This window comes from Pseudophryne corroboree, chromosome 1 (assembly GCF_028390025.1).
Source record: "Pseudophryne corroboree isolate aPseCor3 chromosome 1, aPseCor3.hap2, whole genome shotgun sequence".
Lineage (NCBI taxonomy): Eukaryota > Metazoa > Chordata > Amphibia > Anura > Myobatrachidae > Pseudophryne > Pseudophryne corroboree.
This window is the reverse complement of record NC_086444.1, coordinates 173585321-173873678: the sequence shown is the minus strand read 5'-3', so window position 1 is coordinate 173873678 and position 288358 is coordinate 173585321. Positions and strand designations below refer to the sequence as shown.

Below are 288358 nucleotides of genomic sequence, written 5' to 3'. Positions count from 1 at the left end.
CTCCATCCCAGCATCCACAGCAGCGCCAGGCAACCAATACGGTAGGAGAGGGGGCTGCTGCAGCGGCGATTACTACCAATGAAATAGCGCTGCTGCGGCTCCAATCCCCCTCCCTCCTCCTCCTTCTCACCTGCCTGCACCGAGGGAGCTGCACGTGGAGCCTGACTGCCAGATGGTAAGTCTCTCTCTCTCTCTCTCTCTCTCTCTCTCTCTCTCTCTCTCTCTCTCTCTCTCTCTCTCTCTCTCTCTCTCTCTCTCTCTCTCTCTCCCTCCGTCTGCCAGAATGTGTAAAAAGGGGGCCTGGCTGCCGCAATGTGTAAAAAGGGGGACTAGCTGCCGTAATGTGTAAAAAGGGGGACTGGCTGCCGTAATGTGTTTAAAAGGGGGCCTGGCTGCCGCAATGTGTAAAAAGCGGGACTGTCTGCTGTAATGTGTAAAAAGGGGGACGCTGTCTGCTGTAATGTGTAAAAAGGGGGATGCTGTCTGCTGTAATGTATAAAAGGGGCTCTACCTGGTGTAGTGGCGCTACTGTGCAGCGTAATTTGAATAATGGAGACTACTGTGCACCGTAGTATGAATTGCTATTATTTTGTGGCCACGACCCTATATATTTTTCACGCGCCTACGGCGCGCACTGCCCCTATCTTACATGGGGGGGGGGGGGCGCCAATGTCATTTCTTGCACACAGCGCTAAAATGCCTAGTTACGGCACTGGGTGTCTGTAATCAGTGCCAGATTAAGGTCCACATGGGCCTGGAGCTGAAATTTATGAAGGGCCTATTGTGTGTGTGCCGCAGGAGGTGTGATCAGCATGGCAGGGGTGTTAGTACTGATGGGGGGATGGGGTGTGACCAGTGTTGTGGGGGTGTAGGGGTGTGACCAGTGTTGTGGGGGTGTAGTCTTTACAGGGGGTGTGGTCTGTGACATGGGGTGTGGCTAGTGCCATACATAGCTATCGTCTGCCTTCAACCATCTGAATCTCCCTTCCCACACCACCTGTTATATTATTAATCACTGAATAACACCCCCCCCCCCCCTCCCCATGGGTTATTAATAATATTTTTTATTTAAAGTGCTTTGATAGAAATATACACCTGAAAATTGCTAATTTCCCAATATCTAGCTTTAAACAAAGTACAAAGAACAGAACATGAAAACATGAAATAATAATATTAAATAAAGCGAATATGTGACCTGCACTTTATGCATATGCCGCTGTAAAGCCCTTCCCTTGTGTATAAGTATGTGAGCGAGTGTGCAAGGACTGAGACGCCCACTGTCAGTGTCTATAAATGCTGTAATACAGCTTGGTGCAGTTCCTCTTTCCTGTCTGGTGCTTAGACACCATTATTGGTCGCACCATGGAAACTTGCACCAGTCCTTGGGTGAGTGCAGATTTTCCATCTCAGGGCTTAATTCAGACCTGATCACTCCAATGTGAATTTACAGAGGTTTGCTATCCGATAGTTGCCGCCCAGACAGAGTGAATACCCGCCCTGAGCAAGTCTGCGTACACCGTGCTAAAAGCTTTGCAAACGCCGGTCAACTGCAAATCCGTTCACAACTCACTCACCATGAAATGATTTTTCCATACTGTGCAGCCCAGGACTTAATTCTACAGTGCGACACACACAGGCTGATCGGGGCCGGAGCTGACATTACACACCCGCCCTGAACGGGAACTTGGGAACGCCTGCGTTTTTCATGACACACCTAGAAAATGGCCAGTTACCACCTGCAAACGCCCTAATCCTGACTATTAACTTGCGTATGCCTAGCAATCAAAAAAGAAGCAGGATTCTTTCGGAGTTTGGCCTCGCACGGTGCATACTACAATCTGAATGCATGTGCAGTCGATCGATAATCGTCCTCCTTGCGAATTCATACAACAGCGATCAGGTCTGAATTAGGCCTTGAGTGTGGGCTCCAGTGTGAGCTATGAAGCGTCTGTGTGCGCAAACACTTTAGCATCATGTATGCAACACACCCATTAGACAGACCATTTTTGCGGACATTAATAGCCACCTCCCAGTTACTACCCAGGAACGCCTAGCATATTTACCAGACATTTCTGATACAGTGCATCTCAGTCACAGCTGCACCTCTGTGTATACACGGAATGTAGTTATTATCCCGGTGATCAGCATACCGACGCCGGGATCCTGGCCGTCAGAATGCCAGCAGGGGCCCAAGGGCTATTCCCACTCGTGGGTATCCACGACACCCACACAGAGGGGAAAAAACCTGTGGCTAGCGCAGCGAGCAGAGCGCGCAAGGGGCTTCATTGCGCTCACCCCCCTGTCGGCATTCTGATGACCGGGATCCTGGCGTCGGTATGCTGACCACCAGAATCCCAGCCACCAGTCAAACATACCCTACGTGTATACACAGTGTACCCTGACAAAAATGCTATAATAACACTGAAGCGCTGGTCACTGTCTACAATTGTTGTGGTAATTAGTCTCCATAGAGTGCTGCCGCTGGAGTATTGCATGTATTACTGGCCCATTGCTATATTTACTAGGTTGGAGGGCACCTGCTTTGTTTTAGTATATAAAATATCACTACTAAATACACAATGAAGGAAATTCAATTAGCATTGTGGGGATGTAGCTCCTAGGGTAAGTGCCGGAGCTATTCGGTTGAACGTATCGCATCCGGCATTTAACCCAGCAGATGCACCTTACAGCGACTAATTCCCAGGGCTTAGTTGCGGTAAACTGCACCTCCTGGGCAATGTTAGTATCACACAGTAACACCGCAACTAGTCTTAAGGCAGTACTTTGGCCCTCATTCCGAGTTATTCGCTCGCTAACTGATTTTAGCAGCATTGCACACGCTAAGCCACCGCCCTCTGGGAGAGTATCTTAGCTTAGCAGAATTGCGAACGAAAGATTAGCAGAATTGCGAATAGAAATTTCTTAGCAGTTTCTGAGTAGCTCCAGACTTACCCAGCCATTGCGACCAGCTCAGTCCCTTTCGTTCCTGGTTTGACGTCACAAACGCACCCAGCGTTTGCCCAACCACTCCCCCGTTTCTCCAGCCACTCCTGCGTTTTGCAACCCGAACGCCTGCGTTTTTCCGCACACTCCCATAAAATGGCCAGTTTCCACCCAGAAACACCCACTTCCTGTCAATCACACTACGATCAGCACAGCGATGAAAAAGCTTTGTTATGCCGTGAGTAAAATACCTAACTTTTGTGTAAAATAACTAAGCGCATGCGCTCTACGAACCTTGCGCATGTGCAGTAAGCGACTAATCGCAGTATAGCGAAAATCATCAATGAGCGAACAACTCGGAATGACCACCTTAATGCAGATTTTTGCTCGCTCCCTCGGGATGCAGTGAGTAGAAATCAGCTAGTAGCAAGTTTACCACGCAAGCGATTGGGTAACTCAGGGCATTTAACCGAGAAGTTACATCCCCACAATATTAACTGAATTCCCCCCATTGTGTGCTGTAACTAACTAAACACAGCAATCTGCACTTCAGAAGCACAAAAAAAAAACTTATCTGCAGCATACAGGTGATCCCTGGCTGCTGTCCCTGGATCTCTGCACCCTAACCAAGCAGGAACCATTACCTTCACTACCCGCCAATAAACATATATAGGGCAGCATGTACTAAGATGCTACGCTGAGCTGCATTGGGCTGCGCTAATAGCTATCCTACCGCTTCAAAGCATGTTAGAATCCTCCTCAGCCTCCAGGTGCTGTCATTCTTTCAAAGCGGTTTCCTCATCACGTGAACTGTATGCACTAGCCAATGGAGTCAGGAGACAAAGGGATCACGTGATGTGGAAACTGCATGGAAATAATGACAGTGCCGGGAGGCTGAGGAGGATTTCTAACATGCTTCAGAGCGGTAAGAGGGTACAGCACACAGGGCAGCGGCGGTATTATCCGCTCACCTCACTGCCGCCTGCAGCCAGCGCCGGACGGAGAGAGTGTGCGGCTCTAGTGGGAAAGGTGGAGGCTGTGGAGGGAGGAGATGTTTGCTCCCAGGTGTCCTCTCTTCCCGGGGAGGAGAGAGGGGGTAGGCCGCTGCGCTGCTACAGGTGAGGAGGAGGCGGAGGGTGGGGGCTTCAGAGCGGTAAGATAGCTATTAGCACCACGCAATGCAGCTTAGCGCAGCGTAACATCTTGGTACATCCCGTCCATACACCCTCTTGTATATACACATAAACCCAATAGACTGTAATAATATAAACAGGGTTACACCATATAGTGGCCGTACACACAGAGGGGGTCATTCTGACCCGTTCGCTCGCTGCTTTTTGTCGCAGCCGAGCGAACGGGTCCCTACTGCGCATGCACCGGCGCCGTAGTGCGCCGGCGCATGACAGATAGCCGAAGGCCGTAGCAGGGATGCGATCGCCTCTGCCTGATTGACAAGCAGAGGCGGTTGCTCGGTTGGAGGGGGCGGAATGGCGGCGTTTGGCTGCCGTTTCTTGGGAGCGGTCCGGCCATCGCAGGCGTGGCTGGACCGAACGGGGGCGGGCCGCATCGGCTGCGTGACGTCGCACGCAGCGGCTGCAGGCCGGGGAGCGATGAGTAGCTCCTGGCCAGCACGCTGGTCGGGAGCTACTCTTGAAGGGCAAAGACATTGCCGCTGTGTGATGCTTTTGCACTTTGCACTTCTGCGGGGGGGGGGGGGGGGGGGGGCGGCACTGACATGCGGGGCGGACTAGCCCTGTGCTGGGCGTCCCCCCGCATGTCAGTGTGCCTGATCGTAGCTGTGCTAAATTTAGCACAGCTACAATCAACTCAGAATGACCCCCAGAGTCACACTGCACACACCATAGAGTGGAAGCACACAGGGTTCACCACACTGCTCCAGCACACACAGGGTTACAGCATACAATGACAGCACACACAGGATTACAGCATACAATGACCGCAAACACAGGGTAAATAAGTACAGTGGCAGAACACACTGCGCAGACCCACAAACTCTAGAGATGTACATAAATCATCAAGGTCACATACATCTGAGTCAGGCCATGATGTTCTTAAATCATCATCATGCTGCTCTGCAGACAACTTCAGGGATACAACCAAGTAGGGAAAAATCAGCTGTACAGTAGCACTCGCTAATCCTGGGTTGCAGAAATACAAGGCTGTAGTTGGTCCAGGCTCCAGGGTATCAGGAACTGGGATGTCCTGGTGTAGTCCTAATGGGTCACACCAAACCATAGATTCTTTGGATGGCTGGGGGGGCAGGGGCAGGGCAGAGCTATATAGATCAATCAGGGGGCTCCAACACTGGTGACTGACACAGGTGAGCAGGTGTGGAGTTTAGGGTAATTGGGGGCAGAGCTAAACACAACCAGGGGGCTCCCACCCACATGACACAGCTTCAGATGACTGGGGGCGGAGCTTAGCGTAGTCAGGGGCGGAGCTGAGCGTGGTCAGGGGGCGGCGCTTAGACCAGCCAGTGAGTTCCACACTGGTGACACTGCTTCTAATGGCCGGGGGCGGAGCTTAATGTTGCCAGCGGGTGGAGTTTAGCACCACCAGGGAGCAGAGCGTAGAGCAACCCTGGAGTTCCACACTGGTGACACTGCTTCTGATGGCCGGGGGCGGAGCTTAGTGCGGCCAGGGGGCGGAGCTTCGGGCGGCTGTGTTGAGGTTTACCCTGTTGTGATCGGCAGCCGGAGGTGGGTGTTCAGTGAGCACTGGCAGTGCTTCGAGCAGCCGGGCTGCCAGGAGAATCATGTGCTGGCCTGTGCTGTTGGTCAGTCACAGTGGTGACAGGAAAAAAGTTTTTTTTTCTGTCAACACTGGCTACGGTGCAGGGGATCCCATGGGCCTATTTTCAACGGGGGGCTTGGCCATCCGCCCCATTGTTAATCCGGCTCTGTCTGTAATGCTCGGCACTGGAAGGGTGTATACAGGGCCGGTTTTAGACTTTGTGGCGCCCAGGGCGAAAGTTTCCTCTGGCGTCCCCCCCCCCTTGAGAAGGCGAAACAGGGTCAGTGCGCGCGTAAAAATGGGGGCGTGGCTTCATATGAAAGGGGCGTGGTCAGTTTTGCGCCGTTTAGTTTTGCCCCCTGTTGCGTTGTGCCCACAGTAGCTGTTGTGCCCCCTGCAGCTGTGCCTCCAGTAGCTGTTATGCCCCCTGCAGCTGTGCCCCCAGTTGGTATGTCCCTCTTAGTGTGCCCCCTGCAACTGTGCCCCCATTAGTTGTGCCCCCTGCAGCTGTGCACCCTGCAGTTGTGCCCCCATTAGTTGTGGCCCCCTTAGTGTGCCCCCTGCAGCTGTGCACCCATTAGTTGTGGCCCCAGTAGTTGTGCCCCCTGCAGCTGTTCCCCCATTAGTTGTGCCCCCATTAGTTGTGGCTCCAGTAGTTGTGCCCCCTGCAGATGTGCCCACAAGTAGCTGTGCTGTGCACCTAGTAAAAAAAAATAAAAAATACTTACCAGCCCCATTCCTGTTCCCGACCACTGCACTCTGATCGTGGTGCCTCCCGTTGTGAATGGGGAAAGGTGTGGTAGCGGGGGGCGGAGCCTAGCAATGGGCATTAAAAGCCTATTGAAAATACATGGGAAAGCAGCACCACTAGAGGTGCCGCTTTCATACAGGGACGTGCTTTCAAAACATTATTTTGATTTTACAGAGTGCCCTGTTGGCACTTTAAACTTTTATATTGTTACCTCAGAAAATGGGCAGTGGGATCCAGATATTGGGGCTACCTTTTATATTGTTACCTCAGAAAATGTGCGGCAGTGTGATCCAAATATTGGGGGTACCCCGATACCTGCCAAACCAAACATTAGGGGTTTTTTTTTACAGAGTGCCCTGTTTGCACTTTACTCTTTTATACTGTTACCTCAGGGCAGGTGTCTTCACCATGTGGCCCTCTAGCTGTTGTGGAAACACATAGCAACACATGCTGGTACATGTTGTTCCACAACAGCTGGAGGGACACATGTTGAAGACCCCTTGCGTTATGTGGAATTTTACAGTGTCATGTTTGCACTTAAATATTTTATATTGTTACCTCAGAAAATGTGTGCCAACTGTTTAAAAGAAAACCTATAATAACATAACTTTTGAACCAAATTTTTATAACTGAAAAACAAAATAAACAAAAATTGTTTGCACACAAAAACGTGTCTGTCTTCTCTTCTGCAACATTGTTTGAAGATTAGCTGCAATGGTGGCCCTTATGCACTCGCTGGCAGCGTCATGCCCCCCCCACCAAGCCTGGTGCATCATGTACAGTGACCCCCGCCCCATGATCATGTACATTCCACTCGGGGAGAAAGTTTTCCTTTTGAATCTCACATATGTTATGGAGAATGCAGCAGGCTGCTACTATATCTGGCATTATTTTCAAGTCCACATCATTCCTCTTCATGAGGCAGCGCCAGCGTCCTTTTAAACGCCCAAACGCATTCTCCACTGCCATACAGGCCGAACTTAGGGCATGGGTATATGATGTCTGTTCGGGGGATAAGTGAACATGCTGGGTGTAGCCCTTCATTATCCAGCGCTGTAATGGGTATGCTGCATCACCAATGAGGTGGGCCGGGATGTCCACACCATGTACGATCACCGATTTCTGTTAATAAAACATTAATATTATTACAGGGGTAAAACTTGACTATTGGTTTATGGGCGAACATTAGTTTAAGTAGTAAATAATCTTACCTCTCGAGGGAAAAGCCATCCACCAAGCTTGTCCTCAGCAATATTGTAAAGATCGGAGTTGGCGAGAACCCTTGCATCATGTGACTGTCCGGGCCACCCTATGAAGACATCTGTGAAACTAAAAATAAAGGTTTATGCATTATCATAAAACAGGCCAAGCCTATTTCAAACACATTAGTGAAACAGTGCTTACCAGTATTTGTGGTCCACTACAGCTTGCAGAACAATGGAATGCCAACCCTTACGATTGTAATAGTCTGCTGGGTTGTCACGGGGGGCGATGATGGGGATGTGGGTCCCATCTATGGCACCAGCACACTGTGGGTAGCCACGCTTCTTAAACCCTTTTATAGTCGCATCTAGCCGCTGTCCTTGTGGCAACGAAATAAAGCGATGGTACATGATATCAAGCAATGCCCGCGTGACCTGGTAGACAATCTTGCAGACCGTGCCAATCCCTACTCCAAATAAACTGGAAACTGTGCGATACTCTCCAGGGGTAGCATACCACCAGAGAGCAATCGCTAATCTCCTGGCTGGCTCAATGGGCTTCCGGAACCTGGTGGTCTGCATGGTTATTGCGGGGGACAGTAGTTCCAAAACATACTCGAATGTAGCGCGAGACATCCTGAAGTTTGCCATCCACTGCTCCTCCTGATATGCTAGAATGGTCTGCATGAATGCTTCCCCATGTCTGCGATCTCTCATCCACATTCTTCGGCATGGTGTAGAGTTCATTGTTATGAGAGAAATAACAACAGTGGATGATATACGCGCTCTCCTCCTTTTCAAATATTTGCGTCGATAGGTAGCCCTCTCTGCAAAGAATTGAGCTCTCCTTCTCCAGCTCTGCAGTAGGTAGCACAAGGTGAAAAGCTGCATCAAGCTGTCTCTAGCAGAAAGCAGCAGTAAACTGCAAACAGTCTGCGACTCCATGCTAGACACAGCTACTGCACCGGCGTCCATTGCTGCAATGCTGTGAGCAGGCCCCACCCCTCCCTTTTGGTCCTTTTGATGACATCATCTTGATGAGACAGTAAAAACTCCATTTGTAATGACAGCAATAGGCTTTTACAGAGCTTACCCGGGTTAGGTGGAAACAGATCAGACACGGGAATAACCCGTGTCGAAGTGTAGTGGAAACGGGGGAGCCAACACGGGTTGTAGCCGTGTTAAACATCCCGGATCGGACACGGTACGTAGGTGGAAAAGGGGTATAAGAGGCGCCGGTAACACTCAGCACTGGAAGGTACTAGAGGTGCCGGTAACATTCAGCACTAGAAGGGCTGAAACACACACGCCGGCTTTTGCCGGCCGGGAAAAAGCCGGATGGCTTTTTCCCGTGCTGGTATTGTAATTAACAGTGTGAGGGGTAGGCAGTGCCAGATTAAGGTCCACATGGGCCTGGAGCTGAAAATCAGGAAGGGCCTATTATGTGCTGACAAGGGCTATGACTAGTGATGTGGGGGAGTGGTCTATATAGGGGGTGTGGTCTGTGGGTTTCTCCATCTTTCTGTTAGTGTCCATCCCGCACACCTAGCCACTGCAGTAAATTTATTAAATTAAAAATGTAGAGATTATTGCAGTGATGCCATATAGGCCCTCATTCCGAGTTGTTCCTCGCTAGCTGCTTTTAGCAGCATTGCAAACGCTAAGCCGCCGCCCTCTGGGAGTGTATCTTAGCTTAGCAGAATAGCGAACGAAAGAGTAGCAGAATTGCTACTAAATATTTTCTTGCAGTTTCTGAGTAGCTCCAGACCTACTCCTAGATTGCGATCATCTCGGTCCATTTAGTTCCTGGTTTGACGTCACAAACACGCCCTGCGTTCGGCCAGCCACTCCCCTGTTTCTCCAGACACTTCCGCGTTTTTCCCTGACACGCCTTCGTTTTTTAGCACACTCCCAGAAAACGCTCAGTTACCACCCAGAAACGCCCCTTTCCTGTCAATCACTCACCGATCAGCAGTGCAACTGAAAAGCGCCGCAAAGACAACAGCAAAACTGCTAAGTTTTTAGTTAAATAACTAAGCGCATGCGCGCTGCGTACCATGCACATTTAACAACAAATCGCAGCATAGCGAAAATCGGCAACGAGCTAACAACTCGGAATGACCACCATAATACAGAGAGCATTGCAGTTGTAGCCATATAATACAAAGAGCATTGGAGTGAATGCCATATAATACAGAGCACATTACAGTGACTGCTAGATAATACAGAGAGCATTACAGTGACATTTATCTTATACAGAGAGCATCAGTTGCCATTGATAAAACTGAGTGCATCGTAGAGCCCATCACATTATACACCAAGCATCCAAGTGACCTCCATACAATACAAAGAAGCACATATAAAATAGAGAACTTCAACTACCGCCATAAAATACAGACGACCTCAAAGCCACACACCATGGCCTATGTAATGAAATAAATCAGACGGAACCTATATCTATGTACGTATCAATCTGTAATCAGTACTTATTAGAACTCACACTTTTTAGCGTTGGGTTCTGGCAGAGGCTTTAGTCAGGCACCTCACTGGAAGAATGTCTGGGTAAACACAGCCGGCGCAGCCCTGCCACCATTTTCTGTTTTTTATTCTTGCCTCTGTCCTGGCTCCCTTTAAACTGAGTGCACCAGAGACAGTGAGGGAGATGTACTGTCCTGGCATGGATCGTGCCAGTGTTTCTCATCCTGCTTCTCCTCTTTACCAAGGCAAAGCAGGAAGGAGTAGTGACGAGATATAGTAACATCTTTGATGTTGGAGTGAGGGAGAGAAAACTCCCCCCCCCCAGCGATCCCTGTCACAGCCCGCAGCGCATCAGCCTAGTGCTCCACTGGGCATGCACAATATCTCACTACTATCATGAGATCTCCAATGCAGCCCAGAGTCCAGCAGCTGCCGCAGCCACTCTAGTGGCTGTTAATGGGGCAACAACACAGCTATTGAAATCGGTAGCTGCATACCCTCCAACATTTTACACTGAAAAATCGGTACAAATCCGAAAAAGGGGCGTGGCCGCGGGTAAAGGGGGCGTGGCCACGCCCCTTTTCCTATACATTCAATGGAAGTTTGGAGATCCCAAAATCGGTACAGACCATGAAAAAAAGGTACTGTACCTATTAAAAAGATACAGTTGGAGGGTATGTAGCTGCAGGTGTCGGAACAGTCAGTGCCACTGACCATTCATACATAGGCTTGCACATCAGCAAGCTATCGTGTGTAGATAGTAGCACCGGTAATGACAGGGGTGCATTGCACCCCTGTCATTTAGCACACACTTCCACAGTAATACATGGGGAAGAAGCGGAGTAAGCGCACATAACGTACGCTGATACCACTTCCATCCATAACGACTAACATACATCAACCCCATTGTGTCAACACAGACACACTGGTCGGAATTATACTGAATCGCCGCCCGATCTTCCGTCTAAAGTGGTGGGAGATCACAGGGGCTATATTCAATTGATATCTGTTATCGCACGGTGATTACACCAATTAGTGTCGGGTTTAGCTGCATAAAGTAGCTAAACCCAACTAAACTAATGGACGCGATCGCAATAAGTGCCATTTGTGTGTCCAAAGCAGTCATTTTTCGTACATTTTAGCAGGGGGCTGTCTGAGCTGAAATGTCAGTGCCGACAGCTGATCGCGTCTGAATGGAGCTAGATTTGATTTGTGCTGTTGAACTGTTGAATCTCACCCACTGAGTCTGCGGCTGTGTTGAAGTGAAGTAGAGCCAAGGCAGGTTCAGCCGCGGTCCACAGCATAGCAGAAGAGTGATGATTATTGATCATCATCACCCTTCATTCATCACGACGCTGCAGCTCAGTCCCAGCCACCCTGTCCTTTGGGGGGGGCACATACCCCATCCATCACCTGCGCCCCAGCATACATATATACACAAACATACGAGAAATGCAACATACATATAAATACATAAATATACCCGCCAGACCCCACATATTAGAATTGATAATAAAAAACCTGACTAAAATTCAGATTATTTACCTCAATCTCAACTCTCTAACAAGAAGGTGGTCTTCACGGAGCTGCTCTGCCTCTGGGTGCTGACACTGTCTCACTGAGTGTGGTGGGGTGTGACATCAAGGCGCAGAAGAGGTTACACACACACACACACACACACACACACACACACACACACACACACACACACACATATATATATATATATATATACCTGTATATCTATGTATGTACATAATAATGGCCCCATTTATCAATGATGCATAACGCCTTTAGCACTTGCTAAAGGTGTTATGTCGTCCTTCCAGTATTCAGCAAAAAGCGATAGACTAAGGGGGTCATTCCGAGTTGATCGCTAGCTGCCGTTGTTCGCATTGCAGCGTTCAGGCTAAAAAGCGTCATTTCTACGCATGCGTATGCATCGCAATGAGCACGCGCGACGTACGGGTACAAAGTCCTTTGTGGTTTTGCACAGGTTCTTGCAACGTTTTCAGTCGCAAGGCAGAACGCAGGAAGATTGACATGAAGTGGGCGCTTCTGGGTGTCAACCGACCGTTTTTAGGGAGTGCTTAGAAAAACGCAGGCATGTCAGGGAAAACGCAGGCATGGCTGGGCGAACGCTAGGCGGGTGTGTGACATCAAAAGCCAACCCTCCCAACGTTAGTATCAACGCACACGAAGAGTAAGTCCAGGACTGGTCTTGTTTTGCACAAAATATTTTTGCAGGCGCTCTGCTGCACAGGCGTTCGCACTTCTGCAAAGCGAAAATACACTCCCCTGTGGGCAGTGACAATGCGTTTGCACGGCTGCTAAAAACTACTAGCGAGCGAACAACTCGGAATGACCCCCAAAGTTCACTGCTGTATGCCCTTGTACCATTCTCAGGGGATCCCGGCAGCAGTATGCTGGTGGGGGGGGGGGGGGGGGGTGAGCGCAAAAAGCCCCCATGCTGCAGGCTCGGTGGTGATCTGCACTCACCACAGGTTCTTTGTAGCCATCGGTAATGTGACGGGCAGCCTCCTGAGCGCTGGTCACATAACCGCAACCTGTGCACCCTAGATACGCAGTAAAGGTGTTCTTGCCCACCTTCCCCATGGAGCACAGATTTAATGGCACAGCTGGGCGGGGGGGTGCTGCACAAGGCACGCTGACAACCTGTTTCGGAGGTGATATACACATATACATAGACAGGGCAGGGGCCACACTTTATACTGACCTGTGGAAAGGTTCTTTGGGCATGCCTGCTGTTTTTTTCCAAACACCCAGTGATAGTTGCATCTCCTCCTATGCTGGTCAGCTCAGACTCTCTGCTCCACCCACAGCAGCTCTGACTTGCATGTTTAGTGCCTTCCTGACAGCTGAAATCACATGCTGAGGAATAGAAGGGGCCATGAATGGGCTTAATCTGACTGAGGCTCACAGCTTCAGACAAAGGGGCGGGGGTTCGGGCGACCAGGGGGGCGGGGTTTCAGGCGACTAGGGGGCGGGGCTTCGGACTGCTTAGTGAGTATGGAACCTTAGTTGATCGTGGGGGATGAGCCTGGATGAGGAAGAGGTGAGGGATAGGGAGGAGAGCGGCCAGGAGATGAGTGGGCTGTTGATGTTGACAGGAGGAAAACACTCCTTCTGTCACCACTGGCTGCACAGCACTGCAGGAGGATCCTGTGGGCCTGTTTACATGGGCGGGCCTGGAGCTGCAGCTCCACCCGCCCCATTGGTAATCCGGCCCTGGGGGTAGGGTCCTTTCACACTGCACTGCCCCGGCCCGGCTGCCGGAAATATCCACTGGAAGGTCCAGCTGCCGGGCCGGGCCCGTGCTGTCTTTGCAGGCAGTGGACCGTGTGTGTGAAGGGGAGCTTTCACATACGTTTTTTTTAGACGTTAGACGTGTCTAATGCTGCGCATATGCACAGCTTACACACGGCTCAAAGCCGTGTCTGTGAAAGACCCTCCCGGATGGCAAAAAGCCGGACAAAGTTTGTCCGGCTTTTTGCCATCCGTGAAAAACCGGAGCATGTGTGACAGCCCGAAGGGTGTATATAAGAGGCATCGGTAATACTCAGCATTGGAAGGTACTAGAGGTGCAGGTAACACTCAGCACTGGAAGGGTGTATACTCATGACCGGCAACAGAAATCTTGGGGCCCCGTATACTGATATGTCTGGTGCTCCCACAATCCCCCTTGACTTGGCAGAGAGTTTATTTAAAAAAATAGTGTGTGTGTGTATATATATATATATAAGCACAAAAATGCCCGGCACTCCCACTAAAACAACATAAATCCGGGTGCCCTCCGCGACAAGTGGTACAGTGAAAAGCAAAAAGAAGGCAGCGGCACTCCGTCAAAATCAAAACCGTGTATTAAATTGTGAAAAACAGTGGTCACATATCAACCAACGTTTCGGGACCCTAAGATCCCTTTGTCAAGGCGTGAACAGTGGAATGGAAGAAGACCCCTTACCTTTATACCACCCGGTGCCGACCCGGTGCACGTGGAGGAGAGCGGGGCCTGACGCCGTCAATCGCGGGGATCGCCGGAAGTCCTCCGGCGTCTCCAGGAAGTGACGTGGTATCGGGTTCGTGACGCGGCTGCCATGGCAACCAGCGTCGCTTTCCCGTAACACCCGCGCCGGCCCTGCAATAACAATAGATGTGATTAAAGAAAAAGACGAGTGTAGCTGCAGCATGACATATAGAGGAAACACTCTAGGGACGGCTGTTGTAGTTAGTATGAGATAGGATGAAATTTGACAGCATGGGCAGTCTGTGTGTGTGAGTGATGCGCTGGGCGGTAGTTGACAGATTTGGTGTGTATGGGGTGTTTGTGCATAAGTGTGAAGCCATGTTAGGAAAAAATTGGGAACAAGGCTGGCAAAAGGGAGGAAGTGAGGTGGAAGTGAGAAAGAAAAAGGGAATCAGATGGAATGAAGAAAGGGAATGGTATGGGGGGAACTTACAGACGTCCAAGTTTACCAGGAACTACCCGTAGACCCTACCGCAAACTATAAACGAGAACTAGATCTGATCCTTGATGAAGCTCTGAATGACAAACACATCACTCAGAAACTACACCGGACTCTGAAACAGGAGCACCCTGTAACACCAGTGTTCTTCACCATCCCCAAGATACACAAGAGTATTCACAGACCTCCAGGAAGGCCGATCATCTCTGCCAGATCCTCATTATATCAACCCATATCCCAGTTCCTCGACAGCATTCTCCAGCCATTGGTCATCAAACAACACTCGTACATTAAGGATACCACAGACTTCCTCAACTTACTGGATAACATCTCCACTGTTCCCACGGGCACTCTGTTGTGCGTCATGGACATTTGCAATTTGTACACGAGTATACCACACGAAGGAGGCCTGGCTGCCATGCAAGAATTCCTAGCACAGAACAACATGCAGGACGTGGACCAAGCACTATTTATACGCTTACTGGAACTGACTCTAAAGAGGAATTATTTCCTTTTTGATGGTAAATTTTACCTTCAGTTAACAGGATGCGCCATGGGCAGCAATGTGGCCCCGTCTTATGCAAACACCTACATGTTCCAGGAGGAACGGAGGATTTTTTTCACCAATCCAGCATACTCCCAAAAGATTTTAGCATACTGCCGATACATCGATGATGTCTTCATGCTGTGGAGCGGCAGTCAGGAGGAGTTCACCAGCATGATGGAGGACATCAATCAAGAAGCGACCTACATCAAATTCACCTATCAGTGTGATGCCTCCACCATCAACTACCTGGACGTGCAGGTCACCATCTGTAACAACAACATCTGCACCACCGTATACACTAAGCCCACGGATAAAAACACGATGCTATTGGCAAGCAGCCATCACCCTAAACCACTCATTAGAGGGTTGCCCCGCTCCCAGCTGATTCGTACAGCTAGGATCCACAGCACCCACGACTCCTTGGAGATCCAAATGGACAAAGTGATCCACAAATTTCTCCAGAGGGGTTACAACGAGGCTGACTTACTGAAACACAAAAAAGAGGTCACGAAGATGGACAGGAAGCAGCTACTGCACTCATCAGGAAGGAGGAAAGACAACATAATACCCTGGAAAAGCCAGTTCTGCACTTCTAGCCCAGTGGTCCAACGGGCCACTTGAGCGTTATGGCCCATAGTGGACACCGATAACATACTTACATGTTTCAGCAACAAGAGGCCCATGAACTGCTTCACGAGGGCCAGAAACATTAAAGACACCATTGTGCATGCAGACATCACCGGCTTCTCCAGCCCTACACCCTCCAACTTCCTCACCAAGCAGCCAGGTTGTTACAAATGCCTGGGCTGCACCACCTGCAAGAATATGATCAGCGGACCTTCCTTTAAACATCCAACTAAGGACCTCATGTTCAGATTAAAGCATGTGCTGACCTGCACCTCCACCTACATGGTATATCTAATAATTTGCCCATGCGGGCTAGGGTACGTTGGCAAAACCATCACCAGTTTCAGAACCAGGATGGCCCAGCACAGATCGGCCATCAATGCAGCAATTAAGAAGGGGAGTTCCGAACAACCAGTGGCGCATCATTTTGCGACTAAAGGACACTCAATAGCCCAACTGAAGCACATGGTAATCGACCATGTTCCAGCAAACCTAAGAGGTGGTGACAGAAGCGGTGCGTTACTGAAATTGGAGGCGCGCTGGATTTTCAAACTGGAAACTTTCCCACCGAAGGGACTTAATGAAAAAATCCAGTGGAACAGCATTTGACACAATCTACAGTCATTATTAATGGTTGACAGCGGTTTCTGCTTTCTCCTGTTTATCCTTGTTTCTCCATCCTCTTTACACCGATTTTTCCACACTCCCTTTTTTTTTTTTTTTTTTTTACTTCTACACACAGTGGGGTCTTCTCCGTCTCCCCTTTTTTTTCCCTTTCTCCCTTCTTCTTCTCCTCTTTTTCCTTTTAACATGACCCTCTGACATCCAGTTCACATCCAACAGACACACTTTAAATTAAAATTTTTGTCACGTTACACTTTGATTTTTCCATGTTTTATTCACACTGTGTTCACCACATTCCTGCTCGCCAACCTTCCCACCATCACCACACCATGGTCACCATTTCACCTGATCTTCGTCCCTTTCTTGCTCTTCCCCTCTTTTTCCAGCCTTTTGACATTCCCTATTTCATCACTTCTTCCGCCCTTTTTCCCACACACCGTTCTCCCATCATTCACTTTCCCCCCATACCATTCCCTTTCTTCATTCCATCTGATTCCCTTTTTCTTTCTCACTTCCACCTCACTTCCTCCCTTTTGCCAGGGGAGGGGGTCCGGAGCTACCGCGGGTGCTGGAGGGGGTGTGTGGGGGTGCAGCGGATGGGGCCCGGAGGTACTGTGAGTCGGGGAGGTGCGGGTAATGCTTATCCTGCTTCTCCTCCTGTCAGCAGCTAAGCTGCTGTCCTCCCTTTGGCAGTGGCTCTCCCAGAGACTCGCACAGCAGGCAGTCACTATTGTTTGCACCGGTGTCCCAATGCGCCGCATTACAAGGAAGAATATGTACGCAAAAACCTACAGCTCCTAGCAGCCCTAAGGGCCGGAATGCTTCGGCGCTAAGGTCTGCTGGGAGTTGTAGTTTATTTAGTGCGTCTACTTCCCTGTAATGCGGCGCGTTGGGACACTGGTGCTAACAATAGTGACTGGCTGGCAGAACTGTGTGACTGGCTGAATCAATGTAAAAGGTGAGAGTGCTGTGCAGTGTCAGTGACACTGCACACAGGGCCGGGGCTAGCAGCTCAGCAAAGGGATGCAGTGCAGGGAGTCGCCAGGAAGGAGAGGCGTTCTCCCTGCTCTGCATCCCTGTGCTGAGCTACTGCTGCTATCTCTGCTGCTGCTGCCGACTGCTGTCACACATGCAGCGGTGCCGGCAGCACAAAACCTCCTCTCCCCCTTGGCGCCAGCAGCACAAAGCCTCCTCTCCCCCTCCCCTCCACTGTGTGACATTCAGTGGCTGGGCGGGAGCCAAAGGGGACGGAGCTGGATGGGAATAAGGGGCGGAGCTAGACAGGACCATGCTGCAACAGGAGGATGAGCTCCTACAGCTTCGGCCAGCCAGACTTCATTAGGTAAGTGTCTGGAAAGAGAATGTGTGTGTGTGTGTGTGTGTGTGTGTGTGTGTGTGTGTGTGTGTGTGTGTATACTGTATATATGTGTGACTGTGTAGTGTATGTATAGTATGTATGTGTGTGTGTTTGTATATATGTGTGACGGCGGCATAATTTGTGTAAGCGTCACTGGTACAGGAGGCGTTACGTGTGTAAGCGTCACTGGTACAGGGGGCATTACGTGTGTAAGCGTCACTGGTACAGGGGGTGTAAGTGGCATTGGTACAGGGGGCGTTACGTGTGTAAGTGGCACTGGTACAGGGGGCGTTACGTGTTTAAGCAGCACTGCTACAGGGGGTGTTACGTGTAAGCGTCACTGGTACAGGGGGCGTTACGTGTGTAAGTGGCACTGGTACAGGGGGTGTTACGTGTGTAAGCGTCACTGGTACAGGGGGTGTTACGTGTGTAAGCGTCACTGGTACAGGGGGCGTTACGTGTGTAAGTGGCACTGGTACAGGGGGCGTTACGTTTTTAGCGGCACTGCTACAGGGGGTGTTACGTGTGTAAGCGTCACTGGTACAGGGGGCGTTACGTGTGTAAGCATCACTGGTACAGGGGGCGCTACGTGTGTAAGCGTCACTGGTACAGGGGGGTGTTATGTGTGTAAGTGTCACTGGTACAGGGGGCGTTACGTGTATAAGCGGCACTGGTACGGGGGCGTTACGTGTGTAAGCGCACTGGTACAGAGGGTGTTACGTGTCTAAGCGGCACTGCTACAGGGGGTGTTAAGTGTGTAAGCATCACTGCTACAGTGGGCGTTACGTGTGTAAGCGTCACTGGTACAGAGGGGTGTTATGTGTGTAAGCATCAATGGTACAGGGGGGTGTTGTGTGTGTAAGCGTCACTGGTACAGGGGGCGTTACGTGTGTAAGCATCACCGGTACAGGAGGCGTTACATGTGTAAGCGTCACTGCTACAGGGGGTGTTACTTGTGTAAGCGTCACCTGTACAGGGAGGCATGACGTGTGTAAGCGTCACTGGTTCAGGGAGCGTTACATGTGTAAGCGACTCTGGTACAGGGGGCATTATATGTGTAAGTGTCTCTACTACAGTGGGTATTATGTGCACTATTCGTTTGTAAAGTATGCAAGGGTGCAAATTTATAGTTTGCAGGGGGGCGCTGAACACCCTATCACCGGCCCTGACTGCACACCCACTGCACTGCACTGTCACCTTTTACATTGATTCAGCATCCAGACATTACCCTCCGTGATATCACCCACTCTATTCGTTACATTAGCCATCTCGGGGCTTCCAGGCCGGCAGCCCAGGTGCTGTGTTGCGGAGTCAGGGCCTCTGGGGATCTGGGCATGGCTGTGGCAGGGAGGCACTTCTGTGACATCACGTGCAGAGGAGGCTCCGGGGCTCAGAGAGTATGCGGCGCAGGGAGGGCTATGAAAGCCTTCCGCTGCGCCGCTTTCATACACATCTATGCCGGTGGCCGCAGCAGCTTTTGTTCCACCTGCGCCGCGGCTAGGGAGTGGGGATTGTTGATGGCGGAGATGGCAGGGGGACTGGCAGCAGGACATAGGAAGCTGCAGTAAAAGGATTGTTTCCCTATCTACAGCACAGAGACTTGCTGCAGATGCAGTGGCATACCCTCCAGCTGGACCTTTTTGGCAGGTACAGTCCCTTTTTTTTCTGGTCTGTACCGATTTCTGGCTCCCCAAGCTTCCATTGAAAGTATAGGAAAAGGGGCGTGGTCACGCAGCTGTACCCGTGGCCACGCCCCCTTTTTGGATGTGTATCAATTTTTATGTGTAAATTGTTGGAGGGTGTGTTGCTGCAGATGCAGTGGGACTATTTTGGGGTGTGGGGCTGGAGCTGCAGCTCCATCTGTCTCATTGCTAATCCTGCTCTGTGAAAACACAGCAGCCAAAGGGCAGAGCCTCCCATTGGATGTAACCTGTGTGGGAGGGAATTTCTCGCCCAATCAGCTGTGGACTGGTTGTGATAGACCTGCTGCTAACCCAATGAGAGCTCCTAGCCATGCCCAGCGTTAGAGGTCCAGGCACAGAGTCATAGGGCTATTATATAGGAGATATATATATATTTACATATATATTTACACATATATATATATATATATATATATATATATATAGCGTGGATATGCGGCGGCACTCAGACAGACTCGTCAATATGTGATATCAGGTCATTTATTAGACCATAGCATGGTTGCTATGGTCTAATAAATGACCTGATATCACATATTGACGAGTCTGTCTGAGTGCCGCCGCATATCCACGCTACATATTGTGACCTAGAGTCACCCGGAGGGCACCGCAGCGAGTATACTACAGGCGCATAGGAGTGCCGGGCCACCCACAGCCAGCTTATATATATATATATATATTATATACTGGAACTTGTAGCCCGGCACTCCCTTGGAAAACGATGTGCCCGGTGCCCTCAGTAAGACATTGGTAAAGAGAGAACAAAAGCTGCGGCACTCAGGGACTGGTGTATAATAAACGATGTATTATCCAAGAATTACACCCATAGACATCTATGGGTCTATGTCTATGGGTGTAATTTTTGGATAATACATTGTCTATACACCAGTCCCTGAGTGCCGCAGTTTTTGCCGCAGAGGGTGGCAGCTTGTGACCAAACATCTTTAATGTCTGGGACTTAAAGATACGTCTGAGAAGGGACCAGGGGTCCAAGCGCAATTCTCCAAAGACGTTAGTATCTGGGATACTTAAAATAGACCTGGGAGTCTATACATAACGTGACGTTAGTATCTGGGATACTTAAAATAGACCTGGGGTCTATACGTAACGTAGAGAATACCTCGATTTGATCGTCTATATATTCTTGTATGTTTGTAGTGAGATAAGTTCTTATATTTGATCAGACGGCTGGTAAGTTTTCGTCTGCCAGATATCTTTACTCAAACACTTTTCCTGCTTCCTGTTTAAAACGCTGTATTTTTCTGACATCTTGTACGAATGGTAAGTATCGTACACGTCAAAAGATTTCATGTTCTCACTATACAGATAATATTGTGATATTGTCAATGACTAATTAACTGGTTAGCTGATGCATGTATAGTAGAGTGTTGTAAATTTTAGATATTTTCTTTTAAAGTTGTACTGTTGATTTATATTACTGTCTGACAATGGGCTCTAGTCAGAGTAAAAAAAACTACATATCCCCCGCCCCTCCCTGGTGAGACATGCAAGATGTATGTCGCCCGCAACTCTACCTCAGAGTATTACTTAGTTAACCCATGGGTGGATAATTTAGCGGGATGGACAGAGAAAGCAGGACAGGACCCATTCCTACGGGAAGGCAGTAATTACCTTTTCTATATGGAGGATTAAAAAAAAATGTCCGTTCCCAACAGCACAGAAGCGAAGCAGTGAGAAACTGTAAATCTTTGAAATCCCTCTCGCCTCCCCCTTGCATTCCAATGTATCCTGCGCTTGAGGACACAGATCTCTTGGCAGCAGTAACCCTTTCACACCAGATGGGATCGCCTCCAACTCCACTGCTGGAGGGTGCGTCCACTAGCTCTATCCCTAACGCACCAGTAGCCCAGAGTTTAGATAATAGTAAAACACTGTCCCAAGCCCACTATTACCCTCGATGGCTGTATATCTTATTTGCGCAAAGCTTGCAAAGGACGCAGCTATACACATATGAAGGAAGTCTTTAAAACCCGTGCTCCTTTGCCTGTGCTTTTTTGCCTGTCGCTGTAGCTTGTAAACAGAAACCTTCGGAGTCTGTTACTGAGTTTTGGAAAAGGTTTAAGGACTGCTGGACAGATGACGCTGGCTTACCTTTGCTTAACTCAGAAAGCTTACTCATTTCCACCTTCATTAACAACCTTCTACCTTCTGTCATAGTTTCTGTTAAGCAAAACGTCTCTTCCTGGATTTCTGATAGTACGATAGATTTAAAAAGAAAAACATTTATATGAGAAAGAGGCTGCAGGGTGTTTTGATGTAAAGAAACCTGCACTCACTCATAACTATCAGAACTCCAGACGCTTTGACAGACAGAACCAACCCCGCAGTCAGGGAAGATTCCAAAGACCCCGCGCACTGACGGGGCCCGGAGGAGGGTATCCCAGCCTTTATTCAACTCACCCGTCATAGTAAAGATTCACCTCTGCTGCCACTTATTATAAATGGAAGTAAAATTCCCTTTTTAGTGGACAGCGGTGCAACAACCAGTGTTTTGTGTTCTGACCTATGCAGTATCCCCTCTCACCAGAAAAGATAGAAGGTCTCCGCCCCATGATACAGCAATTCTTACAACAGGGTATTCTCAGACATATTGTATCACCATACTGTACTCCTGTGAACCCTGTTGCCAAAGCTGATGGCAGTATAAGATTTGTACAGGATCTCAGAGCGATCAATCAGTTAATTGTCCCAATTGCACCAATTGTTCCAGATGTAAACTCACTCATTTCTGCAATCCCTGCAGATGCTGCGTTCTTCTCTGTAATTGATTTGAAGAATGCCTTTTTCAGCATACCTGTAGATTCACAGACACAATTACTTTTTGCCTTTTCTTTTGAGGGTAAACAACTTACCTGGTGCAGATTATTGACGCACCTGTTGTCTCCAGGCCACATTGGGGCCCTGGCAACCTCACCATGGTTCAGTCCTGCTACAGTATGCAGATGATCTGCTGCTCTGTAGTCAAACTGAGGAGGCCTGCCGAGAGGATGGTGTTTCATTACTAAACTGGCTTTGTAAATGTGGACACAAGGTGTCCAAAACAAAAATGCAATGGTGTAAAAAGCATGTTGATTACTTAGGTTTTGTGCTCACTCAGGGAGAGAGGAAAATCAGTCCACAACGCATACAGTCTGTATTGGGCCTGGTCACCCCAACTACCCAGAAGGAACTACTGTCCTTCCTGGGTATGGTAAATTACTGCAGACAGTGGATTTCTGATTGCTCCTATTATGATAACATTTTGAGACAAGCCACACTGAAGGACAAACCTAAAACTGTACAATGGTCACAAGAAATGTTAACTGCATATGAAAGTTTAAAATGTATGTTGATGAAAAGTCCGGCACTTGGCCTCCCCAATTATGTACTACCTTTCCATCTATATGCAAGGGACAATTGTAAAACCATGGCGGGGGTGCTCACACAGTTTCATGGAGGGAAGTTGCGCCCCGTGGCATTTTTTTTCCAAAGTCATGCCAGTGTCTGTGCAAGGTATGCCTGCCTGCCTCAGGGCTTTGACAGCCTGTGCAATGGTTGCAGAAATGGCCACTACCCTCACTTTAGGCCACATCACAGTACTCCACACCACACATGATGTCCTGGCAATACTTAAAGGCTTACACACACAGCACATGTCAGCACAACGCCTTAGTGGATATGAAGTACTCCTTTTGAGTAACCCTACCCTTACCATTAAGTACACTGCTAGTTCTTCTGGCCCTGCACCCATTCTCAATGCCCTTTTAGGCTTGAAAGGTCCCGAGGATGAACCACCCGACCTACTGTGCTGCTTCCATTGAAGCTGAAACTTCTCCCAGACTTGACATGTCTCCCGTTCCCATACCAGGCGCAGACATTGTTTTTGTTGACGGCTCCTGTAGTAGGCCCAATGACAATACATACCAGGCTGGCTATGCCATTGTCACCCTCCCTGACACTGTGTTGGAAGCCCTACCAACACCTTATCAGTCCGCGCAAGCTGCAGAACTCATTGCACTCACTAGAGCATGTCCCTCCCTTGACAACGTCCATCTGCTCACTCAACTTCAAGCTGCTGCGACTAATACTGATCTCTCCGACTGGACTTACCCAATTCTGCAGAAAAAATCCTAAATCAGGATTAATCTGCAAAGAGGGGAAACCCTGTATACCCCAGTCCAGTGCCCCTTTGCTCGTTGCCCAGTGCCGTGGTGTTGGTCACCGTGGTGAAGCCACAACACTCCTCCTACTAACCAATGATTTTTATGTTACTAATGCCGAATCACTTGTGGACCAGTATGTTAGCAGATGCATCACTTGCCTCAGGAACAACCCTAATAAAGCTAAACACCAGCATCTTGAATACCCCACAGAAAACTCTAGGATACTCACCCTTTGAAATACTAATGGGTAGACCCTTTTCCTACACCCTGGGCTAAGAAACCACTAGTAATACAGGAAGGAGATCTAGAACTCATCAGAGAAGAGTATGTCAGGTCCCTGATAACAAAACTGAATGAAATTGAACATGAGGTTGTTTGTAAAAACCCTTTGAATCCACAGGAACCTACACACCCCTTTAAAGTCAGAGACAGAGTCGTGGTGAAGGTGCTCCCCAGGAACAAGAGCCCAGGAGACTTCACCTATGGTCCAGAGACAGAGGTCGTAGCAGTTACCCGAACAGCAGTCCTGACAGAGGAAAGTCCTACCTGGATCCATGCATCCCGAGTAAAAAAGGTTCCTAGACCAGACCTAGAGAGGGAAGCAAGTGATTCCAGTGAGGTACGAACCGGGGCAGACAGCCCTGACCTCCCACCTAGCGAAGACAGAAGAACAGAAAACGATGAAGAACCTGCCCCCTATCTCTATCCTGGGGACTATCTCGATAGCCCTACTGGCCCTCATTCACCTCACAATATGTGAAGTCGACATCACACAAACAGATGGGGTCCCCACCTTGTGGTACAATTCCTCCAATACACACGTAGCCACATACATCCTTGATTATTTCATGTTCCCTAAACTTGCTGACAACAAACATTTCATACAGCAGAAAAGAAAATCAGGGATGTCTGAGACAATGTACATTTGTGTCACTGATGAATGGTGGATGGAAATATCCTATCATGGATCCAACTGTGATTACTGGGAATCTGTGGGGTGGAATACAGGAGCAGATTGGAAATATGGCCCATCATTTGCAAAAAATAGATGGAGCAAATATGGAGTACCCCTACTTTCTAGACTATCCATTCATAAGATGGATGAAGGCCCAAATTCATACAGGTTTAGACTAAACATAGTGAACCCTAGCAGAAGCGACAATGAGACTTATGTACTTGGTATATGGTGGCAAGCAGGGTACTATAGTGCAAGGCAAATGTTTTATTTGTGGGACATGTATAAAAACCCAAAATACCAGCCTAAAATTGCTCCCCAAAACAAACCTTTAAAGCCCCATATTGCCACTTCTAAAGATATGGTGGCTATTACTAACCCTACCTTTGAAGACACCCTAGCTATTGAAACTGGTTTCTCTGACATTAATTTTTGGTTGGAATGGATGAAGTATAGTGCTAACAAACACAATAAAAGCAACTGCTATGTCTGTGGCAAATTTAGGCCCCACCTAGGTACAGTGCCCCTTAATATACCCCTAGAACAGGAAAATTGTTTTTTCAGCCTTTTTAATGACACCAAAACAAATGACAGTCAGTGCGAAATGTGGAAAAGGGAATATCCCATATTGTCAAAAAATCCCAACCCAGGAAGCACCATAACCATATATCCTGGAAACTATACCTGTTATACATCTAACACCACCACAGGGAGAAATTTAAAAACCTTCCCACCAGGGTATTGTGCAAATAAAAGAACAACTGTTTTAGTCAACCAAACTAGATCATTAGGCGACATTTATTACATATGTGGGGATATGAAGCTTAGAATTAAATTAGACACACCATGGTATGGTGAGTGTGCCCTGGCCAAAGTCATAATGCCACTCCTAATGATCACCGATGACCCCACTCCTCCCTCTAATACTCCTGCTAATCGAAAGAAAAGAGCACTCCCAGGAGGTAGCTTTGACCCCCACGTATACATTGATGCTATAGGGGTCCCAAGAGGTGTTCCAAATGAGTTCAAAGCTAGAGATGAGGTGGCTGCGGGTTTTGAGTCATTGTTTCCTATAGTAACTGTAAATAAAAACGTAGCCTGGATTAATTATATATATTATAATCAACAAAGATTTGTTAATGATACCAAAGATGCTCTTAAAGGTATAGCTGAACAGCTAGAAGCCACTTCCCAAATGACATTCCAAAATAGAATGGCCCTTGACATGATTCTAGCAGAAAAAGGCGGTACATGTGTTTACATTAGTAAGGTGGAAGGCTGTTGTACATATATTCCTGACAACACTGGTCCCAATGGTAAGGTTACTTTAGCCATAAACAAGTTAGAAACCTTATCCATAGAACTTAAGAAAAATTCAGGTATTGATAACCCATGGAGCCAATATTTTGGGTGGTTTGAAAATTGGAAACAGGCTCTTGTGCAAATAAGCATATTCATACTTGTAACTTTAATTCTTGTAGGCATTATAGTTTATTGTGTAATTCCCTGTGGAAAGAAACTTACCTCCAAAGGCATTGATAAGGCCCTGATGTACTATGATATAACCACCAGTCCTGTCACCTCCTCTGATAGTAAGGGACCCGACGATTATGTCCAATATCTCAAGAACTGGAGGAACAAGAAAGGAGCCTCACTCAAGAATCATGTCATATAACAATCATGATTCTAAGAGGGGATTGAAGGGTTAACTCTTCTGTGCTTTGTAAATATTACTTTTTATATGATCAATTTCCTTATAATAGTTACAGTGTAAGGGTGAATATTTCTACTTCCCTAATGAAGGGTTAAAACATGCTATATGAACTGTTATGTGTTTGCATAGATACGTATTACCCTGTGCCGGATACCTTTGTCTGCTCATACAAATACCAGGCTTGTATGAGCCTGGTTTTCAAGGGCAGTCCCATACCAGATCAAACCTGTTATTTCTATTTTTGTGTGTTACCAAGTATCCTGTGTTACAGACTCTGATAAATGTTTTGAGAAACTTGTAGAAAACCCATATATGGACATCCGCCTTGTCAATTCTGCCTGGTAACTACTAACGAGCCAATAAGAGTGTAGCAACATGTCAGTTACACCCATATACGTTGTCTTTTATACTTTTGTTAAACGAACAATAAACAGTGTGAATCTTTACTGCTTGTGTTGTGCATGTAACTTGTGGCTAAAGGTTTACACTCACGGACGTCTGAGAGGCCATCACATCGAGGGTTAAAGAATATAGGGGCAATCCTTTCAGTGTGCAATGCTGCTAAAATCAGCTAGCGAGCGAACAACTCGGAATGAGGGCCATGGTTTTGCCCAACTGCTAAAAAATTTCCTGCTACGATCAACTTGGAATTACCCCCTATGGGCACTATATATAATATAATAATATCCCTAATCAAAAGGACCTAGACTGTGTCTCCACAGAACAAAGTGATGGGATGAATACAATGAAAAAATTGTGATATTCCGTAAGGGCATAATATTAAATGAAAAAACAATGTAATTCATAAAAACAGGAAAACAAAGCAAAACCCCACTCCTAAACCCCACTAAGTGTGTGAAATGAAATATATAAAAAATGAATACATATAAAAAAAATATATATAAATATATAAAAAAAGGGGGTGCCCAAACATTATTAATGGCATCAGGTGCTGGTACGTGGGTGCATACTTCTACCTCCCTCCTGGAAGTAAATTATGCGAAAAAGAACAAGGGAAAAAATAGCATATAGATCGATCAATATCCTAAAAAAATTCACTATGCGGTACCTATTAATATTTATGCATATATGCATATTTATATCTCCTTCCAGATGGACCCCTGCCATTAATAAGTAAGACCTCACTCACTGACATAAGCACGTATCCCAGGGGCTGTGTCCACCTCAATCATCACAAATGTTATCGCCAAAATATTTTTTTATATTTTTTTTTATATTTTTTTTATATGTATTCAGCACTGGAAGGGCGTATATTAGAGGCGCTGGTAACAACCAGCACTGGAAGAGTCTATACTAGGGATGCCTGTATCACTCAGCACTAGAAGGGTGTATATTAGAGGCGCCGGTAACACTCAGCACTGGAAGTTACTAGAGACGCCGGTAACACTCAGCACTGGAAGAGTGTATTCTAGGGATGCAGGTAACACTCAGCACTGGGTGTATACTAGAGGTGCCTGTAACACTCGGCACTGGAAGGGTGTATACTAGAGGTGTCTGTAATGCTCAGCAATGGAAGGGTGTATATTAGAGACGCCAGTAACTCAGCACTGAAAGGGGGTATATTAGAGACGCCAGTAACAATCAGCACTGAAAGGGGGTATATTAGAGACGCCAGTAACAATCAGCACTGGAAGGGTGTATATTAGAGACGCCAGTAACTCAGCACTGAAAGGGGGTATATTAGAGACGCCAGTAACAATCAGCACTGAAAGGGGGTATATTAGAGACACCAGTAACAATCAGCACTGGAAGGGTGTATATTAGAGACGTCAGTAACACTCAGCACTGAAAGGGTGTATACTATGGAATCCGGTAACACACAGCACTGAAAGTGAGTACAGAGGGAGTCATTCCGAGTTGATCACTAGCTGCCGTTGTTCGCTGCGTAGCGATCAGTTAAAAAAAGGCAAATCTGTGCATGCGTATGCACCGCAATGCGCACGTGCGTCGTACAGGTACAAAGTCCTTTGTGGTATTGTACTGGTTCTAGCGACGATTCCAAACGCACAGCCGATCGCAAGGAGATTGACAGGAAGAGGGCGTTTTTGGGTGTCAACTGACCATTTTCTGGCAGTGTTTGGAAAAACGCAGGCGTGGCTGGGCGTTTGCTGGGCGGGTATCTGACGTCATTACCGCGTCACTCGTCGCAGCAATCATAGCACAGGATAAGTAACTACAGGGCTGGTCTTGTTTTGCACAAAATGTGTTTGCAGGCGCTCTGCTGCACAGGCGTTTGCACTCCTGCATAGTGAAAATACACCCCCCCGTGGGCGGTGACTATGCGTTTGCACGGCTGCTAAAAACTGCTAGCGAGCAATCAACTCGGAATGACCCCCAGAGAGTGAATAAATAAGTATACTGCTGGGAAGCAGCACACTACCTGGAGACTACAGAACACTGCAGGGAAAGCCGTTGACCAGTCTGCATGGCCTCTGCAGTGTACGGTGAATGTGCATATCACTATCTCTATATACTGCTTACCACGTCTCCTGTCCATAGTTACACCCGGGGGAGCTGCACAGCACAGCTGGTAGTAAGTACCTGCTGTAAGAAGAACAATGCAGACTTCCGGTTCCGTGTTACATGTAGCTGGCCGTGAGGTCCCGGAGCTCCGCTGCTGCCTCGGGCAATCCACTACCATCGCCGTTTTCACAGCATCCATCTGCCGCTGCAAGCCTCCCTAAGTGTGTGAGTGGTGGGCACCTATATGGAGCGTTATCTCTCCTCCCCAATGCCTCCTAAAGCAAATTAAACCTCTAAGGGGAAGACCAAGAATTCCAATAAGCGGGGAGTGTGGATTTCTCCCCTCAGGTACTCCTTCTAGCACTGTCGTATCTTCTGCTCTGGATTTAGCATCTCCCTCTAAAACTGTGAAGCCTCCTATTACTTATTCTGTGCTGGTGCAGGCTATAACAGACACTATTAAGCCTCTCCTAGGCTATACAAAAGGTCTCTGCACAGGTTGCACAGCTCCGTACTGATGTCGATGCACTTGAAAATAAAGTGGGTGTTAATTTTTATGATATCCAAATCACCAAGTCCGTCACTAGCCGCTTACAGAAAGATTCATATCAGATATGAAATAAACTACAAGATTTGGAAAATCGCTCGGGACGTAATAATCTCCGCATAGTGGAAGTCAGTGAAGGGTCCCACATATCATTTTTTTTAAACATTTGTGCCTGCTATGTTAGGGATTAAAGATGTTTGCTCTGACTTAGTTATTGAAAGGGCCCATAGATTGGGACCGGCACGGGACCGGAGCAATACCAGAGCGTAAAGAGGCTATATGGATGGCGTCACGCAGAAAACGTGATTTACCCTGGGAAGATGCTAAATTGTTAGTGTTTCAAGATTACTCAGCGGAGGTGCAGAAGGCTCGCAGGGAATTCTCCCCTATTTGCTCACAGCTTGTTACAGATGGCAAGAAATTCTCTCTACTGTTTCCAGCCAAGCTTCGCATATTTGAGGGGGACTCCCCAGTTGACTTCACCTCAGCTGAAGATGCAGCTGCCTACCTCCGAGACACTTCCCGTTCTCCCCACTTTTCCACTGATGAGTCTGAGCTACCCTCTATGGATCAACCCGGTTAATTTTCCTACATGTTCTTATGCTATATTTCTCATTTCTTATTGCTCACTTTTATTACCTGGAGCTTTGAGACATTGTGGATGCACAGCTCTTAAAAACTGCTTGGCTTCAGTGGCACAGGAGTGACACCTTTTGGAAAGATGTTTTATTTTATTTTCTTATAGTCTTTTTCCTCAGGTTTCCTTTCCTGCTACTGTGTACACTTCCACATCTATGACTGTGCTTTCTCTCCATAATAATGCGCCACAATTTATCACATTACTTACATATAGTTTTATGACTTTTGGTATGCAGATTTGTTTTGTTTTCTTCTGTGCACCAGAGGCGGCTAGACCCTCCGGAACTGTCATTGTACTACAGACTCCTGGCTTGTCCAGGATTTATTTGTGTTTATTAACCGTGAAGTTTACTACAGGTGTTTGCATATTTTCGGGTTCTTGATGTGGGACCTGGTTATGTGCCTTTATGTTTGTTTGTCTCAAATATTCTTTCGGTTTGTTCTTGTAAAGTTCTATCGTATTTTCTATGTTTGTATATCCCGTCTTCCCTTTGTCTTTTCCGCCTCCCTCCTTCTCCTTCAGGATCTGCTGACCAGTTTCTATCTGTTAGGTCAAAGATACGGCATACTGTATCTCACTGTTGCTCTCTATGCTTATTTTGAAATTGAATGGCTTCATTGAATATTGTCTCTTGGAATATTGGAGGGATTTATTCACCAGTAAAAAGAAAACGTAGTTTTACATACCTTGCAAAATTACGTGTTGATCTTATTTTATTGCAAGAAACACATTAAGTTGCTTCTGAGGTTGTTAAATTTAATATGTGTGGGAAAACTGTTCTCACCTCAGCCCCGTATAACTCCAAAACTCATGGTGTTCTCAGTTTATTACGTAAAACTATACCACATGTTGTATATTTGGTACTTGCGGATCCTGATGGCCGTTATGTTATTGGAGACATTACCATCTCCTCGACCAGATATACTATATGTAATTTATATGCACCTAATGTTTATTCCTGGTCCTTTTTTACAGGTTTGGTGGATAAAATTTCTGGTTTCCAATCTAACAACATTATTGTGGGGGGAGATTTTAATATTGTCGCTTCACTTTTATAGAAAGACAGCATTCAAGTAAAAAAAGGCCTCCCCTCCCCAAATTTGTTATCCCGTGCTTGTCACAACAATTGGATCTTATAGATAGCTGGCGTGTGCAACATCCTACAGATAGGAACTTTACCTGTCTTTCTGCTGCGCATGGTTCTTCGTCCCGTTGTGATTACCTATTGGTTTCCTCGCACCTACTACCCAGAATTGCCTCCTCCGGCATTGAACCGATCTGCATATCTGACCATGCTGTGATATGGTTCACTCTGAACCCGACAGTGGACCTTATTGCCTATGGAGATTCCCCACTCACCTGGCGTCCTCATTGAAATTTCGTGCACATATTGAGGCTACCTGGCAGTCTTATTGTATGGATAATCTGGAACATGCGCAGCAGAACCCCCAGTTGTTTTGGCAAGCCTCGAAGCCTGTGCTCCGAGGCGCTATTATTTCCTTTGTAACACAATTCTGCAAAGATACCTCTGGCAATTATTTGCTGAAGCAGAGATCGCTTTCTGATTCTTATGAGAGTTATAAAAGGTCTCCGTCCCAGGTGACGAAATTGGCATATACCCAAGCCAAAACTGATTTTGATGCTGTACTGTCTCAAATTGGTGATGGCTTTGCTTCCCAAAGATCTTATAAATTTCACCGTCTGCGGAATAAGATGGGTCGCTTACTCACTAATCTTGTCAAAGAGTCACAACTACTTTGGTCCCCTCCCTAGTTACACAAGCTGGTACTCGGGTGACTTCTGGAAAGCAGATCTCTGAAGTATTTTCTGACTTTTATTATCTTTTATATGACAGGGTAGATGAATCTCAGAAATGTGCTTTTTGGGCTGCGGTTGCTCCACCATAAATTACTGCAGAGCAGGCCCACATGTTGACCGCCCCTATTACTCTTACAGAGATTTCCAAGGTTATTAAATCCCTGAAACCTTTGAAGGCACCAGGTCCTGATGGGCTTTCAGGGGAATATTATAAAATACTTTTACAGCGGATCGGTGATTCACTAGTATTATTGTACAATGACATTCTTGAAAGAAAGGCAATACCTCAATACTTTAATTTAGCAACGCTTAAAGTATTACCTAAACCTGGTAGAGATTTGGAGCATCCAGGTTCCTATAGACCTATCTCCCTTCTGAACCTCAATTACAAAATACTTACTAAGATAATGGCTGACAGGCTTAAACTGATTCTCCCATCAGTGATTCATGACGGGGTTCGTCTTGGGACAACACTCAGTAGTGAATTTGAGAAAGGTTCTCTCGATTCAACAGTAGTTGGAGTTGTCTGGGGACCAGGCTGGCTCAGCGCTTCTTTCTTTAGATGCTGAGAAAGCATTCAACATGGTCGCTTGGAATCATTTATTTGAGGTGCTGGGCCGGTTTGGTTTCCTGGACGATTTCATACACATCCTGCAAGCTTTTTAATACAAGTCCCAGACTCAAGTAGCATGCAATGGGTATTTATCCCCTTCCAGATTGAGCGCGGTACTAGACAGGGTTGCCCATTATCTCCCCTCCTGTTTGCACTGACTTTGGAGCCCTTAGCAATAGCACTTCGGCAAAATACCTCTTTCAGGGGTATTTATGTAGTGTCTCGAGGTTAAACTGGAACTTTTTGCCGATGATATGCTACTGTTTCTTGGAGATCCCTCTCGTTCAGTCCCGGCAGTAATTGACACAATATCTCAGTTGGATCATTTGCTGTGTATAGAGTTAACTTCCATAAATCTGAATTTCTGCCATTGTTTTCTCATTGTCCTTTTGATGCTTCACCCTTTACCACTGCAAACTTACCTTAAGCTTCGGCTTCTTTGAAATACTTAGGTATTAATATCACTCCCCGTCTTTCTCAATTGTATGCTGCCAATTTAACTTTTATTTTATCCAAAATTAAACTTCTTTTGGTGAAGTGGCAAAACTTACCACTTTCTTTGTTAGGTAGGGTGACGGTATTAAAAAGTATAACCTTTCCCAAACTTTCGTATTTTATTCAAATGCTATCCAAAGGCCTTACTATCAAAGATCAGAAATACTGTCACTCCCTATTTTCCACGTTCCTCTGGCGAGGTAAAAAACCACGAGCGGCCATGGCCAAGCTTCAGTTGCCCAGATTAAAAGGTGGTCTCGGGATATAGCCACTTTACTAAAGTGGTTTTGTTTCGCTATATCCTGGACTGGCTGCACTACTGAGCCATTTATACGAATTTACACTTAGAATTGAACATGTTTGCTCATTTTTCACCAGGTACACTTCTACATATGCCCAAAACGTCTATACCACCAACGATATTGCAGAATATTCTTTTTTATGATACATACCGTGTGTGGTAGATGGTCAATAAACATTTACATCGAAACCCATGCCAGTCTAAATCTATCACTTTTTGGGGAAACCCCCTATTCACCCCATGTCTGGAAAACGTCATGTATCACTCCTGGCGTCAAGCAGGAATAGCTGCTATACGAGAATTGTTTGATCCAGGGGGTTCACAACCTTTGCCTTCCTTTCATGATTTGTAAAAAACTATGTCATCCCTAATTCCACCTTCTATATGTTTCTACAGATTAGGCATTAGATTGCTCACCTCCCACCTTCTATGATTTCACCTGGGCTTTCTGACGACTTAGCTAATTTAATATCTAGGCATGCCACTTTATTTTATAGGACTAAATATCTAACTGCCTTGCTCTCTGATAATGTTAAAACATCATTGTGGCACTTGATTTGGAGAGCTTGGACATCTGTGATTCCGTCCCTTCAGGACCACTCTCCATTGTTTAAATACTGTGATAATACCCTGAGATACTTGTCATCAGCCTCCCTACAGGAAACTCATGTAAAAGTTAGCTACAGAATCTATATATCGCAAGTCCAACGTAAATACATGGTTGCAGATGAAGCAGGGAGATGTCTTAAATGTGGGAATGTTTCAGGTACTTTGTTCCATAATATATAGGAGTGTGGGAAAATTTGCAGATTCTGGTAGAAGGTTTTATCCTTTATTAATACCATTGTTTCCTTACGTCTTCAGCCTGATCCATTGTTTCCTTACGTCTTCAGCGGTAATTTCGATAATTGGGATTTGGGCACGGAAAAATAAGCTATTATTCCTTTATTGACCACAATTATTACTGTGGCAAAAAAAGTCATTATGCAGAATTGGACTGTTAAAACCCCTCTGTTCCTTTCTGCAGTAAAACAGACTTTATTTCAACTATTATATTTTGATAGACGATCCACACTCCCAGAACAGGGTGTTATCAAATTTCATTAAAAAATGGAGCCCATTTATTGACTCTTTGGAGCCTCATCAACAAAATCATGTATTTAGGCTTTTTGAATCGACAAAGTGGTCTCTATATCGCAGGTTGGAGTTGGATAGCACACAGCTGTGATGGGAGTTCTATTATTCTACTGGATACAATATATGTGTGATGTCTTTCTATGTCTTACAATACTACTGCCGTTATATCATGTCTATGTTTATAGATAGCTGCAGGTCCTTCTATCCTACCCCACTTCGCCCCTACCCTATTTGCCCTCATTTCTCCGTATCTCCCCTGTTTGTTTCTGCCTTTGTCTTATTGATGTTTGGTCGCGTTCTCTGTAGGCTGGATGCCTCTTTTCACGGTCATTGTTCTCACTGGTCATGTACATGTATTGTTCTACTTTTTTCTGTACTTTCATGTAGTATGTATTGTCTTTGTGCATCATCTCCTGATTCTTGTGCGATTTGTGATATTTGAAAATGGAATAAAATGTTAAAAAAAAAAAAAGAAGCATAATGCAAGTGACACAAGGGCAGGACTTGCTGCATGTCAGAGACTTTCTCATCCTAACTCCAAGTACAAACACTCACACAGTGGCAGCAGGCATGTGATAGGATGACCAGGAAGGAGGAGGGGAGGAGCTAAACACAATCCAGGGTAATGCGGGATGGCTCCAATCATGAAGCTTCCGCCCCAGCTGCCATGCCCCCTGCTGTCCACACACAGTACCTGCATGTAAACTGCCCCCATACAATTTGCTAATATACAAACAATTGGGAAGGAGTTCGGTTTGGGAGACCGCCGGTTACCATACCGACCCTGGGTCCCGGTCTCCACATTGCCGGTGGAGCCGAGAGGAAGGGGGCTGGCGAGTTCCACAAAGTTCCCTGCGGGTGCCATAAAGCCCCTTGCGTATAAAGGTTTATTTTCGTGGGGGTATGTCTTCCCTCTTTCCCTTAACCGTGCTTATTATGGTCCTCACAGGGTTTAAGTGGAATCAATGGAATAGGAGCATACCTAAACTTACAGATTTAGATGTTCTCTTAATCATTTAAAGGTTTCTTTTCCGGGGGTTCTCTTCGGTATGTCCCCATCTCACTTCTCCTCGTATAATAACAGAAGTGATATGCGGCAGAAGTAGTAGTCATGAAATCACAGTGTCTCACAACAAGCTTGCTGCCTGTTTTCCCAGGTACTGTAGTAAGCCGCTTACTACAGTACCTGGGAAAACAGGCAGCAAGCCTGTCACATGTTTCTGTTATTATACGAGAAGTGAGACGCGGACACACTGAGGAGAACCCCCTGCAAGGAAACCTTTGCACAATTAAGAGAACATCTAAACCCGTAAGTTTAGGTATGCTCCGATTCCACATAACCCCTGTGGTGACCATAATAAGCACGGTGAAGGGAAATAGGGAAGGCATACCTCCACAAAAAGAAACCTTCATATGTGCAAGTTTTATCCCCCATTGCTGAGTATGGTATGACACTCAATGGGGGTCATTCCGAGTTGATCGTAGCTGTGCTACATTTATGATCGTAAACTCAGACATGCGGGATGCCCAGCACAGGGCTAGCCCGCCCCGCATATCTGTGCCGGGCCCTCCCCTTCCCCCCCCCCCCGCACAAATACAAAAGCATCGCACAGAGGCAATGCCTTTGTATTTGAGGAGTAACTCCCGGCCAGCGCAGCTCCCTAAGGCTGGCCGGGAGTTGCTCCCGCTGGCCGCAGCGGCTGTGTGAGAAGTCATGCAGCTGCTGCGGCCCGCCCCCCCAACAGTCCAGCCACGCCTGCGTTGGCCGGACCGCTCCCCCTAAACGGCGACTTAATGCCGCCGTTCAGCCCCCTCCCGCCTAGCCACCGCCTCTGTCTCAGAGGCGATCGCTAGGTAACGAAAGCTGCCATGCGCCGGCGCACTGTGGCACCGGCGCATGCGCAGTTCCGACCCGATCGCTGCGCGGCGACAAACTGCAGCGAGCGATCGGGTCAGAATGACCCCCAATAAGCGCACTATAATGGAGGATCAGGATTTCTGACTATCCCTCATCTAGTCTGTGTTTACCACAAAGGGGGCTTGTTAGCCCCTTTTTAAGACATATTACACTATTGTATTTAATAATAATAATAATAATAATAATAATAATTTTATTTATATAGCGCTCTTTCTCCAATAGGACTCAAGGCGCTTAACAGATACAAGGCATAATATAGTACAGAAAATAATGAAGTACAGAACAGATTTTCATAAAATACAGAAGCATGGAGATACTAAAGGGACAATTATGGGAATGCTTGAGTAAAAAGGAAAGCCTTGAGTCTACTTTTGAAGGATTCTATAGTTGGGGCCTCTCGCACTGTGCGGGGAAGTGAGTTCCATAGAGTCGGAGCCGCATGACTAAAAGCTCGACCACCAGATGAATTACGGGAGATTCTAGGTACTGCTAAAAGTCCTTCATCTACAGATCGCAGTAATCGAGTGGGGCAGTATGGGGTCAGTAGCTGCTTCAGGTACCTTGGGCCCTGGTCATGTAGTGCTTTGAAACTCAGTAAGCCAATCTTGAAGATAATTCGCCATCTTACAGGCAGCCAGTGAAGGGAGTAGAGTATGGATGTGGCTAGAACGGGGCTGGTTGGTTAACAGCCTGTCAGCTGTGTTTTGCACCAGCTGTAAGCAGTGCAATTCTTTTGCTGGGAGACCAAGGTAGAGGGCATTACAGTAGTCTAATCGAGATGATACAAATGCGTGGATGACTTTTGGCAGATCATCTGAGGGAATTAAGTGCTTGATTGTGGCTGTGTTCCTCAGGTGAAAGAATGAGGATTTGATTGTGGCTGATATCTGATGTTTAAGTGTCAAGCCACCGTCCAGGACAACGCCAAGATGCCGCACACAATCAGTGGATGGTATTTCCGAATCCCCGAGTGTAAGTCCAGTTGGTTGGCTATGCTGCAGTCTTGTCCTTTGATGTTGCGGTCCTATCATAAGAACCTCTGTTTTATCCGGGTTCAGTCACAGCCAACTAGCACTCATCCACTCCTGGAGTTCAGCTAGATAGCCATTTAGGGTTGCTATTGGGTTATCAGTGCCCGGAGCAAAGGACAAGTACAGTTGTGTATCATCTGCATAGCAGTGATAGACTAGCCCATGGCGCCTGATTATTTCACCCAGCGGGAGCATGTATACTGCAAAAAGCATGGGGGATAGTATAGAACCTTGTGGGACACCACATGGCAATGGCACTGGTGGTGATGAGTATAATCCAGACGATACTCTCTGTGACCTGCCTGTGAGAAATGGTTTGAACCAATTTAGGACTGTGCCATCCGGTCCACAAAAATGCATCAGACGCTCAATCACAAGGCCATGGTCCACGGTATCAAATGCTACAGAAAGATCCAGAAGGATTAATATTGAACAGTCGCCTCTGTCTCTTGCCGTCAGAAGATCATTTAACACACACACCAGGGCTGTTTCAGTGCTATGTCTTCTCCTGAATCCTGATTGGAATGGATCATAGATATCATGGGTTGTCAGGCGGGTTTCCAGTTGATTTGCAACCACTTTCTCAATAACCTTTCCTAGAAAAGGGAGGTTTGATACCGGTCTATAGTTGGTCATGCAGTCAGGATCTAAATTAGGTTTTTAAGAAGAGGTCTAACAATTGCTTCCTTTAGGGGTCCAGGAAATATGCCTGTCTGCAAAGAGCATTGAACAATTTTTGCAAAGACAGGACCAATTATATCCATACAACCTATTAGAAGCTTGGTTGAGGCAGGGTCCAGATCACAGGTGGTGGGACGCAAAATACGAGCAATTTCAGCAATGTCCTTTACACCCACTGGGTGAAAGCTGGTCCATGAAGGCAGGTGGCTTATATTGGCAGGCTTTGTAGTTTGGCACTCCTTTGATGGCACTGTGGAGATTCCAGCCCGAATGGTGGATATTTTATCTGCAAAGAAGTTTGCAAACTCGTTGCATCTTGCCTGGGAGAGGGTTTCATCAGTCTGCAGGCATGCTGGCTTGCAAAGCATCTCCACCAGGGCCGATGGCCACGTGGGCAGGTCCAGCGCTCACTGAGACACGCTGCCGCTCAGTCCGGTGGCAGCGTGTCTCAGCTGTCAGGGGAGGAGAGCGCGCCAGCGTGGCTATGTCTGGCGGCGTATAGTGGACTTCAAACCAGCCGCCGGTTCGTGAGCCAATCAGAGCTCGTGGACCGACAGCCAATCAGGAGCCGCCGCTGCCGGTCCGCGAGCTCTGATTGGCTCACGAACCGGCGGCTGTTTTGAAGTCCGCTACACGCCGCCAGACATAGCCGCGCTGGCGCGCTCTCAGCTCATGACAGCCCAGCTCAGTCACATCACAGCCGGAGGAGCAGCAGCAGCGGTAAGCAGCTGCAGCACTGCTGTGGGGGCAATTGGCTGGCACTGTGGGGGCAATTGTTTACCTGGCACTGTGGGGGCATTTGTATACCTGGCACTGTGGGGGCAATTGGCTGGCACTGTGGGGACATTTGTATACCTGGCACTGTGGGGGCAATTGTTTACCTGGCACTGTGGGGGCATTTGTATACCTGGCACTGTGGGGGCAATTGTTTACCTGGCCCTGTGGGGGCATTTGTATACCTGGCACTGTGGGGGCAATTGGCTGGCACTGTGGGGGCATTTGTATACCTGGCACTGTGTGGGCATTTGTATACCTGCCACTGTGGGGGCAATTGGCTGGCACTGTGGGGGCATTTGTATACCTGGCACTGTGGGGGCAATTGTTTACCTGGCACTGTGGGGGCAATTGTTTACCTGGCACTGTGGGGGCATTTGTATACCTGGCACTGTGGGGGCAATTGTTTACCTGGCCCTGTGGGGGCATTTGTATACCTGGCACTGTGGGGGCAATTGGCTGGCACTGTGGGGGCATTTGTATACCTGGCACTGTGTGGGCATTTGTATACCTGCCACTGTGGGGGCAATTGGCTGGCACTGTGGGGGCATTTGTATACCTGGCACTGTGGGGGCAATTGTTTACCTGGCACTGTGGGGGCAATTGTTTACCTGGCACTGTGGGGGCATTTGTATACCTGGCACTGTGGGGGCAATTGGCTGGCACTGTGGGGGCATTTGTATACCTGGCACTGTGGGGGCAATTGTTTACCTGGCACTGTGGTGCATTTGTATACCTGGCACTGTGGGGGCAATTGTTTACCTGGCACTGTGGGGGCATTTGTATACCTGGCACTGTGGGGGCAATTGGCTGGCACTGTGGGGGCATTTGTATACCTGGCACTGTGGGGGCAATTGTTTACCTGGCACTTTGTGGGAATTTGTATACCTGCCACTGTGGGGGCAATTGGCTGGCACTGTGGGGGCATTTGTATACCTGGCACTGTGGGGGCAATTGGCTGGCACTGTGGGGGCATTTGTATACCTGGCACTGTGGGGCATTTCTGGATCTGGCTCTGTGGGGGCATTTGTGGATCTGGCACTGTGAGGGCATTTGTGGATCTGGCACTGTGGGGGCATTTGTGGATCTGGCACTGTGGGGGCATTTGTATACCTGGCACTGTGGGGGCATTTGTATACCTGGCACTGTGGGGGCAATTGTGGATCTGGCACTGCACTATTGGGGGCATAAGTCTGTGTATCACGTCCCATTTTAATTGGCCACACCCATATGGAACACTCTCTGTCTGATTGGTCGCCGCTTTGCCCCGCCGGGAGTGCACACAGACGCTCTCATTCTAGTGAATGAGGCGCGTGCGTGTCCATGCCCCTTTTCTGGAGCGCGCGCGCTTAGTTACAACCTTTACTTTTCCATACCCCCACTTCAACATTTCCACTTCAACCAATGGTTGTGTGTATTTTAATACAGAATGATGTACACTTGTATGTTGTTATAATATCAATTTATATTTGTAAGAGCATAGACTAAGAAGTAGGAGGAGTCGGGAATAGTAAGGGGAGGAGTCAGATGCTGACACTGCGGTGGGCCTGTGTGTTTCAATAATGCCAGGGCCTATTTTTGGTCCCAGTCCGGCCTGATCTCCACTGTGCAGAAAAGTTGAGCAGGCCTATTGTTTGCTGCCGTGATCTCATTTGACAGAAACTGTGATTTTTTTATGGGTGATTGTCGATTGATATTCTTCATTATGCTTTATTAGTTTTATTTTGTCATCCACTAGGTTAGTCTTCCTCCATCGTCTTTCCAGTCTACGCCCCCTTTTCTTGAGCTCACTAACACTGTTGTCGAACCAGGGAACTCGACGTTGTGCTTTACGAGGTCTTATACGCACAGGGGCGATAATATCAATTGCAGCCATAACATCCCTATTATAATAACGGACTAGGGAACAGGGCTCTTCACAGGCACCCAGTATAGCAGAGAGATCCAGATTTGCTGTCTTTCCTCCTTTCCTATGTTCATCATTGTCGGGAGGAAAAGGACATGCAGGACATTACTATCGAGCAGATGACAATTCAGAAGGAGATTATGAACATCATCTCATTAATCCTATTAAGACTTTGGACTTGTGAGCGCTGATCAATCTGTGGTATCCATTTGTATTTGTCTGTGCTAATTTACTACGTAAAAGGGTGTTTTACATGTATCACGTATTCACCTGCAGCTCCAGGTGTGCGCAGAACCACTCTTTCATATTTTTCTCTTTGTGTGCAGCCTCCACCCAGACCCCCTCCTCTCTCACCATCAGTGCAGTAGACAGAGCACTAGGGTCACTAGTAGGACTTAGCACTGTGCCAGAGTCCTGTACGCATGCGCAGGCTTCTGGGAAGATGGCATGGCAGCCAATTTCCTTGTGATTTTGCCACTGTTGTGCATGCGCAAAATACCAGGAAAATGGTGCAGCAGACAATTTTAATTTGTGCAGTGTTTGGGAGCAATTGGTCGATTTGTCATTTTCTCTCATCTATTACTAGATTTTCATTCCAACCAGCCAGATAAGCCAATTGTAGGCCCAGTTTAAGACAGCTCTGATTTGCAGGCAAGGAAATTGATAGCACTGCCTTGGGAAGTGGGAGTGGTTATGCAAATTAGCAACCTGTATACATTGGGGGTGGGGTTTATCAGGATTTTAACTGGGTATATGTTGAGATATATGAAATTGGTACACACTGATATTCTAACACTAACATTTGACTGTGGTTCCACTTGCGTGGTGTCTGTTATTGCTCAGCGGAACTCAGTGCTGTAACTAGGCATTTTAGCGCTGTGTACAAGAAACGTCATTGGCCCCCCCTATGCAAGATAGGGGCAGTGCACGGCGTAGGCGCGCAAAAAATATATAGGGACATGGCTTCATGGGGAAGGGGTGTGGCTACAAAATAATACCAATTCATACTACGGTGCACAGTAGTCTCCATTATCCAAATTCCGCCACACAGTAGCGCCACTACACCAGTTAGAGCCCCCTTTTACACATTACGGCAGACAGTCCCCCTTTTTACACATTACGACAGACAGTCCCCCTTTTTACACATTACGGCAGACAGCGTCCCCTTTTTACACATTACGGCAGACAGTCCCCCTTTTTACACATTACAGCAGCCAATCCCCCTTTTCACACATTACGGCAGACAGCGTCCCCCTCTTTACACATTATGGCAGACAGCGTCCCCCTTTTTACACATTATGGCAGACAGCGTCCCCCTTTTTACACATTACAGCAGACAGCGTCCCCTTTTTACATATTACGGCAGCCAGTCCCCCTTTTTATACATTACAGCAGCCAGTCCCCCTTTTTACACATTATGGCAGACAGCGTCCCCATTTTACACATTACGGCAGACAGCGTCCCCTTTTTACACATTATGGCAGACAGCGCCTCCTTTTTACACATTACGGCAGGCAGCGTGCCCTTTTTACACTGTACGGCAGACAGCGTCCCCATTTTTACACATTACGGCAGACAGTGTCCCCCTTTTTACACATTGTGGCAGACAGAATAGATAGAGAGATAGACAGACAGACAGACAGACAGATAGATACTTACCATCTCTCCCTGCTGGCTCAGGCTCCTCAGTGCAGGCTTCATGCAGCAGATCCCGGGCAAGGGAGAAGGAGGAGGAGGGAGGGGGACTGGAGCCACAGCATCGCAGTATAATTGGTGGTGGTGCCGCTGCAGCAGTCCCTCTCCTTCCGCATTGGCTGGCCGACGCCGCTGGGAATGCTGGGATGAGGGAAGCGCATCCCAGCATTCATAGCAGCAGAGGGCAGCCAATGCGGAAGGAGAGAGGGACAGCTGCAGCGGTGCCACTACCAATTACATAGCGCTGCTGCGGCTCCAGTCCCCCTCCCTCTTCCCTTGCCTACGGCGCTGCTGCTCTCCTCTCCTCAATTTGACTCATTACAAGCCGCTGCCCGTTGCGCCCTCAGGGCGACTGCGCTGTGTGCCAGGCACACCTGGCACACACGTAGTTACGGCTCTGGCGGAACTAATTTTATAAAGATAGTAGTGCCACCTAAGACTGATGTATATTTATATTGTTCACATTGATCACAAAATGTAATTGTAATATTTGCAGTTTTTTCTTAAGGAATTGACACAAAAAGATGCCTGGGGCTACTAACTCTTGACCATTTGCCCCTGCTACTGGTTGATCATCATAGCGATGCAGATAATTACAGGAAACTGGAGGCGCTTAAATTATATGTGGTATAAACCCATTCTCAACTGCACCACATCCCGTTAGAATTTCTGCCTCAATAAAGTTGCCCCTGCAGAGCAGTCACTAAATTGGGATCTGTCCGCAGAAGTATGACAGAAATATAAACTTTCAGTGTGCGGAAAGTCAAGCGTCTGGTTTTCACTTTATTGCTCCTCTCCCTGATGTCACATCGAGATCATACATACCTCAGTTTCTTTCTAGGTCACTTAGGTATACAATAGTTAAAGCATGATCCAAGTTCATCCAGTAGTTTTTGCGTGATGCCGGAACTCCGTCTCCATAGTTCATAAACCATCCCTAAAAGTATATTTTTCTACAAAAATTGCTATGTACAGACAGAACCGTTTGTTTATTTTATGTATAGATTTATTGATTAAAAATAATATTGCATGTAAATATCTCACGTTTCTACAACTGCATATTACAATATATTTGTAATTAATACAGTATTAATATGTATGCTAAAACGGCTCATATGGTAGTGTTCATCTATCTCGCTGTACTTATCGTAGTCTGTGGTTCTGAAAGTTATTCACATTTCTCACAAGTTGTAAACTTGCAATTGTCAAAGTCAAATTGCATATTTCAATATTTAGAATACGCTGTGGCATTTATTAATGGATGCATGTACGATGCCTGCGTCAATACGGTAAGGCGCGAATGACTATAACTGCAAGTTACTGTGCGCAATATGGTAGAAGATGCATTTGTTAATAAATATCATACTGTCACAAAATAGCAAATCTGTCTTACACACACTCAAATGTGGTATCTCCAGGAATGCAAATACTCATAGGATTTCTTTGTTGGGAAAGTAAATACCTTATGTGTGCCTGACTGTAACCACAAACAATTGAGGGTTGTGTATTAAGTCAATAGATACTGGACTGTCACTGTTACACTAGAGGTCAGAACAAACAAGAACACAATATAACATACAAAAACACAAGCCAGACCCTTGTTTGCTTAATACCTTTCAAGACCACCAAAAGGTGACATTCAATATCGTACAGACCAGACATTGATGTATAATATGTCAAATGTATAACATTTATATTCTCCTACACATAGTTTTAAACACATCTAACCCACGGTTTATATATATTTCATAATGTAATTGTAATAGAAGGAAACTATATATATATCACGAGGATGGGATTGCATAAATATATCATGTGTGGGGTCAAATTGTTCAGGGTCACATAAGCAGTAATCCGGTGGTTGTGAGGATATTGTCTCATACTGCAGCAACAAGTTATTAGCAATACCGGATTCATGTATATTACTGTATGATAATGTGGTGGGTTTGACTGGTCCTGGGGCGGGAAATCAGAGGTAAACACAATGGTATCACATCTCAGGACTTAGGCATCGCATATCGGTTGAGCCGACCAATGATCCCCAGTGTACTGGATATGACCCACTCCCGGACCAATGGAAGAAGAGCATACAATCCCTATTGTACTACCTTTTGAACTATTGTATAAAAGAGCACACTCCTGGCCCAGGCAGAGAACTCAACTCACCTATCTCAGAACTATCACACATACACTTTCATGCACACACACTCAGCTCTGATGACTGGCTGCCTGCACCAGGGAAACTAGCGTATGTATAACGGTAACTGTTACTATTGTATTGGTATAGTCGTATTGCTAATTGTACTTGCATTTATTTCCCCTGTGTCTATTGTATATTATTGTATGTATTATTGTATCTTTGAATTGTATTGTGTTGCTACAGTGTAGCATTGTTATTCCCTTGTGTCCGCTAGGGACTAATATATATATGGTTATTGGGTTGGACCTTTAATCCAAACTTACCCCTCTGTCTTGACTAACTTATTTTGTTAATCTGGCGAAGCGTCAGGGATGCTTTTGACACTATACTAAGGTTTAAGTGTGTTATATTGCTGAAGCCATATATATATTCACCACGGTATTACGAGAGCGTCACAACGCTCAAAAGGTACGCTAAGTGGCGCTACGCAATAGGTACGCCTATAGCTATGAATAAAGTGTAAACAGTTAGCATACCATTGCGGAAACTGCGCAACTGACTTATTGTCCATCGGTTTACTTTAAAACAGTTTATCACAGATGGAGGCTCTAGCCGGCCGTTACATACTTTAAAACAAGTACCATACGCAAGACTTAAGTTTATCAGCAAAGGGTGGGATTGACGTCATCAAACTCGTGCTGGAAAAACCAAGTCTGCTTCGATACAAAGTTTGAAAGGTGCTAACGCGAACCAGCGGACAATAAGTTCAGTCTCTTGGTATATTGTAATAATCATATATTGTATTTATATTGGGTTTATTGTCATATTCTTGTTTGCCACAACTAAAACGGGGGTTTGCTATTTGAATTGCTCGAATCACCGTTAAGCTGTGCGAGCATTACATTCGCACAAGCATAGGCACAGGCCCGTTCATAAAATCAAACTCTGGTAACCATCAGAGAGTGATTTGCGTATAGTTCAGGTGTAGTGCATAGAGGATTGTTGAAAAAAGTTGTATAATTGTACTGTTGTGTGCAGGGGCGTAGCCAGAACTTTGTGGGCCCCATGGCAAAATTTTGAAGGGACTTCTGTCCCAATGTTTCTAGAAAGACACCTTTCTGCAGCAGTTCATATTATGTCACATTGCAGGGCTGCCAGTATAAACTATGTAACACAGCTTTCCCAACTCACATTATGGCAGATAGTGTACCCATTTCATACTGTATTATGCAACATTACAGTGTACCTAGTCCATATTATGTAACATTATAATGCCCTCCAGTTCATTTTATACCACATTACAATGAGTAGGCACAGGAGCATATTGTACCTATAAATATTGCAGGCACCATGGCAAAAGGTTGTAAGGGCCATTATGTACTCCCAATAGTGAAATATGTATATAACACATGTCATTTGACAGGGAAGGTGGGCCCCTCTTCAGCTCTGGGCCCCATAGCAGCTGCACCCCCTGCACCTATGGTAGCTACGCCTTTGGTTGTGTGTTTAAGGCCCAAGCCTCTACCACACGGCAACTTGCCATGCGGTATTAAGCTTGGTCCCATACGGTGATGCGAGGCATCCGTAATGCATATCATGAGTGACGCACACACGTGAAAGCATACTCACGTCGTGTGTTTGGTAACATACATATGTAAAGAGGGCGTGACTGCATGCACACGTTGCGGTACCATCGCACGTGCGTTCGTAGTCACGTACTCACGTTGCGTCACTGACGCACTTCCGGCAGCATCTGTGGGTGCGGTTGCGTGACTGATGCACGTGCATACATGTGGTCGATTATGTTCACTGTGTACACAGCGCATGAGCAGGTCCAGCGGCGGTCGGTACGCAAAACAATCCTATTAATAAATATATTAAATTACACTATTAATAAGACTACTATTAATATGATAGTAGTCACCCCTCTTCCGTACCCCCACTATCCCCCCCCCCGCCCCCCTTAGTAGCTATTGCAGGCGGTAGAGGAGCCATCCAGGATGAGACGCTATGAGTCCCGTCCACCCACAATAGCTATTGAGAGCGTTACGTCTGGGTATGGACGCAACGCCATGACTGAGTGTACAGGGGTGGGTGAACTATAAGTCTCAGGACTGAATATATGGTCCTGTTTCTGAGTAAGAATACCAGTCTAATAACTGTCTGTTATGTGTAATGTTATATTTTGGATATGAATGCTATGTCTGAATTTTTCTGTGTCGGTCTTATTAATGTCTGATATATGTCCTGTCAGTCTTTTAACTGTCTATGTTAGCGCTGTCGGTCTCTTAAATGTCTATGTATTTGTTATCAGTGTTTTCTTTAGGTCGGTCTAATTGTTGTCTCATAAATGCCCTGTCGGTCTTTTAGTGTGTCGGTCTAATTGATGTCTGAATGAGGACATTTCGGTCTTTTTATTTGTCTATGAATGCGCCTTCGGTCTATTAACTGTATGTATGTGCTGTCGGTCTCTTAAATGTCTATGTAATCTTTGTTGGTGTTATGTTTGTGTCAGTCTAATTGTTTCATAAATGCACTGTTGGTCTTTTAGGTGTCTATGTATTAAATGTCGGTCTTTACCAGTATCTGTCTAATTTGTAACTGAAGGATAAATGTCAGACTTGTTTTTGTCTGTGTATACGCTGTCGGTCTTTTGTATGTCCTTTTAATTACATTGTCTAGCTTACCAAAAAATACCGCAATACCCCTTAAAACCCAAGGTCGAGCTGGGAGTATACCCTGTGATAAAACCATTGGTACAGCAGGAAATCCTGGTTCGAACCTCTAGCACGGCCGATAGTCTCATCTTTCCTGTGAAGAAAAGTGGGGGGAGGGGCTTCAGACTAGTGCAGGATTTAAGAGGGGTAAACAAAGTAGTTGAGAGTCAATTCCCCGTAGTGCCTAATCCAGCTATCATCCTAATGCAAATTCCTCCACATTCTACCCACTTTACAGTATTTGACCTCTGTTCGGTTTTCTTATTCTGTCCCACTTCATCCTGACAGCCAGTATCTGTTTGCCTTCTCCTACAGAGGTGTACAGTATACCTGGACCCGCCTTTGAACACCCAGAAATTAATTGAAATGCAAAATTTGTGTTCCCTGCAGGAAAAGGCGGCCCCGAAGGCGAAGGGATATGGTCAAGAGTCGTCCAGACTCTGGAGAGATGGACAAGGTAAGCCAGTGGATCCCAAAGCACATCTCCCCAGCCTAGATGAAGCAGCACACGGTCTGACTCACCTGGGCAAGGAAGGAATATGCAGACTAGTGAGAGCCTATTGGAGTGCACCAGAACTCTCCTCGCAGGTGAGCAGGAAAGCCATGTCATGTCTTACTTGCCTGAGGAAGAACATTGGTAAGGCAGTACCAACAGAGCCATCCCATATCCCTCCTACAGACGTTCCTTTTCAGGTAATACAAATTTGCTTTATACAGCTACCACCCTGTAGAAATTTAAAATATACCAAGAAGATAGTGTAAGAATTTGTATGTAGACATGGTATCCCTAGGATTATTGAAAGTGATAAGGGTACCCACTTCACGGGGGAGGTCTTTCAGGCTATGAGCTCCTGGGGATTGATAGCCAGTGCAACGGTGGAGAAAGCGAATAGTACTAACAAGGGCAAATTGAGCAAAGTGATGACTGGAACTGGACTACTGTGGCCAGAGACGCTGCCACTGGTGTTGTATAGCATCAGGACCACTCCCAGGGCTCCTCTCAATTTATCACCTTTTGAAATCCTTTTTGTGAGGCAACCCATGTGATGATAGATCCTCAGGACAATTTAAAATGCAACAATGAGGTGACAGTTCAGTACCTCATAAAAATGAATAAGCACTTGAGAGAACAGCAAAAGAACTTAAAACTGTTGATTCCAGATATGACAAATTCAAACTGCCATGATATTGAACCAGGGGACTATGTGATGATTCAAAATGTTTTTACGCTCAGGTTGTTTGATAGACCATTGGTAGGGATCGTAACAAGTTTTGTTAACCAGCACCACTTCATTGAAAGTAGCAGAGAGAGAGACTTGGGTCCATTCGTCGCATTACAAGAAAGCCAGTAACCCGAAAGAAGTGAAACGTAGGAGATATCACTAGAGAACCTATTCCGGGAGAACTGAGAGGTGATAACAGTGGACATTTTCCCCCGCCCCTGAGCGTATTAAGTGGTCACACGGGACTTTGGTTGAGAGATAGAAGATCGTCTGCAATCACCATTTTTCTTTTTCCATTTTTTTCCTTTTGTTTTTCCTTTATTTTTCTCAGGACTGTTTATTTTTGCGAAGGGTTGGAAAGAATTGAGTGGGGGCCTGGGACAGATTTTTCAGGAAACGGCGATGACTTGATAGAATCCCAGGCACAGTCTGACACTTTGCTCAAAGCAGGAGTGAGCAAGAGGTCTGGAGGGTACGGAGTTCGGAGGCAATGTGAGGGGTTATTGTCTGAGGAATACTGTATTTGTAAGTATTGTGACCCTATAATTGAAGAGGACTGCATCCAAAGATGTCAGTCTAGCAATAAGGCAGAACTTGACAGACATCCCTTGAGTGATTAACACTCACTAGTGGGTAAGGTCTTAAACCAAACAAGGATGTTGGGTGTGCTCACAGGTACCTCAAAAACAAAATAATGTAGGCTTAGTCCCATACCCACTAAAGTTATCAGAGGTACTTGAGTTACATGGGGGGGGGGGGACCGGTGGCCAGGAAATAGAATATATCTAGATTCCCTAGCCTGAGGCGCCCTACACACTGGGCGATTACACTGCAAGATATGAACGAGATAACGTTCATATCTGTCAGTGTGGAGACACCAGCAATGAACGATGCGCGGCCCCGCGCTCGTTCATCGTTGGTGCCCTGTCGGCTGTGCATGCAGGCCAATATGGATGAGACTGTCCATATTTGCCTGCACGTCTACGGAGCCAGGTGACGGGGGGAGTGAAGAAACTTCACCCCCCCCGTCACTGCCCCCCCCCTGCCGCCGGGTTGCCGTCTGCCGTATCGGTGGTCGGGCAGCTCGGTGGCACATCGCCGAGTCTGTAGGGCCCATAAGACTCCACCAGTACCATGTAGATAAATCCCTGATATATTTAGATTTCACCAATTCCCAGAAACCAGGAAATTGGGAGATAATATGGAACGATCAGACAATGACCTACTCACATCCAGCATAAGGAAGTTGCTCCTGTGTCTCTGTGGTATCATCATAATTATCGGTTTGGCGATTAAAATGTGTTTGGGCGATAAACCAGAGAAAAAGTAGGCGTGAGAGACCGGAAAATGTTACCACAAATGTAATGAGCTTAAGGAGAAGCAGTACTGTAGAATAAGACCTAGTCTATAACCCTGAAGTGAAAGCGGTGAGCAGATAAGGGATACCATGTAAATGTCAATATTTGTATGCACTGTTTTCTTCCCCCTCTCTGCGCCATTGATCGTTGTCCCAACAATGCCTGGATTTGGATTTCCTAAATATCCTTTATAGGTTGGATGCACACCCACGTACCTGCTGAATGTATATATATGTTGTCTTACCCTCTTTTCTGTGTGACTGTAGATTTCTTTCACTGCACCAATGAATATAGGCTTACCATATTTGGTGATAAATGTGAGCTAAGGAAGGTTTCCTTGCTCTAAACACTGTTTGAAAGTATCCTCTTGACCTGAGGATAGAGGTTTCAAGGGCCATGCTGTCAAAGACAGTCGATCCACAAGTCTGTGATAACCAGGACCCTGCATTAGTAGGTCCGAACGTTGAGGGAGCAGAAGTAGAGCATCCATTGCCATTCTCTGCTGGTCTTCCTGTTTAAACTTCATCACCAACCTGGGTAATAGGGTAATTAGAGGAAAACCCATCTGCCAGTCTGATGTTGAGGTACACTACTGCTGTTGCATTGTCCGAGTGGAACTGGACTGTTTTTTTACATGAAGACTGTCCCGTGCCTACACCGGTGCCCTGTATATGGCCCAAGGTTTCAACCTTTATTGGTAGACAGCACTTTAGAAACACAATCTCCCTGACACTAATCCTAGTGTCAAAATCTTCCCAATCTGATATCAAAAGGATTTCCTTTTGTCCAGCTGGGATATTTGTAGCCACCAGGCTAATGACCTTCTTACTTTTATTGTAAGTACCATAGTCGGTCTTTATTATCTGATGCAATCCATTAATACTTACTACACCTTGTATTCCCAGCTGGTCCCTCCAGGTACCAACCAGGCCCACACTGCTGATCTTCCATGATCCTATGAAGTCTGGGCATATCTAGTGTGGTGTGGTTGTAGATTCTACTAGGTAAGAATCAGACGCTGCAGAGACCTAGAGTGGAATTGTGCATACTCCCTCCTGTTGATGCAGATACCATCAAACCCAGTGCCAGATTAAGGTCCATATGGGCCTGGAGCTGAAATGTAGGAAGGGCCTATTGTGTGCCTTGGCAGGAGGTGTGACAAGCGTTGCGGTGGTGTGACTAGTGATGTGGGGGTGTGATCAGTGTGGTGTGGGTGTGGTCTAAATAGGGTGTGTGGCCTATGCCATGTGAGTGACACAGTCACCAAATACTGACAGACAGTACTTACTGACACACACACACACACACACACACACACACACACACACAAAGCTTACTGACACAATCACCACTTACTGACAGACACTATTTACTAACACACACACTCACAACACAAAACTTACCGACACAGACACCACTTACTGATAGATATTACTGACTGACACACGCACAACACAGATAAACTTACTGACACAGACATTACTTACTGACACACACACAACACAATACTTATACCGCTCTCACATCACAACGCCGGGTCCCACCTGGTAATTGGAAATGGGTCCATTCCTGGGTGGGACCCGGCCTTTGACCCTACACACCTCCAACCCAACCCGGCAATTTGCCGGTTCGGGTTGCCATCTGTGGGCGGAGATGGAGTCGGCATAAGGTGCGGAGGCGGTGCTGGGAGATGAGATCATCCCTATGCAGTGAACAGGTCCCGGGTGGCATCGACCTGGGTGACCCGTTCACACTGCACCGGACCTGGTATTTAACCCGGGAATAACCCTTCTTTATTCCCGGGTTGAATTACCGGGTCAGGCAATCCAGAATTCGCCCATGACCCCTTTCACAACACACATCGGAACGTGTCGACCCAGCAATATACCCAGTCTATACCAGGTTATTTTTGCGGTGTGAAAGGGGTATTACTGATACAGACACCCACCACTTACTGACAGACACTACTTACTGACACACACACACAGTACAAAACCTACTGACAGACACTACTTACTGACACACACACACACACACACACACACAACACAAAACTTACTGACACAGACACCATGCAAAATGTACTGACACAAACACTACTTGCTGACAGACACTTCTTACTGACACCAGTGGTGCACACATAATTTTTTTCTCAGTGGTACTGTGCCTGCGCGCTGTGGGCGTGGTCACATGTCATTAAGGGATGTGACCATGTGACACTAGGTGGAGTGGTTATATATTATGTGAATCCATGGCACAGACACCCTCTGTCCCTGCAGACTACAGAGACAAGGACAGGAGGATGTGACACTTGTTATAGAATAAAACATATTATATATAAGCTGTGTACCCAGCACTCATCCTGTTATGATGTGAATATTTGCTCCAGTGCCCTCCTTCGGTTTTTCAAGCTGTGGACAGAGTACAATGAGGCAGCACTCCCGAGTCTTGCTGGTGCAGTAAGATTTATTTAGTAAGATTCTGGATCAATAAATCTTACTACACCAGCAAAACTTGGGAGTGCCGCCTCATTGTACTTGTGGGGAGGGGTCCCGACCATTAGAGTTACTCACCGGGGTGTAGTATGAGTTGCCGGCGGCCGGGTCCCCGGTGGCCAGCATACTGGCTATGGGATCCAGACTGCCGGCTTCCCGACAGCAGGGCGAGCACAAATGAGCCCCTTGCAGGCTCGCTGCGGGCACAGTGGCGCGCGTAAGCGCCATGCTATCCTCCTTCCAGGGGGTTCGTGGACCCCCAAAAGGGAGAAAAGGTGTCGGTATGCCGGTTGTCGGGATTCCGGTGCCGGTATACTGTGCTCCGGGATCCCAACAACTGGTATACTGAATACCACCCACACACCGCTGGCCCAGCACCCCATCGTCACTTTTTCTCTGCCAGTCTGCCAGGTGCGGGAGGGTGATGACATCACCTTCATGCTCCCAGCAGTCCTTTTCCTGGAAAAGGAAGAAGGTGCTGGCGGTGCCTCCGAGCAAGATCTAGGAGCTTGGTGGTGGATTTTACAGTGTGGCGGGGGTATGGAGTACTGGCGGACATATTCTTAATGGTACGCCGTACCGAAGCGTACCGCCACACTTGCAGGACTGACTAACACACACACAACGCAAAACATATTGACACACGACACAACACAAAACTTACACAGATACACACATAATGCAAAACTTACTGACACACACACAATGCAAAACCTACTGACACTGACACTACTTACTGACAGACACTACTTACTTAGCGAAACACACACACATCCCCCCCCCCCCCTTCAAAACTTACTGACATAGACACCACTTACATAGGAGACCTCAGGGCCTGGTGTGGGCTGCTACTCACATGGTTTGCATGCCCCCTCAGCTCTGACATCCAGGGACCCAGCTCTCCTAAAAGACAGCAGCCTCCTGTCAAGACCCTTCCCCTCTTTCATGAGGCATGTTATTGTTGGGAAGCTGCAGCAGGAAAGGTATGCTGCAGCAAAAACATTTACGTTTTGATGGACAAGGAAGCGGGACTTCGGATGGGCTCGGGGGCGGAGCCTCGGAGATATCTCCGAGGCTCCGCCCCATGCCCATCCGAAGCCCCGCCCCCTCATCCATCAAACAAAACATAATTGCTTTTGCTGCAGCATACCACTCCTGCTGCAGCTTTCCAACAATAACATGCCTCATGAAAGAGGGGAAGGGTCTTGACAGGAGGCTGCTGTCTCGGAACTATTTCCCTGGCTCCACCCCTTTGCCCATCCGAAGCCCCGCCCCCTTGCGACACGAAGCGGTCAGGACACAGGCTGACCAATTTGGGGTGGAGGTGAATGAGCAGCCGGAGGTGAGTGAGCTGCTGTATGTGCTGACAGGAAATGTTTTTTTTTTTCCTGTCAGCACTGGCTATTGCCTGCATTGCAGGGAGCTCTGTGGGCCTATTTTCAATGGGGGGCTTGGAGCTGCAGCTCCATCCGCCCCATTGTTAATCCGGCCATGATCAAACCTATCCCTGCATTGCTGCGTGAATGGATACAATCTGACTGTGTGGCGATTCTTGAATCCTATAGTTAACCCCCAAGTGAGTCCTCCGATGTGACGAAACTGGAGACAATTTTCCCCAAGTTATGAGTCACTTGCCCCTGCAAACTCGTTATTGCTGTTGCCGATGACAAAGAGCAATCTCTGTGACTGTACGGAGATAAGGTGTTGTTACCCCCATATTACTGGTAAATACTCTGGGGACTGTGGTGAACCCAAAGGGTAAAGCCTAGAACTGAAAAATGCTTTTCTGCTGGGTACACTGGGCTCCACAAGGATTAACATTGGGGTGTAGAGTAGGATCTTGATCTGAGGCACCAACAGGCTCAAAGCTTTTGACTGTTCCCAAGATGCACAGTACCACCTCCTATATAACCCCGCCCTCATGCACAGGAGTTCAGTTTGTAAGTTGGTGCAATGCAGTAAGCAGGCACTTAACAGGAGGGCTGCCTCAGGCAGTCTATTGCTAGCTTAAATGACATAAAAAAAGATTTTTTCTAACAAGACTTCAAGGGCTGCTGCAGGCACAGTCTTTCTGACTTCTCTGTGTGCAACTCTCTCTCACCCCCAGCGGCGCTGTATACTCCCGCGCCCTGGTTGCCGGGTCACTGTAGCGGGGGCGCCGGCTTCTTCCAAACGTGAGTCACACGCACTCCGCCGCTCTCCCGGATCGCGGGGCCGCAGATAAGGGGGAGGTAAGGGGCTTCTGTGCCCGCTCTTTACCGCGATCCAGCACGGCCGTAGGAGGCGGACCGCGCACGCGCTGGCATGGACACCGATTACTGGGCAGCCGCTCCACTAGCCACCAGGGACACTTAATGGGCACAGGTCTGAGGGGTATTTTATTATACAACCTCCGTTTAACACTGCCCGCAGCACCCAGTGGGGATGCCAGTAGGGGGAGCAGGTCGGACTTGTGGCCCCTCCCACCAGCCCCAGGGCGCCATTTCTACAAGTGTTCCCGCCTTGGAGCTGCTCTCTTCTCATTCATTCCCATCACAGATAGAGCCTTGCTGTTCCTGGGACTGCTGGGGCAAATCCTCGTCTGTGGAACCACCTGATTGCCAGTGCTGTGCTTCCTACAGGACACTTGAGTATTCTACCTGTCACTGGGACTGTGTTAGTTAAGAGAGTGCATACATTCAGGGTTGTGTGGTACAAACACCCTGTGATACACATCCAGTAGTTACTGTGCATTGTTATATCTATTGTTAGCACATATAGCCATATTGAGTATTACTTTGTATTGCTAGTCCAGGAGAGAGAGAGAGAGAGAGAGAGAGAGAGAGAGAGAGAGAGTGTGTGTGTGTGTGTGTAGCTGCTGCGTGGTTGCCTTATTACAGGGTATTTCACTCAGCGTGCTACTCCTATATTGCTATACCTGAGGGGGGCTAAGTGTATCAGGTTTTCTTCTATATGATATAGGATTGTATCACAAGATATACCTTTTGTGTATTTTTACTTGTGATTTATAGTCACCATATATATCTCTTGAACTCCCGGTTTGTGTTGTTCATAGTCACACTTCTCTGGGTGTCCTTGCTAGGTATATTGCTGCCACACTTTGTACCATGTTGCCCAATATTGTGCACATAGTTATGTCGGCTACACTTGGCAACGACGCTGGGGCTTCTGCCACACTGCGTGGTAGTGAAGCCGTGGATGTAATGGAGGATAATATGGCAGCTGAGAGTTCAGGTTCAGGGGGTTCCTTACCCCCCTGTGGGTCTGTAGCACCTTGGGCTATTTTTTCCACATTGTTAAACACGCTTGTAACTAAATTAACGCCCCCTGTGGGACCGCCTGTGCCACTGCAGCAGTTTATGGTCCCTGCTGTTAACCCACCGTGGGCGGATCAACTTTCCACTCAGTTACAGCATTTGAACCGGTCTATGTCTAAATCTATGTGTCACTCTCGCCCGCCTAAGACTAAAGGGCCCTACACACTGGCCGATTTTCGGAAAGATATGAACGATCTCATTCATAAATGAACGAGAACTCGTTCATATCTTTCAGTGTGGAGACTCCAGCGATGAACGATGCGCGTCCCCGCGCTCGTTCATCGCTGGTCTCCTGTCGGCTGTGCATGCAGGCCAATATGGACGATCTCGTCCATATTTGCCTGCACTTCAATGCAGCCGCGTGACGGGGGGAGTGAAGAAACTTCACTCCCCCCGTCACTGCCCCCCCGCCGCCGGGTCGCTCGTCGGCCGTATCCGCCGTCGGGCAGCTCGGCGGCGGGTCGGCCAGTGAGTAGGGCCCTTAAGTCGTCTTCTAAACAGGCCATTACCTCCTCCCAATCCACTGCTATTCCAGACACATCCTCTGACGAGAAAAAAAGCCATTTGTTTCCCCCAGCACCCTGAATGATAACCGTAACCAGATTTAAATTCCACATAATAATAGAATTCAGAGATCTTCGTTACACATATTTGCGCAAATGTGTGAATAAGCCCCAAAGCCGCATCAAGGCGTCTCTGTATATTTGGGTTCCCTAGCACTATATCTAGGTGCAGGGTGTGGCACCCCAAAACACCAGCATAAGCCAGAAAGCCCAGCGTGGCATACCAGTGAAAAAACTATAGTGTTAATAAATTAGTATTTAGGAAGCCGAAGCTATAGAGAAAGTGATACAAAAATGAAATGCAATTAAAATAGAGAAATAGTGTTAAAAAATTAATAAGTGAAAAGTGTTAATAGAATGTAAGGGTATGCCACACTAAGGCCATCCAGCTAAGCCAGTCCAGAGGCACCACACCTCACACCTCTATTACCCCAATCTGGGTCTAAGATTAACCAGCAAGGAGCCACATGATAATGGCTCCTTACTACAATATGTCTAAGCTAAGAGCTACCTACCTTGGAGCAACCCCATAATGCTCCATGTGGCATGTCAGGGCCTGCACCTCCTCCTAATGCAGGAACCTCTCTGCCTCTCACAACAAACATATATATTGGTAGATGCTCAATTAGCTTAGTGATATCATTCAGGTGCTCGAAAGGGAGGGGTATTTCTAAGCAAGAAAAAAAGCCATTTGTTTCCCCCAGCACCCTGAATGATAACCGTAACCAGATTTAAATTCCACATAATAGAATTCAGAGATCTTCGTTACACATATTTGCGCAAATGTGTGAATAAGCCCCAAAGCCGCATCAAGGCGTCTCTGACGAGGAGTCGAGGATGGCGCATATACTGATCCCACAGACACTGACACAGATGTTTCTGATGGGGAAGGAAAATCATTAGTGGATGTCCCGGATTTGATTGAAGCAATCAGGCTCATTCTGCAGGTGTCTGATGATCCTGAGCCTGTCTTCAAGAAACCGGATAGGTTTAAAACGTAAGAAGGTGGTTAAACAAGTTTTACCTCATTCTGAACATCTGGTTGACATACATCAGGAATCCTGGGAAAATCCGGGGACAAAATTCACACCAAATAAAACACTGTTGGCTCGCTATCTTCGCTCTGCGGAGGAATGTAAAAATTGGGTACCCCTGTGCCTGTAGATTCTCATGTGGCGCGTGGGGTTGTTTCCTCTGCCAGTAACTACCGTCACCTCTCTGAAGAAACCGACAGATAGACGTGTGGAGGGCTGCTTAAAAGAGATTTATTCCATAACAGGGCCTATGCGTAGGCCAACAATTGCAGCAACTTGGGCTGTTGAGGCGTGGGCTCAGGAGCTTGAGGGGGAACTGCCTTCCAACGCATCTGAGCATGCTCGACAATGTCTCCGTATATTACCACGGCTTCTCTTTACCTTAAGGAGGCGGCCTCCGATGCCTGGGTGCTTGCGGCCAAGGCTGCTACTACGTCTGTCTTGGCCAGACGTATGCCTCCGATGCCTGGGTGCTTGCGGCCAAGGCTGCTACTACGTCTGTCTTGGCCAGACGTATCCTTTGGTTGAGACCTGGTCGGTGGATATGGATTCCAAGAAAACCCTGGAGGTGCTTCCTGTCAAGGGAGACATTCTCTTTGGAGAAGACCTCAATAAGGGTGGCTGATCTGGCTACTGTTAAAACAGCTTGCCTACCTAGTAAGACTCCTTCCGCACAGAAGGCTAAAAGTACTTTCTCTGGCTGGGTCCACAGGATAACATTGGGATATTGTCGAGCGACAGCGAAAATGGCACCAACACGGTCACACGCTTTCTGGCCTCCCAGGATGCATTGGGGCCTCCACTATATAGTCCCGCCCACTGACTCAGTCAGATCAGTTTTTTGCTTGGTGCGGCAGGAAGCCGCATGGTCACAGGGCTGCTGTGAATAAAGCACCCTAAAGCTTTTATTATTTTATTTTTTATAGACTTACTATATTGTTTTTTTGAGCGACTTCTCTTAACAGCGTCTTAAACGCATATTAGAAAGAGTCGCTCCAACAACTCCCCACCGGGTCGCAACAACGCTTACCTTCGGGTATCAGTGCTGTCTCGACGGGCGTCTGTGTCGGATGTTCTAGCAGGTCCAGCAGACGTAACCAGGCTGTGGCCGGAGCATGGGGAGACGGTGAGTCTATGGACTTCCTCTTACTAGAGGGGTCAGGACACAGCTACACTGTTTTGGTGGAGATTACAAACAGTGTGTTGATGCGCCGAACATCTCGAGTGTGACAGCGCTACGCTCTGGGGATCATAGGCGCCAGGACTAGGTAGAGGCCGCGATCCTGGGAGTTTAAATCAACGGGGGGTTTCAGACGCTCTCCTGGCCGTCCCTCCTCCGAGTTCATGGCCAGTTCCCGCGTGTCTCTCGTTTCATGAACTAAAATGACCTCACTTCCGGCTCAGACGCTACCACGAGGGTACTCGGTCACAGCTTAGACGCTGCGGTTGTGTACACTGGAGATAAAACCCGCCAGACCGAGTCACAGGCCTTAGCGTCTGCATACACGTGGAAGTCGCTCAGCGTCCGTGTCCATTGGTGAGCGTCCGTGTCCGTTATCAGTTACCAAGAGCGGCAGTGTACACCAGTAGCGTCTGAATCCACTCAGCGTCTTACGAGCGTATTTGCTTGGATATGGAAGTATGGTGAGTCTCCCTGTATCCCGCTCTCCGGAGGCAGGGTATACAGTACTAAAAGTTCCTTCTACTTTTTAGTATGCATTGTTAATTTTTAGTACATATTGCATATGAGACCTGTATAGTACTGTGTTTTCTGCATGTTATGTTGAAAAAAAAAGAGCCAGTTAAAACAGAAGTACAATTTTCCTACTTATGTATAAGTTGTTATGGAGGTTGTATTCTCATATGACAATGTCTAATGCTTTAACATGTGACTGACTGCTAGTATGTGTGCTGACTTTTCTGTGTAATGTCAGTCCTGTTCTGACCCTCAAATCAGGTGCACTGTGGTCAGATTGATCTCACCTCTATATACGGACATATAGGGTGTTTTTCAGTCACAAAATTGTGTAGTCAATAACAGATTATTACCATGTCTGTGAGCGGCAAAAGTGATGAGGAGAATTTATCAAGCACTCCTGTAGCCCTAACATGCTTATCTTGTAAGTCAGGGGTAATTGATATGAATCAATTGGTCACTTATGAGGGTTTGTGTGCAAACTGTTTCGCTTTTCAGCGAAGTAAAAGACAGGAGTTGGTTCAACCACCAACAGAGCCACCATGGAATATGTTCGCAAAGACTCTATCTTCTATAGCGGACAAGTTAACTACAGTAGCACCACCTCAGGGGTTAGGTTACACTATGAACCCATACATGCAGCTCCCTTCCTATGGCTTGGTTCCAGTAGCCTCTACAAGCAACCAAGAGACAGTTAAGACTAAGACAGATACGTCTATGTGGCAGACTACACAAGATGATACATCGGACGATGAGACAATAGATTCGACTGAAACAGAGTTTTAGTTCAGATGATGTAGCTGAACTTATTAATGCTGTGAAACCTATTCTCTCCTTGGAAGAGCCAGCCAAGACAGTGTTAAAATCTAAAGCACCTGTATTTAAACGAACAAAATCAGTAAAAGCTGAATTCCCAGCGTCAGATGAGCTGACAGAAATGATGGATGAGTCTTGGGCAGCGCCCAGTAAAAAGTACAAGATTCCTAAGAGATGAGATTCTTATTATCCATTTCCAGCTGTGGATTGTTCGAAAAGAGAAATTCCTCCAAAAGTAGATGCACATGTTCAGCGACTCGTGCATAAATCTGCTTTACCACTGTCATCTACCTCACTAAATGATGTCACAGACAGAAGGGTAGATAGCCTTTTGAAAAATATTTTTTCTCTAGTAGGAGCAGTGGTAAGACCTGCTATGGCTTCGGCCTGGGTAGCAAAGGCAATGGGCGAATGGATAGAGGAACTAGAAAATGACATCCCTTCTCCTACTAGGGAGCAAGAGGATCATTTCTGCCGGTTAAGACAATCTGCCCAGTATTTGGAAGAAGCAGCAATTGATGTAGGCACAGTTGCTTCTAAAGCTTCAGCCTTGACAGTAGTCGCTCGCAGAGCAGTTTGGCTACGGACCTGGAAGGCAGATGCGGAGTCCAAAAAAGAATTGGAAGCATTGCCTTTTGTCGGTAATATATTATTTGGAAAACCTTTATCGGATATCCTAGAATCAGAGGCTGAATCGAAAAAGGTCAGATTTCCGGCTGCTTATAACCCTAAGTCCAAGGGTTTAAAATTTCGCTCATTTCGCTGGCAAAGCAAAGCAAAAGCTAAAAAGGAGCCTAAGCAACCCCAGTTTAAATCCAGGGGTAGGAAGCAGTGGGCTAGCAAAAAGGCCAGCTTCCAAACCTGAACAGAAACCGTCAGCCTGAAGAGATGGGCCTGCGCCTGGAGGATTCCAGGGTTGGGGGCCGACTCCTTCAATTTGCACACATATGGCAACAGTCAACAGCAGATGCCTGGGTGCAGGAGGTAGTATCTCAGGGGTATGGGTTCCCATTCAGGAGGCAGTCTCCTCAAAGATTTTTTTGCACCAGCCCGTCTCGTATAGAGTCGAAGGCCAATGCCCTACAAGAAGCAGTCCAAAAATTACTGCAGTCAGGTGTGATTGTCCCAGTACCTCCATCACAAAAGGGACAGGGGTATTACTCCAATCTATTTCTAATCCAGAAACCAAATGGATCTTATCGACCAATTCTAAATCTGAAAATGTTGAACAAATACATATGGATCCAGAAGTTCCACATGGAGACGTTACGCTCCATAATGTTGGCTATGGAACCGGGAGATTACATGGTATCTCTGGATGTACGGGATGCTTACCTACATGTACCTATAGCAGTCACATCAGTGTTACCTCAGGTTTGCCATCCTCCAGGAACATTTCCAGTTCCAAGCTCTGCCTTTCGGGCTAGCTACAGCACCCAGGGTGTTTACCAAGATCATGGTGGTTATGGCAGCTTGTCTGCGCAAGCAGGGGATAAGAATATTCCCATACCTCGATGACCTGTTAATCTTAGCACAGTCGCAAGATTTACTGTTGAGCCATCTTCAACAGACGATAGTTTGTTTACAGAGACACGGGTGGCTCATAAATTGGGAGAAGTCGTCCCTGAATCCGTCACAGCGGATGGTTCATTTGGGGGCCATATTGGATTCAGACCTACAGAAAGTTCTCTTACCAGAGAAAAAGATAGTCAAGGTGCAGGTCATGGCTCAGGAAGCGTTGCAAGCCCAGACAATGTCAGTCCATGCAGCAATGCGACTGTTGGGTCTGATGGTATCACCCTTCGACATGGTGGAATATGCGCAATTCCACTCCAGACCATTGCAGCACCTTATTCTGACCAAATGGAACGGAAATCATCAGACGATAAAGAAGCAGATGATAAAGATTCCAATAAATGTAAAAAGGTCTCTAGCGTGGTGGCTACAGATAGACCATTTAAACAAGGGGAGACCCTTTTGGATAAAAGAGTGACAAGTCCTGACAACAGATGCCAGCCTGCAGGGCTGGGGGGCGGTACTCGGAAGCCTATGGTTCCAGGGAAAGTGGACCGCAAGGGAAAGTCGCCTGCCGATAAATCTGTTGGAGGTAAGGGCCGTTTACTTGGCTCTAGTTCAGGCAAAGGACAATCTACAAGGAAGACCAGTCCAGATCCGCTCAGACAATGCGACGGCAGTAGCATACCTCAATCATCAAGGAGGAACTCACAGCAAGAGTCTGATGGAGGAAGTAACTCCCATTCTAAAATGGGCAGAACTCCATCTCCCGGCATTGTCAGCAGTATTTGTCCCGGGTGTACTAAATTGGGAAGCGGATTTTCTCAGTCGGCACACCATTCAGGAAACCGAATGGGCACTACACCGAGAAGTGTTTCAAACACTGGTGAACAGATGGGGTCTACCAGAGATAGACCTTATGGCGTCTCGCCTAAACAACAAAGTTCCGAGGTACGGATCAAGAACAAGGGACCCAGGAGCGGTCCTGGTAGACGCACTGTCAGTAGAATGGAGGTTTCAGCTGGCATATCTGTTCCCTCCGATATCTCTGTTACCTAGAGTTGTGAGAAAGATAAAACAGGCAAAAGGAGAAATTATTCTAATAGCTCCAGCTTTGCCAAGAAGGCATTGGTACACAGATCTGTTGAGAATGTCCGTAGAAGCACAGATACTGCTCCCTCAACGTCCAGATCTGTTAATGCAGGGTCCTTGTTATCACAGTCATCTGGATCGCCTATCTTTGACGGCGTGGCTGTTGAAACCTCTACCTTAGAGGCTAAAGGATTTTCGAAACAAGTAATCCAAACCATGCTTAGAGCAAGAAAGCCTTCTTCGGCCCGTGTGTATCATAGAATATGGCAAGCATATATTCACTGGTGTACTGGAAAAATAACAATCCAAGATCTTTTAAAGTAGCTAGGATTTTGGATTTCCTTCTGGCAGGATTGGATAAAGGGTTGAAAGTTGCTTCCTTGAGGGTGCAAGTCTCGGCGTTGACTGTATGGTTTCAGCAGAAGATTTCTGATTTACAGGATGTACGTACATTTTTCCAAGGAGTAGTACATATTCAACCTCCTTTTGTTCCTCCTGCAGCTCCCTGGGATTTTAATTTAGTTCTTAAATTTCTCCAGGGTCCTTTGTTTGAACCACTTGAGAGAGCAGATCTTAAGTGGTTAACGGTTAAAGTTCTTTTTTTACTGGCAATGGCGTCAGCCAGAAGAGTGTCAGATTTAGGAGCATTATCATGTAAGTCTCCTTTCCTAAGTTTTTTTCCAGACAGAGCAGTTCTCAGAACGAGATCTAGCTATCTTCCAAAGGTGGTATCAAAGTTTCACCTGAATGAAGAAATTGTAGTCCCAGCTTTTCAGATATCGGGACTATCTGCGGGAGAAGCGTCGCTGGATGTGGTCCGAGCTTTAAGAATCTACATAGATCGTACTAGTGCCATCAGGAAAACAGATTCTCTCTTCATCCTCTATGGATTCCATAGGAGAGGTTGGCCTGCTAGTAAACAGACACTGGCGAGATGGCTCCGAATGGTAATATCAGAAGCTTATTCTCATGCAGATCTCCCTATTCCAGCTAATTGCTCTGCACACTCTACACGTAAGGTAGGTCCTTCTTGGGCAGCACAGCAGGGTGCTTCAGCAGAACAGATATGTAGGGAAGCCAGATGGTCTTCCATAAACACATTCATCAGACATTATGCCTTGGATACTTTTGCCTCTCATGACGCAGACTTCAGGCGAAAGGTCCTCCTGTGCAATCAGAAGCGTCCCCACCACTAAAATGGCTTTGGGAATCCCAATGTTATCCTGCGGATAATCCTGTGGACCCAGCCAGAGAAATATACGTTATGGTAAGAACTTACCGTTGATAACGTGATTTCTCTTATGTCCACAGGTATCCACAAGAATCCTGACGCATCTGATTTGAGGATCTAGACAATCACTAAAAACCTCTTCCTTCTTGTATGGAAGGGTGTGCATGTGTGTTCTTATCGCCTAAACAGGTCTCTACCTAATGTTCCTGCCTAAAATCGCTGTGGAAAGAACTGATCTGACGGAGTCAGTGGGCGGGACTATATAGTGGAGGCCCCAATGCATCCTGGGAGGCCAGAAAGCTTGTGACCGTGTTGGTGCCATTTTCGCTGTCGCTCGACAATATCCCAATGTTATCCTGTGGATACCTGTGGACATAAGAGAAATCACGTTATCAACGGTAAGTTCTTACCATAACGTATATTTTCCTCTGCCCTTTCGTCCTCCAGGAAAAGCAAAAGGACAGGCATACCCAAAGCAAGCTCGTGCTTCCAGACCTGCCAAGCCCAGACCGAAGCGTGCCTGGGCCACCCGTCAGCCAGCTTCCAAATCTGACAAGCTTGCCGCATGACGGGGCGGGCTTCCCTCTGGGAGATCCCAGGGTGGGGGGCCGGCTTCTAGGTTTTGCCCAGGAATGGTTGAAGACCACTTCAGATACCTGGGTGAGGGAAGTCGTCACCCTCATCGATTTTGACTGACAGAGGTGCCTCTGGATTTGGCAAAAGCAAACACGTTGCACTCAGTGGTACATTCCCTCCTGACCACAGGAGTGGTAGTACAGGTGCCTCTGGCTCAGAGAGGCAAGGGATACTATTCACCGCTGTTCCTAGTCCCGAAACTGAACGGGTCCTCGCGGCCCATTCTCAATCTGAAGTCCTTGAACAAGCATGTGCAGATCTCCAAGTTTCGTATGGAAACACTGCGCTCTATTGTTCTGGCCTTGGAGCCTGGGGACTATATGGTCTCCCTGGACATACAGGATGCCTACCGGAGGTTTGCGGTGGGCAACTTTAAATTACCAATTTCGGGCGTTACCCTTTGGTTTGACAATGGCTCCCCGAGTTTTCACCAAAGTTATGGTGGTCATGACGGCTACACTCCGCCATCAAGGGGTCAGGATCCTACCGTACTTGGACGATTTGTTGATCCTGGCACATTCCCCCGAACTTCTCCTGTGTCATCTCAATCTAACGGTCCAGTTAGAAAGCCCACTGGTGGCTGATCAAATGGAAAAAGTCCTCCCTGGTTCCTGCTCGGAACATGTTACATCTGGGAGCGTTATTGGACACTCACAACCAACGGTTATTCCTGTCTCAGGAGAAAGTCCTGAAGCTTCAGGACAGGATTAGATGCTTCCTATCTCGTCCGCAAGTGTCGATTCATTTGGCAATGCAAGTGCTGGGTCTGATGTTGTCGGCTTTTGACATGGTGGAGTATGCTCGGTTCTACTCTCGCCCTCTGCAGAAATTAATTCTGACCAAGTGGGATGGCCTGCCTCACCGGATCAGATCTCACATGATCTCATTGTCTCCGGAGGTCCGCCTGTCACTGAGCTGGTGGCTACAGGACCAACAATTGAGCAGGGGCCATCCCTTCTAGATATCCAACTGGGTCCTGCTGACGACGGATGCCAGTCTGAGAGGTTGGGGCTGGAACAACACTCTTCAGGGTCGGTGGACCAAGGAGTCGTCTCTGCTCCCGATCAATATTCTGGAACTGCGGGCAGTGTGCAATGCGTGGTCAATGGCCCAGCATCTAATACAGAACAGACCTGTTCAAGTACAGTCGGACAACACCACCACGGTGGCATACATCAATCATCAAGGCGGCACTCAAAGCCGCATGGCACTGAGGGAAGTATCACGGATTCTTCAGTGGGCAGAACGCCATCTGCCGGCCATATCCGCAGTGTTCATTCCGGTCATTCTGAACTGGGAAGCGGACTATCTCAGTCGTCAGGACGTACACGCCAGAGAGTGGAGCCTCCATCCGGAGGTGTTTCAACTTCTGGTAGACACGTGGGGCCATCCAGATGTGGATTTGATGGCGTCTCGACACAATCACAAGGTTCCGGGTCTTCAGAACAAGAACAAGGGATGCTCGGGCTGCGTTCGTGGACGCTCTGGCAATTCCATGGAACTTTCAGCTGCCGTATGTGTTCCCTCCGGTGTCACTCCTGCCCAGAGTAATACGGAAGTTCAAGCAAGAGGGAGGAAACCTGCTTCTGGTCGCTCCAGCGTGGCCCAGATGGCACTGGTTCTCCGATCTGCTGGATCTCTTGTGCGATTGTCCCCTTCTACTTCCGACCAGACCTCCTCGTTCAGGGCTCTTGTGTTTACCAGGATTTGGCCCATCTGGCTTTGATGGCATGGCTCTTGAAACTTCCATCCTGAGGGCCAATGGTTTTTCTGAGGCGGTTGTGTTCAAACTATGTTGAAGGCCCGTAAGCCGGCTTCTGTCATAGGGTCTGGAATGCTTACTTTACTTGGTGCATGTCTAATAACCATGATGTTTACAAGTTTAGTACAGCCAAACTATTGGCCTTCCTACAACAGGGCCTGGACTTAGTCCTCCGTCTGGCCTCCCTCAAGGTTCACATCTCTGCCTTGTCGGTTTGGTTTCAGAGGAAAATTGCTACCCTACCTGATGTCCATACATTCGCTCAGGGTGTGCTGCGGATTCAGCCTTCTTATGTGCCACCTGTAGCCCCTTGGGTCTTGTCTGTGGTTTTGGAGGCCTTGCAAGAATCTCCGTTTGAGCCTCTTGCCTCTACTGACCTTAAGTGGCTTTCCCTTAAGGTCCTATTTTTGCTAGCGATTACTTCGGCCAGAAGGGTCTCGGACTTGGGTGCCTTGTCCTGTAAGTCTAATTGATTTTTCACCGTGACCGGGCAGTTCTTAGAACGCGGCCAGGTTATTTACCTAAGGTGGTGTCTTCCTTCCACCTTAATCAGGAGATTGGGGTTCCGGCCTTTAATTCTCCTGAGTTATCTTCCAAAGAGCGGTCTTTGGATGTGGTACAGGCTCTCCGTATCTATGTGAAGAAAACTTCCTCCATTAGGAAATCTGATTCTCTTTTTGTACTGTTTGGTTTTCACAAACGTGGCTGGCCTGCTTTCAAGCAGACTCTGGCCAGATGGATTAGAATGGTGATTGCACATGCTTATGTACAGGCTGTTCGTCCGGTTCCTGCTACCATTAAGGCCCATTCTACTCGATCGGTTGGACCTTCTTGAGCGGCCCACCGTGGTGCGCCCCCTGAACAATCGTGCAAGGCGGCTACGTGGTCCTCAGGGAACACATTTATAAGGTTCTATGCCTTCGATACTGACGCTTCCCAGAATGCTTCCTTTGGACACCGGGTTCTTGTACCCACTACATTGCATCCCCTCCCATAAGGAACTGCTTTAGGACATCCCCGATGTTAATCGTTGTGGAGCCCAGTGTACCCCACAGCAGAAAATGAGATTAATGTTAAGAACTTACCATTGTTAAATCTCTTTCTGCGAGGTACACTGGGCTCCACAAGGTGCCCACCCTGACGCACTTAGCTTCTTTGGGGTGGTATTGGCATAGCCGCTGACACCCTCTCCTGGGGTGAGTGTGGTGTAATTGGCTAAGAGTGATTGTCGTCTCTGGTACCTGCTACTGCATTGGGTTGGTTAACGAAACGGAGCTCCTGTGCATGAGGGCGGGGTTATAGAGGAGGCTGTGCTGTGCATCTTGGGAACAAAGCTTTAAGCCTGTTGGTGCCTCAGATCAAGATCCTACTCTACACCCAGATGTTAATCCTTGTGGAGCCCAGTGTACCTCGCAGAAAGATTTAACAATGGTAAGTTCTTACCATAAATCTCCTTTTTTGGAGGATAGCAAAACCTTGGATATCACTTATGGACAATGGTATAGGAACCTGTAGGTAAGCCTCCTGTATCTCTAGGGATACCATAAAAACCCCTGGCGCCATGGCACACATAAGAAACGTAACGATTACACATTTCCAAATGTATTTGCTCAGCATTTTTCTGATTGAGCATGAGCCGAAAAAACTAATTTGGCTTCCGACTAAGCCAGGTTGTAGTAAAACCTTGTCCTTGTTTGCCAGAGGAACTGGAATGACTATTCCTGACCAGAATTTTTGACCTGCTTCTTGCAAGACCAGGCCTTCATCTATATCCGAGATAGGCTGTCTCGAAGGCGAAAGCATAACTAGAGATACCATGCCAGGTCTGTGTGACCTGAGGAAGTCGGCCCCCCAACCTGGGGTCTCCCAGGCGGAGCCCACACCCTCAGCTGATGGTTTAATTTTTCTACAGCACCTGGTATTCCCCGATAGTCTCCCATCCGAGTACTAACCAGGCCGACACTGTAGATCTTCTGGTAGCTCAATGGTTTCCTAGTCTCAAATCACACAGAGGTGGGATTCAGCCTATAACCGGCTTCTATTGATAGCGTAATACCAACACGTGAACTGTACGTGGAAGGAACCTGACTTTCTTGGAGTCTGCTTCTGACTCCAGAATATCTGTCAATTCTTACCAAAAAGGAATATTTTCAGAACAAGACAATGATTCCACCTACAGCACCTGGTATTCGCAGATGTTTCTCACCAGGCTCCACACTGCATAGCTTCCAAGATCTGGTAAGATTGGGCATATTCAGTGTGGTGTGGCTGTAGATTTTCCACTTACCCAGCTAAAGTGCTCTATGAGCAGGTATAGTTAGGGCCGATTCCCTGGAGTAAATATTTTGCCCATATCCAATGCTTCCAGGAACATTGCAGTTTTTTTCATATGAGCCATATGAGATTCTTGCTCTACTGAAAAATCTTCTTCCGTTGCATCAGCCCAGGTAACCACTGCCTTTGCCATTTAAGCCAAAGCCAAGGCTTGGCCTCATGACTGCCCTAGACAGGAAAATTTAAAACAAAGCATATGTAGAGTCTTATCTACTTTAGGAGCCATCTCCCCTTTTTTTAAAACAATGCCCAGCTGGAAGCAGATCATAGAAATTCAATTTCTTAGGAATTCTAACTTTTTATTGGGCGTAACCCAAACCCCTTCCCTGATTTCAGTCAGCTGATCTTGGAACTCAAGTATTGGGATGTTTAAACACAGGTGCCTTGGTTTTTAACACAGGCTTTGCTGTATCCTCTAAGGATAAGATGGCTTCATTGCTTTCAATTAACTCAGCTATATTCGAGAGCTGAGACCTACCTCTTTTTCATATGATGAAGTAGAATAATTGGGCTTTCATCTTCTGATGAATCTAAACAATGTGTAGGCTGTTAGGATGACTGTTTACTTACCATTGGTTCTGAGAAGCTGCTGCTGTATGTAAGGGCTTGTAACCCTATTCCTGGTACAGGATTTGGGGGGGATTATCCATTTAATTTACTGGATAAAGCTTGTGCAAAGATAGCCCAAGGTAGATACACTTGTACCTGCATCCGACTTGCCCTTGCTGAGCTAAAACATTATGCATACAAGCCATCATGAACCAGATCATAAGAGGATAATACAGCTTCAACACATGGTGAGTGTCCTCACCATTGCCGCTTTAATACATGATAATCAGCACTTCCACAATGTACTACACAATTTTTTGACTATCACTTTAACCTTTTTTTTTTCTTTAAAATGATATCCATCCGCTCCTACTCATGCACCAGAATTGAGGATCTGCAAAACAAACTGACAAACATATAGTAAAGTCAGCATCATACTAGCAGTCAGTCACATGTTATACATTAGTATAATAAGCAATATGAGCACATCATCAACTACAATATTTTAAGTATGTAGGAGAACACATTTACTGAATCATGTTTAACATATCTAACGTATTCAGACACAATGCGACAGAAACAGTAATGGTATACAGATTCATAGGCAAAAGGCACTTGTCTAGCTATTCATACTCAAAACAGTAGATATTTAGTGCTGTATAGCCCGTACTCAGTAGAGTTGGATACAGGGAGACTCGCCTCGCTTCCAGGATCGATCAATACGTTAGCGAACGCTGAGTGGATCCAAACGCTACTAGTGTACACTGCCGCTCAATGAACGTATAGTGAAAACAGACGCACCGGTCACACAGCTGCCTATGCTGCGATCGGGTCCCCTCATGGTAGCAATCAGTGAACACAGACGCCCCGGTCACACAGCCGCCTATGCTGCGACCGGGTCCCCTCGTCTCCCAGTGTAGCTGGTAGCATCTGAGACGGAGAAGAGGAAACAGTTCATGGCAGGAGACTTGGCGGAAACTGGTCATGAATCATGAACTGGGGGGAGGGGCGACCAGGAGAGCGACTGACTCCCCACTGCTGACATCAACCCTAGGGATCGCGGCCTCATGCTATTCCTGGAGCCTATGAGCCCTAAGGCCTAGCACTGGAGCACCCGTGGTGGCGGCGCGTCAGCTACTGTTTGGTAGTCTCCTCCCAAAACAGTGCGGCTAGGTCTGTATTTCATGCATGCTACGTGGAACAGACGCCTTACCTTCTCCCCGTGCTCGGGCCACAGCCTGGTAACGTCTGATGGACCTGCTAGTATATCCGACACAGACGCCCGCCCAAACAGCACTGTACTCGTGGGTAAGTGATGTCACGACCCGGCGGAGAGTTGTTGGAGCGACTCTTTCCAATATACGTGTAAGACGCTGTTTAGAAATATCACTCAAAAAATAGTAAGACTATAAAAATAAAACAAGAAAGCTTGCGGCTGCTAACAATCCAGCAGCCCTCCGACCATGGTCCGGCTCCTGCCGCACCAAACAAAAAACTGAATTGCCAGAGCCAGGGGGCGGGGATATATGGACGAGCCCGTTGCATGCTGGGAGGCCCAAAAGCTTTGACTGATTGGTGCAAATCAGCAGTTGCTTCATCAAATCCCATTGTTATCCTGTGGACCCTGCCAGAGAAAATGATAAGGAGCTGGCTGGCTGGTGCCTGGTCTTCCACTGTATCACTTCCCCAGGCTTAATACATCTGCCCCAGTGTAACTGGTTGTACAGAAAAGTGTGAGTTAGATATGAGGTACAGTAAGTGAGAAAATAAGAGGAGACCTAATACAACACACAATAGAAACCACTTCCATGCTGGAAATGATAGGATTTTAATTACCTACCAGTAAATCCTTTTCTCGTAGTCCGTAGAGGATACTGGGGTCCACATTAGTACCATGGGGTATAGATCGGTCCACTAGGAGCCATGGGCACTTTAAGAATTTGATAGTATGGGCTGGCTCCTCCCACTATGCCCCTCCTACCAGACTCAGTCTAGGAAACTGTGCCCAAGGAGACTGACATACTTTGAAAGAAGGATATAAAAGAATAGTGGTGAGATTCAAACCAGCACACACAAACTAGAGGAAAGCCAAGCTAACCAAACTTTAAACCAGGAACAGCAGCCACTGAACCAACAATACTTAAAGTAACAGTGCAGGAAGAAACAAAGCACTGGGCATGCGCCCAGTATCCTCTACAGACTACGAGAAAAGGATTTACCAGTAGGTAATTAAAATCCTATTTTATCTTACGTCCTAGAGGATACTGGGGTCCACATTAGTACCATGAGGATATACCAAAGCTCCCAAACCGGGTGGGAGAGTGCCGAGGTTCCTGCAGAACTGATTTACTCAACTGAAGGTCCTCAGATGCCAAAGTATCGAACTTGTAGAACTTAGCAAACGTGTTTGAACCTGATCAATTAGCTGTTCGGCAGAGCTGTAAAGGCGAGAGACCCTGGGCAGCCGCCCAGGAAGAACCCACGACCTAGTAGAGTGGGCCTGTACAGATTTTGGAAACGGCAAACCTGCCGTGGAATAAGCATGCTGGATAGTGAGCCTGATCTAGCGTGGGTTATTGGGATAATAAAGAACAAACAGCGTGTCAGATTTTCTGTGACAAGCTGTCCATTTCACATAGATCTTCAAAGCCCTCACAACATCCAAGGACTTTGAAGTAGCAGAGGTGTCGGTAACCACTGGAACCACAATAGTTTGGTTCATACGAAACACAGACACCACCTTTGGAAGAAGTTGCTAACGAGTTCTGAGTTCAGCCCTATTTTCATGAAAAATAAAATAGGGGCTTTTGTGAGACAACGCCCCCGGCTCTGACATACACCTCACAGAAACTAAGACCAACAGCGTGATGGCCTTCCACATAAGAAACTTATCAACGTCCTGTAAAGGCTCAAACCAATCTGATTGCAGGAACTGCAACACCACGTTGAGATCTCAAGGCACCGTAGGAGGAACAAAGGGCGGTTGGATGTGCAGAACCCCCTTCAAAAATGTCTGAACCTCAGGGAGAGAAGCCAATTGTTTCTGGAAGAAAATGGATAAGGCCGAAATCTTGACTTTTATGGAGCCCAAGCGAAAAAGGAGAAAACGTCCCAGTTGAAATTCCACCGCAGGAAATTTCCTGTTCTCACGCAAAGAGACACATTTTTTCCAAATACGGTGGTAATGTTTAGACTTTACCCCCTTTCTGGCTTGGATCAGGGTTGGAATAACCCTATCCAGGATCCCCTTCAGGGCTAGAATTTGACGCTCAACCTCCATGCCGTCAAACGTAGCCGTGGTAAATCTTGACAGATGAACGTCCCCTGTTGAAGGTCCTCGCGAAGAGGTAGAGGCCACGGGTCCTCTAGGAGCATCTCCAGTGAATCCGCATACCAGGCTCTTCGTGGCCAGTCCAGAGCAATGAGAATTGCTTGAACCTTATCCCTTTTTATTTTGAGAATCTTCGGGAACAATGGGAGTGGTGGAAACACGTACACCGTCTTGGTAGACCCATGGAGTCAACAACAAACAAAGAGGAAGGGGGGTGCAAATCCCCACCCCCAAATTCCCTTCCGCACACTGAAAATTACCTGTAACCATCCCTGAATCTATCTGGTAATAAAATTCAGAGAATTGGTCACAAATGTTTGCAAACACATGTTTAGCTGCTGGCCACTTCACGGCTTCTCTGATACAGCAGTCCTAACTCTACTTGATAGCAGTGCCCACATAGGGCCATGTAATTTGTCACAGTACACCTCCATGGAGTCACCAGAGAGTCCACCGCAACTGCCTGTGGGTCCCTTGACCTGGAACAATACCGCTTGAACTTCTTGTTGAGATGAACATCATGTCGATTTGTGGCATTCCCCACAGACGTGTCAAGCACCCGAACATCTCCAGGTGAAGGCCCCACTCTCCTGGGTGGAGTTCGTGTCTGCTGAGGAAGTCTGCTTCCCAGTTGTCTACTCCCGGAATGAAGATCGCGGACAATGCCACAGCGTGTCTTTCTGCTCAGAGAATCCTTGTTACCTCTGACATTGCTGCCCTGCTCTTTGTTCCGCTTTGTCGGTTTATGTACGTTACTGCTGTCACATTGTCCGACTGAACCTGAATGGCTTGATCTTGAAGATGCAATGCCTGAAAAAGGGCGTTGTATATGGCCCTTAGTTCTGGAATGTTGATCGGAAAAACGACAATTTTCCTTGGAACTGTTCCCCCTGGGTGACTGCTCTGCAACCTCTGAGGCTTGCGTCTGTGGTTAGCAGAATCCAATTTTGAATCCCGAACCCTCGGCCCTCGGTCAGGCGAGAAGTCTGAAGACACAGAAAAGAAATCCTTGCTTTTGGCGATAGACATATCCTCTGGTGCACGTGAAGGTATGATCCAGACCATTTGTCCAACAGATCCAGCTGGAAGGGCCTTGCATGAAGCCTTTCGTACTGCAGCGCCTCGTAAGCGGCTACCATCTTTCCCAGAAGGCGAATGCATAGATGCACCGATATCCAGGTTTGTCTTAGAACATCCCGCACCATCGACTGGATCACCAAAGCCTTTACCAATGGAAGGAATACCTTCTGTGCCTCTGTATAAAGTATCATCCCCAAGAATGGAAGCCTGTGTGTTGGTTCCAGATGAGATTTTGGTAGGTTCAGAATCCACCCGTGATCCTGGAGTAGACTGGTTGAGAGGGCAATGTTGACTAACAACCTCTCCCTAGATGGTGCTTTTATCAGCAGATCGCCCGGGTACGGTATTATGTTCACTCCCTGTTTGCGGAGGAGAAACATCATCTGTGCAATTACCTTGGTGAACACCCTCGGTGCCATAGAGAGGCAAATGGCAGGGCCTGGAACTGGTAGTGACAGTCCTGTAATGCAAACCCTTGATAAGCCTGATGAGGTGGTCAAATCGGAATATGAAGGTACGCATCCTTGATATCTAGAGACACCAAGAATTCCCCCTCCTCCAGACCTGAGATTACCGCTCTCAGAGACTCCATGTTGAACTTGAACACCCGTAAGCACGGGTTCAACGACTTGAGATTTAAAATGGGCCTTACCGAACCGTCCGGTTTCGGTACAACAGGTTGGAATAATAACCCTGGTTTTGCAGCTGAAGTGGAACTGGAACAATGACCTGAGTCTGTACCAGTTTTTGAATTGCTTCCTGTAAAGTCATACTTGCTTCTTGAGAAGCTGGTAAGCCTGATTTGAAGAATCTGTGAGGTGGGAGTTCCTGAAACTCCAGTCTGTAGCCCTGGGCTATAAGATCTTTGACCCAGGTATCCTGGCATGATGTTGCCCATATGTGACTGAAGAATCTTAAACGGCTGCGTCTGCCTGTCTTCCAGGCAGTGTGGTCCACCGTCATGCTGAAGGCTTAGAGGAAGCAGAACCGGGGTTCTGTTCCTGTGAACCTGTAGTTGCTGGTTTTCTGGGTTTACCTCTTTTGCCTTTGAAGGCCGTCGAAGAACCTTTGGTTTTGTTTTTAAACTTTGCTGTCCGAAAAGACTACAGAGTTGGAGCAGTGTAGGATTTTCTAGCCGGGGAGTTGCGGAAGGAAGGTATGTAGACTTGGATATCCACGTATCCAGTTCATCTCCAAAAAGGGCTTCACCTGTGAAAGGCAGGCTTTCCACGCCTTTCCTGGAATCCGCGTCTGCAGTCCACTGGCCTAGCCACAAGCCCGTATGTGCTGACACTGCCATGAGTAAACCAATTTCCTTTATGGCCTCCACCATTAAGTTAGCAGAATCCTGTATATGCTGTAGGAGTAAAATTACCTTCCCCCTTGATAAGGAATCTAACCAGTCAATTAGATTACCGTACCATTTTGCAATGGCCTTAGAGATTCATGCACAAGCTATAGTGGGTCTCTGGGCCACCCAGGCACTGTGTACAGAGATTTGAGAGTGGTCTCAATCTTGAGGTCTGCAGCATCCTTCAAGGAAGCTGCCCCAGGAACAGGTAAAACTATCTTACGTGACAGCCTAGAAACCAATGCATCAACTATCGGTGGGTTTTCCCATTTTGTCCTATCAGCCTGAGGAAACGGGATGGATGTGAGTAACCATTTTGGGATCTGAAACTTCTTGTCAGGATTTACGCAAGTTGCTTCAAATAGGGAATTTAATTCCTTAGATGCAGGGAAAGTAGCTAAGGCTTTCTTTTTCACATTAAAATAACATTCCTCCTCGTCCTCTGATACCTTATGAGGGAAGTGCAGGACATCTCTAATAGCGTCTATCAGGGCCTGTATTCCCTGTGACAAAGCAGCACTCCCCCCCCCCCCCCCCCCCCGAGTCCACCTAACCCCCCTCTGTGTCTGATACATCATCTGTATCATCCTGCATGATTTAGGCCAGAGTACGCTTCTGTGGACAAATGGCAGGGGTCTGAGACGCTGGAATGACCACTTAATCTCTATTTGTCAAATCATCAACAGATTGCCTTAAGCATTGCGTCTCCTTCTCAATTTGGGAGAATTTATTCAAAATATTTGAAATCATCCCTTTTAAATGAATCTAACCATACTGGTTCAGATCCACTAACCTGAGAATGTGTACTATCCTGAGTACACGGCAGTGATCCCCCAGATTGAGAAAAACACTCTGCTGTGCATGATACACACTCCTTTGACATAGTAAATGTGAAACACACACACACACACACACACACACACACACACACACACACACACAGGAATAGGTTAAAAGCAGTTAAACCACACAGAGCCCTTCTAGGGAGAGAGAGAGTATTATGCAGCCAGCGACACAGCACCCCTATAGCTAAAGATCAAGTTTAGCTGGGTCGCAAACTAAGTACCCTTAATAGGGCTTAGTACACCCAATATTGCTCCCCCCTCTACTATGACCCCCTGGTACCGCTGAGGTGTTGTGGAGTCTCTGTGGAGGAGCTGCGCATCCCCGTCAATCTGCCTGTGTATAGCTGCAGAGGTAAAATGGCGCTGGTGAGCTGCTGGATCCGCTTTAAGGAGGTCCTTTAACGTGTAAGCTAAAACTAAAATGAAAAACAAAAAAATTGATTGGTTTGAATAACATACTTTATTAAATACAAACTTTATTAAATACAAATTGCTTTATTGTACACTCAATTAGACATTACAAATTTTTCAAAAATCAGAAGACAAAGGCTACAGAAAGAAAAACCCCAATGGAATAATATTGTTCCCCCTCTTCTGCAATGTACAGGGGATAGTCACATACAGAGTGGGCATGTGTAAGATTTCATTTAAAAGTACAGTATCTCTCTCACATAAATGAATAAAGAGACACAGGGTTACATCAACAGTACTTTAGAGAGTTATATGATTAAAGACCTTATGGACCCTAGCATAGAGAATTTTGTTATGTTTATTTGAGATGACAGTCACTAAAACGGAGACTAAGCAATACAAAAAATATGTTAATTCAAAGTTTTATCATTTATGTATGATTAATCAAAGCCTGAAGAGAGATTTATAATAATGCAGCAGATGTCCCAAAATACAAAAAAATTGCATAAAACATTTTGGAAAAAGAAAACCATTTCACACAATAATGTGATTAAGATGAGAAACGCAAATTAGTTTGAGAAGTGCAGGTTCTTGTATCTTCGGATAACACTTCACAATAGGGCATGTAGTTATGTGACCGTGGTCAGGAGACCGCCGGTCACAATGCCGGCACCTACATCCTGCCCAACCACAATCCTGACAGTCGACATGCCGACTAACAGGAACTATTCCCACGCATGGGTGTCCACGACATCCAGAGTGGAAATAGAACCTGTGGCACCGAGCCCACAAGGGGCTTTGTTGCTCCCCCCCTCCCCACGCCGAACATCTCAATGCCAGGATCCTGGCGTCGGTATGGTGACCCGATATACACCCCACAATAGGCCTGCAGCTCTGCATTAACATTTATCAGCGCTTCAGAACTGCTTTGCATCTTTGCAACTCCAGCAAATCTCTCACAAAAGATGTTTATGTTATGAAAATCCTGAGCTTTAATAAAACGGATATCCCTGATATGCTGTACGAATCAGTTTTATGCTATAGTAATGGTGTCCACGCACGCTACGATTCTCGCATGCTATTTGATCTTTTTAGTTCAAATAGCATAGAGTCGTGTTCAAATCGCAGGTTGTGTTCATATAGCAAAATTACATGTAGAATCATTGATCCCAATGAGTCATGCTTATAGGGTGTCTTTGGTACATGCAGCATCTTCACGCACAACAAATTAAAATTCTGTTTCCTACCCCCATGGTGTCCATTATAAACACAATAGGGACATTTTGGATAAATAGTGCTCAGAATCTGACACTGCGCAGGCAACCACTTTGCTTGACCTTAGTTAATCTAAATGTCAAGGGGCATATAAGTATGGTATACATGTATTTTCACAGGCAATATCCAAATCTTAGTGAGAGAGAATGTACCCTTCCTGTAACTTATATTGGAAGATACCAAGTAGTTTGGGGACAAAGCATGAGATGGAGACCCAATGTTTTCAAACAGGGCATGCAATAACCAAAGTAACTTCTAGTATCAACAAAAGGGGGTATAATAGTCTTTATAATAAGTCTGTTAAAAAAAAAATACCCACAAAAAATAATAATAGGTATTTTTGTTTACTTACCGTAAAATATCTATCTTTCTCTGATTCCATCTGGGGGACGCTGCGCACTTACTGATGGGTTAGTGTGTGGGAAGGGAGTATGGGACAGAACCTATAGAAAACTAACTCCTCCCCACTCTAACCCCTCCCATCTCCAGCCTGTTCAAGAATTACCTCAGTTAACGTTTAGCAAAGCCTAAAGAGAGAACAGACCATAACCAATAAACTAGACAAAAATACGTGAGGGATCGCAGCATCCCCCAGATGAAATCAGGGAGAGATTTTACGGTAAGTAAACAAAAATCCATACTTCTCTTTCATCCATCTGGTAGACGCTGCACACTCACTGATGGGATTTCCCAAAGCAAGCTAATTAGAGGAGGGAGAACCAGTCGGCATAGCTGTCTGTAAAATTTGACGCCCCAACAGAAGCAGTCTCCAATCCAAAAGTATGAAAACGGTAGAACTTTGTTAAAGTATGCACGGATGACCAGGTCGCCGCTCTACACAGCTGCTCGACATATGCACCTCCACGAACAGCCCAGGAGGCTCCAACCGCACTAGTCGAATGAGCCCTCAGGAACGGGAACAGAGGATACATAGGCCTGTCGAATAGCAGAGGTCACCCAACGAGCCACACTGTTCTTAGAGGCCAGGCCAGTCACATTTGGGTGTGTCTATCAAAATCAACAAGGTATCTGTACAGCGACTAGACTCCGTACTAGACAAATAAATGCGTAAGGCCCTAACAACGTCCAATAATGCCAAATGACTATCCTCTCTGGAAGAATTCGGAACAAACACCGGAAATACAATGTCTTGATTCAGGTGGAAAACCAACACAACCTTTGGCAAGAAGGAAGGCTTCCTATGCAAGACCGCTTGACCATCATGAAAAAACCAACAAAGGCGGCCTGCAAGAAAGCACCGCTAACTCTGCTTCAGCTAGATGTGTTTCAATGGGCAAAAGAAAGACCACCTTAAGAGTAAGGAAGCACAATTCTACAGATTCCAGTGGTTCAAACGGAGCCTTCTGAAGAGCCTTAAGAACTATTTAAATACCAAGGGGGAACCGGAGGAACAAACAGAGGTTGAAACCTGAGCACCACCTGAAGGAACATCTGGACCTCCGGAATAAGAGCCAATCTTTTTTGAAAAAGCACCGACAAGGCCAAAACTTGCCCTTTAAGGGAAGAAAGATAAAGTCCTTTAGTCAGACCATCCTACAAGGTAAGCCAAAGAGGTTAGCCGACAACCCACGTTACTCACTCCAAGCAATGTAGACACATCACACTCTGTGATAAATTCGAGAAGTGAATGGTTTCCTAGCTTGGAGCATAGTTCTCACCACCGGCCAAGATCAACCTTTAGCTCTTCGAATACTGGATTCAAGAATCATGCTGTCAAAGCCAGATGATTTAAATTGTGGTGGCAACAAGGTCCTTGTAGAAGATCTGATTTCAGTGGTAGATGGAACGGTTCCTCGGTCACCATGCAGCGCAGAAGTGTACCGCTGGCAACGAGGCCAGTCTGGAGTTAGAAGAAAGACTGGCAGACCTTCTCTCCGGATGCGCTGAAGTAGCCGTGGGATTAGAGGAATTGTTGGGAACACATATCCCAGCTGAAACCGCAATGGAGCTGTCAAGGCATCGATCAGCGCTGCCTGAGGACCCTTAGTTCGTGATCTGTACCGAGGGAGATCTAGCTAACCCCACTCCTACCATACTTGTCACTCGTACACAGGGACTAACTATGTAATAAAACCGAAATCAAAACAAAAGAAACCTAGCTAAAAACTATATGCCTGTTCTCCTCAGGCACAAAACTAAAACCGAGGTAATTCTTGAATAGGATGCAGATGGGAAGGGTTAGAGGGGGGAGGAGTTAGTTTTCTATAGCTTCTATGCCAAACTCCCTTCCCACACACTCTAACCCATCAGTAAGTGTGCAGTGTCCCCCAGATGGATGAAGGAAGAAAAAAAAAATAACACAGACACCTAGACTGATTCACAAATACACAGACTCACAAAGACATAGCAAATACAGACATATAAGGCTTTCTGCACCACTATCTCCTTTCAGCAGGCTGATTATGGCCAACCCCATGGTTCCTGCTTAGGCTGTAGCATTACTGGAGACTCAAGATGTGGCCCATCGGAAGTCCCATAAGGGGACGTCCAGTTTCTTACCACAGACTCTGCACCTCTGGGTGTGGGAGGAGGTGCAGAGCGAAAGACTGCAAATAATCCCTTGTGTTGGGAAAAGGCATGTGAAGCATTATCAGTATATAATCTGCACAGGAAAACATCAGAGCATGCCGATGATACATTTAGAGCCCTTTCATTGGACCAGGTTCACAGACATCTAGCGTAATATAAATAAGGAAAAGCTACAGAAAGTGCTCACTACTGGTAACGTAGGATATCAATGTGGTTTCATCACTTCTGGAAAAGCACGAGTTCTGCTTTCCAAAAAGGTTCCGCCTCATAATGTGTTTTATTAGTGTCCGTTCTAGGTCAGGCAACATGGGAACCCCTATAACCGAGTTTGCCAATACAACAATTTGTTTCCTGCCATCATTATGTGGTGGGCAAATTAAACACTTAAGTAGAACGCTAGGGGTCGATTAAATTAGGTGCAAACCCCGCAAAGTGACGTTACAATGCAGTTGGAAGGCCAGCAACGGCACCTCATGTGCGGCCTATAGGCATACTTACTCGCAGATAGCTGGATCGGCCCCAGAGAAAAAAAAATTACATTACCTCAAATATGCCAAAAGAATAAGGAATAATAAAATGAAGCAATATACATGCTGCTTATATCAATCAACATACAATTTCATCATAGAGAAAATCATATATACCTTATTAGAAAAAAACAAATAAATTGTTTTTTTCCTGTAATATAATACAGCACCTACAATCATAATATTTAGAGAATTATCATCTGAAAGTAAAATATAAAAAGCTGTTCGCTTGCATACATTTTTTTATTAATTTTTTTACATACAGAATAGTAAAATAAATTATCCCAAGTTCAATTGTCTCTATATACAGAACCCACGGAACAATTAGCATGCAGGCATCACCTTTCCACATTATTGGAATGCAGGCACCAAGGAGACTATTCAATTTTTTTTAGGCGCTGGTATCTAGGTGGCACCTGATGTCAGCAATTCAATTGTTCTGTTGATCGGGCACAGTCAATGCCAGTGCTGACATTTCAGCTTGAGGCATCCTGAGGTGGCGATCACAAATGTGCAAAGTATCCTGTTTAGGCACCGAAATGAAGTTTTTCGCATTACGGGCACTATTTTAGTCTGGATTAGCCGCTTAGTGCAGCTAAACCCTGTGCTTTTGGGTGTTTAAGAAGTAATGGGCGCCCGATTGGAACAATTGAATTGCTCTGACTGGTGCCCATTACTTTGGATGCACAAAAAATTTTTTAATTGCCCCCTCAAGATTCCACATTCCCCTAACACAGCCGTTAAGTCTCTTGTACAATAACTCCTAAAATGATGGTCATGTGATCTGGTGTAACGCCAACAGGGGAAGTGTAAAAGCAAGATTGAGCCGATAACCGTTCACTGTTGTATACTTCTAGTAACACAAGAAGCAAACATGAATTTTGATAAAATATTGCGTCTGTAAGTATGAAGCACAATTCACAAAAGGGTTTAATATGTACTGGTCACCTGGACAAAATGAGAACAGCCCTTGCGGGGGCTAATGCAGGACACACATCTATCTATGGCTCGATTCCCCATTCTGCAGATGCTGAACAATGATAACTGGTGATCCCTTGGGGAATCGGCAAAAAACAGCATGTAAAAAATCCCTGACACACCGATTCCGGTCACTTATAACCGTAATTAACGAACCAAGAATTTCCAACATGTTGGTTTTCCAGGTATCAGGAGAACAGGGAATTGCTCCCCTAATGTATGGACCCCCTAAGCCAGTATTCTGCCTTATCAATTCCCTAGGCCAGAGGTTCCCAAACTGTGTACCGTGGCTCCTTGGGGTGCCTCGGGACACTTGCAGGGGTGCCCTGGGTTGGTGGTCCAGGACCAATTCAAATTATTCATGGTCAAAACCAGTGCTGGTGGCTGTCAATCTAAAATATGTGGACAACCAGAAGCAAATCCTGTCCCTCACCACATAACTGACCCTAAGGATGACATATAAACGCAATCTACTTAATGTAATATTTCTTTCTAAATTTCTCAAGAAGAAATTTTTGGCCTAGGGGTGCCGTGAAAAAAATTCTGATATTCTAGGGCACCCTGATTCAAAAAAGTTTGGAAACCACTGTCCTAGGCACTAGTTACATTCCTTGGGAACTCCTGCATTAGTTCTGCCACTAAAGTTGTGTGTTACATTAGCAAGTTTGCTCTGCACAGCTCAAATTACCTGACACCGAAAACATCAGAGCAAATGTGGATACAGAGCTACTGGAACAGTTACATGCCAACACACTCATTAATCATCTAGAATGAAATACATCAGGTAAACATGGACAAAGCATTATCCTGTCTAATAGTAAGTAAAATTATATTATACATGGTTTTAACACACAATGTCACTTTGTGCCTCAATGATAGCATTGGTTTATAATGAACAGATAACTTGTGCGGTTGTGAATTTTGGGACAGCTCACTATTGTGTGTGTGCAAATCTCATCAGTTGATGTCAGATATGTAGAACTCAGCTACATAGTTACACAGCTACTCCACACAGACGCAATATGTATTATCATTCATGGAGCTTCATACTAGTTATATATAGCGTATATGTAAGGCAAATATAAACCATGCACAATACAGGCAGTAATGCAGGCCTGGACAGCAGTTGTGAAACTACAAGTCAAATAGTCGATAGCTGGGACTCCTGGAGAGACACATGTCGCCCAGGTCAATGTTAAAAAGTGTTTTCCAACATAAGAAAACTCACATGCACAAGCACAGGACTTCAGAAAGCTAACTGAGTGCATTTAGTAGGTTATAGAAGGGCATGTACTGCACACACCCGAAAAACAACATGTGTCTGTGTGTGGAAATGCTACGTCTGTATATCCACTCCCATATCTCCTACAGACTGTTTGCATATGGAATATTTTATTATACAGTATATCTTACAGATAAGATTAAACTAGATACATTATGTAATGAAATTTAAAGTCATAGAAAAATATATGTGTGCATTTTCCAAATTATTGCTTAATTATAAATATACAAAGTAACTTGTCATCTATGTCATACTTCAATATTGTATCTAAATATAGCTTTTCTGGATATAAAGTTATTAAAAAGAACACTACCATTCTACAGAGGTTGTTTCTAAAGCATACATGCCAAGACTAAAAAGAAATCAAAATACATAATATACACATCAGATGAGTGGTCTAGGAGAGCTTACGTCAGTCAGATCTAGAACCAGAATAGAATTTTAGGCTTGGATTAATATATACAACACACAACACTTTTACTAGTTCTAACTGGAGAGAAAACAAAACTTCAACCTGAACCAGACTTACCTGCCCAGCTTTTTTGGTGCATGAAACTGATGCAGCCGTATAATAATAACAAGGTCAGAACGGGTTTTCATATTAAATGTATAAAGTCAATATTACATACTAGTATTACTTCATACTAAAAACTGCACCAGAGTGTTGTATGAGCCCGCACTACAATGGCAAATCTCCTCAACTGGTCACTGACTAAGGTGGTCTTTCCGAGTTGTTCGCTTGCTAGCAGTTTTTAGCAGCCGTGCAAACGCTATGCCACCACCCACTGGGAGTGTATTTTAGCTTAGCAGAAGTGCGAACGAAAGGATCGCACAGCGGCTACAAAAAAATAATGTTCAGTTTCAGAGTAGCTTCAGACCTACTCCGCGCTTGCGATGACTTCAGACTGTTCAGTTCCTGTTTTGACGTTACGAACACGCCCTGCGTTCGCCCAGCCACGCCTGCATTTTTGCTGGCACGCCTGCGTTTTTTCAAACACTCCCTGAAAACGGTCAGTTGGCACCCAGAAACGCCCTCTTCCTGTCAATCACTCTGCAGCCAGCAGTGCGACAGAAAAGCTTCGCTATACCTTGTGTGAAACTACATCGTTCGTTGTAATAGTACGAAGTGCGTGCGCATTGCGCCGCATGCGCAAAAGTGCCGTTTTTTGGCAGATCGCTGCGCTGCGAACGAAATCTGCTAGCGAACAACTCGGAATGACCACCTAAGCACTGCGTGTCATGCCATACTACAGGCTTTACACAGAATATACCTTACAGACCTGTATTATATTTTATGTAGGATAATTAGCACAATGTGGCCCGTGCCACTGTAGTGTTTTTAAATCAGCGTGTCGAACACTGAACCAAGTGTCCTTCAGAGTCTAGTACATTTCAGTGCTCATGAATGGATATGCATTTATCACAAATAATGGTCAGTACACCAAGTGTGCCGTGCCGGTGACGATATGGTGGGTACAGCAAGAGTCTCCTGATCTAATATACACAGGTTACATATTCTTAACATATACATGTTTAAACCCCCTGACAGTCAGTGCACTGATAACCATTTAATTCTGGACTCCAGCTTATATCATTTTACCTAAGTGCAACTACTGTATTTAGCTTTCCCAATAAGGAATACGGTATCTCCACCCAAAACATAGTAAGCAACACCTAATACTACATTTAAAGCCATTCATGGTTTATTGCCCATCTCTCACTTTGATTACAGTTAACTCATTCTTGGCATTATATATGTCAATGTCCTGTGAACCTCCCAATGTATGTGAATGGGACTTACACAGTGGTATGTATATCCCTCCCCTGTGAATTTGATTCAAGCCAGTGCAGAAAGCGTGCAGGAGACCGCTGCTGGATCAAATGAGGCTTCAAACACCAAATCCCAGGCAAGAACTCAACGCCTGCATGTTATGTTAATATAGTGAATGCACCATCTGTAAGCTTTCAATAACATTTCTGCCCATATAAGCAAACTGTACGGGGAAGAACTTGCACTGATCATTTACACTGCATGCTCCACGGTGGGAGTTCTATACAAATGTCAAAGCTTGGCTTAAGTACAAGACAGCAGCTGGTTTGCATAAAAGAATATAATAATCTGTCTATAAGCATTTACTTTCATAAATCTGTTGATTGATTATTTTACCAAATTTTCAGTGACTGTGCCAGCCCCCATGCAGATACCACTGAGCAGTGGAGGCGCACACTAACTGAGGCTCTCTATCAAGTGAAAGATCAGTTCCATCACCAGAGGTAAAATGCTGGTGTCTGATGTCCTGTTGTGAATGACTGGGATCAGGGCACTATCTAGGTCATTCAAGTAGAGTTGTGGGAGAGGCTGTCCCCCCGATCCTGCCAGATACTCCACCTACACATGGGATGACAAAAGAAGAAATGTTAAAGGGCTACTGTATAATTATTTAAAATGCTAACTTTAAATAGCCAGATCCAATACAGAGCTGCTGACAAATACCTGTTCATGCAGTAATGTGTTGTTAGATATAGAAATACATGAAGAAAATGAATTAAGTGTGCTGGTTAGTTATAGCTTAGCTTACTCTGTTAATGCTTGGTGATGCTACGCAGATCATGTTTTATAACCGGTGTGTCAGGACTGGTTGTACACCAGTATAAATTGGCAGTGTGAGAGGTGATACACATAATAAGATGTTGCAATGTAGAGAACTAAGGGTACCTGTGCGAAATAACTATGAATTTATAAAAAAAAAAGAAGCTGTTTGGCACTCTGGAGCAGATGTATTAAGCCTGGAAAAGCGATAAATTAGAAGGTGATAACCAGAGCAGTTTCTTGCAGTGGGTGAGGCCTTTGCACGGGGCACCAGCCGCAGCTTTGTGGCTCTTTGTGTGCTCCCCCTCCTCATATCGCTACTACTCTCTGGGGGCAGAGTTTCACGCAATCATGGCGGCATTATGCAAAACTCCGCCCGCAGAGCGAAGTAGTAATGACGGGTTGGAGTGGGAGCCAGCCAGGACACTCACAAATGAGTTGGAGGGCGGGCGGAGGAATGATGGTGCTGACGGGCCGGCCGCAGTAACCACACAGACAAGACACCTACACAGCCCTGGAAACTGATATTATACTGTGTAATGTCAGTTACCAGGGCTGTGTAATGCTAATTGCCAGGGCTGAGTAATGCCAGCCAGGCACGGCGACAGGGTGGGTCTAAGGGGACATCAGTGCTGGGCCCTGAGTGTCAGAGGAGCCCAGCAGAACAAGTACAGGGCCTATTACATTTAATATCTAAAATGATCACCTGACCGGCTACCCGCAATTACCTAAATTAATTGTGACCCTTCCTGCATCGACCTCCCCCTCCATTGCCTCAGTTGGTATGGCCCGGTGGTGAAGCTGCACAGGCTCTTCCTACCCTGTCTCTTGCGGCCACCATGGAATAGGATGCCCTGAGCTAGCTCAACAGTGCTGTGTATTCGCCTCCTGACAGCGCTGGGCACAAGGGAAGTGTGCGAGAGCGATAGCCCCACGCATCCCCACCGCTGAACACCTGGGCTGAGGTGAGTCCTGGCAGCCTTATGTACCTTTATACACTGCTCAAAAAAATAAAGGGAACACTTAAACAACACATCCTAGATCTGAATTAATTAAATATTCTTATTAAATACTTTGTTCTTTACATAGTTCAATGTGCTGACAACAAAATCACACAAAAATTATCAATGGAAATCAAATTTATTAACCCATGGAGGTCTGGATTTGGAGTCACACTCAAAATTAAAGTGGAAAAACACACTACAGGCTGATCCAACTTTGATGTAATGTCCTTAAACATGTCAAAATGAGGCTCAGTAGTGTGTGTGGCCTCCACGTGCCTGTATGACCTCCCTACAACGCCTGGGCATGTTCCTGATGAGGTGGCGGATGGTCTCCTGAGGGATCTCCTCCCAGACCAGGACTAAAGCATCCGCCAACTCCTGGACAGTCTGTGGTGCAACGTGGCGTTGGTGGATGGAGTGAGACATGATGTCCCAGATGTGCTCACTTGGATTCAGGTCTGGGGAACGGGCGGGCCAGTCCATAGCATCAATGCCTTCGTCTTGCAGGAACTGCTGACACACTCCAGCCACATGAGGTCTAGCATTGTCATAGAAACATAGAATTTGTCGGCAGATAAGAACCACTTGGCCCATCTAGTCTGCCCTTTTTTTTTTTTTTTTTTTTAATCTCTAACCTTAATTGATCCTTATTTCTTTGTAAGGATATCCTTAGGTCTATCCCATGCATGTTTAAATTGCTCTACTGTCTTAGCCTTGCATTGTCTTGCATTAGGAGGAACCCAGGGCCAACCGCACCGGCATATGGTCTCACAAGGGGTCTGAGCATCTCATCTCGGTACCTAATGGCAGTCAGGCTACCTCTGGTGAGCACATGGAGGGCTGTGCGGCCCCCCAAAGAAATGCCACCCCACACCATTACTGACCCACTGCCAAACCGGTCATGCTGGAGGATGTTGCAGGCAGCAGAACGTTCTCCTTGGCGTCTCCAGACTCTGTCACGTCTGTCACATGTGCTCAGTGAGAACCTGCTTTCATCTGTGAAGAACACAGGGCGCCAGTGGCGAATTTGCCAATCTTGGTGTTCTCTGGCAAATGCCAAACGTCCTGCACGGTATTGGGCTGTAAGCTGTGGACGTTGGGCCCTCATACCACCCTCATGGAGTCTGTTTCTGATTGTTTGAGTAGACACATGCACATTTGTGGCTTGCTGGAGGTCATTTTGCAGGGCTCTGGCAGTGCTCCTCCTGTTCCTCCTTGCACAAAGGCGGAGGTAGCAGTCCTGCTGCTGGGTTGTTGCCCTCCTACGGCCTCCTCCACGTCCCCTGATGTACTGGCCTGTCTCCTGGTAGCGCCTCCATGCTCTGGACACTACGCTGACAGACACAGCAAACCTTCTTGCCACAGCTCGCATTGATGTGCCATCCTGGATGAACTGCACTACCTGAGCCACTTGTGTGGGTTGTAGACTCTGTCTCATGCTACCACAAGAGTGAAAGCACCGCCAGCTTTCCAAAGTGACCAAAACATCAGCCAGAAAGCATAGGAGCTGAAAAGTGGTCTGTGGTCACCACCTGCAGAACAACTCCTTTATTGGGAGTGTCTTGCTAATTGCCTATAATTTCCACCTGTTGTCTATTCCATTTGCACAACAGCATGTGAAATTGATTGTCAATCAGTGTTGCTTCCTAAGTGGACAGTTTGATTTCACAGAAGTGTGATTGACTTGGAGTTACACTGTGTTGTTTAAGCGTTCCCTTTATTGTTTTGAGCAGTGTATATATTGCTAGCAGTCTAAAAGTTGTGTCCTGTGTGTGATAGATCTCTCTCATATATATATATATATATATATATATATATATGGTATCGGCGTCACTCAGCAGACTTGTTAAGCAGTTTAAAAGATGCCTTTATTCACAAAGAATAAATGTGAATAAAGGCATCTTTTAAACTGCTTAACAAGTCTGCTGAGTGACGCCGATACCAATACCATATATGCAGAGCGTGCAAGCTCATGGTTGGCACCGCAGCAAGTTACACCAGACCCCATTAGGAGTGCCGGACGTTTGGGACTATATATATATATATATATATATATATATATATATATATATATATATAGTAGCCAGGGAATGCCGCGCCACTTGTGATACAAAGATTCCCAACCACTTCAAAAACACTCCCAATTATTTGGGCGTCAGCTGTCCCCTAAAGAGACGGCAATGGTAGGTTGCCGCAAATTAAGAAATAGGTATACCGGATAGGGGTTCTAAGCGACCTCAGGTGTTTCTATGTTGATTATAATACGTATTAAATATATATAAAAAAGTTGTTTGTAAAAAATTGATATTTTATTACTATTCACAACACTAAAAAGGATATAAGAAACAATAAATATCCAACAATAAAATACTATTTCTCTAAAACATGACTGAATTCTTAAAAAAGGGGGAAATGGATATGAGTTTAAAAAATCGTGGATAAAGTGCATATAGTGGGTACAGATTATAAGAAAAGTTTTTTAAGAGTCTTAACTGATATATCTGGAGGTCTCTGGGTCAAAAACTGGGGTGTAAGGTAGTCTTTTCAGACGAGACCACGGCCATTTTAGCGAGATCACGGCAATTTTAGCAAGGCCACGCCCCCTTTCTGTGAGACCGTGCACCTTCAGCACTCGCAAATTTCTATTTTTTTATATCCATGGTTAGGGTGGCGCATTTTTAAATCTCGCACTGGGAGTCAAATTGGCTAGAAACAGCTCTGGTGATAACGCACCAGCCAATCATCTCCTAAAATGACATTTAAAAGCTGACTGGCTGGAGCATTATCGCCTTCTTCTTTACCACTTCTCCAGGCTTAATAAATCTGCCCCTCTGTCTTGAGAATATATGACATCTTTGATACAGTTTTAGAAGCTGAAATTTCATTAGAGGTGTGTCAAGTGTAGATGTTCTCTTCCTATATATCAAATATCTCTTGACATTTAAGCAACTTTTTAAGCTGCAACACTGGTCAGTCGTACACTTCTCCTAACTGACTCCTTACTCTGATACCCCTTTTACACTCGCAGAAAAATCCCGGGATATTGCACATGAACGCGCATCATCCCGGGATTTTTCTCAGTGTGAAATGGTACAGGACCAATTTCCCGGGACGAGCATCCCGGGATTTCAACCCATGTCTCGACCTGGGTTGAATCCGGGACCATCCCGGGAAGCTGAGCAGTGTGAAAGGGCCCGTCCCGGGATTCACTACCCGGGACTGTTAAAAGCCCTCGGATTGGAGCTTTCTTGGGCTTAGAAAAGATGATGTCATCTTTCAGAGCCCAGGGAAGCATCCTGGAAGCCCGCACTTTACTAAATATACCCCATAGTCTCTGTTCTCCTACACTTCTCTGCAGAAGCTGCAAAGTAGAGAGGTCTGAGTACAAGATATAGTATATGACACTTTACTTTTACAGGTTGAGTATCCCTTATCCAAAATGCTTGGGACCAGAGGTATTTTGGATATGGGATTTTTCCGTATTTTGGAATAATTGCATACCATAATGAGATATCATGGTGATGGGACCCAAGTCTAAGCACAGATTGCATTTATGTTCCATATACACCTTATACACACAGCCTGAAGGTAATAGTAGCTAATATTTTTTATAACTTTGTGCATTAAACAAAGTGTGTCTACATTCACACAGTTCATTTATGTTCCATATACACCTTATACACACAGCCTGAAGGTCATATAATACAATATTTTTAATAACTTTGTGTATTAAACAAAGTTTGTGTACATTGAGCCATCAAAAAACAAAGGTTTCACTATCTCACTCTCACACAAAAATGTCCGTATTTCGGAATATTTGGATATGGGATACTCGACCTGTATCAGTACTTCTGGCTCTGCAGTGTTGTGGAACTGCAAATCACAGCATGTGCTGCCAAATTGCAATGTGGTCCATCTAGTTCCAAAATAGCTGGTATAAAGTCAGTCACATAATAACTTAAAGTGAAACGGTCTTCATATTCATAGTACTTAAAACCACCTTACGAAATACCTAATGACATACATATGCATTTGCAGGGATATCCCGGGATCAGTGTAAATGGGGCTCTCCCGGGTCGATCCCAGGTCTTAGTGCAGTGTGAAAGGGGTCAGTCCCGGGAATGCATCCCGGGAGTGACCCGGCTGTGTGAGTGTAAAAGGGGTACCAGTAGAGCCTCAGCAACTACACTATGACACCGTTTTTCCCGTGGCTGCACGATTTTTGTAGGAAGCCCTGAAAACTGATGCTGCACTACAGCCTGAGGGGCTTCCAACCTCTTATTGGTCCTTCTGCTTACACCCATTTTTTAATGAGCACTGTACTACAGAAACCAACAAAAAACAGGTTCAGCATGCACGAGTGCTATACTATAGAAGCCAACCAAAAATAGTTTCAGCATGCAGTTCTCTCCAGGAAGGAGCAGGTCAGTGATATGCTCATTTAACCGCATATTACAGTACATACTAATTATCGTCATATAATTGGACATTGATGTTGTTGAATGATATTACAAACATACCACATATCTAGAAAACATATACGTTATGGTAAGAACTTACCGTTGATAACGGTATTTCTCCTAAGTCCACTGGATAACAATGTGATATGATGGAGCGACAGCGGATTGGCACCAAACGATCAAAAGCTTTCTGGCTTCCCAGGATGCAACGGTCCCGTCCATATATCACGCCCCCTGGCTCAAGAAAATCAGTTGTATTCCAAAGCACAAGGCAGGAGCATCATGTAGAGCCCTATCAGGTGAGAAGAACACACACGCACACCCTTCCATACAAGAAGGATTCTCAAATCAGGTGCGTCAGGGTGGGATCCCTGTGGAACCGGAGTACTTAGGAGAAATATCGTTATCAACGGTAAGTTCTTACCATAACGTATTTTTCTCCGGCAGGGTCCACAGGTTATCCACAGGATAACAATGGGATTTCCAAAAGCAATTTAGTGGTGGGGACGCTCCTGATTGGACAGGAGAACATAGTAACTAAGGTTGAAAAAAGACAATTGTCCATCGAGTTCAACCTATTTGTGGTCTCCTATGCAGTCGTATTATAGGACTAGTTATTTTTATGTTAGGACTAGTTATATTAACTATGAGTGCCTACGCACCATAACCCTGAATATCTTTATCCAATAGGAATTTATCTGACGCATTCTTAAAAGGTGTTGACTGAGTCCGCAGTTACTACTCTCTCAGGCAGGGAATTCCAAACACGTATTGTCCTTACTATGAAAAAACCTTTTCGCCTCAATGTGCGGAAACTCCTCTCCTCTAACCTAAGCGAGTGACCACGTCCTCTGTGCTGATCTTATAGAAAACAGGTCCCTCCCAAGCTCTGTGTATTGACCCCTTATATATTTGTATATGTTGATCATGTCCCCTCTTAGTCTCCTCTTTTCCAATGTAAACATGCCTAGCCTTGCAAGCCTTTCCTCGTATTCCAGCGTCTCCATGCCCTTGATTAGTTTGGTCGCCCGCCTCTGAACCTTTTCTAGCTCCAGGATATCCTTTTTGTAATATGGTGCCCAAAATTGTACACAGTATTCAAGATGAGGCCTCACTAGTGATTTATATAATGGGAGTATAATACTCTAGTCCAGGGGTGGCCAACCAGTCAGAGACAAAGAGCCAAGAAATCTTGTTAGGTACATCAAAGAGCCGACTTCGAGCAGAAGGCGCACTTGCAAAAATGGGGTGTGACCTTGTGCCTGCTAGGCCACGCCCCTGGTATAAAATACATTGAAAAAGCCAGATCCAACATAAAATACAATGATTAATTGAAAAAGCCAGATACAAATAATTGAAAAAGCCAGATCCGCATAAAATATATTGAAAAGCCAGATTCACATAATACACTTCAGTTCCCCCATGTGTCACACCAGCCAGCACCCACCTGTGTCACTCCAGCCAGCTCCCCCATGTGTATTTGGCTCCCTCAGTTCTCAGTCTACATAGTGCTGCTTCATGTCTGGCTGGAGTGCAGCGGTTTACAGATCTCTTGTGGTCACGTGACATGAGTGTTGGGAGCCACATTTGAATGAAGAAAGAGCCGCATGTGGCTCAAGAGCCACGCGTTGGCCACCACTGCTCTAGTCCCTTGCATCAATGCCCCATTTTATGCATGCTAATATCTTATTAGCCTTCTATGCTGCACTCCTACTTTGGGTACTGCTGCTTAATTTATCTATGTGAACCCCTAGGTCTTTTTCCAGTACAGAGTCCCCTAATATTACCCCATTTGCAGTGATCGCAAAAACGCGCTATAGCGCGTATTTTACCCGAAATTGAGGACCAGTGACTCGTTTTTAAAAAAAGGGTGGGTCCCCGGGGACGCGCTGCACTGTGATTGGCTATAAGTTTAATGAACGATGTCCTCCTTGCCCGGCTGCAGAGAGGATTATAAAAGTGAAGGTGGAGCCAATCGGGCAAGGGAGGGAGACATGATTCATTAAACCTGCGGCTGTCTGAGGAGGACGTGGTGACCCATCCCCCCCCTACGTCTAGTGGCAGTGAGGATTGCGGTGCGGTGCGCGGCGGGCAGGCGGGCTACTATCCTGCCATATGCTGAGATCTGAAGTCTGCAGGGGACCTGGCGGCGTCTATCCCGCTGCAGTGAGCTGGGGCCCGGAGACTTCCTGAACGTTGCCTCGTGCATCTGCTGGGGGACCTGGTCTTGCTGTCAGAGTACTGTTGCCGGGACTCTCACACAGGTGACGTACTGCTCTGCTGGCCGGGAGTGCAGACTGCTGCTGGGCTCCGTGACAAGGTGCGGCTGCATCTTTCCTGCCTAGCCTGCCTGTGCTCCATTCAAGCTTTCTAGGAGCTGCCACACACACACTACAGCCGAGGTGGTGGTGAGTTCCGGGGGTCAGATAGTGTGGACACGTAGTGCCAATGTTGATGCTAGATTTAAGTGGCCTAAGGGAGAGGAGCCATGACACAAGGGGGAGGAGCTATGCCAGCGGGATAGTTCCTCTACGATCCACGCCACCAACTAATACCTTTAGTAATCAGGTGGCGAGCGAAGCGAGCCCGCGAGGGTACTTTTCGGGTACCCTGTTTGGCCGTAGCTCCTCCCCTGTTGACGTGTCTCCTCCCCTAGTGACGTCGGAAGGTCCCTTCTCCCACTCCGATTTAGAACCAACCGTAGTGCCAATCATACGCACTCCCCACAACATGTTCACAGTGCCCATTATACACACACCCATCTGACACCCGCTCCACTGACACCCACTGTGTCTGTGGACGACAACTGGGGGGTCCGAGATGGTGGCTACAATGTGTATAATGCGCTCTACCTGGTGCAACGTGTATAACGCGCTTTACCTGGTGCAATGTGTATAATGCGCTTTACCTGGTGCAATGTGTCTAAGTGTTCTTCCTGGTACAATGTTTATATGTGCTCAACCTTGTGCAATGTGTATAACGCGCTCTACCTGGTGCATTGTGTATAATGCGCTTTACCTGGTGCAATGTGTCTAAGTGTTCTTCCTGGTGCAATGTTTATATGTGCTCAACCTGGTGCAATGTGTATAACGTGCTCTACCGGGCGCATTGTGTATAACGTGCTCTACCGGGCGCATTGGTTATAACGCGCTCTACCTGGTGCAATGTGCATATTGTAATCTACCTGGTGCAATTTGTATAAGTCCTCTACCTGGAGCAAAGTGTATAATGCGCTGTACCTGGAGAAAGGTGTATAACGCACTGTACCTGGAGCAAGGTGTATAACGCGCTGTACCTGGAGCAAAGTGTATAACGCGCTGTACCTGGAGCGAAGTGTATAACGCGCTGTACCTGGAGCAAAGTGTATAACGCGCTGTACCTGGAGCAAAGTGTATACCGCGCTCTACCTGGAGCAAAGTGTATACCGCGCTCTACCTGGAGCAAAGTGTATACCGCGCTCTACCTGGAGGAAAGTGTATAACATGCTCTACCTGGAGCAAAGTGTATAACGTGCTCTACCTGGCGCAGTGTGCATAGGAGGTTCTACCTGGTGCAATTTGTATAAGCGGCACTACTGTGTGGTGTAATGTGAATTGGCACTATTATGTGGTCACGCCCCTTCCCCATGAAGCCACGCCCCTAAAATTTTGAGGCGCACCTTCGGCGCGCACTACCTGTACTTTGCCTTCTGGGAGGTGGAACACCAATTCACTTTCTGCCTAAGGGCACCAAAATGTCTAGTTATACCTCTGATGCAGGGTGTCCTGCATGCTACACAGCCCAGGGGCATTGTCACCCCATCCCCCCCACCTTGCAACACTTTTCTAGTGTCCAAACAAGATTAAGATGAATAAGAACCTTCATTCCAATGGAACCCAGAAAAAGACCGGTAGGACCCCAAATTTTAAAAGTGAGGGGTCCCTGGGACCCACTTTTTTTTTGGCTCAGCGCGATCACTGATTTAGTATGTAGGTGTTATTTTTAGTCTTGCCCCCACAGTGCATTACCTTACACTTGTCTGTGTTGAATCTCATTCTCCATTTTGCTGCCCATGCTTCCAGTTTAGTTAAATCGTTCTGAAGAGACTCTGCTCCCTATTATCTAACCAATTACTGACCCAAGTGCATATTGTGATCCCTAGCCCTATTTCTTGTAGCTTGTAGATAAGACGCATGTGTGGTACAGTGTCGAAAGCTTTGGCAAAGTCTAAAAAGATTATATCCACCTCCTTACCCTGATCCAGGTTCACTCTTACAGTTTCATAAAAGCCAAGTAAGTTGGTCTGACATGATCTGTCCTTCACAAATCCATGTTGGTTCCTTTTAATTACCTTATTTGCGTCAAGGAACTTTTGAATACTGTCCCTTAGAATACCTTCCAATACTTTCCCCACTATAGATGTAAGACTAACTGGTCTATAATTACCTGGTTCAGCTTTGCTCCCCTTTTTAAATATCGGCACTAACCCCGCTATACGCCAGTCTTTGGGAACCATACCCGATTTAACCAAATCCATGAAGATCAAAAATAGAGGTCTTGCTAGTTCGGCGTGCAGCTCCATAAGAACCCTCGGGTGAATTCCATCGGGACCAGGTGACTTTTTTAAATCGGTCACAGACTACCTCCTCACATAAATAAGCATTTAGCAGTTGAGATTTTGTGTTAGACCCAGCATTTGGTCCTCTCTGGTAAATACCGTTGAAAAAAACTCATGACGAATTCAGCGTCATGAGAGGCAAAAGTATCCAAGGCATAATGTTTAATGAATGTGTTAATGGAACACCATGTCGAATTGTTGACACCATCAGCCCAATCACTCGCATAGCTGCGTGAATGGATATCCTCTGACTATGTATCAAGTCCTGAATCTTTGACTGTACTTTGGATATCTATTTCAGATGTAAAAATACTTTCTGCAGACCTGAATCCAGTACAGCCCCCAAGTGAGTCATCCGTCGTGACGGCACTAGAGACGATTTTGCTTAATTTATGAGCCATCCGTGCCTCTGAGGACATGTTATTGTCTGTTGGAGATGGCACAGAAGCAATTCCTGTGATTGTGCCAGGATTAAAAGATCGTCGAGGTATGGAAAAATTCTTATCCCCTGCTTGCGGAGATAAGCTGCCATAACCATCATAATCTTGGTAAATACTCTGAGAGATGTGGCTAACCCAAAGGGTAGGGCCTGGAACTGGAAATGCTGCTGGAGGATAATGAACCTGAGATAACACTGATGGGACAGTGCTATAGGAACATGTAGGTAAGCATCCTGAATATCCAGGGATACCATATAATCCCCTGGCTCTATTGCCAAAACTATGGAGTGTAACGTCTCCATGTGGAACCTTGGTACCCAAATATACTTGTTTAGCATTTTGAGATTGAGAATGGGCCGAAATAACCCATTTGGCTTCTGAACCAAAAATAGGTTGGAGTAAAAACCCTGTCCCCATTGTGCAGGGGGTACTGGAATGACTGCTCCTGACTGAAGCAATTTCTGAACTGCTTCTTGCAAAGCACTGGTCTTGGTCTCTACCCGAGACAGACTGGTGCAAATCAGTTGGATTCCAAAGCATTTAAGCAGGAGCATCATGTAGAGCCCTAATCAAGCCAGAAGAACACACATGCATACCCTTCCGTACAAGAAGGAAGAGGTTAGTGAGTAGAAGGATCCTCAAATCAGGTGAGTCAGGGTGGGATCCCTGTGGACATAGGAGAAATACCGTTATCAACGGTAAGTTCTTACCATAACGTATATTTATCCGGCAGGGTCCACAGGTTATCCACAGGACAATAATAAGAATTTACTTACCGATAATTCTATTTCTCATAGTCCGTAGTGGATGCTGGGGACTCCGAAAGGACCATGGGGAATAGCGGCTCCGCAGGAGACTGGGCACAAAGTAAAAGCTTTAGGACTAGCTGGTGTGCACTGGCTCCTCCCCCTATGACCCTCCTCCAAGCCTCAGTTAGGATACTGTGCCCGGACGAGCGTACACAATAAGGAAGGATTTTGAATCCCGGGTAAGACTCATTACCAGCCACACCAATCACACCGTACAACTTGTGATCTGAACCCAGTTAACAGCATGATAACAGAAGGAGCCTCTGAAAAGATGGCTCACAACAACAATAACCCGATTTTTGTAACAATAACTATGTACAAGTAATGCAGACAATCCGCACTTGGGATGGGCGCCCAGCATCCACTACGGACTATGAGAAATAGAATTATCGGTAAGTAAATTCTTATTTTCTCTAACGTCCTAGTGGATGCTGGGGACTCCGAAAGGACCATGGGGATTATACCAAAGCTCCCAAACGGGCGGGAGAGTGCGGATGACTCTGCAGCACCGAATGAGAGAACTCCAGGTCCTCCTCAGCCAGGGTATCAAATTTGTAGAATTTAGCAAACGTGTTTGCCCCTGACCAAGTAGCTGCTCGGCAAAGTTGTAAAGCCGAGACCCCTCGGGCAGCCGCCCAAGATGAGCCCACTTTCCGTGTGGAATGGGCTTTTACAGATTTTGGCTGTGGCAGGCCTGCCACAGAATGTGCAAGCTGAATTGTACTACAAATCCAACGAGCAATCGTCTGCTTAGAAGCAGGAGCACCCAGCTTGTTGGGTGCATACAGGATAAACAGCGAGTCAGATTTTCTGACTCCAGCCGTCCTGGAAACATATATTTTCAGGGCCCTGACTACGTCCAGCAACTTGGAATCCTCCAAGTCCCTAGTAGCCGCAGGCACCACAATAGGTTGGTTTAAGTGAAATGCCGAAAACACCTTAGGGAGAAATTGAGGACGAGTCCTCAATTCCGCCCTGTCCGAATGGAAAATCAGATAAGGGCTTTTACAGGATAAAGCCGCCAATTCTGACACGCGCCTGGCCCAGGCCAGGGCCAACAGCATGACCACTTTCCATGTGAGATATTTTAACTCCACAGATTTAAGTGGTTCAAACCAATGTGACTTTTGGAATCCAAAAAAAAAACTACATTGAGATCCCAAGTGCCACTGGAGGCACAAAAGGAGGCTGTATATGCAGTACCCCTTTTACAAACGTCTGAACTTCAGGGACTGAAGCTAGTTCTTTTTGGAAGAAAATTGACAGGGCCGAAATTTGAACCTTAATGGACCCCAATTTCAGGCCCATAGACACTCCTGTTTGTAGGAAATGTAGGAATCGACCCAGTCGAATTTCCACCGTCGGGCCTTACTGGCCTCGCACCACGCAACATATTTTCGCCAATTGCGGTGATAATGTTTTTGCGGTTACATCCTTCCTGGCTTTGATCAGGATAGGGATGACTTCATCCGGAATGCCCTTTTTCCTTCAGGATCCGGCGTTCAACCGCCATGCCGTCAAATGCAGCCGCGGTAAGTCTTGGAACAGACAGGGTCCTTGCTGGAGCAGGTCCCTTCTTAGAGGTAGAGGCCACGGATCCTCCGTGAGCATCTCTTGAAGTTCCGGTTACCAAGTCCTTCTTGGCCAATCCGGAGCCACGAATATAGTGCTTACTCCTCACCATCTTATCAATCTCAGTACCTTGGGTATGAGAGGCAGAGGAGGAAACACATACCCTGACTGGTACACCCACGGTGTTACCAGAGCGTCTACAGCTATTGCCTGAGGGTCCCTGGACCTGGCACAATACCTGTCGAGTTTTTCCCAACGGTTTATAATCCTGTGGAAGACTTCTGGGTGAAGTCCCCACTCTCCCCGGGTGGAGGTCGTGCTGAGGAAGTCTGCTTCCCAGTTGTCCACTCCCGGAATGAATACTGCTGACGGTGCTATCCCATGATTTTCCGCCCAGCGAAGAATCCTTGCAGCTTCTGTCATTGCCCTTCTGCTTCTTGTGCCACCCTGTCTGTTTACGTGGGTGACTGCCGTGATGTTGTCCGACTGGATCAACACCGGCTGTCCTTGAAGCAAAGGTCTTGCTAAGCTTAGAGCATTGTAAATGTCCCTTAGCTTCAGGATATTTATGTGAAGTGATGTCTCCAGGCTTGACCATAAGTCCTGGATATTCCTTCCCTGTGTGACTGCTCCCCAGCCTCGCAGGCTGGCATCCGTGGTTACCAGGACCCAGTCCTGAATGCCGAATCTGCGGCCCTCTAGAAGATGAGCACTCTGCAACCACCACAGGAGGGACACCCTTGTCCTTGCTGACAGGGTTATCCGCTGATGCATCTGAAGATGCGACCCGGACCATTTGTCCAGCAGGTCCCACTGGAAAGTTCTTGCGTGGAATCTGCCGAATGGGATTGCTTCGTAGGAAGCCCCCATTTTACCCAGAACCCTTGTGCATTGATGCACTGAGACTTGGCTCGGTTTGAGGAGGTTCCTGACTAGCTCGGATAACTCCCTGGCTTTCTCCTCCGGGAGAAACACCTTTTTCTGGACTGTGTCCAGGATCATCCCTGGGAACAGAAGACACGTCGACGGAACCAGCTGCGATTTTGGAATATTGAGAATCCAATCGTGCTGCCGCAACACTATCTGAGATAGTGCTACACCGACCTCCAACTGTTCCCTGGATCTTACCCTTATCAGGGAATCGTCCAAGTAAGGGATAACTAAAATTCCCTTCCTTCGAAGGAACATCATCATTTCGGCCATTACCTTGGTAAAGACCCGGGGTGCCGTGGACCATCCCTACGGCAGCGTCTGAACTGATAGTGACAGTTCTGTACCATAAACCTGAGGTACCCTTGGTGAGAAGGGTAAATTTTGACATGAAGGTAAGCATCCTTGATGTCCCGAGACATCATGTAGTCCCCTTCTTCCAGGTTCGCAATCACTGCTCTGAGTGACTCAATCTTGAATTTGAACCTCTATGTAAGTGTTCGAAGATTTTAGATTTTAGAATCGGTCTCACCGAGCCGACTGGCTTCGGCACCACAATAGTGTGGAATAATACCCCGTTCCCTGTTGCAGGAGGGGTACCTTGATTATCACCTGCTGGGAATACAGCTTATGAATGGCTTCCAAAACTGCCTCCCTGTCAGAGGGAGACGTCGGTAAAGTCGACTTTTGGAAACGGCGAGGGGGAGACGTCTCGAATTCCAATATGTACCCCTGAGATATTACCTGAAGGATCCAGGGGTCTACTTGCGAGTGAGCCCACTGCGCACTGAAATTCATTGAGAACGGGCCCCCACCGTGCCTGAACTTGTAAAGCCCTAGCGTCATACTGAGGGCTTGGCAGAGGCTGGAAAGGGTTTCTGTTCCTGGGAACTGGCTGATCTCTGCAGCCTTTTTCCTCTCCCTCTGTCACGAGCAGAAAAGAGGAACCTTTTGTCCGCTTGCCAACAAAGGACTGCGCCTGATAATACGGCGTCTTATTTTGAGAGGCGACCTGGGGTACAAACGTGGATTTCCCAGCTGTTGCCGTGGCCACCAGGTCTAAAAGACCGACCCCAAATGTCCCCTTTCAAAGGCAATACTTCCAAATGGCGTTTGGAATCCGCATCACCTGACCATTTTACTGGTAGAATTGGACAACGCACTTATACTTGATGCCAGTCGGCAATTATTCCGCTGTGCATCATGCATATATAGAAATGCATCTTTTAAATGCTCTATAGGCAATAATATACTATCCTTATCTAGGATATCAATATTTCCAGTCAGGGAATCCGACCATGCCAACCCAGCACTGCACCTCCAGGCTGAGGCGATAGCTGGTCGCAGTATAACACCAGTATGTGTGTAAATACCTTTTTTTGGATACCCTCCTGCTTTCTATCAGCAGGATCCTTAAGGGCGGCCATCTCATGAGAGGGTAGAGCCCTTGTTCTTACAAGCGTGTGAGCGCCTTATCCCCCCTAGGGGGTGTTTCCCAATGCATCCTAACCTCTGGCGGGAAAGGGTATGCAGCCAATACTTTTTAAGAAATTATTAATTGTTATCGGGGGGAAACCCACGCATCATCACACATTTTATTTCTCAGATTCAGGAAAACTACAGGTAGTTTTTCCCTCACCGAACATAATACCCCTTTTTTGGTGGTACTCGTATTATCAGAAATGTATAAAACATTTTCCATTGTCTCAATCATGTAACGTGTGGCCCTACTGGAAATCACGGTTGTCTCTTCACCGTCGACACAGGAGTCAGTATCCGTGTCGGCGTCTGTATCTGCCATCTGCCTGACGGCCTATGAGACGTCTGGACAGGCACAAGCTGAGTAGCCGGCTGTCTCATGCCAACCACTGTTTTTTTATATAGAGCTGACACTGTCACGTAATTTTCAACAGTACATCCACTCAGGTGTCGACCCCCTAGGGGGTGACATCACTGTTACAGACACTCTGCTCCGCCTCCACATCATTTTCCTCCTCATACATGTCGACACACACGTACCGACACCCAGCACACACACAGGGAATGCTCTGATAGAGGACAGGACCCACTTAGCCCTTTGGGGAGACAGAGGGAGAGTTTGCCAGCACACACCAGAGCGCTATATATGTATAGGGACAACCTTACAATAAGTGTCTATCCCTTATAGCTGCTTATATCTGTTATTTTGCCAAATAAGTGCCCCCCTCTCTTTTTTACCCTGTTTCTGTAGTTGCAGGATGCAGGGGAGATTCTGGGAGCCTTCCTACCAGCGGAGCTGTGTGGGAAAAATGGCGCTGTGTGCTGAGGAGATAGGCCCCGCCCCCTTCACGGCGGGCTCTTCTCCCGCTTTTTACTGGAAAACTGGCAGGGGTTAAATACATCCATATAGCCCAGGAGCTATATGTGATGTATTTTTCGCCAACTAAGGTAAATTCATTGCTTCCCAGGACGCCCCCCCCAGCGTCCTGCACCCTCAGTGACCGGAGTGTGAAGTGTGCTGAGAGCAATGGCGCACAGCTGCAGTGCTGTGCGCTACCTTATGAAGACAGGAAAGTCTTCTGCCGCCGATTTATGGACCTCTTCTTGCTTCAGCATCTGTAAGGGGGCCAGCGGCGCGGCTCCGGGACCCATCCATGGCTGGGCCTGTGATCGTCCCTCTGGAGCTAATGTCCAGTAGCCTAAGAAACCCAATCCACTCTGCACGCAGGTGAGTTCGTTTCTCTCCCCTAAGTCCCTCGATGCAGTGAGCCTGTTGCCAGCAGGTCTCACTGAAAATAAAAAACCTATTTAAACTTTTACTCTAAGCAGCTCAGGAGAGCCACCTAGATTGCACCCTTCTCGTTCGGGCACAAAATCTAACTGAGGCTTGGAGGAGGGTCATAGGGGGAGGAGCCAGTGCACACCAGCTAGTCCTAAAGCTTTTACTTTGTGCCCAGTCTCCTGCGGAGCCGCTATTCCCCATGGTCCTTTCGGAGTCCCCAGCATCCACTAGGACGTTAGAGAAAATGGGATTTCCCCAAGCAATTTTTAGTGGTAGGGACGTTCCTGATTGGTAGGAGAACCCTTCACCCGAATTCAGCGTCATGAGAGGCAAAAGTATCCAAGGCATAATGTCTATGAGTGTGTTAATGGAAGACCATGTGGCTGCCTTACATATCAGTTCCTGCTGAAGCACCATGCTGTGCTGCCCATGAAGGACCTACCTTATGAGTAGAGTGAACAGAGACATTAGCCGGGACAGGGAGATCAGCTTTAGAGTTTGCTTCTGAAACAGTCATTCGAAGCCATCTTGCCAGCATCTGTTTTGTAGCAGGCCATTCTCTCATGTGAAATTCATAGAGAATGAAGAGAGAATCTGTCTTTCTAGCAGCACTGGTACAACCCACGTAGACGCTTAATGCCCAGACTACATCCAGTGACTCGTCTCCCGAAAAAAGTCCCTGAAAAAACCGAGACTACAATTTCTTCATTAAGGTGGACCTTAGACCCCACCTTATGAAGATACCCAGATCTAGTTCTGAGAACTACTTTATCTGGATAAACATCAGAAAAGGAGATTTACATAACAGTGCTCCTAAATCTGATACTCTTCTAGCTGATGCCAGTGAGCAGAAAGAGAACTTAGCTGTTAACCATTTAAGAGCCACTTTTTTAAGTGGTTCCAATGGAGCAACTTGAAGGGCTTTGAGGACTAGACTGCCGTCCCAAAGCACCGCAGGCGGAACAAAGGAAGGTGGAACACGCAGCCTTCCCTGGAAAAAGTGCGCACATCCTGAAAATTGGCAATTTTCTTTCGGAACTATGCAGTAAATGCTGACACTTGCACTCTCAAGGAAGCCATCCTTAAACCTTTATCCACTCCCGCCTGAAGGAATGCTAGAACCCTGGGAATTCTGAAAGATTTTGGGTCCATAACTCTTCCATTACACCAATGATTATAGGTTTGCTATATTCAGTAGTAAATATGAGCCGAGGAAGTCTTTCCTGCTCTGAACATTGTTTGATTTACCTGTGAGTATCTTCTTGACTTCAGGATATAGATTTCAAGAGCCACACCGTAAAAGACAGTTGATTCAGATGTCTGTGATAACAAGTACCCTGCATTAGCAGATCTGGGCGTTGGGGAAGCAGAAGTGGAGCATCCATCGACATTCTCTGCGGATCTGTGTACCAACGCCTTCTGGGCCAAGCCGGAGCTATTAGAATCACGGCACCTTTAGCTTCTTTTATCTTCCTCACTACCCTGGTAGCAGGATGATCGGAGGAAAAAGATACGGCACTTTTGTTGTATTTTCCTCCCCATCCTGGGTAGCAGGATGATCAGAGGATACACATAAGTGAAAAGAAATTCCCATTTTATAAAAAAAAGACGTACACAAAGATCACTACCTGATCTCTTGTTCCTGACACATATATGGGTCTTTTGCCGATAGGACGTCATGAGATCTATCTCTGGCAAACCCCACTTGTCTACCCGAATCTGAAAAACTTTTGGGTGTAGAACCTATTTGCATAACTGAATAGCGTGTCGACTGTGAAAGTCTGCTCTCCAGTTAAGGACTCCTGGAACGAATACTGCGGACAAGGCTGGAAGATAGAGCTCTGTCCACTTTAATGTGTGACTTACCTTCTTCCTTGCTATTTAGCTGCGTGTTCCTCTCTGAAGGTTGAGGTACACTAATGCCATTGCCTTGGCCCTGCGGATCTGGACTGGTTTTCCTTAGAAGTGTCTCTTACCTGAACCAAGATCATGTATATGGCCCGAAGTGCTAACAGGTTTAATAGCAGGCAACTTTCTTCTGTGGTCCATAGTCCCAGAATATTAATCTTTCGGACAATGGCCTTCCCCAGCCCCGAAGACTGACATTTGTTGTCAGGATCTCCCAACTTGATATCTAACAAGGTTGTCCCCTTGTCTAAATGGGATGTCTGTAGCCACCAGGCTAATGACTTTCTTACCTTCTCTGACAGTACCACTTCCTCTTGAAAATAATTATGGCAGCAGGGGGATCTGATCCTACACCTCCGAAGAGACTGGAGCCTTAATACAGCGCTTTAAACCGCTCGGCAATGCTACCACATTGTTTACTGTCCATCTGGCCCACATACAATACTTGTTATTCACAGGTGGTCTCCTATCAGAGATTTTAATCAGGCACAACACTGCTTAACTTCCAACATCCGATGAGATTGGACATATCCAGTGTGATGCAGCTGTTGATAAAATCAGAAGCTGCAGAAGTCTTGAGTGGAATTGTTCATACTTCACCATGTTGAATGTCGACACCATCAAACCCATCATTCGCATGCTGCGTGAATTGATATTGTTTGACTGAGTAACAACTCCTGAGTCCTTCACTGTACCTTGGATATCTTATTCCGATGTAAATATTTTCTGCAGGCTTTGATTCAGTACAGCCTCCCAGTGAGTCATCCGTTGTGATGGAGCCAGGGATGACCTTGCCCCATTTATGAACTACCCGTACCTCTGCAGACAAGTTTTTGTCTGTTCGGGATAGCACAGAAGCCTTTCCTGTGATTGTTCCAGAAAAAAAAGGGTAGTCGAGGTATGGCAATTTTCTTATCCCCTGCTTGCGGAGATAAACTGCCATAATTATTTTGGAACATACTCTGGGCTGTGGCTAACCCAAAGGGTAAGACCTAGAACTGAATGTTGCTGAAGGATGGTAAACCTTGAAATAACACTGATGGACAGTGCTATAGAAACCTGTAGGTAAGCATCCTGACTATCCAGGGATACTATGTAATCTACTGGCTCCTTACCCAACTATGGAGCGCATCCATGTGAACCGTGGTACCCAAACCTATCAGTTTAGGATTTTAGAGATTGAGTATGGAGAAAAGAATCCTTCTGAATCAAACCCAGGTTGGAGTAAACCCCCTGTCCACATTGTGCATAGGTTACCGGGATGACTACTCCTGACAAAACCAATTTCTGAACTGCTTCTTGCAATCCCCTTATCTTCGCCTCTGCCCGGAACGGGCTGGAGCAGAAGAATCTTCGAGGAAGATGCTCTTGAAAGGAAAGCATAAACTAGAGATACCGCTTCTTGCACCCAGGCATCTGTTACCAGATCTGTGCAACCTACAAGGTCGGCCCCCTACCCTTGGATCCCCCAGAAGAAGGCCTGTACCATCATGCTGATGGGTTATCCTCTGGTTTGGAAGCTGGCCCTCTGGTCGCTGTTACGAACCTATTGCTTTTCCTTTATGACCGAAAAGGCCGAAACCAGACCCCTAACTAGGGGTTATATGTGGAAGGAAACGTGACCTTCTTGGAGTCTGATTCTGACTCCCCACTATCTGCTTACTCAGAGACTTTCAGCCAAAGTCAAGTTCCCAGAACCTTTTTTCATTCTGAATCAGCTTTGCCTGTAGTAAGCAAACTGATCTGTTAGCATATACAAAAAATGAAGCGCTGTCCAAATCAGTGTATATTTAAAAACACAAAACATTTATTGGACATTACATAACAAACATATCACACGGCCGGTGTTTTGTATTAATGAAAAAATTATTTAGAATGACATAAAAGCTTAAGATTTCTTGCAGCCATTCATTCATTCTCTTTGAGGAAGCCGCCGAGCTGCACACAGACGGAGAAACGCGCAAGAGGAGTGCTACCCACGGCTGGGAGTATTCGACTTTGCTAAACAGCATCACAGCGTGAGGACCGGATATAGAGCTAAAAGGAGTGAGACGTCACCCTGTATACAGTTTCCAGGTCTGAAGACACGCAGAGCTGCTACAAATATCAAGCGTGGCCACGCTGGACTGTTAAGTATAGCTTTTATCCTGCTAAAAGCAGATGTAGTGGATGTACTTATCTGCATGAAAGGATCTTCATCATTAACAAGTTAAACATTAACAAATCTTCATACTTTGAACTTAACATTTCAAGCTTATTAATTTTAGGCGTGATTAATTGCTACTAACCAATAGTGCACTAACTAAGCTAATTAACTCCGGAGTGGCTGCAAGAAATCTTAAGCTTTTAGGTCATTCTAAATAATTTTTTCATTAATACAAAACACCGGCCGTGTGATATAGGTTTGTAATGTAATGTCCAATAAATGTTTTGTTTTTAAATATACACCTATTTGGACAGCGCTTCATATTTTGTATATACTATTTGGATCACAGCGAGGTTAACAATGACCTCTCAGTGAAGCGGCAGCCCTAAATCAGTTTGAAGCTAAACACCATAGGACCTTATTGTCAGTGCCCAGGTATTCTTGTTATTTTTTATGTTGATCTGTTAGCAGCTATTTTTAAGGTTGATGCCCCAAAAGCATAACCCATATCTTTGCTGCCTGTTACATGTAAGCTATATGGGATTCTTGCTCTCCTGCAGGTACTGAAAGTCCGTTTTCCAGTACCTCAGCCCAGGCAGCTATTTGCTTTCATGCAAGCCGAAGTCATGGCTGGCCTTATGACTGCCCTAGACAGACATTATGGGTTTTTTGACAACCATTACTCTTTTGATGTTGACGGCAGAGGCCATATAGATTTTTGCACTATCAAATGATATGCATAGGCGGAACTTCCCTTTTTTTAACAATCCCCAGCTGGAAAAGGATATTGGAATGTATCCCAAACCTTTTCCTGGTTCTCAGCTGTTGGTGTCCCCGTAGAGGAGGCCCTACCTGTTTTGGCACATTAAAATACGGGTGCCCTATTTTTAACCAAGGCTCTGCTGCCGCTAAGAACAGACTAGCCTTTACTGCTCTTATTGTTTCAGTTTATTCACTGAACGGATATCTTTTTCCTGTTCTTCGTGTGCCGAAGTAGAGTATATAGAGCTTTCAACGTCTGATGATCATCATGTGTAGCCGGTGAAGTGGATGATTTATTTATACTCGGTTTATCAGCTTGACTTATTTGGAGAAGCTGTTGGGGATATACCGTCAGTAGGGAGCTGCATGTATGGATTCTAGTGAACCCCATTCCTGGTATCGAGACTGTAGGAATTAACCCTTCAGCCAAACTGGACAAGGTCTGTGCAAACATCACCCCAGAGAGTGGTTGTTGGTGTTACCGTAAGTGTACTCTTGTCCCTTTTGCCGTTCTTAGACATGATAAAAAAATCAGCACTTTCATAGTGTACTACACAATTTGTGACTGTAACCACTTTATCTCTCTAAAGTGATATCAATTTGACCCTACCCATGCACCGGCATTGAGGATCAGGAGACCAACTGACAAACATATATCAAAGTCAGCAATCACACTAGCAGTCAGTCACATGTTATATATTAGTCATATGAGCACATAATCAACTACAAACACATTTCAAAGGATGTAGGAGTACATATTACTGAATTCTGTTTTATACAGACCTTAACGTATTCAGACGCAATGCGAAGAAAACCACAGTAATGTACACAGACTCATATGCAATTTGCACTAAACTTAACTATTCATACTGACAAAGGTAGCTAGAATTTTAGTGCTGTATAACCAGTACTCAGTAGAGTGGGATACAGGGAGACTCACCTCACTTCCAAGATCGATCAATACTTTAGCGAACGCTGAGTGGATCCAGACGCTACTAGTGTACACTGTCGCTTCGGGAACTTTAAGTGGACACAGACGCACTGTGCATACAGACACATCGATCATACAGACGCCTGTACTGTGACAAAGTCTCCTCGTGGTAGCGCTTAGTGAACACAGACGCAGCCACCTATGCTGTGACCGAGACCCCTCGTGGTAGCGTCTGAGACGGAAGTGAGGCAATCAGTTCATGGCGGGAGAACGACGGAAACTGGTCATGAACTGGGGGGAGGGCTGACCAGGAGAGCGTCCGACTCCCCACCACTGACATCAACCCTAGAAGATTGCAGCCTCATACTATTCCTGGTGCCTTATGATCCCTAAGGCCTGGCGCTGGAGCACCCGTGGTGCCGGCGCGCCAGCTACTGTTTGGTAGTCTCCTCCCAATACAGTGCGGCTGTGTCCGTTATTCCCCTTCTAAGTGGAACCGATGCATTACCGTCTCCCCGTGCTCCGGCCACAACCTGGTAACGCCTGCTGGACCTGCTAGTATATCTGACACAGACGCCCGTCGAGACAGCACTTGTACCGTGGGTAAGTGTTGTTGCGACCCGGCGGAGAGTTGTTGGAGCGACTCTTTCCAATATGCGTGTAAGACGCTGTTAGGAAAGATCACTCAGAAACGTAGTAAGACTATAAAAATAAAATAATAAAGTTTAGGGCTGCCAGAAAACCAGCAGCCCTGTGACCATGGTCCGGCACCTGCCGCATCAAACAAAAAACTGATTTGCCTGAGCCAGTGGGCGGGGATATATGTACGGGCCCGTTGCATCCTGGGATGACTGAAAGCTTGTGATCGTTTCGTGCCAATCCGCTATCACTCCATCATATCCCAATGTTATCCTGTGGATAACCTGTGGACCCTGCCGGAGAAACTGAGCTTTCATCTTCTGATGAATCGTCATGTGTAGCCTGTGAAAGTGAAGATTTACTTACCGGTTTATCAGCTTGGTTCATTTGAGAAGCTGCTGGGGGAAATGATTTACAGTAGGTAGGGGGCTGCATGTATGGGTACCCTATTCCTGGTACAGAAGCTGTAGGAATTATCCGTTCAGCTATATTGGACAAAGTCTATGCAAACATAGCCCAAGGTGGATCCATCTGTACCTGTTGTTGTACAGGTATCTGCCTTGTGTTCTGCTGAAAAGCAAAACAATTTGCACATAAACCATCCTGAACCAGATCCTGAGACGATAATACAGTTTTGCAAGACAAACATGATATGGGTGTTGCTGTAAGTGTACCTTTGTCACTTCTGCCGCTCTTAGACATGATAAATAATCAGCACTTTCACAGTGTACTACACAATTTTTGACTATAATCACTTTAACCTTCTAAAGTGATATCAATCTGACCCTACCCATGCACCAGCATTGAGGATCAGAAGAAACAACTGACAAACATATATTAAAGTCAGCAATCACACTAGCAGTCAGTCACATGTTATATTAGTCATATGAGCACATCAACAACTACAAACACTTTTTAAAGTATGTAGGCGAACATTTACTGAATCCTGTATAAACAGATCTAACGTATTCAGGCGCGATGCGAAGAAAACCACAGTAAATGTACACAGACTCATATGCAATAGGCACTTAACTTAACTATTCTTACTGAAAAAGTAGATAGAAATTTAATGCTGTATAGTCCGTTCTCAGTAGAGTGGGATACAGGGAGACTCACCTCTCTTCCAGTGATCAATACGTTAGCGAACGCTGAGTGTATCCAGACGCTACTAGTGTACACTGCCGCTCTAGGAACCTATAGTGAACACAGACGCTCAGTGAACACAGACGCACCAGTCACACAGCTGCCTATGCTGCGATCGAGTCTCCTCATGGTAATGTTCAGTGAACACAGACACAGTGGTCACACAGCCGCCTATGCTGCGACTGGATCTCTCGTGGTAGCGCTCAGAGAAAACCGACGCAGTGGCCTATGCTGCGACCGAGTCCCCTCTGGTAGCGTCTGAGACGGAAGCGAGGACTCAGTTCATGGCGGGAGACTCGGCGGAAACTGGTCATGAACCAGGGGGATGGGCGACCAGAAGAGCGTCTGACTCCCCCTGCTGACATCAACCCTAGGGGTCGCGCCCTCATGCTATTCCTGGTGCCTAAGATCCCTAAGGCCTAGCGCTGGTGCACCCGCGGAGGCAGCCGCGTCAGTTACTGTTTGGTAGTCTCCTCTCAAAACAGTGCGGCTGTGTCCGTATTCCCCTTCTAAGCGGAACCGATGCCTTACCTTCTCTCCGTGCTCCGGCCACACCCTGGTAACGTCTGCTGGACATGCTAGTATATACGACACAGATGCTAGCCGAAACAGCACTGTACTCGTGGGTAAGCGTTGTCGCGACCAGGCGGAGAGTTGTTGGAGCGACGCTTTCTATGCGTATAAGACGCTGTTTAGAAAGATCACTCAAAAAAAACTAGTAAGACTATAAAAATAACATAAAAAAAGCTTAGGGCTGCTAAAAATCCTGCAGCCCTCTGACCATGGTCCGGCTCCTGCCACACCAAACAAAAAACTGATTTGCCTGAGCCAGTGGGCGGGATATATAGATGGGCTCGTTGCATCCTGGGAGGCCAGAAAGCTTTTGATCGTTTGGTGCCAAGCCACTGTCACTCCATCATATCCCATTGTTATCCTGTGGATAACCTGTAGACCCTGCCAGAGAAAAATCCATAATAAATGCTAGTATGATCCTCTATCAAGGCATTCTCTATCCTTTAACAACAGGATGCACCGGAAAATGTAGTGTGGACTATGACATTAATCAGTTCAATGCAATCACTACCGGGAACCCCACTTTGAGGCCTAGCACAGAGAAGTAGTGTGTAACCTAACAATTTCCAAACTACTACAGTAAGCATTATAATACCTGTAATGTATTAGACTCTTACGTTGTCCCTTACTATACAAGCACCTGCTACGTTTTAAAAAGATCACCATCAGATAACCAATTTGTACATGTGCACTAGTAACAACTACCAAACGCATTACTTTTTATTTTTCAGCTATGCCTTTTGTATCATCAGGCTAAGCTACTTATTTATGGGAATTTTTTTTCACAGACATGGGTTTTGTATGTTTATATATGTTAATGAACTACATTTGTGCATCATTATTATTATTGTTACGCAGCACCGTACATACAACACACATTAGAACAATACAGGGTATACAGAAATTAACATTAGAACACTAAAATAAAGCACAGATAACAATTAGGACCACAGTTCTCAGTACACAATACAGCGGAGATGTCAGGAAGCAAATAAGTGATCGGCATACTACTGGGTGAGGGCAGCCATTGGAAGAGATGAACAGTCACGAGCAAGAGGAAATGCAGGTACAGACAATCACTGATTAGGAGAGAGCTGTAATTGAAGTGCAAGAGAAGAGGGCTGTGAGAACAGAAGGTAAGAGGGACCTGCTCCAAGGAGCTTACAATCTATGGGAATAGGGAGACCGACAGGTGACAAGAGGTACAAGTAAGCAGGTGGTGGCCTGGTGTCAGGAAGTAAGCGAAGCAGATGGCCAAGGCATGAGGATGGGAGAGCGGCCTCAAGACTGGGTTATGTGGAAGGGTAGGCTTTGATGAACAGTTGCGTTTTCAGTGCCCGTTTCATGATTTGCAAGGTCAGAGAAAGTCTAATAAAACAAGGGAGCATGTTCCAGTGAAGAGGGGCAGTGCGTGTAAAATTGTGGATTCGCGCATGGGATGTAGTGACCAGGGTAGACGAGATGAGACGGTAATTGGCCAACCGGAGTGGGCAGGCGGGAGTATGTAGGGAGATGAGGTTGGATATTTATGGTGCAGTGGAATTAGAGAGGGCCTTGTATGTGAGGGTGACAAGTTTGAAAAGGATTTTGTGGGGGAACGGGAGCTAGTGTAGGTATTCTTTTCTACCTCTCGGTAGCAATACTTTTGTAAACATGGTGTTCAAAGTACAGTGCCTTGCTAAAGTATTCACCCCCCTTGGCTTTTTACCTATTTTGTTACATTTCAACCTGTAATTTATTTTTTAATTTTTTTTATCTGAATTTTATGTGATGGATCTGCACAAAACAGTCTAAGTTGGTGAAGTTAAATGAGAAAAATTGATATAAAAAAATAATCTTTGTAAATACAAATTTTAAAATTGGCATGTGCATATGTATTCACCCCCTTTGCTATGAAGCCCCTCAAAAGTTCTGGTGCAACAAAATTACCTTCAGAAGTCACATAATTAGTGAAATGAAGTCCACCTGTGTGCAATCTAAGTGTCACATGATCTGTCAGTATAAACACACCTTTTCTGAAAGGCTCCAGAGGATGCAACACCACTAAGCAAGACAAGAAAAAATGGACAGTGAGGATCTACTGCGCCCACAGATAGCTGCAGTGAGGGCGTACAGGGAGATATCACTCTCTCCAACAACACAATTTATACACAAATACAAGAGTCCGCCTTCTGCTGCGCTATCAGCAAGTCTTTGAATGAGTGATGTAGATGTTTCACAAAGTTGTAATCTCAAACTTCAGAGTCCCGAAGCGAGAGATGCCAATGGCCTGAATGTTCAGTCAATAGAGTTGGGGATCTTTAACTGACAGTGATTGATAGGTGTAAGTAATGAAGAAGTAACAGAAGAACTCCTTATAGGTACGCACCGTACTCATATGTACGGTGTGTGCAAAGTGTCCATAAAGGTATCTTTCTCCTTCTTCGCTCCAATGGGTACTGGCCTTCTTCTATTCTCTTTAGCGGCCCCTCATGGGAATAAAGAGGAACAGACACGGGTGGAAACCCCAATAGTGTAATACGTTCGATGTATTGTAATTAAAACAGAAGTAGGAAAAATGAAGTGATAGTGTCAATCCTATTTCTCGTGAAGGACGTACCGTACTCACATAAAAACAGATAAAAGTACTCCTATAAAGGTATCTTTCAAAGGAACAGAATAACTGAAGGTTGAGGCGTACCCCGAACTCACGTTCTGTAGATGTTATCAAATCACATCAAGGTTTCTTTGGGGGGCAGCTTCTTACTTCTTCTCTATGGTGTTCTCGTCGGGACCACAGGATCCAGAAAAACCCACAGAGGAGAAGGTCTTATGAAAATGTGTCCGTTTTATTCACAATAAATGTTATAAAATAGGTAAAAAAGCTCCTTAGACATGGATCACCATGCATGAATAACCAAGAGAAACAACCCAATACTGAGAGGTAGTTGTTGAAAAAACACAGACCTGGGGTGTGGTTACTCCGGACTCTCACACTCCTCAGAACTGATCTCCTGGGTACCGGGGTGAGCCTCCTTAACCACCAACGCGTTTCGACTGGAGTGTCTTTATCAAGGTGCAACTGGGTGGTGTGTGGTGCAGGAATAAATACCCTGCAGCATGGTGACACCCCTTTTGGGGCGGAACCGGCAGCTGGAGAAATGAACCTACTAAAAAATTATATGGCCCCTCCTAGGGGGAAGTGTCTGGCCTCAATGGGGTATAATAATACCTACCACTAAGCAAGAGTCATCACACCATGAAGACCAAGGAGCTCTCCAAACAAGTCAGGTACAAAGTTGTTGAAAAGTACAAGTTAGGGTTGGGTTATAAAAAAAGAAAAGAAATCCAAATTTTTAATGATCCCCTGGAGCACCGACAAATCCATCATCTTCAAATGGAAAGTACATGGTACCACAACAAACCTGTCAAGAGAGGGCTGGCCAACAAAACTCACAGACCAGGCAAGGAGGGCATTAATCAGAGAGGCAGCACAGAGACCAAAGGTAACCCTGAAGGAGCTGCAGAGATCCACAGCAGAGACTGGTGTATCTGCGCATATGACCACAATAAGCCGTACACTCCATAGCGCTGGGCTTTATGGAAGAGTGGTCAGAAAAAAGTCATTACTTAGTGTTAAAAATAAGAACGCATATTTTGAGTTTGCCAAAAGGCAAGTGGACAACTCCCCAAATGTACGGGGGAAGGTGCTCTGGTCTGAGGAGACTAAAATGTAAGTTTTCAGCGACCAAGGAAACCGCTATGTCTGGCGCAAACCCAACATATCCCGTCACCCCGAGAACACCATCCCCACAGTGAAACATGGTGGTGGCAGCATCATGCTGTGCGGATGTTTTTCAGCAGCAGGAAATGGGAAATTGTTTCGCGTCGAGGGAAAGATGGATGGTGCTAAGTACAGGGATATTCTTGAGCAAAACCTGTTTCAGTCTGCCTGTGCTTTGAGACTGGGACGGAGGTTCACCTTCCAGCAGGACAATGACCCAAAGCATACTGCTAAAGCAATACTCGAGTGGTTTAAGGGGAAACATTTAAATGTGTTGGAATGGCCTAGTCAAAGCCCAGATCTCAATACAAGCGGAAACCATCTAACATTAAGGAGCTGGAGCAGTTTTGCCTTGCGAAATGGGCAAAAATCCCAGTGGCAAGATGTGGCAAGCTCATAGAGACTTATCCAAAGCGACTTGAAGCTGTAATTGCCGCAAAAGGTGGCTCTACAAAGTACTGACTTTAGGGGGGTGAATAGTTATGCAGGCTGAAGTTTTCTGTTATTCTGTCCTATTTGTTGTTTGTGTGACAATATAAAAGAGAAAAAAAAATCTTCAAAGTTGTAGGCATGTTTTGTGAATGAAATGATGCAAACCTTCAAACAATCCATTTTAAGTCCAGGTTGTGAGGCAACAAAACATGAAAAATTCAAAAGGTTGTGAATACTTTAGCAAGGCATTGTAGGCCATATAAAGAGGAAACCGTGTTCTTGTCATTTAAAAAAATAAATAATTGAGGTGGCCTAGTAACAATAATTAAATGGAATTTCTAAACATCTTCCTTTTTTACAAATGAGAATGGGTAAATGACAAACATTAGGAAACAGTTACCATGTCAATATCCATGGAGACGCGCAGTCCTATCTTGTTCATTCCACTGTTCTTTAAAGTTTTAATATGCGGACATAAGGCAGCTCCACAAGCCGTAGCCATTTCTTTAGCAAACTGAAAGTGAGCGGTTGCACTGGCTGGTTCACGATCTCGAAGAAGATAAAACACCTGAAGGATTCAAATGAGAACTTGATCATCACCGATCTCTTAGGCCCAACCACCTGGCACTGCTTTAAAACACATGGAATCTAGCATACTATTACATTTGGGTCCTAAACTGGGTACACACTAGGCTGATGGATCGTGCATACACATTTACTGATCGTCAGCCCGTTGAGTTGTGCCTGACATCACAACAGGGCAGGCATTTACATGTGCTCGTCAGTTGTGCTGCCAGTCACTGGCGGCCTCTGCAACATAAGGGCAGGTCAGCAAAGTGCTTAAAACACTCTTACATTCTTACCAAGAAGAAACCACAATGTTTTTCTACAGCAAGGACACAATCACTAGGTATATAATGAATCTGAATGGAGAACACAGTTCCCAATTCACCTTTCATGATATGCTGAGTGTATCATTTCTTCAGAACACCATAGTTTCCTAGTCGGAAATGAAAGGGGCGCATGTATGCCCGTAGGCATATATGAGGAAGCCGACCAACAGATATTGCCGAGGGTCTTTAATAACTTCACAGTCGCAAATTATAACTGGCATTTGGTTAATAATTCTGCCAAGTGTATTACAGAGCACTAAAATGACCTGATACAATTACGTACAGCAGACTGGTGAGCAGCTCACAGTGCCTTCCTCCATTATACCATTAGAAGGGATACAGCCTGTAAGGGTGTGTACACACGGTGAGATCCTTGCTATGCCCGATTTTCACTTGCTATTTCCCTTTAACTCCCCGGAGCCCAGCACCACAAGATTTTGACTAACTTTTCTTGAGATATGGACTATGGGGGTCATTGCGACCCGTTCGCTCGCTGCATTTTTACGCAGCAGAGCAAACGGGTCTCTGCTGCGCATGCACAGGCGCTGTAGTGAGCCTGCGGGACGGCCGAAGGCCGGACCAAACGGGGGGCTGGCCGCAGCGGCTGTGTGACGTCATACGCAGCGGGCCAGGGAGCGAGGAGTAGCTCCCGGCCAGCACACTAAAGCTGCGCTGGCCGGAAGTTACTCCTGAAGTGCAAAGGCATCACCGCTGTGTGATGCCTTTGCACTTCTGCGGGGGGGCCGGTACGGACATGCGGGGCGGACTAGCCCCGTACTGGACGTCCCCCCGCACGTCAGGAAAGTTGATCGTAGCTGTGCAAAATTTTGCACAGCTACGATCAACTCAGAATGACCCCCTATGTGTGCTTATGATTTTTGGCTTATGTGAGATGTCATTGACATGTGAGATGAACTAGATAGTACACCGATCTAGCAAGGATTGACTTGCCTGCACAGTCTATCTTTTCTTGTGATGCCGACCTGGCGAACCGGGACCGCAAGGCGACTTTCACCTTGCGATCTGCAGTAACTTTTCTTGCGATTTTGACTATATAGTCAAAATCGAAAGAAAATATCTCAACGTGTATACACACCCTAAGACAGATGACTGGAAGAGTCTTACCTCTGTGCATTTCACAGTTTTATCATGAGATTCAAAATCAGTTTCCTGACAAATCCTTTCACTTGGAATTCCTTCCATCGACTGCCCATCAATAGGGCTTATGATCCTATAAAACAAATACTCAATCACCAAATAGCAGGGAATGAAAAGGCCACCAATACTCACGGACATCGGGCCTAAGTCAGACCTGATCGCTCCTCTGCAGAGGTCAGCGATCAGATAGCCGCCACCCACAGATAGTGAAATCTCGCCCTGTGCAAGTGTGCGAATGCATGCAAACGCCGTGCGAAAACTTTGCCAGACAGCAGACATCTGCAAATCCATTCACAACTCACTATCGAATCATTTTTCCAGTCTGTGTGTAGCCCGGGACAGGCTGATTGAGGCTGGAGCTGACATCACACACCCTCCCAGAAAACGGTCAGTTACCACCCCCAAGGTCCACTTCCTGTCAATCAGCCTGCGTACGCCAAGAGAACAAAATAATCGCACCATTGTTTCACAGTTTGGCATTGTATCTGTGCATTGCGATCCATACGCATCCGAAGTCGTTCCATAATCGCCCGCCATGTGAAATTGCAAAACAGCGATCAGGTCTGAACTAGGCCCATTGTTAACAGGGGAGAGAATTTGCTGCACCATAAAAGCAGAATATGGCAACAGCTCTGTAGAAAGAATGGCATAGAACAAAGAGATAGAGAAGACTCTAACAAAGGGCCTTTAAATTGATCCCATAATAGTTATGAAGAGAGGGTGCTAGACATACAATATACTGTACAATAGATATACCAGTAAAACAGAAAATTGTTGCTATCATATACAGTACAGTGACTATCACGACAGTCATTGTAATTACATGGGAATCAAGCCCATAAAATAATATGGTGACATTAGACACATGAATTTAAAATAAAAACAGATGCTGTCGACATGATGCTAGGGACATGATGAGATACTGGAGAATGAAAATGTAGTAAAGCACGTATTGAATGTTTAGGGTTAGATCTCATGAATTGTTAAAGTGCCTTACATGATCAAATAAAATACAGGGTATTTACCAAAATTGTATTTAGTTGCAAGATGTGCACTAAACCACAACAACCAGTGACCAATTCACTTTTATCTGTGTAGTGTAGGTTAGATAATGAAAGAATGTCTGGATGGTTGCGATGGTTTAGTGCAAATACTGCCCCTAACTGCCATTTCACTAAAAAGAGGATTTTAATACCTACCGGTAAATCCTTTTCTCTTAGTCCGTAGAGGATGCTGGGGACACCATAAGAACCATGGGGTATAGACGGGATCCGTAGGAGACATGGGCATTTTAAGACTTTGAAAGAGGTGTGAACTGGCTCCTCCCTCTATGCCCCTCCTCCAGAATCCAGTTATAGGAACTGTGCCTCTATGCCCCTCCTCCAGTCAACGGCATGAACATCGTCAGCAACAGGCCGACTATAACATAACACAACCCGTGTGTAAACATAACTAATAACTGCAGATAAAGTCCGCACTGGGACGGCTGCCCAGCATCCTCTACGTATTAAGAGAAAAGGATTTACCGGTAGGTATTAAAATCCTATTTCTCATACGTCCTAAAGGATGCTAGGGACAACATAAGAACCATGGGGTTTATACCAAAGCTCTAGAACGGGCTGGAGAGTGTGGATGACTCTGCAGCACCGATTGACCAAACATGAGGTCCTCATCAGCCAGGGTATCACACCTGTAAAATTTTGCAAAAGTGTTTGATCCCGACCAAGTAGCTGCTCGGGAGAGTTGTAACGCCGAGACATCCCGGGCAGCCGCCCAGGATGAGCCCACCTTTCTGGCAGAGTGGGCCTTCACTGATTACGGTAACGGCAATCCAGCTGTAGAATGAGCATGCTGAATCGTATTACAGATCCAGTGCGTAATAGTCTGCCTGGAAGCAGGCGTCCCAATCTTGTTGGCAGCATACTGGACAAACAGAACTTCCGTTTTCCTAAGTTGAGCCGTTCTGGTGACATAAATCTTTAAGGCCCTGACAACATCGAGAGATTTTGACTCCGCGAAGGCGTCAGTAGCCACCGGTAACACAATAGGCTGGTTCATGTGGAACGATGAAACCACCTTCGGCAGAAATTGTTGACGAGTCCTCAACTCCACTCTATCTTCATGGAAGATTAAATAAGGACTCGTGAGACAAAGCCGCTAACTCAGACACCTGCCTTGCGGATGCTAAGGCCAATAGCATGACCACTTTCCAAGTGATAAATTTCAACTACCTTCTGTAAAGGTTCAAACCAATGTGATTGAAGGCAATGCAACACCACGTTAAGATCCCATGGTGCCACTGGGGGCACAAATGGAGGTTGGATGTGCAAAACTCCTTTCACGAAAGTCTGAACTTCTGGAAGGGAGGCCAATTGTTTTTGAAAGAAAACCGATAAGGCCGAAATTTGTACTTTAATCAAGCCTAACTTTAGGCCCCAATCCACACCTGCTTGCAGGAAATGGAGAAAACGCCCTAGCTGAAATTCTTCCATAGGAGCCTTCTTGGATTCACACCAAGACACATATTTCCTCCAAATACGGTAATAATGGTTAGACGTTACTCCTTTTCTAGCCTGAAGAAGTGTGGGAATAACTTCACTGGGAACACACTTTCGGGCTAGGATCCGGCGTTCAACCGCCAAGCCGTGAAACGTAGCCGCGGTAAGTCGTGATACACGCACGTCCCCTGCTGTAACAGATCCTCTCGTAGAGGAAGAGGCCAGGGATCTCTTATGAGTAATTCCTGAAGATCTGGATACCAAGCCCTCCTTGGCCAGTCCGGAACAATGAGGATTGCCTGAACCTTTGTTCTTCTTATGATCTTTAGCACCTTTGGAATGAGTGGAAGCGGCGGGAACACGTACACCGGCTGAAACACCCATGGTGTCACCAGCGCGTCCACTGCTATTGCTTGAGGGTCCCCCGACCTGGAACAATATCTCTGAAGTTTCTTGTTGAGGCGAGACGCCATCATGTCTATTTGAGGAATTCCCCAAAGACTTGTCACTTCTGTGAAGACCTCTTGATGAAGACCCCACTCTCCTGGATGGAGATCGTGTCTGCTGAGGAAGTCTGCTTCCCAGTTGTCCACTCCTGGAATGAAGATCGCTGACAGAACGCTTGTATGTCTTTCTGCCCAGCGGAGAACTTTTGCGGTCTCTGCCATTGCCGCCCTGCTCTTTGTTCCGCCCTGGCGGTTTATGTGCGCTACTGCTGTTATATTGTCCGACTGTATTAGGACGGGCAGGTTGCGAAGAGGACGTTCCGCTTGAAGAAGGTCGTTGTAAATGGCCCTTAACTCCAGGACGTTTATGTGTAGACAAACTTCCTGGCTTGACCATTTTCCCTGGAAGGTTTCCCCCTGTGTGAATGCTCCCCAGGCTCGGAGACTCGCATCCGTGGACACTAGGATCCAGTCCTGGATCCCAAACCTGCTTCCCTCTAGGAGGTGAGAGCTGTGCAGCCACCACAGGAGTGAGATTCTGGTCTTGGAGAGGATTATTTTCCGGTGCACGTGCAGATGGGATCCGGACCACTTGTCCAATAGGTCCCACTGAAAAACTCTGGCATGGAATCTGCCAAACTGAATGGCCTCGTAGGCCGCCACCATCTTCCCCAGCAATCGAGTGCATTGATGGATTGATACTCTCGCTGGTTTCAGAATTTGTTTGACCAAACTCTGAATTTCCACAGCCTTCTCTTCTGGAAGAAAAACTCTCTGTAATTCCGTGTCCAGAATCATTCCCAAAAACAACAGCCGCTTCGTCGGATTCAACTGTGACTTCGGCAAGTTTAGGAGGCAACCATGTTGTTGCAGAACTGTCAGGGAGAGCGCAATGTCCTGCTCCAGCTTGTCTTTGGATCTCGCCTTTATCAGGAGATCGTCCAGGTAAGGGATAATTGTGACTCCTTGCTTGCGAAGGAGAACCATCATTTCCGCCATTACCTTGGTGAAAAACCTCAGAGCCGTGGACAGACCAAATGGCAACGTCTGAAATTGGTAATGACAATCCTAAATAGCAAACCTCAGGTAAGCCTGATGCGGAGGATTTATGGGGACGTGTAAATAGGCATCCTTTATGTCGACCGACACCATGAAATCCCCTTCCTCCAGACTGGAGATCACTGCTCGGGAGAGATTACATCTTGAATTTGAATTTTCTTAGGTAAAGATTGAGGGACTTTAGGTTCAGAATTGGTCTGACCGAGCCCTCCGGTTTCGGGACCACAAACAGGCTTGAATAAAAGCCTTCTCCCTGTTGTGACGGGGGAACCCTGACAATGACTTGATTCAGACACAACTTTTGTATTGCATCGCATACTACCTCCCTGTTCGGAAGAGAAGCTGGTAAGGCTGATTTGAAAAAACGTCGAGGGGGAACGTCTTGAAACTCCAGTTTGTACCCCAGGGACACTATTTCTAAAATCCATGGGTCTAGGGCCGAACGAGCCCAGAATTGACTGAAGAGCTTGAGACATGCCCCCACCGGTGCGGACTCCTGCAGAGGAGCCCCAGCGTCATGCGGGGGATTTGGCAGAAGCCGGGGAGGACTTCTGCTCCTGGGAACCTGCCACGGCCGGAGATCTTTTACCTTTTCCTCTTCCTCTATTAGTAAGGAAGAATAACCTCTGCCTTTTTTGTATTTATTTGGCCGAAAGGACTGCAGTGTCCGTGTCGGTATCTGTGTCTGCCAACTGAGCAAACGAACATTTTTGTGACCCCGAGGGGGTCTGGACCTGTGATAACACATCCTCCACAGATTTCTTCCATGCCTGGCTCTGAGACTCAGATTTATCTAATCTCTTATTAATAAGAGCCACATTAGCATTCAACACATTTACCCAATCAGGAGTCGGCGGTGCCGACAGGGCCACTCCCACAGCCGTTTCTGCCCCTAACACAGTCTCCTCCTGGGAAAAGCACTCCGCCTCAGACATGCCGACACACGTGTATCGACACCCACAAACACACTGGGCAAATAGGGGACAGACCCACAGTAAAGCCTGTCAGAGAAACACAGAGGGAGTTTGCCAGCTCACAACCCAGCGCTTATCACGGTTCTGAAACTTTGATATAACGCCTTATTTTAGCAGCAAATTAACCGTGCCCCCCCCCCCCCCCGTTTTGCACCCTGTTACTTGTACAGCAGTGGTGAGGAAGGACCAGCATCTCTGCAGCTCTGTGAAGAGAAAATGGCGCTGATGAGAACTGTGAGGGTTAAGCCCCGCCCCCTTCATGGCGCGGGGTAAGGATTTAGTGCCTAGGCACTCCAATCGCACTTTGCCAGTCTCAAATGAGGATTTTTATGCTGCCCAGGGCGCCCCCCCCGCGCCCTGCACCCTGTAGTGCCGCTGTGTTTGGGAGCATGGCGCGCAGCACGATCGCTGTGCGGTACCTCAGAAGCAGTCACTGAAGTCTATCTTCTTCTACTCACCTGTCTTCTGACTTTTGGCTCTGCAAGGGGGGTGACGGCGGGCTCTGGGAATGAACCCCTAGGCGTACCTAGTGTTCCAAACCCTCAGGAGCTAATGGTGTCCTGTAGCCAAGAAGCAGAGCCTTTAAACTCACTAGAAGTAGTTCTAACTTCTCTCCCCTAAGTCCCACGATGCAGGGAGACTGTTGCCAGCAGTGCTCCCTGAAAATAAAAAACCTAACATAGTCTTTTCCGAGAAACTCAGTAGAACTCCTCAATGTGCATCCAGTCTGCCTGGGCACAGATTCTAAACTGGAGTCTGGAGGAGGGGCATAGAGGGAGGAGACAGTTCACATCCCTTTCAAAGTCATAAAGTGCCCATGTCTCCTGCGGATCCCGTCTATACCCCATGGTTCTTATGGTGTCCCCAGCATCCTCTAGGACGTATGGTACTCACTGTTAAATCTGAGGAGCTGGCACATCAATCTAAGTGTCTTTTCTACCTAGCCCTCCCCTCTACCACTAAGGAGCCCACAGGATTTGGCTTAAACATTAGAAAACCCATGGGAGAGCCGGGTGGTCTTCAGTTTTCCGCCTGTTGGGATCCCGGCGCACAGTACACCGCCGCCGGAATCCCGGCATACTGAAACCTTTTCTCCCTCTTTGGGGTACATGACCCCCTGGAGGGAGAATAGATAGCGTGGTGTGTGTAGCGCACCACCGTGCCCGTAGCGTGGCGAGCCCGCAAGGGGCTCATTTGCGGTTGCCCAGCTGTCGGTATGCCGGCGATCGGGATTCCAGCGCCGGTATGCTGGCCACCGGCATACCATACTACACCCGGAGAGCCTATTACAATGAAACCCTAAAAACGGAAGCATACACTCAAATCAGAGACCGAACAGAAACAAAGTGAACAAAATCTGGGGGCGGGCTGCTCAGTGTCTGCCAGAAACAAATTCAAACACAGACAACCATGGGGACATTCCAAAGCTGCCTCAAGGGGAAAGTACGGACAGGCAAATCTGCACCCATAATGTTTGCCCAAAACTGGCTTTTCTAATCTTAAAAAAAGTGAAGTAGTACAATTTGATGAAATTAAGAACAGAGGGTCAGGTAACTGCCCTGCACAACTGCTCTACTGCTGCACCATATCGTGCCTCCCAAGAGGCACTAACCCATCTGGTAGAATGAGCAACAATATACTAAGGAAAAGGCATCAGTTCCCATATGTATGCCTGACCAATAGTATCCATGATCAATCCGGCCATTACCTGTTTTGTTGCAGGCCCTCCTCTTTCGTGCTCATCATACATCATTAGTAGACAAGTGTTCTGCTACACTGCCAATCTATCCACATAGATAGTGAAGGCCTGAACCACACCAATGGGGGATTAGTCACCTCCATGGCCTGTGGCCAAATCTTGGAACAATGCAGGAATTACAATGTCCTATACCTGGACACGATCTTTGGTTGAAAAGACAGTATGCAGAACAATCCTAGTCAAAAATAAAAAACGGGATCTACAAGAGGGCTGGCAATCAAGATATATCTGGCTGGAGACATGGCCAGCAAAAATAACATTTTCAAGTTAGGTGATTGAACATCACAAAATGGAGTGCTGAATGGGTGGCTTTTGAAAAAAATTGGAGTTTAATTATCTACCGGTAAATCCTTTTCTCGTAGTCCGTAGAGGATACTGGGGATCCATTCAGTACCATGGCTATAGAGGGGTCCACTAGGAGCCATGGGCACTTTAAGAATTTGATAGTGTGGGCTGGCTCCTCCCTCTATGCCCCTCCTACCATACTCAGTCTAGGAAACTGTGCCCGAGGAGATGGACATACTTTGAGAGAAGGATATAAAAGGATAGTGGTGAGATTCCGAACCAGCACACACGAACAAGAGGAAAGCCATGCTAACCAAACTTGGAACAGCAACAGCTGAACCAAACAAAAATACTTAATCGCCCTGTATCCCCTACGGACTACGAGAAAAGGATTTACCGTCCTAATTTCTCTTACGTCCTAAGGGATACTGGGGATCCATTTAGTACCATAGGGAAGTACCAAAGCTCCCAAACCGGGTGGGAGTGTGCTGAGGGTCCTGCAGAACTGATAGACCAAACTGAAGGTCCTCTGAGGCCAAGGTTATCGAACCTGTAGAACTTTGCAAATGTGTTCGAACCCGACCAAGTAGCTGCTCGGCAGAGCTGTAAAACAGTGACACAGCGGGGCAGCCGCCCAAGAAGAACTCACCGACCTAGTCGAGTGGGCCTGTAAAGATTTAGGAATCGGCAATCGTGCCGTGGAATAAGCATGCTGGATAGTGAGCCTGATCCAACGTGCAATTGACTGCTTTGAAGCAGGACACCCAATCTTATTTTATTGGGATCGTAAAGAACAAACAGCGAGTCCGATTTCCTGTGATGAGCTGTTCTCTTCACATACACCTTCAAAGCACAACATCCAAAGACTTTGAAGTAACAGCGGTGTCGGTCACAACCGGAACCACAATTGGTTGGTTTATGTGAAACGCTGACATCACCTTAGAAAGAAATTGCTGACTAGTCCTGAGTTCAGCTCTATCCTTATGGAAGATTAAATAGGGGCTCTTGTAAGACAACGCCCCCAGCTCCGACACACGTCTTGCAGAAGCCAAGGCCAACAGTGTGACGGTTTTCCACGTAAGATATTTTACGTCTACCTCCTGTAACGGTTCAAACCAGTCCGATTGGAGGAACTGCAGCACCAAATTGAGATCCCAAGGTGCCGTGGGAGGCACAAAGGGAGGCTGGATGTGCAGAACACCTTTCAAGAACGTCTGGGCCACAGGAAGAGATGGCAATTGTTTCTGAAAGAAAATGGACAAGGCCGAAATCTGGACTTACAGAGCCCAGACGTAGGCCCACATCCACACCTCACTGCAGAAAAAGTAGGAAACGTCCCAGATGAAATTCCACCGCAAAATATTTTCTACTCTCACACCAAGTGACGTATTTCTTCCAAATACGGTGGGAATGTTTAGACATTACCCCCTTCCTGGCTTGGATCATAGTTGGGGTGACCTTGTCAGGAATCCCTCTCCTAGCTAGAATCAGCCGTTCAACTTCCATGCCGTCAAACGTAGCCGTGTTAAAAGTCTTGATAGACGAACGGCCCCTGTTGCAGGAGATCTTTGAGAAGAGGTAGAGGCTACGGATATTCCAGGAGCATCCCCAGAAGGTCCGCGTACCAGGCCCTTCTTGGCCAGTCCGGAGCAATGAGAATTGCTTGAAGTTTTCCCTTTTTATTCTTTTGAGAATTCTTGGGATCAGTGGAAGTGGAGGGAACACGTACACCATCTGATAGACCAGGGGTGGGGAACCTCCGGCCCGCGGGCCGTATAAGGCCCGCGAAGCCGTTTGGTCCGGCCCACCCGCTCCTCTCCGTGAGACACGCCACCGCACAGTCCGGCGGCAGCGTGTCTCAGCTGTCAGCACTCGGAGGAGAGCGTGGCTATTGTCGGGCGGCGGCGTGTAGGACTTGAAACCAGCCGCCGGTTCGTGAGCCAATCAGAGCTCGCGGACCGGCAGCCAATCAGGAGCCGTGGCTTCCGGTCCGCAAGCTCTGATTGGCTCTCGAACCGGCGGCTGGTTTCAAGTCTTACACGTAGCCGCCCAACATAGCCGCGCTCTCCTCCGTGTCCCCGCAGAAAGGAGCGGCAAGCGGGACGGGGGGGGGGGGGGGGAGGGCATCTGTATACCTGGCACTGTGGGGGGGCATCTGTATACCTGGCACTGTGAGGGGCATTTGTATACCTGGCACTGTGGGGGCATCTGTATACCTGGCACTGTGGGGGCATCTGTATACCTGGCACTGTGGGGGCATTTGTATACCTGGCACTGTGAGGGGCATCTGTATACCTGGCACTGTGGGGGCATCTGTATACCTGGCACTGTGGGGGCATCTGTATACCTGGCACTGTGTGGACATCTGTATACCTGGCACTGTGTGGACATCTGTATACCTGGCACTGTGTTGACATCTGTATACCTGGCACTGTGTTGACATCTGTATACCTGGCACTGTGGAGGCATCTGTATACCTGGCACTGTGGAGGCATCTGTATATCTGGCACTGTGAGGGGCATTTGTATACCTGGCACTGTGGGGGCATTTGTATACCTGGCACTATGGGGGCATTTGTATACCTGGCACTATGGGGGCATTTGTATACCTGGCACTGTGGGGGTAATTGTGGATCTGGCACTGCACTATTGGGGGCATATGTGTATCACATCCCATTTTAACTGGCCACACCCATTTTTTGGCGCGCGCGGGGACAGACTTGTATGGCCCCCGAAGGATTTTATAAATATCCAAATGGCCCTCTGTAGAAAAAAGGTTCCCCACCCCTGTGATAGACCAATGGAGTTCTCAGAGCGTACACTGCCACTGCCTATGGGTCTCTCGACCTGGAACAATACCGCTTGAGCTTCTTGTTGAGACGAGAAGCCATCATGTCGATTTGTGGACAACTCCATCGACGTGTCAAGCACCTGAACACCTCCGGGTGAAGACCCCAATCTCCCGGATGTAGGTCGTGTCTGCTGAGGAAGTCTGCTTCTCAGTTGTCTTCTCCTGGAATGAAGACCGCTGACAACGCCACAGCGTGTTTTTCTGCCCAGAGGAGAATTCTTGATACCTCTGACATTGCTGCTCTGCTTTTCGTTGCTCCCTGTTGGTTTAAAGTACATCATGGCCGTCACATTGTCCGACTGAACCTGAATGGTCCGATATGAGGCCTGCAGGAGGGCGATGTATATATCCCTGAGTTCCAAAATGTTGATTGGAAGGACGACATTCTGACTTGACCATCTTCCTTGAAACTGCACTCTCTGGGTGACCGCTCCCCAACCTCTTAGGCTTGCGTCTGGTTAGCAGAACCCAATTCTAAATCCTGAAACTTCGGCCCTCGATTAGGTGAGACATCTGTAGCCACCACAGACGGATCCTCTGGTGCATGTGAAGATGCGATCTGGACCATTTGTCCAACAGATCCAGCTGGAAGGGCCTTGCATGAAACCTTCCATACTGAAGCACCTTGTAAGAGGCCACCATTTTCCCCAGAAGGCGAATGCATAGATGCACCGATATCCGGGTTGGCTTCAGGACACCCCGAACCATCGACTGGATTACCAATGTCTTTTCCAATGGAAGAAAAACTTTCTGCGACTTTGTGTCCAGTAACATTCCCAGAAATGGGAGACTCTGAGTTCGCTCTAAATGAGATTTCGGGAGATTTAGAATCCACCCGTTATCCAGGAGTAGTCTGGTTGTGAGACCAATGTTGCTCAACAACCTTTCCCTGGACGGTGCCTTTATCAGAAGATCGTACAGGCACGAAATTATGTTCACTCCCTGCTTGCAAAGGAGAAACATCATCTCGGTGCCATGGAGAGACCAAATGGCAGGGCCTGGAACTGGTAGTGACAATCCTGTAGTGCAAAGCGTAGATAAGCCTGGTGAAGCGACCAGATCGGAATGTGAAGGTACGCATCCTTGATATCTAGAGACACTAGGTATTCCTCCTCCACCAGACCGGAAATCACCTCTCTCAGAGAGTCCATCTTGGATTTGAACACTAAGTACGGGTTCAATGATTTTATATGCAAAATCGGTCTCACCGAACCGTCCGGTTTCGGTACTACGAACAAGTTGGAATAGTACCCCTTATTTTGCAGATGAGGTGGAACTGTAACACTTACCTTAGTCTGTACTAGTTTTTGAATTGCATCCTGTAAGGTTATATTTGTCTCTTTTGAAGCTGGTAAGTCTGATTTGAAGAATATGTGAGGTGGGAGCTCCTGAAACTCCAGTCTGTAGCACTGGCAAATAAGATCTATGACCCAGGAATCCTGGCATGATGTTGCCTAGATGTGACTGAAATTTCTTAGTCAGGCTCCCACCAGTGAACAAGCCTGCAATAGGTGAAACGGTCCGTTTGGTTAGTGGAGATATAGGGCGGCACGCAGCCCATATCTCTCTGGCGATATCCCGGTCATGTAAGCGCCCATTTGGACAAATCTACATTAGTATCAATTGCTTACTTTTGATAACTTTTTATGCACCACTCACTTTAAACCATGGGTCTTCAACCTGTGGCCCTCCAGCTGCTGTGGAACTACACATCCCAGCATGCCATGCTACAGTTTTGCTATTAAGGCATGCTAAAACTGATGCAGGGCATGCTGGGATGTGTAGTTCCACAGCAGCTGGAGGGCCACAGGTTGAAGACCCATGCTTTAAACCTTTAATACATTGTTTTGGCATATATGTCTCTTTTCTCTAAGAGATTGCCTTTCAAGGTTCGTGCTGCAAACTATGCCTATAATGTGATTGTTTTGACATATATGTGTCTCTTTTTTCTAAGAGATTGCTTTTCAATGTTCATGCTGCAAATTGTGCCTATACTGTGATTGAACAGCTGACCTTCTCTTAAGACAAACTGACACACCCTGTTTAGCTTTAACAGCAAAAAATAAATCAAAATATCTGACACATAATAGGCTGTTTTGACACATTTGTCTCTTTTTTTTCTCTAAGAGACTGCCTTTCAATGCTCATGATGTTAATTATGCCTACAATATGACTAAACAGATTATCTGCTTTTATGGCAAATCTACAGATGTGATTCAGCCTGATACAACAATATATATTTCCCTTTTTTTACCACATGGACCTGTTTTTCTGATTATAAATCTTGTTATAATAGATTGATTCCAATCAGCCGTAATTGGCTGCTGTGCATAGATTTATAAGCAATTATCAGATCATCAGATGTGATTCAGCCTGAAACAGCAATATATTTTTCTCTTTTTTAACCATATGGAACTTTCTCTGATTATAAATCTGGTCAATAATTAAATATAATAGATTGATTCGAATCAGATGTATTTGGCCACTGTGTATAGATTTATAAGCAATTATCTTTCCCTGTTCCTTTTCTCTTATATACCCAATTCATGCCATATTGGCATTTATTGCTATCATTTTCTTTCCTAACACTCCTGCACATCTGTGCTAATGTGCTCTCTCATCCAGTCCTTCTCACCACGGTGGTGGTGACTAATCTGCGGAAGCCTCAGTTCTGGACAGCAGAAGCACATTTCTGTTTATTAGGAATAAGTACTCACTCATCCAGCCGTTTACGGCCATACTCCACAGGAGACGCCTAATCTCGTCTGATCTTGGAAGCAAAGCTCTGGAAGGCCTGGTCAGTACTTGTTTGGGAGACTGCCAAGGAACACCAGGTGCAGTAAACTTGGCTGGAAAGCAGAAGGAACATTCCCTTTCTTTTCTTCTTTCAATAGAACCAATAGTCCCATCCTTATAAGTTTTATAGGCCAACATCAACATCTTCTCATAAACTTTCTGTGTCCGCAACACCACCTCTTTATGGTTTAATGTACTATCTGTTGGTCATTACTAATTTCTTATGAACTCAGCAGATTATACACTCCTGTCTAATCCGCTGCATTAAAATGCCTATGGTGACACCACTGTCAGACATCTACACAGAAGGTGGATCAACACATTAGGCAACAACTTTGAATCTATTGGTGCTTAGATTAACCTACGGGATATTATCATAGGAGACTTTAGCTACCCACTCGCTGTTAGTGGACATATGTTAAGCTACTCCTGCGATTACATACAATAATTTTTCACCTTGGCAGTATGTACTGTTTATTAATCTCATATTACCTTGGTATTTATATTTCTAAAAAAATTTTTTTAGAATACCGTATCTTGATTGTCACAATATATTTTATTTGATCCTAAATAAAGGTTACATTTTATTGTCTCATTTTTTCATAAAGAGTGCCCCAGCACAGAGTCTCTTTTTTCCTTTTTATTTTCCAATGTAAATTTACTGACTCTGGGAGCACCACCGACGGTATATTCACACATCAGTGTTATATTTCCAATGTCGGTCACGGACATTTTTACCTTTCAATAAGGTCTTGTCTGTTATCATTTACCAGTGCGGAACACCCTCTTTTTCTTTTTGTATCAGGCTCCCACTTGCAAGTCTTCCCGGCCATGTGGTCCACCGTGATGCAGAAGGCTTTGAGGAAGCGGAACTGGAGCTCTGATCCTGAGAACCGGCAGTTGCTGGTTTGCGTGGTTTACCTCTAGTGCCTCTGTTGGCAGTAGAAGATCCTCTAATTTTGCCCTTAAACTTGGCAGTCCGAAAGGACTGTAGAGTAGGTCCGAAGTAGGTCTTCCATGTTGGGGGAGCTGCAGAGGGAAGATATGTGGACTTACTTTGGAGATCCATTTGTCCAGTTCATCTCCCAATAAGGCCTCCCCTGTAAAAGGTAGGAGGAGTCCGCGGTCCACTGGCATAACCATAAGCCCCTGCGTGCTGATACTGCCATAGCAGTGGTGCGTGCATTAAGCAAACCTACCTCTTTTATGGCTTCCACCATAAAATTCGCAGTCCTGTATATGATGCAGGAGTAACACAATCTCCCCCCTAGATAAGGAAACCAACCCTTCAATAAGGTTACCCGACCATTTAGCAATGGCTTTAGTAATCCACGCACATGCTATAGTGGGTCTCTGAGCCAACCCAGCAGCTGTGTACAAGGATTTGAGTGTAGTCTCAATCTTACGGTCAGCTGTGTCTTTCAGGGAGGCTGCACCAGATACGGGTAACACAATCTTCCGTGACAACCTGGACACAGATGCATCCACTATCGGTGGACTTTTCCATTTTTTCCTGTCCTCAGGAGGAAAAGGAAATGAGAGTAACCTTTTAGGGATTGGAAACTTCCTATCAGGACTAACCCACGGTTCTTCGAACAGGGTATTCAATTCCTTTGACACAGGAAAAGTAGCTGAGGATTTTTTTTTTTTTACATTAAAATAAGATTCCTCACACTCCTCTGTCATCTTATCAGGATTTGTAGCACATCTCTGATAGCTTCTATAAGAGCCTGTATTCCCTGTGACAGAGCAGCGTCCCCCCCTTCTGAATCCACCTTCCCCTCCTCCATGTTGACCCCTCAGCGTCAGTCAGACTGCAGGATATGGGTCAGAGTACGTTTTTGTGGACAAATGACAAGGGACTGAGACGCTTGTTTGGGGACTGAGTTTCTGTTCATAATCTCAACCACAGCCTGTCTTAAGTATTGCATCTCTCTCTCATTGCGGGACAATTTAGAAGCGATAATAGGATTTTAATTACCTACCGGTAAATGCTTTTCTCGTAGTCCGTAGAGGATGCTGGGGTCCATATTAGTACCTTGGGGTATAGACTGGTCCACTAGGAGCCACTGGCACTTTGAGAGTTTAATAGTGTGGGCTGGCTCCTCCCTCTATGCCCCTCCTACCAGACTCAGTCTGTGAAACTGTGCCTGAGGAGACGGACAACTTCGAGAGAAGGATTTAACACAGATAGTGACGAGTTTCACACCAGCTCACACAAACAAGGCAAAGCAGGCTGACAAGCTTGAAAACTCAGCAACCGCTGAATAACATTACTTAACCAAGTAATAATGCAGTACTAAGAACAAAGCAGTACTGACCAAGTAACCACTGCAGGATAATGAAGCGCTGGGCGGGCGCCCAGCATCCTCTACGGACTACGAGAAAAGGATTTACCGGTAGGTAATTAAAATCCTATTTTCTCTTACGTCCTAGGGGATGCTGGGGTCCATATTAGTACACAAAGTGGAAAGCTGCTCAATCAGATTGTAATGTCACTCAGGTGCTAAAAGGGGAGGGGTAATTCTGTGTAGGGAAAAAACTGTGTTCCCTAATGCACACCGAGTGAATAATATTACTACATAATAATAGTCAGATAATACGGAGATCTTAGTTGCGTATATCTGCAGATATAGGGTTAAGCCCCCAGGCCGATCGACAAGGCTTCTCCGTCACTGGGGGTCCCTAATACTAGGTATGGGCCTGGGGTGCAGGACCCCACGATGTCGGCACAGGTCGGCCACCCCAGGTCAGCACACAGGTGAGAATTAATAGGGGTTAATAAGAAGCACAGAAGTGCTATGTAAGTGGTGTGATTAAAATAATATATACAAAGTGATAGGAAAAATAATAAGTGTTAATAAAGTGTTAGGGTGTGCCGACCTGAAGCAGCCCAGCCATACCGACACAGGGGCCACCGCACCCCACACCCACCCCTTAAATAATTACAAATATATCTGGGTTAAATTCCCAGTGTAAGGCCACATGGTAATGGCACCTACAGCATCTGAGAGCCAGCTTACCTGGGGATACCCCTGGCTTCCCCTATGGCATTTCTGGAGTCAGCAATCCCTCCTAATGCTGACCCATTTATGCCTCTCTATATACAATACACAAAGTGGAAAGCTGCTCAATCAGATTGTAATGTCACTCAGGTGCTAAAAGGGGAGGGGTAATTCTGTGTAGGGAAAAAACTGTGTTCCCTAATGCACACCGAGTGAATAATATTACTACATAATAATAGTCAGATAATACGGAGATCTTAGTTGCGTATATCTGCAGATATAGGGTTAAGCCCCCAGGCCGATCGACAAGGCTTCTCCGTCACTGGGGGTCCCTAATACTAGGTATGGGCCTGGGGTGCAGGACCCCACGATGTCGGCACAGGTCGGCCACCCCAGGTCAGCACACAGGTGAGAATTAATAGGGGTTAATAAGAAGCACAGAAGTGCTATGTAAGTGGTGTGATTAAAATAATATATACAAAGTGATAGGAAAAATAATAAGTGTTAATAAAGTGTTAGGGTGTGCCGACCTGAAGCAGCCCAGCCATACCGACACAGGGGCCACCGCACCCCACACCCACCCACATATTAGTACCATGGGGATGTACCTAAGCTACCAGAACGGGAGGGAGTGTGTGGAGGCTTCTGCAGGACTGATTGGCCTCTGAGGACCTAAACTTTAGTCAAAGTATCGAACCTGTAGAACTTAGCAAACGTGTTCGACCCAGACCAAGTAGCCGCTCGACAAAGATGTAAAGCCAAGACACCCCGGGCAGCCGCCAAGGAAGAACCAACGAGTAGAGTGGGCCTTAACAGATCTTGGACACGGCAAACCTGCCGTAGAATACGCATGCTGAATAGTGAACCTGATCCAGCGAGAGAACATCTGCTTAGAAGCAGGACACCCAATTTTCTTGGGATCATACAGGACAAACAGAGTCCGATTTTCTGTGACGAGCAGTCCTCTTCACATAGATTTTCAGAGCCCTAACAACATCCAAGGACTTTGACGGAATTGAGGAGTCAGTAGCAACTGGAACCACAATAGGTTGGTTGATATGAAAAGCCGACACAACCTTTGGAAGGAACTGCGGACGTGTCCGGAGCTCAGCCCTATCTTCATGGAAAACCAAGTAGGGACTTTTGCAAGACAAAGCCCCCCAACTCCGACACACATCTAGCAGAAGCTAAGGCCAACAAAGTGACAGCCTTCCACGTGAGAAACTTGACCTCAACCTCCTGTAGAGGCTCAAACCAATCCGATTGGAGGAACTGCAACACCACGTTAAGATCCCAGGGTGCCGTAGGCGGCACAAAAGGAGGCTGGATGTGCAGAACCCTTTTCAAAAAAGTCTGAACCTCAGGGAGGGCAGCCAATTGTTTCTGGAAGAAAATGGATAATGCCGAAATCTGGACCTTTACGGATCCAAATCTCAGGCCCATATCCACACCTGCTTGCAGGAAGCGGAGAAACTGTCGCAGTTGAAACTTCACCGTGGGAAACTTCTTGGATTCTCACCAAGATACATACTTTTTCAAATGCGATGGTAATGTTTAGACGTTACTCCTTTCCTAGCCTGTATCAGGGTAGGAATTACTCTGTTCGGAATGCCCTTCCGAGCTAATATCTGGCGTTCAACCTCCATGCCATCAAACGTAGCCGCAGTAAGTCTTGATAAGCGAAAGGCCCCTGTTGTAACAGGTCCTCCCGAAGAGGAAGAGGCCTCAGATCTTCCAGCAGTAGACCCAGAAGATTCGCGTACCAAGCCCTTCTTGGCCAGGCCGGAGCAATGAGGATTGCCTGAACTCTTGTTCTCCTTATGAGCTTTAGAATCCTTGGGATGAGTGGAAGTGGAGGAAACACGTACAACGACTGGAACACCCACGGAGACACCAGAGCGTCCACCGCCACTGCTTGTGGGTCTCTCGACCTGGAACAATACCTCCGAAGCTTCTTGTTGAGGCGGGAGGCCATCATGTCTATTTGAGAAACCCCTCAAAGATTTGTCACCTCCGTGAACACCTCTGGATGGAGACCCCACTCTTCTGGATGGAGATAGTGTCTGCTGAGGAAGTCCGCTTCCCAGTTGTCCACTCCCGGAATGAAAATTGCTGACCGCGCCAACGCCTGTCTTTCTGCCCAGAGGATGATACTTGTTACCTCTGACATTGCAGCTCTGCTCTTCGTTCCGCCCTGTCGGTTTATGTAGGCCACCGTCGTTACATTGTCGGACAGCACTTGAATGGCTCGATCTCACAGAAGATGTGCCGCTTGGAGAAGACCGTTTTACATGGCTCTTAGTTCCAGAATGTTAAAGGGAAGACCGGATTCCAGACTTGACCACCTTTCTTGGAAGGTTTCCCTTTTAGTGACTGCGCCCCATCCCCGGAGGCTTGCATCCGTGGTTAGAAGGATCCAGTCCTGAATTCCGAACCTGCGGCCCTCCAGAAGGTGAAACATTTGCAGCCACCAGAGGAGTGAAATCCTTGCTTTTGGTGACAGACGAATCCTCAGGTGCATATGCAGATGAGACCCCAACCACCTGTCCAGGAGATCCAGTTGGAAGTATCAAGCATGAAATCTTCCGTACTGTAGAGCCTCATAGGAGGCAACCATCTTCCCCAGAAGGCTAATGAACAGAAACCTGGGCTGGCTTCAGAACATCCCGGATCATTGTTTGAATCACCAACGCTTTCTCCACCGGTAGAAACACCCTCTACACGTCCGTGTCGAGGATCATCCCCAGGAAAGACAATCTCCTTGTCGGCTCCAAATGTGACTTTGGAAGGTTCAGTATCCAACCGTGGTCCCTGAGCAGACGAGTCGTGAGAGCAATAGACTGCAACAACTTTTCCCTGGTTAAAGCCTTTATCAGCAGATCGTCCAGATATGGAATTATGTTCACCCCCTGTCCGCGGAGAAGAACCATCATCTCTGCCATCACCTTGGTGAACACCCTCGGTGACGTGGAGAAGCCGAATGGCAATGCCTGAAATTGATAATCGGAATGTGGAGGTACGCATCCTTGATATCCAGGGACACCAGAAACTCTCCCTCCTCCAGACCTGAGACCACCGCTCTCAGAGACTCCATTTTGAATCTGAACTCCCTCAGATAAGGGTTTAACGATTTCAAGTTCAAAATCGGTCTGACCGAACCATCCGGTTTCGGTACCAAGAAAAGGTTTGAATAATAACCCGTGGTTTGCATATGAGGCGGAACTATGACGGGTGTAGTACGGGTGACCGGCGGTCTCCTGACCGCCGGTCACCTTACAGACGCCGGGATCCCGGCAGCATACCGACGCCGGGATCCCGGCGGGGAAGGGCGAGTGCAGCAAGCCCCTTGCGGGCTCGCTGCGCTCGCCACGCTGCGGGCTCGGTGGCGACCTGCGGTCGCCACGGGTTCTATTCCCACTCTATGGGTGTCGTGGACACCCACGAGTGGAAATAGTCCCTGTTGGTCGGCATGCCGACCATCGGGATAGTGAGCCATCGGGCTCACGGAGGAGGTCATGTGACTGTCGGTCAGCCGACCAGCGGTCACATGACTACCACCCAACTATGACAATGACCTGTGACTTTTCCAATTTTTGGATGGCTTCCTGTAGGATAGCCCTGCCTTCCAGGAAAGCTGGCAATCCTGATTTGAAGAATTGGTGAAGCAGAAGTTCTTAAAACTCCAGTCTGTACCCCTGGGACACAATATCCTGTACCCAGGGATCCAAGCCAGACGACACCCAGACGTGGCTGAAACATCTGAGCCTTGCACCCACCAGCCCGTCTTCCAGGCTTCAAGGTCCACCGTCATGCTGAAGATTTTGAGGAACCAGAAGCAGGTTTCTGGTCCTGGGAGCCTGCGGGTGCAGGCTTTTTGGATTTTGCACGACCACCTCTAAAGAAGGTGGTAGGAGGCTTTGACTTTTTTCTCTTAGCGGTACGAAAGGACTGCGGTGCAGATGAAGAAAATGGTTTCTTCGTAGAAGGTGCTGCTGAGGGAAGAAAAGGTGACTTACCCGCGGTTGCCGTGGAAATCCACACATCCAATGCTTCCCCAAATAGAGCCTGACCTGTGTAGGCAGGTTTTCCACACTTCTCCTGGATTCCGCGTCTACAGACCATTGGCGTAGCCGAAGACCTCTGCGAGCGGAGACAGACATGGAAGATATCCATGCAGTCATCGTACCCAGGTCCTTCATGGATTCCACCATGAACCCCGCAGAATCCTGTATGTTAAATAAAAATAATTCAATGTCACGTCTATCCATTGTATCCAAATCCCCTAGTAACGTGCCTGACCACTTTACTATAGCTTTAGAAATCCATGCACAGGCAATAGTGGGCCTCAACGCCACCCCTGAAGCAGTGTATATGGATTTGAGCTTAGTGTCAATCTTACGATCAGCCGGTTCTTTTAACTCGGTAGATCAAGGGACAGGTAACACCACCTTTTTTGACAGTCTGGACACAGATGCGTCAACTATCGGTGGGTTTTCCCATTTTTTTTCTATCCTCCTCAGGGAAAGGAAACGCAAACAGAACCCTTTTTGGGATCTGGAATTTTTTCTCCAGGTTTTCCCAGGATTTTTCAAATACAGCGTTTAATTCCTTAGATGCAGGGAAGGTTAGCAAGGCTTATTATCTATGAAGTAAGCCTCCTCAACCTGCTCAGGTGTTGTCAGTAATGTTTAACACATCTCTAATGGCTTCAATCATGAGCTGCACTCCCTTTGCAAGAGATGCCGTCCCCCTCAGCACATCCCCATCACGTCTGCGGTGTCAGAGTCGGTATCCGTGTCGGCTTGCATAATCTAGGCAAGTGCACGTTTTCGTGGGCATATGCTAGGGCACAGGTTCTCAAACTCGGTCCTCAGGACCCCACACGGTTCATGTTTTCCAGGCCACCTGTAGATTTTTTAAATGTGACAGTTGGTGATACACAGTGCAGCTGCTGGGTGACCTAGAAAACGTGAACCGTGTGGGGTCCTGAGGACCGAGTTTGAGAACCACTGTGCTAGGGGATTTTGAAGGCATAGGAACAGAACCTGACCAAACTGCCATATACTTCTTCAAAACCTGAGTTTCAGTCTCAGTATGAGCTACCCTAGTAGATATCTGAGAGATCATACCCTTAATAGAGGTTAACCACTCATTAATAGGAATCTGAGACAAGACATTACATTCATGTGTACAAGAAATGGATTCCTCTGGAGAAGAAATGTCCTCAGCAGCATAAGACACAGAGTCCCTAGAAATGGCTGTGTGAGAAAACAAACCCCCCCCCCCCCACACAGGAAAATGTCAGACACAATTTCCCCCCCAAGTATGTCACAGAGAAACACAGAGTTTGGAGCCAGCACACACACAGCGCTTCCCCAGGTAGCTATAATAAAACTACCTGGCATTGACTGTGTACCTTAAAATACTACACAGTAAATTCACAGCCTCGCCCAACACCCTTCTTCAACCCCTTGGTACCACACAGGATAGCTGGAGTCGCGTGGAGGGACAGCTGTCCATGTCAGCGTCTCTGTACAGGAACTGCAGGCAGGAAAATGGCGCTTAACGCTGCTGGGTCCGCTCTGAGGAGAAGCTCCGCCCCCTGAACATGGCGCTGCTTCCCGCTTTCCACTTCTTTATACTAGCCTGAGGTATGGTGCTGGCAGCGTTACAGAGGTCCCCGACAGCCTTGGTGACCAATGTAGGGTATAGGCCAGTGATTTTCAACCTTTTTCAGTTCGCGGCACACCAAAAAGATTTAAAAATTGCCAAGGCACACCATCGGTACCCCACGGAAAAATAAAACACACACAGGGAAATAAAACAAACATATTTGTCCCCAAGGCTAAAAACACACACACATTGTCCCCAACAGTTATTAAAATAATGCACAGTACTTGAACACACTGTCTGCCACAGTAATTCCACACATTGACCCTCATAGTAATGCCATCACACTGTCCCCCATAGTAATTGCACACATTGCCCCCCCCATAGTAATACCACCACACACACAGACCCCCACAGTAATACCACCAGACACACTGACCCCCATAGTAATGCCACCAAATATACTGACCCCCATAGTAATGCCACCAAATATACTGACCCCCATAGTAATGCCACCAAATATACTGACCCCCATAGTAATGCCACCAAATACACTGACCCCCATAGTAATGCCACGAAACACACTGACACCCACAGTAATGCCACCAGAGACACTGACCCCCATAGTAATGCCACCAAACACACTGACACCCACAGTAATGCCACCAAATACACTGACCCCCATAGTAATGCCACCAAACACACTGACACCCACAGTAATGCCACCAGAGACACTGACCCCCATAGTAATGCCACCAAACACACTGACACCCACAGTAATGCCACCAGAGACACTGACCCCCATAGTAATGCCACCAAACACACTGACACCCACAGTAAAGCCACCAGAGAAACTGACCCCCATAGTAATGCCACCACACACATAGTAATGGCACTGCACACATCATAAAGCACTGGCCCAAACCTTTTTTGTTTTCCCCCTTAGCGGCAGGAGCATTGAGGAGCAGAACACAGCAGCACGGGCCACGAAGGGAAACTAGTCGCTGCCTAGGCGGGATGGTGATGTGTACGTGACCTATGAGTCACGCCATGTCGTAGGGGTCACGGGCGGGCCCGCAGGAGAGCTGCCGTCTTCACTATACAGTGACCGCAGAAGAGCTGCCTGTGCTGCCCGATAGTGATGCTGTAAATCAGTATCACTATCGGGCAGCGCAGGCAGCTCTTACGCGGTCATTGTATAGTGAAGACGGCAGCAGACGGGGACTGGCAGCAGGGATCTCTGGCGGCGGCGGCACACTTGACAACCGCTGGCGTCACACCGGTTGAAAATCACTGGTATAGGCGCTGGCTCATAGTGCCGCACTGTGTACTGCTGAGCCTCCGGAGCGCAGTTAGTACTGCGCTCCTACCCTGTTGACGCCATCTTCACACTGGCTCCCCGCTTGCAAGGCGGGCCGGTGACTCACTCGCCACCGGAATCTTCTGGCTCTGTCAGGAGGTGGCGCATGTTGCGGGAGTGAGCGGTCACCTGGGGCGGTTAACGATCATCACTCTCAGGAGCTCAGTGTCCTGTCAGTGGAGATAGTGGCTCAAAACCCCTCAGGACAGACACTACTCCCCCCCCCCCCCCCACCCCCAAGTCCTACGAAGCAGGGAGGCTGTTGCCTAGAATACTCTTAGAAAAATAATAAAACTAGGAGCTCCCCTAGCTGTGACCGGCTCCTCCGGCCACATTTTCTAAACCGAGTCTGGTAGGAGGGGCATAGAGGGAAGAGCCAGTCCACACTCAAACTCTTAAAGTGCCAGTGGCTCCTAGTGAAGTTGACACATAACACAACGGACACCTATTAAGTTGACACATAACACAACGGACACCTGTAAAGTTGACACATAACACAACGGACAACTGTAAAGTTGACACGACAACAGATAACCATCACCGTAAGCTTTCAACAAGTCGGTGAGAATGTGTTACCATAAGATATACTGAACCTACCACAAGGTGAAACTGCTCTGTGCGGGCGTCCGGTGATTCCTATGGATTCAAAGAAAAGGATTTACCCGGTAAATACCAAAATCTTATTTTCTTTTTCATCCACTAGGGGTCACTGGAGTACTCTTGGGACGTACCAAAGTTTCTCCCTTGGGCGGGAGAGCTGGTTGGCACCTGTAACAGTAGACGGCAAAGCTAGATGCTGATTCCGCAAAAGTATTAAACCTGTAAAAAAGCACAAACTTGTGCACTGACAACCATGTTTACTACCTGCTGTCCATGACGTTCCCACAGAACGCTTAAAATGTGCTGAAATAAATGCAGGAGGTTGTAAACTAGTATGAAAATAAGCTTGACGAATGGTCAGCCTAATTTATCCTGCCAATGTCCGACTGAAAGCTGGGCAACCTACGTTTAGTGCATTATAGAGATCAAACCATGTATTTGTTTTATGTACTGTTGATGACCGGCTACATAAATGCTAAGCGCACGAACCACAGTCACAGTAGCTGGAGTTCCTGAATCTTCCGAGAAATAGGAACGATTGATAAATTTATGTGAAAAGAGGATACTACCTCTGGTAGAAGAACGGATTTCTTCCAAAGTTCTGCTTTGTAATCTTTAAACACCAGATATCGGAGGTTTACATGACCACGCCCCTAATTTAGAACACACCCTTCCAGAATTAAGGCTAGAAGAAACCTGGGGTGTAATTGAGAACATAACTGCCCCTTGGTGTAAGAGTTCAAAAAGTGGGGACTACAAAAAATCCAAGTCGTTTGAAGTCGCATGGAGATGTAGGTAGTATAAACGGATGTTAAACTGTAAGGACACCTTGCAGAAATGTATGCACTGTTGGCAAAAGAGCCAAGCGGTGCTGAAAGGAAAACAGACAAAATAGAAACCTGCACCTTTAGTGTTGCTAAACCTAGTCCTCCATCTAACCCCGTGTGTAAACATAGCACCAGACGGAATAATGGAGCTTCACCCCAACCAACATAAATTCGCCCAAACCTGTCATAATGAGCTGTTTTAACTGGCTTTCCAGCATGTAACATGGTTGGTATAACTGACTGTGGAATGCCCTCTCGTTTTAAGAGAGCGGTTTCAATAGCCACCCTGTGAAACACAGCTGTGGTAAATTGGGGTAAAGAAACCCCTTTTCCAGAAGGTATGGACGTAGCGGAATGGACACGGATTATCTGTGAGTAGACAGCGAAAATCCGAGAACGTCCTTTTCCCTCTCCCCCATGGGTGGGACTGCACTGGCACTGTGACCAGTCATCTAGAGAGAGTGCTGTGGGAGCCCAGGTAAAACACTGTATCTACTCTTGGTTACACAAACTGCTTTCTCCAAACACCACCTCGTCTTAATTCTTTTTCCCACTTTCAGGATGCATGCACACACACACCTCTCCATTCAAGCACATCGTCCAGAATACCACCTTCCCAAATTACTGATCCCAACCCTTTCTACCCTGCAGCACTGTATCACCCCCTTTGATCAACTCAAAAACCAAAGTATGAAAGATTAGTAAAATCATATCCTCAACACCTAGTCTACTAGGAGACACATATACTGTTGCCTCAGGATCATCTAGATCCAAATACCCCTGAACTTCACCAGAGAGAGGAGTCAAATTTGGGGGAGTGGTTTACAGGAGTGCTAGCAGCGTGGCCTCACACACTGTCTCCAGCAGAGGCCATAAAGGCCATGTTCTTCTTGGATATCAGAGTGGAACAGTTTTCAGACTTACTGGAGAAAAATAAATAAATAAGCACAAAATTACAGAGTTTAGAAATATGGAATAATTCTCCAGCTGACAGAAACAGGGTTCCCAGCAAGAAATCGAGGAGAATGCAGTGCATAAATATCGACAGAAGAGCATAAAAATCACAGGAGATGAAAATAACTGACTAGGGAGGAATGATCCTCCCCTTGTAAACCTAACAGCAACAAATGTCCATTCAGTGCCGAGCTGCAAGGACAGCGATATCACTAACAGCGGGGATGAGAGACACCATGTAAAAGCCTACCACCAACTGTGTGTTGTTGTCATGCCCTTCCCTCCAGCAATATATTAATCACAGTGAGAGATGGGGCTGTGCTATAGTTAGAGCAGTGGGTACCAGAGCACAGTCCAGGTTTCTGCAGAGGGTCCCATCAGCAGTCATCTGGAGGTAACTAGTCCCTTACCAGGAATCCAGAGATTGCTAAGAGCATTCCTCCATGCCAGAAAAATAAAAAACGGTAGCTATTCCATAGGTACATAACACCAAACTGAATCCTGTTGGCACCTGAGGGGCTAATGGGTTGTAATGGGGAATGCTAAGTAAACACATTTAGATCAATGTGCCAGCTCCATATAGCACAATCTACACCCCATTGTTACCAGTGTCCCCCAGCTTGGATGAGAGTGCAATAAATGGTGCACTGTACACAGGTGTAACAAATGCATGTTAAAGTATCATGTGCAACAAAAGAAAAAAGTGAATATAACACATTTTTTAAATCTTATTTTACCCTTTATTTTGCTTGTCTTCTGGTTCTACCCAACAAATTGTCACTTCTTCAGACGAGTCTCCTGAATCTATCTTTCCACATGCTATCCTAAAGTCCTTCTTGTCCCTCAGAGCTTGCCGTAAGGCTTCCATGATCTCCTGAGTTATCTGTACCATCATCCCATCTGATAAATACATAAAGTCAAATATAAATCTATGAAAAAAAAAGACTATAAAATTGTGTTGTCCACCAATAATTTAAAGAATTTAGAAGACAGAAAAATCAACAAAAACCTTAATTATATATACACACACTCTCTCATAAGCCACAAGAACATTCACCAAAATAAAAAAACACAAAACAATTTCAGATGATATGAAATATCAAGCCTTAGTACACTACTGAGGCTATTAACTGCACACTATAGCTTTGAACATAACTAACAATTACACATACCTTCTACTATGCTGGACTTGGCATGGAATCCAGATGAAGTCTTTAGGGCACCATTGAAAACAACAAAACTTGCTCCAGTAACTAAAAAAAAAAAAAAAAAAAGAGAACTAATATAAATATATATATATATATATATATATATATATATATATATTTATATTTTACCACAATAATAGAATTTTTAGTACTCGTCATATAATCCATTTCTCTTAATCCATCTGGGGAACATTAGATACCATAGGATGTAGAGGGTGCTATCCAAGAAGCAGACACAAGTACAAATTAAACTTGTTTGTGGGCTAGTCGCCATTAAACCCTTTCCTAATAATAAAGCCTCACGTGTGGATGGTCTACCTATTGAATTGTACAAGACACATACAGATTTCTATGCCCCCAAACTTTTACAGATTTTTAATTCTTTGTTAGAGCTTGGATCTCTTCCCCCTTCTATGGCGGAAGCCTTTGTGGTACTAATCCCAAAGCCGGGTAAGGTTCCTCTCTCTCCTGATGCGTACCGTCCTATCTCCTTGCTGTCCACTGATATCAAGATTCTGGCGAAGCTGCAGGCACTCCAACTTAATAATGTGGTAACTGAATTGGTGCATCCAGACCAAACCAGTTTCATGCCAGGCATATGCACTTCTCTTAATTTAAGGTGTTAGTTGACTGGCGAGGGGGTTAACAATGCGGTAGTGGTATCCTTGGATGCCAGCCATGCTTTTGATTCTGTGAAATGGATCCACCTCTGGGAGGTCTTGGCACAGTTTGGGATAGGCCACAACTTTCTAGCTTGGGTTAAATTATTATATTCCTACCATAAAACCATTGGCATGTGTTATAAGAGCAACTCCTGAAAAAGGGGTTTTAGGTGTTAGGTCAAAAGGAAAAATAAGATTTTAAACTTACCGGTAAATCTTTTTCTCCTAGTCCGTAGAGGATGCTGGGGACTCCGTAAGGACCATGGGGATAGACGGGCTCCGCAGGAGACATGGGCACTAAGAAAGAACTTTAGGTATGGGTGTGCACTGGCTCCTCCCTCTATGCCCCTCCTCCAGACCTCAGTTAGAGAAACTGTGCCCAGAGGAGACGGACAGTACGAGGAAAGGATTTTAGTTAATCGAAGGGCAAGATTCATACCAGCCCACACCATCCACACCGTATAACTTGGGATATACGAACCAGTTAACAGTATGAAACAACACAGCATCAGTCCGAGACTGAGGAAAACTGTAACAACCCTTATGTAAGCAAAAACTATATACAAGTATCGCAGAAGTAGTCCGCACTTGGGACAGGCGCCCAGCATCCTCTACGGACTAGGAGAAAAAGATTTACCAGTAGATTTAAAATCTTATTTTCTCTTACGTGCTAGAGGATGCTAGGTACTCCGTAAGGACCATAGGGATTATACCAAAGCTCCCAAACGGGCGGGAGAGTGCGCATGACTCTGCAGCACCGATTGAGCAAACATGAGGTCCTCCTCAACCAGGGTATCAAACTTGTAGAATTTTGCAAAAGTGTTTGAACCCGACCAAGTAGCAGCTCGGCACAGCTGTAATGCAGAGACCCCTCGGGCAGCCGCCCAAGAAGAGCCCACTTTCCTGGTGGAATGGGCCTTTATTGATTTTGGTAACGGCAATCCAGCCGTAGAATGAGCCTGCTGAATCGTGTTACAGATCCAGCGAGCAATAGTCTGCTTGGAACCAGGAGCGCCAACCTTGTCGGCTGCATACAGGACACAAACAGTGCTTCTGTTTTCAGGACCCTAGCCGTTCTGGCCACGTAAATTTTCAAAGCCCTGACCACATCAAGGGACTCGGAATCCTCCAAGTCTCGCGTAGCCACAGGCACCACAATAGGTTGGTTCATATGAAAAGACGAAACCACCTTTGGAAAGAATTGAGGACGGGTCCGCAATTCCGCTCTATCCATATGGAAAACTAAATAGGGGCTTTTATGAGACAAAGCCGCCAACTCCGACACTCGCGTAGCCGAAGCCAAGGCCAACAACATGACCACTTTCCAAGTGAGATATTTTAACTCCACCGTTTTAAGTGGTTCAAACCAGTGTGACTTAAGAAAACTCAACACCACGTTCAGGTCCCAAGGTGCCACCGGAGGAACAAAAGGAGGCTGAATATGCAGCACTCCCTTCACAAAAGTCTGTACTTCTGGGAGAGAAGCCAATTCCTTCTGAAAGAAAATGGATAGAGCCGAAGTATGAACCTTAATGGAGCCTAATTTTAGGCCCAAATTCACTCCAGTCTGTAGGAAGTGAAGGAAACGGCCCAGATGGAATTCTTCCGTAGGAGCATTCCTGGCCTCAAACCAAGAAACATACTTTCGCCATATACGTGATAATGTTTAGCTGTCACGTCCTTCCTAGCCTTTATCAGAGTAGGAATGACCTCATCCGGAATGCCCTTTTCCGCTAGGATCCGGCGCTCAACCACCATGCCGTCAAACGCAGCCGCGGTAAGTCTCGGAACAGACAGGGCCCCTGTTGTAACAGGTCCCGTCTTAGAGGAAGAGGCCACGGATCTTCCGTGAGCATTTCCTGCAGATCCGGATACCAGGCCCTTCGTGGCCAATCTGGAACAATGAGAATTGTCTGTACTCCTCTTTTTCTTATTATTCTCAACACCTTGGGGATGAGAGGAAGAGGAGGAAACACATAGACCGACTGGAACACCCACAGTGTCACGAGGGCATCCACTGCCACCGCCTGAGGGTCTCTTGACCTGGCGCAATACCTCTGTCGTTTTTTGTTGAGGCGGGACGCCATCATGTCTATCTGGGGCAGTCCCCACTGACTTGCAATCTGTGCGAAGACTTCCTGATGAAGTCCCCACTCTCCTGGATGTAGATTGCGTCTGCTGAGGAAATCTGCTTCCCAGTTGTCCACTCCCGGAATGAACACTGCTGACAGTGCGCTTACATGATTTTCCGCCCACCGAAGAATCCTGGTGGCTTCCGCCATTGCCACTCTGCTCCTTGTGCCGCCTAGGCGGTTTACATGAGCCACTGCGGTGATGTTGTCTGACTGAATCAGAACCGGTAGGTCGCGAAGCAAAGTCTCCGCTTGACGAAGGGCGTTGTATATGGCCCTCAGCTCCAGGATGTTGATGTGAAGACAAGTCTCCTGGCTTGACCAAAGACCTTGGAAGTTTCTTCCCTGTGTGACTGCTCCCCAACCTCGGAGGCTCGTGTCCGTTGTTACCAGAATCCAGTCCTGAATGGCGAACCTGCGACCCTCTAGAAGGTGAGCACTCTGTAGCCACCACAGAAGAGACACCTTTGCCCTGGGGGACAGGGTGATCAACTGATGAATCTGTAGATGTGACCCGGACCACTTGTCCAGTAGGTCCCATTGGAAGGTCCTCGCATGGAACCTGCCGAAGGGAATGGCCTTGTAAGATGCCACCATCTTTCCCAGGACTCGAGTGCAGTGATGCACTGACAACTGTTTTGGCTTCAATAGGTCCCTGACCAGAGTCATGAGTTCCTGGGCCTTTTCTATCGGAAGATAAACCCTTTTCTGGCCCGTATCCAGAATCATGCCTAAGAAGGTCAAACGAGTCATAGGAACTAACTGTGACTTCGGGATATTGAGAATCTAGCCGTGTTGTTGTAACACCTTCAGTGAAAGTGACTCGCTGTTCAACAACTGCTCTCGCAATCTCGCTTTTATGAGGAGATCGTCCAAGTACGGGATAATTGCGACACCCTGCTTGCGCAGGAGCACCATCATTTCCGCCATTACCTTGGTGAAAATCCTCGGGGCCGTGGAAAGCCCAAACGGCAACGTCTGAAATTGGTAATGACAATTCTGTACCGCAAATCTCACGTACGCCTGATGAGGTGGATATATGGGAACATGAAGGTATGCATCCTTTATGTCCAGGGATACCATAAAATCCCCCCCTTCTAGGCTGGCGATGACCGCTCTGAGCGATTCCATCTTGAACTTGAACCCTTTCAAGTATAGGTTCAAGGATTTTAAATTTAAAATGGGTCTGACCGAACCATCCGGTTTCGGGACTACAAATAGGGTTGAGTAATACCCCCTCCCTTGTTGAAGCAGGGGAACTTTGACCACCACCTGTTGAAGAGACAATTTGTGAATTGCATTAAAAACTCTCCCCCTTTCTGGGGGAGAAGCTGGTAGGGCCGATTTGAAAAACCGGCGAGGAGGCACCTCTTCGAATTCCAGCTTGTAACCCTGGGAAACAATTTCTATTGCCCAGGGATCCACCTGTGAGTGAACCCAGATGTGACTGAAAAGTCGAAGACGTGCCCCCACTGGGGCGGACTTTTGTAGAGGCCGGGGAGGACTTCTGCTCCTGGGAACTAGCTGTGGTTGGCAGCTTTTTTTCCTCTGCCCTTACCTCAGGCAAGAAAGGACAATCCTCGTACTCTCTTGTTTTTATTTGACTGAAAGGACTGCATTTGATAATGTGGCGCTTTCTTAGGCTGTGAGGGAATATAAGGCAAAAAATTTGATTTACCTGCTGTAGCTGTGGAGACCAGGTCCGAGAGACCTTCCCCAAACAATTCCTCACCCTTGTAAGGTAAAACCTCCATATGCCTCTTTGAGTCGCCATCACCTGTCCATTGCCGGGTCCATAGGACTCGTCTAGCAGAAATCGACATAGCGTTGACTCTAGAACCCAGTAGGCCAATGTCTCTTTGAGCATCCCTCATATATAAGACAGCATCTTTAATATGACCCAGGGTCAATAAAATGGTATCCTTATCCAGGGTATCCAATTCCGCCGATAAGGTATCTGTCCACGCTGCTACAGCGCTACAAACCCAAGCCGACGCTATCGCCGGTCTGAGTAAGGTACCAGAATGTGTGTAAATGGACTTTAAGGTAGCCTCCTGCTTGCGATCAGCAGGATCCCTGAGAGTAGCCGTATCTTGGGATGGCAGTGCTACCTTTTTGGATAAGCGTGTCAACGCTTTGTCCACCCTTGGGGAGGATTCCCACCGTATCCTGTCCTTAGCCGGGGAAAGGATACGCCATAAGAATCCTTTTGGGAATCTGCAGTTTCCTGTCTGGAGATTCCCACGCCTTTTCAAATAACTCGTTCAGCTCATGAGAAGGGGTAAAGGTTACCTCAGGTTTCTTTTCCTTATACATGTGTACCCTCGTGTCAGGGACAGGGGGTTCCTCTGTGATATGCAAAACATCCTTTATTGCAATAATCATATATTGAATACTTTTAGTCAATTGTGGCTGTAACTTTGCATCATCGTAGTCGACACTGGAGTCAGAAGTCAGAATCCGTGTCGGTATTAGTGTCTACTATTTGGGATAGTGGGCGCTTTTGAGACCCCGAGGGTCCCTGCGACATAGGGGCAGGCAGGGCCTGACGCTCTGCATAATTCCTGGACTCAGCTTTGTCCAACCTTTTGTGCAATAAATTCACATTAGCACTTAAAACATTCCACATATCCACCCAGTCAGGTGTCGGTGTTGCCGACGGAGACACCACATTCATTTACTCCACCTCCTCGCTAGAAAAGCCTTCTACCTCAGACATGCCGACACACGCGTACCGACACACCACACACTCAAGGAAACCTCTTATCTGAAGACAGCTCCCCCACAAGGCCCTTTGGAGAGACAGAGAGAGAGACAGAGACAGAGAGAGAGACAGAGAGACAGAGAGAGAGAGAGAGAGAGAGAGAGAGAGAGTATGCCAGCACACACCCAGCACTAGTGACCCAGGAAAAAAACCACACTGTATGTTTACCCAGGTAGCGCTGTAATTATTTATTTGCGCCAAATTATGTGCCCCCCCCCCCCTTTTTTAAAACCCTCTTTCACCGTGGTAAGCAGGGGAGAGTCCGGGGAGCTTCCTCTCAGCGGTGTGCGGTGGAGAAAATGGCGCTGGTGAGTTCTGAGGAACAAGCTCCGCCCCCTAAGCGGCGGGCTTCGGTCCCACTGAAAAATTGAAAAACTGGCGGGGGATCTCTTTTATATACAGTGCCCAGCCTGTATATATGCTTATTGCCAGATTTGGAGGTCCTTATTGCTGCCCAGGGCGCCCCCCTGCACCCTTACAGTGACTGCTGTGTGTGTGTGTGCTGTGTGGGAGCAATGGCGCACAGCGTTACCTCTATGAAGATCTGAAGTCTTCTGCCGCCTCTGAAGTCTTCTTTCTTCACATACTCACCCGGATTCTATCTTCCGGCTCTGCGAGGAGTACGGTGGCGCGGCTCTGGGACGAACGGCGAGGGTGAGACCTGCGTTCCATTGCCTCAGGAGCTAATGGTGTCCAGTAGCCTAAGAAACAGAGCCTAACATTAAAGTAGGTCTGTTTCTCTCCCCTCAGTCCCTCGATGCAGGGAGTCTGTTGCCAGCAGTCTCCCTGAAAATAAAAAACCTAACCAAAATACTTTCTTTCCAGGAAACTCAGGAGAGCTCCCTGTAATGCACCCAGTCTCCTCTGGGCACAGTAATCAACTGAGGTCTGGAGGAGGGGCATAGAGGGAGGAGCCAGTGCACACCCATACCTAAAGTTCTTTCTTAGTGCCCATGTCTCCTGCGGAGCCCGTCTATCCCCATGGTCCTTACGGAGTCCCCAGCATCCTCTAGGACGTAAAAGAAATACTGTCTATATATTTTGCTTCTATTCAGGTATCCATATTAAATGGGACAAATCCGTGGTGTTTTCATTGCTTTCTTCCACTATACAACCCACTGACTATGCTCCCACTTTAGGATAATGCACACAATTTATCCAGGAATCTCATTCTCCGTCTGATTTTATTGCTTTAAAATTTAGTCCCTAATATTGATCATTTACAAGCTAAGACTCGAATTTGGCAGAAGCTTCCCCTATCGGTCATGGGCCATGGAAACCTAATAAAAAGGATTATCCAGACAAAATTTTTGTACATACTTCATATTCCACTATAACAATTCCGAGTGATCGTCAGTTGTGTTGCTTCCTTTGGCTGGGGATGAAGGCAGCCTGTATTGTGGTTAAAACGTTGTGTAGATCTCGGAGCAACGGTGGCCTGATCCTACCGGATATGTACTGTACCTGAATTATTTAGCCACGCAAATAGTCAAATTAGGTGAATGGGTCACACCTGGGGACTATGGAAATCTACCTGTCGCTATTCTGGATAAGGTGGGTCTTCAATTTTTTTTGCATCAGGCTTTGAAAGTGTGGAAAGCAGCTGGAAAGATATTAAAAGACCCTACCTATTGATCCATGCTCCCCAGTATGGAATAATATGGAGTTTTCTGGAAATTTGTCACTAAGACAGTAGTGTGGACTGGATTTCCTTTGGTGTATCTGCAATAGGCTAACTCTATCAGGATGGAGTTCTCCATATCTTTGAATACTTACCTTCCACATATACTGTTCCTAGGCATTAATTCTTAAATGCACAGTGGGGGGAAGAGGGGGAAAGGGTTCTGCTGCTCAGTCACCCTCTGAAACTCCGGTCCACGACTTGGTTTGGAACATTCTCTGTTGCAAGATGGTTTCGGTTTTGTATCGCTCTATCCTCTCCAGCTGAAAAGTCTGCAAATTACTCACAGTCCACAAATGGAGCCGAACTGCTTTTAAACAAACAAAATGAAACTAAAGCACTATGGCATGTAGAGGGGGAGAGGAGGAGGCAGCCCACAAAAGTTTAATTTATGCTTGTGCCTGCTCCTTGGACAGGGCCCCCTATACCTTATGGTATTAAGTATGCCCCAGATAGGATGCAAGTGAAAATAAGATTTTACTCACCGGTAAATCTATTTCTCGTAGTCCGTAGTGGATGCTGGGGAGTTCGTAAGGACCAAGGGGGAATAGACGGGCTCCGCAGGAGACAGCGCACTCTAAGAAAGAATTAGGACTACTGGTGTGCCCTGGCTCCTCCCTCTATGTCCCTCCTCCAGACATCAGTTAAGGAAACTGTGCCCGGAAGAGCTGACATTACAAGGAAAGGATTTTAGAATCCAGGGTAAGACTCATACCAGCCACACCGTATAACTTGTGATACATACCCAGTTAACAGTATGAACAACAGAGCATCAAACAACAGATGCCAACATAACATAACCCTTAATTAAGCAATAACTATATACAAGCATTGCAGAAGAAGTCCGCACTTGGGACGGGCGCCCAGCATCCACTACAGACTACGAGAAATAGATTTACCTGTGAGTAAAATCTTATTTTCTCTAACGTCCTAGTGGATGCTGGGGACTCCGTAAGAACCATGGGGATTATACCAATGCTCCCAAACGGGCGGGAGAGTGCGGATGACTCTGCAGCACCGATTGAGCAAACAGGAGGTCCTCCTCAGCCAGGGTATCAAACTTATAGAACTTTGCAAAGGTGTTCGACCCCGACCAAGTAGCTGCTCGGCACAACTGTAATGCCGAGACCCCTCGGCCAGCCGCCCAAGAAGAGCCCACCTTCCTTGTGGAATGGGCTTTTACTGATTTTGGATGCGGCAATCCAGCCGCAGAATGAGCCTGCTGAATCGTGTTACAGATCCAGCGAGCAATAGTTTGCTTTGAAGCAGGAGCACCCAGCTTGTTGGATGCATACAGGACAAACAGCGAGTCAGTTTTCCTGACTCCAGCCGTTCTGGCTACATAAATCTTCAAAGCCCTGACTACATCTAGTAACTTGGAATCCTCCAAGTCACGAGTAGCCGCAGGTACCACAATAGGTTGTTTCAAATGAAAAGATGACACCACTTTCAGCAGAAATTGCTGACGAGTCCGTAATTCTGCCCTATCCATATGGAAAACCAGATAGCGGCTTTTACATGACAAAGCCGCCAATTCTGACACTCGCCAAGCCGAAGCTAAGGCCAATAGCATGACCACTTTCCACGTGAGATACTTTAGCTCCACGGTCTTAAGTGGCTCAAACCAGTGAGATTTCAGGAAACTCAACACCACGTTAAGATCCCAAGGTGCCACTGGTGGCACAAAAGGGGGCTGAATATGCAGCACTCCCTTTACAAACGTCTGAACCTCAGGAAGTGAAGCCAGTTCCTTTTGAAAGAAAATGGATAGGGCCGAAATCTGGACCTTTATGGACCCTAATTTTAAGCCCATAGTCACTCCTGACTGTAGGAAGTGCAGGAACCGGCCCAGCTGGAATTTCTCTGTAGGGGCCTTCCTGGCCTCACACCAAGCAACATATTTTCGCCATATACCGTGATAATATTTTGCTGTCACGTCCTTCCTAGCCTTTATCAGCGTAGGAATAACTTCATCCGGAATGCCTTTTTCTGCTAGGATCCTGCGTTCAACCGCCATGCCGTCAAACGCAGCCGCGGTAAGTCTTGGAACAGACAGGGCCCCTGTTACAACAAATCCTGTCTGAGAGGCAGAGGCCATGGATCCTCTGTGAGCAATTCTTGCAGTTCCAGGTACCAAGTCCTTCTTGGCCAATCCGGAACAATGAGTATTGTTCTCACTCCTCTTTTTCTTACGATTCTCAGCACCTTGGGTATGAGAGGAAGAGGAGGAAACACATAGACCGACTGGAACACCCACGGTGTTACTAGTGCGTCCACAGCTATCGCCTGAGGGTCTCTTGACCTGCGCAATACCTTTGTAGCTTTTTGTTGAGACGGGATGCCATCATGTCCACCTGTGGCAGTTCCCATCGATTTGTAATCTGAGTGAAGACTTCTTGATGAAGTCCCCACTCTCCCGGGTGGAGGTCGTGCCTGCTGAGGTAGTCTGCTTCCCAGTTGTCCACTCCCGGAATGAACACTGCTGACAGTGCTTGCACGTGATTCTCTGCCCAACGAAGAATTCTGGTGGCTTCCGCCATCGCCACCCTGCTTTTTGTGCCGCCCTAGCGGTTTACATGAGCCACTGCGGTGATGTTGTCTGACTGAATCAGCACCGGTTGGTTGCGAAGCAGAGGCTCCGCTTGACTCAGGGCGTTGTATATGGCCCTTAGTTCCAGGATATTGATGTGCAGACAAGTCTCCTGACTTGACCACAGCCCTTGGAAGTTTCTTCCCTGAGTGACTGCCCCCATCCTCGGAGGCTTGCATCCGTGGTCACCAGGACCCAGTCCTGTATGCCGAACCTGCGGCCCTCGAGAAGGTGAGCACTCTGCAGCCACCACAGAAGAGACACCCTGGCCCTGGGGGATAGGGTGATCAGCCGATGCATCTGAAGATGCGATCCGGACCACTTGTCCAACAGGTCCCACTGAAAGTTCCTCGCAAGGAACCTGCCGAAGGGAATGGCTTCGTATGACGCCACCATCTTTCCCAGGACTCCGCGTGCATTGATGCACCAACACCTGTTTTGGTTTTAAGAGGTCTCTGACCAGAGTCACGAGCTCCTGAGCCTTCTCCGCCGGGAGAAACACCTTCTTCTGGTCCGTGTCCAGAATCATGCCCAGGAAGGGCAGACGCGTCGTAGGAATCAGCTGCGACTTTGGAATATTCAGAATCCAGCCGTGCTGTTGCAACACTTCCTGAGAGTGTGCTACGCTGATCAGCAACTGCTCTCTGGACCTCGCCTTTATGAGGAGATCGTCCAAGTATGGGATAATTGTGACTCCTTGCTTTCGCAGGAGCACCATCATTTCCGCCATTACCTTGGTAAATATTCTCGATGCCGTGGACAGACCAAACGGCAATGTCTGGAATTGGTAATGACAGTCCTGTACCACAAATCTGAGGTACTCCTGATGAGGTGGATAAATGGGGACATGCAGGTAAGCATCCTTTATGAAAATCCCCCTCTTCCAGGCTTGCAATGACCGCTCTGAGCGATTCCATCTTGAACTTGAACCTTTTCAGGTAAATGTTCAGGGATTTTAAATTCAATATGGGTCTGACCGAACCGTCCGGTTTCGGTTCTACAAACATTGTGGAATAGTAACCCCTTCCCTGTTGAAGGAGGGGAACCTTTACCACCACCTGCTGGAGATATAATTTGTAAATCGCCACTAACACTACCTCCCTTTCTATGAGGGAAGCTGACAGGGCCGATTTTAGGTAACGGTGAGGGGGCATCACTTCGAATTCCAGCTTGCATCCCTGAGACACAATCTGTATAGCCCAGGGATCCACCTGTGAGCGAACCCACTGGTGGCTGAAATTTCGGAGACGTGCCCCCACCGCTCCCGGCTCCACCTGTGGAGCCCCAGCGTCATGCGGTGGATTTAGTGGAAGCCGGGGAGGACTTCTGGTTCCTGGGAACTAACTGTATTGTGCAGCTTTTTTCCTCTACCGCTGCCTCTGGCAAGAAAGGACGCACCTCTGACTTTCTTGCCTTTTTGTGATCGAAAGGACTGCAATTTGTAATACGGAGCTTTCTTAGGCTGTGAGGGAATATATGGCAAAAAATTTGACTTCCCAGCCGTAGCTGTGGAAACTAGGTCCGAGAGACCGTCCCCAAACAATTCCTCACCCGTATAAGGTAAAACCTCAGTATGGTACCTGAATGTGTATAAACAGACTTCAGGATACCTTCCTGCTTCCTATCCGCAGGATCCTTTAGGGAGGCCGTATCCTGTGACGGCAGGGCCACCTTCTTAGATAAGCGTGTCAAAGCTTTGTCTACCCTAGGGGAGGATTCCCAGCGTATCCTGTCCGTTGGCGGGAAAGCATATGCCATAAGTAACCTTTTGGGAATCTGCACTTTCTTATCAGGAGAATCCCAAGCTTTTTCACATAACTCATTTAACTCATGTGAAGGGGGAAAAGTCACTTCTTGCCTTTTTTCCCCAAACATAAACCCTCTTGTCAGGGACAGGGTTTACCTCTGAAATGTGCAATACATCCTTCATTGCTATAATCATGTAGCGGATGGCTTTAGCCATTTTAGGCTGCAACTTTGCATCATCGCCATCGACACTGGAGTCAGAATCCGTGTCGATATCTGTGTCAACAATCTGGGATAGTGGGCGCTTCTGAGACCCTGCCGGCCTCTGCGCTGTAGGATCAGGCGTGGGTTGAGACCCTGACTGTCCCAAGGCTTCAGCTTTATCCAACCTTTTATGCAAGGAGTTCACATTATCATTTAACACCTTCCACATATCCATCCAATCAGGTGTCGGCGGAGACACCACATTCAACTGCACCTGCTCTGCTTCCACATAGCCTTCCTCATCAAACATGTCGACACAATCGTACCGACACACCACACACACAGGGGATGCTTTATTTGAGGACAGAACCCCCACAAGGCCTTTTGGAGAGACAGAGAGAGAGTATGCCAGCGCACACACCCCAGCGCTATATGACCCAGGAATCACACAGTAACTTAGTGTTTACCCAGTAGCTGCTGTATTAGTGAATTTGCGCTAAATTTATGTGCCCCCCCTCTCTTTTCACCCTCTTTCTACCGTGATTCTGCAGGGGAGAGCCTGGGGAGCTTCCTCTCAGCGGAGCTGTGGAGAGAAAATGGCGCTGGTGAGTGCTGAGGAAGAAGCCCCGCCCCCTCAGCGGCAGGCTTCTGTCCCGCGATTTTGTGAAAAATAATGGCGGGGGCTCGTGCATATATACAGTGCCCAGCTGTATATATGCTCGGTTTTGCCAGGAGGTACTCAATTGCTGCCCAGGGCGCCCCCCCCCTGCGCCCTACAGTGACCGGTGTGTGTGGGTTAGTGTGGGAGCAATGGCGCACAGCTGCAGTGCTGTGCGCTACCTCATATGAAGACAGGAGTCTTCTGCCGCCGATTTTGATGTCTTCTTGCTTCACTCGCCGGCTTCCGTCTTCTGGCTCTGCGAGGGGGACGGCGGCGCGGCTCCGGGAACGGACGACCAAGGGTGATTTCCTGTGTTCGATCCCTCTGGAGCTAATGGTGTCCAGTAGCCTAAGAAGCGCAACCTATCCGCAGTTAGTAGGTTTGCTTCTCTCCCCTCAGTCCAACGTAGCAGAGAGTCTGTTGCCAGCAGATCTCTCTGAAAATAAAAAACCTAACAAAATACTTTCTTATTAGCAAGCTCAGGAGAGCTCACTAAAATGCACCCAGCTCCGTCAGGGCACAGATTCTAACTGAGGTCTGGAGGAGGGACATAGAGGGAGGAGCCAGTGCACACCAGTAGTCCTAATTCTTTCTTAGAGTGCCCTGTCTCCTGCAGAGCCCGTCTATTCCCCCTTGGTCCTTACGGAGTCCCCAGCATCCACTAGGACGTTAGAGAAAATTAAATAAGATGGGAGCTGAGAGAGCAACCTGAGTACTCTTAATACATTTTAGTTTTTCATTTACAAGCAAAATTTGTTTTTATCCTTTGGGCAGCCATGAAATTATAACACATAAGTTAGTGCTTGGGATAATTATTTCCGTCAATAAATGACAAAACAGAATCAGATGGCAAGGAATGTCTGACACACTTCACCGAGAACCGATGCTGAATGGGATCAATAGTCACTTTGGGTCCGAACATCCAACAAGTTGAAGCCAGTTTGGAGCCAATTAGCCACCTGAATCACACATTGTATGGGCACATTATCACTAGCAAAGAGGCCACCTCGAGGACAGAAATGGTTTCTCTATAAAGGACATTACCTTACTCTTTTACGGAAGAGAATATTTACAATGCAAAATATAAATACAAATATCTGTAAACATTACAAGATCCGATGTTCCTAGTCTGGATAAACCTGTAGTTTAGGCTTCCCGGTTCTTCAGAATGTAAACATTGAGATTTCAGACAGGGTCCTCACCTTGCCTGGGCAGCCCGGTAGCACTGTTGGCCTGTGTCTGATAAATTCCATCGCTGTTCTGTACACAGACCAGGTGGGAGTCCGCCTGGGCACTGAAGCTGGCACCAATGCTTATGACGTGTTCATTGCAAGAATGAATTACTTTAAGTATCTTCAAAGAACAAAACAGACATAAATGATTATGTATATATTGCAGTTGCCTAATAAATAAACTTGTGGAATTGTGATGAAAACACATCAATAGCTTCGTCTCCTATCTGAATAAAGATGACCCACAAAATGGGTCCTGATTAACGGTTGCCCTTTCCAAAAAATTTTACTCTATAAAAATAAATAAAAAATGTACGTTATGGTAAGTACTTACCGTTGATAATGGTATTTCTCCTATGTCCACAGGTTCCACAGGACAACAATGGGATATGATGGAGCGACAGCGGATTGGCACCAAACGATCACAAGCTTTCAGTCCTCCCCGGATGCAACGGGCCCGTCCATATATCCCCACCCACTGGCTCAGGCAAATCAGTTGAATTCCAAAGCATTTAGGCAGGAGCATTATATAGAACCCCATTCAGGCGAGAAGAACACACATGCACACCCTTCCATGGAAGAGGGAAGAGTTTAGTTAGTATAAAGATCCTCAAATCAGGTGCTTCAGGATGGGATCCCTGTGGAAACCTGTGGACACAGGAGAAATGCCGTTATCAACGGTAAGTTCTTACCATAACGTATATTTCTCCGGCAGGGTCCACAGGTTATCCACAGGATAACAATGGGATTTCCCAATGCAAATTTTTAGTGGTTGGGACGCTCCTGATTGGACAGGAGAACCTTACGCCCGAATTCAGCATCATGAGAGGCAAAAGTGTCCAAGGCATAATGTCTAATGAATGTGTTAATGGAAGACCATGTGGCTGCCTTACATATCTGTTCTGCTGAAGTTCCATGTTGTGCTGCCCATGAAGAACCTACCTTACGTGTAGAGTGAGCAGAGACATTAGCCGGAAAACGGAGATCAGCTTGAGAATATGCTTCTGAGATCGTCATTCTTGCTAGCGTCTGTTTAGTAGCAGGCCATACCCTCTTGTGAAATCCATAAAGAATGAAGAGAGAATCCATCTTTCTGATGGCACGGGTACGATCCACGTAGATCCTTAATGCCCGGACTACGTCCAGCGACGCTTCTCCTGCAGAAAGTCCCGATACCTGAAAAGTCGGGACTACAATTTCTTCGTTAAGATGAAATTTAGATACCACCTTAGGAAGATAACCAGACCTAGTTCTGAGAACTGCTTTATCAGGATAAATAAAAAAAACAGAAAAGGAGATTTACATGACAGCGCTCCTAAATCTGACACTCTTCTAGCTGATGCCATAGTCAGCAGAAAGAGAACTTTAGCTGTCAACCATTTAAGATCCACTTTATTAAGTGGTTCAAACGGAGCAACTTGAAGGGCTTTGAGGACTAGACTTAAATCCCAAGGCACTGCAGGAGGAACAAAAGACAGTTGAATGCGCAGCATTCCCTGGAAAAAAGTACGCATATCCTGTAAATTGGCAATTTCTTTTGAAACCATACAGTCAATGCTGATACTTGCACTCTCAAAGAAGCCACTTTCAAACCTTTATCCATTCCTGCCTGAAGGAAATCTAAGACCCTGGATACTCAGAAAGATTTTGGGTCCATACTGCTTTCACTGCACCAATGAATATAGGCTTGCCATATTCGGTGATAAATACGAGCTGAGGAGGGTTTCCTTGCTCTGAGCATAGTTTGAACTACCTGTTGTGAGAATCCTCTTGACTTCAGGATAGAGGTTTCAATAGCCACGCCGTCAAAGTCAGTCGATCCAGATGCCTGTGCTAACAAGGACCCTGCATTAGTAGATCTGGACGCTGAGGGAGCAGATCTGGACGCTGAGGGAGCAGAATTGGAGCATCCATCGACATCCTCTGCAGATCTATGTACCAATGCCTTCTGGGCCAAGCCGGAGCTATTAGAATCTCGGCACCCTTTGCTTGTTTTATTTTCCTCACCACCCTGCGTAGCAGGATGATCGGAGGAAACAGATATGCCAGATGAAAGTCCCATTTCACTGACAGTGCGTCCACAAGGATCGCTCCGGGATCCTTTGTTCTTGACCCATATGCTGGTAATTTGTTGTTCAGACAGGACGCCATAAAATCTATTTCTGGCAAACCCCACTTGTATACCAGAGTCTGAAATACTTCCGGGTGTAGAGCCCATTCGCTTGCTTAAATGGTGTGACGACTGAGAAAAACCGCTTCCCAGTTTAGGACTCCTGGAACGAACACTGCGGACAATGCTGGAATAATGAGTTCTGCCCACTTTAGTATGTGACTTACCTCCTTGATTGCGAGTTCATCCCTGATGGTTGAGGTACGCTACTGCCGTTGCACTGTCCGAGCGGATCTGGACTGGTTTTCCTTGCAGTGTGTCCTTTGCCTGAATCAGTGCCATGTATATGGCCCGAAGTTCCAACAGGTTTATTGGCAGGCAACTTACTTCTTTGGTCCATTGTCCCTGGAACCATAATTTTACGGACACTGCTCCCCAGCCCTGAAGACTGGCATCTGTTTTCAGGACCTCCCAATCTGATATCCAAAAGGGTCTCCCCTTGTCTAGATGGGATGTTTGTAGCCACCAGGATAATGACCTTTTTATCCTTTCTGAAAGTACTATGGTCGGTTTCTTTATTGTCTGATGTAGTCCATTCCATCTGGCCAGAATCAGATGCTCAAGAGGTCTTGAGTGGAATTGTGCATATTCCACTATGTCGAATGTTGACACCATCAAACCCATCATTCACATTGCTGCATGAATTAATATTGTTTGACTGTGTAACAACTCCTGAGTCCTTAACTGCACCTTGGATATCTTGTGCAGAGGTAAAAATATTCTCTGCAGACTTGAATCCAATACAGCCCGCAAGTGAATCATCCGTTGTGACGGAATCAGAGATGACTTTGCCCAATTTAGGATCCATCCGTGCTTCTGTAGACAAGTTATTGTCTGTTGAAGATGGACCAAGAGCAATTCCTGGGATTGTGCCAGGATTAAAAGATCGTCGAGGTATGGAAAAATTCTTATCCCCTGCTTGCGGAGATAAGCTGCCATAACCACCATAATCTTGGTAAATACTCTGGGGGTGTGGCTAACCCAAAGGGTAAGGCCTGGAACTGAAAATGTTGCTGGAGGATGGTGAACCTGAGGTAACACTGATGAGACAATGCTATAGGAACATGCAGGTAAGCATCCTGTGTATCCAGAGATACCATATAATCCCCTGGTTCCATGGCCAAAACTATGGAGCGTAACATCTCCATGTGGAACCGTGGTACCCAAATGTATTTGAAGGAGGTGTGTAGGTGAAAGGAGTTGGCGCTGGAGGGGGGTAGGGGAATGGAACTGATGATTCAGTTGGGAGAATATTGTTTTGAAAAGATGGAGAAAAAAATACTTATCTGTAGGATTTTTGATGAAATCTTGATTCTTAAAAAGGCGACGTTTTTCCTCCAGGAAATGGTGGTATCATAAGGTCTGTAGGATTTGTGATGAAATCCTGATTCTTAAAGAAGAGACGTAGTTCCTCCAAAAAGCGGTAGGATCATAAGGCGTGATGGTATGAAAAACACAAATTAGAGGATTTTTTTCAAAGTGGGAAATCTTCAAATAAATAAGGTAGATGTTAGGTGGTAATAGATGTATAAATGAGTTTCAGGACAGGTAGTCGTACCTCACTTACAATAAGTGAGCGAGGTTTAAAACATATAAAGGTTTCTTTGGAATACAGGTACTAAATTGGTTGGCGTACCTAACTTACAATATAAGATAGAGATAAAAACACATCAGGGTATCTTTATAGGCTGAGCTGCGTACCGGTACTCACTGGTAGAAGCGTGTTCCGTCTGCGCATCAAGGTATCTTTATCCAGAAAACATTCATAAATGGCCACCCGTGTAAAAAAGGGAATTTATTGGATAAAAACACATAAAAAAATTTCTACAGGGGGAGTGTTGGCCACGAGGTCCGGTACCGATAGGACTTAAAAATAAATTAAGAGGGTTGTACCTTTCCCCCGCCGTGCAGGTGACTATCCAAGTGAGCAAGAAACCTCCTCCCAGCCAACGCGTTTCGAGATAACTCTCACAGAGCCGACCGGAAGTGAAGGTCTATTCGGTATAGACCTTCACTTCCGGTCGGCTCTGGGACCGGAAGTGACGCACTTGGAGGACTTTCTAGATTCACTATAAATATGTATCATCAGCAATGTAGCACCAGCCTTGATAAAGAGAGTTATCTCGAAACGCGTTGGCTGGGAGGAGGTTTCTTGCTCACTTGGATAGTCACCTGCACGGCGGGGGAAAGGTACAACCCTCTTAATTAATTTTTAAGTCCTATCGGTACCGGACCTTTTTGGACTCAATTTTGATGGTCCTGCAGTTTCCCCTGCCTGGCAGCTCCCCTTCCTCGTGGCCAACACTCCCCCTCAGGAAACCCGACCTTCTTGGATTCTGCTTCTGACTCCAGAATATCTGTCAATTCCTTACCAAACAGAATATTCCCAACAAAAGGCAAAGATTCCAGGACCTTCTTAGATTCTGAATCAGCTTTCCATGTACGTAGCCAGATTGCTCTGCGAGCTGCTACCATTAAGGCTGATGCTTTGGAAGCAATAGTACCCATATCTATTGCCGCTTCTTCTAAGAATACCGCAGCCTGCTTCATGTGAGCTATATGAGATTCCTGCTCCCTAGTAGATGCTGAAAGCCCGTTTTCCAGTACCTCAGCCCATTCAGAAACCGCCATTGCCATCCAAGCTGAAGCCATAGCTGGCCTTATGACTGCCCCTGACAGAGAAAATATGGTTTTCAAAAACCCATCCACTCTTCTGTCTGTGACATCATTTAATGATGTCGACGGTAAAGGCAATACAGATTTTCGCACTAATCGAATGACGTGCGTATCTACCTTAGGAGGCACTTCTCTTTTGAAACAGTCCCCAGTTGGAAAAGGGTAATAGGAATCCCATTTTTTTTTTATTCGGTATTTTTTATATATGGACGGGCCCGTTGCACCCTGGGAGGACTGAAAGCTTGTGATCGTTTGGTGCCAATCCGCTATCGCTCCATTATATCCCATTGTTATCCTGTGCATAACCTGTGGACCCTGCCAGAGGGAAAAAAATAGGATTTTAATACCTACCGGTAAATACTTTTCTCGTGGTCAATAATGGATATTGAGGACACATGAGTACAATGGGGTATAGAAGGAGTCCAAAGGAGCCAGTGCACTTTAAATTTCTTCAACTGGGTGTGCTGGCTCCTCCCCTCTATGCCCACAACACACTAATAACAAACACGAACAGCAACGGCTGGCAACAAAACAGCAAAAGCTGAACAGGTAACATACAACGGACCACCTGCAGAAAGTCACCGCACTGAGGCGGGCGCCCAATGGGCCTAATTCAGAGTTGATCGCAGCAGCAAATTTGTTAGCAGTTGGGCAAAACCATGTGCACTGCAGGGGTGGGCAGATATAACATGTGCAGAGAGAGTTAGATTTGGGTGGGGTGTGTTCAAACTGAAATCTAAATTGCAGTGTAAAAATAAAGCAACCAGTATTTACCCTGCACAGAAACAAAATACCCCACCCAAATCTAACTCTCTCTGCACATGTTATATCTGCCACACCTGCAGTGCACATGGTTTTGCCCAACTGCTAACAAATTTGCTGCTGCGATCAACTCTGAATTACCCCCCATATCCCTTATGGACTACGAGAAAAGGATTTACCGGTAGGTATTAAAAACCTATTTTCTCTAGCATCCATAAGGGATATTGGAGACACATGAGTACGATGGGGATGTCCAAAAGCTTCCAGAACGGGCGGGAATGTGTGGAGACGTCTGCAGTACCGCCAAACTGGGTATCCTCTTTGGCCATGGTATCAAATGTGTAGAACTTCACAAAGGTGTTCTTCCCCAACCAGGTAGCAGCTCGGCACAGTTGCAGGGCCAAGACTCCACGGGCAGCCACCCAGGAAGACCCCACTGATCTAGTAGAGTGGGCCTTCAGAGACTGTGGAACAGGCAAGGCTGCATGCACTTAGGCCTGTTGGATAGTGAGCCTAAGCCAACGAGCAATGGACTGCTTTGAAGCAGGGCAACCCTTCTTCTGCGCATCATAGAGCACGAACAAAGAATCAGTCTGATTCAAGCCATTCTCTTGACAAAGACCTTCATGGATCGCACAGCATCCAATGGCTCCGGAGGAGCAGAAATGACAGAACTAGATGGAATTACAAGAGGTTGATTCAAATGGAACGCAGAGACAACATTCGTCAGGAACTGCTGTCGAGTCCTGAGCGCCGCTCTGTCCTCGTAAAAGACCAAATACGGACTTTTACATGATAAGGCTCCTAATTCTGAGTCACATCTAACAGAAGCCAGGGCCAGTAACATCAGTCTTCCATTTGAGATACTGGTCTTCTACCGTCATCAGAGGTTCAAACCAGGAGGACTGTAGAAAATTCAACACCACATTCAAATCCTAAGGTGCCGTGGGCGACACAAACGGAGGTTGTATGTGAAGCACCCCTTGTAAGAAGGTCTGAACTTCTGGCAACACTGCCAATTTCTTCTGGAAGAAAATGGAGAGCTGAAATCTGGACCTTAATGGAACCCAGATGCAAGCCCTTATCCACAACAGCCTGCAGAAAATGGAGGAACCCCCCCCAAATGGAACACCGCAGGCTGATATGTGCGTTCCTCGCACAAGGAGATATACCTCTTCCAGATATGGTGATAGTGTTTTGACACCACATGTTTCCTGGCCTGAACCGTGGTAGCAATGACCTTTTTGGAAAAGCCCTTTGAGCTAGGATGTTCCGCTCAACTTCCATGCCCTCAAACACAGCCGCCGTAAGTCCGGGTAGACGAACGGTCCTTGTTGAAGAAGGTCCCTTCTTACCGGCAGAGGCCAAGGGTCTTCTATGGACATGCCCAGAAGATCCGTGTAACAAGCTCTCCGGGGCTAATACAAGGCAATCAGGATTGCCTGAACACCCTGATGTCTGATCCTCTTGAGCACCCGCGGGATCAACGGAATTGGAGGAAATAGGTAGACCAACCGATATGGCCAAGGTGACGTCAGTGCATCTACTGCGCTCACCTGAGGATCCCTGGTCCGCGAGCAATAGCAGCGAAGCTTCTTGTTGAGCCGAGACGCCATCATGTTGATTTGTGGGCAACCCCACTAGTCGATCTGCTGAAACACCAAAAGGTGTAGCCCCCACTCTCCTGGGTGGAGATCGTCACTAAGGAAATCCACTTTCCAGTTGTCCACTCCTGGAATGGAGATTGCGGACAGTGCTCTTGCATTTATTTCTGCCCAGAGGAGCATCCTTGACACTTCTCGCATGCAGGCCCTGCTTTTTGTCCCTCCATGTCGATTGATGTACGCCACCGCCGCGGCGTTGTCCGACTGAACCTGGATCCCCCAATCCTTGAGCAGAGGAAAGGTCTGAATCAGAGCACTGTAGATTGCCCGAAGTTCCAGAATGTTGATCGGAAGTAGGGCTTCGTGGGCAGACCACCTGCCCTGGAAGTGAGCCCTCTGGGTGACAGCACCCCATCCTCTCAGACTTGCATCCGTCGTGAGGAGGATCCAATCCTGAAGCTTCGGCCTTCCAGCATGTTGGAAGACTGTTGGGCAGTACGGATGGTGTAATGGTTAGCATTACTGCCTCACAGCACTGAGGTCATGGGTTCGATTCCCACCATGGTCCTAACTGTGCAGAGTTTGTATATTCTCCCCGTACTTGCGTGGGTTTCCGCCGGGTACTCCGGTTTCCTCCCACAATCCAAAAATATACTGGTAGGTTAATTGGTTCCCAACAAAAATTAACCCTAGTGTGAATGTGTGTGTGTACATGTGATAGGGAACATAGATTGTAAGCTCCACTGGGGCAGGGACTGATGTGAATGAGCAAAATATTCTCTGTAAAGCGCTGCGGAATATGTGTGCGCTATATAAATAACTGGTAATAAATAAATAATAATAATAAATAATAAGACTGCAGTCACCACAGGAGTGAAATCCTGGCCTGAGGTGATAGTCGAATCACCCGGTGCATCTGAAGATGTGAACCAGACCACTTGCTCAAGACATCCAATTGAAATGTTCTGGCGTGGAACCTTCCATACTGGATTGCCTCGAACGAGGCCACCTTTTTTCCCAACAATCTTATGCAAAGATGGATGGATATTCGAGCAGGTCGGAGAACCATGCGGACCATCTCCTGGAGTATTCTCTGGGAGGAACACTTTCTGTGCCACAGTATCCAGGATCATTCCCAGGAACAGGAGCCACTGAGATGGCACCAGGTGGGACTTCTGTAAATTGAGGATCCACCCATGGTGACACAGAAGCTGGATAGTGCTATCCACATGGAGCAATAGAAGCTCCCTGGATTTTGCCTTTTTCAGGAGATCGTCGAGGTAAGGGACAAACGTGATCCCCTGGACTCTGAGCTGGAACATCATCTCCGCCATCACCTTCGTGAACACCCTTGGAGCTGTAGACAGGCCAAAGGGTAACGTCTGGAACTGGTAGTGAGCGTTCAGCAGGGCAAACCGCAGATAAACCTGATGAGGAGGCCAAATCAGAATATCGTGATAGGCATCTTTGATATCCAGGGATACCAGGAATTCCTGTTCTTCCAGACCTGCAATCACTGCTTGCAAAGATTCCATCTTGAACTTGAAAACCTTTAGGTAAGGGTTCAAAATGGGTCTTACCGACCAGTTTGGTTTCGGCACTATGAACAGATTGGAGCAGTAACCTTGCCCTTGTTGTTGCAGTGGTACCGGAACAATGACTTGTGACGGAGCCAACTTGTTGATGGCCAGCAGCAGCTTAGTCCGCGTATCCTCCAAAGCTGGAAGCTTAATTTGAAAAACCGTTGGGGAGGAGTACCATCGAACTCCAGCTTGTATCCTTGAGATATGAGTTTTCTGACCCAGGCCTCCTGGCAGGAACTTTCCCAGATGTGGCTGAAGTGACGTAATCGAGCTCCCACCTCGAGATCCCCTCGAGGTGGGCGTGCACAGTCATGCTGAGGTTTTAGTGGAAGCTGAACTGGTGTTCTGTTCTGTAGAGCCGGCAATGGCTGGTTTCTTAGCCGCATTGGAGGAACCTCTGGCCCTAGATCGAAATCTGGTGGACCGAAAGGACTGAGTAGCCGGCCCCAGATAGGTCCTTCTAGCTGGCCCCAGAGGGGAGAAATGTGGATTTCCCAGCAGTAACCTTAAGAGATCCACGCATCCAGTTCTCTCCCGAAGAGCCATTCCCCTGTAAAGGGAAGACAGTCCACATTGCGCTTGGATTCCGTGTCCGCAACCCACTGACGCAACCACAAGGCCCTACGCGGTGACAATGCCATAGCAGTGGTCCTAGAATTGATATTGCCTATCTACTTGAGAGAGTCACACAGGACACGTGCAGTGTCCCGAATGTGTTGTAGGAGAATTACTGTAGTAACCAGGGACATATCCCCTGAGAGGCCCTCCTGAATCAGACTAGCCCACGTATGAATGGCATGGGTCATCCAGCAACCTGCAATGACCGGTCTCTGTGATACACCTGCTGCAGTGTAGATAGACTTCAGTGTAGTCTCTATTTTTATATGCCCAGGGTCCTTTATGGTAAAGGAGCTCGGGAAAGGCAGTACCACCTTCTTAGAGAGTCGAGAGCCCGATACGTCCACAGATGGGGATACCTCCCAGAGTTCCCTGCCTTCAGGAGCAAATGGGAAAGTGTGCAAAAACCATTTGGACACCTGGTATTTTTCATCTGGATTTTTCCAGGCGAACTTAAATAGGTCCTCTAATTCAGTAGAATCAGGGAAAGGGAAAGTTTGTTTTGTGTGAGGAAAAAATACTACTGTGTCACAGCGTCCTCTAGAAGGAGTTTTAACATCTCGTAAAGCCAGAATGAGGGGTTCAATACCCTGTGCTGGAGGGGGATCTCCACCAATGGGGTCTACGTCCTCCCCATCCTCTTGTATTTCCTTCTCAGAATCTGAGAGTAAGGCAGGCAACCTATGTTTTTGTGGACCTGAAGAGATGGGGTGATGGGGGACATCTGCCCTAGCAGCCAGGTCTGCAACTGTTGAGTTTTATGGTCATTTGCAGTGAGCTGAGATGACATATCAGACATCATATTTTTGATTGCATCTAGCCAGGAAGGCTCTTGACCCTCCCCCACAGCATCCTCAATGTTTTGTGAGAACAGACTGTATTGTTTACATGAAATGGAGCCAGATGATAGAGGGGAGAATCCCCTTACTGTATGTGAGAGGGAGACAGAGAGAAGACCCCAGCACACCCAAACTACCTAGCCCCAGCGAGGCTGGTAGTTGTATTCAGTGAAACACTGTATGTTACATTACAGACATATATACTCCCCATGGGACACAGAATGTGCACAATAGCAGCTCTCTCCCCGAGAAACACCCTGTACCAAGTTTCCAGCGTGTTCCTGCTTGTCTGGAGGAGCTGTGTGTGCCTGCTGCTGAATGCACTGGAAGGTGCCAAAATGACGCTGAACCCGCTCCGCCACCTGTAATGGCGCCGGAGCTTCAGGGTTATTTATACTGGCAATGTCTCCCAAACAGTGTAAAACATAACATAAATGCAATTAAACCACTGCCAGTGTACCAAGGGGGCTATAGCGGGTACCCCCCAGGAGGGTCCTGTATGCCTCCCCTGTGTGTCAGCCATACCTTGGACCGGGGGACTCTCCTAGCGGGGCCCCCGGTTTGTACTCCCCACCGATGTCACCTTCAGGCTAATGTTAGGGGTGTGCGGCGTGCTGCGGTTGAGACAGCCAAGGCACAGTGCCCCGCTGAACAAATAACCTCTCAGAACGGTGGTCCTGCAGCGGGGAAGCGGCTCTGACACCTTGCAAGGCCGGTGACCACCCACCTTCCCTAATTCCCACGGTGCATGTATGCTGTTGCCCAAACAGCATACAGAAAATAACAAAGATTGAAAATAAACAGAAGAAAAGTTCTCTGGAGCTGCAGAGATGTGCATCCTCTCCTGAGGGCACTTTTTATTAAACTGCCCGTGGGAGGGGGCTTAGAGAGGAGAAGCCAGCACATCCAGTTGAAAAAATTTAAAGTGCACTGGCTCCTTTGGACCCCATCTATACCCCATCGTACTCATGTGTCCCCAATATACCTTATGGATGCTAGAGAAAAGGAGACTTATGGTAAGACTTATCATTGTTAAATCTCTTTTTGCGAGGTACACTGGATTCCACAGGGAATAACATTGGCATGTAGAGCTGGATCTTGATCCGAGGCACCAACAGGCTAAAGCTTTGACTGTTCCCAGGATGCACTGCACCGCCTCCTCTATAGCCCCGCCTCCAGGCACTGGAGCTCATTTTCGTTAACCAGTCCAATGCAGAAGCAGGTAAGAGAGACATTAGATGTTAGTCACACAGACCAACATTCTCACAACAGGAGAAGGGACTAGCGGCTAATGCCATACAAACCCAAAGAAGCCAAGTGCGTCAGGGTGGGCGCCCTGTGGAAACCAGTTTACCTTGCAGAAAGAGATTTAACAATGGTAAGTCTTACCATAAATCTCCTTTTCTGCAGCGGGGTGCACTGGTATTCCACAGGGAATAACATCGGGGATGTCCTAAAGCAGTTCCTCATGGGAGTGGACGCACTGTAGCGGGTACAAGAAGCCGGCGTCCAAAGGAAGCATCCTGGGAGGCGGAAGTATCAAAGGCATAGAACCTGATGAACGTGTTCACTGAGGACCATGTAGCCGCCTTCCACAATTTTTCAGCGGACGCGCCACGGTGGGTGGCCCAAGAAGGTCCAACAGACCGCGTAGAATGGGCCTTGATAGCAGCAGGAGCTGGGAGTCCAGCCTGCGCATAAGCTTGTGCAATCGCCATTGTAATCCATCTGGCCATGGTCTGCTTATTCGCAGGCCAGCCACGTTTGTGAAAACCAAAGAGTACAAAAAAAGGAATCTGACCTTCTGAGAGAGAGGCAGATATATATATATATATCTCGCTCTTTGGAGGACAAACCAGGAGAGATAAAGGCCAGAACCACAATCTCTTGGTTAAGGTGAAAAGAGGACACCACCTTAGGTAGATAACTAGGGCGAGTACTAAGAACTGCCCAGTCAGGGTGAAATATCAGAAAGGGTGGACGACAGGACAATGCGCCTAAGTCTGACACCCTCCTAGCAGCTGTAATAGCCAACAGAAAAATGACCTTAAGCGTAAGGCATTTAAGGTCCACAGACTCAAGAGGTTCAAACGGAAACTCCTGAAGGGCATTAAGAACAGAAAGATCCCACAGAGCCACAGGGGAAACATAGGGAGGCTGAATACGTAGAACGTCCTGAGTGAATGTATGAACGTCAGGAATAGATACAATTTTTCACTGAAGCCACACCGACAAGGCAGAAATGTGAACCTTGAGGGAGGCCAGGTGAAGTCCTAAATCCAGGCCTTGTTGCAAAAAAGCCAAAAGTCTGGAAGTACTAAACTTGTATGCATCATAATTCTTAGCAACACACCAGGTGAAGTAAGAATTCTAGACCCTATAATAAATCCGTGCAGAAGCCGGTTTAAGGGCCTTCAACATAGTTTGAATAACCGCCTCAGAAAATCCTTTGGCCCTCAGGAGTGAAGCTCCAAGAGCCACGCCGTCAAAGCCAGTCTTGCCAGGTCCTGGTAAACACAAGGTCCCTGAATGAGTAGGTCTGGGCGCTGAGGAAGTAGAAGAGGACGCTCCATCGAGAGACCCTGCAGGTCTGAGAACAAATGCTGTCTGGGCCACGCTGGAACGACTAGAAGCAGTGTTCCTCCTTCTTGCTTGAACTTCCGTAGTACCCTGGGCAGCAGTGACACTGGAGGGAACACTTATGGCAGCCGAAAGTTCCATGGAATTGCCAGTGCGTCCACGAACGCTGCTTGAGGATCCCTTGTCCTTGCTCCGAAAACCGGAAACTTGTGATTGTGTCGAGATGCCCTCAGGTCTACATCTGGGAGACCCCACTTGTCCACAAGGAGTTGGAAGACATCTGGATGAAGACTCCACTCCCCGGCGTGTACGTCCTGACGACTGAGGAAGTCTGCTTCCCAGTTGAGGACCCCTGGAATGAACACTGCCGATATTGCTGGCAGATGGCGTTCCGCTCATTGAGAAATTTTTGACACTTCCATCATTGCCATGCAGCTTCGAGTGCCGCTTTGATGATTTATGTACGCCACCGTGGTGGCCTTGTCCAATTGTACTTGAACAGGCCTGTTCTGTACGAAAGGCAGGGCCAGTGTCAATGCATTGAACACTGGCCGCAATTCCAGAATGTTAAATCGGGAGGAGAGATTACTCCCTGGTCCAGCGACCCTGGTGAGTGTTGCTCCAACACCGTGCCCCAACCCCGCAGACTGACTTCCGTCGTTAAGAGGACCCAGTTGGAGATCCAGAAGGGATAACCCTTGATCAATTGTTGATCCTGTAGCCACCAACTTAGTGACAGACGAACCTCCGGAGTCAAGGAGATCATTTGAGACCTGATCCGGTGAGGCAGGCCGTCCCACTTGGAAAGGATTTACCTCTGCAGAGGGCGGGAATGAAATTCAGCGTACTCTACCATGTCGAAAGCCTACACCATGAGGCCTAGTACTTGCATCGCCGAGTGTATCGACACTCTTTGGCGAGAGAGGAAGTATCTGATTTTGTCCTGAAGTTTCAGGACCTTCTCTGGAGACCAAAACAAACGTTGGTTGTGTGTGTCCAGTAATGCCCCCAAGTGCACCATGCTCTGAGCAGGGACAAGTGAGGATTTCTTCCAGTTGATGAGCCACCCGTGGGGGCTTGCAGGAATTGGACCGTCCGTTCCAGATGACGGAGGAGAACCTCTGGGGAGTTCGCCAGGATCAACAAGTCCTGCAGATACAGCAGGATCCTGATACCCTGACGGCGGAGAAGGGCCGTCATGACCTTGGTGAAGATCCGAGGAGCCGTGGTCAGTCCAAAAGGCAAGGCTTGGAACTGATAATGAAGGTTGCCAATAGCAAACAGAAGATATTGCTGATGCCACATGGCAATAGGTATGTGTAGGTAAGCATCCTGTATATCCAGGGATACCATATAGTCCTTGGGTTCCATAGCCAGTACAATAGAGCGCAGAGTTTCCATATGGAATTTGGACACCCTCACAAATTTTTTCAAAGATTTGAGATTGAGTATACGCCGGGAGGATACATTTCCGGGAGGAAACAGCGTCAAATAGTATCCCCTAACCTCTCTGTATCCAGGAGGGATTAGACAACCAAATGTAGAGTTTGTGCTTTTAACGGATCCGAAGGGATAACCGTTGAGCAAAACTGGCGAGGAGAACGTCTCTTGAAAGAGATCGCGCACCCGTGAGAGACCACTTCCTGCACCCAGGCGTCCGAAGTGATCTTCAACCATACCTGGGCGAACTGCGGAAGTCGGCCTCCCACCCTGGGGTCCCCCAGGGGGAGGCCCACCCAGTCGTGCAGCAGGTTTGTCCGGTTTGGAAGCAGGCTGACGGGCGGCCCAAGAACGTTTAGGTTTGGGCTTAGAGGACATGGAAGTGCGAGCCTTCTCTGGTACGCCTGACCCTTTGCTTTACATGGAGGTCGAAAGAAACTCAAAGTAGTACTCTTAGCCTTCGGAACCGTAGGATTAGTACTTGGGAGAAACACAGTCTTGGCCGACGCCAAGTCGGTCACAATTTTGTTCAGATCTCCAAATAGTATATCTCCCTTAAAAGGGAGTACCTCCAAGGTCTTCTTAGAGTCAAGGTCCACCGACCAGGAACGTACCAACAGAATCCGGCGAGCCAGGATAGACGGCCTCTGATGCCGCCATAACGCCTGCATCAGAGGCCGCCTCCTGAATATAGTGGGAGGCCATGGTAATATAGGTCAGATATTGTCTGGCAGTGTCAGAAAAACGCAGAGGTAGCTCTTACTCAATCGCTTGAACCCATGCTTCAATGCCTTTTGCAGCCTAAGAGGCTGCCATAGTAGGTCTATGTACAGCACCTGTAAGAGTGTAAATAGACTTCAAGCAACCCTCCACACGCTTATCCGTCGGTTCCTTCAAAGAGGTGACAGGCAGAGTAGATGACACCACAAAACGGGCTATATGTGAGTTCACTAGTGGCGGAGTTTCCCACTTGTTACTCAACTCTGCAGAGATAGGATAGCGATTAGACAGGGAAAATTTCTTTCCTGGAGAAGACCAGGATTCCTGATGTATGTCAATTAGATGGTCAGAATGTCGTAAGACTAATTTAGTAACCTTCTGACGTTTGAATTTATCAGGTTTCTTAGACGTATCAGGAGGTTCAATCTCATCTTCAATCTGAAGAATCAGCTTGATAGCCTCCACTAGGTCAGGAACATCAACCTGTGTTGTAGAATCTTCATCAGATGCAGCAGTATCAGTATCTGATGGATCAGTATATTCCCCATCCGAATCGGAAGAATCATCCGAAATATTAGTGGATTGTGAGGAAGAAATGGCCCGCTTAGATTACCCTTTGGTCCAATAGGGCGAGGGTTAGGTTTCTGTTTAACCAAGGACTGATTTAATTGCTGTAACTGGGTTGACAGAGTATCCGCCCATGGTGGATTAACTACAGGGACAATATGTGGCTGTAACGGCACGGGAGGTCCCACAGGGGGCGTAAGTCTTGTTACAAGCGTAGTCAGCATATTTGAAAATGCAGCCCAAGGTGGATCTGCCACAGGTGCTGCAGGCTGACTAGGGGGTGAAGAACACCCAGTACCTGGACCCTCAGCAGAAATAATTTCCTCGGGTAAATCTGTGGCGTCAGCACTCCATGATGCAGGAGCGTCTGCAGAATTCCCACCCTGTGCAGCAGACATTATTGGGAATGTAGCCTTAGGGCGTATCAGTACAATATAGCCAGACAAACATAATACCTGACAAAAAAAACCTAAGATATGTGACTGCAATTGCAAAGCACAAACAGAGGATTTAATTATGAAGTGACTGAAACACAGTCACAGGTATAATGCAGAAATTATTACCTATAAACAATAAGACTGCACTGGACTAGTAATACTACATAGAGATATGTATGTATACAGATATAACAATGCACAGTAAACACTGGATATATATCACAGAATACTTGTACTAAATATTCACATAGTAGTGCACTTGTTCTTAACTAACGCTGTCTAAACGACATGTAGAATACTTAAGTGTCCTGTAAATGCACAGCACTGATGAGGCAAGCGGCTTTACAGAGGAGACAGTGTCCAGCAGTCCCAGGATCAGCGCAGCTCTGTGAAATGGCGCCCAAAGGCGAGTGAGTGAAATGGCGACAAAGGCGAGTGAGGGGGAGAGAGAGAGATGCAGCTCCAGGGCGGGAACACATGCTGTAGATGGAGCCTGGAGTTTGGGGAGGGGCTACATGTTAGCGCCTTATCCCCTCTGCTGGACTTCACCACGGGGTACTATGGAGCCTATACTAAACGGATTTTAGTAAAACCGACCTGTGCTCCCTGCCCTGGTGGATATAGTGGGGTCCCTGCACAGGCACAGTGTCCACGCCAGTGGCGCGGTCCGTCTCCTGGGACCGCGATTTTGGCAGGTCCCACCTTGGGGACCCTCTTACCCTCCCTCCTTGAAGTGCGGCCACGCGATCCAGGAGAGCAGCAGCAGCGGTGATGTGTGCCTGATGACCAGAGCGCCTCCGCTGCAAGTACCCGGCAACCAGGGCGCGGGAGTATGCAGCGCCGCTGGGGGAGGTGATGGAGCCGCAGCACAGAATGTCAGCCTGACATGCCTGTGCTGCGGCCCTTGAAGTCTTCTTTCTTCTTAAAAAGCTATTAAGGCTGCCTAGCGCAGCCCCACCTGTTAGCTGTCTGCACTACAGGCACCAACTTACAAACTGAGCTCCAGTGCCCGGAGGCAGGGCTATAGAGGAGGCGGTGCAAGGCATCCTGGAAACAATCAAAGCTTTAGCCCAGGCCTGGCCAACCTGTGGCTCTCCAGATGTTGTGAAACTACACATCCCAGCATTCTCTGCCACAGTTTTAGCATTCCCTAATAGCAAAACTGTGGCAAGGCATGATGGGACTTGTAGTTTTACAACAGCTGGAGAGCCACAGGTTGGCCAGGCCTGCTTTAGCCTGTTGGTGCCTCGGATCAAGATCCAACTCTACACCCCGATGTTATTCCCTGTGGAATACCAGTGTACCCCGCTGCAGAAGTATAGTTATTAATATAAACCTATAGCATAATCTTGCTAAACACTTGCATCATTTTGTAACTAGATTTACTGGAATGAAGACTAGAAATTATAAAAGTCATAAAGCATATAAAAAAAAGGAATTATAGGTTTATATTTTACTCAGAAAAACATGGTCCAATAAGAATTTGCTGTGATCCCTTGTGGATTGTTTTCAGATAGATGAAAACCTTGACTTATTTATGAAAGCAAAAACATTCTGAAAGGACCTTAAAACAATAAAAAGTTGGGGTTTTTTTGTAATTGAGTCCATTCAGAACGTTTGTATTTGTTGCAACACTTGTAACCAATCATAAAAGTAGAATTATCACAGCACCACAAAAATTACTGTAAAGTGTATCAATAACGTAAGGGTCGGTGATGTTTCCAGTTGTGTAATGGTGTAAGACAGGGCTACATGTGACAAGGGCAGTGCCATAATGTGGTGAGGAGGAGTATGGAAGCAAGCGATGGGAATTTAGATACTAATCATTAAATAGTATAAGGAATCGCTCCCTGTTATGTGCTAGGCAATGTTGTGCAGGAAACTCTTTAGGATATATTTACTAAAGTGCAGGTTTATAGAAATGGAGATGTTGCCCATAGCAACCAATCAGATTTTACTTGTTTATTTAGCACCTTCTAAAAGATAAGGGCAACATCTTCACTCCTATAAACCCTCACTTTCGTAAATATACCCCTTGGAGTCAAAAGCAATGCTACAGAAGACAAAACATCCAAGTAATTTGTTTAACTTACCTCATTATGTCGCTTTGAAGGTATCTTAATGTAGCTTTTTCCCATTTCCATGTGAATTACCAAACCATCTACATGCGGTATTGTATACTGGTAATTTCTAAGGTCCTAAAAAAAAACAATAAAAAAAAAAAACCCACGTTGTATTAGTACACTAAATAGGTCACTCTCACTATGGCACATATATAACCATCAATGTAAAGTAAAAGTATGCCCCAAAAAAAATAAGATTTTACTTACCGATAAATCTATTTCTCGGAGTCCGTAGTGGATGCTGGGGTTCCTGAAAGGACCATGGGGAATAGCGGCTCCGCAGGAGACAGGGCACAAAAAGTAAAGCTTTTTCCGATCAGGTGGTGTGCACTGGCTCCTCCCCCTATGACCCTCCTCCAGACTCCAGTTAGGTACTGTGCCCGGACGAGCGTACACAATAAGGGAGGATTTGGAATCCCGGGTAAGACTCATACCAGCCACACCAATCACACCGTACAACTTGTGATCTAAACCCAGTTAACAGTATGATAACAGCGGAGCCTCTGAAAGATGGCTTCCTTCAACAATAACCCGAATTAGTTAACAATAACTATGTACAATTTATGCAGATAATCCGCACTTGGGATGGGCGCCCAGCATCCACTACGGACTCCGAGAAATAGATTTATCGGTAAGTAAAATCTTATTTTCTCTATCGTCCTAGTGGATGCTGGGGTTCCTGAAAGGACCATGGGGATTATACCAAAGCTCCCAAACGGGCGGGAGAGTGCGGATGACTCTGCAGCACCGAATGAGAGAACTCCAGGTCCTCCTTAGCCAGAGTATCAAATTTGTAAAATTTTACAAACGTGTTCTCCCCTGACCACGTAGCTGCTCGGCAAAGTTGTAATGCCGAGACCCCTCGGGCAGCCGCCCAAGATGAGCCCACCTTCCTTGTGGAGTGGGCCTTTACAGATTTAGGCTGTGGCAGGCCTGCCACAGAATGTGCAAGTTGGATTGTGCTACAGATCCAACGAGCAATCGTCTGCTTAGACGCCGGAGCACCCATCTTGTTGGGTGCATACAATATAAACAACGAGTCAGATTTTCTGACTCCAGCTGTCCTTGCAATATATATTTTTAATGCTCTGACAACGTCCAGTAACTTGGAGTCCTCCAAGTCACTTGTAGCCGCAGGCACTACAATAGGCTGGTTCAGATGAAATGCTGACACCACCTTAGGGAGAAAATGCGGACGAGTCCGCAGTTCTGCCCTGTCCGAATGGAAAATCAGATATGGGCTTTTGTAAGATAAAGCTGCCAATTCTGACACTCTCCTGGCAGAAGCCAGGGCCAGAAGCATGGTCACTTTCCATGTGAGATATTTCAAATCCACCTTTTTTAGTGGTTCAAACCAATGAGATTTTAGGAAATCCAAAACCACATTGAGATCCCACGGTGCCACTGGAGGCACCACAGGAGGCTGTATATGCAGCACTCCCTTAACAAAGATCTGGACTTCAGGGACTGAAGCCAATTCTTTTTGAAAGAAAATCGACAGGGCCGAAATTTGAACCTTAATAGATCCCAATTTGAGACCCATTGACAATCCTGATTGCAGGAAATGTAGGAATCGACCCAGTTGAAATTCCTCCGTCGGAGCACTCCGATCTTCGCACCACGCAACATATTTTCGCCAAATTCGGTGATAATGTTGCACGGTTACTTCCTTCCTTGCTTTAATCAAAGTAGGAATGACTTCTTCCGGCATGCCTTTTTCCTTTAGGATCCGGCGTTCAACCGCCATGCCGTCAAACGCAGCCGCGGTAAGTCTTGAAACAGACAGGGACCCTGCTGAAGCAAGTCCCTCCTTAGAGGTAGAGGCCACGGATCTTCCGTGATCATCTCTTGAAGTTCCGGGTACCAAGTCCTTCTTGGCCAATCCGGAACCACTAGTATCGTTCTTACGCCTCTTTGCCGTATAATTCTCAATACTTTTGGTATGAGAGGCAGAGGAGGAAACACATACACCGACTGGTACACCCAAGGCGTTACCAGCGCGTCCACAGCTATTGCCTGCGGATCTCTTGACCTGGCGCAATACCTGTCCAGTTTTTTGTTGAGGCGAGACGCCATCATGTCCACCATTGGTCTTTCCCAACGGGTTACCAGCATGTGGAAGACTTCTGGATGAAGTCCCCACTCTCCCGGGTGAAGATCGTGTCTGCTGAGGAAGTCTGCTTCCCAGTTGTCCACTCCCGGGATGAACACTGCTGACAGTGCTATCACATGATTCTCTGCCCAGCGAAGAATCCTTGCAGCTTCTGCCATTGCACTCCTGCTTCTTGTGCCGCCCTGTCTGTTCACATGGGCGACTGCCGTGATGTTGTCCGACTGGATCAACACCGGTTTTCCCTGAAGCAGAGGTTCTGCCTGGCTTAGAGCATTGTATATTGCTCTTAGTTCCAGAATGTTTATGTGAAGAGACGTTTCCAGGCTCGTCCATACTCCCTGGAAGTTTCTTCCTTGTGTGACTGCTCCCCAGCCTCTCAGGCTGGCGTCCGTGGTCACCAGGATCCAATCCTGTATGCCGAATCTGCGGCCCTCCAATAGATGAGCACTCTGCAACCACCACAGAAGAGACACCCTTGTCCTTGGAGACAGGGTTATCCGCAGGTGCATCTGAAGATGCGACCCTGACCATTTGTTCAACAGATCCCTTTGGAAAATTCTTGCGTGGAATCTGCCGAATGGAATTGCTTCGTAAGAAGCCACCATTTTTCCCAGGACTCTTGTGCATTGATGTACAGACACCTTTCCTGGTTTTAGGAGGTTCCTGACAAGCTCGGATAACTCCTTGGCTTTTTCCTCCGGGAGAAAAACCTTTTTCTGAACCGTGTCCAGAATCATCCCTAGGAACAGCAGATGAGTTGTCGGCATTAACTGGGATTTTGGAATATTCAGAATCCACCCGTGCTGTTTTAGCACTTCCTGAGACAGTGCTAATCCCATCTCTAGCTGTTCTCTGGACCTCGCCCTTATTAGGAGATCGTCCAAGTATGGGATAATTAATACGCCTTTTCTTCGAAGAAGAATCATCATCTCGGCCATTACCTTTGTAAAGATCCGAGGTGCCGTGGACAATCCGAACGGCAGCGTCTGAAACTGATAGTGACAGTTCTGTACGACGAACCTGAGGTACCCCTGGTGTGAGGGGTAAATTGGAACGTGGAGATACGCATCCTTGATGTCCAAGGATACCATAAAGTCCCCCTCTTCCAGGTTCGCTATCACTGCTCTGAGTGACTCCATTTTGAACTTGAACTTCTTTATGTACAGGTTCAAGGACTTCAGATTTAGAATAGGCCTTACCGAGCCATCCGGCTTCGGTACCACAAAAAGAGTGGAATAATACCCCTTCCCTTGTTGCAGAAGAGGTACCTTGACTATCACCTGCTGAGAGTACAGCTTGTGAATGGCTTCCAACACCGTCTCCCTTTCGGAGGGGGACGTTGGTAAAGCAGACTTCAGGAAACGGCGAGGTGGATCTGTCTCTAATTCCAACCTGTATCCCTGAGATATTATCTGCAGGATCCAGGGATCTACTTGCGAGTGAGCCCACTGCGCGCTGTAATTTTTGAGACGACCCCCCACGGTCCCCGAGTCCGCTTGAGAAGCCCCAGCGTCATGCTGAGGCTTTTGTAGAAGCCGGGGAGGGCTTCTGATCCTGGGAAGGAGCTGCGTGTTGCTGTCTCTTCCCTCGACCTTTGCCTCGTGGCAGATATGAATAGCCCTTTGCTCTCTTATTTTTAAAGGAACGAAAGGGCTGCGGTTGAAAAGTCGGTGCCTTTTTCTGTTGGGGAGTGACTTGAGGTAGAAAGGTGGATTTCCCGGCTGTAGCCGTGGCCACCAAATCTGATAGACCGACTCCAAATAACTCCTCCCCTTTATACGGCAAAACTTCCATATGCCGTTTTGAATCCGCATCGCCTGTCCACTGTCGCGTCCATAAAGCTCTTCTGGCCGAAATGGACATAGCACTTACCCGTGATGCCAGTGTGCATATATCCCTCTGTGCATCACGCATATAAAGAAATGCATCCTTTATTTGTTCTAACGACAGTAAAATATTGTCCCTGTCCAGGGTATCAATATTTTCAATCAGGGATTCTGACCAAACTACCCCCGCACTGCCCATCCAGGCAGTCGCTACAGCTGGTCGTAGTATAACACCTGCATGTGTGTATATACTTTTTTGGATATTTTCCATCCTCCTATCTGATGGATCTTTAAGTGCGGCCGTCTCAGGAGAGGGTAACGCCACTTGTTTAGATAAGCGTGTTAGCGCCTTGTCCACCCTAGGAGGTGTTTCCCAGCGCTCCCTAACCTCTGGCGGGAAAGGGTATAATGCCAATAATTTCTTTGAAATTATCAGCTTTTTATCAGGGGCAACCCACGCTTCATTACACACGTCATTTAGTTCTTCTGATTCAGGAAAAACTATAGGTAGTTTTTTCATACCCCACATAATACCCTGTTTAGTGGTACCTGTAGTATCAGCTAAATGTAACGCCTCCTTCATTGCCAAAATCATATAACGTGTGGCCCTACTGGAAAATACGGTTGATTCGTCACCGTCACCACTGGAGTCATCGCCTGTGTCTGGGTCTGTGTCGACCGACTGAGGCAAAGGGCGTTTCACAGCCCCTGACGGTGTTTGAGTCGCCTGGACAGGCACTAATTGATTGTCCGGCCGTCTCATGTCGTCAAACGACTGCTTTAGCGTGTTGACACTATCCCGTAGTTCCATAAATAAAGGCATCCATTCTGGTGTCGACTCCCTAGGGGGTGACATCCTCATATTTGGCAATTGCTCCGCCTCCACACCAATATCGTCCTCATACATGTCGACACACACGTACCGACACACAGCAGACACACAGGGAATGCTCCTAACGAAGACAGGACCCACTAGCCCTTTGGGGAGACAGAGGGAGAGTTTGCCAGCACACACCAAAAGCGCTATATATATATCAGGGATAGCCTTATAATAAGTGCTCCCTTATAGCTGCTTTGTTATATCAAAATATCGCCATAAATGTGCCCCCCCCTCTCTGTTTTACCCTGTTTCTGTAGTGCAGTGCAGGGGAGAGACTTGGGAGCCGTCCTGACCAGCGGAGCTGTGAGAGGAAATGGCGCCGTGTGCTGAGGAGATAGGCCCCGCCCCTTTTCCGGCGGGCTCGTCTCCCGCTATTTAGAAAAATTAGGCAGGGGTTAAATATCTCCATATAGCCTCTAGGGCTATATGTGAGGTATTTTTAGCCTTTATAGGTACTCATTTGCCTCCCAGGGCGCCCCCCTCCCAGCGCCCTGCACCCTCAGTGACTGCCGTGTGAAGTGTGCTGAGAGGAAAATGGCGCACAGCTGCAGTGCTGTGCGCTACCTTTAGAAGACTGCAGGAGTCTTCAGCCGCCGATTCTGGACCTCTTCTGATTTCAGCATCTGCAAGGGGGCCGGCGGCGTGGCTCCGGTGACCATCCAGGCTGTACCTGTGATCGTCCCTCTGGAGCTTGATGTCCAGTAGCCAAGAAACCAATCCATCCTGCACGCAGGTGAGTTGACTCCTTCTCCCCTCAGTCCCTCGCTGCAGTGATCCTGTTGCCAGCAGGAATCACTGTAAAATAAAAAACCTAGCTAAACTTTCTCTAAGCAGCTCTTTAGGAGAGCCACCTAGATTGCACCCTTCTCGGCCGGGCACAAAAATCTAACTGGAGTCTGGAGGAGGGTCATAGGGGGAGGAGCCAGTGCACACCACCTGATCGGAAAAAGCTTTACTTTTTGTGCCCTGTCTCCTGCGGAGCCGCTATTCCCCATGGTCCTTTCAGGAACCCCAGCATCCACTAGGACGATAGAGAAATGTAAATACATTTACTTACCGTTAATAAGTTAATGATAGTGTGTCCTATCTCCCCAAATACAGATTTTCGATATCTGTGGCTTGTTATAGGACAAGGATAAACTGGAGGAATCAAAAAGAATAAAAACATTATAGTATAGCTTCCATCCAGACCAGGCTTGGCCTCCCTAGCTCTTGTGCAGTTACAAGTCTCAGCAGAGCCTAGGAGCTATAGTTCCATAACGGCTGGAGAGACACCAGGTTATTTTTCATAATACATGTTTGTTTCCTAGAACACACATTTTCGAGCATTCTAGAGGCAAAAATCCCCTTCTTTATGGATCACTAAACCTTTACATCATACCAACAAAGAAAAACAAGTTGTTTGAGCCTTATACCCCTTTCACACCTCACAAATAAGCCGGTATTGACCTGGCATATTGCCGGGTCAACGCGGGTCAGTGTGCGGTGTGAAAGCGCCATGTCGGAAATCCCGGGTCGCCTGACCCGGCAATTCAGCCCGGGAATAAAGCAGTGTTATTCCCGGGTTGAATACTGGGTCATGGCAGCGAAAACGTGCTCAACCCGGAACCCGTTCACTACAACAGGGAGAGGCGGCGCGGAGATGATCTCATCTCCTAGCGCCGCCTCCACCCCCCGCTGCTTTTGAACCGCACAGCATATTGCCGGGTCGGGGAAGCCAGCAGCAGCGTCCAATGCCGGATCCCACGTGGGAAGGACCCGTTTCCAATTCCCGGGTGGGACCCGGCATTGGTGGTGTTAAAGGGGTATTAGACAATAAACCTGAAAATTAAATCAATGGAGAGAATGTGAAGTATGTTAAATGTAAAAATACAGCAAGGATTCCGCACGTGTGGCTTTCTAGATCATAGTAGAGCCTGTGCTCCATTTATTTACAAAGACAATAAGGGACATTCATTGCAAACTAATGGGTAAATGTATTTTCCATTGTTATGGGAGAGAAGTGGTATCAGCGCATGTTATGTACACCGATACCGCTTCTCCTACATGTATAACACTGGCGGTACGCGCTAAGCACACCTGTCCATATCGGCGCTGCTATCTAAAAGATAACACCAATATCCAGGGCAGCAGCGCTGACCGCTACGACACCTGCAGCAATCGATATCGACAGCAGCAATCGATATCCGGACTCCAGGCTGCGCAGGATATCTTGCGTGATTTGCGAGATCTCGCGCATAGCAGTTCAGCTGGCCAGGCAGGGAGACCATGCAACAGCACTGAGCTGATGTGCTGAGTGCTCTGTGGGGATCGCAGGAGGGGGGAGTTTACACTCCCCCGATTCGACAGACAAGATGCTAATACATCTCGTCGGAGTGGCTTCCTGCTTCACCTTGGTAATGAGGTGAAGCAGGAAGTGTTATAGTGGCACTAAACATGCCACTTTAATACATTCCCCCTAAACTACAAAAATCCCTGTTTCACTTTAGGTTAAAGCATTAAGGCGCATTCTTTCTTTTTAAAACAGTACAAAAAAAAACAGGATATAGAAAAGTAACATTTACCATTATATTCTGCTCCCAATCTCAACATTAAACGCATAGGAAAAACTTTTGCCCAAGGAACCTCCATCTTCTGGATGATAACACCACACAAGAATGGATTATTTGGTACAGGTAATCCACTGAGATCCTGAAAGGTAGGTGCAAAAAACAGGAATCCGCCATGGTCCTTGCTACCCAGGAAACTTTCAGTAAATGTAATATTTTCCAAATGACCTATATATTTTCCTGTAAAAAAAAATAAGAATTTACTCACCGGTAATTCTATTTCTCGTAGTCCGTAGTGGATGCTGGGCTCCGTAAGGACCATGGGGAATAGCGGCTCCGCAGGAGACTGGGCACAACTATAAAGAAAGCTTTAGACTACTGGTGTGCACTGGCTCCTCCCACTATGACCCTCCTCCAGACTTCAGTTAGGATACTGTGCCCGGAAGAGCTGACACAATAAGGAAGGATTTTGAATCCCGGGTAAGACTCATACCAGCCACACCAATCACACCGTATAACTCGTGATACAATACCCAGTTAACAGTATGATAACAACTGAGCCTCTCAACAGATGGCTCAACAATAACCCTTTAGTTAAGCAATAACTATATACAAGTATTGCAGACAATCCGCACTTGGGATGGGCGCCCAGCATCCACTACGGACTACGAGAAATAGAATTACCGGTGAGTAAATTCTTATTTTCTCTGACGTCCTAAGTGGATGCTGGGACTCCGTAAGGACCATGGGGATTATACCAAAGCTCCCAAACGGGCGGGAGAGTGCGGATGACTCTGCAGCACCGAATGGGCAAACTCTAGGTCCTCCTCAGCCAGGGTGTCAAACTTGTAGAATTTAGCAAACGTGTTTGACCCCGACCAAGTAGCTGCTCGGCAAAGTTGAAGAGCCGAGACCCCTCGGGCAGCCGCCCAAGAAGAGCCCACCTTCCTCTTGGAATGGGCTTTCACTGATTTAGGATGCGGCAGTCCAGCCGCAGAATGTGCAAGCTGAATCGTACTACAGATCCAGCGAGCAATAGTCTGCTTTGAAGCAGGTGCACCCAACTTGTTGGGCGCATACAGGATAAAGAGCGAGTCAGTCTTTCTGACTCCAGCTGTCCTGGAAACATATTTTCAGGGCCCTGACTACGTCCAACAACTTGGAAGCCTCCAAGTCTTTTGTAGCCGCAGGCACCACGATAGGTTGGTTCAGATGAAAAGCTGATACCACTTTAGGGAGAAACTGGGGACGAGTCCTCAATTCCGCCCTATCCATATGGAAAATCAGATAAGGGCTTTTACATGACAAAGCCGCCAATTCTGATACACGCCTGGCCGAAGCCAAGGCCAACAACATGACCACTTTCCACGTGAGATATTTCAAATCCACGGTTTTCAGTGGCTCAAACCAATGTGACTTTAGGAAATCCAACACCACGTTGAGATCCCAAGGTGCCACTGGAGGCACAAAAGGGGGCTGAATATGCAGCACTCCCTTAACAAAAGTCTGAACTTCAGGTAGTGAAGCCAGTTCTCTCTGGAAGAAAATCGATAGAGCCGAAATCTGTACCTTAATGGAACCCAATTTAAGGCCCATAGTCACCCCTGACTGCAGGAAGTGCAGGAAACGGCCCAGCTGAAATTCCTCCGTTGGGGCCTTCCTGGCCTCACACCACGCAACATATTTTCGCCAAATGCGGTGATAATGGTTTGCAGTTACTCCTTTCCTAGCTTTAATCAGCGTAGGAATGACTTCCTCCGGAATGCCCTTTTCCTTCAGGATCCGGTGTTCAACCGCCATGCCGTCAAACGCAGCCGCGGTAAGTCTTGGAACAGACAGGGCCCCTGCTGCAGCAGGTCTTGTCTGAGCGGTAGAGGCCATGGGTCCTCTGAGATAATTTCTTGAAGTTCCGGGTACCAAGCTCTTCTTGGCCAATCCGGAACAATGAGTATAGTTCTTACTCCTCTTCTCCGTATTATCCTCAGTACCTTTGGTATGAGAGGAAGAGGAGGGAACACATAAACCGACCGGTACACCCACGGTGTCACTAGAGCGTCCACAGCTATCGCCTGCGGGTCTCTTGACCTGGCGCAATACTTTTCTAGCTTTTTGTTTAGGCGGGACGCCATCATGTCCACCTGTGGCCTTTCCCAATGGTTTACAATCATTTGAAAGACTTCTGGATGAAGTCCCCACTCTCCCGGGTGGAGGTCGTGCCTGCTGAGGAAGTCTGCTTCCCAGTTGTCCACTCCCAGAATGAACACTGCTTACAGTGCTAACACGTGATTTTCTGCCCATCGGAGAATCCTTGTGGCTTCTGCCATTGCCGTCCTGCTTCTCGTGCCGCCCTGTCGGTTTACATGGGCGACCGCCGTGATGTTGTCTGACTGGATCAGTACCGGCTGGTTTTGAAGCAGGGGTTTTGCCTGACTTTGGGCATTGTAAATGGCCCTTAGTTCCAGAATATTTATGTGCAGGGAAGTCTCCTGACTTGACCACAGTCCTTGGAAGTTTCTTCCCTGTGTGACTGCCCCCCAGCCTCGAAGGCTGGCATCCGTGGTCACCAGGACCCAGTCCTGTATGCCGAATCTGCGGCCTTCTTGAAGATGAGCACTCTACAGCCACCACAGCAGATACACCCTTGTCCTTGGAGACAGGGTTATCAGCCGATGCATCTGAAGATGCGATCCGGACCACTTGTCTAACAGGTCCCACTGAAAGGTTCTTGCATGAAACCTGCCGAATTAAATCGCTTCGTAGGAAGCTACCATCTTTCCCAGGATCCGCGTGCAGTGATGCACCGACACCTGTTTTGGTTTTAGGAGGCCTTTGACTAGAGATGACAGCTCCTTGGCCTTCTCCGGGAGAAACACCTTTTTTCTGTTCTGTGTCCAGAACCATCCCCAGGAACAGTAGACGTGTCGTAGGGACCAGCTGTGACTTTGGAATGTTTAGAATCCAGCCGTGTTGTTGTAGCACCTCCCGAGATAGTGCTACCCCGACCAACAACTGCTCTCTGGACCTCGCCTTTATCAGGAGATCGTCCAAGTACGGGATAATTAAAACTCCCTTCTTTCGAAGAAGTATCATCATTTCGGCCATTACCTTGGTAAAGACCCTCGGAGCCGTGGATAGACCGAACGGCAACGTCTGGAATTGGTAATGACAATCCTGTACCACAAATCTGAGGTACTCCTGGTGAGGATGGTAAATGGGGACATGCAGGTAAGCATCCTTGATGTCCAGTGATACCATGTAATCCCCCTCGTCCAGGCTTGCAATAACCGCCCTGAGCGATTCCATCTTGAACTTGAATTTTTTTATATATGTGTTCAAGGATTTCAAATTTAAAATGGGTCTCACCGAACCGTCCGGTTTCGGTACCACAAACATTGTGGAATAGTAACCCCGTCCTTGTTGAAGTAGGGGTACCTTTACTATCACCTGTTGTGAATACAGCTTGTGAATTGCCTGTAACACTGCCTCCCTGCCTAAGGGAGTGGTTGGCAAGGCAGATTTGAGGAAACGGCGGGGGGGAGACGTCTCGAATTCCAGCTTGTACCCCTGAGATACTATCTGAAAAATCCAGGGATCCACCCGTGAGCGAGCCCACTGATTGCTGAAATATTTGAGACGGGCCCCCACCGTACCTGGCTCCGCCTGTGGAGCCCCAGCGTCATGCTGTGGACTTAGAGGAAGCGGGGGAGGACTTTTGCTCCTGGGAACTGGCTGTATGCTGCAACTTTTTTCCCCTACCTATGCCTCTGGGCAGAAAGGACGCGCCTCTAACCCGCTTGCCCCTATTGGGCCGAAAGGACTGTACCTGATAATACGGTGCTTTCTTTGGCTGTGAGGGAACATGGGGTAAAAATGTAGACTTCCCAGCTGTTGCTGTGGAAACGAGGTCCGAGAGACCATCCCCGAACAACTCCTCACCCTTATAAGGCAGAACTTCCATGTGCCTTTTGGAATCTGCATCTCCTGTCCACTGCAGAGTCCATAACCCTCTCCTGGCAGAAATGGACATTGCACTAATTTTGGATGCCAGCCGGCAAATATCCCTCTGTGCATCCCTCAAGTATAAAAGTGCGTCTTTTATATGCTCTACGGTTAGCAATATAGTGTCCCTGTCTAGGGTATCAATATTTTCTGACAGGGAATCTGACCATGCAGCTGCAGCACTGCACATCCATGCTGAAGCAATAGCTGGTCTCAGTATAACACCTGTGTGTGTATATATAGATTTCAGGATAGCCTCCTGCTTTCTATCAGCAGATTCCTTCAGGGCGGCCGTATCCGGAGACGGTAGTGCCACCTTCTATGACAAGCGTGTGAGCGCTTTATCCACTCTAGGGGATGTTTCCCAACGTGACCTATCCTCTGGCGGGAAAGGGTACACCATTAGTAACCTCTTAGAAATTACCAGCTTCTTATCAGGGGAAGCCCACGCTTCTTCACACACTTCATTTAACTCCTCAGATGAAGGAAAAGCTACTGGTAGTTTTTTTTCTCCAAACATAATACCCTTTTTTGTGGTACCGGGGGTAACATCAGAAATGTGCAACACATTTTTCATTGCCTCAATCATGTAACGTGTGGCCCTACTGGAAGTTACATTAGTCTCATCGTCGTCGACACTGGAGTCAGTATCCGTGTCGAGATCTGTGTCTGCCATCTGAGGTAGCGGGCGTTTTAGAGCCCCTGATGGCTTTTGAGACGCCTGGGCAGGCACAGGCTGAGAAGCCGGCTGTCCCACATTTGGTATGTCGTCAAACCTTTTATGCAAGGAGTCGACACTGTCGCGTAATTCCTTCCACAGCACCATCCACTCAGGTGTCGACCCCGCAGGGGGTGACATCACATTTACAGGCATCTGCTCCGCCTCCACATAAGCCTCCTCATCAAACATGTCAACACAGCCGTACCGACACACCGCAAACACACAGGGAATGCTCTGACAGAGGACAGGACCCCACAAAGCCCTTTGGGGAGACAGAGTATGCCAGCACACACCAGAGCGCTATATAACACAGGGATCCCACTATAAATTAGTGTTTTCCCTTATAGCTGCTATATTATATATATATATATATATATATATATATATATATATATATCCTGCGCCTAAATTTAGTGCCCCCCCTCTCTTTTTTACCCTTCTGTAGGTTTCAGACTGCAGGGGAGAGCCAGGGAGCTTCCTTCCAGCGGAGCTGTGAGGGAAAAATGGCGCCAGTGTGCTGAGGGAGATGGCCCGCCCCTTTTCCGGCGGACTTCTCCCGCTTTTTCTGGAATACTGGCAGGGGTATTTTTACATCTATATAGCCTCTAGGACTATATATGATGTAGATTTGCCAGCCAAGGTGTCTTATATTGCCCTCAGGGCGCCCCCCCCAGCGCCCTGCACCCATCAGTGACCGGAGTGTGAGGTGTACATGAGGAGCAATGGCGCACAGCTGCAGTGCTGTGCGCTACCTTGGTGAAGACCGAAGTCTTCTGCCGCCGATTTTCCGGACCTCTTCATGCTTCTGGCTCTGTAAGGGGGACGGCAGCGCGGCTCCGGGAACGAACACCAAGGTCGGGTCCTGCGGTCGATCCCTCTGGAGCTAATGGTGTCCAGTAGCCTAAGAAGCCCAAACTACCACCTGTTAGGTAGGTTCGCTTCTTCTCCCCTTAGTCCCTCGCTGCAGTGAGTCTGTTGCCAGCAGATCTCACTGTAAAATAAAAAACCTAAATATACTTTCTTTCTAGGAACTCAGGAGAGACCCTAGTGTGCATCCAGCTCAGCCGGGCACAAGATTCTAACTGAAGTCTGGAGGAGGGTCGTAGTGGGAGGAGCCAGTGCACACCAGTAGTCTAAAGCTTTCTTTATAGTTGTGCCCAGTCTCCTGCGGAGCCGCTATTCCCCACGGAGTCCCAGCATCCACTTAGGACGTCAGAGAAATATACATATTTTAAATTTGCTTAAACAAGTGAAACACAGGCAGAATATATAGCAGTACTGTGTTCCATCCAAACATCAAGACAGCAAAACAGCTCCAGTTACTTTATACAACTAGGAGGCATACAGTATGTATCAGAGATAAAGTGGAAAGAGAAAGTACCAACCAATCAGCTCCTGTCAGCTTACAGGCTGTGGGGCATATGTACTAACTCGTGTTATGGGGGAGAAGTGTACAGCTTCTCACCCATGCATTAAGAAAGATGTGGGCAAATGAAAGGAATGCTATGCACCCGTCATTATCGGTGGCTCCTATCTTTAAGATAGCACGCAATCAGTGCCAGATTAAGGTCCACATGAGCCTAGAACTGAAGTTTCTGAAGAGACTATTGTGTGACTAGTGATGAGTGTGTGTGTGTGGGGGGGGGGGAGACATGACCAGTTCTGTGGGGTGTGGTCTTCATAGGAAGTGTGCCCTGCATTATGGACTGTAGCTAGCGCCTTCATTCACTCACCTCAATCACATTCCCCACATCTTTGTACAGGTCTGGTCGCTTGCTGTGCTTGCGGCTTTTGACAACTTTTATTAACTATAATGTTTTACTATTTTAAGTTATCTGGTTAGTTTTTTATTTATTTATCTGTTTATCATTAAACAAACTTCTACATTACAATGGACTACAATTTCCATAGCTGCTCTGCAGAGCCTAAAAGGGGTAGGAATGAATGTGGTATTTCCGTTTCATGACGAATATAATGTTTAATTAAAAAAAATATCTAATTACTACTGAGGTAGGTGAGTGCCATAACTAGACCAGGACGACGCGTCGGACCAGGACGACGAGGACGCGTCGGTACCAGGAGGACGAGGACGCGTCGGTACCAGGAGGACGAGGACACGTCGGTACCAGGAGGACGAGGACGCGTCGGACCAGGACGCGTCGGACCAGGACGACGCATCAGGCCAAGAGGACAAGTACCAAGAGGACGAAGACAAGTCGGGCCAAGAGAACTCGTCGGACCACAAAGACGAGGACCGGGGGACGCGTCAGACCAAGAGGATAAAGGACCGAGATGACATGCACCAGATAACGAGGACCAGGGGAACGCGTCGGATCAAAAGGACCAATGACAAGGAACAGAAAACGCAGACCGGGAGGACGCATTGGACCTAGAGGATTCGGGCCAGGAGGACGAGGACGCGTCGGGCCAGGAGGACGAGGACGCGTCGGGCCAGGAGGACGAGGACGCTTCGGAACCAGGAGGACGAGGACGCTTCGGAACCAGGAGGACGTGGACGCTTCGGAACCAGGAGGACGTGGACGCTTCGGAACCAGGAGGACGTGGACGCTTCGGAACCAGGACGACGAGGACGCGTCGGGCCAGAAGGACAAGGACCCGTCAGACCAGGAGGACGAGGACGCGTCAGACCAGGAGGACGCATCAGGCCAAGAGGACAAGGACCAAGAGGACGAAGACCAGTAAGATAAGTCGGGCCAAGAGAACTCGTCGGACCACAAAGACGAGGACCGGGGGACGCGTCAGACCAAGAGGATAAGGACCGAGATGACATGCACCAGATAACGAGGACCAGGGGAACGCGTCGGATCAAAAGGACCAATGACAAGGAACAGAAAACGCAGACCGGGAGGACGCATTGGACCTAGAGGATTCGGGCCAGGAGGACGAGGACGCTTCGGAACCAGGAGGACGAGGACGCTTCGGAACCAGGAGGACGTGGACGCTTCGGAACCAGGAGGACGTGGACGCTTCGGAACCAGGAGGACGTGGACGCGTCGGACCAGAAGGACAAGGACCCGTCAGACCAGGAGGACGCATCAGGCCAAGAGGACAAGGACCAAGAGGACGAAGACCAATAAGACAAGTTGGGCCAAGAGGATTCGTCGGACCACAAAGACGAGGACCGAGGGACGCATCGGACCGAGATGACAAGCACCAGGGGAACGCATTGGACCACAAAGACGAGGACCGAGGGACGCATCGGACCGAGATGACAAGCACCAGGGGAACGCGTCGGAACAAAAGGACCAGTGACAAGGAACAGAGAACGCAGACTGGGAGGACGGGTCGGGCCAAGAGGACGAGGACGGGTCGGGCCAAGAGGACGAGGACGGGTCGGGCCAAGAGGACGAGGACGGGTCGGGCCAAGAGGACGGGTCGGGCCAAGAGGACGGGTCGGGCCAAGAGGACGGGTCGGGCCAAGAGGACGAGGACGGGTCGGGCCAAGAGGACGAGGACGGGTCAAGAGGACGAGGACGGGTCGGGCCAAGAGGACGAGGACGCATCGGGCCAAGAGGACGAGGACGCATCGGGCCAAGAGGACGAGGACGCATCGGACCAGGAGGACGAGGACGCATCGGACCAGGAGGACGAGGACGCATCGGACCAGGAGGACGAGGACGCATCGGACCAGGAGGACGAGGACGCATCGGACCAGGAGGACGCATCAGGCCAAGAGGACAAGGACCAAGAGGACAAGGACCAAGAGGACAAGGACCAAGAGGACGAAGACCAGTAAGACAAGTCGGGCCAAAAGAACTCGTCGGACCACAAAGACGAGGACCGGGGGACGCGTCGGACCAAGAGGATAAGGACCGAGATGACAAGCACCAGATAACTAGGACCAGGGGAACGCGTCGGATCAAAAGGACCAATGACAAGGAACAGAAAACGCAGACTGGGAGGACGCATTGGACCTAGAGGATTCGGGCCAGGAGGACGAGGACGCTTCGGAACCAGGACGACGAGGACGCTTCGGAACCAGGACGCTTCGGAACCAGGACGTGGACGCGTCGGAACCAGGAGGACGTGGACGCGTCGGAACCAGGAGGACGTGGACGCGTCGGGCCAGGAGGACGTGGACGCGTCGGGCCAGGAGGACGTGGACGCGTCGGGCCAGGAGGACGTGGACGCGTCGGGCCAGGAGGACGTGGACGCGTCGGGCCAGGAGGACGTGGACGCGTCGGGCCAGGAGGACGTGGACGCGTCGGGCCAGGAGGACAAGGACCCGTCAGACCAGGAGGACGCATCAGGCCAAGAGGACAAGGAACAAGAGGATGAAGACCAGTAAGACAAGTTGGGCCAAGAGGACTCGTCGGACCACAAAGACGAGGACCGAGGGACGCATCGGACCGAGATGACAAGCACCAGGGGAACGCGTCGGACCACAAAGACGAGGACCGAGGGACGCATCGGACCGAGATGACAAGCACCAGGGGAACGCGTCGGAACAAAAGGACCAGTGACAAGGAACAGAGAACGCAGACTGGGAGGACGCGTCGGATCTAGAGGAAGAGGACGAGGACGGGTCGGGCCAAGAGGACGGGTCGGGCCAAGAGGACGAGGACGGGTCGGGCCAAGAGGACGAGGACGGGTCGGGCCAAGAGGACGAGGACGGGTCGGGCCAAGAGGACGAGGACGGGTCGGGCCAAGAGGACGAGGACGGGTCGGGCCAAGAGGACGAGGACGGGTCGGGCCAAGAGGACGGGTCGGGCCAAGAGGACGAGGACGGGTCGGGCCAAGAGGACGAGGACCAGTAGGAGGACGCGTCGGTCCAAGAGGACGAGGACCAGGAGGAGGACGCGTCGTCCGGGCCAAGGAGGAGAACGTGTCCAAGACCAAGAGTATGAAGGAAGGACTCGTGGAACAAAGAGTACGAGGACCGGAGGACGACGCGTGGCACCAAGAAGATGGGGACGAGGACCAGGACGACGCGTGGCACCAAGAAGATGAGGACGAGGACCAGGACGACGCGTGGCACCATAAAGATGAGGACGAGGACCAGGAGGAAAATGCGTCTGACCAAGAGGACGAGGACCAGGAGGACAAGGATGCATCAGACCAAGAGGACCAGGAGGAGGATGCGTTGGGCCATAAGGACGAAGACCAGGAGGAGGACGCAACCAAGACCAAGAGGATGAGAACCGGACGGACTCGTGGGACAAAGAGCAGGACGCGTGGGACCGAGAGGACGAGGACCAGGTGGAGGACGCGTGGGACCAAGAGGACGAGGACCAGGAGGAGGACGCGTGGGACCAAGAGGACGAGGACCAGGAGGAGGACGGGTGGAACAGAGAGGACGAGGACCAGGAGGACGACGGGTGGAACAGAGAGGACGACGGGTGGAACAGAGAGGACGAGGACCAGGAGGAGGACGCAGACCAGGAGGACGCAGACCAGGAGGACGCGTGGGACCGAGAGAACGAGGACCAGGAGGACGCATCAGACCAAGAGGACGAGGGCCTGGAGGAGAACGCGTCAGCCCAAGAGGACAAGGACCAGAACGCGTCGGACCAAGAGGATGAGAATGCGTCGGTCCAAGAGGACGAGGACCAGGAGGACGATGCGTGGGACCGAGAGGACGAGGACCAGAAGGAGGACGAGGACCAAGAGGACGATGAGGGAAGACACATCGGACCAAAAGGACCGGGAGGATGAGGACCAGGAAGCAGAGGACCAGGAAGCAGAGGACCAGGAAGCAGAGGACCAGGAAGTAGAGGACCAGGAAGCCAAGGACAGGGAGGACGAGTTGGACCAAGAGGACGAGGGCCTGGAGGAGGACGTGTCGGACCAAGAGAACGAGGACAGAGGACCAGGAGGACGCATCGGGCCAAGAGAACGAGGACCAAGGACCAGGAGGACGTGTCGGAACCGAGAGGACGAGGACCAGGACGACGATGCATCGGGGACCGAGAGGATGGGGCCAGGAGGACGACGCGACGCGGACCAGGACGACGACGCGTTTGGTACCGAGAGGATGCGGACCAGGACGACGATGTGTCGGGGACCGAGAGGACGCGGGCCCGGAGGACGACACGTCGGGGACCGAGAGGACGCGGGCCCGGAGGAGGACGACACATCGGGGACCGAGAGGACGCGGGCCCGGAGGAGGGCGCGTCGGGGACCAAGAGGACGCGGGCCCGGAGGAGGACGCGAGGGGCCGAGAGGACGCGGGCCCGGAGGAGGACGCGAGGGGCCGAGAGGACGCGGGCCCGGAGGAGGACGCGAGGGGCCGAGAGGACGCGGGCCCGGAGGAGGACGCGAGGGGCCGAGAGGACGCGGGCCCGGAGGAGGACGCGAGGGGCCGAGAGGACGCGGGCCCGGAGGAGGACGCGAGGGGCCGAGAGGACGAGGGGCCGAGAGGACGCGGGCCCGGAGGAGGACGCGTGGGACCGAGAGGATGCGGGCCTGGAGGAGGACGCGTGGGACAGAGGACGCAGACCAGGATGAGGAAGCATCGGACCAAGAGAAGGAGGACGCATCGGACCAAGAGGAGGACGCATCAGACCAAGAGGACGAGGGCCTGGAGGAGAACGCGTCAGCCCAAGAGGACAAGTACCAGAACGCGTCAGCCCAAGAGGACAAGGACCAGAACGCGTCAGCCCAAGAGGACAAGGACCAGAACGTGTCGGACCAAGAGGATGAGAATGCGTCGGACCAAGAGGACGATGAGGGAAGACACATTGGACCAAAAGGACCGGGAGGACGCGGACCAGGAGGACGATGCGTCGGGGACCGAGAGGACGCGGACCAGGAGGACGACGCGTCGGGGACCGAGAGGACGCGGACCAGGAGGACGACGCGTCGCGGACCAGGAGGACGACGCGTCGGGGACCGAGAGGACGCGGACCAGGAGGACGACGCGTCGGGGACCGAGAGGACTCGGACCAGGAGGACGCATCGGACCAAGAGGAGGATGCGTCAGACCAAGAGGACCAGGGCCTGGAGAACGCGTCGGGCCCAAGAGGATGAGAATGCGTCGGGCCCAAGAGGACGTGGACCAGGAGGATGAGGATGCGTCAAACCAAGAGTACGAGGACCAGCAGGACGCGTGGAGCCAAGAGGACGAGGACCAGGAGGATGAGAAGGATGTGTCGAACCAAGAGTACGAGGACCAGCAGGACACGTCGTGTTAGGAGGACGAGGTGGACGCGTCGGACCAAGAAGATGTGTCAGACCAGGAGAATTATGCTACTAGGTATATATGTCCACTAGGTTGTGGGAGGCAATTCTACCATGAGGACCTATAGACACTGGATGGGTGCGAGACACTCCTTAGGCGTATTTTTCAAGACAATATTTTAAAAATTTGGTTTTTTTTAAAAATACTTTTAAACTTAAGAAAAATATTTTTGAGTGACTTTTGGCATAAAAATTTGGTTACTTTTGAGAACTAAACATTTATTTTTAATTTCAGGTTTGAAAACTGTTCAAGAACAGACTAAAGCCAACACAAATTTGTCACTTACTAAATCTACTCAGATCAGAACTGAAAATGCAATAAGGAAATCAAGCCAGAATATTGGGGGCGGAGTCTGAGTCGCTCACTGTTGCGACTTTACACTAATTCTAGTATGAGCCCTTAACCTGCGCACAAGTCTGCGGCTGATATGCAAGGCTTGAGAGGCCCACTTTGAGCATTCTGAGGTGCGACTACTGATCACACCATAAATGCTTGCAAGATGCAGATTCTCGGTCACAGTATGACCAATAACGTAAGAGATTAAGCAGAGTTTGCAACCAGTTCAGTGTCATGCATGGGACAGTACCATAAGGCACCCATAAGACAGACCATCTCGGTGTGCCTGAACAGCCACCTTCCAAACACCACCCAGTAACTCTCAGAATATTTCCAATACATTTCCTATACTGTGGGGGAGAGTTAATTATTTCTTATGCTCCAGCCATTTGTTCTGCCGTTCGTGCGCAATCACCGCCATTTTTGCTTGCAGCCTCCCGAGGTGGCGAGCAGAAATGTGCAAAAAAAAGTTTTGACTTTTTGCATTGTGGGCACTACAAGCCGAGCTTTACTACTCACGGAGCGATAATCTAAGCAATCTGACTAGATTGCTTAGATTTAAAGCATGATCGCTCCGTGTGTACCCCCTACAGCGATAGCAATGAGCAGCCCAGCGTATCGCTATCGCTGCTGCTAGATTGGCCAGTCTAGCAGGTCGCTCACTTCACTCAATGGGTGAAATGAGCACGCAGCACGCACGGCACCCCCCCCCACCCCCATCCGGTTCGCTCAGCACACATCTCTCCCACATCGGCCCGTGAATACAGGCCTTTAGTTGCATTGCACTTATAAAACCGATGCATTTGGTTGCTAAAAAAGTAATTGGCATACTATCCGGAGCAACACCTGAACAGCTCTGATGGGCACCCATTATATTGGGCACACCAAACAAATATGAATCGCTCCAAGTGTCTCAATCGCAACTGCGCCTCACCGTCAGAGCATGCACTGTGCGACTTTTTAGCCAATATATAGTCATTGCGTATGACTCAGATTCAGGCCCTTTGTGTATTACGTTTATTAAGTGTATGCATAGCCCACATAAGGAGGAGGATAGAAAGTTTTCATTGCTGTCGTAGCTTTCAAGTTAACACATAAGGTAAATACATTACATAAAATGTCATCCAATGACAGAGGAAGTCGTGTGATTCATGCAACTAGGAACTCTTTAAATTTATAAGCAGCTCAAAATGTCACTGTGTGTACTTATAATACAGATAATTATCCTAGTGTATTAGGTATTATGTGAGCGGATTATTAGAGAAAAGTTAGTAGTGATGAGCGGGTTCGGTTTCTCGGAAACCGAACCCCCCCGAACTTCACCCTTTTTACACGGGTCCGAGCCATACTCAGATTCTCCCGTATGGCTCGGTTAACCCGAGCGCGCCCTAACGTCATCATCCCGCTGTCGGATTCTCGCGAGATTCGGATTCTATATAAGCAGCCGCGCGTCGCCGCCATTTTCACTCGTGCATTGGAAATGTTAGGAAGAGGACGTGGCTGGCGTCCTCTCCGTTATTGTTGAACTTGATTGTGCTTTATTGCTTAATTGTGGGTAGGACTGGGGAGCAGCTGTATAATATAGGAGTACAGTGCAGAGTTTTGCTGATCAGTGACCACCAGTTTTATCCGTTCTCTGCCTGAAAAAAACGCTCCATTTCTGTGCTCAGTGTGCTGCATATATCTGTACTCACACTGCTTAATTGTGGGGACTGGGGAGCAGCTGTATTATATAGCAGGAGTACAGTGCAGAGTTTTGCTGACAGTGACCACCAGTATACGTTGTCTGCCTAAAAAACACTCCATATCTGTGCTCAGTGTGCTGCTTTATTGTGGGGACTGGGGACCACCAGTATAATATTATATAGGAGGAGTACAGTGCAGAGTTTTGCTGACCAGTGACCACCAGTATATAATATATAGCATTACGGTACAGTAGGCCACTGCTGTACCTACCTATGTGTCGTCAAGTATACTATCCATCTAGATTCTATACCTGTGGTGCATTTCAGTTGTGCAGTTTGCTGACACAGTGACCACCAGTATATATAGCAGTACGGTACGGAAGGCCACTGCTGTACCTACCTCTGTGTTGTCAAGTATACTATCCATCTAGATTCTATACCTGTGGTGCATTTCAGTTGTGCAGTTTGCTGACACAGTGACCACCAGTATATATAGCAGTACGGTACGATAGGCCACTGCTGTACCTACCTCTGTGTCGTCATTAAGTATACTATCCATCTACATTCTATACCTGTGGTGCATTTTAGTTTTGCAGTTTGCGGACACAGTGACCACCAGTATATATAGCAGTACGGTCCGGAAGGCCGCTGCTGTACCTACCTCTGTGTCGTCATTAAGTATACTATCCATCTACATTCAATACCTGTGGTGCATTTTAGTTTTGCAGTTTGCTGACACAGTGACCACCAGTATACTATATATAGCAGTACGGTACGGAAGGCCACTGCTGTACCTACCTCTGTGTCGTCATTAAGTATACTATCCATCTACATTCTATACCTGTGGTGGATTTTAGTTTTGCAGTTTGCTGACACAGTGACCACCAGTATACTATATATAGCAGTATGGTACGGAAGGCCACTGCTGTACCTACCTCTGTGTCGTCATTAAGTAAACTATCCATCTACATTCTATACCTGTGGTGCATTTTAGTTTTGCAGTTAGCTGACACAGTGACCACCAGTATATATAGCAGTACGGTACAGAAAGCCACTGCTGTACCTACCTCTGTGTTGTCATTAAGTATACTATCCATCTACATTCTATACCTGTGGAGCATTTTAGTTTTGCAGTTTGCTGACACAGTGACCACCAGTATACTATATATAGCAGTACGGTACGGAAGGCCACTGCTGTACCTACCTCTGTGTCGTCATGAAGTATACTATCCATCTACATTCTATACCTGTGGTGCATTTTAGGTTTGCAGTTTGCTGACACAGTGACCACCAGTATACTATATATAGCAGTATGGTACGGAAGGCCACTGCTGTACCTACCTCTGTGTCGTCATTAAGTAAACTATCCATCTACATTCTATACCTGTGGTGCATTTTAGTTGTGCGCAGTATATATAGTAGTAGGCCATTGCTATTGATACTGGCATATAATTCCACACATTAAAAAATGGAGAACAAAAATGTGGAGGTTAAAATAGGGAAAGATCAAGATCCACTTCCACCTCGTGCTGAAGCTGCTGCCACTAGTCATGGCCGAGACGATGAAATGCCATCAACGTCGTCTGCCAAGGCCGATGCCCAATGTCATAGTAGAGAGCATGTAAAATCCAAAAAACAAAAGTTCAGTAAAATGACCCAAAAATCAAAATTGAAAGCGTCCGATGAGAAGCGTAAACTTGCCAATATGCCATTTACGACACGGAGTGGCAAGGAATGGCTGAGGCCCTGGCCTATGTTCATGGCTAGTGATTCAGATTCACATGAGGATGGAAGCACTCATCCTCTCGCTAGAAAAATGAAAAGACTTAAGCTGGCAAAAGCACAGCAAAGAACTGTGCGTTCTTCTAAATCACAGGTTCTCAAACTCGGTCCTCAGGACCCCACACAGTGCATGTTTTGCAGGTCTCCTCACAGAATCACAAGTGAAATAATTAGCTCCACCTGTGGACTTTTAAAAATGTGTCAGTGAGTAATTAATACACCTGTACACCTGCTGGGTTACCTGCAAAACATGCACTGTGTGGGGTCCTGAGGACCAAGTTTGAGAACCACTGTTCTAAATCATAAATCTCCAAGGAGAGTCCAATTGTGTCGGTTGCGATGCCTGACCTTCCCAACACTGGACGGGAAGAGCTTGCGCCTTCCACCATTTGCACGCCCCCTGCAAGTGCTGGAAGGAGCACCCACAGTCCAGTTCCTGATAGTCAAATTGAAGATGTCACTGTTGAAGTACACCAGGATGAGGATATGGGTGTTGCTGGCGCTGGGGAGGAAATTGACAAGGAGGATTCTGATGGTGAGGTGGTTTGTTTAAGTCAGGCACCCGGGGAGACACCTGTTGTCCGTGGGACTAATATGGCCATTGACATGCCTGGTCAAAATACAAAAAAAAAATCAGCTCTTCGGTGTGGAATTATTTCAACACAAATGCGGACAACAGGTGTCAAGCCGTGTGTGTGTTGCCTTTGTCAAGCTGTAATAAGTAGGGGTAAGGACGTTAACCACCTCGGAACATCCTCCCTTATACGTCACCTGCAGCGCATTCATCATAAGTCAGTGACAAGTTCAAAAACTTTGGGCGACAGCGGAAGCAGTCCACTGACCACTAAATCCCTTCCTCTTGAAACCAAGCTCCTGCAAACCACACCACCAACTCCCTCAGTGTCAATTTCCTCCTTACCCAGGGAAGCCAATAGTCCTGCAGGCCATGTCACTGGCAAGTCTGACGAGTCCTCTCCTGCCTGGGATTCCTCCGATGCATCCTTGAGTGTAACGCCTACTGCTGCTGGCGCTGCTGTTGTTGCTGCTGGGAGTCGATCGTCATCCCAGAGGGGAAGTCGGAAGACCACTTGTACTACTTCCAGTAAGCAATTGACTGTCCAACAGTCCTTTGCGAGGAAGATGAAATATCACAGCAGTCATCCTGCTGCAAAGCAGATAACTCAGGCCTTGGCAGCCTGGGCGGTAAGAAACGTGGTTCCGGTATCCACCGTTAATTCAGAGGCAACTAGAGACTTGATTGAGGTACTGTGTCCCCGGTACCAAATACCATCTAGGTTCCATTTCTCTAGGCAGGCGATACCGAAAATGTACACAGACGTCAGAAAAAGAGTCACCAGTGTCCTAAAAAATGCAGTTGTACCCAATGTCCACTTAACCACGGACATGTGGACAAGTGGAGCAGGGCAGACTCAGGACTATATGACTGTGACAGCCCACTGGGTAGATGTATTGCCTCCCGCAGCAAGAACAGCAACGGCGGCACCAGTAGCAGCATCTCGCAAACGCCAACTCGTTCCTAGGCAGGCTACGCTTTGTATCACCGCTTTCCAGAAGAGGCACACAGCTGACAACCTCTTACGGAAACTGAGGAAGATCATCGCAGAATGGCTTACCCCAATTGGACTCTCCTGGGGATTTGTGACATCGGACAACGCCAGCAATATTGTGCGTGCATTACATCTGGGCAAATTCCAGCACGACCCATGTTTTGCACATACCTTGAATTTGGTGGTGCAGAATTATTTAAAAAACGACAGGGGCGTGCAAGAGATGCTGTCGGTGGCCCGAAGAATTGCGGGCCACTTTCGGCATTCAGGCACCGCGTACAGAAGACTGGAGCACCACCAAACATTTCTGAACCTGCCCTGCCATCATCTGAAGCAAGAGGTGGTAACGAGGTGGAATTCAACCCTCTATATGCTTCAGAGGATGGAGGAGCAGCAAAAGGCCATTCAAGCCTATACATCTGGCCACGATATAGGCAAAGGAGGGGGAATGCACCTGACTCAAGCGCAGTGGAGAATGATTTCAACTTTGTGCAAGGTTCTGCAACCCTTTGAACTTGCCACACGTGAAGTCAGTTCAGACACTGCCAGCCTGAGTCAGGTCATTCCCCTCATCAGGCTTTTGCAGGAGAAGCTGGAGACATTGAAGGAGGAGCTAAAACAGAGCGATTCTGCTAGGCATGTGGGACTTGTGGATGGAGCCCTTAATTCGCTTAACCAGGATTCACGGGTGGTCAATCTGTTGAAATCAGAGCACTACATTTTGGCCACCGTGCTCGATCCTAGATTTAAAACCTACGTTGTCTCTCTCTTTCCGGCAGACACAAGTCTGCAGAGGTTCAAAGACCTGTTGGTGAGAAAATTGCAAGTCAAGCGGAACGTGACCCGTCAACATCTCCTCCTTCACATTCTCCCGCAACTGGGGGTGCGAGGAAAAGGCTAAGAATTCCGAGCCCACACGCTGGCGGTGATGCAGGGCAGTCTGGAGCGAGTGCTGACATCTGGTCCGGACTGAAGGACCTGCCAACGATTACTGACATGTCGTCTACTGTCACTGCATATGATTCTCTCACCATTGAAAGAATGGTGGAGGATTATATGAGTGACCGCATCCAAGTAGGCACGTCAGACAGTCCGTACGTATACTGGCAGGAAAAAGAGGCAATTTGGAGGCCCTTGCACAAACTGGCTTTATTCTACCTAAGTTGCCCTCCCTCCAGTGTGTACTCCGAAAGAGAGTTTAGTGCAGCCGCTCACCTTGTCAGCAATCGGCATACAAGGTTACTTCCAGAAAATGTGGAGAAGATGATGTTCATCAAAATGAATTATAATCAATTCCTCCGTGGAGACATTCACCAGCAATTGCCTCCAGAAAGTACACAGGGATCTGAGATGGTGGATTCCAGTGAGGACGAATTAATAATCTGTGAGGAGGGTGATGTACACAGTGAAAGGGGTGAGGAATCGGAGGATGATGATGAGGAGGACATCTTACCTCTGTAGAGCCAGTTTGTGCAAGGAGAGATTGATTGCTTCTTTTTTGGTGGGGGCCCAAACCAACCAGTCATTTCAGTCACAGTCGTGTGGCAGACCCTGTCGCTGAAATTATGGGTTCGTTAAAGTGTGCATGTCCTGTTTATACAACATAAGGGTGGGTGGGAGGGCCCAAGGACAATTCCATCTTGCACCTCTTTTTTCTTTCATTTTTCTTTGCATCATGTGCTGTTTGGGGACAATTTTTTTGAAGTGCCATCCTGTCTGACACTGCAGTGCCACTCCTAGATGGGCCAGGTGTTTGTGTCGGCCACTTGTGTCGCTTAACTTAGTCACACAGCGACCTTGGTGCGCCTCTTTTTTTCTTTGCATCATGTGCTGTTTGGGGACTATTTTTTTGAAGTGCCATCCTGCCTGACACTGCAGTGCCACTCCTAGATGGGCCAGGTGTTTGTGTCGGCCACTTGTGTCGCTTAGCTTAGCCATCCAGCGACCTCGGTGCAAACTTTAGGACTAAAAATAATATTGTGAGGTGTGAGGTGTTCAGAATAGACTGGAAATGAGTGGAAATTATGGTTATTGAGGTTAATAATACTATGGGAGCAAAATGACCCACAAATTCTAAGATTTAAGCTGTTTTTTAGGGTTTTTTGAAAAAAAACACCCGAATCCAAAACACACCCAAATCAGACAAAAAAATATCGGTGAGGTTTTGCCAAAACACGTCCGAATCCAAAACACGGCCGCGGAACCGAATCCAAAACCAAAACACAAAACCCGAAAAATGTCCGGTGCACATCACTAAAAGTTAGGAGAGTGTAAAATATTAACTTTTCATCATATGCTGTAACAACAAACCTAGACGTGGGCATGTAAGACAATGTAAGCATACCTTTGTGTGCATCCTTGTAAATGCTCATCATAAGTTTAAATATATCCTTTGGAACAGTGTCTTCGTTTGGCAAACACGTCAGAAGAACTACAATTTCAGCCTGGCCTAAGCCATGTAATCCATTAGATGCGAAGAACCAGCATTTTTCGGAAGCATCTAACAAATAACAAATATAAGTGGACTCATGTTTAATGAATTTGTCCTTCAGAACTGTTACAGACATGTAACAAGTGGATAATACAATATACAGGTTGAGTCTCCCTTATCCAAAATGCTCGGGACCAGCGGTATTTTGGATATGGGATTTTTCCGTATTTCGGAATAATTGCATACCATAATGAGATATCATGGTGATGGGACCTAAATCTAAGCACAGCATGCATTTATGTTTCATATACACCTTATACACACAGCCTGAAGGTCATTTTAGCCAATATTTTTTATAACTTTGTGCTTTAAACAAAGTGTGTGTACATTCACACAACTCATTTATGTTTCATATACACCTTATACACACAGCCTGAAGGTCATTTAATACAATATTTTTAATAACTTTGTGTATTAAACAAAGTTTGTGTACATTGAGCCATCAGAAAACAAAGGTTTCACTATCTCACTCTCACTCAAAAAAGTCCGTATTTCGGAATATTCCGTATTTCGGAATATTTGGATATGGGATACTCAACCTGTACTAATATACAGAGCTCATAATTCTTTATTTTCTTACTTACAAGTTATCATCTTGACATTGACAAGTAGGTTTGCATTTAAGATGAATGTTAATGGGTTAGGTCCACCTTCCTCTAACAGCAACATGACCCCTGCATGCGTAGGACTGTTTTCCACCACAGCATCTGCAACACAAGATGATCTTAGTCTGGACACGGATAATAAACAGAGACAGACAATCCACAAATAGGGCACATTTAAAGGCTATAGCAAGCAGCACTTTTTCTAAAAAATATTTAAATTGTCAAAACTGAACGGGGACTGATGTGAACAAAGCTCTTATTTGTAAATTATTGAATACTTTTTGTTGAGAACAACGTGAAATGAAACATAGATATAGTGTTCTAGCGTTATATACCAACAGAGGGCAGAAATAGCTCCTCTTACTTACAACTGAAAATAGGATTTTATATACCAAACGGCAAATTCTTTTCTCGTAGTCCGTAGAGGATGCTGGGGTTCTATTCAGTACCATGGGGTATAGACAGATCCACTAGGAGCCATTGCCACTTTTAAGAGTTTAATAGTGTGGGCTGGCTCCTCCCTCTATGACCCTCCTACCAGACTCAGTTTAGAAACTGTGCCTGAGGAGACGGACATACTTCGAGAGAAGGAAATACACAGATAGTGGCGAGATTCACACCAGCTCTCACACACACACACACACACAAAAAAGGAAAGCCAAGCTAACCAACTTAAAACGATTCAGCAACGACTGAACCAACAATACTTAACCAAGTTACAATGCAGGAATACGAAGCACTGGGCGGGCGCCCAGCATCCTCTACGGACTATGAGAAAAGGATTTACCGGTAGGTATATAAAATCCTATTTACGTCCCAGAGGATGATGGGGTTTCATTTAGTACCATGGGGATGTACCAAAGTTCCCAGTACGGGAGGGAGAGTGCTGAGGTTCCTGCAGAACAGATTGACCAAACTTAAGGTCCTCAGCGGCCAAAGTATCGAACTTGTAGAACTTAGCAAATGTGTTCGACCCTAACCAAGTAGCTGCTCGGCAAAGCTGTAAAGCCAAAGTTGCAGCCGCCCAGGAAGAACCCACCTTACGAGTAGAGTGGGCCTGAACAGATCTTGGAATCTGCAATCCTGCCACAGAATAAACATGTTGGATAGTAAGCCTGATCTAGCGAGAAATTGTCTGCTTAGAAGCAGGACACCCAATCTTGTTGGGAACATAAAGGACAAATAGTGCATCCGACTTCCTGTGACGAGAAGTTCTCTTCACATATATCTTCAAAACCCTCACAACATCCAAGGACTTTGATGTAATTGAGGAGTCAGTAGCCACTGGCACAACAATAGATTGGTTGATATGAAAAGCCGACACACCCTTTGGAAAAAATTGCTGGCGCGTTCTGAGCTCAGCTCTATCCTCATGGAAAATCAAGTAGGGGCTCATGTACGACAATGCCAATTCTGACACACGTCTTGCAGATGCCAATGCCAACAGTGTGACCGCCTTCCAAGTAAGAAACTTTACGTCTACCTCGTGTAAAGGTATGAACCAATCCGATTGCAGGAACTGCAGCAGCACATTTAGATCCCAAGGTGCCGTAGGAGGCACAAAGAGTGGTTGGATGTGCAGAACGCCTTTCAAGAATGTCTGAACCTCAGGGAGAGTAGCCAATTGTTTCTGGAAGAAAATGGACAAGGTCAAAATCTGGACCTTTATGGAGCCCAAGCGTAGGCCCACATCCACACCTGCTTGCAGAAAGAGGAGAAACCGTCCTAGTTGAAACTCCACCGCAGGAAACTTCTTGGATTCCCACCAAGACACATACTTTTTCCAGATTCTATGGTAATGCTTAGACGTTACACCCTTCCTAGATTGAATCAGAGTAGGAATGACTTTGTTCGGAATGCCTTTCCGAGCTAAGATCTGGCGTTCAACCTCCATGCCGTCAAACGTAGCCGTGGTAAGTCTTGATAGGGGAACGGCCCCTGTTGTAGAGGCCTCGGATCCTCCAGCAGTAATTCCAGAAGATCTGTGTACCAAGCTCTTCTAGGCTAGTCCGGAGCAATGAGGATCGCCTGAACTCTTGTTCTTTTTATTAGTTTGAGAATCCTTGGGATGAATGGAAGTGGAGGGAACACATACAGTACACTGACTGGAACACCCACGGAGTTACCAGGGTGTCCACTGCCACTGCTTGTGGATCCTTTGACCTGGAACAGTACCTCCGAAGCTTCTTGTTGAGGCAAGAGGCCATCAAGTCTGAGGTACACCCCATCGGCTGGTTACCTCTGCAAATACCTCTGGGTGGAGGCCCAATTCTCCTGGATGGAGATCGTGTCTGCTGAGGTAGTCCACTTCCCAGTTATCCACTCCCGGAATGAAGATCGCTGACAACGCCACTGCATGGTTTTCTGCCCAGAGGAGGAATCATGTTGCCTCTGACATTGCAGCTCTGCTCTTCGTTCCGCCCTGCCTGTTTATGTAGGACACCGCTGTGACGTTGTCTGACTGAACCTGAATGGCTTGATCTTGCAGAAGATGTGCTGCTTGTATATGGCCCTCAGTTGCAGAACGTTTATTGGAAGGAGAGATTCCTGACTTGACCACCTTCCTTGGAAGTTTTCCCCCTGGGTGACTGCTTCCCAACCACTGAGACTCGCATCCGTGGTTAGAAGAATCCAATTCTGAATCCCGAAACTGCGTCCCTCGAGCAGGTGAGAAGTTTGGAGCCACCAGAGGAGGAGTGAAATTCTGGCTTTTGGCGACAGGCGTATACTCTGGTGCATGTGGAGATGTGATTCCGACCATTTTTCCAGAAGATCCAGTTGGAAAAAACGTGCATGGAATCTTCCGTACTGTATAGCCTCGTAGGAGGCTACCATCTTCCCCAGAAGGCGAATGCACTGATGAACCGATACCCGGGCTGGCCTTAGGACATCCCGGACCATTGATTGGATCACAAACGCTTTCGCCACCGGTAGAAGCACCCTCTGCATTTCTGTGTCAAGAATCATCCCCAGAAAGGGCAGTCTCTTTGTCGGCTCCAAATGTGACTTTGGAAGGTTCACAATCCACCCGTGATCCCGAAGTAGTTGAGTTGAGAGAGCTATACTCTGCAACAGTCTCTCCCTGGAAGATGCGTTTATCAGGAGATCGTCCAGATATAGAATTATGTTCACTCCCTGCTTGCGGAGGAACATTATCTCCTCCATGACCTTGTTGAACACACTTGGCGCTGTGGAGAGGCCAAATGGTAATGTCTGGAACTGATCGTGACAGTCCAGTAGTGCAAATCGTAGGTAAGCCTGATGAGCTGGCCAGATCGGAATGTGAAGGTACGCATCCTTGATATCCAGGGATACCAGGAATTCCCCCCTACTCCAAACCCGAGATCACAGCTCTCAGCTACTCCATCTTGGATTTGAATACCTTTAAGTAGGGGTTCAATGACTTTAGGTTCAATATTGGTCTTACCGAACAGACAAGGTTTCGGAACCACAAACAGGTTGGAGTAATAACCCTTGTGTGTTAGGTGAGGTGGAACCGGAACAATGACATTCGTTCGTACCATCTTTTGAATGGCTTCCTTAGGATAGTACTTCTGTCAGCAAAACTGGTAAGCCTGATTTGAAGAATCTGTGAGGTGGGAGTGCCTGAACTCCAGTCTGTGCCCCTGGGCAACAATATCTGTTACCCAGGGGTCTAGGCACGAGGACGCCCAGACGTGACTGAAATCTTTTAATCTCGCTCCCACCTGACCGATCTCCAGGCTGGGAGGTCCACCGTCATGCTGAAGATTTTGAGGAAGCAGAACTTGGTTTCTGTTCCTGGGAACCTGTTGGTGCAGGTTTCCTGGATTTCCCCCAACATCCTTTAAAGGTGGTGGAGGGGCCTTTGGATTTTTTTTTATTTTGTGGTCCGAAAGGACTGCAGTGAAGGAGTAGGATTAGGTTTCCGAACCGGTGGGGCTGCGGAGGGAAGAAAGGTCGACTTACCCGCAGTTGCCGTGGATATCCACACATCCAGTGCTTCCCCAAACAGGGCCTGACCAGTGAAGGGAAGGTTCTCCACACATGTTGCTGAGCCTTCTAGGAGAGCAGCCTGTCAGAGCTGCACTCCAACCCTTCTGCCGCCATACCCGACGGCAACCTGCTAACCCGGGACGCTGGCTCTGTACTCACCCCTCTTCTATCTTCTGGCTCTGTTAGGGGGTGGCAGCCGGGCTGCGGGAGTGAGCGGGCGCCTCGTGGGCTTGCGATCATCACCCTCAGGAGCTCGGTGTCCTGTCAGCGGAGTAGAGAACCATTAACACTCCATTAAGTTGGTTCCTACTCCCCTCTAAGTACCACAAAGCAGGGAGGCTGTTGCCAGCAACCTCCCTGTAAAACAACAAACTAACTTTAATTAAAAAAATAAAACTAAGAAAACTCCTAGGAACTCCCCTAGCTGTGACCGGCTCCACCGGGTACATTTTCTAAACTGAGTCTGGTAGGAGGGGCATAGAGGGAGGAGCCAGCCCACACTATTAAACTCTTAAAGTGCCAGTGGCTCCTAGTGGACCCATCTATACCCCATGGTACTAAATGTAACCCCAGCATCCTCTAGGACGTAAGAGAAAAATATGCTTAATCAATTAAAATATTTTATTTAAAAAAAAAGATATTTTATCTAGAGGGTGTTTTGCACCCCCCTTTTCATAGGCCCCATTATAAAACAACCACCAACCCACCATTGGCAATAGACCCTCTAATGGTCTTAAAATCTAATAGTACCACCCACACACTTCGTAAAAAACAAACATGTTTTAAAAAACATCCCCCCGATTGGACCAACATATTGCTATGCAGGTACATGCAGTCGCTAGCTAGGTCTTCTGATGCATCCCTTGCCGCTCAGTCACACCCCTTCCCGGTTGCCTGGCTGCGTATCCAGCTTAACTTATACTGTACATCATACAGAGGTTTGAGACAGAAACTCCAAACTGGGAGGAAGCTACAGTAAACCTTAACCAGTCATTAGTTTGGTGCACAGTGATGGGTGAGGTACGTGTGTGCGCCATCTACAATGGTATTCATGATAAAATCAGGCAGAAAAAGAAAGATATTCTAGACAGAATTTCAACAGGGTGAACATAATGACATAACAGGTAATGTACTTGTGCAGCCTGTGGTAAAGTTGGAAGGCAATGAGACAACGGTTAAAAAAAGCCTTCACATTAATACATGGATGCAGAAAAATCCCTAGTACAGGTTGAGTCTCCCTTATCCAAAATGCTTGGGACCAGAAGTATTTTGGATATCTGATTTTTCCGTATTTTGGAATAATTGCATACCATAAGGAGATAACATGGCGATGGGACCCAAGTCTAAGCACAGAATGCATTTATGTTTCATATACACCTTATACACACAGCCTGAAGGTAATTTTAGCTAACATTTTGAATAACTGCATTAAACAAAGTTTGTGTACATACACACAATTCATTTATGTTTCATAAACACTTTATACACAAAGCCTGAAGGTAATTTAATACAGTATTTTTAATAACTTTGTGCATTAAACAAAGTTTGTGTACATTGAGCCATCAGAAAATCTCACTCAAAAAATCCCGTATTTCGGAATATTTGTATATGGGATACTCAACCTGTAATACACAACATTTTTTATTTAGCAATCCTGATCTCTAGTGAACCAAGGCCTGGTGCCACTAGCATACTGCTGGTTGCAATCATGGTGGGGAACCCCACACTGCAAGTATCACCTATATGGTTCCACTGCTGCATCCATATGGTTAAAGTCTAGAGCTGTTTTGAATGGGTGTAGATTATTAGATCTATACTAAAAATGCCTACAGTCAATAAGTCGTCCACTGATGGTAGACATGCATGAGGTCAACAGGGTGAAAAGGTCAACATGAAAATGGTCAGGTTTTTTTGTTTGAGTTTTGAGTTTTGTCACTTTTCAGCCACAGAAAAAGCACCTTTCGAACTAATGCATGTCTACCATTAGTTGTCGACCGATTGACAGTAAACCTTTTTAATGTAGGCCTATATACCAGATACCGGTTGGAACCCCACGTCGCATTTAATCTGAGATTACACGTGGAAGCAATATTTTTAAGTAACAACTGCAAGAGACAGACTATCCGACACACTGGGTCTAATTCAGACCCTGTCGCCATTGTACAAAAATCGATTGGTAGCGATTGTTACTCATCTACGTACGCCGGTATGCACATGTGCAATGTTCTAAACTGCGTTCTCTACGGAGGGGTGAGGGAACTGGGCGTCGAGACCACATTTTGTGGGTGTTGACGCTCCATTTAAGGGGCGCAGTCCGGACAACACAGGCAGCCGCTGCGACCAAAAACATGGTGGGTAGCTGCCTGCCTTCGCATGTCAGAGATTTTGATTGCAGATGTGCGTTTTTTTGGCAAATCTATGATCAGCTCTGAATTGTATAGAGCCTACGTCAAGAACATTGAATCGGTCAGGCAAGTGTTCCATTTGACGCTAAAGTTTGGACAGTTTTAGGATAGTCCCGGTACAAGGAGGGAACTACATATGCCCCGTGTAAAACAGGCAACAATGCAGCAATTTCCGTTGTGTTAAAAGTATCCATTACAATTTTACCAACAAACACAGCGATTAAATCGCAAACTGCAATAAGAGATTGTGGAAAAAAAACCCTGTGTGTGAATCTTGTTTTACAAAAGTCTTAAATACTCAAACTATTAGTTAGGGCAATAAGTCATTACAGGTGTGCAGTGAGGCACAGTAACACTATTCCGCCATATGAAGCATAACTATATGCAAAAAGCAGAGGGTGAGGAAACTGGATAGTAAATACACATACACACACACACTTTTATAAAAAAAATATTTGCAGAATACCCCTCAAAAAAGCTCAAATTTCAGGGGGTACCTGCAAATATTTGTTGCCACCATGTACAGGGGAACGATTCCCTGTTTTCAATGTAAAAAAAAAAAAAAGCAGCCCTTCTATAGGCTTCGTTTGCTAATGCCATCTTAAGTTGGCATTATCCTTTATAGCCTATGGGCTACATCTTGCAAAATTAACCAGGAAAGGGATCTGTAGGAACCTGCATGCGCAGTAGCATGGCCATCTGCCGAACCGGAAGTAATGTAATTACTTTACTTCTTACTGGTCGCCGGGACAGGCACCATGTCCCACTGTCTAAGAATGGTACTGCTGCATTATGGAGATGCCACAAGTTTTCATACATATGCCCCATATTCACACAGACCAGTCTATGGCGTTTTAGCTACATCAGAATAGGACAACAGGTCAGGTCCATGTAACCCTCTTAGGAGCAGCTTTCCTAAAACTATCAACCCTTTCTGTAATGTTACACAAAGCATACACCAGACCTACACAATCTTTACAAAACGTGGTAAAATGTTTAACAATTACCTCCACTTTCTCCAGTTGTCATTAACAGAGGAGGCAGACCCTCATCATCTGGAATAAGACTCTGTTCTCGGCTCACACATTTGTCAACCCCACACAGCATTTTATAGTCGGATGCAGAGGACACTTTGAATGCACTAGGTGTTTCTTCAGCGGAAGCTGCCGGCACACTTGACACTTCAAGAGACGTTTCCAACTTTTCTGGTGCCTCAGATTGCTTTGTATTATCTTGATAATGCCCAGCAGCCTGCAGGAAGAAACTCAATGTTTACTAATGAGAAACGGAGATAGCTGGCAGATCAAAAGCCAACTATCTTCCACTTTGTAGTAAATGCAAAAATTGTGTCTCAGTTATGCAAGTAAGCAAATGGTGGGGGCAGTAAATAAATAAAAATTGAACGGTTTACATGACTACCAGGCTGCATGTACTAATCTTAGCCGGGTGGTCTACAGGTTGCTGGCTGCCGGGCTCCCGGCGACCACCATAGCGGCGCCGGAATCCCGACTGCCGGCATACCGACATTTTTTTCTCCCTCTTGGGGGTCCACGACCCTCCTGGAGGGAGAATAGATAGCGTAGCGCGCCACTGTGCCCGCAAGGGGATCATTTGCGCTCGCCCAGCTGTCGGTATGCCGGCCGTCGGTATTCCGGCACCGGTATGCTGGTCGCCAGGACACCGACCGCCGGCAAACCATACTATACCCATCTTAGCCAACTGAGAATATCCTAGCAAACAGAAAAATATGCTACAGTAGAGATGAGTAACAAAAATATATATTTGAAAAATCAAAATCTAAGTAAATCACACGTAGAAAAAAAAAACCTCACAAATTACATATTTTTATTATTATTATTATTATTTTTGTCTCTCACCATGGCAGAATGTGGTGTTATTGGAGTAACTGGGCTGGAGTCCTGGGAAATTTTCTTGCCGACTGCTGCAAGTTTGCTTGTGTCAGCGACTTCTCCATTGGGTAATAAGCCATCAGCAAACCACACTCTCTTTTGTTCTTTTGGATTGATCCCTTAAAATATTAAAAAGAATAAGATTTACTCATGAGAGAATCTTGCATAGAAAGTTTGCGATATACCGCCACAGAACACCAATACAGACAAGGAAATATACAGACAAGGAAATAATGATAGTGCATAATTACTAATAAAGGCGACATACACAAGTACAATCTATTAAAGTCGATGCTTCACTAATACTCCAAGGCTACAGATTTCATTTGGCAGCACATGGACAGATAGCCAGGGAAGTACACAACTAATGCAGGGCTGTCTTAACAGCACTGTAGCCCTGGGCAAAGCAATGTACTGGGGCACCTATACACACACATTTACAGGAATAAATGGAAAAATAAAAATCAGAAATTACCCCTACTGTGGTTTCTTCACATGCTTCCACTCAGTGACTGGCTGTCAGAAACTTGATTGGTGGATAGCTCCAGCCATCCACCAATCCGCATGCTGACAATCATTTACAGTCTAACTGCAGGGTAGGAGGCAGAAAGAAAATGCTACCTGGATGATCCGATTGTGTGTGGGGGTGGGAGGCTACCCCTGCTTGAAGGCCCCTAGAATCGTGGGGTCCTGGGCAGCTGCCCAGTGTGCCTATATGTTAAGATGGCCCTGGACTAATGCTCTGCTCCCTGGATTCAGAGTGCTGCATTCAACAGCACTCTTTCCTCAAGAGGATGTTAGAAAAATGAGTATGCAAAGGACATCCATTGCTTCATATCCATGAATATCAAGGTAAAATGAACCAAATAATTTTTTGGATCAACTTTTGAACCAGATTACTTCTATATTTAAGTAAATCAAGTTGATCAACAACTTCAAAGAAATTGGGTTACAATGGACCCAACCAAAATGTATTTTTATGCTTACAGATTACAATACAAGATGGTGTAAACAGCCAGCATATTCAGCAGGTGCCCCAAGATCTCAGTCACAATCCAGTAGATAGTGTAAGCAGCTCGGAGCCTTGTATTAAGCAGGTGCCAAAACTCAATTCTAAAACTAAAATATTGTTCAGGACTATAAACAAGAGAGTACTACAAGTACGTACATTCTCCTTTACAGAGTGCGCACAGCTGCAAGCTCCCAACTCAGGCCCCCAGCATAAAGAACAGTCTTTTCCGGCAGGGTCCACAGGTTATCCACAGAATAATATTGGGATATGATGAAACAACAGCGGATTTGCACCAATCGGTTAAAGCATTTCGGCTTCCCAGCAAGCAACGGGCCCGTCCATGTATCCCCACCTCCTGGCTCAGGCAAATCAGTTTTTTATTTGGTGCGGCAGGAGCCGGACCCCGGTCAGAGGGCTGCTGGTTTTCAGCAGCCCTAAACTTTATTTATTTTTATAGTCTTACAATTTTTTCTTGAGTGATCTTTCTAAAAAGCGTCTTATACGTACCTTAGAAAGAGTTGCACCAACAACTCTCCGCCGGGTCGCGACAACGCTTACCCACGAATACAGTGCTGTTTCGGCGGGCGTCTGTGTCGGATATACTAGCAGGTCGAGCAGACGTTACCAGGCTGTGGCCAGAGCACGGGGAGAAGGTAAGGCTTCGGTTCCAGCTTCCAATTTATGCCTGATAAGCAGACACTGGCAAGGTGGCTTTGGAAGACGATTTCAGAAGCATATTCTCAAGCTGATCTCCCTGTTCTGACTAATGTCTCTGCTCACTCTACTCGTAAGGTAGGTCCATCATGGGCAGCACAACGTGGTGCTTCAGCAGAACAGATATGCAAGACAAGCCACATGGTCTTCCATTAACACATTCATTATGCCATGCATACCTTTACCTCTCAACGTTGAATTCAGGGCGAAGGATTCTCCTGTCCAATCAGTAGTATCCCCACCACTAAATTGGTTTGGGAAATCCCAATGTTATCCTGTGGATAACCTGTGGACCCTGCCGGAGATATATACGTTATGGTAAGAACTTACCGTTAATAACTGTATTTCTCTTAAGTCCACAAGGATCCCACCCTGACGCACCCGATTTGAGGATCCTTTTACTCACTAACCTCTTCCTTCTTGTACGGAAGGGTGTGCATGTGTGTTCTTCTCGCCTGATTAGGGCTATCTATGATGCTCCTGCCTTGAGCTTTGGGAATACAACGGATTTGCCTGAGCCAGGCGGCGGGGATATATGGACGGGCCCGTTGCATGCTGAGAGGCCGAAAAGCTTTGGCCGATTGGCGCAAATCCGCTGTCGCTTCATCATATCCCAGTGTTATCCTGTGGACTTAGGAGAAATACAGTTATCAATGGTAAGTTCTTACCATAATGTATATTTCCCTGCCACATAAGCAGCAGCTGTGCCTCCAACCCAGACTCTACTGGAGAAGCCTTAACACATCATCCAATTACACAAGCAGGTCAGGAAATTCTGTTGTCTGTGTAGTGACCCTCATAGGCAGGTGCGTCTTACCCTCACCCATCGCATTATAGTACACTCTCATAAGGAGTCATGTGTTCTAATTTATTACCAAATATGCAGATTTACACACACATTACAGTACAATAGAAACTTCGGTCTCTCAATCATTCACTTAGTGCATGTTTGTGCCCTAATTAGTGAGATATACCCATGTGTGCTGTAGGTGACTTAGGAGATACTTACCTGCACAGATGTCTTTTAGTATTCAAAATTTATGAATGATAATGAGTGGCAGTAGGTAAACCATGCAGACTCCTGGCATAATTTCATTTAGGGAAATATCCTCAGGTTAGCTGGCAAACATTGCATTTACACCGATTAAGTCTGTAACATCCACTTGTAACCAGTTATTGACTAGTAACTAATAGCAGCCCACCCCTATCCCCAAAGTACTGGCATAAGCCAGTTATAGAAGTCTGGTCATATCAACATCCAATGCCCATGTGGATTTGTGCCCAGTTTAGCCAATAAATGGCATGTAAATATGCATTTACCATACTGCTCTCAAATATATTGATCACTAGTAAATGTGGGGAAATGAAAACAGTTCCACTTTATGCACTGCACTGGCATGCTACTCAGTAACTGCTAGTGGGCATGTAGCTCACAAGGTATAGCTCTTACTATTAGTACACTGGATGCCCTTTGTTTTTATACATGATCCATTTATAGCTCCAATAGGGGAAGTGCAAAATTAGTTGTTCTCCAAATCATGCTAAAGTATACAGCCTACCTAACCGCAATCCCATTGTACGAGAGTTATGGAAGCCTCAAGTCTACTCCATAGAGGTAAACCATTAGATTCCGGACACCTGCTCTGTCATGAGCAGTAAAGACTTAGGCATAACCCAATAGCTGTCACGGGAAGGATGGCTACATCGCTTAGTGCTATGGTTGACTTCATTTAAACTTTGTACATTAAACCTCTGTTTTTAAGACATAACTATTGTGATCTTCTGTGAACCACCTCTATGACAGGCTTCCAGCAAAGTGGATGCAATGAGAAGTCACCAAAATAGACTCATCCTCAGGATAACCTTTGCAGCAACGGATTCTTACTGGGACGGCCAGAAATCATAAGTGGTACAAAAGCCTATGGTAACTAAAAGCTGACGATGCCACTGTAACTCACGTTTTCAAAGTACATTTTAAATTTTTTGCTTTTTTTAAACTAATGTTTTGCCATTCAGCTCATCTCAATTAACTTGTTTCAGTTTCAAGACACTAGTACCATATTGGGATAACTTTCTGGGTGTACATGTTCAGCAATTTCTACAGCAACAGTTCTATGAAGACACCATGGGGTACATTTATTAAAGGCCGGTTTTAGATCCATTTTAAATCAATTGAACAACAGACCGATGTTGACTGTACTTTCAACGGCAAAATCTGCATATATTATCATCTGTCGGGTTTCAACTTCAACTGTAACCAGACGTCAATGTTAGTTTAACATTCAGTTTAAACCAGCCAGCAAACATAAGCTAAAACATAACTGCATACAGGAACTACACTTTGACCTGTGCAGTGCTTCTTAGGGTTAAAAGTGTTTAACAATGTGAAAAACACAACTGTGTGGGATCCTTCCCAATAGCAAATAGCCAGCCCTGGACCTCTGAGCCCATTCTGGTAATAGAAAAATGGGGAACTCACAGGTCTGCGGGGACCAGTTTGGGGCAGGACAATGTGATGGCAGGGAGACCCCATGATATGTGCCTCCCTGCTATGACATTACTCACAGTCTGGTTGAGCCTGGTGCTGATGACTGGAAATATGGGGGCGCCCCATGTCAGTTTCTCCTCCATTTTTCTAGTACCAGTATGGACTCAGACTTCCGGTGCTAGTAATGCTTTTGAGGGGGACCCCACGCTGGTTTTTGGTGTGTTTTTTTGGGGGGGAGGGTTTTGTCATTTAAAACTCTTTCAAACACTTAACCTTAAAAAACCTGCACAGATCATAGTGATCTGTCCAGTGCTTCTCACAAAAATAGACTGCCACAGGTGGGATGTCGCTGATTTTGAGGCTGACTTTTGGTGCATTTTAAAACAGACCGTTTGTAAATCTCTGATTTGCATTTAGCTGATGAGAGAACATCAATGTTTTTCCCATTTCAATCACAAAGCGATTTGGTGTTTTTTTTGGTCCACTTTGCTTTTCATAACTTTCCAATTTGCTAAATTTAAAAAAAAATAAATGAAACAAAAAGCAGAGAAAGAAAAACACAAAATCGGTGCTTAGTAAATATACCTCTATATTTTTGTACCGCAGCCAGGGCCGGTGCAAGGTTTCTCGGCACCCTAGGCAAAACTTCTGCCTACTGCCCCTTCCCTCTACCCACCCTTCAGATGAAAGGCATGCTGCGGCTCTCCCCCACCCCCAGTTTGTTGCATGGCTGCTCTCTTCTCCCCAGTCTGTGTGGGTGCCTGCTACTCTCACCCCCCCCCCCCCCCCACTGTGTTAAAAGTCTGCTGTCCTATTATCCCCCCCACCATCTGTATGCATGCTGCTGCTCATCCCCCCCAAACTGTGTGCATGCCTGCTGCTCATCTCCTCCCCCCCCCCCCCCCCTCCTCAGTGGACTCAAATGCAGAGAGTACACTGTGCAGCCACTACCTGCAGGCTGCGATGCAGAGTTGGGACTGAGTAGTCAGTGAAAGAGCCTGGAATGAAGAGCAGTGCTGCATGTCACCCCCAGCCAGGACTCCAGGAGCTGTCACAGTTACTGCCTGTGTCGGGTGGAGGTGGAGCTGGAGGCTGCAATACAGGAGCTTAGCAGTCACGGCTACTGTAAGATACGAGTCCTGGGAGGATTGCAGTGGCTGTGAAAGATAGGACCACGCTACCTTTTTCAGGCAGCTGTAGCAGGCCGCCCCCTCAGGTCCCGGCGCCCCTAGGCAGCTGCCTAAAGCTGCCTAGTGGAAGCTCCGGCCCTGACCGCAGCGGATAATAATCTTGCATGCTGCTGCAGTTGTTATACTAATATCTGCATTTATGGGCAAGATATGTTTTAATGTTTCTTACTGTAATCATTATTAAACTTTTTAAATTGAGGTATTTCTTTATAAGTGTAGACATGGAATACATTACAGTATTACTACAATTACGGTTTCTTCTTAATCCTGTAGTGCAGAGACATTTATACACAGTATTTATGACTCCCATTCCATAATGTCCAGAAATCTATTAAAGAAAATTAAATTAATTATAATTTTAAGGGTATGCAATGTGGAAGCCATAGTGCCAACCATCAAATCATGACACAGATCTTGGGCTTTTGATGAATTGAACAGCATTTTGTTTTACAGGGTTGAAACAAAAACGGTTAAAAAAAAAAGGAAAAAAAGGTTTTAATGCTTTCTAACATTAACAACCCAAAGTTGGACTATTAATGTTAGAAAGCATTTACACACGGTAGATCGAGGTTTCTATTAGACAGCAATGTATTACAGTATTAATATAAAATGCAGGATTCATTTCTTTTTTCATTAAACTAGTTATTTTATTTTTTGCATTAATGTTTTAAACTACTAAACCAATTTACACAAAAATAATTAAAAATCAAACAATTCAATAGCAGCTTTGCCTCACTCATTTAGTTCTTACAGTTTATTCTCCGTTGTCTATAGGAAAGAAGTGAGGCAGTAGACTTACGTTGGGTAACAGCAACTATACAAAAAGCTTTTTACAAAAAGCTGTGTGTGTTTTTCATGGTACTGATTAATAGGGCAGGCAGTAGCTGGGTGCAGTGCAATCCATAAAAATTACAAAAGAAAAAGTAAAAATTATACGATGTATATATTGAACATTAATGAATTATGTTAACAAATTTGAATGAGGTGTTTTGACAATAAACTAACATAGGCACATACAATTCAAAGGGCCACAAACAGTTAAAATAAGAATTTACTTACCGATAATTCTATTTCTCGTAGTCCGTAGTGGATGCTGGGAACTCCGTAAGGACCATGGGGGATAGCGGCTCCGCATGAGACTGGGCACAAAAGTAAAGCTTTAGGACTACCTGGTGTGCACTGGCTCCTCCCCCTATGACCCTCCTCCAAGCCTCAGTTAGGATACTGTGCCCGGACGAGCGTACACAATAAGGAAGGATTTTGAATCCCGGGTAAGACTCATACCAGCCACACCAATCACACCGTACAACCTGTGATCTGAACCCAGTTAACAGCATGATAACAGAGGAGCCTCTGGAAAGATGGCTCACAACAACAATAACCCGATTTTTGTAACAACAACTATGTACAAGTATTGCAGACAATCCGCACTTGGGATGGGCGCCCAGCATCCACTACGGACTACGAGAAATAGAATTATCGGTAAGTAAATTCTTATTTTCTCTGACGTCCTAGTGGATGCTGGGAACTCCGTAAGGACCATGGGGATTATACCAAAGCTCCCAAACGGGCGGGAGAGTGCGGATGACTCTGCAGCACCGAATGAGAGAACTCCAGGTCCTCCTCAGCCAGGGTATCAAATTTGTAGAATTTAGCAAACGTGTTTGCCCCTGACCAAGTAGCTGCTCGGCAAAGTTGTAAAGCCGAGACCCCTCGGGCAGCCGCCCAAGATGAGCCCACCTTCCTTGTGGAATGGGCTTTTACAGATTTTGGCTGTGGCAGGCCTGCCACAGAATGTGCAAGCTGAATTGTACTACAAATCCAACGAGCAATAGTCTGCTTAGAAGCAGGAGCACCCAGCTTGTTGGGTGCATACAGGATAAACAGCGAGTCAGATTTTCTGACTCCAGCCGTCCTGGAAACATATTTTCAGGGCCCTGACTACATCCAGCAACTTGGAGTCCTCCAAGTCCCTAGTAGCCGCAGGTACCACAATAGGCTGGTTCAGGTGAAACGCTGAAACAACCTTAGGGAGAAAATGAGGACGAGTCCTCAATTCTGCCCTGTCCGTATGAAAAATTAGGTAAGGGCTTTTATAGGATAAAGCCGCCAATTCTGACACACGCCTGGCTGAAGCCAGGGCCAACAGCATTACCACTTTCCATGTGAGATATTTTAAGTCCACAGTGGTGAGTGGTTCAAACCAATGTGATTTTAGGAACCCCAAAACTACATTGAGATCCCAAGGTGCCACTGGAGGCACAAAAGGAGGCTGTATATGCAGTACCCCCTTGACAAACGTCTGAACTTCAGGAACTGAAGCCAGTTCTTTCTGGAAGAAAATCGACAGGGCCGAAATTTGAACCTTAATGGACCCTAATTTTAGGCCCATAGACAGTCCTGTTTGCAGGAAATGCAGGAAACGACCCAGTTGAAATTCCTCTGTAGGGGCCTTCCTGGCCTCGCACCACGCAACATATTTACGCCAAATACGGTGATAATGCTGTGCGGTTACATCCTTCCTGGCTTTGATCAGGGTAGGGATGACTTAATCCGGAATGCCTTTTTCCTTCAGGATCCGGCGTTCAACCGCCATGCCGTCAAACGCAGCCGCGGTAAGTCTTGGAACAGACAGGGTCCTTGCTGGAGCAGGTCCCTTCTTAGAGGTAGAGGCCACGGGTCCTCTGTGAGCATCTCTTGACGTTCCGGGTACCAAGTCCTTCTTGGCCAATCCGGAGCCACGAGTATAGTTCTTACTCCTCTCCGTCTTATAATTCTCAGTACCTTGGGTATGAGAGGCAGAGGAGGGAACACATACACTGACTGGTACACCCACGGTGTTACCAGAGCGTCCACAGCTATTGCCTGAGGGTCCCTTGACCTGGCGCAATACCAGTCTAGTTTTTTGTTGAGGCGGGACGCCATCATGTCCACCTTTGGTTTTTCCCAACGGTTCACAATCATGTGGAAGACTTCTGGGTGAAGTCCCCACTCTCCCGGGTGGAGGTCGTGCTGAGGAAGTCTGCTTCCCAGTTGTCCACTCCCGGAATGAACACTGCTGACAGTGCTATCACATGATTTTCCGCCCAGCGAAGAATCCTTGCAGCTTCTGCCATTGCCCTCCTGCTTCTTGTGCCGCCCTGTCTGTTTACGTGGGCGACTGCCGTGATGTTGTCTGACTGGATCAGCACCGGCTGACCTTGAAGCAGAGGTCTTGCTAGGCTTAGAGCATTGTAGATGGCCCTTAGCTCCAGGATATTTATGTGAAGTGATGTCTCCAGGCTTGACCACAAGCCCTGGAAATTCCTTCCCTGTGTGACTGCTCCCCAGCCTCTCAGGCTGGCATCCGTGGTCACCAGGACCCAGTCCTGAATGCCGAATCTGCGGCCCTCTAGAAGATGAGCACTCTGCAACCACCACAGGAGAGACACCCGTGTCTTTGGTGACAAGATTATCCGCTGATGCATCTGAAGATGCGACCCGGACCATTTGTCTAGCAGATCCCACTGGAAGGTTCTTGCGTGGAATCTGCCGAATAGGATTGCTTCGTAGGAAGCCACCATTTTTCCCAGGACCCTTGTGCATTGATGCACTGAGACTTGGCCTGGTTTTAGGAGGTTTCTGACTAGCTCGGATAACTCCCTGGCTTTCTCCTCCGGGAGAAACACCTTTTTCTGGACTGTGTCCAGGATCATCCCTAGGAATAGAAGACGTGTCGTCGGGATCAGCTGCGATTTTGGAATATTGAGAATCCAACCGTGCTGCCGCAACACTACCTGAGATAGTGCTACCCCGACTTCCAACTGTTCCCTGGATCTTGCCCTTATCAGGAGATCGTCCAAGTAAGGGATAACTAAAACTCCCTTCCTTCGAAGGAGTATCATCATTTCGGCCATTACCTTGGTAAAGACCCGGGGTGCCGTGGCCAATCCAAACGGCAGCGTCTGAAACTGATAGTGACAATTCTGTACCACAAACCTGAGGTACCCTTGGTGAGAAGGGTAGATTGGGACATGTAGGTAAGCATCCTTGATGTCCAGAGACACCATATAATCCCCTTCTTCTAGGTTTGCAATCACTGCTCTGAGTGACTCCATCATGAATTTGAACCTCTGTATGTAAGTGTTCAAGGATTTTAGATTTAAAATTGGTCTCACCGAGCCGTCCGACTTCGGTACCACAAACAGTGTGGAATAATACCCCTTTCCCTGTTGCAGGAGGGGTACCTTGATTATCACCTGCTGGGAATACAGCTTGTGAATGGCTTCCAATACTGCCTCCCTGTCTGAGGGAGACGTCGGTAAAGCAGACTTTAGGAAACGGCGAGGGGGAGACGTCTCGAATTCCAATTTGTACCCCTGAGATACCACCTGAAGGATCCAGCCCACTGCGCGCTGAAATTCTTGAGACGGGCCCCCACCGTGCCCGAGTCCGCTTGTAAAGCCCCAGCGTCATGCTGAGGACTTGGCAGAGGCGGGAGAGGGCTTCTGTTCCTGGGAACTGGCTGTTTGCTGCAGCCTTTTTCCTCTCCTTCTGCCACGGGGCAGAAATGAGGAGCCTTTTGCCCGCTTGCCCTTCTGGGGCCGAAAGGACTGCGCCTGATAATACGGCGTCTTCTTATGTTGAGAGGCTACCTGGGGTAAAAATGTGGATTTTCCAGCAGTTGCCGTGGCTACCAGGTCTGATAGACCTACCCCAAATAACTCCTCCCCCTTATAAGGCAATACTTCCATGTGCCTTTTGGAATCCGCATCACCTGACCACTGCCGCGTCCATAACCCTCTTCTGGCAGAAATGGACAGCGCGCTAACTCTTGATGCCAGTCGGCAAATATCCCTCTGCGCATCACGCATATATAAAAATGCATCTTTTAAATGCTCTATAGTCAGTAATATACTGTCCCTATCTAGGGTATCAATATTTTCAGTCAGGGAATCCGACCACGCCACCCCAGCACTGCACATCCAGGCTGAGGCGATTGCTGGTCGCAGTATAACACCCGTGTGAGTGTATATACATTTTAGGATATTCTCCTGCTTTCTGTCGGCAGGTTCCTTTAGGGCGGCCGTATCAGGAGAGGGTAGTGCCACCTGTTTAGACAAGCGTGTGAGCGCTTTATCCACCCTAGGGGGTGTTTCCCAACGTGCCCTATCCTCTGGCGGGAAAGGGTATGATGCCAATAACTTTTTAGGAATTATCAGTTTTTTATCGGGGGAAACCCACGCCTCATCACACACTTCATTTAATTCCTCGGATACAGGAAAAACTACAGGCAGTTTTTTCTCACCAAACATAATACCCTTTTTAGTGGTACTGGAAGTCACATTTGTCTCTTCATCGTCGACACTGGAGTCAGTATCCGTGTCTGTGTCTGCCATCTGAGGTAACGGGCGTTTTAGAGCCCCTGATGGCCTTTGAGACCCCTGGACAGGCACAAGCTGAGTAGCCGGCTGTCTCATGTCGTCAACTGTCTTTCGTAAAGAGCTGACACTGTCACGCAATTCCTTCCATAGGCTCATCCACTCAGGTGTCGACTCCCTAGGGGGTGACAACTCTATTATAGGCAATTGCTCCGCCTCCATCTCATTTTCTCCTCAAACATGTCGACACAATCGTACCGACACACCGCACACACACAGGGAATGCTCTGATAGAGGACAGGACCCCACTAGCCCTTTGGAAAGACAGAGGGAGAGTATGCCAGCACACACCAGAGCGCTATATATATATACAGGAATACCACTATATAATGTGCTTTTCCTTTATAGCTGCTGTTATTATCAAACTGCGCCAAATTAGTGCCCCCCCTCTCTTTTTTACCCTTTTCTGTAGTGCAGGACTGTAGGGGAGAGTCAGGGAGACGTCCTTCCAGCGGAGCTGTGATGGAAAATGGCGCCCGTGTGCTGAGGAGATAGGCTCCGCCCCCTTCTCGGCTGACTTTTCTCCCGCTTTTTGGTGAATTCTGGCAGGGGTTAAAATACATCCATATAGCCCTGGGGGTTATATGTGGTGTATTTTCGCCAGCCAAGGTGTTTATATTGCTGCTCAGGGCGCCCCCCCCTAGCGCCCTGCACCCTCAGTGACCGGAGTGTGAAGTGTGCCTGAGGAGCAATGGCGCACAGCTGCAGTGCTGTGCGCTACTTCTTGCTTCTGGCTCTGTAAGGGGGCCGGCGGCGCGGCTCTGGGACCGGACTCCGAGGCTGGGCCTGTGTTCGGTCCCTCTGGAGCCAATGGTGTCCAGTAGCCTAAGAAGCCCAAGCTGGCTGCAAGCAGGCAGGTTTCGCTTCTTCTCCCCTTAGTCCCTCGATGCAGTGAGCCTGTTGCCAGCAGGTCTCACTGAAAATAAAAAACCTAAAACTAAACTTTCACTAAGAAGCTCAGGAGAGCCCCTAGTGTGCACCCTTCTCGGCCGGGCACAAAAATCTAACTGAGGCTTGGAGGAGGGTCATAGGGAGAGGAGCCAGTGCACACCAGGTAGTCCTAAAGCTTTACTTTTGTGCCCAGTCTCCTGCGGAGCCGCTATCCCCCATGGTCCTTACGGAGTTCCCAGCATCCACTAGGACGTCAGAGAAATAGCTTTTATTACATATGTATATGCAAAAATGCTTAGGGATTGCGCTTAGGTTTAGGAACTTCAAAATATGAGGCAGGCAGTAAGACCTCATGCAAACCTCCCGTACTTATCCTCACCACTCTTAAAGTCAACTTTTGACATGCAGCGCCAACAACCTGTCCTGCATAGTTACCAATAAGTGGAGGTTGTTGGCGTTTCATAATATGAGTAACAAGCATCCAATTATTTAACAAACTTGCTGCTGGGATGGTGTGAACACATCGCACTAGGGTCACAAAAGGATATAGGGCATAATTATGCCTGCATACATCTCAGCTTTGCTCACATACTGCCATCAGGCTACCTCCAGCTTGCTTGCACCTCATGTCATCTGTCTGTCGACCCTTCTCACTAGACTGTTAGCTCTTCAGAGCAGGGCCCTCTTTCCTCGTTATCTAAGCCCTCCTCTCGACACATTTCACTCGCAGCTCTCACTTACTCAGCGACCATCTTTACCCGCCTTTTCTCCTGATGGTAAAGGCTCATCTTCATCTATGGCCACCAGCTTCTAGTAGTACGATGATCACTCCCTCACTACTTACATCTTAGCTGTATTATGTCCTGAGAATGTGTAGTGCTCTGTTACCTGTACTCTCTTTCTGTTATTTATTTACTGTAATGTTAAGTTTTGTCTCACTGTACTGTGAAACACTTGTGGCGCCTTATAAATAAAATGTAATACTAATAATACATAATGGGAACTCCCGTCAGATACAGTTACAAATGAGGCCCACAAAAGTATCACTTTGACCACTATTGCTTTAAAGTCTAGTATTAAATAGGGACACAATACCAGCTGTGTAATAAGTCCTATAAGCCTGTTTTGCGGTCAGCTTCAAAAGAGATCACTGGATCCTTATATCATTCCTGTGTTATTAAGTAGGAATACCAGATATAAGTACTTATTCCTCCTCCTTTGAAGTTGTAAGTGCTCATGTTTTCTGCAACCAATATGGTCCAACTATTCATTTGTTGACATTTACTTTCAGCACCAGTCTGTTTGAGAACGGAGACGGGCACTAAGACAGTAGGTGAAGAAGACTTATGTGTACCTGCGGCCTGGGCCTGCACCAAAGATGGGATGGTAGAACAGGATTTAGAGGGGACATTGGGATTTGGATTAGGAGCAGTTGGGCTCATCATCCTCTCAATAGCCTGTACTAAAGTAAGGGAAACAAAATAGAAAACATATGACACTAGCTTGCAGCAGTCTAACAAGTAGTGTGAAGACAAAGATTTGTCAGGTAGGAAGAGACCTTCATCCAAGAGGACAGACAGATAAAGTAAAGCTTCAGGAAAACACTAAGCACAAGACAGAAGTAGTAAACAGGGGCAGGGAGTACTGTGGAAGAAGCACTCTCACTGGCTGAATAAAATCGAATGTTAAATGGCTTATGTATAGAAACTGTGCAAGTGCTGTAACCCATGGAAACCAAGCACATTAAAGAAGGTGTACACTTTTTGAAATCCCTTGTCAAATGAACCATTCCCATATGAATTTCTACAAAGCTCTACCCCCCCCTGGGATCCCTTCATTACCTGGAGCAGAGGTAATTCCGTACAACGCTACTATAAAACTATGGGCAGCCTTCAATGGACTTACAGCAACATACAGGACATCTCCTTGGCTGCACATGGTTACAGCACAGCACTTTGCACTAGGTTAATAATTACTCCCTATATAACCAAAGCTTTACTGTTCCGCATATTAAACAAGTTCTATTATACATTCAAGTTCCAAAACAAAACGTTTCAACCAAGCATGCAAATTTATATAATGCTCTACCTGTCGGGCCACCCTCTGTATGACAGACTAAATTTGCACAATTTGTTATAGTGTAAGGCTTGGTGGTTAAAGAAGGGAATGAAGAATGAACTGGAATATTAGATGACCTTCACATCCAAATCCACATTTACTAAGAGGTGCTTACACCACAAAGAGTTCCAGAATGTGTGAGTGAATATGATAGAGGTGTGACACTTAACATGCACTAGAGAGGGAAGAAGAGCATGCTGCTTACCTTTAGTAATGTAATCATAGCACACCACACACACTCTGGCTTCTTTATCCATGTACTGCAGCTTACACTTCTGACTACAACACACAGCACAAAAAACCTAAACCAAAAAATAAAAATGAGCTTGTAGTTGACAGCCTACACATGTCTGATTAATAAACTACTTACGAGCTACACAAAACCAGTTTTAGAGAATGACCAATGTAGAACTACACCCAAGTAATCATGTTTAACTGAATTCATGACCAATGCATCCTCATAGCTTTCTTCTGGATGCACATGTTTGCAAATTAAATAATGCAGCAGGAAGCAGATCCCATAATTAGAATCTGGATGAAGAATGAAATACACTGGTACGCACGTGTTTCCACTTTTCTGTCTCGGCTCTTGGAAAGCATTACATGTACTATCACACATTTTGTACATTGGTTTTTCTTTAATTGAATTGAGTAGGCAAGTGGATGGACACACAAAGATAAAAACACGATATATGATAAACACATATTAGGTGTACACCTTGGGGCAGATTCAACTCTGCAAGCAGAAATAAGCATTAAATAATTAGCTCCGGGCACATTACCCAGGAGAGCAGACAACGCAACACAACCCGCAGCAAAATTAATGCCACTTAGTGTCACATTTCCATACGTGGAATCTTTATACCACTAGATTTAATAATCCACTCTCCTTTCTATTCTATACATTCACAGGTCGCACCACTGCCCGCTATAATATTACAAAGTTCCCCATTATTATCTGGTTTAAAGGAGGAGTCAGAACAGTAGTATTACAAGTAACTTTGTATGAACATATATAAATCATTCAGGAATAATCTAAACTAGAAAAATGCCATTTAATATCTTATTGGTATTGATTTCATTGCCTGAAGGAGCATTCAGTTGCACTGAGAAACAAGTTGCAAGAGTCTTTTAGGTGAGAATTGTATCTTACTTTTAAATTTATTTGATGATTTATTTTTATGTGGGGTTTTTTTTGTCTATTTTGTTTTAGGTTGTTAATCCAGTACTGTTACATGTTTTCTTGGTTCAGAAACATTTAAACTTTATATTATTATAAATGTTTATTAGAAAATTTTATTGGCAAACATAATTCATTTCTCTGACGTCCTAGTGGATGCTGGGTACTCCGTAAGGACCATGGGGTATAGACGGGCTCCGCAGGAAACTGGGCACTCTTAAAAAAAAGATCAGGTACTATATCTGGTGTGCACTGGCTCCTCCCTCTATGCCCCTCCACCAGACCTCAGTTAGTATCTGTGCCCGGCCAGAGCTGGATGCACACTAGGGGCTCTCCTGAGCTTCCTAGAAAAGAAAGTATTTGTTAGGTTTTTTATTTTCAGTGAGATCTGCTGGCAACAGACTCACTGCTCCGTGGGACTGAGGGGAGAGAAGCGAACCTACCTGCTTGCAGCGAGCTTGGGCTTCTAAGGCTACTGGACACCATTAGCTCCAGAGGGATCGAACACAGGCCCAGCCTCGGTCGTCCGGTCCCGGAGCCGCGCCGCCGTCCCCCTTGCAGAGCCAGAAGACGGAAGAAAACAGAAGAAAACCGGCGGCTGAAGACTTCGGTCTTCAATAAGGTAGCGCACAGCACTGCAGCTGTGCGCCATTGCTCCCAAGCACACCACACGCTCCGGGCACTGGTGGGTGCAGGGCGCTGGGGGGGGCGCTCTGGGCTGCAATATGTATACCTTTTTGGGCAAAATGCACATAATACAGTGTCTAACAATCTATATGTGCCTAATCCCCTGCCATAAATTTTATTAAAAAAGCGGGAGAAGCCCGCCGCGGAGGGGGCGGGGCTATCTTCCTCAGCACACCGGCGCCATTTTCTCTTCACAGCTCCGCTGGAAGGACGCTCCCCAGGCTCTCCCCTGCAGTATATACTACAAGAAGGGTAAAAAAGAGAGGGGGGGGCACATAAATTTAGGCGCAAATTGTGTATTATAGCAGCTACTGGGAAAAATCACTCAGTATAGTGTACATCCCTGTGATATATAGCGCTGTGGTGTGTGCTGGCATACTCTCTCTCTGTCTCCCCTAAGGACTTAGTGGGGCCCTGTCCTCAGTCAGAGCATTCTCTGTGTGTGTGTGCGGTGTGTCGGTACGGCTGTGTCGACATGTTTGATGAGGAGGCTTATGTGGAGGCGGAGCAGATGCCGATAAGTGTGATGTCACCACCTGCGGGGCAGACACCAGAGTGGATGGATATGTGGAAGGTATTACACGACAGTGTCAACTCTTTGCATAAAAGGTTCGATGACATAACAGCTGTGGGACAGCCGGCTTCTCAGCCCGTGCCTGCCCAGGCGTCTCAAAGGCCATCAGGGGCTCAAAAACGCCCGCTACCTCAGATGGCAGACACAGATGTCGACACGGAGTCTGACTCCAGTGTCGACGAGGACGAGACTAATGTACATTCCACAAGGGCCACCCGTTGCATGATTACGGCAATGAAAAATGTGTTGCACATTTCTGACATTAACCCAGGTACCACTAAAAAGGGTATTATGTTTGGGGAGAAAAAGCAACCAGTGGTTTTTCCCCCATCAGATGAGTTGAATGAAGTGTGTGAAGAAGCGTGGGCTTCCCCCGATAAGAAACTGGTGGTTTCTAAAAAATTACTGATGGCGTACCCTTTCCCGCCAGAGGACAGGTTACGTTGGGAGACGTCCCCTAGGGTGGATAAAGCGCTCACAAGCTTGTCAAAAAAGGTGGCACTGCAGTCTCAGGATACGGCCGCCTTAAAGGAGCCTGCGGATAGAAAGCAGGAAGCTATCCTGAAGTCTGTATATACACACTCAGGTGCTATACTGAGACCTGCAATTGCTTCAGCACGGATGTGTAGTGCTGCCGCAGCTTGGTCCGATACCCTGTCAGATAATATTGATACCCTAGACAGGGATACTATTTTGCTAACCATAGAGCATATTAAAGACGTCGTCTTATATATGAGAGATGCACAGAGGGATATTTGCCGGCTGGCATCTAGAATTAATGCAATGTCCATTTCTGCCAGGAGAGTATTATGGACTCAGCAGTGGACAGGTGATACGGATTCTAAAAGGCACATGGAGGTTTTGCCTAATAACGGTGAGGAATTGTTTGGGGATGGTCTCTCGGACCTCGTATCCACAGCAACAGCTGGGAAGTCGACATTTTTACCTCAGGTTTCCTCACAGCCAAAGAAAGCACCGTATTATCAGGTACAGTCCTTTCGGCCCCAGAAAGGCAAGCGGGTCAGAGGCGCTTCCTTTCTGCCCAGAGGCAGGGGAAGAGGGAAAAAGCTGCATCAGACAGCAAGTTCCCAGGAACAGAAATCCTCCCCTGCTTCCTCTAAGTCCACCGCATGACGCTGGGGCTCCACAGGCGGAGCCAGGTGCGGTGGGGGCGCGTCTCCGGAACTTCAGCGACCAGTGGGTTCGCTCACAGGTGGATCCCTGGGTTCTGCAAGTAGTGTCACAGGGATACAAACTGGAGTTCGAGGCGACTCCCCCTCGCTGTTACCTCAAATCAGCCTTGCCTGCTGCTCTCGGAGAAAGGGAGGTAGTACTGGCGGCTATTCACAAGCTGTATCTTCAGCAGGTGATAATCAAGGTACCCCTCCTTCAACAGGGACGGGGTTACTATTCCACAATGTTTGTGGTACCGAAACCAGACGGTTCGGTGAGACCCATTCTAAATTTGAAATCCTTGAACATTTATATAAGAAAGTTCAAGTTCAAGATGGAATCGCTCAGGGCGGCTATTGCAAGCCTGGAAGAGGGGGATTTTATGGTGTCATTGGACATCAAGGATGCTTACCTGCATGTCCCCATTTATCCACCCCACCAGGAGTACCTCAAGTTTGTGGTACAGGACTGTCATTACCAATTCCAGACGCTGCCGTTTGGTCTGTCCACGGCACCGCGGGTATTTACCAAGGTAATGGCCGAAATGATGATGCTCCTCCGACAGAAAGGAGTCATAATTATCCCGTACTTGGACGATCTCCTTATGAAGGCGAGGTCCAAGGAGCAGTTGCTAGTCAGCGTAGCACTATCTCAGGAAGTGCTCCATCAGCACGGCTGGATTCTGAATATCCCAAAGTCACAGCTGATTCCTGCGAAGCGTCTGCTGTTCTTGGGCATGATTCTGGATACAGAACAGAAGAAGGTGTTTCTCCCGGTGGAGAAGGCCCAGGAATTATCTCTGGTCAGGGACCTCCTGAAACCAAAGCAGGTGTCGGTGCATCACTGCACGCGAGTACTGGGAAAGATGGTAGCTTCTTACGAAGCGATTCCCTTCGGCAGATTCCATGCAAGGATCTTTCAGTGGGATCTGTTAGACAAATGGTCCGGATCGCATCTCCAGATGCATCGGTTGATCACCCTGTCCCCGAGGGCCAGGGTGTCTCTGCTGTGGTGGCTGCAGAGTGCTCATCTGCTCGAAGGCCGCAGTTTCGGCATACAGGACTGGGTCCTGGTGACCACGGATGCAAGCCTCCGAGGTTGGGGGGCAGTCACCCAGGGAAGAAACTTCCAAGGACAATGGTCGAGTCAGGAAACTTCCCTTCACATAAATATTCTGGGACTAAGGGCCATCTACAACGCCCTGAGTCAAGCAGAACCCCTGCTTCAAAACCAACCAGTTCTGATTCAGTCAGACAACATCACAGCAGTCGCCCACGTAAACCACCAGGGCGGCACAAGAAGCAGGATGGCAATGGCAGAAGCCACAAGAATTCTTCGATGGGCGGAGAATCACATGATAGCCCTGTCAGCAGTGTTCATTCCGGGAGTGGACAACTGGGAAGCAGACTTCCTCAGCAGGCACGACCTCCACCCGGGAGAGTGGGGACTTCATCCAGAAGTCTTCAAGCTGATAATAAATCGCTGGGAACGGCCACAGGTGGACATGATGGCGTCCCGCCTCAACAAAAAGCTTAAAAAAGATATTGCGCCAGGTCAAGGGACCCTCAGGCAATAGCTGTGGACGCTCTAGTGACACCGTGGGTGTACCAGTCGGTGTATGTGTTCCCTCCTCTTCCTCTCATACCCAAGGTACTGAGGTTAATAAGAAAAAGGGGAGTAAGAACTATACTCATTGTTCCGGATTGGCCAAGAAGAACTTGGTACCCAGAACTTCAGGAAATGATCTCAGAGGACCCATGGCCTCTGCCGCTCAGACAGGACCTGCTACTGCAGGGGCCATGTCTGTTCCAAGACTTACCGCGGCTGCGTTTGACGGCATGGCGGTTGAACGCTGGATCCTAAAGGAAAAGGGCATTCCAGATGAAGTCATTCCTACGCTGATAAAAGCTAGGAAGGATGTGACAGCAAAGCATTATCACCGCATATGGCAAAAATATGTTGCTTGGTGTGAGGCCAAGAAGGCCCCAACGGAGGAATTTCAGCTGGGTCGATTTCTGCACTTCCTACAGTCAGGAGTGACTATGGGCCTTAAATTGGGTTCCATAAAAGTCCAGATTTCGGCCCTGTCTATTTTCTTTCAAAAAGAACTGGCTTCACTGCCTGAAGTTCAGATGTTTGTTAAGGGAGTGCTGCATATTCAGCCCCCTTTTGTGCCTCCAGGGGCACCTTGGGATCTCAACGTTGTGCTGGATTTCTTAAAATCACATTGGTTTGAGCCACTTAAAACCGTGGAGCTAAAATATCTCACGTGGAAAGTAGTCATGCTATTGGCCTTGGCTTCGGCCAGGCGCGTGTCAGAATTGGCAGCTTTGTCGTGTAAAAGCCCATATCCGATTTTCCATATGGACAGGGCAGAATTGAGGACTCGTTCCCAATTTCTCCCGAAGGTGGTTTCAGCTTTTCATTTGAATCAACCTATTGTGGTGCCTGCGGCTACTCGTGACTTGGAGGATTCCAAGTTGCTGGACGTAGTCCGGGCCCTAAAAATCTATGTTTCCAGGACAGCTGGAGTCAGGAAAACTGACTCGCTATTTATCCTGCATGCACCCAACAACTTGGGTGCTCCTGCTTCAAAGCAGACTATTGCTCGCTGGATCTGTAGCACGATTCAACTTGCACATTCTGCGGCTGGACTGCCGCATCCAAAATCTGTAAAAGCCCATTCCACAAGGAAGGTGGGCTCTTCTTGAGCGGCTGCCCGAGGGGTCTCGGCTTTACAACTTTGCTGAGCTGCTACTTGGTCGGGTTCAAACACGTTTGCAAAATTCTACAAGTTTGATACCCTGGCTGAGGAGGACCTTGAGTTTGCTCATTCGGTGCTGCAGAGTCATCCGCACTCTCCCGCCCGTTAGGGAGCTTTGGTATAATCCCCATGGTCCTTACGGAGTACCCAGCATCCACTAGGACGTCAGAGAAAATAAGAATTTACTCACCGGTAATTCTATTTCTCGTAGTCCGTAGTGGATGCTGGGAGCCCGTCCCAAGTGCGGACTCTCTGCAATACATGTATATAGTTATTGCATAACTAAAGGGTTATTGTTTTGAGCCATCTGTTACTGAGGCTCATTATTGTTTCATACTGTTAACTGGGTATAGTTATCACAAGTTATACGGTGTGATTGGTGTGGCTGGTATGAGTCTTACCCTGGATTCCAAATCCTTTCCTAGTAATGTCAGCTCTTCTGGGCACAGTTTCCCTAACTGAGGTCTGGAGGAGGGGCATAGAGGGAGGAGCCAGTGCACACCAGATATAGTACCTGATCTTTCTTTTAAGAGTGCCCAGTCTCCTGCGGAGCCCGTCTATACCCCATGGTCCTTACGGAGTACCCAGCATCCACTACGGACTACGAGAAATAGAATTACCGGTGAGTAAATTCTTATTATTTCTGAGAATAAAGAGACACTCACTACCTGTTGCAACCTCTTTACAAACGATATATTAGGAGTGGAGTATTGAACACCCCAGTTCCTGTATAAAGTGATACTATATTGTAAATATTCGTTTATATCTTGCAAAAATTAGTAATTTGTAGATCTCCTATTTTTAAACATTGATTATTAGAATTGCCCTGAAATTAGAGCCCTCAATTATTTATGGTTAGCACTTTTTTGTTTTCTTGTGTATATCCTACATCATAATTTTTTGAGATACATTAATCCAGCACTAGAGACAAGTCTGTCCTCAAGAGTGTCATTCTAAGCAGTGGGTGGATTTAGAGAACAAGTTGACTGGTGCGGACGCACCCTCCTATCTGCCATGGATTCTCAGTAAACAGACCCAGAGCCATCCTCTCTAACTGTGACAGCCTTAATAAATTGACATTTCCTATACCCCTCTCCTCAGACCCCTCTGGAATCACCCCATATTCCTGACCGGCTCTCCATGGCATCTGACAGTGTCGCTGAAGGTATTACCCACTTCAGACATATTGAAGGTAGAATCACCCCACAGACCTTTGTGGATGTCACCTCCTCCATTACATCCACCTCCCCTCCCCCTAGCATCCTTCAAACAGCTTTGCATATACAGACCCAATGATGGTAGCATTGTATCTTTTCTATAGCACGCTATCCTGATTCTACAGGACCCATCTCTGCCTGCCCATGTACTAGCTTGGGCAGTGCTCATACCATATCAAATGTATCCAAGTGCTCTATAAAAGTGGCCATTACAGAGAATTTTTATAGAAGTGACCATCACGTGCTACTTAGGGGTAAATGTATCGTGCCGCTATAACACTTCCTGCTTCGCCTCATTACCAAGGTGAAGCAGGAAGGGACATCGATAAGATGTACTAACATCTTGTCTGCCGAGGCAGGGGAGAAAAAGCTTCCCCCACCGGCGAGGTCTGCCGAGCACACATCGCTTCAGCTCAGTGCTGAAGCTCTGTGTCTCCTTGTCCCGGCCGGCTCCAGTGCCCCTGTGCCGGATCTCGCTACTCACACGAGATCCCCTGTGCACTCCGGAGCTGGCACCCACAACAGCCAGGGACAGCTCTGTCCCTGCTGTGGTCTATGGGCATCGCCACCTGCAGATGTCGGATTGGTCAGCATCGTATTGCCAGCACATATTGGCTTGCTATCTTTTATATAGCAGCAGAGGCGCACAGCGCCACTGTGCACACTCCACCACTATAATACATGGAGGAGATGCGGTATCAGTGCACATAACATGCGCCGATACCACTTCTCCCCCATAACGAGGATTAATACATTTATCCCTTAGTTCCTGATATTGCACTCAGTTTGATTCTCTTGGTACTCATTTTATAACACGACCCTTCCTGGCCTTAAGTAATTCACCACTACCCGCCTCAATGTCATGATCCCCCCACTCAGTTCCCTTTTACCCCATCACTTCATAGTAATCCTCTTCATCCCTTAGCTCTCTTAGTCAACTATTTCTATAATTCCTAGCTCCAATCAGCCATCTGGCCTTAAATTCACTTCATTAGGTCAATCCCCGTCATTTCTTTCTTTTATGGTTGATGAAGATTTTTATATCTGTCTTGGAGTGTTCTACATTTCACCAACACTGTTACGGTTTCACTTTTTATCTAATGATGTTTTAGCTATACATGACTCTCTCTCAAGCTTTCCTGCCAGTTATTTCTTATTGATCTTGTTCCTGCTATTACATCTTGCGAAACCTAGAGATTGGAGCAATTGGAATAAAATAAAATAAAAAATAAAAATAAAATATATATATATTTTATACGGGCCAACACCTGAATCAGAAACAGTATATTTTTCCTAGAAGATATTAGCTTAACACAATGGTTGTTTTCAATAGTAAGGCCCTTAATTGAGAATACTTTCTGCAGAAATTAGTGGTTTGCCATTACAATGTGTTCTTCCAATAACCCAGCATAAAGGAACAATCTATTTAACTTACTTTTCCGCAAGCTCTACAATGGTGTCTCCGCTTAGTAAAAGTGAACCGAATACTGCAGTTCATGCAGTTAGAAGCTTCTGAGTCAGGGATCCAGGCTGGCTGTCTCTGGCCAAGAACAGGATTTTCAATGGCCCCATCCTCTTGTCTTCCTAAGGACTCCTTCATGCTTAGCTCAGGGCTCTCATCAGAATCTATATTCACTGGTTTTGGCAAAAAACTTCTGTGATAAGGAGTTGGTGGTGTTTCACCATGAGAAGGAAAGTTGTTGGGACTGGATTCTTTAGTTGCTTGTTCATCAAGATTTCTTTCTAGGCCTTTATTATTTAGTTTTTCTGGTTGATTAATAGCCAGAGATTTTGGTGGCTGGCGAAACAACAGCTGCTTAGGCCTAGCACCCATGTGTGAAACCATATTAGCGTCTGGAAGATTTTCTTGACTTTGAGCTAAATTTGCAGAAAATCCAGTAGTCTGGGATTCATCTGTGCTGCAAGCAGCACTGTCTTCTCCTTGGTCTTGATCTATCTTCTGAGACTGCAACCGGTCACTGGGAGCATAAGTGATAGTTCCACATGAATCAGCTTCACTTAAATCACAGCCTGGGAGGATTCCCAAAGCATTTTCTTTATTTAAAGTTACGCCTTCCTCACTGAGAAAAGCATCTAGCTCAGAGTCACTAATGTATGCGTCACCTAACAGGTCATTAGGGTCATTTAGCAAATTGTGACTTATGAAATCACATAAGACAGCATCATCTAATTCACTGCTACAAATCTGGTCAAGCGCTGGTGTAGATGGAACCACTTGGATTTTTGCTGCAGTAGGCAATTCAGTAGATGGTTTTTGATGAAAATCTTTGTCCTGTAAATTTATTTCACTGGCTACAACATTCGCTACAGCAACAGGTAATAGGGACGCAGGTTGTAAGGACACAGTTTCAGCACTTGTACAATCATCTTGTGAAACAGTCACAGGTATATCTTCTACAATCTCTGCGCTTGCAGAGCGATTATATAGCACCATACTCTGATCTTTAACTAGCAGACCACTACTGCCTTCCATCCTTAAATTGACTGAATTGTTGCTGCATAGAGAGTCTTTAGGAGCAAGCGCGCTGCCTGCAGATGCAAATATCGGAGTAGACATTACATCATTGCCCTCTGACATAATCATACTTGTATCTTCAGGTCTCCCCAAAGATGGACATTCATTAGGACTATTTTCGATATCACTGGAAGTTCCACATTTACCTCCAAAGTCGGCATGTTGCTTAGCAACAATTGTGGCTTGTGAACTTGCTGCGGGCATTACCATGTGCTCACAATTTAACCTATGTTCTGCTTCCATCGCATGCTCGTGTGACACCAGGCCCGTGTGATCTTCAGTTAATGCCTCATAGGACAGATCATCACTTACATATCCGTCAGTGCTCGAGCTACTTGTACTACTTATAGAGTCACTGCTGGAAACAAAATCGGACGTTTCTCTTGCATCGTCCAAGTTAGCGGAAAGTTCTGAGTCAACCTGAATGTCTGGACTTCTGGCTTCAAGGCTTAGATCAAGCATGTTAGTTGCACTCTTCGATAGCCAGCTGGAATTTACCGGAGCTATATCCCCGCTATTCACTTTTTCATGTTGTGATGAAGTGGCAGCACCTGAAGATGGAATGGCGAAGAAACCCTCATCAGAAAGCAACTCCAGATCAGAGACAACATTTCCACTAGAGTGCAGAGCATCAGGAATCAAGGACTCATTACTACTTGCAGTATGGAGCAAACTGCCTGTGTCACTGATAAGGTCACATATAGGTACACTACTTCTCCCGGTACTGGATTCATCTTCATTGGACGTTCCACCATCTACACAGGATAAAAGATCAGGGCCAGTCATATTTTTTTCACTTTGTGGAATGGGGCTTACAGTTTTACATTCTGCGTCATTTTCTGCAGGCCAAACAGAGGATAGAGATGGTTGGGGGTTGTTCTCACACAACTGCTTCCCAGCTGGTGGGAAATTTGGCTGCAGGTAGTAATCACCTGAAGACCGTGCCTTTTGGTTTGAGTTAAAGGGGCCTTCACATGGCTGATAGGTTTCCAGCTCATCTGTACAAATAAACAAATAAAAAAGTTAAAACACCTGAATTCTCCAAAATCCTTCACCATATCTATATAGCCAGAAAAAGGGCAATCATTATCTCTTACAATTATTACTTGCTTGGTACATGAAAATGGTTATTGGGACAGAATGTTCAAAAATATGATGATTAAAGTTGTAAGACTTTGATCACCTAGGAGCGAATTAATAAAGGGAGAACCAATCATTACATTTCCTGTCCTCTATACAACACCAACAGCTGACATCCCGGATCCTGAGCGGACACCGCTTTCAGTACCGGAATAGATAAAAATCAACAAAACATAAATTTTTATAATCAGTTACCGGTATTTTTATTGTGCAAAAACCCAGTCATGTGTTTGATATATGTAAATATTGACACATGCACAAATATAAGTTTGCTATACTAACTTGCTGTTTCTTGAGATACTGTTTGCATATCGTCTTCTCCAACAACAAATACATTGGGCCCGATTCATATCTGTACACTAAAACTGCGGCTGATGCAATTTTTGACTCGGAGTATGTGCAGAAATATGCTAATGTGACAGCCACCGGGATTTGTACTGAGACGCCCAGAGACTTCACAGCTGTGTACACATTCACAGCATCAACGCAGATCCCTGAATCTATGGTCACTCCGAATGGCATCTGCAACAGAGGCACGGGAGAAGTGTTTCCTGCATACAGGATCACAGTCGGAGGCTGATACACTCCGAGAAACTGGTCCCCACATACCCGCGATTTTGCAACCATTTCCCGTATCTCCCACAAAGCAGCTGCTCCCTGTCAACCACATGTAAATCAATCCTCACTGCTACCGTAGTCAACAATTCAGTGTGTGTACTGCGGCAGTGACACATGCGCAGGCCACTGATAACCTCTCAATTATGAATCAGGCCCACTGTCTATGGGTCAGAGCGCTCCTTATGTCACATTTAATTCATTTATAAATAATCACAAACCTGTGTTCTGTTCAAAATCATCAAGCAGTTTATCCAGATCCACTACTGCTGCCTGGAAGTAGTTATCCATCTTCTAATGGATCTGCAGTCAGTTTTATTCTGCACCTAAAATAAAAAGGAAATATCAATTTAAAAATAGCAAAATGAAAGAAAAAAAAATCCACAACAGAGACCTAGCCATAAATTTAAAAAGACATAAAAAATTTAAAGTTTTCCATAATTAAAAGAAGTACAGACATATGTGCATAGCAAGCACAGCATCGATAGTATACAAAATGTAATACATGAAATTGCATAAAGACATTAAGGAGCAATGTGGTAAAGTGAAAATCTGGAGTTGGTGTGGGGAGAGAAAAGATGCTCAATACTAGGGCACGTAGTTGAAAGAACCATACATAATACTGTTAGGCATGAAATGGAAACAGAAGAGAAACATAAAAGCAGGAGAGAGGTAAAGAAAGTCAGTCAAGGATAGGGAAGAAGAACAAGGTGAAGGGGAGGGGGGTGGGGGTGGGGGGGGAGGAAAGAGACCTAAGCTGTGTCTACATCATAACTAGGAGAAACTAAACCATGATTCCCCTCTAAAATAAAAAATAAAAACACCACCACCACCACGGCATGACAGGGAGTTGTCAGTGTTAAAGTAGGAGGTCTGAAAAGCCAGAGAAGAGTGCTATGTGGCATGGTGTTATTGTATATAAACCAATCGCACCAAACCATGAGACATTTATGAAAGGGTAAGCAAGGAAGAAGCAAGTAACTACATACCAGTTAGCCTTACATCAGTAGTAGGGAAAGTAATGGAAAAACTACTAAAAAAAGAGTTGTGGAATATCTTAAATCGAACAACTTACAGGATCCAAAATAGCATGGATTTACTGGTGGGAGATCATGCCAAACAAATCTTACTGACTTTTTTGACTCTGTGACGAAAATAATAGATCAAGGGGGAGCTGTAGATGTAGTATATCTAGACTTTAGTAAGGCATTTGACACTGTCCCACATTGCAGACTGATAAATAAACTTGAAAGTGTGGGGGTGGATTATAAAATAGTTAAATGGATAAGAAACTGGTTGCAGGATAGGAAACAGACAGTTGTAGTAAATGGAGTGCAATCTATGGAGGGAAATGTGACCAGTGGAGTACCCCAGGGATCTGTACTCGGACCAGTTCTCTTTAATATCTTTGTTGGTGACATTGCAAATGGTATTGAAGGGAAAGTATGCCTTTTTGCAGATGATACAAAGATATGCAACAGGGTAGACATACCAGGAGGGGTAAAACAAATGATAGATGACCTAGCTAGACTTGAAAAATGGTCAAGAACATGGCAACTACAGTTTAATGTTAAAAAATGCAAAATCATGCACTTGGGTCTCAAAAACCCAAAGGCTAAATATAGTATCAAGGGTACTATAATGGAAACTACAGAGTAGGAAAGGGATTTAGGAGTCACTATTTCAAGTGACTTAAAGGCAGGAAAGCAATGCAACAAAGCAATGAGAAAGGCAAGTCAGATGCTTGGTTGCATAGGAAGAGGAATCAGTAGCAGGAAAAGAGAAGTAATAATGCCACTGTATAGGTCATTGGTGCGGCCTCATCTGGAATACTGTGTCCAGTTCTGGAGACCATATCTCTAGAAGGCTATAAATACATTAGAGCACAGGTTCTCAAACTCGGTCCTCATGACCCCACACGGTGCATGTTTTTGCAGGTCTCCTCACAGAATCACAAGTGACATAATTAGCTCCACCTGTGGACCTTTTAAAATGTGTCAGTGAGTAATTAATACACCTGTGCACCTGCTGAGTTACCTGCAAAACATGCACTGTGTGGGGTCCTGAGGACCGAGTTTGAGAACCACTGCATTAGAGAGTATACAAAGAAGGGCAACTAAAATGGTGCATGGCCTACATCAATTTAAGGAGAAATTATTTCACAGAAAGGGTAGTGGATAAGTGGAATAGCCTCCCATCAGAGGTGGTAGAGGCTAAGACTGTAGAGCAATTTAAACATGCTTGGGATAGGCATATGAATATCCTTACAAAGAATTAAGGTTCAAAAAGGGTTGAGATTACCTAAAAGGATAAAAAAAAGGGGAAGACTAGATGGGCCAAGTGGTTCTTATCTGCCATCAAATTCTATGTTTCTATGTTAAGGGTATTATGAAATTACCTCCCATAATTTGTTAAATCAGTGATCTAACCAATTTCTCTGAAAGAGTTTTTATCCATTTTTTTTTCTTTACAACCAGCCAGATTGGACAGGTGGTCTGCTAGATAATAATATAGGGTCATTCCACATCAGATCACCCAAAACGAAATGTCCCCCACCCATCTCAGGTTTTGACGTAAATTTAGTCGAGAGGATGTTAAAACAACTATTTCTGCCAAATATCTTGACTGACAATTTATTAAATAATTTACTAATTGCGGCTTCTTTACCCACTTTATTTGGAGTATCACGGGTGTTTATTAAGGTATCACCACAAAATCTGGACCCCTAAGGTAACTTTTCCTCCCGAATCCAAAAATCCAAACCAAATTACTTTATCTGCCTCATGTTTGGCGTTATGGCAAAAATGCTAGTTTTTCGAATAGAGTTAAAAACATTAGGGATTCCATATTACTGTCCAACAGCTGAAGCTGGTCTACATCTTTACTGCTATAATGCAGTACTTAAATCTACTGCACACATCACCAGCATGTATATAATATTCCACTTAATGGTGAGACAGAAGTATGCTACACTACCCTCTCTCCACAATCTGATGACCATGATTAAATCATACTAGCCTACCCTCCTGGTATGGCCGGGAGATTCCCGAAAATCGGGTGACGCTCCTGGGCCCCCGAAAAGGTAGGCAAGTGTCCCGCATCCACCAGCTCCCGCAACCCCCTTGGCCGCCCACAACGGAGCACTAGTGGGCGATCCGAGGGGGACCAGATGATGCGATTCACGCTGAATCGCGTCATCAGAATCGCGTCATCACAGCTCCGCCCCCCGCTCTCCAGCGCCTGTTTCCTCAGCACTGGATAGCGGGGGGTGGAACACACTGACATGTTTCATGCCATCATGCCCCCTCACTACTGGACACGCCCCATGTTCGCCGATCAGGCTGCCCCCTCACGGAAGAGGGGGCAGCAATTTTCGGCAAGTATGGATTAAATCTACAACCACTTCTATAATTTTGAATATAGTATTCTGCACAATACACAAGTTTGTATATAAATGTAAGGCGAATATGATTTCATTTAATATATTTTGTAACCAGATAAGTGAAGGGAGTATAACTAACTAGTTTGTTACATACTACAGCCAAGCACTAGACAATTGGTCCCAGAACCATAAAATAATGGATATGAGGATGTGGCAATAGTTTGTTAATCTACACAACAAATGTGCTGCATAAACAGAAACCAGATACAAAAAGGACAAAGACATCTATACGACGTTTAGGAGACAGATGGTCACATACTCAACTCAGTAATGTCAGTGGGAATTTTCCACTGTTACATGGGCCACTGTCTGATCCTGCGCAACTCTTTCAGTGGACAGCCACAGAACACTTCAAGTTCTGTGTGTGGGTTGGCGGGCCATGGGCAGGAGGACAGGACAGCGCAGGCGTGAGAGAGCGCGTTGTGATGTCAGCATATCACACCGCGTCCAGAAACACAGCAGGCAGGAGGGAGCGCGGTGTGACGTCAGCATATCACATCGTGAGCCGGACGGTGCTGTGTCTAGGCAGTGCGACCGTACATTGGCGGTCATTCCAACCTGATCGCTGCAGTTTGTCGCAGCTCAGCGATCGGGTCGGAACTGCGCATGCGCCGGCGCCCAGCGATAGTCTCTGAGACAGAGGCGGTCGCTGGGCGGGAGGGGGCTGGACGGCGGCATTAAGCCGCCGTTTAATAGGCGCGGTCCGGCCAACGCAGGCGCGTCCGGACTGTTGGGGGGGTGGCGCGGCGCCTGCGTGACGTATCACGCAGCCGCTGCGTGACGTATCACGCAGCCGCTGCGGCCAGTGGTAGCGAGACACATCTCCTGGCCAGCCGCAGGAGCTGCGCTGGCTGGGAGTTACTCCACATATACAAAGGCATCGCCTCTGTGTGTTGCTTTTGTATTTGTGTGGGGGCGGCGGCACTGACATGCGGGGTGGACTAGCCCTGTGCTGGGCGTCCCCCCGCTTGACTGAGTTAACGATCGTAGCTGTGCTAAATTTAGCACCGCTACGATCAACTCGGAATGACCCCCATTACCCCCAGGAATTTCATTTTTACCCCATTTACGGTAATTTACCCCGTTCCCGGACTACTGCCATAGACACTTGTATGTGCCCCACTGTCGGACACCTGCAATGTAAAGTCATCTATTGTAATAAAAAGAATATCACATTCTCTTTAAAATATCGTAAGCACAAAAAAAAACACAGACAGCCCTTGTATATACACTATACACCAGAGCAGAGGTTCTCAAACTCAGTCCTCGGGGGCCCACACAGTGCATGTTTTGCAGGTCTCCTCACAGAATCGCAAGTGAAATAATTAGCTCCACCTGTGGACCTTTTAAAATGTGTCAGTGAGTAATTAATACACCTGTGCACCTGTTGGGTTACCTGCAAAACATGCACTGTGTGGGGTCCTGAGGACCGAGTTTGAGAACCTCTGCACCAGAGCTTGACAATTTTTTCTGAAATCTAGGATCCAGGATGAATGTTTAAGAGCTAGACCCCCCCCAACTAACAACCCACCGCAGCAGCCACATTACTAAGCAGCTCTTCCCCCCCCACACATACACAAACTCCCTAATGAGAAATGGAATTGTCCACAGCTCCCACATTTACAGCACTGATGACTAATCAAAGTCATGGAGCATGGATTTCCAAATGAATAGTGATAATAGAATGTTATTGTGCAACCCTAAATTAGAGACCATAACAAAGCAGAGTACTGCTAAGGGGGGGAACCAGGGTGGGGGGTAAAGAGTGTGTGGGGGGAGGGGGGGGTTGTCATGAATGCAATTGTATCGCCGGGGACTATCCAATAAGCCCGATACGGCATGCTCCTCCGCCCGATTACAGCATTTATCAGGGATTATGCTTTGGGTTCCTCAGGCTCCCGAAGCATAATCCATGATAGGTGGCCTGCCGGAGCCGCGATAACACATGGAATCGGGGATCCCATGTATTTTCAAGCGATCACGGGTCCAATTTCGGCCGATAAAAATGGCCTCTAATTGGATACCACAATAATGACCTTCATTAATTGCGATATCCTGCCATTTTGATCGTCCGAAACGGCATAGGAGATAACTGGATATACACTGGGCAATTTCAACCTAACAAATAAACGATAACGAGGTGTCGGTATTGTGACTTGTGGTCTCCTGACCGCTGGTCACATAACTACATGCCTCTTACAGTGTGTATCCAGCTTATACTGGCTGCATGGTATATAATAAGGATGCAGCTGTACAGGTTACACTGGCTGCATGGTATATATAATAAGGATGCAGCTGTACATGTTACCCTGGCTGCATGGTATATATAATAAGGATGCAGCTGTACAGGTAACACTGGCTGCATGGTATATATAACAAGGATGCAGCTGTACAGGTTACACTGGCTGCATGGTATATATAACAAGGATGCAGCTGTACAGGTTACACTGGCTGCATGGTATATAACAAGGATGCAGCTGTACAGGTTACACTGGCTGCATGGTATATATAACAAGGATGCAGCTGTACAGATTACACTGGCTGCATGGTATATATAACAAGGATGCAGCTGTACAGATTACACTGGCTGCATGGTATATATAATAAGGATGCAGCTGTACAGATTACACTGGCTGCATGGTATATAATAAGGAAGCAGCTGCACAGGTTACCCTGGCTGCATGGTATATAATAAGGATGCAGCTGTACAGGTTACACTGGCTGCATGGTATATATAACAAGGATGCAGCTGTACAGATTACACTGGCTGCATGGTATATATAATAAGGATGCAGCTGTACAGATTACACTGGCTGCATGGTATATAATAAGGAAGCAGCTGTACATGTTACACTGGCTGCATGGTATATAATAAGGAAGCAGCTGTACAGGTTACACTGGCTGCATGGTATATAATAAGGAAGCAGCTGTACATGTTACACGGTATATAATAAGGAAGCAGCTGTATATGTTACACTGGCTGCATGGTATATATAATAAGGATGCAGCTGTACAGGTTACACTGGCTGCATGGTATATAATAAGGATGCAGCTGTACATGTTACCCTGGCTGCATGGTATATATAATAAGGATGCAGCTGTACATGTTACCCTGGCTGCATGGTATATATAATAAGGATTCAGCTGTACATGTTACCCTGGCTGCATGGTATATATAATAAGGATTCAGCTGTACATGTTACCCTGGCTGCATGGTATATATAATAAGGATGCAGCTGTACAGGTTACACTGGCTGCATGGTATATATAACAAGGATGCAGCTGTACAGGTTACACTGGCTGCATGGTATATATAACAAGGATGCAGCTGTACAGGTTACACTGGCTGCATGGTATATATAATAAGGATGCAGCTGTACAGGTTACACTGGCTGCATGGTATATATAATAAGGATGCAGCTGTACAGGTTACACTGGCTGCATGGTATATATAATAAGGATGCAGCTGTACATGTTACCCTGGCTGCATGGTATATATAATAAGGAAGCAGCTTTACAGGTTACACTGGCTGCATGGTATATAATAAGGAAGCAGCTGTACAGGTTACACTGGCTGCATGGTATATAATAAGGAAGCAGCTGTACAGGTTACACTGGCTGCATGGTATATAATAAGGATGCAGCTGTACAGGTTACCCTGGCTGCATGGTATATAATAAGGATGCAGCTGTACAGGTTACACTGGCTGCATGGTATATAATAAGGACGAAGCTGTACAGGTTACCCTGGCTGCATGGTATATAATAAGGATGCAGCTGTACATGTTACCCTGGCTGCATGGTATATAATAAGGATGCAGCTGTACAGGTTACTCTGGATGCATGGTTTATATAATAAGAATGCAGCTGTACAGGTTACACTGGCTGCATGGTATATAATAAGTATGCAGCTGTACAGGTTACATTGGCTGCATGGTATATATAATAAGAATGCAGCTGTACAGGTTACACTGGCTGCATGGTATATAATAAGGATGCAGCTGTACAGGTTACACTGGCTGCATGGTATATATAACAAGGATGCAGCTGTACAGGTTACACTGGCTGCATGGTATATATAACAAGGATGCAGCTGTACATGTTACACTGACTTTATGGTATATACAGTTGCAAGAAAAAGTATGTGAACCATTTGGAATTTTCTGGATTTGTGCATAAATTGGTCATAAAATGTGTTCTGATCTTCATCTAAGTCAAAACAATAGACAAACACAGGAGCAGATGTATTAACCTGGAGAAGGCATAAGGAAGTGATAAACCAGTGATATGTGCAAGGTGATAAACACACCAGCCAATCAGATCCTAACTGTTAATTTACATATTGGAGCTGACTGACTGGTGCCTCTATCACCTTGCACATATCACTGGTTTATCACTTCCTTATGCCTTCTCCAGGTTAATACATCTGCCCCACAGTCTGCTGAAACTAATACCACACAAACAATTATATGTTCTCATGTTTTTATTGAACACACAATGTAAACATTCACAGTGCAGAGTGGACAAAAGTATGTGAACCTCTAGGATAATGACTTCTCCAAGAGCTAATTTGAGTCAGCCAACCTGGAATCCAATCAATGAGACGAGATTTGAGGTGTTGGTTAAAGCTTCCCTGCCCTATAAAAACCATACACCAGTTTTGAGTTTGCAATTCTCAAGAAGCATTGCCTGATGTGAACCATGCCTCACAGAAAAGAGCTCTCAGAAGACCTACGATTAAGAATTGTCGACTTGCATAAAGCTGGAAAGGGTTACAAAAGTATCTCTAAAAGCCTTGATGTCCATCAGTCCACAGTAAGACAAACTATCTATAAATGGAGAAAGTTCACAATTGTTGTTACTCTCCCTTTGAGTGAGCGTCCTGTAAAGATGACTGCAAGGGCACAGCGCAAAATGCTTAATGAGGTGAAGAAGAATCCTAGAGTGTCAGCTAAAGACTTACAGAAATCTCTGGCACATGCTAACAACTCTGTTGACTAACCTACCATACGTAAAACACTTAACAAGAATGGAGTTCATGGGAGGATACCACGGAGGAAGCCACTGCTGTCCAAGAAAACCCCCATTGCTGCACGTTAGTTTGCAAAAGAGCACCTGAATGTTCCACAGCACTACTGGCAAAATATTCTGTGGACAGATGTTACCAAAGTTGAGTTGTTTGGAAGGAACACACAACACTATGTGTGGAGGAGAAAAAAAGGCACAGCACACCAACATCAAAACCTTATCCCAACTGTGAAGTATGGTGGAGGGGGCATCATGGTTTGGGGCTGCTTTGCTGCCTCAGGGCCTGGAGAGATTGCTATCATCAACGGAAAAATGAATTCCCAAGTTTATCAAGACATTTTTCAGGAGAACTTAAGGCCATCTGTCCACCAATTGAAGCTCAACAGAAGATGGGTGATGCAATAGGACAACGACCCAAAGCACAGAAGTAGAACAACAAGAAAATGGCTTCAACAGAAGAAAATACGCCTTCTGGAGTGGCCTAGTCAGAGTCCTGACCTCAACCCGAATGAGATGCTGAGAACGATTCACACCAGACAACCCAAGAATATTGCTGAACTGAAACAGTTTTGTAAAGAGGAATGGTCCAAAATTCCTCCTGACCATTGTGTAGGTCTGATATGCAACTATAAAAAATGTTTGGTTGAGGTTATTGCTATCAAAGGAGGGTCAACCAGTTATTAAATCAAAGGGTTCACATACTTTGTCCACCCTGCACTGTGAATGTTTATATGGTGTGTTCAATAAAAACATGAGAACATATAATTGTTTGTGTGGTATTAGTTTCAGCAGACTGTGTTTGTCTATTGTTGTGACTTAGATGAAGATCAGAACACATTTTATGACCAATTTATGCACAAATCCAGGAAATTCCAAAGGGTTCACATACTTTTCTTGCAACTGTAATAAGGATGCAGCTGCACATATTACATACCATGCAGCCAGTGTAAAATGTACAGCTGCATCCTTATTATATACCATGCAGCCAGTTTAACAAAGATGCAGCTGTACATGTAAAGGGCTCCATATACTACAACGATATGTCTGAGGCTGAAGCCGGAGGCGATTTCCCTTGAACACTCCCGCCTCTGGTTCCATACGATTTGGTACATTTTGCATGCAATATATCGTATGCGATCAAAGCCATGCATGCGGGAATCGACATATCACGAGTGCAGCGCTAACGATCTAGGGGATCCGATCCGAGCCTCACGGGAACGCGCATCGGATCGGATACACGTCCAAAATGCCCAATTTCAGTCAATATATCTGCCCGAAATTGGATGAAATCGGGCATTATCGTTCTAGTGTATGGGGCCCTATACACTGGCTGCATGATATATATCAAGGATGGGGAACCTATGGCTCACTAGCTGTTGCTGAACTACACATCCCAGCATGCCTTGCAACAGTTTTGCAATTTGGCCATGGTAAAACTGTTGCAGGGCATGCTTGGATGTGTAGTTCAGCAACAGCTGGAAGGCCAAAGGTTTCTCATCCCTGGTATATGTAATAAGGATGCAGCTGTACATGTTACACTGACTGTGTGGCAGAACCGGATTAAGGGGGGGGCTCTGGGGGTATGTACCCCCGGGCCCCACGCTGTGAGAGGGCCCCCAACCACCTGCAGCAGATCGGATCTCCTTTACCGATCCGATCTGTGACACAATTACCACTAACAGCTTTCAAACAGCCGTCGGCGCTGCAGAGTTTTACAGGGCAGCCAAGTCGAACGAATGCTCAGCTGTCCAATGATAATTGAAGCTGCATCTGTGGCTCCATGACTGGTTGGAGTGCAAGCTGCAGGGAAGAAGGAGGCGGGACCCTGGGCATGCGGCGCGGGTGGAGGTTGAGGAATGTGCTCTCCTCCTGTTCTGTGTGTACTTCACTCGTCACAGCCTTCACTTGCCATCAGCACAGTAAGACAGGCTGAATTAACGTTTTTTTAGGCTACTGAAATTTGAAGCTTATGTTCTGGGTCATATATTATATATATGCACCAACATTTCAGGGCTCGCATGCCCCTTCTTCTAGGTGACACACTTGTGTAACCTAGAAGAAGGGGCGTGCGAGCCCTGAAACGTCAGTGAATTTTTACATGTATTGATCATAATCCAATTTTACAAGTCTCCAGAGTGCCGCTTTGTCTGCCCCAGCAACAGGGAATCCACTATTATATGCACCCTATATTGAGGGCACCCATGTGATCAATTGGAGTGCCAGTCTGAGTGGTCTTTGGTGTGTGAACACACACACACATTATATATATATTTTATATATATATATATATATATATATATATATATATATATATACATACATACATATACATATACATATACATACATACATACTCTTCCACGAAGGCACAGCACTCCAGACGACTTGTTTAAAAATGACAAACGGCAATTGTTCAGCAACGTTTCAATGTATTACACATTGTCCACGTTGCTGAACAATTGCCGTTTGTCATTTTTAAACAAGTCGTCTGGAGTGCTGTGCCTTCGTGGAAGAGTGTATTACCGGAGATTGTTGATGGGAGAGCCGGTACCTTTGTTGTGTGTGTGTGTGTGTGTGTGTGTGTGTGTGTGTGTGTGTATGTGTGTGTATGTGTGTGTATGTGTGTGTATGTGTGTGTATGTGTGTGTATGTGTGTATGTATGTATGGGCTAGCTACCCTTAGATACAAGATGGTGGAGCAAGTCCCATTCTCCAAGCGTGGAGGTGATCGGCATAGGACATTATTACAAAAAGAGGCACGCTGGATTCACCGATTGAATACAGTGTCTCCAAACGGTCTTAATGAGACCTTATCCCTGACATGCTTTCTATAATATGCATAATCATCATTCTATTCCTTTTTAGAATGTTTTACTATCGCAAGTGATTACGAGATGTTCTGATTGCACACGTTATGTCTATTTTCATACCGATATGTATGTCTGTATTTGTTACACAGTGGTATGCTTGCATCGGTAATGCAGCTCCTCCTGCTCTGTTTTGTTTTTAATATTGTCATGGTGACGGGTAGAGCACGTTAGCCGGCATTGCGCCGTCGTCAGGGCAACAGTGTCTCAGTATGATGACGCAACCGGAAGGTGGTCCCGGCGTGCACGCCGAGGACGTGACACTGGCGGTGTTTTGTTATGTATAAAGGTAAGACTGTGTTGTACTGTATTTTTAACTTCTGATGACGGTTTAATAAACCGAAACGTTAAGCAACTAACCTTGAGTGATCTCGAGTGTTATTTCTGAGAAGCCCGGGAGTGCCGCCTACTTGCTCATTTGTATACTATTTCACGTTTGGAGGGCACCCGGCAGGCTGTTGTACTTTATTTCAGAGGAGTGCCGAATATCTATATATCTATATATCTATATCTATATATCTATATATCTATATATATATATATATATATATATATATATATATATATATATATATATATAATATATATATCTATATATATATATATATATATATATATATATATTTTTTTTTTTTTTTTATTATTATTATTATACGATTTTAAACCTACCAGTAAATCTTTTTCTCCTAGTCCGTAGAGGATGCTGGGGACTCCATAAGGACCATGGGGAATAGACGGGCTCCGCAGGAGACATGGGCACTCTAAAAACTTTAGAATGGGTGTGCACTGGCTCCTCCCTCTATTCCCCTCCTCCAGACCTCAGTTAGAGAAACTGTGCCCAGAGGAGACGGACAGTACAAGGAAAGGATGTTTGTTAATCTAAGGGCAAGATTCATACCAGCCCACACCATCCACACCGTATAACCTGGAATATACGCAACCGGTCAACAGTATGAACAAAACAGCATCAGCCAAAGACTGATCTTAACTGTAACATAAACCTTATGTAAGCAATAACTATATACAAGCCTTGCAGAAATATGTCCGCACTGGGACGGACGCCCAGCATCCTCTACGGACTAGGAGAAAAAGATTTACCGGTAGGTTTAAAATCTTATTTTCTCTTACGTCCTAGAGGATGCTGGGGACTCCGTAAGGACCATGGGGATTATACCAAAGCTCCAACCGGGCGGGAGTGCGCGGATGACTCTGCAGCACCGATTGAGCAAACATGGAGGTCCTCATCAGCCAGGGTATCAAACTTGTAGAATATTGCAAGTAGCTGCTTGGCAAAGCTGTAACGTCGAGACGCCTCGGGCAGCCGCCCAAGAAGAGCCCACCTTCCTAGTGGAATGGGCTTTTACCGAATTTGGTAACGGCAATCCAGCCGTAGAATGAGCCTGCTGAATCGTGTTACAGATCCAGCGAGCAATAGTCTGCTTAGAAGCAGGAGCGCCAACCTTGTTGGCCGCATACAGGACAAACAGTGCCTCTGTTTTCCTAATCCGAGCCGTCCTGGCTACGTAAATTTTTAAGGCCCTGACTACATCCAGGGACTTGGAATCCTCCAAGTCTCCCGTAGCCACCGGCACCACAATAGGTTGGTTCATATGAAACGATGAAACCCCCTTAGGCAAAAATTGAGGACGCGTCCTCAACTCTGCTCTATCCACATGGAAAATCAGATAGGGGCTTTTGCGAGACACAGCCGCCAATTCAGACACCCGCCTTGCAGATGCCAAAGCCAACAACATGACCACCTTCCAAGTGAGAAATTTTAATTCAACTGTTTGAAAAGGCTCAAACCAGTGAGATTTTAGGAACTGTAACAGCACGTTAAAGGTCCCAAGGTGCCACTGGGGGCACAAAAGGAGGCTGGATGTGCAGCACTCCTTTTACAAAAGTCTGGACTTCTGGGAGAGAAGCCAATTCCTTCTGGAAGAATATAGATAGGGCCGAAATCTGTACCTTAATGGAGCCTTACTTCAGGCCCATATCCACTCCTGTCTGTAGAAAGTGGAGAACACGGCCCAAGTGGAAATCTTCCATAGGAGCATTCTTGGCTTCACACCAAGATACATACTTCCTCCAGATACGGTGATAATGTTTCGCCGTCACCTCCTTCCTAGCCTTTATCAGAGTAGGGATGACTTCCTCCGGAATACCTTTCCCAGCTAGGATTCGGTGTTCAACCGTCATGCCGTCAAACGTAAGCGCTGTAAGTCTTGGAATACGCAGGGCCCCTGCTGCAACAGGTCCTCCCTGAGAGGAAGAGGCCATGGATCTTCTGTGAGCATTTCCTGAAGATCTGAATACCAGGCCCTTCGAGGCCTACTGGAACAAAGAATATTGTCCGAACTCTTTTTCGTCTTATGATTCTCAATTTTTTTGAGATGAGAGGAACAGGAGGGAGCACATAGACCGACTGAAACACCCACGGTGTCACCAGGGCGTCTACCGCAACTGCCTGAGGGTCCCTTGACCTGGCACAATACCTCTGAATCTTTTTGTTGAGGCGTGACGCCATCATGTCTATTTGAGGAAGTCCCCAAAGACTTGTAATTCTGCAAAAACTTCTTGATGAAGTCCCCACTCTCCTGGATGGAGATCGTGTCTGCTGAGGAAATCTGCTTCCCAGTTGTCCACTCACGGAATGAAGACTGGTGACAGAGCGCTTACGTGATTTTCCGCCCAGCAAAGAATCCTGGTGGCTTCCGCCATTGCCACTCTGCTCCTTGTCCCGCCTTGGCGGTTTACATGAGCCACGGCTGTGACGTTGTCTGATTGAATCAGAACCGGTAGGTCGCGAAGAAGGTTCTCCGCTTGTGGTAGGCCGTTGTATATGGCCCTTAATTCTATAATGTTGATGTGTAGACAAGCCTCCTGGCTCGACCATAGTCCCTGAAAATTTCTTCCTTGTGTGACTGTTCCCCATCCTCGGAGGCTCACGTCCGTGGTCACCAGAACCCAGTCCTGAATGCCGAACCTGCGACCCTCTAGAAGGTGAGCACTCTGCAGCCACCACAAGAGAGAGAGGCTTATTTTCTGATGAATTTGAAGATGGGACCCGGACCACTTGTCCAGAAGGTCCCACTGAAACGTCCTCGCATGAAACCTGCCGAAGGGGATCGCCTCGTAGGTCGCCACCATTTTTCCCATTACTCGAGTGCATTGATGAACTGACACTCTGTTCGGTTTTAACAGGTCTCTGACCATGTTCTGGAGTTCCTGGGCTTTTTCCATCGGGAGAAAAACCCTCTTTTGTTCTGTGTCCAGAATCATGCCTAAGAACGATAGCCGAGTCGTTGGAACCAACTGTGACATTGGTAGATTTAGAATCCAGCCATGCTGCTGCAGCACTCTCAGGGAGAGAGATATACGCTTTTCAGCAACTGATCTCTCGATCTCGCTTTTATCAGGAGATCGTCCAAGTATGGGATAATTGTGACTCTCTGCCTGCGCAGGAGCACCATCATTTCCGCCATTACCTTGGTGAAAATCCTCGGGGCCGTGGAAAGCCCAAACAGCAACGTATGAAACTGGTAATGACAGCCCTGTAAAGCGAATCTCAGGTACGCCTGATGAGGGGCATATATGGGGACATGAAGGTATGCATCCTTTATGTCCAGTGACACCATAAAATCCCCCCCTTCCAGGCTGGAGATAACTGCCCGGAGCGATTCCATCTTGAATTTGAACTTTTGCAAGTACAAGTTTAGGGATTTTAGATTTAGAATGGGTCTGACCGAGCCATCCGGTTTCGGAACCACAAACACGGTTGAATAGTACCCTTTCCCCTGTTGAACTAGGGGAACCTTGACAATCACTTGCTGTTGACACAGCTTTTGAATTGCAGCTAAAACTATCTCCCTTTCTGGGGGAGAAGCTGGTAAATCAGATTTGAAAAATCGGCGAGGAGGCACCTCTTTGAATTCCAGCTTGTAGCCCTGGGATACAATTTCCATCGCCCAAGGATCCACGTCTGACTGAACCCAGACGTGGCTGAAGAGTCGAAGACGTGCCCCCACCGGCGCGGACTCCATCAGTGGAACCCCAGCGTCATGCGGTGGATTTAATAGAAGCCGGGGATGACTTCTGCTCCTGGGAAACTAGCCGTGGCAGGCATTCTTTTCCCTTTACCCTTACCTCTGGCGAGGAAGGAAGAGCCCCGACCTCTTCTGGATTTATGCGACCGAAAGGACTTCATCTGATATTGTGGTGTTTTCTTTTGCTGTGGGGGAACATAAGGCAAAAAAGTAGATTTACCTGCGATAACTGTGGAAACCAGGTCCACGAGACCTTCCCCAAATAACACCTCACCCTTGAAAGGCAAAACTTTCGTATGCCTCTGAGTCGGCATCACCCGTCCATTGGCGGGTCCACAGGGCTCGCCTAGCAGAAATCGCCATGGCATTGGCTCTTGAACCTAGTAGCCCAACGTCTCTCTGAGCGTCTCTCATATATAAGACTGCGTCTTTAATGTGACCTAAGGTCAATAAAATGGTATCCCTATCTTGGGTATCAATGTCAGCTGACAAGGTATCTGTCCGAGCTGCTACCGCACTACAAACCCAAGCCGATGCTATTGCCGGTCTGAGCAAAGCACCCGTATGTGAATAAATTGATTTTAAGGTAGTTTCCTGTCTGCGATCAGCAGGATCCTTGAGGGCCGCCGTGTCTGGAGACGGTAGCGCCACCTTCTTGGACAAGCGCATTAAAGCCTTGTCCACCCTGGGCGAGGATTCCCACCGTACCCTGTCCTGTGCAGGGAAAGGATATGCCATAAGAATCCTCTTGGGAATCTGCAGTTTATTGTCTGGAGTTTCCCAAGCTTTTTCAAATAACGCATTCAGCTCATGAGATGGGGGAAAGGTTACCTCAGGTTTCTTTTCCTTAAACATGCATACCCTCGTGTCAGGGACAGAGGGGTCATCTGTGATATGTAAAACATATTTTATTGCAATAATCATATAATGAATACTTTTGGCCACCTTTGGGTGTAACCTCGCATCATCGTAGTCGACACTGGAGTCAGAATCCGTGTCGGTATCAGTGTCTGCTACTTGGGACAGGGGACGTTTTTGAGACCCTGAAGGGCCCTGTGACACAGTCAAAGCCATTGATTGACTCCAAGTTTTATCCCTGGACTCTGCTTTGTCCAATCTCTTATGTAATAAAGCCACATTTGCATTTAAAACATTCCACATATCTAACCAATCAGGTGTCAGCGTTGCAGACGGAGACACCACAATCATCTGCTTCACCTCCTCCTTAGATGAGCCTTCCGCTTCAGACATGCCGACACACATGTACCGACACTCCCACACACTCAGGGACAGATCTATATGGAGACAGTCCCCCAATAAGGCCCCTTGGAGAGACAGAGAGAGTATGCGAGCACACACCTAGCGCCACCGGACACTGGAATAAAATCCCAGTTAGTACAGCGCTTTTATATAAATATATAAAAATACACTCACTGCGCCAATGAAATGTGCCCCCCCCCCCCCCTTTCTTTTTGCCCTCGGTAACCTTGTTCAGCAGGGGAGAGTCCGGGGAGCCAGCTTCTCTACAGTGTGCTATGGAGAAAATGGCGCTAGTTAGTACTGGAGGACCAAGCCCCGTCCCCTCACTGGCGGGCTTCGGTCCCGCTCAAATTATTTATACTGGCGGGGGTTTATTAACCACTTAACTGACGATTTATTTCCCAAAAAAAACGCAGTTGTCAGGGTTTTTTTATGAGTGAATTAGGTGAAGAACATGAATTTAACCCTATCCAAAGTGATTTTAGTTAAAAATAAAATAAAAAAAAATAAGAATTTACTTACCGATAATTCTATTTCTCGTAGTCCGTAGTGGATGCTGGGGACTCCGTCAGGACCATGGGGATTAGCGGCTCCGCAGGAGACAGGGCACAAAAGTAAAAGCTTTAGGATCAGGTGGTGTGCACTGGCTCCTCCCCCTATGACCCTCCTCCAAGCCTCAGTTAGGATACTGTGCCCGGACGAGCGTACACAATAAGGAAGGATTTTGAATCCCGGGTAAGACTCACACCAGCCACACCAATCACACTGTACAACCTGTGATCTGAACCCAGTTAACAGCATGATAACAGCGGAGCCTCTGAAAAGATGGCTCACAACAATAATAACCCGATTTTTGTAACAATAACTATGTACAAGTATTGCAGACAATCCGCACTTGGGATGGGCGCCCAGCATCCACTACGGACTACGAGAAATAGAATTATCGGTAAGTAAATTCTTATTTTCTCTGACGTCCTAAGTGGATGCTGGGGACTCCGTCAGGACCATGGGGATTATACCAAAGCTCCCAAACGGGCGGGAGAGTGCGGATGACTCTGCAGCACCGAATGAGAGAACTCCCGGTCCTCCTCAGTCAGGGTGTGCCCCTGACCAAGTAGCTGCTCGGCAAAGTTGTAAAGCCGAGACCCCTCGGGCAGCCGCCCAAGATGAGCCCACCTTCCTTGTGGAATGGGCATTTACATATTTTGGCTGTGGCAGGCCTGCCACAGCATGTGCAAGCTGAATTGTACTACACATCCAACTAGCAATCGTCTGCTTAGAATCAAGAGCACCCAGTTTATTGGGTGCATACAGGATAACAGCAAGTCAGTTTTCCTGACTCCAGCCGTCCTGGAAACCTATATTTTCAGGGCCCTGACAACATCTAGCAACTTGGAGTCCTCCAAGTCCCTAGTAGCCGCAGGTACCACAATAAGCTGGTTCAGGTGAAACACTGACACCACCTTAGGGAGAAACTGGGGACGAGTCCGCAGCTCTGCCCTGTCCGAATGGACAATCAGATATGGGCTTTTGTGAGACAAAGCCGCCAATTCTGACACTCGCCTGGCCGAGGCCAGGGCCAACAGCATGGTCACTTTCCATGTGAGATATTTCAAATACACAGATTTGAGCGGTTTAAACCAATGTGATTTGAGGAATCCCAGAACTACGTTGAGATCCCACAGTGCCACTGGAGGCACAAAAGGGGGTTGTATATGCAGTACTCCCTTGACAAACTTCTGGACTTCAGGAACTGAAGCCAATTCTTTCTGGAAGAAAATCGACAGGGCCGAAATTTGAACCTTAATGGACCCCAATTTGAGGCCCATAGACACTCCTGTTTGCAGGAAATGCAGGAATCGACAGAGTTGAAATTTCTTCGTGGGGCCTTCCTGGCCTCACACCACGCAACATATTTTCGCCACATGTGGTGATAATGTTGTGCGGTCACCTCCTTCCTGGCTTTGACCAGGGTAGGAATGACCTCTTCCGGAATGCCTTTTTCCCTTAGGATCCGGCGTTCAACCGCCATGCCGTCAAACGCAGCCGCGGTAAGTCTTGGAACAGATATGGTACTTGCTGAAGCAAGTCCCTTCTTAGCGGCAGAGGCCATGAGTCCTCTGTGAGCATCTCTTGAAGTTCCAGGTACCAAGTCCTTCTTGGCCAATCCGGAGCCACGAGTATAGTTCTTACTCCTCTACGTCTTATAATTCTCAGTACCTTGGGTATGAGAAGCAGAGGAGGGAACACATACACTGACTGGTACACGCACGGTGTTACCAGAGCGTCCACAGCTATTGCCTGAGGGTCTCTTGACCTGGCGCAATACCTGTCCAGTTTTTTGTTCAGGCGGGACGCCATCATGTCCACCTTTGGTCTTTCCCAATGGTCACAATCATGTGGAAGACTTCCCGATGAAATCCCCACTCTCCCGGGCGTCGGAATGAACACTGCTGACAGTGCTATCACCTGATTTTCCGCCCAGCGAAGAATCCTTGCAGTTTCTGCTATTGCCCTTCTGCTTCTTGTGCCGCCCTGTCTGTTTACGTGGGCGACTGCCGTGATGTTGTCCCACTGGATCAATACCGGCTGACCTTGAAGCAGAGGTCTTGCTAAGCTTAGAGCATTGTAACTTGCCCTTAGCTCCAGTATATTTATGTGGAGAGAATTCTCCAGACTTGATCACACTCCCTGGAAATTTTTTCCCTGTGTGACTGCTCCCCAGCCTCTCAGGCTGGCATCCCTGGTCACCAGGACCCTTCCTGAATGCCGAATCTGCGGCCCATTAGTAGATGAGTACTTTGCAGCCACCGCAGAAGAAACACCCTTGTCCTTGGAGACAGGGTTATCCGCTGATGCATCTGAAGATGCGATCCGGACCATTTTTCCAGCAGATCCCACTGAAAAGTTCTTGCGTGAAAACTGCCGAATGGAATCGCTTCGTAAGAAGCCACTATTTTTCCCAGGACCCTTGTGCAATGATGCACTGACACTTTTCCTGGTTTTAGGAGGTTCCTGACTAGCTCGGATAACTCCCTGGCTTTCTTCTCCGGGAGAAACACCCTTTTCTGGACTGTGTCCAGAATCATCCCTAGGAACAGCCGATGTGTCGTCGGAAACAACTGCGGTTTTGGAATATTTAGAATCCACCCGTGCTGTCGTAGAACTACTTGAGATAGTGCTACTCCGACCTCCAACTGTTCTCTGGACCTTGCTCTTATCAGGAGGTCGTCCATTTTCTTTGAAGAAGAATCATCATTTCGGCCATTACCTTGGTAAAGACCCGGGGTGCCGTGGACAATCCAAACGGCAGCGTCTGAAACTGATAGTGACAGTTCTGTACCACGAACCTGAGGTACCCTTGGTGAGAAGGGCAAATTGGGACATGGAGGTAAGTATCCCTGATGTCCCGTGACACCCTATAGTCCCCTTCTTCCTGGTTCGCTATCACTGCTCTGAGTGACTCCATCTTGATTTGAACCTTTGTAAGTGTTCAAATATTTCAGATTTAGAATAGGTCTCACCGAGCCTTCTGGCTTCAGTACCACAACATAGTGTGGAATAATACCCCTTTCCTTGTTGTAGGAGGGGTACTTTGATTATCACCTGCTGGGAATACAGCTTGTGAATTGTTTCCAATACTGCCTCCCTGTCGGAGGGAGACGTTGGTAAAGCAGACTTCAGGAACCTGCGAGGGGGAAACGTCTCGACTTTCCAATCTGTACCCCTGGGATCCTACTTGTAGGATCCAGGGGTCCTGTACGGCCCCAGCGTCATGCTGAGAAACTTGGCAGAAGCGGTGGAGGCTTCTGTTCTTGGGAATGGGCTGCCTGCTGCAGTCTTCTTCCCTTTCCTCTATCCCTGGGCAGATATGACTCTTATGGGGACGAAAGGACTGAGGCTGAAAAGACGGTGTCTTTTTCTGCAGAGATGTGACTTAGGGTAAAAACGGTGGATTTTCCAGCAGTTGCCGTGGCCACCAGGTCCGATGGACCGACCCCAAATAACTCCTCCCCTTTATACGGCAATACTTCTTTGTGCCGTTTGGCATCTGCATCACCTGACCACTGTCGTGTCCATAAACATCTTCTGGCAGATATGGACATCGCACTTACTCTTAATGCCAGAGTGCAAATATCCCTCTGTGCATCTTGTATATATAGAAATGCATCCTTCCAATGCTCTATAGTCAATAAAATACTGTCCCTGTCAAGGGTATCAATATTTTTAGTCAGGGAATCCGACCAAGCCACCCCAGCTCTGCACATCCAGGCTGAGGCGATCGCTGGTCGCAGTATAACACCAGTATGTGTGTATATACTTCTTATGATATTTTCCAGCCTCCTATCAGTTGGCTCCTTGAGGACGGCCCTATCCGGAGACGGTACCGCCACTTGTTTTGATAAGCGTGTGAGCGCCTTATCCACCCTAAGGGGTGTTTCCCAACGCGCCCTAACTTCTGGCGGGAAAGGGTATACCGCCAATAATTTTCTATCGGGGGAAACCCACGCATCATCACACACTTCATTTAATTCATCTGATTCAGGAAAAACTACGGGTAGTTTTTTCACACCCCACATAATACCCTTTTTTGTGGTACTTGTAGTATCAGAAATATGTAACACCTCCTTCATTGCCCTTAACAAGTAACGTGTGGCCCTAAAGGAAAATACGTTTGTTTCTTCACCGTCGACACTGAAATCAGGTAAATGGGCGTTTTAAAGCCCCTGACGGTGTTTGAGACGCCTGGACAGGTACTATTTTTTTGCCGGCCGTCTCTGTTGACATTATCACGTAATTCCTTAAATAAGCCATCCATTCCGGTGTCGACTCCCTAGAGAGTGACATCACCATTACAGGCAATTGCTCCGCCTCCTCACCAACATCGTCCTCATACATGTCGACACACGTACCGACACACAGCACACACACAGGGAATGCTCTGATAGAGGACAGGACCCCACTAGCCCTTTGGGGAGACAGAGGGAGAGTTTGCCAGCACACACCAAAAACGCTATAATTATACAGGGACAACCTTTATATAAGTGTTTTTCCCTTATAGCATTTTAATATATATAGTCATATCGCCAAATAAGTGCCCCCCCTCTCTGTTTTAACCCTGTTTCTGTAGTGCAGTGCAGGGGAGAGCCTGGGAGCCTTCCCACCAGCATTTCTGTGAGGGAAAATGGCGCTGTGTGCTGAGGAGAATAGGCCCCGCCCCCTTTTCGGCGGGCTTCTTCTCCCGTTTTTCTGAGACCTGGCAGGGGTTAAATACATCCATATAGCCCCCAGGGGCTATATGTGATGTATTTTTAGCCAGAATAAGGTACTATCATTGCTGCCCAGGGCGCCCCCCCCAGCGCCCTGCACCCTCAGTGACCGCTGCTATGAAGTGTGCTGACAACAATGGCGCACAGCTGCAGTGCTGTGCGCTACCTTATGAAGACTGAAAAGTCTTCTGCCGCCGGTTTCTGGACCTCTTCACTTTTCGGCATCTGCAAGGGGGTCGGCGGCGCGGCTCCGGGGCGAACCCCAGGGTGAGACCTGTGTTCCGACTCCCTCTGGAGCTAATGGTGTCCAGTAGCCTAAGAAGCCAATCCATCCTGCACGCAGGTGAGTTCACTTCTCTCCCCTAAGTCCCTCGATGCAGTGAGCCTGTTGCCAGCAGGACTCACTGAAAATAAAAAACCTAACAAAACTTTTACTCTAAGCAGCTCTTTAAGAGAGCCACCTAGATTGCACCCTTCTCGGCCGGGCACAAAAATCTAACTGAGGCTTGGAGGAGGGTCATAGGGGGAGGAGCCAGTGCACACCACCTGATCCTAAAGCTTTTACTTTTGTGCCCTGTCTCCTGCGGAGCCGCTAATCCCCATGGTCCTGACGGAGTCCCCAGCATACACTTAGGACGTCAGAGAAATTATATATATTTTTTTTTTATTTCTTTAAAAAAATATTTCCCCCCCCAAAACAGTGAAACATCGATCGGGAACATCGCGACCATCAAAACATCGGGACTTTCATTTTTAGATCCCGGACAGCTGCCAGGTACACATGGGGGGTCTGGGGGTGGTTTTGGGGGGTTGTTTTACCCTTACCAGCGGCTGCTATTGTCTGCAACCACTGGAGGGCGGATTCCTGCCGTGCTGACCGATCAGCAATGATCGGCAGCATGGCAGACATGGGGAGAGTGCAGGGAGGCAGAGGAACGTCCGGTCCCTCTGCCAGCAGCAGCAGAGGGAAGTTTCTCTTCCCTGCCGCTGCTAACACAGTTTATCTGACTGGTCGCATCCTGTGCGACCATGCCAGGCAAGTGGTTAATATACTGCCTCCGCAGTATCTACGTTATATGCCAGTGTCCCTAGAGGTTTTTATTGCTGCCCAGGGCGCCCCCCCTGCGTCCTGCACCCTTACAGTGCCCGCTTTGTGTGTCTGTGTGGGAGCAATGGCGCGTTACCTCAGTGAAGATCTGAAGTCTTCTGCCGCCTGTGAAGTCTTCTTTTCTTCTAACCCGGCTTCTATCTTCCAGCTCTGTGAGTAGGAGAGCGGCGCGGCTCTGGGACGAACGGCGAGGGTGAGACCTGCGTTCCGATCCTCTGGAGCTAATGGTGTCCAGTAGCCTAAGAAGCAGAGCCTATCATTCAAGTAGGTCTGCTTCTCTCCCCTCAGTCCCACGATGCAGGGAGCCTGTTGCCAGCAGTGCTCCCTGAAAATAAAAAAACCTTACAAAAAGTATTTTTCAGAGAAACTCAGGAGAGCTCCCCTGTAGTGCACCCAGTCACCTCTGGGCACAGGATCTAATTGAGGTCTGGAGGAGGGGCATAGAGGGAGGAGCCAGTGCACACCCAGTGCCCATGTCTCCTGCGGAGCCCGTCTATACCCCATGGTCCTTACGGAGTCCCCAGCATCCTCTAGGATGTAAGATATATATTTATTTACACACAAACAAATATAATTTAATTTTATACTTTAGGGCCCACTTGTTTTAAGTATCCCAGGCCCCCTGAAGCCTTAATCCGGCTCTGCTGTGTGGTATATAGTAAGGATGCAGCTGTACATGTTACACTGACTGTGTGGTATATGCTAGGGATGCAGCTGTACATGTTACACTGACTGTGTGGTATATACTAGGGATGCAGCTGTACATGTTACACTGGCTGTGTGGTATATACTAGGGATGCAGCTGTACATGTTACACTGGCTGTGTGGTATATAGTAAGGATGCAGCTGTACATGTTACACTGGCTGTGTGGTATATAGTAAGGATGCAGCTGTACATGTTACACTGGCTGTGTGGTATATACTAGGGATGCAGCTGTACATGTTACACTGGCTGTGTGGTATATAGTAAGGATGCAGCTGTACAGGTTACACTGGCTGTGTGGTATATAGTAAGGATGCAGCTGTACATGTTACACTGGCTGTGTGGTATAATAAGAATTTACTTACCGATAATTCTATTTCTCGGAGTCCGTAGTGGATGCTGGGGTTCCTGAAAGGACCATGGGGAATAGCGGCTCCGCAGGAGACAGGGCACAAAAGTAAAGCTTTCCGATCAGGTGGTGTGCACTGGCTCCTCCCCCTATGACCCTCCTCCAAGCCAGTTAGGTACTGTGCCCGGACGAGCGTACACAATAAGGGAGGAATTTTGAATCCCGGGTAAGACTCATACCAGCCACACCAATCACACCGTACAACTTGTGATCTAAACCCAGTTAACAGTATGATAACAGCGGAGCCTCTGAAAAGATGGCTCACAACAATAATAACCCGATTTTTGTAACTATGTACAAGTATTGCAGATAATCCGCACTTGGGATGGGCGCCCAGCATCCACTACGGACTCCGAGAAATAGAATTATCGGTAAGTAAATTCTTATTTTCTCTATCGTCCTAGTGGATGCTGGGGTTCCTGAAAGGACCATGGGGATTATACCAAAGCTCCCAAACGGGCGGGAGAGTGCGAATGACTCTGCAGCACCGAATGAGAGAACTCCAGGTCCTCCTTAGCCAGGGTATCAAATTTGTAGAATTTAGCAAACGTGTTTGCCCCTGACCAAGTAGCTGCTCGGCAAAGTTGTAAAGCCGAGACCCCTCGGGCAGCCGCCCAAGATGAGCCCACCTTCCTTGTGGAATGGGCATTTACATATTTTGGCTGTGGCAGGCCAGCCACAGAATGTGCAAGCTGAATTGTATTACACATCCAACTAGCAATAGTCTGCTTAGAAGCAAGAGCACCCGGTTTGTTGGGTGCATACAGGATAACAGCAAGTCAGTTTTCCTGACTCCAGCCGTCCTGGAACATATTTTCAGGGCCCTGACAACATCTAGCAACTTGGAGTCCTCCAAGTCCCTAGTAGGTGCAAGGCACCACAATAAGCTGGTTCAGGTGAAACACTGACACCACCTTAGGGAGAGAACTGGGGACGAGTCCGCAGCTCTGCCCTGTCCGAATGGACAAACAGATATGGGCTTTTTTGAGAAAAAACCACCAATTTGACACTCGCCTGGTCCAGGCCAGGGCCAAGAGCATGGTCACTTTTCATGTGAGATGCTTCAAATCCACAGATTTGACTGGTTTTAAACCAATGTGATTTGAGGAATCCCAGAACTACGTTGAGATCCCACAGTGCCACTGGAGGCACAAAAGGGGGTTGTATATGCAATACTCCCTTGACAAACTTCTGGACTTCAGGAACTGAAGCCAATTCTTTCTGGAAGAAAATCGACAGGGCCGAAATTTGAACCTTAATGGACCCCAATTTGAGGCCCAGAGACACTCCTGTTTGCAGGAAATGCAGGAAACGACCGAGTTGAAATTTCTTTGTGGGGCCTTCCTGGCCTCACACCACGCAACATTTTCGCCACATGTGGTGATAATGTTGTGCGGTCACCTCCTTTCTGGCTTTGACCAGGGTAAGAATGACCTCTTCCGGAATGCCTTTTTCCCTTAGGATCCGGCTTTCCACCGCCATGCCGACAAACGCAGCTGCGGTAAGTCTTGGAACAGACATGGTACTTGCTGAAGCAAGTCCCTTCTTAGCGGCAGAGGCCATAAGACCTCTGTAAGCATCTCTTGAAGTTCCGGGTACCAAGTCCTTCTTGGCCAATCCGGAGCCATGAGTATAGTTCTTACTCCTCTACGTCTTATAATTCTCAGCACCTTAGGTATGAGAAGCAGAGGAGGGAACACATACACCGACTGGTACACCCACGGTGTTACCAGAACGTCCACAGCTATTGCCTGAGGGTCTCTTGACCTGGCGCAATACCTGTCCCGTTTTTTGTTCAGACGGGACGCCATCATGTCCACCTTTGGTATTTCCCAACGGTTTACAATCATGTGGAAAAAACTTCCCGATGAAGTTTCCACTCTCCCGGGTGGAGGTCGTGCCTGCTGAGGAAGTCTGCTTCCCAGTTTCCATTCCCGGGATGAAACACTGCTGACAGTGCTATCACATGATTTTCCGCCCAGCGAAAAGTCCTTGCAGTTTTTGCCATTGCCCTCCTGCTTCTTGTGTCGCCCTGTCTGTTTACGTGGGCGACTGCCGTGATGTTTTTCCCACTGGATCAATACCGGCTGACCTTGAAGCAGAGGTCTTGCTAAGCTTAGAGCATTATAAATTTACCCTTAGCTCCAGTATATTTATGTGGAGAAAAGTCTCCAGACTTGATCACACTCCCTGGAAATTTTTTTCCTTGTGTGACTGCTCCCCAGCCTCTCGGGCTGGGCTCCGTGGTCACCAGCATCCAATCCTGAATGCCGAACCTGCGGCCCTCTAGAAGATGAGCACTCTATAACCACCACAGGAGAGACACCCTTGTCCTTGGATATAGGGTTATCCGCTGATGCATCTGAAGATGCGATCCGGACCATTTGTCCAGCAGATCCCACTGAAAAGTTCTTGCGTGAAATCTGCCGAATGGAATTGCTTCGTAGGAAGCCACCATTTTTACCAGGACCCTTGTGCAATGATGCACTGTTTTTAGGAGGTTCCTGACTAGCTCGGATAACTCCCTGGCTTTCTCTTCCGGGAGAAACACCTTTTTCTGGACTGTGTCCAGAATCATCCCTAGGCACAGCAGACGTGTCGTCGGGATCAGCTGCGATTTTGGAATATTTAGAATCCACCCGTGCTGTTGTAGCAGTATCCTAGATAGTGCTACTCCGACCTCCAACTGTTCCCTGGACTATGCCCTTATCAGGAGATCGTCCAAGTAAGGGATAATTAAGACGCCTTTTCTTCGAAGAAGAATCATCATTTCGGCCATTACCTTGGTAAAGACCCGGGGTGCCGTGGACAATCCAAACGGCAGCGTCTGAAACTGATAGTGACAGTTCTGCACCACGAACCTGAGGTACCCTTAGTGAGAAGGGCAAATTTGGGACATAGAGGTAAGCATCCCTGATGTCCCGGGACACTATATAGTCCCCTTCTTCCTGGTTCGTTATCACTGCTCTGAGTGACTCCATCTTGATTTGAACCTTTGTAAGTGTTCAAAAAATTTTTTAGAATAAGTCTCACCTAGCCTTCTGGCTTCAGTACCACAATATAGTGTGGAATAATACCCCTTTTCTTGTAGTAGGAGGGGTAATTTAATTATCACCTGCTGGGAATACAGCTTGTGAATTTTTTCCCATACTGCCTCCTTGTCGGAGGGAGACCTTGGTAAAGCAGACTTCAGGAGCCTGCGAAGGGGAAACGTCTCGACATTCCAATCTGTACCCCTGGGATACTACTTGTAGGATCCAGGGGTCCTGTACGGTCTCAGCGCCATGCTGAGAACTTGTCAGAAGCGGTGGAACGCTTCTGTTCCTGGGAATGGGCTGCCTGCTGCAGTCTTCTTCCCTTTCCTCTATCCCTGGGCAGATATGATCTTATAGGGACGAAAGGACTGAGGCTGAAAAGACGGTGTCTTTTTCTGCAGAGATGTGACTTAGGGTAAAAACGGTGGATTTTCCAGCAGTTGCCGTGGCCACCAGGTCCGATGGACCGACCCCAAATAACTCCTCTTTCTTTATACGGCAATACACCTTTGTGCCGTTTGGAATCTGCATCACCTGACCCCTGTCGTGTCCATAACATCTTCTGGCAGTTATGGACATCGCATTTACTCTTGATGCCAGAGTGCAAATATCCCTCTGTGCATCTCGCATATATAGAAATGCATCCTTTAAATGCTCTATAGTCAATAAAATACTGTCCCTGTCAAGGGTATCAATATTTTTAGTCAGGGAATCCGACCAAGCCACCCCAGCTCTGTACATCCAGGCTGAGGCGATCGCTGGTCGCAGTATAACACCAGTATGTGTGTATATACTTTTTATGATATTTTCCAGCCTCCTGTCAGCTGGTCCTTGAGGACGGCCCTATCTATAGACGGTACCGCCACTTGTTTTGATAAGCGTGTGAGCGCCTTATCCACCCTAAGGGGTGTTTCCCAACGCGCCCTAACTTCTGGCGGGAAAGGGTATACCGCCCATAATTTTCTATCGGGGGGAACCCACGCATCATCACACACTTTATTTAATTTATCTGATTCAGGAAAAACTATGGTAGTTTTTTCACATCCCACATAATACCCTCTTTTGTGGTACTTGTAGTATCAGAAATATGTAACACCTCCTTCATTGCCTTTAACGTGTGGCCCTAATAAGGAATACGTTTGTTTATTCACCGTCGATACTGGATTCAGTGTCCCTGTCTGTGTCTGTGTCGACCGACTAAGGTAAACGGGCGTTTTAAAACCCCTGACGGTGTTTTTGAGACGTCTGGACCGGTACTAATTGTTTGTCGGCCGTCTCATGTCGTCAACCGACCTTGCAGCGTGTTGACATTATCACGTAATTCCCTAAATAAGCCATCCATTCCGGTGTCGACTCCCTAGAGAGTGACATCACCATTACAGGCAATTGCTCCGCCTCCTCACCAACATCGTCCTCCTACATGTCGACACACACGTACCGACACACAGCACACACACAGGGAATGCTCTGATAGAGGACAGGACCCACTAGCCCTTTGGAGAGACAGAGGGAGAGTTTGCCAGCACACACCAAAAACGCTATAATTATATAGGGACAACCTTATATAAGTGTTTTCCCTTATAGCATCTTTTTTATATATTTCTAACGCCAAATTAGTGCCCCCCCTCTCTGTTTTAACCCTGTTTCTGTAGTGCAGTGCAGGGGAGAGCCTGGGAGCCTTCCCTCCAGCCTTTCTGTGAGGGAAAATGGCGCTGTGTGCTGAGGAGATAGGCCCCGCCCCTTTTTCGGCGGCCTCGTCTCCCGCTCTTAACGGATTCTGGCAGGGGTTAAATATCTCCATATTGACAATGCTGAATTCCTTTGTCGTATAAAACACCTTAAGAAGTCTAAGAACACTGTACGCTGTTTACTTAAGAAGTACCGTAATGGTACGCTATTTGCGTAACGATCGCTCAGCCGTAGGCGAGACGCTCAAGCGTCACGTTCGCTCGCGGCCCAGTGATCACAGGACACGTTATTGGTTATGTCTAGGGAAATGATTCGCTATGGCGTAGCTTACGCTCGAGACCACGAGGAGGTCACCAGCGATGCCGACGCTCACAACACTATACCTTTATGTAAAACCTTATATCAATGAAATACACTGCATACCTTAATGTGAGTACAGGGTGTAAGTGCAACCTTGTGTAACCTGACTAACTACAAAGCTGCTTGTGCGTCACCGACGCTCAAGTGAACACTTATCACTATAGAAAATACACAGATACTGGTTTAGGGTTCCAAAGCCTATTAACTGTATTATATCTAATATACTTGTAAAAAAAGGATAACAGTACATATGATACACTACAATATAACAGAGACTTCCTAACCACAGAACTAAACAATAAATACAAATAGACAATACTACGCTGACCTAGATACAATACAATACAATACTATAATACTATAAGGTATATAAGAGAAAAGAGGAGAGAGAGAGATAGAGAGAGAGAGAGAGAAATTGGCTCGCAGAAAGACAATGATTATGGAGAGAACTTACGCACAAAGGGTATGATCGCCAGCGCCTCGATATCCAGCTCCCGATTATCAGCAGATAACCGTTGATGAGAGAGTGAGAGCTGGATGTGGTCGGCCTGCCTATTTATGCCCCACACACAATGCAATCTCCTGGTCCTACAATCCTTCAGTTTATTGGACACAGGAATTCGGCCCTGTACTGTAACCAAAGGTCATAGGTTGATTCATACAGGTGGGCTGTGCTGAGTTTAAACGGCTCAGGTGGGTGGGAAACTGGGTTTCCCGCCGCATACCTGAGTATGGGTAAATAATAGAAATGGACATAAACTTCTTATGTTCATAACTATTCGCACGAGCGATTAATACGCTCCAAACCAACACCGGAATATTGCTAATTAAATACTCTTCCGATGGGTACCAAATACTACTGTATGACTCCTGTTAGACCCTTCGTACAATACAAAGAGGGATTCCTCCGCTCAGGGACATTCTATCTAAACCAAACTTACAGAAACTATTGAGGGGAACATGATCTATAAACGACATTAATTGTGAACTTTTGTAACGAATGAGTCGCACGCTACGATCACATAAACTCTACCGTAAATGCGCATACTGCGCGTGCGAGTGCACGCTATTGCGGGTATGCGCTTCCACGGGAGAGCGTACGCATGCGCAGCACGGACCAGTGTGCGGTGCAAATATGGCAGTGTGCATTGAGACATTTTTCTGACTTCGACAGTCCACCCTTTGGCAGTCAATAATAACTGCCACAAAATATTTAAGGAGAAAAATGTAAGTCAGGGGTTAATTGATTTCCATGGTGGGGAAAGGAGGAAGAATGGAGTAGGTGTGAAGAGAGTATGACCTAGTGAGAAAGCAGGAGCATGTGTGTATGAGTCCATGTTTGGGGGGGTCATGTATCATCGTGCCGTACGTGTGGTAAATCAAGCTTCGAGGTATTGCGAAGTATACATTTGAATTCCTTCTTATCCTGTGGTACAGGTCTGTGGATGGGCTGTCAAACTCTACCGAGCTCATTTCGGCTGTGGTTGTAACACAATGGGGATGCACATTTTAGTTGATGATACATGAATTGGGGGGGTATGTGGTTGCTGCTATTTGTGCCTGTATTCCCTATCGACTATGTGTGTTATTACCTGAGGGTTGCAGAGATGAAGATAAAGAACACTTACGAAAAATGCAATGATATTCTATGTCAGGTTAATGTACGTTCGTCGATTGAGGTCTTGATTGGTGTCGTTTGATTGCAGTCTTCTTCTTTGTGCTTTTGCTCATAAATCGTGAGTAAAGCAAACAACGTCCATGGATTTACAAAAAATGTTGGGCTAGCGTGATTTTAAAGTTCCTAGGGAAACTGGGGTACCCATGGCATTGTCCATAAAATCTTGTATATCAGGTCGTCTGCTCTTCTTCTTTCCATCTTTCCGTTGTCGGCCCCTTGGCTCATCAAATCCTTCGTCTACGTGGGTCTTTGTACCTCGGAGGAAAACATAGAAATGGGTGAAAGACGGACCGTATACTCATTACATCATTACGTCATGGTTTCTAGCATTGGGTCATAAATCAAATCCAGGTTAATTACAGTTTCCTCACTCCTCAAGCTCATCACTTTCGTACTTTGTTTACACCTCATCAAAGCCTGCCCGCATCTAAATATCAATCCAATAGATATAACAACACCTAAGATACACAGGAGAAACTTTCCAACATCCATTATGACTCCTTGAGCCCACTCTCCCAAACCGGAGAACCAATTTCGCGGGTTCAACCATGACACCCAACCAGTCAGCTCATTACCTACAGCAGCAAGGGTGAGATTGTGTTTTCGACGAAATTCCCGCTTCAATTGGAGAATATCGTCCATCTTTTGGTCTATGACCTCTACCGGATCCTCGGTGCTATTTGTGATATACGTGCAACACTTTATGCCGTACTGTGTTGCCAATGTAACACAATATCCGCCTGTTACTGCTGTAAGGTAATTAAGAACCATCCTATGCTGAACTAGTTCTGTTTTGTAAGCTTGGAGTTCCCTTCCAGTGTATCTAAACGTGTCATCATACATTTCAGTGATATTATCTAACAAATTGGCGAGTGCGGAAATGTATTTATAATTCATCACTCCTCGAGCGGTACGAGTGGAATCTAACGCTACCAGAACCTGAATCCCGGTGGATTCATGGATAAGATCAGAGGCCGGATGCTCTAACCTTTCTGACAGTTGTCTTTTAACTCGGTGTTCGTAGTGAGTGTGAGTATAAGGAGCTTGGGCACCACGGTGTATGTCCTTCATTTTGTCATGTGTTACAGTCATCACTTCAGGCAATACTTTTCCAATATAACACAATCCTTCAGAGTTTGGGGCAAGCCACTTGTACGCCTTTCTCCCGCATATGAAATATGCGTCATCGGGGAGAACATAAGGGACGGAGAAGGACATGACCATGTTACAAACCTTCCAGGTGAAATCTCCTGACCCTAATTCTTCCATCTGCCTAATGCACGTATCAGTTTGTATGACATGTGCACAGTATCCTGGTGATACCTCTCCAACTCTAGTAATCCTATTTCCTAAGGTATATCGATACCGAAAAGATTTTCCTCTACTGGCTATGTGGCGTACGAGCTCTGTATCTGTAGGCATTCTATCTGCTCTGTGTGAAAAGGTCATGGTAAGGTTGCTCCATGACACTTCCCAATTTCCCGGTTTTCTAGGATTGGAGATGTTAAAACATAAGAGGGACCTATCCACATGGTACTGGTGGAGCTTCAAACTAGGAGGGCTGGAGATGTTAAACCTCCGGTCCACCGGTCTCCCACCACTTAGCTCAAGTACCTCCCCTAACGTTAAAGGAAATGGTACTAGCCCTGATTTGCTGTGTCCCTGAGGTACTTGAGAGCATACCCAACAATCGGTCTTGTTTAATACGTTACCCACTAAGGAGTGATAGTCACTCAATGGATGCCGGTCCATATGGATATTAAAACTAGATTGGCATTTCTTTGTTACAGAGCCTACAGATACAACTTTCTTTTTGAACTAACATTCCTTCACAGTTGTTTACAAATAACATGGTTGTTAGATCGTGCCCGGTACTCGCCTTTGCTTGGTGATTGGGTTGCTATTGGAAATTTACACCTCCGTCTCAGTCATCAGGACCTTTCTGGATCCTTTCTCGACCTCACTGGTACTCTCACCGAAACAGACTGCTCTGGTCAACATCATGGTCAACAGGAAAATCCATATCACAGTCTCTTGGGGCAAGTCCATCTTACAGGAGGAGAAAAGAAGAAATTTGTAAAGGGGGTATAAGAAAATCAGTTTGAGGGGGAGAGAACTCGTTACGATAATAAGTTCTCTCGTTTTGTTGTTCTTCTTGTTCTGCTGTCCTCTCAAAAGGTGCTGTCTCTCAGTCTTCCAAACGAACATTCTGGTGATGCAATATTCCTTCCTAACCGGCGATCTTTCTGTAAGGAGAAAAAAAAAATCTGGCATTACCATTGGTCCAACTGAGGGGTGACATACCATCTTTAAACCATGGAAACATGAGTGAGAAGAGAGAGAAAATAAAAAAAAACAAAAGAGATAGAGAACAATTCATGTGCATATATACATTACATAACTCGACAATAACCATCAATAAGAAAAGAGAAACAAAGCATTTTTAAACATTGTAAGAAAACATTGTTAGCATTAGAAAAACATTGTCAGACTTATTAGGCTGTCATATCTATGTATCTAATGGTCTCCTTGAGCAGTCCCTCCCCACCAGCACTTGCATTATTCCACTGTCTGTATCTGGCCAGAATACATTGTGGCGGAGGTCATGCTGGGGTTTGGTAGACTTCTGCAAGGACCAAGTGGATATGCAATGTGTGAATTCTTACCACTACTAGTCAGAGATGGGGATAGAGAGAGGGAGAGAAAAACATTTTTCACAAATACATTTACAACGTTTCACCTGGTCATCCCTGTGTCTTTAGTGAATGACCTCCCACTTTATTAATCGTTACCTCAGGCTTACCATCAGTCCTAATGATCACCTTTCTTGACTATATTTTATGGGTGTGGCCCAAAATTCTTCCTATATGATCCCTGATTATAATGGTGTATGTTGTAACTTTGCTCATTTCTTGGTCTAGGGGGTCTAACTTTATGTGGGTTATTACAGTTGTTGGCATAATGCCCTTCTCTTCTACAATGGTAACAAATCCTTGGCCTTCTCCATGTGCTAGGGGCCTGGGGTTCCGGTCGACTTGATGCATCCTCTAGTGCTTGGATGTTCAGTGTCATCAACCGCTCTCCCTGCGCTTCCCTGGTTCTTTGGATATTTCGGTCATGCTCGATAGCGGACTCTCTTAATGCCGCCACCGAGATACCTCTCCAATGAGGTATTGAAGTTTGTACCCTAATTTTTAGTGTGTCTTTCAAGTTGCTCGCTAATACGGACACAGCTACCTCTCTGTGGTGTACATTTGTTTGTGTGTGATGTATATTACCATACATACCTGTGAACACGACCTCACCTGACCCTCCATTAGGGGGTTTGATTACAGTTTTTACCGACTGGGTCGTGTCCACCTGGACGTCTTGTGTGATGACTTCTGAAAGAGGTGCCGACATCGTTCTTGGTTCACTTTCTGGTTGGTGTTCCTGAGGAAAGTTTAACATGGGGTGCGACTTGCATGGGTTAATAGTTGTACATTCAACAGTATTACAATTATCTTTGTTACATTTATTACACTTATTCTTATTATCTGTACTACTGTTGCTAAGAGCATTTTTATTGTTCACCCTTGTGCTTCTCTCCGCAACCACAATCCCCTCCATTGCCACTTCTCCTCTCTCAAGATGAAAGTTAGGTAAGTAAGTTATATTTCTTTGCATTTCACTCTCCTGTTGCCATATTTGTAAACAATCATAATGCTTGATTCGTCTCTTTGCTGATTTGATGAGACATATCCTTTGCCTTAAATTATGCAACACCTCTGAGTCAAAACTACCTATCCCGGGAAATGGTGCCTTATCCCCCGCAGTCATTCGTGTCCATTCATCACAAAAGGTCTCAGAGTGGGGACCATATTTCCCCCACATTACTAACCGAGCAGACCCTCGGGGTCTGCAAGCCTCTGGAGTCTGAATCCTGACCTCCGACCGTCTCTGTATTGTGCACTTGGCTGCCATTGTGGACCTTTTTAACACAGAAAAAACTTCCTAAAATGCACCAAACACAGAACTTCCTTAAAACTTCTTCTGCTCCGGGTATCTCCGTTCCGCCTTCTAGCAGACACGTGTAGCCGTTGCAGGCCCTATCTCTAGAGATTTTCCTGAGAAAATTCCCTTCCTTTTTCTTTACACAAATCACGCTTGCATGTGCTCCCTACAACACGTATGAGGGCAAGATTTACGCATGGATATACGACCTCATATCACGTTGCGTTATTGGTCACACATACAACCGTGCGGTCCAATCGTACCACTTATAGACACTTGTTGCCCATAAATGGTAGGATCATTGGAGTCTCCCTACTGTGCTCCAAAACAGCCAGAGCGTAATACAACGAAAACTTTATCACACTCTGTTGCACGTTTTCACTCAGATCGTGCTCATCACGTTCCACATAGATCACACAGATCACAAAGTCCACAAAGCGGGATTATCACATAGATCACAAAGTCCACAAAGCGGGATTCAATACACTCATACCGTTTTCAACCCAATATCATTCTTATAGTTTTCTGATCAGAAAAATCATTTCCCGTAGTCTGATAGCTCTCCCCAGAGGCGTTACAGTAAAACAAGGTATTTAAACTAAGTTTTGGAAAGCTGAAATCAATTTGTGTTATTTATCGCCTTGCGTTATTTACCGCTGTGCGTTACTTATCGCCTTTGCGCTAATTATCGCTTTGCGCTAATTCAACTTTTCGTGACTTGAGCTACGTGGGCGTAACCAGACGCTACGTTGCGTAGTGTACGCTGCGTGCGTCTGCCTTTCGGATTGCGTACGCTAGTCTTTGTTAGCGACACGTGTACGCAATGCAAAGGATCCACCGTAACACAATATATATTTTATCAATGTAGACGATCCCTGATCATCTACCGCAATCCACACTGCACACTGGCTGCCTCGTCTCTCGGACAAGCCGTGTGTTGTTCTATACTTTAACTATTACCTCTACTTATTAAATAACAGCAAATCTCCTTTTAGCCCTTTCTATCAACTATAAAATTTGGCAAACAGGAATAGTGATATACGAAAAATGAAACAGAAATGCAGATATATGCGTGCGTACGCAAGACAAAAGAAAAATAAACAGTTTTAAAAAGACACAAGCGTTTTGTTCTTACTTCCGGTCCCGGATTCCTTCAGCACTCTTAATCTAAGCGAAAGCAGACGCTTATCCCGTCAGCAACTGCGAGACAACCTCCCACCCTTTGCTGGAGGGATAATGTCTGCTGATCTACCCAGTGCAGATATGAGAAGGATAGGACACGCCCCCAATTGACAATGCTGAATTCCTTTGTCGTATAAAACACCTTAAGAAGTCTAAGAACACTGTACGCTGTTTACTTAAGAAGTACCGTAATGGTACGCTATTTGCGTAACGATCGCTCAGCCGTAGGCGAGACGCTCAAGCGTCACGTTCGCTCGCGGCCCAGTGATCACAGGACACGTTATTGGTTATGTCTAGGGAAATGATTCGCTATGGCGTAGCTTACGCTCGAGACCACGAGGAGGTCACCAGCGATGCCGACGCTCACAACACTATACCTTTATGTAAAACCTTATATCAATGAAATACACTGCATACCTTAATGTGAGTACAGGGTGTAAGTGCAACCTTGTGTAACCTGACTAACTACAAAGCTGCTTGTGCGTCACCGACGCTCAAGTGAACACTTATCACTATAGAAAATACACAGATACTGGTTTAGGGTTCCAAAGCCTATTAACTGTATTATATCTAATATACTTGTAAAAAAAGGATAACAGTACATATGATACACTACAATATAACAGAGACTTCCTAACCACAGAACTAAACAATAAATACAAATAGACAATACTACGCTGACCTAGATACAATACAATACAATACTATAATACTATAAGGTATATAAGAGAAAAGAGGAGAGAGAGAGATAGAGAGAGAGAGAGAGAAATTGGCTCGCAGAAAGACAATGATTATGGAGAGAACTTACGCACAAAGGGTATGATCGCCAGCGCCTCGATATCCAGCTCCCGATTATCAGCAGATAACCGTTGATGAGAGAGTGAGAGCTGGATGTGGTCGGCCTGCCTATTTATGCCCCACACACAATGCAATCTCCTGGTCCTACAATCCTTCAGTTTATTGGACACAGGAATTCGGCCCTGTACTGTAACCAAAGGTCATAGGTTGATTCATACAGGTGGGCTGTGCTGAGTTTAAACGGCTCAGGTGGGTGGGAAACTGGGTTTCCCGCCGCATACCTGAGTATGGGTAAATAATAGAAATGGACATAAACTTCTTATGTTCATAACTATTCGCACGAGCGATTAATACGCTCCAAACCAACACCGGAATATTGCTAATTAAATACTCTTCCGATGGGTACCAAATACTACTGTATGACTCCTGTTAGACCCTTCGTACAATACAAAGAGGGATTCCTCCGCTCAGGGACATTCTATCTAAACCAAACTTACAGAAACTATTGAGGGGAACATGATCTATAAACGACATTAATTGTGAACTTTTGTAACGAATGAGTCGCACGCTACGATCACATAAACTCTACCGTAAATGCGCATACTGCGCGTGCGAGTGCACGCTATTGCGGGTATGCGCTTCCACGGGAGAGCGTACGCATGCGCAGCACGGACCAGTGTGCGGTGCAAATATGGCAGTGTGCATTGAGACATTTTTCTGACTTCGACAATATAGCCTCCGGAGGCTATATGTGAGGTATTTTTAGCCAAAATAGGTATTCATTTGCCTCCCAGGGTGCCCCCCTCCCAGCGCCCTGCACCCTCAGTGACTGCCGTGTGAAGTGTGCTGAGAGGAAAATGGCGCACAGCTGCAGTGCTGTGCGCTACCTTTAGAAGACTGAGGAGTCTTCTGCCGCCGATTCTGGACCTCTTCTTACTTCAGCATCTGCAAGGGGGCCGGCGGCAAGGCTCCGGTGACCATCCAGGCTGTACCTGTGATCGTCCCTCTGGAGCTGATGTCCAGTAGCCAAGAAGCCAATCCATCCTGCACGCAGGTGAGTTCACTTCTTCTCCCCTAAGTCCCTCGTTGCAGTGATCCTGTTGCCAGCAGGACTCACTGTAAAATAAAAAACCTAAGCTAAACTTTTCTAAGCAGCTCTTTAGGAGAGCCACCTAGATTGCACCCTTCTCGGCCGGGCACAAAAATCTAACTGGCTTGGAGGAGGGTCATAGGGGGAGGAGCCAGTGCACACCACCGGATCGGAAAGCTTTACTTTTGTGCCCTGTCTCCTGCGGAGCCGCTATTCCCCATGGTCCTTTCAGGAACCCCAGCATCCACTAGGACGATAGAGAAATAGTAAGGATGCAGCTGTACATGTTACACTGGCTGTGTGGTATATACTAGGGATGCAGCTGTACATGTTACACTGGCTATGTGGTATATACTAGGGATGCAGCTGTACATGTTACACTGGCTGTGTGGTATATAATAAGGATGCAGCTGTACATGTTACACTGGCTGTGTGGTATATAGTAAGGATGCAGCTGTACATGTTACACTGGCTGTGTGGTATATAATAGGGATGCAGCTGTACATGTTACACTGACTGTGTGGTATATACTAGGGATGCAGCTGTACATGTTACACTGGCTGTGTGGCATATAGTAAGGATGCAGCTGTACATGTTACACTGGCTGTGTGGTATATAGTAAGGATGCAGCTGTACATGTTACACTGGCTGTGTGGTATATAGTAAGGATGCAGCTGTACATGTTACACTGGCTGTGTGGTATATACTAGGGATGCAGCTGTACATGTTACACTGACTGTGTGATATATACAAGGGATGCAGCTGTACATGTTACACTGGCTGTGTGGCATATAGTAAGGATGCAGCTGTACATGTTACACTGGCTGTGTGGCATATAGTAAGGATGCAGCTGTACATGTTACACTGGCTGTGTGGTATATAGTAAGGATGCAGCTGTACATGTTACACTGGCTGTGTGGCATATAGTAAGGATGCAGCTGTACATGTTACACTGGCTGTGTGGTATATAGTAAGGATGCAGCTGTACATCTTACACTGACTGTGTGGTATATACTAGGGATGCAGATGTACATGTTACACTGACTGTGTGGTATATACTAGGGATGCAGCTGTACATGTTACACTGACTGTGTGGTATATAGTAAGGATGCAGCTGTACATGTTACACTGACTGTGTGGTATATACTAGGGATGCAGCTGTACATGTTACACTGACTGTGTGGTATATAGTAAGGATGCAGCTGTACATGTTACACTGGCTGTGTGGTATATACTAGGGATGCAGCTGTACATGTTACACTGACTGTGTGGTATATACTAGGGATGCAGCTGTACATGTTACACTGACTGTGTGGTATATACTAGGGATGCAGCTGTACATGTTACACTGACTGTGTGGTATATACTAGGGATGCAGCTTTACATGTTACACTGGCTGTGTGGTATATAGTAAGGATGCAGCTGTACATGTTACACTGGCTGTGTGGTATATACTAGGGATGCAGCTGTACATGTTACACTGGCTGTGTGGTATATACTAGGGATGCAGCTGTACATGTTACACTGGCTGTGTGGTATATAGTAAGGATGCAGCTGTACATGTTACACTGGCTGTGTGGTATATACTAGGGATGCAGCTGTACATGTTACACTGGCTGTGTGGTATATACTAGGGATGCAGCTGTACATGTTACACTGTGTGGTATATACTAGGGATGCAGCTGTACATGTTACACTGTGTGGTATATACTAGGGATGCAGCTGTACATGTTACACTGTGTGGTATATACTAGGGATGCAGCTGTACATGTTACACTGTGTGGTATATAGTAAGGATGCAGCTGTACATGTTACACTGGCTGCATGGTGTATAACAAGGATGCAGCTGTACAAGTATGCAGATATGACACCTATAACTGGGCACTGTGACTTTAAGGCAGATGATACAACGAGGATAAAGCTGCATTATTGCAGATTTTTCTCTGAAGGGTGACTGCATAAAGGCAGAGAAGTGCCCACAGAGTAAATGGTATGGCCAGGGCTGGCCGGGGGCTCCTCTGGCACTGGGGTGACTGATACGACATGTAAGCTGTCTCTGACCCTCTCACCTCCGGCTTCAGCCCGAACTCATCCTGTCTTCCTGCCCCTCTCCTCCTGTCTCTGCGCTTTTCCAGGTTCCTCTCACCCCTGACGTCACTTCTTCACCTTCCTCCTCCAATCACGTGAGGGGATGGCGTTTGCGAGTCACACGAATGGTGGGCGGGACGCTGGGCTCACGTGATACGGTGCATCGACCTCAGTCAGTAGTCCAGCGCACGCACTGTAAGCACTAGAAGACCAGCTAGCCGGTGATCGAGCTACAGTAATCCGCAGTGTGCTCGTGCTCGGCGTTCGTCTTTCAGTCCTGACTCCTTGCTAGCTAGTTGCTCGTACAGCGGCTGATGAGACTTTGGGGCTTGGGGGTCATTCCGAGTTGATCGCAGGTAGCAACATTTTGCTGCCCATGCGATCAACTCGACGCCGCCTATAGGGGAGGGCTTTTTTGCATAGCAAGGCTGCGAACGCTTGTGCAGCCCTGCTATGCGAAAAAAATTTTATTATTTATTTATTATGTAATTTATATAGCGCACACATATTCCACAGCGCTTTACAGAGAATATTTGCCCATTCACATCAGTTCCTGCCCCAGTGGAGCTTACAATCTATATTCCCTATCACATGTACACACAGACACATTCACACTAGGGTTAATATTGTTGAGAGCCAGTTAACCTACCAGTATTTCTCTAACGTCCTAAGTGGATGCTGGGGACTCCGTAAGGACCATGGGGAATAGCGGCTCCGCAGGAGACTGGGCACAAAAGTAAAAGCTTTAGGACTACCTGGTGTGCACTGGCTCCTCCCCCTATGACCCTCCTCCAAGCCTCAGTTAGATTTTTGTGCCCGAACGAGAAGGGTGCACACTAGGTGGCTCTCCTGAGCTGCTTAGTGAAAAGTATTATTTTCAGTGAGACCTGCTGGCAACAGGCTCACTGCACCGAGGGACTAAGGGGAGAAGAAGCGAACTCACCTGCGTGCAGAGTGGATTGGGCTTCTTAGGCTACTGGACATTAGCTCCAGAGGGACGATCACAGGCCCAGCCATGGATGGGTCCCAGAGCCGCGCCGCCGGCCCCCTTACAGAGCCAGAAGACTGAAGAGGTCCGGGAAATCGGCGGCAGAAGACGTCCTGTCTTCAATAAGGTAGCGCACAGCACCGCAGCTGTGCGCCATTGCTCTCAGCACACTTCACACTCCGGTCACTGAGGGTGCAGGGCGCTGGGGGGGGGGGTGCCCTGAGACGCAATAAAAACACCTTAGATGGCTAAAAATACATCACATATAGCTCCTGGGCTATATGGATGCATTTAACCCCTGCCAGTTTTTCCTTAAAAAAGCGGGAGAAAGGCCGCCGAGAAGGGGGCGGAGCCTATCTCCTCAGCACACAAGCGCCATTTTCCCTCACAGCTCCGTTGGAGGGAAGCTCCCTGACTCTCCCCTGCAGTCCTGCACTACAGAAACAGGGTAAAACAAGAGAGGGGGGGCACTAAATTTGGCAGATTAATAATACAGCAGCTATATAAGGGAAAAACACTTATATAAGGTTATCCCTGTATATATATAGCGCTCTGGTGTGTGCTGGCAAACTCTCCCTCTGTCTCCCCAAAGGGCTAGTGGGGTCCTATCCTCTATCAGAGCATTCCCTGTGTGTGTGCTGTGTGTCGGTACGTTGTGTCGACATGTATGAGGAGGAAAATGGTATGGAGGCGGAGCAATTGCCTGTAATAGTGATGTCACCCCCTAGGGAGTCGACACCTGACTGGATGGTCGTATGGAAGGAATTACGTGATAGCGTCAGCACTTTACAAAAGACTGTTGACGACATGAGACAGCCGGAAAAACAGTTAATACCTGTCCAGGCGTCTCAAACACTGTCAGGGGCTCTAAAGCGCCCGTTACCTCAGATGGTCGACACAGACACGGACACTGACTCCAGTGTCGACGGTGAGGAAACAAACGTATTTTCCAGTAGGGCCACACGTTACATGATCACGGCAATGAAGGAGGTTTTGAACATTTCTGATACTACAAGTACCACAAAAAAGGGTATTATGTGGGGTGTGAAAAAACTACCCGTAGTTTTTCCTGAATCAGATGAATTAAATGAGGTGTGTGATGAAGCGTGGGTTTCCCCCGATAAAAAACTGCTAATTTCTAAAAAATTATTGGCATTATACCCTTTCCCGCCAGAGGTTAGGGCGCGTTGGGAAACACCCCCTAGGGTAGATAAGGCGCTCACACGCTTATCAAAACAAGTGGCGTTACCGTCTCCGGATACGGCCGCCCTCAAGGAGCCAGCTGATAGAAAGCTGGAAAATATCCTAAAAAGTATATACACACATACTGGTGTTATACTGAGACCAGCAATCGCCTCAGCCTGGATGTGCAGTGCTGGGGTGGCTTGGTCGGATTCCCTGACTGAAAATATTGATACCCTGGACAGGGACAGTATATTATTGACTATAGAGCATTTAAAGGATGCATTTCTATATATGCGAGATGCACAGAGGGATATTTGCACTCTGGCATCAAGAGTAAGTGCGCTGTCCATTTCTGCCAGAGGAGGGTTATGGACGCGACAGTGGTCAGGTGATGCGGATTCCAAACGGCATATGGAAGTATTGCCGTATAAAGGGGAGGAGTTATTTGGGGTCGGTCTATCGGACCTGGTGGCCACGGCAACGGCTGGGAAATCCACCTTTTTACCCCAGGTCACCTCTCAGCAGAAAAAGACACCGTCTTTTCAGGCTCAATCCTTTCGTCCCCATAAGGGCAAGCGGGCAAAAGGCCACTCATATCTGCCCCGGGGCAGAGGAAGGGGAAAAAGACTGCAGCAGGCAGCCTCTTCCCAGGAACAGAAGCCCTCCCCCGCTTCTGCCAAGTCCTCAGCATGACGCTGGGGCCTTACAAGCGGACTCAGGTACGGTGGGGGGTCGTCTCAAGAATTTCAGCGCGCAGTGGGCTCACTCGCAAGTGGACCCCTGGATCCTGCAGGTAGTATCTCAGGGGTACAAATTGGAATTCGAGACGTCTCCCCCTCGCCGGTTCCTGAAGTCTGCTTTACCAACGTCTCCCTCCGACAGGGAGGCGGTATTGGAAGCCATTCACAAGCTGTATTCCCAGCAGGTGATAAGCAAGGTACCCCTCCTACAACAGGGAAAGGGGTATTATTCCACACTGTTTGTGGTACCGAAGCCGGACGGCTCGGTGAGACCTATTTTAAATCTGAAATCCTTGAACACTTACATACAAAGGTTCAAATTCAAGATGGAGTCACTCAGAGCAGTGATAGCGAACCTGGAAGAAGGGGACTATATGGTGTCTCTGGACATCAAGGATGCTTACCTCCATGTCCCAATTTGCCCTTCTCACCAAGGGTACCTCAGGTTTGTGGTACAGAACTGTCACTATCAGTTTCAGACGCTGCCGTTTGGATTGTCCACGGCACCCCGGGTCTTTACCAAGGTAATGGCCGAAATGATGATTCTTCTTCGAAGAAAAGGCGTCTTAATTATCCCTTACTTGGACGATCTCCTGATAAGGGCAAGGTCCAGGGAACAGTTAGAGGTCGGAGTAGCACTATCTCAAGTAGTGCTACGACAGCACGGGTGGATTCTAAATATTCCAAAATCGCAGCTGATTCCGACGACACGTCTGCTGTTCCTAGGGATGATTCTGGACACAGTCCAGAAAAAGGTGTTTCTCCCGGAGGAGAAAGCCAGGGAGTTATCCGAGCTAGTCAGGAACCTCCTAAAACCAGGCCAAGTGTCAGTGCATCAATGCACAAGGGTCCTGGGAAAAATGGTGGCTTCTTACGAAGCGATTCCATTCGGCAGATTCCACGCAAGAACTTTTCAGTGGGATCTGCTGGACAAATGGTCCGGATCGCATCTTCAGATGCATCAGCGGATAACCCTGTCTCCAAGGACAAGGGTGTCTCTCCTGTGGTGGTTGCAGAGTGCTCATCTTCTAGAGGGCCGCAGATTCGGCATTCAGGACTGGGTCCTGGTGACCACGGATGCCAGCCTGAGAGGCTGGGGAGCAGTCACACAGGGAAGAAATTTCCAGGGCTTGTGGTCAAGCCTGGAGACATCACTTCACATAAATATCCTGGAGCTAAGAGCCATCTACAATGCTCTGAGCCTAGCAAGACCTCTGCTTCAAGGTCAGCCGGTGCTGATCCAGTCGGACAACATCACGGCAGTCGCCCACGTAAACAGACAGGGCGGCACAAGAAGCAGGAGGGCAATGACAGAAGTTGCAAGGATTCTTCGCTGGGCAGAAAATCATGTGATAGCACTGTCAGCAGTGTTCATTCCGGGTGTGGACAACTGGAAGCAGACTTCCTCAGCAGACACGACCTCCACCCGGGGGAGTGGGGACTTCACCCAGAAGTCTTCCACATGATTGTGAACCGTTGGGAAAAACCAAAGGTGGACATGATGGCGTCCCGCCTCAACAAAAAACTAGACAGATATTGCGCCAGGTCAAGGGACCCTCAGGCAATAGCTGTGGACGCTCTGGTAACACCGTGGGTGTACCAGTCAGTGTATGTGTTCCCTCCTCTTCCTCTCATACCCAAGGTACTGAGGATCATAAGAAGGAGAGGAGTAAGGACTATACTCGTGGCTCCGGATTGGCCAAGAAGGACTTGGTACCCGGAACTTCAAGAGATGCTCACAGAGGACCCGTGGCCTCTACCTCTAAGAAAGGACCTGCTCCAGCAGGGACCCTGTCTCTTCCAAGACTTACCGCAGCTGCGTTTGACGGCATGGCGGTTGAACGCCGGATCCTGAAGGAAAAAGGCATTCCGGATGAAGTCATCCCTACCTTGATCAAAGCCAGGAAGGATGTATCCGTACAACATTATCACCGTATTTGGCGTAAATATGTTGCGTGGTGCGAGGCCAGGAAGGCCCCTACAGAGGAATTTCAACTGGGTCGTTTCCTGCATTTCCTACAAACAGGACTGTCTATGGGCCTAAAATTAGGGTCCATTAAGGTTCAGATTTCGGCCCTGTCGATTTTCTTCCAAAAAGAACTGGCTTCAGTTCCTGAAGTACAGACGTTTGTCAAGGGGGTACTGCATATACAACCTCCTTTTGTGCCTCCAGTGGCACCTTGGGATCTAAATGTAGTTTTGGGATTCCTAAAATCACATTGGTTTGAACCACTTTCCACTGTGGACTTAAAATATCTCACATGGAAGGTGGTAATGCTGTTAGCCCTGGCTTCAGCCAGGTGTGTCTCAGAATTGGCGGCTTTATCCTATAAAAGCCCTTACCTAATTTTTCATACGGACAGGGCAGAATTGAGGACTCGTCCTCAATTTCTCCCTAAGGTGGTTTCAGCATTTCACTTGAACCAGCCTATTGTGGTCCCTGCGGCTACTAGGGACTTGGAGGACTTCAAGTTGCTGGACGTAGTCAGGGCCCTGAAAATATATGTTTCCAGGACGGCTGGAGTCAGAAAATCTGACTCGCTATTTATCCTGTATGCACCCAACAAGCTGGGTGCTCCTGCTTCTAAGCAGACTATTGCTCGCTGGATTTGTAGTACAATTCAGCTTGCACATTCTGTGGCAGGCCTGCCACAGCCAAAATCTGTAAATGCCCATTCCACAAGGAAGGTGGGCTCATCTTGGGCGGCTGCCCGAGGGGTCTCGGCTTTACAACTTTGCCGAGCAGCTACTTGGTCAGGGGCAAACACGTTTGCTAAATTCTACAAATTTGATACCCTGGCTGAGGAGGACCTGGAGTTCTCTCATTCGGTGCTGCAGAGTCATCCGCACTCTCCCGCCCATTTGGGAGCTTTGGTATAATCCCCATGGTCCTTACGGAGTCCCCAGCATCCACTTAGGACGTTAGAGAAAATAAGAATTTACTTACCGATAATTCTATTTCTCTGACGTCCTAGTGGATATTGGGAACTCCGAAAGGACCATGGGGAATAGCGGCTCCGCAGGAGACTGGGCACAAAAGTAAAAGCTTTAGGACTAGCTGGTGTGCACTGGCTCCTCCCCCTATGGCCCTCCTCCAAGCCTCAGTTAGATTTTTGTGCCCGAACGAGAAGGGTGCAATCTAGTTGGCTCTCCTGAGCTGCTTAGAGTAAAAGTTTAAATTAGTTTTTTTTTTTTTTTTTTTCAGTGAGTCCTGCTGGCAACAGGCTCACTGCATCGAGGGACTAAGGGGAGAAGAAGCGAACTCACCTGCGTGCAGAGTGGATTGGGCTTCTTAGGCTACTGGACATTAGCTCCAGAGGGACGATCACAGGCCCAGCCATGGATGGGTCCCAGAGCCGCGCCGCCGTCCCCCTTACAGAGCCAGAAGAGCAGAAGAGGTCCGGAAAATCGGCGGCAGAAGACGTCAGTCTTCAACAAGGTAGCGCACAGCACCGCAGCTGTGCGCCATTGCTCTCAGCACACTTCACACTCCGGTCACTGAGGGTGCAGGGCGCTGGGGGGGGGGGCGCCCTGAGACGCAATAAAAACACCTTGGATGGCAAAAAAAAAATGTATCACATATAGCTCCTGGGCTATATGGATGCATTTAACCCCTGCCAGAATACATAGAAAAACGGGAGATAAGGCCGCCGATAAGGGGGCGGAGCCTATCTCCTCAGCACACTGGCGCCATTTTCCCTCACAGCTCCGTTGGAGGGAAGCTCCCTGGATCTCCCCTGCAGTCACTACACTACAGAAAGGGTTAAAAAAGAGAGGGGGGCACTAATTAGGCGCAGTATAAACAATACAGCAGCTATAAGGGGAAAAACACTTATATAAGGTTATCCCTGTATATATATAGCGCTCTGGTGTGTGCTGGCAAACTCTCCCTCTGTCTCCCCAAAGGGCTAGTGGGGTCCTGTCCTCTATCAGAGCATTCCCTGTGTGTGTGCTGTGTGTCGGTACGTTTGTGTCGACATGTATGAGGAGGAAAATGATGTGGAGACGGAGCAGATTGCCTGTAATAGTGATGTCACCCCCTAGGGGGTCGACACCTGAGTGGATGAACTGTTGGAAGGAATTACGTGACAGTGTCAGCTCTGTATAAAAGACAGTGGTTGACATGAGACAGCCGGCTACTCAGCTTGTGCCTGTCCAGACGTCTCATAGGCCGTCAGGGGCTCTAAAGCGCCCGTTACCTCAGATGGCAGATATAGACGCCGACACGGATACTGACTCCAGTGTCGACGGTGAAGAGACAAATGTGACTTCCAGTAGGGCCACACGTTACATGATGGAGGCAATGAAAAATGTTTTACACATTTCTGATAATACGAGTACCACCAAAAAGGGGTATTATGTTCGGTGAGGAAAAACTACCTGTAGTTTTCCTGAATCTGAGAAATTAAATGAGGTGTGTGATGATGCGTGGGTTTCCCCCGATAACAACTGATAATTTCTAAAATGTTATTGGCATTATATCCTTTCCCGCCAGAGGTTAGGGTGCGTTGGGAAACACCCCCTAGGGTGGATAAAGCGCTCACACGCTTGTAAGGGCTCTACCCTCTCCTGAGATGGCCGCCCTTAAGGATCCTGCTGATAGAAAGCAGGAGGGTATCCTAAAATGTATTTACACACATACTGGTGTTATACTGCGACCAGCAATCGCCTCAGCCTGGATGTGCAGTGCTGGGTTGGCGTGGTCGGATTCCCTGACTGAAAATATTGATACCCTAGATAGGGACAGTATATTTTTGCCTATAGAGCAGTTAAAAGATGCATTTCTATATATGCGTGATGCACAGCGGAATATTTGCCGACTGGCATCAAGTCTAAGTGCGTTGTCCATTTCTACCAGTAGAGGGTTATGGACACGACAGTGGTCAGGTGATGCGGATTTCAAACGGCATTTGGAAGTATTGCCTTATTAAGGGGAGGAGTTATTTGGGGTCGGTCTTTCAGACCTGGTGGCCACGGCAACAGCTGGGAAATCCACGTTTGTACCCCAGGTCGCCTCTCAACATGAGAAGACGCCGTATTATCAGGCGCAGTCTTTTCGTGGACAAGCGGGCAAAAGGTTCCTCATTTCTGCCCCGTGACAGAGGGAGAGGAAAAAGGCTGCAGAAATCAGCCAGTTCCCAGGAACAGAAACCCTCTCCCACCTCTGCCAAGCCCTCAGTATGACGCTGGGGCTTTACAAGCAGAATCAGGCACAGTGGGGGGCCCGTCTCAATGAATTTCAGCGCGCAGTGGGCTCACTCGCAAGTAGACCCCTGGATCCGTCAGGTGATATCTCAGGGGTACAAATTGGAATTCGAGACATCTCCCCCTCGCCGTTTCCTAAAGTCGGCTTTACCGATGTCTCCTTCTGACAGGGAGACAGTTTTGGAAGCCATTCACAAGCTGTATTCCCAGCAGGTGATAATCAAGGTACCCCTCCTGCAACAGGGAACGGGGTATTATTCCACACTGTTGTGGTACCGAAGCCGGACGGCTCGGTGAGACCGATTCTAAATCTAAAATCTTTGAACACTTACATACAGAGGTTCAAATTCAAGATTGAGTCACTCAGAGCAGTGATTGCGAACCTGGAAGAAGGGGACTACATGATGTCTCGGGACATCAAGGATGCTTACCTTCATGTCCCAATTTACCCTTCTCACCAAGGGTACCTCAGGTTTATGGTACAGAACTGTCACTATCAGTTCAGACGCTGCCGTATGGATGGTCCACGGCACCCCGGGTCTTTACCAAGGTAATGGCCGAAATTATGATATTCCTTCGAAGGAAGGGAATTTTAGTTATCCCTTACTCGGACGATTCCCTGATAAGGGTAAGATCCAGGGAACAGTTGGAGGTCGGTGTAGCACTATCTCAGGTAGTGTTGCGGCAACACGATTGGATTCTCAATATTCCAAAATCGCAGCTGGTTCCGACGACTCGTCTTCTGTTCCTAGGGATGATCCTGGACACAGTCCAGAAAAAGGTGTTTCTCCGGGAGGAGAAAGCCAGGGAGTTATCCGAGCTAGTCAGGAACCTCCTAAAACCGAGCCAAGTCTCAGTGCATCAATGCACAAGGGTTCTGGGTAAAATGGTGGCTTCCTACGAAGCAATCCCATTCGGCAGATTCCACGCAAGAACTTTCCAGTGGGACCTGCTGGACAAATGGTCCGGGTCGCATCTTCAGATGCATCAGCGGATAACCCTGTCACCAAGAACAAGGGTGTCCCTCCTGTGTTGGTTGCAGAGTGCTCATCTTCTAGAGGGCCGCAGATTCGGCATTCAGGACTGGGTCCTGGTGACCACGGATGCCAGCCTGCGAGGCTGGGGAGCAGTCACACAGGGAAGGAATTTCCAGGGCTTATGGTCAAGCCTGGAGACATCACTTCACATAAATATCCTGAAGCTAAGGGCCATTTACAATGCTCTAAGCTTAGCAAGACCTCTGCTTCAAGGTCAGCCGGTGTTGATCCAGTCAGACAACATCACGGCAGTCACCCACGTAAACAGACAGGGTGGCACAAGAAGCAGGAGGGCAATGGCAGAAGCTGCAAGGATTCTTCGCTGGGCGGAAAATCATGTGATAGCACTGTCAGCAATTCCGGGAGTGGACAACTGGGAAGCAGACTTCCTCAGCAGACACTACCTCCACCCGGGAGAGTGGGGACTTCACCCAGAAGTCTTCCACATGATTATAAACCGTTGGGAAAAACTCGACAGGTATTGCGCCAGGTCAAGGGACCTTCAGGCAATAGCTGTAGACGCTCTGGTAACACCGTGGGTGTACCAGTCAGTGTATGTGTTCCCTCATCTGCCTCTCATACCCAAGGTACTGAGATTGATAAGATGGAGAGGAGTAAGCACTATATTCGTGGCTCCGGATTGGCCAAGAAGGACTTGGTAACCGGAACTTCAAGAGATGCTCACGGAGGATCCGTGGCCTCTACCTCTAAGAAGGGACCTGCTCCAGCAAGGACCCTGTCTGTTCCAAGAACCGCGGCTGCGTTTGACGGCATGGCGGTCGAACGCTGGATCCTGAAGAAAAAAAAGGCATTCCGGATGAAGTCATCCCTATCCTGATCAAACCCAGGAAGGATGTAACCGCAAAACATTATCACCGCATTTGGCGAAAATATGTTGCGTGGTGCGAGGCCAGTAAGGCCCGACGGAGGAAATTCAACTGGGTCGATTCCTACATTTCCTGCAAACAGGAGTGTCTATGGGCCTGAAATTGGGGTCCATTAAGGTTCAAATTTCGGCCCTGTCAATTTTCTTCCAAAAAGAACTAGCTTCAGTCCCTGAAGTTCAGACGTTGAAAAAGGGGTACTGCATATACAGCCTCCTTTTGTGCCTCCAGTGGCACCTTTGGATCTCAATGTCGTTTTTGGTTTCCAAAAGTCACATTGGTTTGAACCACTTAAATCTGTGGAGTTAAAATATCTCACATGGAAAGTGGTCATGCTGTTGGCCCTGGCCTGGGCCAGGCGCGTGTCAGAATTGGCGGCTTTATCCTGTAAAAGCCCTTATCTGATTTTCCTTTCGGACAGGGCGGAATTGAGGACTCGTCCTCAGTTTCTCCCTAAGGTGGTTTCAGCGTTTCACCTGAACCAACCTATTGTGGTGCCTGCGGCTACTAAGGACTTGGAGGACTCCAAGTTGCTAGACGTTGTCAGGGCCCTGAAAATATATGTTTCCAGGACGGCTGGAGTCAGAAAATCTGACTCGCTGTTTATCCTGTATGCACCCAACAAACTGGGTGCGCCTGCTTCTAAGCAGACTATTGCTCGTTGGATTTGTAGTACAATTCAGCTTGCACATTCTGTGGCAGGCCTGCCACAGCCAAAAATCTGTAAATGCCCACTCCACAAGGAAGATGGGCTCATCTTGGGCGGCTGCCCGAGGGGTCTCGGCTTTACAACTTTGCCGAGCAGCTACTTGGTCAGGGGCAAACAAGTTTGCTAAATTCTACAAATTTGATACCCTGGCTGAGGAGGACCTGGAGTTCTCTCATTCGGTGCTGCAGAGTCATCCACACTCTCCCGCCCGTTTGGGAGCTTTGGTATAATCCCCATGGTCCTTTCGGAGTTCCCAGCATCCACTAGGACGTCAGAGAAAATAAGAATTTACTTACCGATAATTCTATTTCTCATAGTCCGTAGTGGATGCTGGGCGCCCATCCCAAGTGCGGATTGTCTGCAATACTTGTACATAGTTACAAAAATCGGGTTATTATTGTTGTGAGCCATCTTTTCAGAGGCTCCTCTGTTATCATGCTGTTAACTGGGTTCAGTTCACAGGTTGTACGGTGTGATTGGTGTGGCTGGTATGAGTCTTACCCGGGATTCAAAATCCTTCCTTATTGTGTACGCTCGTCCGGGCACAGTATCCTAACTGAGGCTTGGAGGAGGGTCATAGGGGGAGGAGCCAGTGCACACCAGCTAGTCCTAAAGCTTTTAATTTTGTGCCCAGTCTCCTGCGGAGCCGCTATTCCCTATGGTCCTTTCGGAGTTCCCAGCATCCACTACGGACTATGAGAAATAGAATTATCGGTAAGTAAATTCTTATTTTCTCATAGTCCGTAGTGGATGCTGGGCGCCCATCCCAAGTGCGGATTGTCTGCAATACTTGTACATAGTTATTGTTACAAAAATCGGGTTATTATTGTTGTGAGCCATCTTTTCAGAGGCTCCTCTGTTATCATGCTGTTAACTGGGTTCAGATCACAGGTTGTACGGTGTGATTGGTGTGGCTGGTATGAGTCTAACCCCGGATTCAATATCCTTCCTTATTGTGTACGCTCGTCCGGGCACAGTATCCTAACTGAGGCTTGGAGGAGGGTCATAGGGGGAGGAGCCAGTGCACACCAGGTAGTCCTAAAGCTTTTACTTTTGTGCCCAGTCTCCTGCGGAGCCGCTATTCCCCATGGTCCTTACGGAGTCCCCAGCATCCACTACGGACTATGAGAAATAGAATTATCGGTAAGTAAATTCTTATTATTTTTGGATTGTGGGAGGAAACCGGAGTACCCGGAGGAAAACCCACACAAGTACGGTGAGAATATACAAACTCCGCACAGTAAGGGCCATGGTGGGAATCAAGCCCATGACCTCAGTGCTGTGAGGCAGTAATGCTAACCATTACACCATCCGTAAATTTTGTGTGGACCTAGACCAGGGTAACAGTTACTTACCCTGTGCGATCGATCCAGCGATGCAGGTCCCGGAATTGACGCCAGACAACAGCCCTCCAAACGCCTGGACACGCCTGCGTTGGACTCACCACTCCCAGAAAATGGTGAGTTGCTGCCCCAAAACGCCTTCCTGCTGTCAATCTTCTTGCGATCGCACCAGCAATCGCTTTCTTCGTTCTTCTGGTCGTTGCCTGGTGACGGGCGTTGCTGGGCAACGATGCACGTGCACATTGCTGCCGCCGCACAGGCGCAGAACCTGCCCTTTCGCACCGCTGCGACAAACAGCAACGTGTGAACGGGTCGGAATGACCCCCAAAGGTCATGGGGTATATCATGTACTGAGTCATGGAGAGAGATAAATTAGGCAGGTATAAAGTACCAACCAATCAGCTTCTAACTGCTAACTACCATAGTTGAAAAATGACAGGAGCTGATTGGATGGTACTTTATCTCTATCCAAGTATT

At 47.0% G+C, this 288358-nt stretch overlaps 1 protein-coding gene and 1 pseudogene across 3 annotated transcripts; one reads left to right on the top strand and one right to left on the bottom strand.

Moving 5' to 3' along the window:
- Positions 1 to 75865: 75865 nt before the first annotated feature.
- Positions 75866 to 275953, bottom strand: ZFYVE16 (zinc finger FYVE-type containing 16). Of its 3 annotated transcripts, XM_063963908.1 has the most exons (19): positions 275772 to 275953; positions 235967 to 236071; positions 234923 to 234988; positions 232890 to 234745; positions 224065 to 224161; positions 223096 to 223203; positions 209994 to 210145; positions 209124 to 209367; positions 201716 to 201838; positions 200985 to 201140; positions 181364 to 181588; positions 179857 to 179939; positions 173951 to 174055; positions 155832 to 155982; positions 142154 to 142234; positions 141719 to 141881; positions 115926 to 116031; positions 114308 to 114475; positions 75866 to 84836 (listed from the first exon to the last, which is right to left on the bottom strand). In XM_063963908.1, exons 2-19 carry the CDS (start codon positions 236034 to 236036, stop codon positions 84675 to 84677), a joined length of 4116 nt encoding a protein of 1371 aa, XP_063819978.1. In that variant the 5' UTR covers positions 236037 to 236071; positions 275772 to 275953; the 3' UTR covers positions 75866 to 84674. The 3 variants fall into 3 exon arrangements, with proteins under 3 accessions (XP_063819978.1, XP_063819976.1, XP_063819977.1); XM_063963906.1 differs by having other exon boundaries at positions 232890 to 234988; XM_063963907.1 differs by lacking the exon at positions 223096 to 223203 and having other exon boundaries at positions 232890 to 234988; positions 275772 to 275952.
- Positions 128557 to 128675, top strand: LOC134947354 (5S ribosomal RNA; annotated as a pseudogene).
- Positions 275954 to 288358: the final 12405 nt, after the last annotated feature.

What these genes read in the sequence shown, in the direction of transcription:
- ZFYVE16 (XM_063963906.1), bottom strand. Translation starts at nt 236,036, where the DNA reads ATGGATAACTACTTCCAGGCAGCAGTAGTGGATCTGGATAAACTGCTT. An exon ending in ATTGTAGAGCTTGCGGAAAA is followed by an intron (nt 224,162 to 232,889) that starts GTAAGTTAAATA and finishes TTTTTGGTTTAG; the next exon opens with GTTTTTTGTGCTGTGTGTTG. An exon ending in GGTGCAGGCCCAGGCCGCAG is followed by an intron (nt 210,146 to 223,095) that starts GTACACATAAGT and finishes TAATATTTTAAG; the next exon opens with GGATCAATCCAAAAGAACAA.